This window comes from Tiliqua scincoides, chromosome 5 (genome assembly GCF_035046505.1).
Source record: "Tiliqua scincoides isolate rTilSci1 chromosome 5, rTilSci1.hap2, whole genome shotgun sequence".
Taxonomy (NCBI): domain Eukaryota; kingdom Metazoa; phylum Chordata; class Lepidosauria; order Squamata; family Scincidae; genus Tiliqua; species Tiliqua scincoides.
In genome coordinates this window covers 38,518,986-38,741,549 of record NC_089825.1, presented here as the reverse complement: position 1 = coordinate 38,741,549, position 222,564 = coordinate 38,518,986, and the positions used below count along the sequence as shown (strand labels likewise).

At 43.4% G+C, this 222,564-nt stretch overlaps 2 protein-coding genes across 3 annotated transcripts; one reads left to right on the top strand and one right to left on the bottom strand.

The window, feature by feature from the left end:
- Window positions 1-497: 497 nt before the first annotated feature.
- On the top strand, window positions 498-168,944 carry JAZF1 (JAZF zinc finger 1). The gene is made up of 5 exons (XM_066630991.1): window positions 498-675; window positions 111,798-111,870; window positions 148,483-148,679; window positions 166,819-166,988; window positions 168,520-168,944. The coding sequence occupies exons 1-5, from the start codon at window positions 561-563 to the stop codon at window positions 168,694-168,696; spliced, it is 732 nt and encodes a 243-aa protein (XP_066487088.1). The 5' UTR covers window positions 498-560; the 3' UTR covers window positions 168,697-168,944.
- Window positions 168,945-173,167: 4,223 nt separating this feature from the next.
- TAX1BP1 (Tax1 binding protein 1) lies at window positions 173,168-214,705 on the bottom strand. Of its 2 annotated transcripts, XM_066628613.1 has the most exons (17): window positions 214,608-214,705; window positions 211,059-211,181; window positions 205,136-205,319; window positions 200,685-200,787; window positions 199,603-199,790; window positions 198,532-198,690; window positions 197,043-197,191; window positions 196,866-196,956; window positions 194,935-195,120; window positions 192,389-192,616; window positions 190,584-190,730; window positions 187,114-187,239; window positions 185,989-186,060; window positions 182,081-182,261; window positions 181,642-181,790; window positions 175,675-175,760; window positions 173,168-174,189 (listed from the first exon to the last, which is right to left on the bottom strand). In XM_066628613.1, exons 3-17 carry the CDS (start codon window positions 205,310-205,312, stop codon window positions 173,988-173,990), a joined length of 2,244 nt encoding a protein of 747 aa, XP_066484710.1. In that variant the 5' UTR covers window positions 205,313-205,319; window positions 211,059-211,181; window positions 214,608-214,705; the 3' UTR covers window positions 173,168-173,987. The 2 variants fall into 2 exon arrangements, with proteins under 2 accessions (XP_066484710.1, XP_066484711.1); XM_066628614.1 differs by lacking the exon at window positions 211,059-211,181 and having other exon boundaries at window positions 214,608-214,702.
- Window positions 214,706-222,564: the final 7,859 nt, after the last annotated feature.

The following is a 222,564-nucleotide window of genomic DNA, read 5'->3' as shown; positions in this document are numbered from 1 at the left end:
AACAATAATCAAACCCAAGATTCAGCTTTAAAAAATCTGCAATTCTTTCGGGGGGGGGGGATGAGTTAAAGAAGTTGCTTTAGAATAAGCCCCACTGGTGGCTGAGTTTGGAGATCCAGCGCTGAGGGAGGGAGATCACACTTGGGGGGGGGAAGACACACCCCCTCCCAGTGTGATCTCCCCCCACCCACCCCCCAGCGCTGGGTCTCCCAACTCAGCCACCAGTTGGCGGCCCGCGCCTGTGTCTCCTGCTGCGGAGGCGGGCACGGACGGCAGGGGTTGCCCAGCTGTTCCAGTGCGGCGGCGGCGGCGGCGGCAATGGTCCCTCCTCCCAGCTGCGCCTGCCTCATCTCCCCCCACCCAGCAGCCCGTCCCTCCCCTCCGCCGCTCCCGACGCTGCTGCCGCCGCCGCCACCTCCTCCTCCTCGTCCCAACCCCCAGCCTCTCTGGCTGGCTCGCCCGCTCTCCATCTCCGCGCCCTCTCGGTCCGGCTCTCCATTTCCCGCCGGCGGCCCTGGCAGAGCAGGCACCGCAGGCAGGCAGGAGCTCCATGCAACACCATGACAGGCATCGCCGCCGCCTCCTTCTTCTCCAATACCTGCCGCTTCGGGGGCTGCGGGCTCCACTTCCCAACCCTGGCGGAGCTCATCGAGCACATCGAGGACAACCACATCGGTGAGTGGGGAGGGGGGCGTGGGCGTGGGGCGGCGGGAGAAGTCTGTGGGTGGGGGGCAGACCCCCAACCACGCCAGGACGGTGGGTGGGCTGGGGAGGCTTGGAGAGGGGAGGGAGGGGCGCGCGCCAGGAGGCTGCAGCGGGGGGGGAGTGGGGATGAATGGGAGGGCAGGGGATTGACGGGGGGCGGGCTGGCTGGCTGGCTGGCACGAGGGAGGGTGGGTGTGTTGGGGGGGCGGCGGCGGCGGCGAGTGGGTGGGTGCCCGAGGTGCACGGGAAGGCGCCCGCAGCCTGGGCGCGTGCAAGCCGTAGGCTGTTGCAAAAGGCGACTGGGACTGCCATCCTAGCCACCCTTATCAGAGAGTAAGCCGCATTGACTATAACGGGCCTTACTTCAGAGTAGACAGGCGTAGGATTGGGACCGTCATCCTAGCCGCACTTTCCTGGTAGTAAGTTCCATTGACTATAGTGGGGCTGACTTCTGAGTAGACAGGCGTAGCTTGGGCTCTCAGGCTGCCATCCTAGCCACGCTTTCCTGGGAGTAAGTTCCATTGACTATCATGGGGCTTACTTCTGAGTAGACAGGCATAGGCTGGGGCTCTGAGGCTACAACCCTAGGCACACTTTCCTGGGAGTAAGCCCCGTGGACTAACATGGGACTTACTTCTGAGTAGGCAGGCATGGCTGGGATTGGGCGGTGAGTTTGCCTTGGCAGCAGCAGCGCGCACAGACCCGGAGGACGAGTCCAGCACGCCGCCTGCTGCTTCCGCCCCGGCTCTGGCTGTCAGAGCTGCGGGGAGGGAGCAGCAGTAGCAGCAGCAGCCAGGCGGCCATTCCTCTTCCTCCCCCTCCCGCTGCAGCGGTGGCGGCTGCTGCTGCTGCGTCCTGACAGCGCTGTTGCTAGGTGTGGAGGAGAGGATGGCGCGCGCGCGCCCTGGCCGGCTGGCTGGCACTCTCAGCCTCCCTGCACGGGGCGTCTCCCCGGGAAGGCGCGGTGTCAAGCAGGCCGGACGCAGACAGGGCTGGGTCGGAGGGCCCCGGCAGAGGGGGTGGAGGAGGCTGAGCAGCTCCTGCAGGGGTGGTGGCCAAAGGAGGGAGGAGGAAGAAGAGGCGGTGGGATCGCTGGCGCGCAGTCTCTCCAAGGTGGTGCTGGTGGGGGCATGGAGCTGGCGTGGCGTGGCGTGGCGTGCGCAGCCCGCCTCCTGGCTGCTTCCATTCGGAGCCGCTCGGAACCGAGAAGAAGTCGTCTTCCTGGGCTGCAGAGAGAGAGGGATGCGCTCATGGCCTGGGGATGCGGCGATCACCTGTAGGATGTGGCTCCCCCCCCCCCTGCAGGTCCCTTCCACAAGGCCAGGATGGGGTTGCCACTTGCCAGGCGCCTCTGCCCTGCCAGGGCTCGCTAAGGAGGGGCAGGGGGGACTAAGCCCCTTTGAAAAACTGCAGGCATGGGGGAGAGGGGGGTGGACAACCAGTATTCTGTGACTTCCCCTCTGAGAGGAATTGGACCAGGAGGTCCGAAGTTTCTTTGGGGCCCCTTCCCAAAGAGGGAGGGGGTGAAACAGGCTGGGGGAGGGTGGCAATGGAGATGGGCAGAATGCAGACAAAACGGGCAGGGGGAAAGTGGTAACAGCCAGAATAGCCTTTGACGCCCTGGTCCATCAGTCTTCCCAATGCAGAGCTCAGGTCTACCTGCCTGCCCAGCGCTGGCAGTCAGATCCAGTAATACAGAAAACCAAACACACTCCTCTCCAAAATCTTTCAAATATAGAAAACCATTGCCGGAAATTAGCGTTATTATGTTTAGGCTCACACTAGAATAGCAGGTGTCCTGTGTACACCAAAACTGACTTCTGCAGCTGTGTCACTGAGCTCCTGTACACTCCTTCCTGGTAAGTGGATCCACAAGCCAAAGAGCTACTGTAGCAGGTCAGTTTCCTCCCAGATGTGACACTGTTATGGAATGTATGTATTCCTGGGCCTGGTGTGTGTGGCTTGTAGCAGTACTCACTGCCTTGTGCCCATGGTAATGCCCACAACATCCCATGTGGGCAGTGAGTCTGGGTGAGATTGGAAAATGTAAGATCCCAGGAAATTTCAGGGCCCCCTTTCTGACCCTGGGCCAGGTACAAATAACCCCCTTTACTCCCCTCTCCTGGACTTTCCTTGAACATGATTTTTAAAAAAACAAAAACAAAAACTTTTTCTAGACTACTTGGCACTACTTGAACTGAGCCCTGATGCTCTATAGTGAGTCAGAGAGAACATCCTTGCTTGGATAATTTATTCATAATTCACTCAGGGCACAGCCCTAATCAACTTTCTAGCACTGAGGTAATGGCAGTGCAGCTCTGAGGTAAGGGAACAAACATTCCTTTACCTTGAGAGGCCTCCATGACTGCCACCCAACTGCAGGATGCTGCACATGCCCCATGAGCACAGCTGTGTTAGTGCTGGAAAGCTGGTTAGGATTTGGGCTCATGCATTTTACTTCATTTAAGAATGACCACTCACTACATTTCAATAGCCCTTTGGCCATTGGGTTCTTTCATTCATAAGTAAGACATCATTGCTCCCCCCCCCCCAATACTTAATTTAGGATAGCCAGGAAAGATGCTGTGTGTCTGCTGTACTTTAGAAGTTTGTGCCATGGCCCTTTGACCCCAACTTTTACAATATTTAAAAATCTTTTCTGTATCCTTACGTGTATATATACCTGCTCACTGAGGGTTTCACATCTTGTGTCTGTAGTCCTCAAAAACTTACACTGTAAGTGTACACTGTAGTCCTCAAAAACTTACACTGAAATAAATTGATTAGTGTCTTTAAGGTGCTACAAGCTTGTTGTGGTCTTCACGTGTGTTGTTAATGTTCAGTGTGAAATCCAAGAATCCCAAAGTAAACGCCACCAGTTGAAGGAATTACAATTATAAAGACCCTGAATGCAGTGGAAGAGCTAAGGCACCTGGGGTCACAAACATTTTTAACACACACCCCATACAAGAAAATCAAATTTGACAGACAACCTGCAATGGGTCTGGGAGGTGGTCTGAGATGTGGGGAAGCTGGGCGTGGCCTCCCTGTGTCTGAAGGCCTTTCTGGAAGAAAGGCATTTCTAGTTTTTGAGAAAACTGGATGTGCCTTAATAAGGCTACCAGAAGGCACCCCCTCAAAGTGTGGTACAATGTATCCCCCCTGCCCCTCTTAGTTACACTACTGCCTGAATGCACAATATCCCTAAGCACATGTCCTAGGCATTGGTCCCATTAAGCTAGATAGAGGACTTGCTCCTCTGTAAATATATTTGGGATTGAGCTACACAGGTATGCTTGAAATTATGTGAGCAATCTATAGTTTTTTTGTTTTAAATTTACACTGATACTGGCAGAAAGAAAGCTTGTACATTACATTCTTTGCCCTGAATCAATGTATGCAAAGTACTACCTTAAAAAAAGCACCCTGTGACACAAAATGTATGTGTGTGCCTCTTTACGTTTGGACTGTGCAGTGGTCATAGAAACACCAATTGCCCGGTGAGGAGCGAGAAGGAACCAAGTAAGGTATATCCATTTCTCCCAATCCTTTTATATTGTAGCATGACTTTATGATGACTGTGATTTTATGGTTTTTAAAATATTTTTATAATTGTGATTTGCATACTTTAATCAATGTGAGCCACCTTGGGGCTTTCTCTGGAGACCAAAAGGCAGGATAAAAAAACTGAATGAATAAACCATTGTGAAAACTGCTGTGATACAATAAAAGAACTAGAGCTGTAATCCTAAAATCACTTTCTGAGTTAAGTTGTGGTAGCTCAGTGAGACTTCATTCATGGAAGCATGTGCAAATGCTAAGCATGTCTCTCTTGATTATATAGACTGGGGTGGTTCAGTAAAAATGAAACTAAACTGCACATCATGCTATTCTGAAATGGTGAGGTGGACATACCATTCTGTTTTATGACCCTCTATGGGGATGTGTAAACCTAGACGAGGAGGGAGAAGTAAGGAGGCTAAAATAAAAAAGGCTTTGTGAAGTAATTCTTGATTTAAAAGTGTATGTCCATTTTAAAAACTCTAAACATGTCTAGGGCATAAACTCACTGGAGTGAAAAGGACGCATGTCAGCAGAGTTTTCTGTAAACCAGATAGTTCTACAGATATCACAGAGGTTTCCTTAAAATAAATGGAAATGTACAAGCATAATACTTCCAGCTGTTGTCTGATGTTCTCTTTAAATGGATTTGTGACATGTTTGTTTGCAAGAAACTGTGACCAAGGCCAATCTTGTGGCACTTGAATTGGACTGATGGTAGGAGGCCTCAAGGAAGGCCAAAACTTTGGTAGTATCATCTGCACACATGCATTTCTCTCTAGCTGGCTTGTGTTTCTCTCAGGGGAATTCCATGACGTGCTGCACCTTGCTTGCATAGCAAATTTGAACCTATAAACAAAAGCCTCATCCTACAAGCTCCTGACCTCCAGCAACCAAAATTGTTACTGACACAAAAGAAGGGTCCCCAACTCTAGCTTCCTCCCACCACCTCCATGGCTAAATCTAATCAAGGGTTGCATACTAATTGAGGCCCTGGCCTGCAGAGTACATCAAGAGTTACTTGTCACACTATAGACAGGATATGAAACAATAGAGGCACTCATCTTGAGCTGGGAATGAACCATCAAATGCCTTCAAGGCAAAAAAGAAAAGACCTTGATGAGTTTATTCCACAATAACCTCTATGCTTTCCTAAGGGAACTAAAGATATCAAAAGCTGTGTCATAGACCCCTTGTTGTTAGCTGTTGTGTGCTGTTTACTGTTGCCTGTGCTTCTGAATTGCTTAGCTATCCACTGATGGTGTGTCAGATACCCCTACTCTGCCTTCTGTCAAAGAACTGCTTCCCAACTGGCATCCAGGATTGGTATCAAACTGCTGTATTCTTCCCCTCCTTTCCTCCATTCCCTTCCCTTGAGTACTACCACAGACTGCAGCCCTAGCACCTGCTGAGTCACTTGTCTTTTGTAAGCCACTGCCCCAGAGTTCATTTGGCTGCCTTGCAGGAACCCCATTCCATATGAAAGCAATCCTGGCTCCCTTGCTTTGCTTCCCTCCTTGAAGCTAACTGGAAAGCACTGACATAAGGGGTTAGGATTGCGCCCTAAGGCCACAATCTACCCTATCTGAATTTGCTTTTCAAGCCCCTTTTCCTGCCTGTCTCCCCATCTTCACAATGATCTCTGTGTCTTGGTACTCTTGCCCCATGATCTCTCTACAATACTTCAACTGACTAAGAACCCAACCCTATGCTTGTCTACTCAGAAGTAAGTCCCATTATAGTCAATGGAGCTTACTCCTAGGAAAGTGTGGATAGTATTGCAGCCGAAGTAAGGAGTTACAAATAGGTAACCTTGGTCTTTTGCAAACCTAACCATCTTCTGTGTCTCATGTGCTGTTAAGTCGATGAAACACTTAGTGCCAGGATGTCAAGCATAAGGCTTTCGAGTTGGATGTGGCATGTAGGAGCTCTTTATCTGGTCCATGTGATAATTGGGCTGTCCCTGCCCTGCCCTTTCAAGCTGCATTGCTTCCATAGAGGCTGTGGGAAGGAGAGATGGAAGGAGAGCTCAGAAGCCAAAAGCTGCTACAGGGTAAACTGAGAGCTGGTACAGGATCAAGAGGGATGAGAGAGGGAGGTGCTGCTAAGGTGCTGGGAGAACCCAATTATCATGCAGACTGCCCTTTCAGCAGTGCCTCTTCTGCCGAGGCATCACTTTGCAGGCTGTCTTTCAGCTGCTGAGCTGCAAAGTGATGCCTCAGCAGAAGAGGCACTGCTGAAAGTGTGACCAGCATGATAATAGAGCTCTCTCATATCTTGAAAATATGATCAAGATTTCTGGAAAGTTTGGCAACCGCTGCCCTAAGGAGTGGCCAGCAGCTTGCTCCTTTGCAGGTGGCTCAAGCCTGTGCATGCTGGCCCAGAAGACAAAGAGCACTTGAATTATGCTGTCATGGGCAGAAGCAGGCCATTTACTGCCCCCAGAAGAGCAAGTCCTCCAAGGGCAGGTTCACATCCCTTTTGTCTGGCAATTGCTACTGGGATTTATGCAGACACAGGAAGGATGACTGGGAGCACCAGAGAAGGGACTAGCACAACTTGCCTCTGAGAAAACCGTGGAATGCAGTGAATGTGTAGTTGCAAATTCCATGTGAGTTGAAACCTGTAGATACAACTCATGGATGTATTTTCCTGTAGAATAGCTGCATATTTGGTTTGGGCCTAGCACCCTTAGTTTATTTTTAAACAGTTTTGGGTGGAGACTTGAACATTAGCCCCAGGATCCAATCAAGCATAGAGGGGCTGCACATCTCTTATGACTTCAGAGGCATGGGGCATCAGTTAAGAGTGATCAAACATTGGGAGAGGCAAGCCCTTCTGTCACAAGTGAGTGAAATGATCTCATGGCCTGCCAAGCGGCTCATTTCTTGCCTGTAGCCCTGGTTCAGGCTACAGAGAACTGCAACTCAGCCATGGTTTTGTGCCGCAGTGGCTACCTCAGTATTCTTTCGCTTCTTCCTCCTGGCCTCTGTCTTCTCATTTTCCCCCTTCTGCTACTGCGAAGGTCCCAGTTTTTCAGCCTCCATTGCCCTTGAATAAATTCCTGGTTTCTCTGTGCATTGCTCTTCCTCCTTCTTTTTCCTTCCCTGTGTATGCATCATTACATACCTCCATATCCTTGTAAGGATTCCGTCTTTCTTCTCCTTTCTATGTAGAAATCATTTATGTTTAGGTCTAGTTGTGTGAATGAGTGCTGAATATATTGCATTGTATTTCATTATTGATTCCCTTCCCCTCTTGTTGTATTACTAGCCTAATAAAAATTATATATTGTTGCACTTTTAAACTTGCCTCCCTTCTTCTTTATGAGGTTCCGCTGAGTTGGATTGTTGGTCACTGCACTTGGTTCCTGCACATGTACAGTAACAGATTTTCCCCATGTGCACGTTACATTTGTCCTACAGCCACACCCAGTAACACAGCAGTTATGACATTCCTTATTGTAATTTAGATAGCAGTACATTTCAGTTTATCATATGATGATATTTTGTTTCAGACTTGGTGATATTTAGGCCTGGTGGTGGTGGTCGGCATCACTGGTACTTGTCAAGGCCCGTGTCTTGACAGGGGGCCTAATACCTACTGGACCACCTTGAGCTCCTCACCCTTTGCAATTTCTGTGGCAGCTTTTCTTTTCTTGCCAACCCCAACTCCTTCCTTTGTGCTCATGTCCTCTTTTCTTTCATGTGATGTGGAGGAGCAAATGTTTGCTTGCATGCTTGGCCACCTGTTCTTTCCCTCTGGGTTCAATGGAACAGTATCAAGTGTAGGTGTTATTCCTCTTCCTTGATGTGCCCTGCCAGCATCCCATTGGATCCAGAGGGAATGGGCAATTGAGCCAATAGCTCAATGTAATGTTGCTGCTGCCCTGCCTCCTCACTGCCAGATCGGTCAAGGAACCAGCAATGGTGGTGAGTCACAAGTACATCTGGTACTGCCTCTACCACCAGGATCAATTATCCACATAATCTTTTTTTCTGTTTTAAACCTGCTTTGCTGGTTGGCCTTGTGGGTGGATCAGCCTTGTCCTTACCTAATATGAAGCAGAGTGTGGGACCACACCATTTTTAGTCAATGCTGAAAGCACCATGTTTGCAAACGTGGATACATTCTTAGATGTCATTAGATAGTTTCCTTATGTCAATCTGAGGATTCTTGAAGTGTGAGAAAATAGAATTCCTATAACTACATGACTTGTACTATGTTCAGGTTTACTTCTTTTGGCTCTCCCTTGTGGATCCCCACATCGCCAAGTGAAGGTTGGCTTGGAACGTCTACAGCTTAGTATTCCAGCTGATCTGTGCTGGTTGCTGTTATAAGGAAGACTTTCACCAGTGAGCAAGACTTGAGCATTTTTACACATGTGAACATCACACACAATAACTCCAGTGTATTATTTTTGTTTTGTTTGCTTGGGCCTAAGCTGAAATTTAGTATACTCATGGCTAAATGAGCTCCAATTATTACAAATGGAGGCATTGTAGGATACTTTCCCTCCCCAACATTTTACTGTAAATGTGTATATCCCAAATAGCCTAATCCTATCTCCCACTAGTCCATAGCATGCAGTACTGCTGATGGAGTGCATGCTGGGTGGGTGATGGGACCAATGGCTTAGAAGAGGTAAGGAAATTAGGCCATAATTTTAAATGCCTGAAGGCCCAATCCTGTCCAATTTTCCAGTGCTGGTACAGCTGTGCTAATAGGGGTGGAGAGGCAGTCACAGAGGCCTCCTCAAGCTATGGGAACATTTGTTCCCTTACCTCAGGGCTGTATTGCAGCTGCACCAGAAAGTTGGATAGGATTGGACAGTCATTCCCCCCTCAACTGTTCTTTTCCAATCTAAAAAGCCTCAAAAGTGCAACCTTTCCTTGTAAGGAAGATCACCTCTCTGACAATTTCAGTTGCCCTCTTCTGACCTTTCCCAGTTCTACAACATCCTTCTTAAGGTGTGGCTACCAGAACTGTACGCAGTATTCCAAAAGTGGCTAAACTGTTGACTTGTATATGGGCAATATCACACTAGCAGTTTTATTCTCTATTTCTTTCCTAATGATCCCTAGCATCCCTTGGTCTTGAGGTCAAAAGGGTTAAGGTGGTGGTTCTCAAATTTTTGGGGAGATTTACTCCCAAAGCAAGTCTTTATGTGGGAGGGGTGAGGGCAGCAACATGATCCCCAGGATTGTGTCACTAAAGGGGCTGGGAGGGTGTTTGTACTGACAAAGTGCTTTGGTGAGCAGCAGGAGGTGCAGGGAGCTGTCCACAGGACTCCCTGAGGCTTGGAAAGTTGAGAAAAAGTGAGCGCAAACCACCTCCTGGTTGTGTTTGCAAACTGGAAGTGGTTTGTGCTTGCTTTTTCTCAACATTCCAAGCCTCGGGAAGCACCGCGGAGGGCTGCAAGGGGCTCCCGGCACCTGCTGCTGCTTTCCCAAGCACTTTGTCAGTACAAGCACCCTCCCATCCCCCTTAGCGACGCGATCCTGGGGACTGCATTGCTGCTTCTCCCCTTCCCCCTTAAAGGATTTGGGGAACCTATACACGAACTAGTGGGTTGTGAACCACCAGTTTGAGTACCACTGGGTTAAAGGGTTGCTGGCTGAGCAACAGGCACCCAACTGGGCCTCAGAATTCAGTGGTGGGGAAGGAGTTGCCTCACCTTCCTTCCTCTTCCATCAAAGTGGCTCCTTTCTGGGTTTGGCCTGGTCTCGGCCCCAGGGGAGCCACTGTGGGCAACCCTCAGGCAGCCTCTCCAGCAACTGACTCATTTTTCCTGAATGCATTATGTAGCTGTGGGCCTTGAGGAATCCAGCCCATTCCTGAGCTGTCTCTCCCCTGACCCTACCCCCTGCTTTACCTGGCCCTGTCTCATGGTTAGAGATGTTGCCCCAGGTTGAAGAGGCCCTCGTCCTGCGAGGAGCAGTTGAAGAGCAAGGTTCAATCTCTTCCTTCTTGTGTGTTAAAGACATGCTCAGGGTCATCTCCCACTGCTGCTGCACCTACCGCCATTTACAGCTCACCAGCTGGGGATTTGATAGGGCATCTGAAACCCCCAGGGCATTGTGGTGAGTCTGAATATGGACAAACATTTACACCCTAATCACTTAGGGATGCTTTGACCCAAATCAGATGCTGGCCTGCTCTTGTCAGCTTTTCCTCAGGGGTCTGTTTAACAGCTATTTGCCACATTTTTAATGTTAAACTCCTGGAAGGTGACAACGCCTTTACCAAAACATGTGCCATTCATATATAATTGTGTACGTGCTAATCTGCACTGCCTTGTTTAGAGGAAAATAAAGTATGAAACAGCTCTACTTTTGATGACAAGTGAGTAATCCTAGAACAGGGGTGTCAAACATAAGGCCTGGAGACTGGATGCAGCCCCCAGAAGCTTTTTATTTGGCCTTTGGACTCTCAGCTCCTGAACAATGCTGAGGTGACACTGCTGAAAGGGTGGTCTGCATGATAATTGGGTGTCCCATATCTTGAAATATGATCAAATTTCTGTATTTTCTCTCCTGTCATTAGCAGCCAATGAGTTCCTACACAAGAACAGAGTGCTTATTTCTGATTTTGACCTGTTAAATGACATCACTTCCTGTGTAATGACATCATCTCTGGCCCTCAGCAGGCATCATTAATGTTATTTGACCCTCTGTATGAAATGAGTTTGACACCCCTGTCCTAGAATGTGGATTTTAAAAAAACGCACTATAGCAAATCAATTTAAAAAGCAGTTTCTTTGCTCCAGTGATTGAAAAACAACCTTGCTGACCTTTTGACTCTAAGATAAGAGTCATTAAGAAGACAATCCATCAGCACTTCACTCAGCCCCTCTCTTCACTAATGCAAAATGATCACCTTTCTTTCAGGTGTTGGGGGAAGGGAGGGGTCTGCAGGAGAGAGAAGGATTGATGGACTGTTAGCCTGCTGCCCTATCTCTCTCTCATTAGGGAGGCTGCTGTTAAAGGACTGTTCAGTTTTTAAAACTGATTTTAAAGGGATGCATTTTTCTCCTTTTCCAGGGATCAGTACATTCTTTCTCATTTGCAGGGGCCATTTGTGTTGAGTTAAATCCGTGTATAAAAAATCCGTGTATAAAAATTCCGTGTATAAATAGGCTGGACCTGTATCTAATATTGAAGAAAGGTGGGAAATTGGTGATCTAGTATTTTTTTTTTCTCCATGGGAGACTTGCCCATTTCAGAACTGAGTAGCTGCAGCATCCTAATTGAGATGATTTGATGAAGTTCAAATACCCTGGTGCCCTACGTCCTGGTGATTTGCAAATTAGTGAACACAGTTCAAAAAAACCAAAGAGCATGGTAGCACTTTTAAAGACAAATTTATTTCCACATAAACTTTCATGGGCTCCACTTCATTTGATGCATGAAATGAAAGAGTTAAAGTGGACAAATGCAACTATAGGAAGTGAGCACGTTTTCATAACAGACCCGAGAACTTGTAATTCCTTGCTAGCTGATGGTGAACAATTGTGTGGGTGAACAAGTAAGGCTTTTCTAATCTGCAGAGGGACCTGAAACTGTTACCACATTTCCTCTTCAAAATCTTGTCCATAAAACCATCTTTTGTAGGGTTAATTATTCTCCTTCATACCCTACTATGATACACTGTGTGGATATATTGCTGTCTGATTGTAATTCATTATGCAGTTGAGTGAAATGTTTATAAGCCTTTACAGTGAAAACTGGGTTTGGTTTTTTAATTGCTTTAGTGAAAGTTCTTTAACAGCTCTCTTCCCAGATAGAATTTAGTTTGGATTTCCCAGTGTTTATATAGGAAAATATGAATTATTATTGTCACATAGAGGCCTCAGCTCAGTGATATAACTCAGGCTTTGAACCTGGGACCATAGACATGTCATCTGTGATGTCTCAAGGGATTTCAAATCACAGGACTAGAAAATGCCTTTACTTGAAACCTGAAGAATTACTGTCAGTCAGAGTAGACTGACCATCAGCTAAATGACCATAAGTCTGACTCGTTATATAATGCAACCCAATGTATTATGAAATATCAAATGCATGGGATAATAGAATAGATACAATATACTGTGTAAATGTTTCATTTTGCAGTATGATCTTTTAAATACAATTACAATTTTCATTTATCCCTCTAGTGCAGCTTGTGCCTTCCAGCCTGTATGACGTTAAACACATTCTGTTAGTTGATTTTATATACTGTATATGCTAAGATAATTCTTAGTTCTGTTTTTGAATAAACTTTTCAAAATTGCTCACTACAATACTTATGAGTTGTTATCTGACTCTATGCAATGATCCACAAAGCGCAAACTTTGTAGTAGTCTCACTGAACTCTGGGACTGCCTTTGAACAGTTGTATGGACCGCATATAATTAATGGCCCTTATGTCATTCTGCGGAAAAAGGGTATAGTTTAACACCTAATAAAGGGATTTCAGGTGAATGTATTAATTTTAAAATTTTAAAATCCTAATAAGTGGGAAAGCAATAAAATATCCATCTGTGTTTGGATTTGAGTTATAATGAAAATATACTGTAAAAAACTCTCTTTCATGTGATTGAGCTATGATGTACTAATTAAATAAGCTCGATTCCTTGAATGCCAACTGACTTGCAACTTGGTTCTACTCATGTTTACTCAGAATGTGTGTAGTTTTATATTTGTGAACCCCTCTTGGGGCAGGGAACCCATTTCTTCATGCTCTGTAAACTGTGTTGTGAGTTTCTGTTGAAAAGTGGTATAAACATACAGCATTTGTAAATATATACATATTTCTAATAATGAGTCCTAATGCGTTAAATGGGACTTATTCCTAGGAAAGTGTGCATAGGATTGCTGTTCTAATTCTTTTTGCTTTTGTGCAGTGGTTCTCAAACTTTTTTAGCACAGGGTCCACTTTTTAGAATTACAATCTGTCAGGACCCACTGGAAGTGATGTCATTAACCTGGAGGTGATATCATGGTTAGATATGACATCATCAAGAAGGAAAATTTTAAGCATCCCCCATATTATAAAATTAAATTAAGTAAGGGGGTAATCCCAAAAGGGATATGGGCAGGTGCAAGATCTGAGTAGCCCCATTGGGGCTGCTGTGGAGTTACCTGGTCTAAGGGGAATGAATTCCCCTTGCCCCGGGCTGAGCTGCAACCAGCCCCAACCCTGTGTTGGTTACAGGGCAGGCCAGCCAGTCTCCCTGTTCCAGTATGGGTTAGGATTGGGCTGTAAGTAATTTAGGCTGCAATCCTAACCACACTTCCCTGAGAGTAAGCCCCATTGAACAAAATAGGACTTATTTCTGAGTAGACCTGGTTAGGATTGTGCCCTTTAACATTTACAATAAGTATACATTTAAGAATGGATTTAAAATAAAGAAGAACCTTCGTAACCCTCCCAGACAGTTGCTGTGATCTGTTAGAAAAAAAATTCCCAGACATCCCAAAGGCTGCAAACCTATCCAGTTTCCAGGAGTAAGTGCCATTGACTATCATTGTTAAAAGAATATACACAGTAGCCTGTTAAAATTACAGATCTTCCAAATTTTCCAAATGCAGTTACATACCATGGTAGCATCAAATCTATTAAAAATGAAATACCCATTGAAATGAATGGGACCCAGAGTTGGAGAAACACTACTTTAGTGAATCTCAACCAGTTTAACTGGACTGCCTACAGAATGGCAGGTTACACTGTAGGAGTTTTAAGAACTAATATGGGGGAGATTTTCTTTGTAGCACATTTGGATATGAATGTGTGGCTTTGAACCTGCCATGCAATAATTGTAGCAAAAAGAGCTAATATAGAAAGTAAAGGAGAAAATGTTCAAAATAATATTTTTCCATGTAGCAAAAAAAGAGCTAATTTGAAAAGTAACTGGGAGAGAATTTCAAAATAATGGAGGATCCAAGATGACTTTTCAATAATGGAAATATTGCCATTATGGGAGATGTAGGCTTTGAGAAAGGAATTATAAGTGTATGCAAGGGGCAGCCAGTAGAAAGATGTAGAATTTTCAGTGAATGCAGATTACATTTGTTCAGAGAAGGTTGGCAAAGTCAAAGTATAAAATGATGGCAATTTATGCAAGAACTGTATCAGTGCATGCATGAAAATGGCTGATAAATTATAATTCTGTATTCTAGCTTGTCATACTAATAATCATGTTTCAAACCAACCTTTTTTTAAGGTTGAATGTATAAAGGACTTGGGGCCCAATCCTAAACGGTGTGCACTGGCTTACCACCGGCATGCACTGTCACATATGTGCCGTAAGGCATATCTGCAGCCCTCAGTGCCTGTCCAGTGCCACTGCTAGTTTAGCGCTGGCTAGTGCTGGTGAGTTGCTGCTTCTCCACCGCTCCGCAGTCATGTGGACCACTGGGCGGCAGAGAGGTAAGTGGGGGCATGGCAGGAGGGGGAAAGGAGGTGTTCCAGGGTGGGGGGAGGCAGGGAGAGAGTGGGGAGGAGGCATGCCGGCAGAGGGAGCAGGGTGGGAGGGAGGCGGAACCGGTGGAGCTTGCTGAGTTTGCTTGCTGCTGGCCTGGCACAACGGCTCTTGATTACCCACTGACACTTGGATCGCTGTGGAATCAAGTAGCTCCATTGTGGGGTCACTCGCCTTACCCGGGGGAAGAGAATGAAAGTCCTCTTCTCCCAAAGAGCCATGGGTGCTGCCTGAGTTGCGCTAAAGGATGTTGCCGAAACCATTTTCGGCGTCTCTGCAGCCCCACGTGCCAGACAGCTCAGGATTGGGTTGTTAGTCAATTGCTCCTATGTATAATTTTGAATAATTTATGTGAACAAATCCTAGATATTAACTCCACTGCTAACCTGGAAATATACATATATGAAGGAAGCACGCATGCCAAAGCATACATGGACATACATGGATCAGAATTTTTGATTTACTTGCATACATGATGTTCTAATAATGAAGAAAGATGTGTGCAGAATTGGAGTCAGTATAATGCACTGGAAACCTTTAGTGTTTGAAGGCGGTTCTTGAGTAGATGATGACAAATAAATGGAAACTTATTCCAGACCAGAAAAAGGTTGTGTATTGGGATATGGATCTGGTCTACATAGTGAATTTAATCTAACTCTAGACTGGGTTACACTTCTCCTGAAGATCTAATTACTCCATTTGAGTTCTGTTGGACTCAGAGTTATTCCTGGATGACCAGGTGACAGTTGCGGTCAGGAGTTTGGCCTCACCAGGTGGTTGGCCCTTTTTCAGCTTTGGCTGACTTTCCAACTGTGTCCTTATCTATAGAATGTTGCCATAGCTTCAATTAACCATTCTTTAGTTACATCCAGGTTGGACTGCTACAATGCACTCTATGTGGGACTGTCTTTGAAGATGGTTCAAAAGCTTCAGCTGGTCCAGAAAGCAGTGTCCAGAATATTGTCCCAGACTAGCCACATCAGTCACATTTCAGCCATTCTGCTATAGCTCTGCCAGCTGCCAGTATGCTTCTGGATTCATTTCAAAGAGCTGGCTTTGGCTTTAGAGCCCTAAATGGCCTGAGTCCCAGTTACCTTAAGAACCATCTATTCCCACATGCACCTGCCCATTCATCAATATCATCAGGAGAAGTCCTTTTTTCTGATCCACCATTAACTGAAATAAGACTGTACATAACAACTAAGAAAGACCTTCTTTGTGATGACATTTCACCGGTAAAGCACTATCCCAGGGAATATGAGGTGTTTCCCCCTCTGCTAAGTTTAAAACACCTTGACTGAAAATGTTTCTTTTCTGGGTGGGCATTTAATTCAGTACTGGCTCGATTTTGTACTGCTGTCTTAAATTCTGAAGTTTTATTGACTGTTTTTAGTTTTAATTTGATGTTATTGTTCCTACTTTATGAAAAACAGTTGTTTTTCGTACATTTTCATGAAAAACAGTAAACCCAGTTTGTTGTTGTTATAATAAATAAATAATAATAATAATAAGATGAAGAGGTTAATGCCATGGATGAGATATTTCGTCATTCTGGGCATGCCTTGGGTAAGTGAAGAGTAACCTCTCACCCAGCCCCTTTTATTTCCAAATGATGGACACATGAGGCCCTCTAACTTTGATGATGGCACCCCTACACAAATTCTGCACATGTGAGCTGCTGTACTTGAATCATTCTTTGTCCCAGTATGGGAATAGTTGCTTGGATAAGAGTGAGAGAGAGAGAGATTTTGTGCAAGCGTTTTCCTCTTTATTCCATTTTCAGTTCATATTGTATAGGCAAACCATTTGGCTTAATCAATTAGCTCAGAGGTGTCCAAACTTTTTGGCAGAAGGGCCACATCATCTCTCTGACACTGTGTCGGGGGCCGAATTAATTTACATTTCAAATGTGAATAAATTTGCATAAATGAATATATTAGAGATGGAACGTATGAATGAATGAAGGTCTTGCAATAGCTCAAGGCCTGTAAAAGTCCTTGCACAAAGCAAGGCTAGCCTTTCCTTCAAGGCCACTACTGCATCACAGATGTGAAACAGCAAGCAGGGGTGGGAACCCTTGTCCCACAGCTCATGTAAGAGATCAAACAGTCATCTTCACGCTGAGAGCAGTTGTCAGGCCAGAATGGGTTCCAGCAAGTTTCCAGAGAGCCAGATGCTCATTGGAGACTGGGTGCTCCCCGCGGGCCAGATTGTGCCTGAAGGCCGCAAGTGGCCCCCAGGCCAGGGTTTGGGCACCCCTGAATTAGCTAAACCACTGGATCCCAAACTGTGGTTTGGGACCCATTTTTTTGTGGGTCATGAAACTGACAAGCTGACCATGAAAATGTATTGAGCCCTATAGCAAGCAAAACTGAGTTACCCATGCATGTTTACTTGCAAGTTGGCGACTGTGCTTAGGCTCTTATCGAAGGCAAGGGAAACGGAAAAGCCAGGGCACCAGGATGGTCCTGTTCCAATGAACATGGAGCTCAACACACACTCCAGAAGGCACTTCCTGCACCATAGAAAGAGAATTTTGGAAAGAGGCTTGAGAAGCTGGTAAACGTGAAACAATATTTTTAGACTCATAAAGCTTGGTGGGTCCCAACAGAGTGTCATTTTAAAAAGTGGGTCCCAGTGCTAAAAAGTTTGGGAACCACTGAGCTAAACTATACAGCAATCTAGCAGTGATCTAGATTGATAGTTGGATAATTAAATACTAAGACTTGTTGATAGCTGCAAAGATCTAAATTAAGAACAGCTTTAACTGAAGAGGTATAAAGACAATGACATCCTTGTCCACAGTGAAATGTTTTCACTTCTGGTGAAATTTTGTATAGTCATTATTAATTTGCTTCTTGAAAGATCCTTGTCCTGCTCATGGACTGCTGGATCATAAAGTGACAGAGATTTTTGACATGTTTTCCACAAATACTCTGTGAAGTTCATCTTCTGCACTGAAATGGTTCTGACTGTAGTCAGGGTCTTTACAAAATGCATCTTTGTTTGCTATGACGAGAATGAATTTTGTAGAAAAGAAGGTAACTGGGTCTGCAGGCAGTTTGTTATTTCTTTAGTGTTGTATGGAAAAGTTTTTGTTGTGTGTTGAAGACCAGTACAGTGCATTAATGTCACGTATAAGGTTAACAAACAATTAAATAAAAGCTTGGTTATAAGCATGAAATTTCTTTTCAGTCTTTTTCCTCCCCCCCCCCCCATCCAAAATGCATCAAATCCCTGATAATATCTACATAGACACAGTTTTATAGCCTTCTTATATGGACTTCTTTGTAGCCAACTTTTCACTTTGGTTGTTGTATATTTCCTTTAATAGTCTTTAATCCCTTAGGAAACACACTAAATTGTTCTGGTCATTTGCCAAAGGAATTATTGAACAAGCAAATGATTGGAATCAATTATGATTCCTTTAAACATCAAGTTCCAACGTGGGACAGATTGACCCTGATGTGGCTGTCAATATATATACACTATAGTTTTTCTTCAGTGGTGATCCTTCCACTCTAATGGCTAACGTTAGATTGCTGTAAATGCATGTAATGTGTTTTACATGACCAGGATCTGTGATGCCCACTGTAATGAGTGGATCAACTGGTTCGGTTATCATGCTGTATGAGACAGAAAGTTTGAATTTCTACCTCATAATCCTAAAACAGTGAAGTTGCATCTCAAATTCACTTGTTTTTATAAAAGCCCAATTTACTTTGATAGACTTGACTCCAGAGTATGCTTTTTAAGCCTCACATTTTAATTCCCTTTAGATCTAAAGCCTGACACCTCAGTGATTTCTAGGAATTTCACAGCAGTGAAAGAGTTCTGATGCGCATAGAGTTTCCACGTTATTTAAATAGATGGCAAGTCTGTGTGTGCTATTTTGCTCATATGTACCTGCCTTTTTTGTTGAAATGTGCGGAGGAGACTAAACATAAAGGAACTTAGTATGAGCATCACAGCATTCATGGAGCTCTGGACTGGCAATTGTTTAACAGAAATGCCTTTAACAACAAAGCAAGCATGCATTTTGGAGACTGCTCACAATGAGTATATTTGTAGCAGTCTTAATTATTTTTTTTTTAATTTACAGGTATTTATTATGAGTTGTGCCCTAAGTTTAGTTAGTCATGAATAAGAGTTCAAAAACATTACTTTTATCATGTGGTTTTGCTGTTTTCATGTAGTTTTATGGTTGGATGTAATTGTACATGGACGTTTCATCTGTGGTTTTCTTTTCCACACAGTTGACAAGGTTTCTTTCCTGAACCCCAAGCTGTGATTTTCCTTGATTCAATTAACATTTGATAGAGAATTCATGTGGTAATGTGTTATGTTTGTGTGTTCCCAGGTAGACTTGAATAGACCTAAACTTCCTAAGATGGTAGACTGAGGTTTCCCATAGGTGAACAGTTCAGATCTTTGAATGTCTGAGTGCATTTTCACATGAACAGACTACCACAGACCCAAATCCCAAGTTAGTCTTTCCCACACAATAACTGAATGTTTGTTCTGGCCCTTAGGGCGCAATCCAGAGTTGACCTTGGGTTGTTGCCTTTCGCTGGCCCGGAGGTGTCACAAAAGTGCTGTAAGGAGTCAAGAGGCCAGTGAACTGATGTGTGCTGGCCTGCAGAGTCTGAATATAGTGCCATTGGGCTGGGAAACTGGTCAACTTGCACCGGCTGAGTCAGGGCAGAATGGGGGCAGGCAGCAGGTGGATCTGTGGGCAGCTCAGGGCCAGGCAGGGGATGGGGCCAGTATCCAGCAACTAGGCTGGATCCTAACTCCACTCCTGGGTGACCCAGTGCAGGGCTGGGCTGCTTGGATCTGCACCACTGATTTAGTGGCGCAGATCCGAGTAGCCCCATTGGGACTGCTACCGCGTGACCTGGGGTAAAGGAAATTAATCCCCCTTTCCCCAGACTGAGCCACAGCCAGTCTCAACCCCATGCTAGATATGGGGCAGGTCAGCTGGATTGCCTGTTGCAGCATGGGTTAGGATTGAGCTGCCTGTCGTGTTGAAGTTCCACTCGTTTCAGTGGGAATAAGTCATGGCCTTAGGATGCAACATCCTTATTTTTTTTTTTTTAATTCTATCTGTCCTTCAAAGAGTGCAGGGTGACTTCTATGGTCTCCCTTTTATCCTTACAACAGATTAGACTGAGAGAGAATTACTGACCCAAGGTCAACCCGTAAACTTTGTGACTGCAACTTGTAGCTGCAATCAAAGCCAGGTTTTTCTGGTGTTAATTCACCACTCCAGTTTCTGCTCCGCACTGTCTCTTGTCATACTGTCTAATATGATAACCTTCTAAAATATTTATTAAAAATTTCTAACTTGAATAACATGTGCACAAAACATTCTGTTGCAGCAAGATGTTGTATTATACTATTTTTAGATTAGTTTCAATGGACTAAAGTGATACCATATACAGTAATAAAAGTTCAGGCTCCTTATTTCATATAATAGTGCATTTTTTCTTTTGTTTTTTTTAAACCTGTCTTTATAGCATGTGCCCAGCATTCTCAAAGCTCAGCTAGTTAACATGGTGCGGTTTATTGACTACACAATGGGAGCAGAATTTTTAACCTAAGGCCGTGCAATTTCTGCCTTGCCGCTCTGTTGCTGATTGTGCACAGGGAATACACTATTAACATTTTGGAACAGTTATAACTTACTTTCTTTGAACGTTTGTGATTTAGGAATTTTTTTAATGTACTGTAATATTGCAGAGGCTGTCTAAATTAATTTTATCTTGTTCTAATATCTGACTTTTGCTGATGCATATGGTAGTACATTAGATTTATTGCATTTTGTGTAAGGATAGCTTACATATAATTAGAGGTTATATACTATGACACATTTTTGGAAAGCACATTCCAACACACATGTGTTGGTGCACTCTTGATGTGCTACCAGGTGTAAACAATAGTATGGTCAAATAAAGGCAGCCAGATGAAACATGTTCTTTATACTTGTATTGACTTGGGGGCCTGGTGGGGTATTTTCCATCAAGCACTCAAAGCAAATCAATTCTGAGCGACAATGCTTTATCCTTTGTTCCTGGGGCTGCTAAATTGATTATGACCTTTCACTTTTCTCTGCTGTGAACTCTGTTCTATATGTGTGTATTAGGAATACGACTCACATTTTAAGTCAGCGTTGAATGATAGTTTTGCACCATCTACATTCTACATGTTCCTTTGCTAAATTTTGTCATTGGTAGGAAGATGCGGTAGTGATCTTTGTTTGTGAGTACTTGGGATAAGTCTGTATTTTTCTGAAGATGCCCAGACTATTTTATCTGCTTGGGCCTAAACACAGTGTGAAGAATAATACCCATAAATGAGTATTAATGAGAGTGTTCCTGCTCACCTAGCTGAGAAAGATCTAGGTACCGCTATCCTACACAGAGACTTGACAAATAGATCGCTCTTTGATTTCGTGTGTGAATGTGACTGTCCCAGGCTGAAATCCTATCCACACTTAACTGGAAGTAAGTCACATTTACTATAATGGGACTTACTTCTGAATAGACAGGCATAGAATGGGGCCCCCAGTTGTTTTGCAGAGTGTGCACTTTTAAAAAAAATTTTGTGGAGATCTTGTATTGGTCACCCTTGGTTTTGCTTGATTACCACAGGGGTGTCAAACTAGTTTCATACAGCTGGCCAAATAGCATTCATGTTGCCTGCTGAGGGCTGGAAGTGATGTCACTAAGCAGGAAGGAAGTGATGCCATTAAGCAGCTGATGACCAGTAATAAGCACTTTGTTCTCACCTAGGAACTTATTTGTTGCAGATAATAGAAGAGGAAAATCTTGATCAGTCATAAAGTAACTACAATTCAACAACTTGATGCCTCAAAGAAAGCACATGGTACTCTGTGATGTATTAGATGCAACATCTTCCAGGATGGTTAGGGAAATATATTGGAAGTGGATACTATGTTATGCTTCTAATAGTACATGTGTTCCAAAGGTTATCCTTGAAGTTTTGTAAATTCATCCCCTTAATCCAGACTATTAAATGATAGTGTGTCCACAATATTTGTTCCTATTTTTTTTAAAGTTGTAATAACAAGGGTCACTAATATATCTTCTTTAGAAGAAGAATTCCTAAATCTCTTGAGTCCACAATAATAAATTACAGATAATATTGTAGAGCAGTGATTCTCAAAGTCCTACTCAGACTTTGAGACCACAGTATTTGCAGTTGTCAGGGGAGGTCTTGATGGTACTGCAGTGATTGTGATGCCTCTGGAACCGAGGGGCTTTTACATGTACCTGGGGGGGGGGTGTCATGCTGGCCTTTGGGAGGTCTGGAAGGCTTGCAGCCCCCTCTGTGGGCCTCCACCCTGCTGCAAATAGCTCCAATTGCTGATTGAAAACCTGGGCTCCAATCACCAGTCAGAGCTATTTGCAGGACTGAGGAGGCCTGCAGAGGGGGTTGCAAGCCTCCTGAACCCTCCTGGAGGCCAGTGTAACCCTTCAGGTACATGTAAAAACTGCAGCGTCATTGGGGGTACCCATTCCTGGGCCACTCCCCTTAAGGGGGAATGGCCATCTTCTGGTAACCCTGGTAGGTCATGACCAACCAGTTTGGGAACCACTGTTATAGAGTAAGAGTTTTTTAAAAAATGAGTTTGTTATATCTGAATCATCCAAACTAACTCTTGCATCATGGAGACAGAAGCCTGGAATAGCAGCTGGAGATCAGAGGCATGACTTTATTTAGAGAACCGTAACTTTTTCTGTCACTTCTCAAAGCTGTAATCAGAAAAGGTGTTCATATGTCTGAGTTTATTGTCTTCTGTACATAGTAACACAGAACTGATGGAGAGCAATACGACATGGATCACATGGCTCCATGATTCTTCTCAGACATAATGACAAATCGCTGCTTGTTTTCACGGGCATGAGTCATGGCAAAATGTGAGCACATGCTCTCCCCTTCTTTCTTACTTAGCGCACAATGGTCAGAGATTTAAAGTTTTTGGCACAAACTGTCCTTCCATATGGAGGGTCCTTTGCCCCTGTTGGACAGCTGCCCGTGGAGGGCAAAGAGAATGAGAGAGCATCGTCAGATACAGACAGCAGCATCAGCATCACATGGTATCTGGATTGGAATCAATCTGTGAGGAAGAGGGGTGCTGCCTGAGTTTCATATACAGCGGTGTCTTGTTAGAGGTGAGAGCATGGTGGCTTAATGCATTACCTTTTCTTCCACTGATGGGGGTTGCAGTGCAGTTCTATGAGAAATGACTGCAGAGTACCTGCAATAAATTCCGAAAAGACGAGTGTTAAAGTACAGTGGTACCTCGCATAACGAATGCCCCGCCCAGCAAAAAAACTCGCAGAACGAAAGCGTTTTGCGAAGTTTGGTAACTCGCACAACGAATTTTTATGACCCGTGCTTCGCAAGATGAATTTTGTTTTGTTTTGTTTTGGTTTGACTTAAGGGGGGGATCTTCATGCCAGTTTATGATCCCGTCCACCCTAGTAAGGGGCGGATCTTCATGCCAGTTTATGATCCCGTTCACCCTAGTAAGGGGCGGATCTTCATGCCAGTTTATGATCCCGTCCACCCTAGTAAGGGGCGATCTTCATGTCAGTTTATGAACCCGTCCACCCTAGTAAGGGGCGGATCTTCATGTCAGTTTATGATCCCGTTCACCCTAGTAAGGGGCGGATCTTCATGTCAGTTTATGATCCCGTCCACCCTAGTAAGGGGCGGATCTTCATGTCAGTTTATGATCCCGTCCACCCTAGTAAGGGGCGGATCTTCATGTCAGTTTATGATCCCGTCCACCCTAGTAAGGGGGGGATCTTCATGCCAGTTTATGGTCCCGTTCACCCTAGTAAGGGGCGGATCTTCATGTCAGTTTATGATCCCGTCCACCCTAGTAAGGGGCAGATCTTCATGCCAGTTTATGATCCCGTTCACCCTAGTAAGGGGAGAATCTTCATGCCAGTTTATGATCCCGTTCACCCTAGTAAGGGGCGATCTTCATGTCAGTTTATGATCCCGTCCACCCTAGTAAGGGGCGGATCTTCATGTCAGTTTATGATCCCGTTCACCCTAGTAAGGGGCGGATCTTCATGTCAGTTTATGATCCCGTCCACCCTAGTAAGGGGCGGATCTTCATGCCAGTTTATGATCCCGTTCACCCTAGTAAGGGGCGGATCTTCATGTCAGTTTATGATCCCGTCCACCCTAGTAAGGGGGGGATCTTCATGCCAGTTTATGGTCCCGTTCACCCTAGTAAGGGGCGGATCTTCATGTCAGTTTATGATCCCGTCCACCCTAGTAAGGGGCAGATCTTCATGCCAGTTTATGATCCCGTTCACCCTAGTAAGGGGAGAATCTTCATGCCAGTTTATGATCCCGTTCACCCTAGTAAGGGGCGATCTTCATGTCAGTTTATGATCCCGTCCACCCTAGTAAGGGGCGGATCTTCATGTCAGTTTATGATCCCGTTCACCCTAGTAAGGGGCGGATCTTCATGTCAGTTTATGATCCCATCCACCCTAGTAAGGGGGGGATCTTCATGCCAGTTTATGATCCCGTTCACCCTAGTAAGGGGCGGATCTTCATGTCAGTTTATGATCCCGTCCACCCTAGTAAGGGGCAGATCTTCATGCCAGTTTATGATCCCGTTCACCCTAGTAAGGGGAGAATCTTCATGCCAGTTTATGATCCCGTTCACCCTAGTAAGGGGTGGATCTTCATGTCAGTTTATGATCCTGTCCACCCTAGTAAGGGGAGGATCTTTATGTAAGTAAGTTCCATTGTGCTTGCTCCCAGGAAAGTTTGCACAGGATTACAGCCTTCAAACTTCCCACTCAGCATCCCGCCATCGCTCATTCACCCTCTCACTGCCCCATTTCCTTCACGTTTTCCCCATGATCACGGCAAAAGCAAGCAATTGAGTGCAGCTGCTCTGTCCTCCCCAGCTTAGAGCACAATCCTGTGCGTGTCTCCTCAGGAGTAAGTCCCATTGTGCTTACTCCCAGGAAAGTGTGCACAGGATTACAGCCTTCAAGCTCCCCACTCAGCATCCCCCCTGTTTTTGAAATCCTCTGTACAGTATGTATGCCTTTAAAGAGCACTTAATAAACACTTTGTAAACCAAATTTGACTTTGTTCTGACTTTTCTTGCCCATAGGAACGCATTAATTAAATTTCAATGCATTCCTATGGGAAAACGCACTTCGCAAAACAAAAAACTCGCATAACGAAAGGACTCGCGGAATGGATTAATTTCGTTATGCGAGGCAACACTGTATTTTGCTACACATGTTGTGAGGCTAGCAGGCTGCTTGTACAGAGTGCTGTCTTTCCACTTTGAGTGCAAAGTGCCTTTTCTCCACAGTTCCTGTGCATGTGTGCTCCAAGTGTGCATAACATGAGGCCAGAAAGGTACAGCCATGCCACGCATACTGTCACGGAATTATTGTCTCCCTGATAAGGGCTTTAAAACAGAGCTTTGCTTACTGTGGTTGACTGTGAAGTGTCATCTGTATCCTATGCTCTGCTGTAAGAAAGTGGGTGGGATGAAGGAAGTGGCGACAGTTGGGATTTTCTGGTGTGTTTTCCTTTCTCATTTTTTCCTATGGGTTTTTTAATTTGTAGGTCAACTTTGAGATTGGTGTAGCATTTTTGCTCATGTTTGGGGTGTGTTCATCTTCTGGGGAAGGATTTAGGATATGGCATACATAGAATACACCCACGTCCCCATGTTGTTTGGGAATTCACTTCGGTAGTAGTCGCGCCAGCATTGGTGGTACGTAGATGCAGCAGTGCGCTGGCATCCATGCTGCATCTGTCGGTGGAACTGGGCTGCAGTGGTGGGGCTGTCCTTGTGCTGGCATCTGAGGGCATATGTCCCATCCTATACCTCTCAGACAGCTGCTTCAGTATAGGATTGCACGTGTGCCACTATATTGTTCCAGTGCTTTAGGATGTAAGATGTTCCATCTAAATTTTAGAAGTTCATTTAATGTGAATTTTGTTTCCTCTGAGTTGTAAATTGGCAAACTCAGTGCTTGAATTGGAATGGGATGGAATTCCATTCTCTTTCCTTTCAAGTGGGCCTAAAACCATTCCACTCCTCTTCAATGGATATAATTGAGTCCGGCCTATTTTGAAAGTAAACCATCTCATTTCCTTTGTTTTCTCTTACTTCAAGCACTAACTTGGCCGGTTGTTTTGCTTCAGCAGTCTCAATGGACAGATTTTAGACTGTATGTATTCAAATGAGTGCTCATTAAATCACGCCAATGAAATAACCCCATCTTCGGGGGCAGGGTATGTGTGCTGACTTGTCCAACTATACCTGTTAGAAGACCATTGAGGAGGGGCTTCACATATTTCTGTCTCTTTTGCCAGTTAAAATGTGTGCTTGTGCACTAGACGTTTTGATGTGCCTGTTATGTGAACACTGCACATGCATTACAGCTTGATCTATCTTCTGTTTTCATCTTAAGCATCTGATTTCAGCATATGAATCAGATATGCATCTAGCATTGGGAGATATGGAAGCAGCATAAAATGCTATCTTGCTGTGACTGAGTTTCCCATATCTTGACACAGTTACAGGGTTCCCCCCATTATAAATCTCCACGTTGTACGTTTCACCATAATTAAGTTTAAATTTGGCCTTAAACTGGAAATTTAGACTCTAAACCTAGTTCAGTTTAAATTTAAAGACAAGCTTTGGGTTTAAATACAGGCCATCCAGAAGGTCAGTTTTAAATTTACCCCTTTTTTGTCCAGCCCACGGGTTTACACATTTGATTCCTGGCACGCGCGCGCGCGTGTGTGTATACACATACACATGCAATGCTGGGCAGAAATGGCATAAGAAGGCAAGGATTTAAAAAGGGTAAATTCTCAGTCAGCTAACAGAAAGCTGCAGCCTTGTAGTTCCTGGGGCTACAGTTGCCATTTGTTGTCCTGCTAATGCCTGCATATCATAATCTTGGAAACCAGCCTTTTCAATCAGCCAGAAGTGTAGGGGGGAAGCTAGATAAGGGTACAAAACTAAGTCCTGCTTGTGAGTGAGCTCTTTCCAAGAGCAGCAAGTGAGCCTCCTAGAACCAAGTGCCTCACTGGGGCAAAGTGCCATGCTGCTAGCCTTGCACTCCCCTTTACCCAACTTGACCAGGAGCCAATACATGTTTGCTTACTTGTGAGTAAACATGACTATGTGGCTTAGCTTCACTTTCCATAAGACTCAGTACATTCGTCAGTTTGGAAGGAGGGACTTCCTTCTCGGGTGTTTTTGGGGGCTGTGATTGGGACCATTCTGGATTCCTCTTGGCCTGCCCTTTCTGATGGACTAAGGCAAGTTCGCCTACTTCGCCTACTCATGCATAAATGCAATATGATCCAGTTTGGGCTCCATGCTTTTTTGTTTTTCTGGTTTTTTTTTTTGCCATAACTTTTGATACAATGGAGATATTTCACTCCATTTTTTTTCCATTGCATTCTTCTGTAAATTTTGCATCCAACAATAAATGGCATAATGGTATTATTCCTAACCACTGTGATTTTAGCGGTTTTGGTCACTTGTGGTGTCACCCCCCAAAGGCTGGTACCTAAAGCGAACTGCCCTCCCACCATTCGCTAGCTATGCCACTGGGTTAAAGGTATATGTACTCTGTTCTCTATTGTGTCTGATCACCCTGACCAGGCCTCATCTATCTTCATGAGTCAACATGGCCTTTCGCCAGCGATACAGCTGGCATAGGTCTGAGTGGGCCCACCAGGGCTTACCCCAGGGGAAGAGAACAAATGTCTCTTTACCCCCAAGGAGGCCTTCAGAGTCTGAAATCCCCCCCCCCCCCACAGGATTTAGCAGATGCTGCGTTGGTGCTTCTGCAATACCACGCAAGGAGTTGTAGCGGATTGGGCTGCCTGTGTAATTATTTCATGATGACTGGTTTTCCATTGTAGTTGGAATGAGATGACTTTGTACAATGTAAAAAATATGGTCAATTTTTCTTTGTTATGGTGGGGAAAATACCAATCCCTCTCCTTTATCTTTTTTTAGTCATTTTTCATTCAGAGCTTTCTTTTTCTTTGTGTTTTGGTTTTCGTTAGCCTAATGCTAAGACATTCTTTCAACAGTAGAATCCTGTTCCTGTTTCTGCCAAAGGAGAATGCCCCTTAAATTGTCATTAGGACAAATGTAGGTATTGTCTCTGATGCTATTTTGATGATACACAGTAGAGGGCAGTGGTACACATACAGATGAACCACGTTCCAGATGAGCAGTAAACCTGACAGTTGCATCATCACTATGTACTAAATCTTTTACAACTTGTAGGAACAAGTTTTCTAACATTTGGTGGCTTAAATATCTCTAAATCAAGATCAGCTGAAAAGACCCAAACACTTTTTATAATGTTTTCTAATTTTAGGAATTTATCTATTGGTTTCATCACCATTAACTTCTTCATGCGTTTGCTTTAATCTTACACCTCTTTTCTAATATCCGTTGTCCTTACTTAAAGAGCTTGTGCTTTCATACCTAGAGTAGCTGTCCTTGTACAGCTCACAGTTTCTCTGCTAGAAATGTTACTTCTCTTTCTTCAGTGTTGGGTTGGCCTTGAGTGTAAAGCATTTTGTTACCTTTTGTGTGAAGGAGGTTACTGAAAGTTCATACATCTCTTGTTACAATGTTATAATTATATTTAGTTTACCTCTCTGTAAGCCTGGAGGTGGAAAACTTGTTTCTTCAACTTCAATTGATTTATGTGCAGCTGAACTGTGAGAGCAGGTAATCTTTCAGGTGGCAATAATATAAGGGATTTTTAAAAAGCATGACATCTGTTCATTTTATTTTCTTCGCAGCATAAATGACAAGAATATTTTGCAAACCTAAGTCTTTTTTTTTGCATAGGGTGTTTCTAACTAATTGGATGTAGAACATTTCCTTACTCAAGTACATTCACTTACTTAAGGGCACAATCCAGAGGAAGAGATGGACTGGCACAAGTCCCTTGAGTTCAGGAGTGTTGCAAATGTGCTATAAAACACGTTTGCACCGTCTTTAGAGCAGGCTGAGCCAGTGCATGGATGCGTGCTGGATCCTGGAGCCGAATCCAGCCCTGGACCCAGTACATTTGCACTGGACTACAGAGGCCAGTGTGTGGGGTTGGAGAGGGTGGCGGGGGAGCGGAGCGGAGGCATTTTGGGGTAGGGGAAAGTTTTTCACGCAAAAAACAGTGCTTTAGTAGCTGATTGGAGCTATTTGGAGCAGAGGGGGCTGCGAACCTCCTGGACCCTCCTGGAGGGAAGCACAAACCTACAGGTAAATTTAAAAGCCCCTCACTCCTGGTGCCACCTTGATCGCCAGTGGGACTCCTTAAGTGCTTCACTTGTAAAGAATTTGATGAGATTTGCACATGCTCTGGAGTCCTAATCCTGAGACCTTGACATTTTCTGCCATAATACACCTGCAGCCATTTCTGCGCATTTGTAATAAATAAGTCTTGTATCTATTAATATTTATCTAGTGCTTTCTGAATATGCAGGGCACTGCTCACGTATTGTCTTGATGTTGTCTTTACAACGACCCTGTGCGGAAAGTGTTCTTATCCCCATATTGTACCTGAGGAGCTGAAGGTTTCATAGTAGAGAATTGCTGAGCTGTGTAAGTACTGGCTGGCAGCTCATGTTGCAATCCTAATATGGCTGCGAGCCTGTGTGGCCATCCCTGCACCAGCTCAAAGTGTTGCAAATGTGTCATAAGCCAACTGGGCCAGTGCAGAGGCCCTGCGCTGATCAGCACAGGTAAGTTTACACTGGGCGACACATGGGCATGGAGAGGGTGGCAAGAGAGCAGTTTGGAGTTGGAGAGGAGGAGTTTTTGGGCAGGGGAGGGCAGGAGAGTCAGGCCTGGGAGGGAGTGGGATCAGCAGAGGTCTCCTCCACCATTCCCTAATCTCCATTCCCAGGCTGGGCAGCCCTGCATGGGCTTTCTAGATTTTGAACCAGCTGAACAGCTGGCACAGATGTGGTAAAGCCCCACAGAGTGGCTGAGGCTTTACTCAGGGGAAAGGTAAAGATACCCCAAGGTGACCTCCAGCCTCCTCCTAAGCTATTTTGAATGCAGAGCAGGCCATGCGGCTGCTCCAGCACAGTTTAGGATTGGGCTGTCAACTGCCTAAATGATGATTCCTGTATATCAGCCCAGAGGTCATAAGATTTTCTTTTGCTTTAAAAATATATGTTTCCCACACTTTCTGTTTAGCCATTGTAGATGTGGTATGAGTGGTGTAGGAGCAGGAAACCACATCTAAATTGCTTCACTTGGCAGATCTTTGTGGGCTGCTGTATTGCCAGAAACATCAATACCTTGTTCTGCTATGACTGTATAGATCTGAGAGTGTTTTTGGTTGTTTTTATGCAAGAATAAATTTTCTCTTCAAAGTGTTTGAATAAGAAAACTAGGGCACAATCCTAGAAATGACTTTGCGCTGGCCCAGGAGGGTCGCAAACATGCTGTAAGGCACATTTGCACCTCCTTGAGAGGAAGTCAGGTTGACGCTCCGAGAAGTGCCGGCCTGCGGAGGTAGTCAGCAAAGGTAGGTGGGGAGGAGGTGGGAGGGAGGTGTTCCTGGGCGGAGGAAGGCGGGTGGTCGGCGGCCCGGGGGTGGGTGGGCAGGCAGGGAGCAGGAGGCGGGGCTGGGATCATGCAGTTATGCCAGATCCCAACCCCCTTTCCCAGGGAGAATGGAGTGGCTACAAGCTGCTCCACTGTCCTCGGACTTGTGCCACCTCAAGAAGAATTTGAGGAGACCCATAGGGGACAGCAGCCCTTACCTGGAGGTAAGGGGAAATGTTTCCCCTTGTCTCTGACTGAGCTGTTTATGGCCACAATCCTGCGCTGGTTGCAGAGCAAGCCTCTTGGCTTGCATGTTCCAGTGCAGGATAGGATTGTGCCCTTAGGCTTATTTCTTGGGAGGGAGGGGGAGGCTTTAATCTTGGCAATTGGCAATGTCTTTTGATACAGTGACAAAATCTATCCTGTTTTCTTGTTGCTATCTACCAATTGCTTAATGATCACCTCACAAGAATAGGATTTATTGCAGATTCAAGTGGGACCTACCATCAAGGTTTTAGTAGACTTACTTTTTCTTGCACAGTTGTCATACTCTTTGTTAGTGTTGCAAACTAAGCTACTTCATAATGATTCCTCGTGTTCATGTTTTTGTATATGTAGTCCTGGTATGTATGTAAGTTTTTGTTTATATTTGGATTATGTCCTAATCTTGCATGCAATATTCCATAACAATAGTTTCATTATTTTCTTCACCTCATACCCTTTCACTTTGACCCAGAGAGTAATCTGAAGACACTGAATTCTGTTACCCTTTTAAAGCTAAGCTGGAGGCAGCTGGAAGGCAAACTGTCATGGGAACATCATGAAAGCTAAGCTTCATGGAGGAATATCAGTGAAATATATTATATAAAATGCAGTTAAAATATAAAATGGATATAAAATATTGCTCTTCTTAAACACTTTCAGATAATTCCACTTAACATATTTCTATCTTTCTGATAACCTTACAGCAGTCCCAGATGTGGAACACCAGTCTAGTTTTTTTTGTGACATTTCAAGGCGCTAGAGAATTTATTAATTTGATTTATTTTTATGCTTTTATTCCACTTCTCAAGCGAAAGGTTCTTAGCTACAAGCATCTCTTGAAATTGAATTTATGGATTTCTGTGGTTTAAAAGTATTCTTAGGATACCACATCCTAAAACCATAAATAAAATTAGATTATGGCAAACACAGATGTATCAACAAGTTCATACATGCACACAGTGTTGCCATTGCTTCCTTTAGAGCAGGGGCGTCCAAACTTTTTGGCAGGAGGGCCACATCATCTCTCTGACACTGTTGGGCGCTGGGGGGAAAAGAATTAATTTACATTTAAAATTTGAATAAATTTACATAAATGAATATATTAGAGGTGGAACTTATATTAAAGAATGAAGATCTCGCAATTGCTCAAGGCTTACAAAAGGCCTTGCACAAAGAAAGGCCAGCCTTTCCTTTACTGCTGCTGCTTCACAGATGTGAAACAGCAAGTAGTGGAAGGAGCCCTAGTCCCACAGCTCAGGCAAGAGGTTGAACAGTCGCCCTCAGGCTGAGAGCAGTCGCGTTGGGCCAGTGTGGGCTCCAGCAAGGCTCATTGGGGGTTCCTTGTGGGCTGGATTGGGGGTCCCTAAGGGCTGCAAATGGGCCCCAGGCCAGGATTTGAGCACCCCTGCTTGATAGGATTCTAGTCCATATTGCAACTTGTAGGTTATGGCATCCTGTATGTGTCCCTGCCTTAAGCAGTAGCAGCTCAGATTCAGAGCCTGGGTTGGAGCACCCCATCAGCCAAGAGCTGGAGGAGCAAGAATTGTCAGAATCTGCACTCCCCTGACCCCATGTCCCCTTAAGAACCAATCCCCATTTGTATTGGAACCTTGCAGTGGCGGTTCTGGGGGGGGGGGGGCAAATTGTAAGCTGTGCAGGCGCTGCAGCATGCCATGTGCAGCCCCTCCCCCTCACCTTTGGAGCCATTCCAGGTGGTGAGAACAATGAGGAACCATCTCCTCCATGTTGCTCTCACCACCTGGAATGGCTCAGAAGGCAAGGGGTAGACTTACATAGCACAGGTTACACTAACATAGCATAGGTTGCTTACATAGCACATTGAGGTGCCTGCACAACTTCCCCCCCCCCCACGACTGCTCCCTTGTATTTGCTCACCAGGCTCAGCAGTAAGTCAGGAGGGAGATGCTAGAGAGGAAGTATGGAAGGGTCAAAGTCAAGAGCCTGGGAAAGGGAGTCCAGACCTTAGGACATTTAAAGCCTAATTTAATTGGCTCATGATAGCTAGAACTCTCAATGGTCCTGTACTTCTGATGTAATCTAGTGGAGTCCCAGCTGAAGGCAGGACAGGACAGTCTGCTGTGATGAAGTGCTATGTGTTCAGTATTTAATAATTGCTTGACTGCGTAATTGTCTACCTAATTGATTAGAATTGTATGTCTAAAAAAAATGAATGTGTACTGTATATCTGGAAAGACAATTTTCAATTCCTACTCTCTAGAGCAGTGGTTCTCGCACATTCAGCACCGGGACCCACTTTTAAAAATGAGAATCTGTCAGGGCCCACCAGAAGTGATGTCATGACTGGAAGTGACATCATCAGGCAGGAACATTTTTAACAATCCTAGGCTGCAATCCTACCCACACTTACCCAGGAGTAAGTCCCATTGACTGTCATTGTTAAAAGCGTATACATAGTAGCTGGTTCAAAGTGCAGGTCTGTAACATTTCCCCAAATGCAGTCACGTACCATGGTAGCACCAAGTCTAATATATTAAAAATAAAATATTGAAATGAATGGGGGCCCACCTGAAATTGGCTCGCAACCCACCTAGTGGGTCCTGACCCACAGTTTGAGAAACACTGCTCTAGAGAATGTATAGTACCAAAAAACATTTGTTCATGTTTCTGGGAACTGTGGGGCCGAGAGGGGTGTGTGTTGAGGGTGGGAAGGGTGTAGTTATCAGCTCTGCAAATATTGTATACTGCCTTACCGGCCTTGATCCATCCACATGGGTCCACTTGAACTTATGCCAGCAAATTAGTTTGTGCAGAAACATGTAGTCCCATTGTGGCCGTGAAGGCTTGCCCTGGAATGACGGGAAAAAATGTTCCCTTACCTCGAGGAGGCCTCTGAGGCTTGAAACTCACCCATGGGCTGCAGCACGCATTTTGTCGGCATGGCTGAATTGGTATGGGGGGGTAGTAGTAGTGTTGGATTGGGCTTTCAGTCTCTTAGCCATTATGCTATGCCAAATTTCAATCCTGAATGTGCATATGCTGACTCTCACTCAACACTAGAAAGGAAGATTCATTCTGTACCAAGTGAAGCTTTCAGTCTATCTTTGTGGTTATTTCCACATGGTGTGTATTACAGCAATCTAACCTTAAGGTTACCAAGGCATGGAAACTACTGGTCAACAATCAAGGTTCCCAGAGACAGTCAGCACTTGGCACTTTCTGTTTAAAATTATGTGGTCATATGTTACATAGGAAGCTGCCCGATAACAAGTCAGACTATTGGGTCCATCTAGCCCCTCATTGGGGTAGATGTTTCCAAATGAAGGATCTACACTTTAGATCAGCCATTTTCAACCACTGTGCCGTGGCACACCAGCGTGCCGCGAATGGTCCCCAGGTGTGCTGCAGGAGTTTGGTGGAGGGTCATTTATTAATAGGATCATTGGGGATATGAGCCCCCCACCAACAGGAAGGTGTGCCAATTGTTCAAAAACTGATGGTGTGCCTTGACAATTTTAGTACTTTGTTGGTGTGCCATGAGATGAAAAAGGTTGAAAATAACTACTTTAGATAAAGGGGGGGTAGGGATCAAACTCAAGCTGCCAGGGCTGGCTTTTAGGGAATTTTCACCCAGTTGGGCCCTGCACATGTTGGGGGACCCGCACTGCACTTCTGCCCACTACTTCTTCCACTTGGCCCAAAATTGGGTCACTTTGGAAGCAGCTCCCACCCACCACTGCTTCCGGTTGGCTTGAAATTGGTGCCATGCAGGCAGCAGCATGTGTGCTTGCTCTTTCCCCGCCCACGCAGTTCCCAGCGCATTCTCTCCCCTGTCTTGCTCCAGAACGGGCTGCTGTGGACGGGGCTGTGATGGACAAGAGTTGGGGAGCACTATGGGCTGGGTGCATGCTCCAATCACCTTCTGGCTGACTTCCCGGGCGTCTGTTCTGCACAACCACTAAAGGTACAGGAGTCCTATCCACTTGTGCAGAAGTAATAGATGTTGTTCTTGGTCTGGCTCCATTCAAGCTAAGAGCTAAAAAAATTAGTAGAGGGGGGCCCTGCAAAATGCTTCCAATTGGGCCCCACAGCTCCTAAGGCCAGCCCTGCAACCTGCTTTAAATCCGCTGATTACGCTAATCAGAAAATAAATTCTGATGTAATGGTATTTAGTAGCACTGAAGATGAAGAAGGAGTTTGTTTTAGTTTTGCCATAGAAATAAAACCTGTTTAATATTTTATTCATCTTGTTCTAGAGCTGTTACCTGCCTAGGGTGCAAAACAAATCTAAATGAATTATATTTTACTTATTTTGCTTGTAGGAAATTATTCAGTGACACAATTTCTCCTCCTGTAGAATTGTCTGTTTTTCCCCTTAAATCTTACTGCTGAAGCCTGGCAGCTGTTCCTTTTCAGTTGACTGGAAGGAAAATGCTTTAAACTGCCAAAATATGTGGGCAGGTGAGGTGAACCATAATATTTGGCTTCTTAGCTTCTTGGTTTTGGCTTTATTTAAAAAACTTTTGTGATTTTCTTTGTTGTTTTGAAACTGTTTTATTTATTTTTTTTTTAAAAAGCACATTCTAGCGCAGCTTAAGCAATTGGGCAAGCCTCGCCTAGCCTCATTCTTATGACACTAAGAACCACCGATTCTTAGTGTCATAAGGCACTCTGAGCGCTGAGCCTCAGTGGCAATAAGACACGTTGGGGCAGTGGCATAACCTAGAGGGGAGCAAGCGGGGCATATGCCCTGGGAAGGCACAGCTGCAGCTTGTCTCCCCAGTTCATCAAGAACCACACCGACAGTGACTGCAGGAGTGCAACCACTGTCAGCGAGTTTCCGTGCTGCCCTGAGGGCCGCCCCTCCCCTTCCCTTCCCTCCCCTTTCGTTAGAGGGGTGGCTGCACTCTGCGTGGTTCCCTGCTGGTGGAGCGGGGTGGTGCTCAGACCAGCAGGAACCCGTGCAGAGTGGCTGCACTCCTGCAACTGCTCTTCGCATGGTTCCCAGCCATGTCTAAGGCCACCCCCTCTCCTTCCCTTTAACGAAAGGGGAGAGGGCAGCCCTCAGGATGGTGGGAAGCAGTGCACACCTCCTCTGATTTTGGAGGAGACAGGTGCCGCTTCTGTGGGTCCATTGGAGCATTTTGGGGCCCATTCTAAATGGCGTTCAGGAGGACAACACCACCCACCTGACCTGGGCACGCTTTCTGCATCTTCAGCCTTTTGTACTGCTGGAGCCTGGGCTATCTACTTTGTTCCCCCTTTTCTTCAAAGGGGGAACAGAGAAAGCAGCGCATGGAAGTAACTGCTGTGACAGTGATGTCGCCGCAATTACTCCCAGGTCAGTGGTGCGGTTTGGACTCTTAAATCATGCATATGTTTCCAAGTTCTATGTAGATTTCCTTGCTGATGCTACAGTGGGTGATGTGTTTAGGCAAGTCAAAACACTCTTTTGTAATAGTGTTAAATTCCTACTGTTGTTGTGCTATAGATTTCATTACTGATTGTTTTGCTGTTTAGTTTTAAACTTTTATTCTTGTTATTGTCCTGTCTTATAGCAAACTACTTTAAAATGATCTGATGGATGTTGGTGCAGAAATGTTGTAGATAGATTAATTACGTTGTAGGGGCCTTCCCTGGAGGGGCCTGGAGCAGGCTTGTTCCTCCCCAGGGATGCCTCAGATTGGCTGGAGGGGGAGGGGGTTCCAGCACCCTTGTCCTCCTCCCTAGCAGAGCTGCCAAACCTGGCCTAGGAGCAGTTGACCTCACAGCTCCCTGCTTCAGACTGACTGCCTCTCATCCCTGGCCTCCCTGTTTTATGGAGCAAGCCCACCCCCTTTGGCCCCTCCCCTTCCTCCAGGTGGGGCAGAAAAGGCCTTTCCTGTTCCTGGCTTGTTTCCTGCAGTGTTCTTTGTTTGCCCTGCCAGCCCCCTCTGGCTGGTTGAGGTGAGCCAACCTGCTTTGCCCCCTTCAAGGGCAGGGAAGCCTCCCCACCCTGGGCATGGGGTGCCTGCTCCCAGGTGAGTTGGGGGTCAGGGCATCTGGGAGGGGCCCCGACATATGTCCAGGTTGACGCATTTTTTGTATCACTTGTAAAACTTTCCAAAATCAAGTGGGATGGAAGGGAGGCTGGGACCGGTGAAGTGCTGGATCCAGAACCCATGTCAGGCCTCCCAGCTCTGCACTAGCTTAGCCAGTGCAGACTTGAGTAGCCCCATTGTGGGATCTGCTTCCTGCTCCCTTACCTAGGGGAAGGTGAATGAATGTCCCCTTTCCCCAAAGAGCTGCTGGCAGTAGCCTGGCGTGCTCAGGGCAGCCATTTTGACGCTGCTACTTCTCTGGGCGCCAGGACGCTCAGGATCGGGCTATTCGTGTTTTGCCCCCATCCAAGAATGCCACTGTGTTGACAAATGTCATACAACTAATTTACTACAGACGGGCAGCCCAGTCCTGAGCTGTCTGGCACGCAGGGCTGCTGTGGCACCAAAATGGTTGCTGCGGCATCCTGAGCAAAACCAGGCAGCTGCTGGCAGCTCCTCGGGGGAAGGGGACTTTTGTCTCCTTCCCCCAGGTAAGGGAAGCAGCCCCGCAATGGGTTTATTCGATTCCTTGCAGAACTGGAGAGTCCTGTGTTGGACTGCACGGTCCCACACGGGGCTCAGGATTCGGTGAAGTGGAGCTCACCACTGCTACCCCCTCCCTCTCTGCCACACCTCCTCTCTGCCCTCTCCCTCCCCTCCCCCATCCCGGAATGCCTCCTTGCTGCCTCCTCCCCACACCCCCACTCACCTCTCTGCCACCAGGCAGTCTGGGCAACTGCTGGGTTGCGGAACATGGGCCCAGTGCTGGAGCTGGCCAAGCATGGGTTTGTGCTGGACTAGTTCCAGTGGTGGGCCCATTGTAAGGGCTCATAAACATGCCTTGCGACACATTGGCAACAGTGCGTGCTGCCAGTGAGTTGGTATGCAGGGCTCTGGATCGAGCTTCAGTCCCTCCATACTTTAGAAAACTTTGCAGATATTGTTGTTTGCTATGGGTATGAATTGTATTTGCTATATTGTTAACAATATATGAAAGAACATGACTTTACAGTTGCCCATTGCTCTTGTCTAATAAAAGTCTTTAATGTTATAGCTCTACATATGCAAATTATTTTAATCATCAGATTCTCATAGCAACGTTCTCAACGTTTACATTTAATTTACCCACAAAATTTGCATCTCAAGGGAGCCGCTATAATCAGTGTTTGAGAGATAACACAGTGAAATTTACATCTGTGGCAAGAATCTTAAGCCACTTTAGCTGTGCTGTTGCTAGGAAATCAGTTCCTGTTCCGCATTTTAGTTTCAAGATGTTGACCATCTTTTTTTATTTAATTTCTCTTGCTAGTTTTCCTTGTAAGTTATGACAGATAAACAAGCCTTTCTAGATTTATTTGTGTTATCCATGCTGTCAAAGCAGATTTTAAAGTGAAATTCTGAAGAAATTTATGTTTGTATATTAATTCCCTGGGACTGCATAATTAAGGCAGACACTGCTAATGAATAGTGGATATCATCTTTACAGCAACTTACTTGCATCTGTTATCTGATCTTTAGAATTATGGATTTTTAAAAATCTAACTTTTGGCAGTATAATTGCACATTTTCTATTCTTGACTAATGTGTGGATTTTCAGTCTCCATTCAGAGGGTGTTGAGCAGCTGTTTTAGCATTCAGCTGAATGTTATTTTTTTGCTGACTAAGGTCATTCATACAATTTCAGGATTTTTTTTCCTTTCCTTGTGCTGTAATTAGCTTCACAATTGCACTGATTCATAGACATAAGAAAACTAATCATATTTGTGAAGAAAAAAATATCAAAATATTCTAATATCTAATGGTGGTTGGTCATGTGTTGGTTTGAACTTTTATAGAATTATGCACTTTGGCAGTTTCCAGAGTTCATTTTTCAAAAATGCTAATTAAAGAGAAGTATTATTCCTATTTAAAAGAGTTGAAATGGATTTGAAGTTCATTTCTTTGACTGCGCACTGGCTGTTTCTTCAAACAAGTTACAGTATATTATAATTAAATGGAAGTGAATCATCTTCAACAGATTTAATATGCACTGCTTAAAACTTTTGAGCCTTTTCTCCCCCATTGTCATGTATGTGTGAAGGGATTGTAGTTTTGAATATGCCTGCTTTGAGTTTTCAAATTGATTGATATGCTGTGCAGAAAAGTGGTTTTAGAATCGCATTTCAGCATTCTTAGGCTAGTCATTTTATAATAAATTCTCAAAGAAATTGCAGCAAAAATATGTGATTTTTCAGGACCAGAAAGATATGTCAATCGATGTACCTAGATTACCCAAATTGAAGTGGAGGGAAGTCCCCAAGGCAATTGAGGCCCAACTCAAGGCCCGACCCTATCTAATTTTCCGGTGCCAGTGCAGCCTTACCAATGGAGTGTGGACTGCATCCTGTGGTGGGGAGGCAAATGCAGAGGCCTCCTCAGGTTAAGGGAATGTTTGTTCCCTTACTTCAGGGCTACATTGTGGCTGCAGCAGTGCTGGAAAGTTGGATAGGATTGGGTCCTCATTTGGCAATGGAGTAAACAGAGAGAGAACCCAGATCAGGAGCTGTAACAACTTCTATGGCATTTATTGATGCAGCAACAACAGATGCAAGACATGTTTGTAACATGACAGCAAATGCAAAATTGACCTATGAACTCAATACCACCTGTTCTCACTGAAGCATCCAAATGGCATTGTAGTAAAAACATATCATGAGTGAACCTATGGTGCTTGGTCCTGGCTCAGGTGATCAATATGGAGCCCTCTAAACACTCCAAGATGTTCCTCCACACCAGGGGTGTCCAAAGTTTTTAGCAGGAGGGCCACATCATCTCTCTGATACCATGTTGGGGGCCGAATTAATTTACATTTCAAATTTGAATAAATGTACTTAAATGAATATATTAAAGATGAACTTATATGAATGAATGAAGGTCTTGCAGTAGTTCAAAGCCTATAAAAGGCCTTGCACAAAGCAAGGCTGGCCTTTCCTTTCCTGCTGCTACTGCATCACAGACATGAAACAGCAAGCAGTGGAGGGAGCCCTCATCCCACTGCTCACTCGAGAGGCCAAACAGTTGCCCTCACGCTGAGAGCAGTTGCATCGGGCCAGTGTGGGCTCCAACAAATCTCCAGAGGGCCAGAGGCTCATTGAAGACTGGGGGCTCCCTGAGGGCCACATAGAGAGGCCTTGAGGGCCGCAAGTGGACCCCGGGCCGGGGTTTGGGCACCCCTGCTCCACACTATTGAGAGAGTTATTGCAACTGGCTAGAGCAGTGTTTCCCAAACTGTGGGTTGGGAAATTTTTGGTGGGTTGCAAAAGTTTTTGAAACAGTAAAAAACTCTCTCTCTCTCTCACACACACACACACACACACACACACACACACACACACACTCTTAATTTGCAAGCACCTTTCCTTTGCCCTGTTTGCAGGAAAAAAATCATTAGCTAATCATTGCTAACCTGTGGTATAAAGTAATCTCCATGCCCCCAAATTTAAATGTCACATTTTCTGATTTTCTCTAGTAGTCATTGTGCCATAGTTCACATGTAAACCCAGTTTCAGCCTTTTGTCTGAACTGGAAGTCCCTAATTGCCCATCCTGCTCTCCAGTTTAGCCTTCCGGTTGCCTGGAATGACTGTAATGGTTTCGGGGAACAGTTCTTGAGCTCCATTTCTAGGGAGAGTCTAGCAAATGGTTACACACACACACACTATACATAAGGTCTATAGCAGCCTTGGAAGCACAGAACCTCAGTTATTAATAATTTATTTTTTATATTGTCATTAAAATATTTTCCTAGATTTTTTTTTTTTGGTCTAGTGCAGGGGTGCCCAAACCCTGGCCCGGGGGCCACTTGAAGCCCTTGGGGGCTCCCAATCCAGCCCGCAGGGAGCACCCAGTGTCCAATGAATCTCTGGCCCTCCAGAGACTTGCTGGAGCCCTTGCTGGCCTGACACAACCGCTCTCAATGTGAGGATGACTGTTCGACCTCTCACCTGAGCTATGGGATGAGGGCTCCTCCACTACTTGCTGTTTCATGTCTGTGATGCAGCAGTGGCAGTGAAGGAAAGGCTGGCCTTGCTTTGTGCAAGGAAGCTACTGCAATACCTTCATTCATTCATATGTTCCATCTCAAATATATTCTTATGTAAATTTTTTCAAATTTTAAATGTAAATTTATTCTTTTTTCCCCCCTGGCCCCCAACACAGTGTCAGAGAGATGATGTGGCCCTCCTACCAAAATGTTTTGGACACCCCTGGTCTAGTGGGTTGTGATTGATTGTCATTTAAGTGGGTTCTTTGCTAAAAGTTTGGGTGCACTGAGCTAGAGCATCCTAGATAGTATTGGTCAGAGGATAAGGGCTTATTACCTATACTGGCTGAAGCTAGTTCTCTGCACCTCAGAACTGAGGCAAAAATAATTCTGCTCAACATTTAGGGGCTGTGTGGCCGGGTACCTGCTTTCCCCACAACTCTTGAATATGGGAAAGATCATGGGTATATTTTGGTTTTTTGCGCTCTCTGTCACCCTGCTAAGATCTCTGATGTTGTTTTTAATTGTAACCAAGAGTGAAGTTTCTTAGAAGAGGTTAATAGCAACAATGGCAGCTAAGAATTTCCATTAATTTGCTTCCCACCTTGTTTATGGAAAATAAGGTCCTAAATTTGTATGTTCCTTTTCTGAGATTTGCTGATAGCCACCAATAAGAACAAGCATGTGCTATATAATAGAAAATATACTGCATGTTATCAGGAAAGACTTCAGAGAAATATTTTCATTGCAAAACGTGGTTTATGTGGGAGGGTGGTCAGTGCCTGAAATAGTTCGTTAAATTTCTTCAGTCTTCTTTGTATGGTAAGTTCAATTCTTAAAAGCCAAATACAATTTGTTTAAAAAAACAAAACAAAAAACCCTCCTTTTTTTCTCCTTTTTCTCCCTCCACTAGCAAAAAGAGGAGGAGGAAAATTGGTGGACTTCTTAATTTCAACAGTTAATGAGCAGTCTAAACAGTTATTTCTTTCATTGTGCATTATATATTCAGCTATTCCTTCCACCGCAAGCATTAATTCAAGTCAGGACTTGGAGAGATTCTGTATGAGCCCATTAGGCAATGCAGGCTGTGTTTGTTTAGTCTGGGAGCAAGGAGAGCTACAGTTTCTGACTGTGTTCAGCAGCTTCAATAAAAAGAAATCCCCTTTGTTTTAATTGTAAGGGCCTTGTCCTTTCTCTGCTTTAAGGGACACTGTTCGCCATTAGATCAACACTTAATTATTGCCCATAATTATTGCCATAACCCTATTCTGCCACTTTATTTCGCAACAAAGCATCTTTGAGTGATGCTCTACCAAATGAGTCATCAGGTTAAGTCATTTCTGAATTGCATGGCATTTCAGATGTTCATTTTATTTCAGATTGTAAACCACATATAGTCTTCCTAAACCATGTGCGTGCTGCATAGTAGAGGCTTGCCCTTTTGTCTTCAAACTTCAGTTTTTCAAGTGAGCAACCTTGTTCATATTTTTTAACAGCACATCTAATGCTTTAAAGCCAAAAAAAAAAGTTAATTGAATAACGACAAATGTAGTGGCAGAAGATTTGTGCAGAAACCAGAACCTAAAATTCTAACAAGACTGGAATACCAGTTATGAATTGGAAATGGGAGGCAGAAAGCAACCGATTCTCCCCACTCCCTGTGGACACAGAATCACAAGCAGCCTTTAGCACTCAATGGGAGTTCAAAAAGCAGCTTGTGTTGCAGCGCTCTGGGGTTGCAGTTCAGAGAATGACAAGAATAGACCCCACTGTGTGCACAGACACCCCCATGTCTTTTTATGGAATGAGGCCAATATGTATTATGATGCTGCCCTATGCTCATATATGGGAAAGAAGGGTTTCACTGTGTTTTACAGTTGAACCCTCGACATATTCTGGACAATCTCAACCGTCACATGTGGAAACAAATATAATCTAGTTTACAGACCTTACGCTTTGCCATTTACAGGGCAAACTTGAGTTCTAGATGAAAGCAATATTTTACCAAAAAGGGAAGAGTTAGGGCCGAAGCACACGTTGTTGTTGTTGTTATTACATTGCATTAAGAATATTATTAACTGATAGTTTACTTCTGGAAGTGCCCCTTTGATGCAGAAAAGCAGCCGTGGGGAGGCAAGAGCCAGCACTGATCCATGGAAAAGGTTGTGGGGGCTTTCCTCGGTGCGGTTTCTCACCCAAATCGCCATCCGTGATGGATATTTGTCCCCGGAGCCAGCATTTGCCAATTGCTTATGGCAAGTGGATGCTTGGAGCGTGTTGAATAATCACTCTCAGATGTAATTTGGAAAATCCGGTTAGTGTAATGGCTGAAAGAATGCTCTACAGATTGGGACTTCTCCAGTTCAAATCTTGCTTCTGTCATGGACTTGATTGTCTTAAGCAAGCCCTTTCCTTACAGTATCAGCTGTAGTATGAGGATAGTAATACTTAGAATCCAATAATATGCATGTCCACTAAGACTAAAGTTCCATTACAGTCAGTGGGGCTTACTCCAGGTAAGAGTGGATAGGATTGTGGTCTTACTTACCAATCCTCCACCAGTGGTTCAGTGATGGTGGTATGGTGATGGTGCTATGGGTGACTGTCAAAAAAGTGCTGTAAGATACCTTTTGCACTGGTACTATGCCTGCAGCACCGGTGCTTGGCGCCTGAAGACATGGAAGAAGAGCAACCAGTGGTAAGTGGAACTGCTGGCTGGGGTTGAGGTTTTTCAGGGTGAGAGGAGGGCAGGGGGAAGGTGGAAAGGGGGCAGACTTGGTTCGGTGGGGCAGACCGGGCCTGGGAGAGGGCAGAGAAGGTAGCAGAGTCTGCTGCTGAATCCTGTGTCCGCTCCTGAGCTGAAAAAAAACCCAATATGGGTCTCCTCAGTTCTGCACCTGCTCAATAGTGGGCCACTTCGGGGCCACCGTTGCTCAACACGAATGGAATGATTGTTCCCTTACCCCAAGGAGACCTATGGGAGCTTCCCTGGCCCCATAGGAAACAGCAGTGGCCATTTTAGCACTGCTATAGCCCCGGACACTAGGGAAGCATAGGATTGGGCTGCCCCAGAGTTGTAAGCATTACATCGCAATAACTGTTTTAAAAATTTTTTTGAAAATTATACTTTGCTGTTCCACCCCTATAGGGGCCCCCAGGTTTACGACAAATATGTAAAATGAGGCAACACAACTGACAACTAACATCATTACATAAGCTTAGACCAGGGGTGGTCCACCATTCAACTTTAGGGCTCCTGGACCTTTAGCAATTGTGTAGAAGAGGGGATTTCAGCAGGCGCAGCTTGTCATCTCACAATTGTTAAAGTTCCAGGAGCCCTGAAGCTGAAAGGTGGGCACCCCTGGTTTAAACAAATCTTCAAAAATACACTTAAATTATGACTAATACCAGCTCTTTAAAAATAAAAAAGGCAACCTCATAAACAATATAAAGGCTGGTATATAAAGGTCTTTATCGTCTGTTTAAATGCTTCCAGAGAGGGAACCATCCATATTGCCAGGGGGAAAACATTTTACAATTTAGGTTCCATAATCGAAAAGGGCCTACTCTTACCTCCTTTTAGTTATGCTTCATTGCAAATCAGGACCCCAAGCAAGGCCTCAGATGTAGATGTAGAAGAAGAAGACACATATGGGAGAAGGTCGTTCCTAAGATCTTAAGCCAAGCAAGTTCTGTGCGGTTCACTGGCAGAAAGCACTATAAATATGCTTGTTATGAATTTTCTGGAGGAGAATGGCTCAGAGGGAAAATATTAATACTCTTTTACATATTGTCTTGAGCTAAATCTGGCCTTGCCGCACCTGCTTTTTTACATCGTGGGGGCAACTTACTTTTGAGGACCCTAATTCCCACCATATTCAATGGGGCTTACACCTTTCTAAGTGTGCATAGAGTTACAGTCTTAATTGTGGTATAGGTAGCTGAGGATGCCACTTGAAGGGGGAGGACACTGTCTTTTGACCATGCCTTTGTCTTTTGACCTGCGATTAAAGAGATGTCATGTCTCTCTATGTATGCAGTATGGATGGATGGTATTTATGGACAGATGGTATTTATGGACAGATGGTATGCTCCATTTAAGCATCCATACCGCTTAAATGGCAGGTTTAAAATAGGTGGCTTCTCCCTGTGGTTTCTGGATTTTGGACATGTAATGATATTACCAACATGATAATTTGAGGATCCTGGCTTACAAATGCCACCTTATAATGCCATAAGTCACACAAAACAAAAGAGAACTTATAACTCCAATGGCGAGTGGGTGGTGCCGCTTACACAGCACATTGTGGTGCCTGCCATACTTACTGCACCCCCCCAGCTGCACTTCTGCCTGAACATATTGTCTTGCATTAACAACAGTATGAGGAGTTAGATGGACATAATGCCAAAGAGTAGACCGAAACCACTTCATTCAGAATGTCTACAGGTTGAGCCTCCTTATCTGCTGATCCCCCAGACCCACACTGAGCCAGATTTGGCCCAACCTGAAACCTCCAAAGGCAATAGGAGCTGTGCTGTCAAAGGCCCATGGAAGCCTCTGTGGGGCTCAGAAAGCCACCTAAGGCCTCTTGGAGGTCTTAGAAGGTCACTTCTGGTTTTGCATCAAAACTGGAAGTGATGTTTTAAGGACTTATAAAGCCTTTGGAGGGCCTGGGAGGCCCTATACAAGGCCTTATAATGCCTTCCCATTTTGACGCAAAACTGGAAGTGACCTCCTAAGGCTTCCCAGAGGCCTTAGAAGGCTTTCTGAGGCCCGTGAAGGCTTCCTCTGGCTCAGAAGAGCTTCCAGAGACCACCAGAGCACAGCTCCAGTCGCCTTCAGAGCTTTAAGGGATCCCTCTCCATGAATTTTTGGTTTCCAAGGAGGTCTGGAAACAGACCCCCCATGGATACCAAGGCACCACCTGTACTTTGCTTTGTAACCCAAGTTGTGCTTTCTTCTACTTTTAATAGAAAGCTTGTGGCTGCTAATGCCAGTTTCTAGGAGCTGAATTCATCTTGATTTACCTCTTCCTAAGATTACCATGCTCCTGAAAGATCGAAAATTCCCTACAATCCAGCTGATCCTGGAATAGTATTCTTTTTCTGTTGAGGCTGCTAGTGCTACAGTTACATTAAGACTTGAGGTACAGCTTTCAAAATAGAGTGAGCTAGTGTTTAGACTATTTTGGTTGATCAAGTGCTATGTTTTGAAATCATATAAGATACTGCCAATTATCACCTCTTGGTAGCTTAATGTAAGAAGTGGTGACTGTAAAATGCCATGGCTGTTGGTACAAGGATTCTTGTTAACTTTGGGAAGAAAAGTCCTTTATGTCCTCTGAGGTCATGGGTTTAATTTCACCTGACACAAAAACAACCTTATTCCTTATAGTATGCCACATATATGCAGCTTGTTTATTTAAACATGGCCTATAAATATCTGATTTACGAAAGATTACTGGTTAAATAACATGGGCCCGTTTTACACTTATACACTTTTTACACTTTTATAAGTTCAGATTTACAATGAACCTGAAGCAGAACGAATTGTGATGGTTATGGTGTTAAAACTAAGTATATTTCAACCATAAACTGACTGGTGTTCTCTGAATGCAGAAATGACCTCTTTCTTCAGCTTGTAGTCCTGCTGTGGCCAAAGTTGTTCAAAAGTGGGACTCTCCTTAGGCCCTGACTTTATTGTTTCCTCTGTGCAGCAATGAGAAGAGTTCTGCTTCCCAAATGATGAATCTGGCATGTGCAACCTTTATAATGTTCCTGAACTGAACCATTAGTAGCCTTTGAGTGGGAACCGGGAGCAAGGAGTTGCACCATATCCAAGAAGATCATGCCAAAAATGAAACCTAGGAGACGAACCAAGAATGAGGAAAGGCTATTGTTGCCTAAGGACTTGATCTGGCTCCAAAGTAGGCTGCTGCTGGGTGGGTCTGGGTGTAAAGCAGACATAAAGGGTCATGGGGCCAGAGACTGCAGATGTGGTCAATATGAACTGGTTTAAGCACCAAGCCAAGTAGATAATGAGAAGGATGTAGGCAGGTGGGTGATCTAATACCAGTTTGGGGAGGCCAGTCTGTGCTGTTGCTCAGACTGAAGACCTGGGCCTGAAGCAGTTGTTACATGGGGTCAGCTTGTAACATGAGCCTTGTCAGCCTGGGAAGGCAGCTCATCTAAGAGAAGGAAACTCTGACCTCAAACCTCCACTGCCTTCTGACTCTATCCAGTTGGCTTCAGGAGTCAACCTCGAGGCAAAATCCGGAGCTGGAGTCCCTGAGGCAGTTCACGGCTGAACACAGTCACGCTCTGGCAACTCCTGCGACGCTGCTGGAACCAACCGTATTGGCTTCTGCCTTTCCATTGGACCATTTCAGTGACATGGAGAGGGGGGATCTTCTGCATGGGTAACAGTCTATCCTCCATACCCACTTTACCCAGGCCTCACGCACTGGAGAGGACACTCCAACTTCGCCATATGGCGTCGGCACAACATGGGAAGCAGCAGTTTACCGTTATAAGTGTTCGCTCGATTGGCGTAGAGCATGATGCCAGGGGCTGCTTCCGACAGTGGGAGAGATCATTGCATCTCACTGGGCATCTACCATCTGCCATAAGCTGGGCAGTCCCCAGCCAGTAAGGTGCTGCCTCGCCACGGTCCGTTAACCTCACGGGGTGCGTGGGGTTTAGGGTGAAAACCAACAAGCGAATTGACAACCCTGCACCAGGCAACAGAAAACAGAAAACTCCTGCCCTAAAGCTGGGCAACTAGAACGTTAGGACAATGACACCTGGCTTCTCTGACGACCTGCAAGAAATAGATGACACCCGCAAAACAGCTGTCGTCGACATGGAGCTGAGCAGACTGCAGATGTACATTGTTGCCCTTCAAGAGACAAGGCTGCTGGACTCAGGATTTGTCAAGGAGAGAAATTTCTCATTTTTCTGGCAAGGAAAACCACTAAACGAGACCAGGGAACATGGTGTTGGCTTTGTGGTCAGAAATACCCTGCTGAAATCCATCATCCCACCTTCTGCAGGAAGTGAAAGAATTTTGTCCCTGCAGCTCCACTCCTCAGCAGGATTTGTCACTCTCATCAGTGCATATGCACCGACTCTGTCATCTTCAGCAGAAGCTAAAGACAAATTCTATGATGACCTGGCCACCACTATCAAGAAAATCCCTGAAAAAGAGCCATTGTTCATCCTCGGCAATTTCAGTGCTGATCACAGTTCGTGGCCCACTTGCTTAGGCCAGTTCGGCACTGGGAGGATGAACGAAAATGGCCAATGCCTGCTAGAGCATTGCTGTCATCACGGTCTCTGCGTCAGCAACACCTTCTTCAACATGAAGCCCCAACACAGAGTCTCTTGGAGACACCCAAGATCAAAGCACTGGCACCAGCTCAACCTGATTCTCACCAGACGCTCCAGCCTTCCCAGCATCAAGATCACACGCAGTTATCAGGGTGCTGCCTGTGACACTGACCACTCCCTGGTGTGCAGCAGAGTGAAACTGCAAACAAAGCGACTTTATCACACGAAAAAGGAAGGAAGACCTCGCATTGATACCAGCAAGACCCGGGATCAGAGAAAAGTGGAGGAATTTGCATGAGCGCTTGAGGAATCTCTTCCAGGCCTAGCCGACGCAAATGCATCCAACAGATGGGAACATTTCAAGAATACCATTTACAACACCGCCTTATCCATATTCGGCAAGAAGACCAACAAGACGGCAGACTGGTTTGAAGCCCACTCTGAGGAGATGACACCAGTCATTGAGGAAGAGAGGAGAGCTCTAGCAGCATACAAAGCCTGTCCCAGTGAGCGCAACCTGCAGGTCCTCCGAGCTGCTCGCAGCAAAGTCCAGCAGACTGCCAGGAGATGTGCTAATGACTACTGGCTCCAACTCTGTTCCCAGACACAGATAGCAGCTGACACGGGCAACATCAAGGGGATGTATGATGGTATCAAGCTGGCCCTAGGTCCAACAAAGAAGAAATCTGCCCCTCTGAAGTCTGTCACAGGCGAGGTCATCCAGGACTGGGTGCATCAGATGAGACGCTGGGTGCAGCACTACTCTGAGCTATATTCCCAAGAAAATGCAGTAACCGAGGAAGCATTGAACAACATCGAGTGCCTGCCTGTGTTGGAGGAGCTTGACAGTGAACCAACCCTAGCAGAACTTCATGTGGCCCTGGACTCCTCGCCTCTCACAAGACACCTGGGAAAGACAGCATCCCTGCTGAAGTCCTAAAGTGCTGCAAAGTGCTCATCGCCACTGAGCTGCATGAAATCCTCTGCCTCTGCTGGAGTGAAGGTGGAATACCACAGGACATGAGGGATGCAAACATCATCACGCTGTACAAGAACAAAGGTGACAGGGGTGACTGCAATAACTACCGCGGCATCTCTCTCCTTAGCGTAGTAGGAAAGCTGTTTGCCCAAGTTGCACAGAAGGGGCTCCAGGTACTTGCAGAGAGCGTGTCCCGAGAATCGCAGTGCGGATTCTGAGCCAACAGGTCTCCCACCAATATGGTATTCTCCCTTAGACAGCTGCAGGAGAAATGCAGGGAACAATGACAGCCACTCTTTTTAGCCTTCAAAGATCTCATGAAGGCTTTCGACCTGGTCAGCAGGGACGGCCCCTTCAAGATTCTCCCCAGGATCGGATGTCCACCCAGGCTCCTCAGCATCATCAGGTCTTTCCATGAGAACATGAAGGGCACTGTAGTTTTTAATGGTTCCACATCAGACCCCTTTGACATCCGAAGCAGAGTGAAGCAGGGCTATGTTCTCGCGCCAACCTTGTTTGGGATTTTCTTTATTGTCCTGCTGAAGCAGGCCTTTGGAACTGCAACAGAAGGCATCTATCTCTGGAACAAATCAGACAGAATGTTCTTCAACCTCTCCAGACTGAAAGCAAAGTTCAAAGTCCAACTGAAATGTCTGCATAACTTCCTCTTTGCCGATGATGCAGCTGTCATCACCCACTCTGCCAAAGATCTCCAGCAGCTCATGAACTGTTTTAGCAAGGCCTGCCAAGACTTTGGACTGACAATCAGCCTGAAAAAAAAAAAACACAGGTCATGGTTCAGGATGTGGATTCACTTCCCTGCATTGCAATCTCTGTGCATGAGCTGGAGGTTGTCCATGACTTTGTGTACCTTAGCTCAACAATCTCCGACACTCTTTCTCTGGATACCGAGCTAAACAAACACATCGGTAAAGCAGCTACCACATTTTCCAGACTCACAAAGAGAGTCTGGTTCAACAAGAAGCTGACGGAACATACCAAGATCCAGGTCTACAGAGCTTGCGTCTTAAGTACACTTCTGTACTGCAGCGAGTCATGGACTCTTCGCTCACAACAGGAGAAGCTGAACGCTTTCCACATGCGCAGCCTCCAACACATCCTTGGTATCACCTGGCAGGACAAAGTTCCAAACAACACAGTCCTGGAACGAGCTGGAATCCCCAGCGTGTATACACTACTGAAACAGAGACTCCTGCATTGGCTTGGTCATGTCGTAAGAATGGGCGATGGTCGAATCCCAAAGGATCTCCTCTATGGAGAACTTGTGCAGGGAAAGCGCCCTATGGGTAGACCACAGCTGTGCTACAAGGATATCTGCAAGAGGGATCTGAAAACCTTAGGAATGAACCTCAACAGATGGGAAACCTTTGGCCTCTGAGCGATCTGCTTGGAGGCAGGCTGTGCAGCATGGCCTTTCCCAGTTTGAAGAGACACTTTGCCAACAGACTGAGGCAAAGAGGCAAAGAAGGAAGGCTCATAGCCAGGGAGACAGAACAGGGACACACTACACTTGCTCCCATTGTGGAAGGGATTGTCACTCCTGAATCAGCCTTTTCAGCCACACTAGACTCTGTGCCAGAACTACCATTCAGAGCGCGATACCATAAGAACATAAGAACAGCCCCACTGGATCAGGCCATAGGCCCATCTAGTCCAGCTTCCTGTATCTCACAGCGGCCCACCAAATGCCCCAGGGAGCACCCCAGATAACAAGAGACCTCATCCTGGTGCCCTCCCTTGCATCTGGCATTCTGACATAATCCATTTCTAAAATCAGGAGGTTGCGCATGCACATCATGGCTTGTACCCCATAATGGATTTTTTCTCCAGAAACTTGTCCAATCCCCTTTTAAAGGCGTCTAGACTAGACGCCAGCACCACATCCTGTGGCAAGGAGTTCCACAGACCGACCACACACTGAGTAAAGAAATATTTTCTTTTGTCTGTCCTAACCCGCCCAACACTCAATTTTAGTAGATGTCCCCTGGTTCTGATACCATAGTCTTTCGAGACTGAAGGTTGCCAACAACAACTGACAACTTGGAAATTGAATTTCTACAATCCTTTTAAAACCCATTTCTACACTAGTGAATCCTCAAGAGACATAACCTTCTCCTGTGCCACAGGTAAGTACAGGTGATGCCTCTGTATCTGTGGATTCTGTATCTGCAGATCTGGCTAAACACAGGTCCCTCTGACCCACATTGACCCAGATTTGGTCCAACCGGAGCCCTCTACCTCCAGAAGGCTTTCTGAGGCCCACAGAGACCACAGGTGGACACTCGTGGCCTCTGTGGGTTTCAGAAAGTCCTCCTGGGGCGACCAAAGTGCAGCTCCGGTCACCTCCAGAGGGCTTAAAGGGGCCAAAACCACGATTTCATTATCTGTGGTTTTCTGTATCTGCAGGGGGTCTGAGAATGGATCACCCACAGATACCGACGCACCATCTGTATTCTGCATGTCAGGATTTTATAGAAAAAGTGTAGCCTCTGTATAACTTCTGTATCCAGTCTTTCTTCTTACACTCAGTCAAAGAGTGATAGGTTAGGGCAGTGGTTCTCAAACTTTTCTGGATTGCGCCTCCCCTGATCCTTGTAGCCATTGGCCACAGCTAAATTACCCCCAAAATGGGGATGAAGGTGTTATAATTATACACTAGAAACAAAAAACAGCTGCCAGCATTCTGAGGCTGCAATCCTAACCACACTTACCTGAGAGTAAGCCCCAGTGAACAAAATAGGACTTACTTCTGAGTAGACCTGGTTAGGATTGTGCCATGAGTTTATTAGCAGCACACCTGGAGGGTTTTGGAAAGGGAGGGGGGAAGTGATGAATTTGCTGGGGGAGGGGAAGACTTTGTTTTGTGTGTATCTGCTAATTGCAAACTGATGCAAACTGAGACCTAGAGACTGTTTGGCTGCAATCCTAACCTCACTTTCCTAGGAGTAAGTCCCATTGAACACAATAGGACTTACTTCTGAGTAGACCTAGCTAGGATTGTGTCTTTTGTCTTACAATAGCAGCCAACAGAGTACCCCCCCCCCCAAAAGGAGGCAGGAGGGAAAAGGGGAATGGCTAAAAAGGAATGGGGATTTTTATTTTTAATCAATTTTTGGAGACAGAGCCATCAAGAGTGGGGTGTTTTTTTTCTTTTTGAAGGGAGAGGAAAAAGAGAAAGGTGGGGATCCTTGGTTAAGCTGACACAGACCCCAAGCCTATGTAGGTCTACTCAGAAGTAAGCCCCATTTGAGTCAATGGGGCTTACTCCCAGGAAAGTGTGGAAAGAATTGCAGCCACATTGAGCAAGATTACAACTCACCCCAAAGTAGATGGGGACTGCTCACACACATACACCCCAGCATGCAGATGCCACCCCTATTCCCCCCAGGCAAGACAGAGGAATGCAGGCTGGGGCATTTGGACACCCCTCCCCCCAAGAGCAGGCTGGCTCCCTCCTTCCCAAGCAAAGGAAAGAGCTCTCTCTAGGTCAGCTTCCCTCCCAGTTTGAAGCCTTCCAGGAGTTTGCCCTGAGCTGATGAGATGCAGCACCTCTGCCTGCCCAGCCAGCCTTCTCTCCCACCTCCCCTCACCATGTTTCACATGCCCTCCCCACCTCACACTGCCCCACCCACCTCATTCACAGCTACAGAAAAGCAGCAAGTCAGCAGGCAGCACGTGCAGCTGAGCAGAGCAGCTATGGCCACCTCTCTCCCCAGATGCCTCATGATGCCCCTGTTGGCTAGCCACACCTCTCTAGGGATGCACAGATTGAATACCTCAGGGTTAGGGTTTGTGTTCCTTGATGGGTGGTGGAGTGGGAGAAATTTTTAATCTCTTATCTTTGATTACGCTATGAAAATAAAGAAATGTTCTTTGTCCTAGTAGTGTATAATGCAGCTCTGTTACAAATTCCTGAAGTTTCAAAGCATCTAATCTTGCCATGAGCCATAACATTTGGTTTTGTTTGCTCAATGAAAAACTGAAGAAGAAACATTGAGATATCTGGCTGCTAAATAAAACCAGTGACACACACACAGTTACAGTGTCCTGGTAAGGGTCTTGTTTAGAAGTACTATTCTATCTAAACAGTAGTTTTATAGCAAAATTAGATTTAGAGCTACTTCTAGCAGAGCAAGAAAAATGTAGAATGGTAAATGTCTTGATAACCAGTCTCTTTATCTAGGATAAGGCTTTATCCTATATTTTCTGTAAGCTTTTTTTCCTCCCCATTTTGTTTGTTTTCCCTGAGGGCTAGTTATACATATGTTTGAAAGAAACTGTAAAGCTAATGTATACTTAAGAGGAAACTTGGCATAAGAACATCTATTAGTTAGCAGCAGATGTGGTGCTCCATCAGCATACCTGTATAACTTTTCATTAACTATGTGTGCATGATATGAGGCAGGTGGTAATTCAGTCTTTTGGCACGCTTTTACACAACTAGCTTTTGCTCATTAGGTTTAAATGTTCTTGGCCAAATTGCCACTGGGCATCTTGCTTCACGTGGCATTGATTTTTTTTTTTAATGTGTGGAAATTCCACAGTTTCATCAGCAGAGGGCAGTCCAGGTCAGTAGACTGTCCTTGTATTAGCTGGTTTCTTCCTACTCCAGATCAGTTTAGTGAGATACTGTACAGTATAATATTGTGGAGTGTTGAAGCTTCACTAGTTTCTCATTTTGATAAACACAGGATCTCTTGAGAGTGTTTTTCTCACTTGAAAGAAAAAAAATCATTTAATTGAAATACTTAAACTGCTTTGCTTTTAATTTTTGTAACAGTTTTCACTTTTTCTTTTTCTTCAATTGCTCTTTTAGGTATCATTTGTCTGCAGTTCTCTGTCTTCTACATAAAGTTATTTGATTGCTATTCAGAATATATTAGAAATATATCTCATTATACTAGATTCTGACATTTTTGTTGAAAAGCAGTACAGTATGTAAATATTTGCAATAACAATTATGCAGCATTGACGTTGCTGCATATTCTTGTACAATGTCATTTAGTTCTGAGAGAGAGATGCACTGTATAAATATTAATTTACATAGCATTAGAAATCTAGAGCTTTGTGGGGCAATGTTGCAGGCTATCCTTTTCTGTGCTAATGATGATAATTTTTTTCAACACCTAGAAACAAGGTGCTGTACGTACACAAAATTCCCAATGTGGCACTCATATATGCCACAGAGGCTTAACCAAAGGAGGCCTCCAGGAGTCAGTGGCGGACCTCCTCGACGCTTGCCCCAGGGCAAAGGTCCACAATGGCATCCCACCCGCGGGCTGTCACCCCCCCCCCCCCCCGCATGCAAATTCCTCACTCACCTGAGGCTCATGTAGGCTCATGTGTCAGGAAAGCTTCCTGGGGCTTCCCCGAAGCAATAAACTGTGCTTCTGGAAAAAACAGAAGCATAGTTTCCGACCCCTTCGGGAGCCTCAGAGAGGCTTCCCTGGGGTTTTAAAGGCTCGTTCCTGGGGCATTTGCCCCATCAAATATAATGGGAGATCCGCCACTGCCAGGAATGTCCCCCATAGTAGGCAGTGCCATTTTGGTGTACCTGCATCAGCTGGGGGGAGCATAGAATTGGGCTGTGTGTACCATCTTGAATATACTTACCTGAGAGTATGCTCCATTAAATGCAATGAAACTTTTTTTTTTCTGGGGAAACATGATTAAGTTTGCTCTGTTAGTCATCACTAACTTAGGATATAGCCCACTACAGCATTTGTCTGTTATATTTCATTAATCATTGGAACAATTCCATCTTATCAGTCAAAACAAGCTAGAGGTAGATATTGACACCAAATCATAATGAATACTTGTGTATATGTATGTATTATAACTTTTTTAATGTCCCTGAAAATTAAAGGCCTACTCTTGCTTGTATTGAAATCCAAAGGAGTCACACCATTAATTTTAATCAAAGCAAGATTGCTATCTGAGAGAAAATTAAAATAAATGTATTTGCTAGGCAATTAGGCTTAACTAAGGAGAGTATTCCTGCTGAGAGCATTAATTTTTAGCATATACTTTTTATTCAAGAATTTGTAAATTAAGTATTTAAAAAAATTAAGATTGAAATCAGAAGCTTCAGTTCTCTGTGTGTTTGCTCTGGAATAAGTTCCACTAATATAAATGGGGCTTATGTCCATTAATATAAATGGGAATTACTCCTGAGCAATTGAATAGAGGGTTCCAGTCATGCTTGTTTGTGTTTCTGAGAGCATTCTTAAAAACAGAAACAGCTAACCAAAAGTCTTCTTAGCTAATGCCAGCAAGCACTAAAGGTCAAACTGTATATTTCTCAGAAGCAGGTAGAAAACATTTCAGCTACACTCATATCTCTTACGTATATTTCCAAGAATTCTAAAAAGGGAAGACTGAGAATGAATGTCCTTTAAGTGTAGAGATACTTTATACATCCTTCTTGTATCATGTTTCCATGTTTCTTTATTTGGAGATTTATACAATCTGGGTCTGTAGGACGTACAAGTTAGGGTGCAATCCAGAGGCGCCCTTGGGCGTTTGCTCCTCCTCAGGAGTAAGCTGTGCCAGCACACGGAGGCTGAATCAACCCAGTGGACGCTCCCCTCCTGGGAGGGGGGAAGGGTGGTGGGTGGCCCCGGGGGCAGACAGCTAAGGGAGGCAGGGCTGCAATCTGAATTATGCCAGATCCCAATCCCCATTCTCAGGGAGTTTGGAGTGACTTCAAGCAGCTCTGCTCTCCTTGGACTTGTGCCACCTCAGGAGGTGGTGCAAGTCCAAGGAAACCCATAGGGGCCAGGACACCTTACCCAGGGGTAAGGGGAAAAGTTTCCCCTTACCTCTGACTGAGCAGCTTTGGGCCCCTATCCCATGTTGAATACAGCGCAAGCCACTTGGCTTGCCTGTTCCAGCACAGGATAGGATTGCGCCCTTAGTTACTTATCTTCTGTTGTTTCAGAGTGATGTGCAAAGTATTTCTTAGGGTACATGGTCGGAATCCCTTATTGCTGATTGGGAAACTTCTTCATCCACTGTTTTGCAGTTCCGGTAGACGTAATTCAGGGGATGCTGAGGGAGAGGCAGATTCTAATCTGCTTTAGGGCCCAATCCTATCCAGTCTTCCAGCACCAATGCGACCTCAATGCAGCCCCAAGGAGGCTTCTTGAGGAGGCTTCTGTGAGTATTACTCCACTACATGATACAGCCCATCTCCTGTTGGCATGGCTGCAACAGCTCTGGAAAGTTGGTTAGGACTGGGCTGTTAGTCTTTTTATATATGACCAGGCAACAGTGACGTAGATAAGGGGGTGCAGGGGGTAGCCGTTGAACTGGGCATCAAGCTTGGGGGGGGGCAACAAGCTGAGCTTGACACTTGTGGCCAAAATTGTGAAAATTTAGGTATATATGAATAATACCATCATGTTATATATCATTGGAAAGGTAATTTAATGCAGAATGCAATGAAATGAACTGCATTGGAATATCTTTATTCTATCAAAACCTATGGCCAATTAACCGGAAAATGAAAACACAACTGCCTTGTGGAACAAAAAGTGGATTTGTTTAACTCCAAACTGACCTATGAGACTTATTGTTCTGAGTGTCAGTGAGATGTTATTATGATACAGCATGGAACCAATAACTTTTTATTTATTTACTTAATTAAATTTGATTTTGTCGTGGGGGGGGCTTCAAAATCTTCTTTGACTCTAGGTAGTAGATAGATGCCTTAGCTATGCCACTGACTGGGGGGAGGCAGTAGAGTAAGTGGGTGGTGAGCTGCTGGGGGGAGGAGGTGGGTTCGTCCCAATTTTCACTTTTTAAAAAACCTGGGCGTGATGTCGCTTCCGGTTGTGACTTCCGGGGCAACATTTTGAGCTTGGCACTGGGCTACACAATCATTAGCTATGCCACTGTCAGGCAATGAGGATTACTTTTGGATTAATTACCAGGCATGAACAATAGTACAATCTTTGTAATTTTGTTGGCAACCAGGGGAAAAAGCACTGACATCCTTTCTACACATTTGCAAAGGTCTAGTGGGGTTAATACAAAGGAAGAAAACTTTTTGCAGGTATTGTGGACAAGTCTTGCAATCCTTTAACCACACCTGTTTAGTTCCACAAGGACATCTCAAACTATAGAGAAAGCATTTTGTTTTTTATTTCTGCCCAGACCTTCATTTGTACCAGGAGGCAGTTTAATCTTTCTTTCTTTCTTTCTTTCTTTCTTTCTCTCTCTCTCTCTCCCCCCCCCCCCCAATGCTTGAGTCCTGGAATATTTGAAGAAAAACTACTCTGAGCACATGTAGAATGAATTTCCTCACTATTGATTAATTGCAGCCTTATCCCTTTCATCTTGTTTGTTGAATAAAGGGAAATGAGAATGCCACAGCAACACCTTTATTCACATCTGTACGGTATTCTCTACAAGACGGTCTAAAAGTTGCAGGACTCCTTTGCAATTGAACGAAACAGGATCTTGTTGGTAGGATACTTAGTAGCTCAGTTCCCTGTATTTAAAATTCATGTGTCTCTCAGCTCCTACTTCGTCTTTGTAGGGGGACCACACAGTGCTTCCTGAGCACTGAGGCTATAAACCATGGAATTAAAAAAGAAGGATCTGAAAGTCCTTGTGGCAGTCAGAATTTGTGCTTTGGAATGTGAGAAGCATTTACTCACCCACAGTAATCAATACAACAGGTTTAAGCTCCCATATCTTTATTTATTTATTGGGTGGAAAAAAAATTACATTAAGGACAGACATTAAAATTCCCATAGTAAAATGTGCTTTGGAAAAAAAAATTGGTAGAATTAGAAGGAAAAACTTGGTCTTAGCACACATGTCTTAATTTCTTTAGAGAACTGAAGCAATTTTTTGTACTGTAGTTAGCAAGTATGATGGATTTTGTTCTCAGTCACAAAATGCTGTGTAGGCATGATAGGAGAATTTTATCAGACTGCAACCGTACGAAAACCTTCTTTTGTAGAAGAATACTTTCACATTCAGACGTATCTTTTGGATAATTTCAGGTCCTTATTTTCATTCTGCTTTTAGTATTGAAATCAGTCTTCATCTACATTTTTTAGATTTATTTGTCAAATATGAAGTTTTTCATGAGATAGTCAAATGGAAACCAGTCAAGGGGGAAAGAGTCTTTTAGAACCTTTAATTTAACATTCTTCATGCACAAGTTCATACTTTATCAGTTGTGTGAATCTGAAAGTGTTAGTTAGGCACTTGGATCCATGCACACACTCAGGAGGAGTCTGTTTTGAGATCGTCTGATTAAGTCATACTGATATAATCAGAGACTTAAAGGTCAACCATCAGGCTACATTCCAGTTTTAAAAGAGGCATTTATCTGCCAAAGTCTAGATTTGCACAACTTCCCCCCCCCAAAAAAAAAGAACACTTTAATTATTTGCCCATACACGTCTTACGTGGAAGAATGCTTGCCAGTCAGTGACGTTTCTCAGTCTTCAGATCAGATTATCCAACTGCTGAAAACATGGAAACAATTTCCTCTCTTAATTTGTTCAGATTGGAATGCACCCCCAAAATCCAAACGGAAATAGTAAAATTTAAAAACTTTTACTGGGATCCAGCACAGCTGCACCTGGCTTGGCCTAATTGCCTTCAACATGGTCATTACTCAAAGGCCTCGAGTTTACCCACCAACAGCACTTATTAATGTATAATAGGAATTTGCTTGTAAAACAGAATTATTGGAATGGTGCGATATCATAAAGATGGAGGTGCTGACATTTTAGATTGTTTTATATAGGTGTGTTGTGTTATAATTTAGGAGTTGCATAGGCTTTGGGTGATTAATCTCTATTTGTTGCATTCTAAATGCCAGCTGGATGCAAATGGAATTAATGTTTGTAATCACGGTTATTAAACGGTAATGTTGCACATAAACTTAACTTCAGCCATTGTCTTGTAGCAAATGGACAAAAGGTAGAGGTGCCTAAGCAGCAGATTAATGAATTGTTCCATTAATGCAGCTCTTGATGATTTCTTTAAAGAACTCACAGCTCAAGGCCATAAAAGTGCTCGGAAATTCTCGCTTTGGGTACCAATGGTGTGAGAAACTGAATGCATCAATTTTGTTGGATCTCAAACGTGGAATCTGTCAATATTACTCAGTGATTAATGGTAACAGACTTTGCCTACCTCATAAATATAATGTGCCTTGATTACAAAGGGACTATTTGCACCCCTTATGTTAGTTATGTCAGCACTTCCATTGTAAACCCCAGTTTTAGGAGTTTCTAACTCAGTCATAAAAATTTGCTTTGTGATGAAACTTAGACGAAAGCCCTTTGAACTAGAAGATTTTTTCTTAAGGCTAAACTGAATAACAACTGAGCTTCTAGAAGTGTCTGAAAATTATTTTTGTTTTGAAATGGAGGGTAATTCCTAAAAAATGACTTCCAATACCCCCTAATAAAATATTGGTATTTCCTTTTCCAGAATGTAACTGATGCACTTTTCAGTTTATACTTAATCGGCTCAATTCGGTTAGTGTAATCTGTAAACAAAAACATATTTTCAGCTGTGAATTACCCTGCTGTATTTAATCCCACATGTTCAGAGGGATGGTGCAGGATGGGCAGCTGCATGCAGAAGTGGGTGGTGCATTGCATTGCAGAAATTTAAATTAAGCTTAAAAGCTTGTCATTGACTTTATCAATTGGTATAAAAGGCTGAGAAGCCTTAATTGGTTGACAGTCATAACGTTAAAGCATGTTAATTTTAGATTGATAAACTTCAAAATATGACCTTACATATGCACCCAGATCTGCATCTTTACTAGAGTTTTTGCAATGATTAAAACGTGTTCACACACTCCTCCCTGGTTAATCAATGGCACTCACAATAGAACATTTGGGGGCTTATAACTCTTTCAGCGCTTGTCACTATGCAGGTTGCATGGAGATAACAATTATGTTCTGTCCTGTTCCAACAGCACAACTTCTCATGATCCAGCCCTATAAACTTGCCTAATTCTAGGAGCACAAGCCTAAGCACATTTACTTGAAAGTAAATCCCACATAATTCTATGGGGCTTTCTCCTTAGTGTGTTTAGGATTGCAGCCTCATACAGTTTCAGAAGGTTGGAATAGGGTTAGTGACCCTAACTAGGCAGACCCAAACATGATACCTGCTGCTTTCATCCAGACATAATGCCAAGAAATTATACTGTATTTAGGAATACAGAATTATTTTTTATATGTTAGTAATTTTTCCAAGTGATCAGCTAAAATGAGTGGTTGTAGAAATGCTGGTCTTATTTCTAAGTAGTGTCTGTATCCTTTGAAGTAGGCTTTTTTTTTTAAAGTGAGGAAATCCAAAAAGTGTGTGTTGACAATGTCATAAAAGATCAAAGGTGGAGCTTTTACTCCATCCCTGCCACTGTTTTGAGCATTATTTGACTGCTTATTTCTCAATTTCTGCCAGAATTTGTTACAAAATTCTGTCATTCTCGTATTCAGCATTGCTTTTTCATTGCCTAATGTTGCTGAGACCTTAACAGATTATTTCACTGATCAAGAAATGGATCGTAAACATATAACATGGAAGTAAATCCCTTTGATTTCACTCATCAATCAATCAGTGTGTGTTATGTGTGCTTATAATTCTGACCTAAAAGTATTAATGTATCATTCAGGTGCTATTAACACATAGTCAACTACTTTAAGTTAACATGGCACTTATTACATGTTGCTATGGCTTACTCTCTGCCAGCTCTTAAAAGCAGGAAAAAGAAACAGGTCTGTGGCACAGTTTTAATGTATTTTTTTCACCATTCATCTATTTTTACTCCATGATGCACTGCAAGTATCCAGGTTTAAGCAGTTTCTTCCCTGCCAGTTCTGCTCTTCTTCCATTGCACAGCTTCTGTTGAGAATGCCTGAGACATTCATGGTTGAATGCCTAGTCAAGGCTGATTTTTTTAGTTTAACGTTCAGGGAATAGTGATTTTGATTAAGGAGCATCAATTCCCTTTCTTAAATTGTTTATAGGACTTTTTTAAATATTCTCTCAGCCATTTTACATAACATGTCACCTCTTCTAGTGACAGCATAAATGCAAACTTCCCACATTTCATGACAACTTTTGGAGGGTCTGTGATTCAGCATTCTAAAAATTCAATGTCCTTTGCAACAAACATTGATAACCTTTTGAGTGGGCACTGTTTCTTGAAGTTCCACTAGGCTAAATACCAGTAAAGCCAAGAAACTTTATTATAAGAACAGACACTAAAACTCTTGAAGTGGAGCATCCGGTGCTGATGGTTTACTTGGCTGGTTGGGTAGCTTGAAAGCCTTAATTTAGAAGTAATCTTAAAGCCCTTTTTAATTGGCTCCAAAGTCAGTAGTTGAACATTTGGCCTGATAAGAAGGCTTTTGGCTCTACTTGTGCCATAAAATCAGCAGAGAAAGACATCTGTTTAATACAATGACTATGTTGGGATTTTTGTAACTGGGGTTTTGTGCTAAACAGAATTTATTCACCCCTTAAGGCAGCAGTAACACACCATAAAGAAGCCATGTTTTTCTAATACAGCAGCAAAGCTTAGTGTTCTTCTCTTCAGACATTTAATAGCAGACTTGACTAAGTTTCTTGGTAGCATTAACAAATGTGGCCTCACATGATTTGTGCATACTGTACATGATGTCTAAGCTCTGACTACTCACAAGTTTTATTCCCTGTGATATATACGATATACGATATATATATATATACATATATATAATACGGGGAAGGAGTTTCTTGTAAATGGAGTTTTCCTATAGGAAATGCCAGTAGATGGTGCAGAAAATAGTATACAGTTTATCCTAAGGATGTTACTAATATGTACCATTGAAATCAATCAGATAAGTTAGATGTCACTAACAAGTCCCATTAATTCAGTGGGTGGTATCCTAAGTTTAGTTAGCCACAGCTAAGGAAGTTTAGGTATTACTATCCTATTAATTTAAGTGGGACTAACAGTGCAATTCATTGTCTGTCTGCTCAGAAGTAAGTTCCATTGTGAGTAAGTGGGGCTTACGCCCAGGAAAGGTTACATAGGATTATACCCTCAGTGATGACTTAACAGCCCCATACTATATTTCCCGGCTGAAATTCTAGTTCCTCTTCCATTGACGCTGACTGTCATAAAGCAGTCAGCGCCATGTAAAAGGTTCTCCAGCTGTATGCTCAGTACAGCAGTGCTGGAGACTCTGGCAGGAAGGTCGGTGCCTTTCCTCCTGCGCTGTTGACTCTCCCACCACCTGCCGAAGCAGATAAGTCAGCAGGGGTGGGGGACGGCATATCAGGGGCAGGGAGGGGCGAAACTGGGTGCGGAGGGGATTGTAGTGGGACAGGGAGGCTGTGGGAGGGAATGGATACAATGGTGATGGCACATGCTGAAACCTATTCCCCTTTTCTGCAGGCTTCTCGCCTCCTTTCTCTCCTTGGACTTGTCCTAGGTGAAAGGGGATTTAAATCTTGTTTTTGTCACAGCTGTACCAGTTGGGGGGATAGGATTGGATTCTAAGTCTGCCATCTGTACACACTTACTGGGAGTAAGTCCAGTTAAACTCAGACTGAAATCCTATGCACACTTTTCTGGGAGTAAGCCTCACTGAACACATTGGGATTTAATTCTGAGTAGACATGCATAGGATTGTGCTGTCAGTAGAGTTTCCTTTTGAATAAATATGCATAGTATTGTACTTTTTTTTAGGATAATCTATTTTACTTAACTATGTGCAAACATGACACAAGACAAAGCACAGTCCTATCTCCATCAACAGGACACACAATCCTTGGATAGATGCAGTGTTGCAGTACAGGTGTGCATTGCTTAGTGACATTCCCATCAACGACTGCTGTTGCCCTCCCCTCTCATCCCCATGCATCTTTCAAAGTCTCCTGCCGCAGTTGCCTTTTCCTCCTGATCACTGAAGCGGAACTGCTGAACTCCTGCCTGCCTAGGGGGTTCTTCTGATAGTCCTTTGATCTCTGAGATATGCAGAAGTGAGGCATGTGCAACTTCTTGGTTCTGTTCAGCTCATGCTTCACTTCCGCATATCTCAGAGATCAAAGGATTGCGCTCAGCAGGAAACTCTAGCAAGCATGAGTTCAGCAGTTCCACTTGAGCCATCAGGAGGAGGAAAAGACAACCACCGCAGGAGGCTTTGCAGAGTGCATGGGGGTTAGAGAGGGGAAGGATCATGCTGCAGCTTCCAAGGAGGAAACTGAGAAGCCTGTGGTGCTGCTCCCTTTGCTTCATAACAGGGATCGGAGACTGAGTGTCCATCATAAAGCCACACACACCTGTAGTGTTGAAACTCCAAAGCTTGAGTGCCATCTCAAAGACAGAAATATTGGTTACCAATATTTTGAGGTCCAAAATCTAAATAGTTCCCACAAAAAATTGTTCCCTTCGAATGCTACTGTAAACCATGTTTCCAAGGATTGACAAAGGAAATTTTAAAGAAAGTATAGTAAACAGGAAGGACACTAAATATAGGAATCAATAACCAAATACAGTGGGCCCTCCATATCCGTGGATTCGGAAGCAGCAGCTGGACCCCACTCAAGACCTCTCAGATGCAACTGGAACTTCAGTCCAGTCACATTCGGAGCCTCCAGGTGGTCCAGAACCACAGATTCAAACATCCATGGATTTCAGTATCTTTGGGGGTTCCAGGAATGGAATCCCCAAAGATGCAACAAGGATAACAAGGGGGCTACTAGGCTATTGAACTAGCTTAGGTATTAGGATGCTGAAGGTCACAAGGCGTACAAATGGAATCGGATGTAAATGATCTTGTTCTGAAGCAACAGTTGCCCTATGTACGTTCCAATAAGTCTGGGGAAGCAGGGACTAGTTATTTTCTTACAACTTAGCATAAGGTATGCCCTTCACAGTTGCCTTTTAACCCAGTACCTTCATAAATATCTGCTAGGATGGACATACTTGAAACTATCTGGAGGCCATTCCTTGAAAAAGCACTTACAATTGCATGAACCGTGTAGATACGTATATTCAACATTTTAGATTATTGATATATCCAAGTTTCTTTTTTGTGGGGAGGGGTAACTGGTAAATAAATGTATAAATTTATAATGATCACATTTATGTGCTTTTTTCTGTTGTATAAAATAAAATAAAGCTTTTAAGGGAAAAGTTTTATTTCCCTTTTATATGTAACGGATAAGTGTTGCCTGGCCTCTTACCTTCCCTGGGTGGGGAAGCTGACTGAGGGCGTCATTGCACTGCAGCTCGGGGCATTATGGAAACTCTGCCAATCTATTTTCGCCAACTGCAGGATAAAATGAACCTAGAAAACGGCTTTGTCAGACCCTTGGTCCATCTTGCTATGTCGTGTCTGCACTGATTGTCAGTAGCTCCCCAGGGTTTCAGGTAGAGACCTTTCTCAGTCCTGCCTAGAGATGCTAAGGACCTGTGTACAAAGGATGTGCTCCACCAATGTCATACCACCTGAAATGGAATTGAGAGTGGCAGGATAGTTGATCCTTCTCAAAACAACAGTGGCTCTCCATTATTGATTGTTAGGCCTCCTCTAGTAAACCGGCTTGATATATGGGCACTTTTGGACTCATCAATAATGCTGGAGTATCAGGGCATGGCAGTGTCCTTATGTCCACCACATATAATTTCTTTGCTGGAGCATTTTTCTAGCACACAGTATCTGATACTCATGTTTTTGTATCCCTCATGACTGATTCCTTTAGTGCTTGGAAAATATGTGGAAGCTTCAGCTACTGCAGAATGTGCTAACCTGTTTTCTAAGGGCCAACTTAAATGGGATCATTCTGTTTGACCCCGTATTCAGCACAACAGCTATGCAATTCTTTTTGCTGTGTATATATGTCTTATATCTTGTGGTTTTGGAACTGACATATAAAATCATTGATCATGTTGTAAAAGCAGTTACACTGAAGTTCTATGCAACACAGCACCCACAGTTTAACTTGGATCAAAATTAGTTACTCCTGAAAGTCCTCCTTTCCCTCTCATCTGAAGCATAAATTAACTGCAGTAACTTAAGGCTGATTCACACATGTATATAAATTACTTAGGGCCCAATCCTATCCATGGGATATGCTGGCAGACCACGAGGGCCGGGCCGGGGGCAGATCAGGGACAGGACAAAGAGGATCTTGTGACTGTAATGTCTGCCAGACCTGATGCTCCTGTTCCAGACCCAACTCACTCCCTTTGACTTTACAATTCTATGCCAGCAAAAGAGCTGGCAAAGATCTGAGTTGTCCCGTAGGGGACCAGGGAGCAGTGCAGGAGGTAAGTAAAAATTTTCTTTACTTACCATTCCAGGTTGGCCCGGTCCCCTGCCACCCCACAGGATACAATGGGCACTGTGGCAGCATCCCAACACCTTGGTTCTCAGCAGCTCCATTTTACAACTGAAAACTCAACACAGGGTAGACAACCCTGGAAGGGAAGAGAAATGGTGATGTGGGGTAAACAGGGGAAGAATTTATTGCAGTTACACACTCTTAAAGTTAACTACATTAGGGAAGCAATTTTCAACCTTTTTCATCCCACAGCACACTGACAAGGTGCTAAAATTGTCAAGGCACACCATTCGTTGTTTTTTTTTTTTACAATTGACAAGGCACACCATGCTGCTGGTGGGGGGCTCACATCCCCCCATGACCCTACTCATAAATGATCCTCCCCAAACTCCTGTGGCAAATCTGTGGACCATTCACGGCACACTGGCTGGAAATCACTGCAAGGGCATAGGGACTCAAAAATATTTGGTTCCTAATCCTATGTACACTTAGCTGGACTTGCGTCTCATAGAGTATAGTGGGGCTTACTTTTAAAGAAACGGAGATAGATTGGTGCTGCTGTTAAACTATAATCCTGCACTCAGATCAGCTCCTTCAATCCTGTTGCCTATGATGCAATTTAAGCAGCTCAACGGTGCAGAGGACTGCAGCCTTTGGTCATAGCACACCTTAACAATTACCTCTACTTTTCTAACCTCCAGAAAAATGATAAATGCAAACATTCCAAAACTGCAATGTATTGTGTTTGTGCTGAAACAAGAATCATAAGCTATTTTGCACACCCCAAAGTGCAATGTTAAATAAAAACCAATGCCCACATTTGAGTCTATTGTGTCGCTCCAAACCGTTCTATAATAAGCTACCCTTCCCACTTAAAAATATAAGAGGTGAGTATATAATAGTAGTAGTAGTAGTAGTATTTTTATACCGCTTTTCAACAAAAAGTTCCCAAAGCGGTTTACAGGAAAAAAAATCAAATAACTAATGGCTCCCTGTCCTAAAAGGGCTCACAATCTAAAAATATGCAAAAGAACACCAGCAGACAGCCACTAGAAAAGACAGTGCTGGGGGGAGGTGGGCCAGTTACTCTCCCCCTGCTGAATAAAAGAGGAGCACCCACTTGAAAAATTGCTTCCACTGCTTATGTTTTGGAGGAAGGTGTTGCAAAACAACATGTGCACTTACAAGGCAGTGTCAGCAGCCACAAAAAGGCTATAAACAATAAATATGGTGCATTACACAGTGGCGTAGCTAGAGGGGGTGCAAAGCAGGAGGAAGGCCTCCATTTTGCTCCCACGGCCCAGAATAGGTCCAAAGGGGAGGGGTTGGGGTTGCTTGCAAGCCACAGTGAGGCTCCCTGCAAAAGTTAGTGCTTTGCACGCCCTCTAGCTATGCCACTAGCATCACATCCCCTCAAACCCAAAGCAAAACAGCCTGAAAAAGTACGCTATGAATCCCCCTTGATAAGCAATCATAACACTGAACTCTTGCCCCCCCCAAGTCAGAAAAGGGAAAGCCCCAAGTAACATCTGTGGGGTTCCCAGTGGTGGCATTCCTGGAGACCTCATCACATCAGCACCCTAAGGCCCAAAATAACTGCAGGGAGGGGATGGACATCTAAATGTTTGTTCTTCCTGGTATCCCGCATCTTCCAGAGTCCTGATCCTGGAGGAGTTTCTGTTGATGCCCACAACGTGTGAACTGGATGAGTTCAAAGTGACAGCTGGATAGGGCCCATGCTCGCTTTCGTTGGCTGAGCCCCAGCTAGCACTGTAACCCATGGCAAGATACTGTTTTCCCCCTTCCTTCTTCTTCTTCCTCCACAATCACCCTGTGAGGCTCCAGCACCACTTGTCACTGAACAGCGCACATGGACAGAGATAACAGCTCTTGTAAAGGCAACTGAGTTACCTTGTGGTTATGTCTCCACTGGACTTCAGGTTCCTGATGTGGAACTCCTTGCCACAGCATGTGGTGATGGCACCTGGCCTTGATGCCTTCAAAGGGGGATTGGACAGATTTCTGGAGGGAAAGTCCATCACAGGTTACAAGCCACAATGTGTATATACAACCTCCTGGGTTTAGAAGCAGGCTACCTCAGAATGCCAGATGCAAGGGAGGGCAATAGGATGCGGGTCTCTTGTTGCCTTGGGTGCTCCCTGAGGCATCTAATGCGAGACATGTGAGATGTAAGAAGTTGGCCTAGATGGGCCCACTTTGACCTGATGCAGCAGGGCTCTTCTTAAAATGTCTTTCCTTAGTCAGTGACTCTCTTCTTTGGTACAAGCATGCAGAGCTGTCCAGCATCCTACACCTCACCTTCTGCTTGCATGCTTGCAGTAGCAGTAGTTTCAGAGGCGCTACATTAGCTGCATAGTCGCTGCTGGTTCTTAACCCCAGTGAGGGATTAGTCTGTGGAACCCCTTGCCACACTGTGGCTTGGGATCATTAGGAAGGGTATTGAGAACAAAACGGTTAGTATTATAATGCCATTGTACAAATCGATGGTAAGGCCACACCTGGAGTATTGTGTCCAGTTCTGGTCGCCGCATCTCAAAAAAGACATAGTGGAAATGGAAAAGGTGCAAAAGAGAGCGACTAAGATGATTACGGGGCTGGGGCACCTTCCTTATGAGGAAAGGCTACGGCGTTTGGGCCTCTTCAGCCTAGAAAAGAGGCGCTTGAGGGGGGACATGATTGAGACATACAAAATTATGCAGGGGATGGACAGAGTGGATAGGGAGATGCTCTTTACACTCTCACATAATACCAGAACCAGGGGACATCCACTAAAATTGAGTGTTGGGCGGGTTAGGACAGACAAAAGAAAATATTTCTTTACTCAGCGCGTGGTCGGTCTGTGGAACTCCTTGCCACAGGATGTGGTGCTGGCGTCTAGCCTAGACGCCTTTAAAAGGGGATTGGACGAGTTTCTGGAGGAAAAATCCATTATGGGGTACAAGCCATGATGTGTATGCGCAACCTCCTGATTTTAGGAACGGGTTAAGTCAGAATGCCAGATGTAGGGGAGGGCACCAGGATGAGGTCTCTTGTTATCTGGTGTGCTCCCTGGGGCATTTGGTGGGCCGCTGTGAGATACAGGAAGCTGGACTAGATGGGCCTATGGCCTGATCCAGTGGGGCTGTTCTTATGTTCTTATGTTATGTTCTTATGCCACAGGATGTGGTGATAGAATTGTAGGGTGTGATTCTAGACTGTGGAACTCCTTGCCACAGCATGTTGTGACGGCACCTATCTTAGATGCCTTTAAAAGGGAACTGGACAGATTTCTGGAGGAAAGGTCCATCACGGGTTACAAGCTGTGATGGGTACATGCAACCTTTTGATTCTAGAAGTAGGCTCCCTCAGAATGCCAGATGCAAAGGAGAGCACCAGGATGCAGGTCTCTTGTTGCCTTGTGTGCTCCCTGAGGTACCTGGAGGGCTGCTGTGAGATACAGGAGGCTGGACTGGATGGGTCCCTTTGGCCTGATCCAGTGAGACTCTTCTTATGTTCTTAAGCGGGTCTTGTTTCCAGGTCTCAGCCTCCTATGGAATCACCTTCAGGGTGAGCAGATGACCTCACACTCCACTGCCACCGCATCTTCCTCGCCACAAACAGTCATGACATCCTTCCTTCTCTGCTGGGGAGCGCAACCAGCCAGCTTGCCTAAGGAGAAGCTCACCTCAAGGCTGTGCTTTGGTGCTCTTGAGCGTCTCTTGGGGGCCCAGTCCTATCCAACTTTCCAGAGCCAGTGCAGCTGCAAGGCAGCCCTGAGACTAGGGAACAAACATTCCCTTACCCTGAAGAGGTCTCCATGACTACCCTCCAACCACAGGAGGCAGCACACACCCCATTGGCTACACCAGGGCTGGAAAGTTGGAGAGGACTGGGCCCTGGGTGTTGTTTGGTGGATCCCTGAGCCCAATCCTATGCACATTTACTCAGAAGTAAGCCCCTTTATAGTCAATGGACACTTACATTGGTCACTTATTGTCACTTACTTCCAGGTAAGTGAGGCTAGAATTGCAGCCTTACAGCCCAATCCCATGCATGTCTACTCAGAAGCAAGTCCCATTATATTCAATGGGGCTTACTCCTAGGTAAATGTGGCTAGGATTGTCGCCTCAGAGCCCTATCCTATGCATGTCTACTTAGAAGTCCCATTATAGTCAATGGGGCTTACTCCCATGAAAGTGTGGATAGGCTTGTAGCCTCACAGCCCTATCCTATGCATGTCTACTTGGAAGACACTGCCATTATAGTCAGTAGGGCTTACTCCCAGGAAAGTGTGGAGTTTGAGTGTGCACTGGAGTACAGTATGAGGCTGCACTTTCCCAGGAGTAAGTCCCACTGACTGTCATGAAGCTATTTTAGCACTGTCTAGCCCATGGCCGGTCCTCGCTGTGGGAGCGCGGCGGGAAAAGACCACCGGGCGTGGGCTCGCACACCCCACCCGGTCATGGCTTTTGGCCCCCCGCCAGTCGCGAGGCTCCGGGCAGACCTGGGCCCCAGGGAGCCACGTGAGGGGCTCGTTCGCATCTCAGGCAAACCATTTCCCATATGCAGACCCCAAATTGCTCCTCTTGTGAAGACTTGCTGCAAGGCTTTGGTCACGCACACGGTTAGACGTGACATGCGTGTACGTGTGTGACGTGTGTGTGTGTGACATGTATGTATGCGACATGTAGTTCTGTGTGTGATGTGTGTATGTGTGTGACATGTAGGTATACAAAGCACTCGGTTTTGCAGGGAGCCTCACCACAGCCTGCAAACAGCCCCTCCCCCAGCATGCAAGGCTCTCACTGCAGCATGGCGTGCGACATGTGTGTGACATGTATGTATGCGACATATATGGATGCAAAGCACTTAAGAACATAAGAACAGCCCCACTGGATCAGGCCATAGGCCCATCTAGTCCAGCTTCCTGTATCTCACAGCGGCCCACCAAATGCCCCAGCACTTGGTTTTGCAGGGAGCCTCACCGCAGCGTGCAAGCAGCCCCTCCCACAGCATGCAAGGCCCTCACTGCAGCATGGCACATGAACATAAGAACATAAGAACAGCCCCACTGGATCAGGCCATAGGCCCATCTAGTCCAGCTTCCTGTATCTCACAGCGGCCCACCAAATGCCCCAGGGAGCACACCAGATAACAAGAGACCTCATCCTGGTGCCCTCCCCTACATCTGGCATTCTGACTTAACCCATTCCTAAAATCAGGAGGTTGCGCATACACATCATGGCTTGTACCCCATAATGGATTTTTCCTCCAGAAACTCGTCCAATCCCCTTTTAAAGGCGTCTAGGCTAGACGCCAGCACCACATCCTGTGGCAAGGAGTTCCACAGACCGACCACGCGCTGAGTAAAGAAATATTTTCTTTTGTCTGTCCTAACCCGCCCAACACTCAATTTTAGTGGATGTCCCCTGGTTCTGGTATTATGTGAGAGTGTAAAGAGCATCTCCCTATCCACTCTGTCCATCCCCTGCATAATTTTGTATGTCTCAATCATGTCCCCCCTCAAGCGTCTCTTTTCTAGGCTGAAGAGGCCCAAACGCCGTAGCCTTTCTTCATAAGGAAGGTGCCCCAGCCCCGTAATCATCTTAGTCGCTCTCTTTTGCACCTTTTCCATTTCCACTATGTCTTTTTTGAGATGCGGCGACCAGAACTGGACACAATACTCCAGGTGTGGCCTTACCATAGATTTGTACAACGGCATTATAATACTAGCCGTTTTGTTCTCAATACCCTTCCTAATGATCCCAAGCATAGAATTGGCCTTCTTCACTGCCGCCGCACATTGGGTCGACACTTTCATCGACCTGTCCACCACCACCCCAAGATCTCTCTCCTGATCTGTCACAGACAGCTCAGAACCCATCAGCCTATATCTAAAGTTTTGATTTTTTGCCCCAATGTGCATGACTTTACACTTACTGACATTGAAGCGCATCTGCCATTTTGCTGCCCATTCTGCCAGTCTGGAGAGATCCTTCTGGAGCTCCTCACAATCACTTCTGGTCTTTACCACTCGGAAAAGTTTGGTGTCGTCTGCAAACTTAGCCACTTCACTGCTCAACCCTGTCTCCAGGTCATTTATGAAGAGGTTGAAAAGCACCGGTCCCAGGACAGATCCTTGGGGCACACCGCTTTTCACCTCTCTCCATTGTGAAAATTGCCCATTGACACCCACTCTCTGCTTCCTGGCCTCCAACCAGTTCTCAATCCATGAGAGGACCTGTCCTCTAATTCCCTGACTGTGGAGTTTTTTCAGTAGCCTTTGGTGAGGGACCGTGTCAAACGCCTTCTGAAAGTCCAGATATATAATGTCCACGGGTTCTCCCGCATCCACATGCCTGTTGACCTTTTCAAAGAATTCTATAAGGTTTGTGAGGCAAGACTTACCCTTACAGAAGCCATGCTGACTCTCCCTCAGCAAGGCCTGTTCGTCTATGTGTTTTGAGATCCTATCTTTGATGAGGCATTCCACCATCTTACCCGGTATGGATGTTAGGCTGACCGGCCTATAGTTTCCCGGGTCCCCCCTCTTTCCCTTTTTAAAAATAGGCGTGACATTTGCTATCCTCCAATCTTCTGGCACCGTGGCCGTTTTGAGGGACAAGTTGCATACCTTAGTCAAGAGATCTGCAACTTCATTCTTCAATTCCTTAATAACCCTTGGGTGTATGCCATCAGGGCCCGGTGACTTATTGATCTTTAATTTATCAATGAGGTCTGAAACATCTTCTCTTTTAACCTCTATCTGACTTAACTCCTCGGTTAGGAGGGGCCGTTCGGGCAGCGGTATCTGCCCAAGGTCTTCTGCCGTGAAGACAGATGCAAAGAACTCATTTAATTTCTCTGCCATCTCTAAGTCTCCTTTTATCTCCCCTTTCCTTCCCTCACCATCCAGAGGGCCAACCGCTTCTCTGGCGGGTTTCCTGCTTCTAACATATTTGAAGAAGCTTTTATTATTCCCCTTAATGTTGCTGGCCATGCGTTCCTCATAGTCTCGCTTGGCCTCCCATATCACCTTCTTACATTTCTTTTGCCACAGTTTATGTTCCTTTTTATTCTCATTAGGGCAAGACTTCCATTTACGGAAGGAAGCTTCCTTGCCCTTCACGGCCTCTCTAACTTGGCTGGTTAGCCATGCGGGCACCCTCCTGGATTTAGTGGAACCCTTCTTTCTTTGCGGTATACACCTCTGCTGGCCTCTATTACTGTTGTTTTAAGCAGCCTCCATGCACTCTGGAGAGATTGGACTCTTTTTACCCTCCCTTTCAACCTCCTTCTAACCAGCCTCCTCATTTGAGGGAAGTCCGCCGGTCGGAAGTCAAGGGTTTTTGTTAGAGATTTGCCTGGTATTCTTCCCCCAACGTGCACGTCAAAACGGATCGCAGCATGATCACTGTTCCCCAATGGCTCAGTAACGTTTACATCTCTAACCAGGTCCTGCGTACCACACAAAATTAAATCCAGAGTCACCTGTCCTCTGGTGGGCTCCGTGACTAGCTGATCTAAGCCACAGTCATTTAGCACGTCAAGAAATCCGGTTTCCTTATGACCAGAACACAAATTGACCCAGTCAATATGAGGATAATTGAAGTCCCCCATGATTACAACCCTGTCCCTCCTTGTCACCTCCCTGATCTGTTTCCTCATTTCAAGGTCCCCATCCGATTTCTGGTCTGGAGGACGATAGCACGCCCCCAGTATTACATCGCTGCACAAGCCTGGTAATTTAACCCACAGAGATTCTACGGTGGAGTCGGACCCATCTTCAATCTCTACTTTGCTGGATTCTATCCCTTCCTTAACATAAAGGGCCACCCCACCTCCAACATGCCCCTGCCTGTCCCTCCTGTAGAGTTTATAGCCCGGGATTGCGGTATCCCACTGATTCTCCGCATTCCACCAGGTTTCCGTTATGCCCACTATATCAATATTTTCCCTTGTCACCAGACATTCCAGTTCTCCCACCTTTGCTCGTAGACTTCGGGCATTCGCATAAAAGCATGTATGTATGTATGTATGTATGTATGTATGTATGTATGAATGTATGTATTTGTTGCAATGTGTCTCCCAGTGGCGTAGCTAGAAGGGGTGCAAAGCAGGGCCTAGGAGAGGGGGGTAAAGGGGTAATTTGTACCCAGGCCCAGAGTCAGAAAGCGGGCCCAGGAATCAAAAGAGTGGACCCAGAAAGTTCCTGGAATGTGACATTTTCCTATCTCACCTGAACTTGCTACCTGTGCATGATGCTGGGGACACAACCTCGTGCATTCAATGGCAAGTGCTGCTGCAAGCCATACACACCGGGCCCAGGAATGCTTCCATGACCTTCCTGAACACAGTGTCAAATCTGGGAGGAAGCTGGCCTGCTAAGGTTGCTTTTTGGCTCATGGATCCACTAACCACTTTTAGTAGGCTTTTAGTTTGTGGGTAAATGAGCAAAACTATAAGCAGGCTGAAACTTTCCTGCGAGTATCTATAAAGGATTTTTGCTCTTCTTTTCTCATTTGCTGTTGGCTATCAAAAGATGTTACTATGATTACTATGATTTTGATTTGCTGAGAAAATTGACAGCCAGAATACAGTCAACAACTTTTCTCCTCTCCGTGCTTACTGTAGAACAGAACAGGCACAGCTGCTGAAAAGCAGCATTTAATAAAGGCTATGAATAAAAATAATCCTCTATTGATCATAAACTGCACATTGAGGGAAAAAAGTAAACCCAGTTCTCCCTCCCTTTGCCTCCCCCAAAGATTTAATAAACAGCTGAAATCAGACTCCTGACAGAGCTGCTCTCAGCATTAATTTTGGGTGGCTCCCACTTAAATACATTAAATTGGACCATGTTTTCAGTTTTTGTTTATATGTGAAAAGGCTGGAGAGGGATATCTTGGGCTACATCTGGTGCTTCAACTGATACAGCATGCTATTCTCCATGATGCCAACAGACGCTGTGCCAGGAGATTGATTACCCTGATTACTCTGGTCTTTGCATTCTAGGAGGGTCTCCACACACAGGGCAAGGTTATTCCTGATAGATTAACCTGCTACTCTTAACCTCCTGGAAGATATGAAATACAGTTTTATGTTCTTCATGTTTCTTAAGACTCTTCATATTCACATGATTTTCTGTCAGGATTTCAGCAGTGATCTCTGTTTTCAAAACCGCAGCTGAGATCATCTTGTACTCTCTTGAGTTTAGTGAAAACAGAGCTGAAGAATTGAGATAAGTTTGGGGTTGTCTGACATCTCAGCCCCACACTTTGAGATGCATTTTTCAAGTCCATTTGATGCAGTGTTGTTAATTTTTTGAGTGCCTTAATTATTCTCATGTTTACACAGTTGGGATGATGGCCTTTCTAATCTCATAACTCTAACTGCCTCACAGACATTTTTGTCTTGGATAGCCTGGTGATGTTTTGTCTAGATACCAATAATGCAGAACTCCTAGTATTTCCACCTGAACTCTCCCTGCTGCTTTTCTTCACTGTTTTGCTAAAGTTCTCCATGACCATTGTGTGCAGTGCCACGTTTAGGACTGCAAAAGAACTTGGTTTGTTACAGAACTGAGCAAATTTCAGAATTTACATAGGGGCAGATAGCAATCATGTCTCCTTCCTAGACTAGATATGAGCATGAACTAGGAAACATAAAGGCTGCCCTTCTGTTGTTCACTGCTGAAATTTGGGTATTTGCATGAAAATAGTGAAGTATTTTGACCCAAGTTGCATTGATCTTTGCTTTTTTTGCCTAAGGTCAATATTACCTTTAGAATGTGACTCTAGATTACAAGTTCCTTTACAATCCTTCTTTTGTTTGTCTTGTGGTAAAGAATTGAAAAGCCAACCAGCTTTGGTTTCCTGCCAACCAGTAGGAAATAGGCTGGTGCTATCCTAAGACCGATTTTACTACAGGAAACTAACATGGTTGTCCCTTTAAGAATTGTCATCCATACCTTCGTCTCACTGAGTATCTTCAAGAGAGTCCCTCATTTCCACTTAGACCTGGAAATTCCTCAATTATTTTTGAATGTAATAATGAAAAGTGAGCAGAAAAGCCTTTCAAGTCACTAATGACCTAAACTTCTCACCTTAAAACCTGTACCCCTCTAGCTATTCTCTTGGTGAATAGAGCCAGTGCAGTATAATGCACTGTTGTGTTGTACTTGGATTGTGCTGGATAGAGAAAGCAGAACTTTGATAAACAATCCAGCCTGACCCCTCCCTCCTCCATGTCCTACAATCCACTCCTCCCTCTGCTTTCTCTATCCAGCACAATCCAGCCTGACCCCTCCCTCCTCCATGCCCCACACCCTCAACCCTCTTCCCTGACCAACTCTCAGCCCTCTTCCATGACCAACAATCTCTTCTCTATCCACCATAATTCTGCAATCTTCTCCCTCCACAACCCCAGTTTGGCTGTACTTCTCGTAAGAGGTGACTAAACAACCACCAGGTAGATGAAGCTTGTCAGCCTGGGAAGGCAGCTCATCTAAGAGAAGGAAACTCTGACCTCAAACCTCCACTGCCTTGTGGCTATGTCCAGTTGTGGAAAAGGCTTCAGGAGTCAACCTCGAGGCAAAATCCGGAGCTGGAGTCCCTGAGGCAGTTCGCGGCTGAACACAGTCACGCTCTGGCAACTCCTGCAACGCCGCTGGAACCAACCGTATTGGCCTCTGCCTTTCCATTGGACCATTTCAGTGACATGGAGAGGGGGAATCTGCTGCATGGGTAACAGTCTATCCTCCATACCCACTTTACCCAGGCCTTGCGCACTAGAGAGGACACTCCAACTTCGCCATATGGCGTCGGCACAACATGGGAAGCAGCAGTTTACCGTTATAAGTCTTCGCTCGATTGGCGTAGAGCATGATGCCAGGGGCTGCTTCCAACGGTGGGAGAGATCATTGCATCTCATTGGGCATCTACCACCCGCCGTAAGCTGGGCAGTCCCCAGCCAGTAAGGTGCTGCCTCGCCACGGTCCGTTAACCTCACGGGGTGCATGGGGTTTAGGGTGTAAACTGACAAGCGAATCGACAACTCTGCACCAGGCAACAGAAAACAGAAAACTCCTGCCCTAAAGCTGGGCAACTAGAACGTTAGGGCAATGACACCTGGCTTCTCTGACGACCTGCAAGTAATAGATGGCACCCACAAAACAGCTGTCATCGACATGGAGCTGAGCAGACCGCAGATGGACATTGTTGCCCTTCAAGAGACGAGGCTGCCAGACCCAGGATTTGTCAAGGAGAGAAATTTCTCATTTTTCTGGCAAGGAAAACCACTAAACGAGACCAGGAAACAGGGTGTTGGCTTTGCGGTCAGAAATACCCTGCTGAAATCCATCATCCCACCTTCTGCAGGAAGTGAAAGAATTTTGTCCCTGCAGCTCCACTCATCAGCAGGACTTGTCAGTCTCATCAGTGCATATGCACCGACTCTGTCATCTTCAGCAGAAGCTAAAGACAAATTCTATGATGACCTGGCCACCACTATCAAGAAAATCCCTGAAAAAGAGCCATTGTTCATCCTCGGCAATTTCAGTGCTAGAGTTGGTGCTGATCACAGTTCGTGGCCCACTTGCTTAGGCCAGTTCAGCACTGGGAGGATGAACGAAAATGGCCAATGCCTGCTAGAGCATTGCTGTCATCACGGTCTCTGCATCAGCAACACCTTCTTCAACATGAAGCCCCAACACAGAGTCTCTTGGAGACACCCAAGATCAAAGCACTGGCACCAGCTCAACCTGATTCTCACCAGACGCTCCAGCCTTCCCAGCATCAAGATCACACGCAGTTATCAGGGTGCTGCCTGTGACACTGACCACTCCCTGGTGTGCAGCAGAGTGAAACTGCAAACAAAGCGACTTTATCACACGAAAAAGGAAGGAAGACCTCGCATTGATACCAGCAAGACCCAGGATCAGAGAAAAGTGGAGGAATTTGCATGAGCGCTTGAGGAATCTCTTCCAGGCCTAGCCGACGCAAATGCATCCAACAGATGGGAACATTTCAAGAATACCATTTACAACACCGCCTTATCCATATTCGGCAAGAAGACCAACAAGATGGCAGACTGGTTTGAAGCCCACTCTGAGGAGTTGACACCAGTCATTGAGGAAGAGAGGAGAGCTCTAGCAGCATACAAAGCCTGTCCCAGTGAGCACAACCTGCAGGTCCTCCGAGCTGCATTGCAATCTCTGCGCATAAGCTGGAGCTTCTCCATGACTTTGTGTACCTTGGCTCATCGATCTCCGACAGTCTTTCTCTGGATACTTTCTCTGGAGCTAAACAAACACATCAATAAAGCAGCTACCACATTTTCCAGACTCACAAAGACAGTCTGGTTCAACAAGAAGCTGACGGAACATACCAAGATCCAGGTCTACAGAGCTTGCATCTTGAGTACACTTCTGTACTGCAGCGAGTCATGGACTCTTTGCTCACAACAGGAAAAGAAGCTGAACGCTTTCCACATGCGCTGCCTCTGACGCATCCTCGGTATCACCTGGCAGGACAAAGTTCCAAACAACACATTCCTGGAATGAGCTGGAATCCCCAGTGTGTATACACTACTGAAACAGAGATGCCTGCATTGGCTTGGTGATGTCGTGAGAATGGGCGATGGTCGGATCCCAAAGGATCTCCTCTTTGGAGAACTTGTGCAGGGAAAGCACCCTATGGGTAGACTACAGCTGTGCTACAAGGATATCTGCAAGAGGGATCTGAAAGCCTTAGGAATGAACCTCAACAGATGGGAAACCTTTGGCCTCTGAGAGTTCTGCTTGGAGGCAGGCTGTGCAGCATGGCCTTTCCCAGTTTGAAGAGACACTTTGCCAACAGACTGAGACAAAGAGGCAAAGAAGGAAGGCCCATAGCCAGGGAGACAGACCAGGGACAGACTACACTTGCTCCCAGTGTGGAAGGGATTGTCACTCCTGAATCGGCCTTTTCAGCCACACTAGATGCTGTGCCAGAACCAGAGCACGATATCATAGTCTTCTGAGACTGAAAGTTGCCAACAATGTGTTGTACTTGGGAGCCAGGGAAAACCAGATTCAATCCTTGCTTGTCTATTAAGCTAGCATTACCAACTCTCCAGGACTGGCTTGGAGTCCTCAGGAATCAGCATCAGTCTCCAAGTGGCACCTGAAATGAATCCTGTTTATTTTAACAGGTCATCCAGGATTGGGGGGAGCAGGGTGCACGCAATGTAAGAGAGACAGAGGCAGGATGGCTGGAAGTTCTCTTGCTGCATACTTTATGGGCACCGCTCTTTAGACTCCTGGGGGTGGGTCTCAGAACATCCTTGGGGAGGGGTTGTGGACACACCCACAACTTCCTCCGTAAGACCAGGTAACTTTGTGTCATTGGACAGGACAGCCACCTCCCTATTGGAGACTCAGTTGGCCTCCACCCTCTCTCTCTCTCTCCTGAGCCTGTTTTCATCCTTGGCTGAGGTAGGGGCTTTTAAAACCCCTATCAATCCCCCATGCCCAGTCCCACCTCTCCTGGCCATGACATGTCCATTGTCGAGGGTGCCCAAGCTCCTGCAGTGATAGGGTCACTTGCCATGTTCCAGGCACCAGAGGCATGACATCCCAAGGAGCGGCAGCCTGCACCGGGTTGCACTGCAATATGGCAGACAAGCCAGAGGACCTCCTCACACTGGGTAAGTTTGACCCTGGACAAAGAATTTTCAGCTTTGCATCCTGCTGGAGAAAAAAAGTAATCAGGAATAGCACCAGAGTTTGCAACCCTAAGTGAAGCTCACTATAAGTTTTCATGAGCCAGTCACTGTCTGGTAGCCGAGTGATGGCAAACCGATGACATGTATGTCAAAAGTGACGTGACGTGTCATGACATGACATGACATGACATGTTTTGGGTCACATGGCAGCGTTCACCAACACCCGACAACAACTGAGTTTGTTTTACTCGTATTTCATTTTTGTAATTATTTGATGTTTCTTTATATAATACATAACACCTCATATGACTGGACTATATTTTTTTAATGAATATGTAAAGCACTGTTTGTCTTTTCTTCAAGGGGTGGAGGGGACACACCAGCAGAGTCAAGTTAAGCATTTTCTGAATTTTTGACACACCAAGCCCAAAGATTTACCATCACTGTGTTAGCCTAACTGACTTCACAAAGTTGGGAGACTACTGGGAAGAACCTTGTATGCTACCCTGAGCTGTTTGGAAGATGGGCAGGATGAAGATGTAAAGAATATGACTCAAAAAAGTTACTGCTCTCAGACTCCTAGAATTGCACTGTCAGATTGTTTATATAGCACCATTCTGTACATGCCACTTTTACATAAAATGAGAAAAAAGTCTCTGTTCCAAAAGCTCATGATCTAAGAAAGGAGCGAGATGACAGAGGAAGAAAAGTGGATGCAGGGAAGAATATATGGTTATTTATCGTTTACATTTAGACTTTGTTGAAGTACAGCATGGAGATTAAAGGGTTGGGCCAGAGACTTCACAACAAAGGAGAGACTTGGATACAACTTTAAAGGAAAGAAGGAAGTTGCATTGGAGAGGTCGTGCCAGGCATAAGGGGCAGGTAAGAAGAAAACAGACACATTTGAGGAAGTAGGACACCTTTAGATGACTAGTGATCATGGAAATGAGTGAGCAGATGACACAGACAAGGGGCGTGCTGGGATATGAGATGTGATCCTCTTAACAATGTCAGTCAAAATATCACCCAAATAATGTTCTTTCCAAAGTTCCAGAATAAGAGGCACATGCTCTGTATTCTCTAGATGCTTGTGGATGCCTATTCTATGTTCACTGAGCAGACTTCTTTAAATCTGCCCCAGCACTGTAAGAATGTCTATGTTTTATATCTTTGAAGCGCTGTGAACTGTGAGAAGTGTTCCTTGAAATCTTGAACATGCTGTTGCTACTTGTGACACTGTTGGAGTTAAACATACTAGCCATTTTGCCCACGATGATAATTTTTGCAATGCCAAAAGACGAGCAAACCTACTTGGTGTTTCCATTTGGCACTGTTTTTAGTCTTTTAATGGTATTTTATAGTCTGCAGGCTTAGCTCAATTAGCACTACTTGACAGATGCTAGTTCAGTATTTTTTTTTTTACTTCCAGCCAGCAGGACTTTCTTCAGAATAAATGTCAGTGCTTTTATGTTACTAATTCAAGGTGCTGTACGTATGGGTAAAATTACATCTTTTGAGAGCTATGCTCTGTGAGGGGTTGCAGCAAACAGGAGATGCCAGGGAAAGAACTTTTGGAGATGGATCCTGATGGGAATACCCATTGTGAAATTTTTATGGCCATCTTGACGCAGTGCTACCTCTTTAAAAAAAAAAAAAGCAACTTTTAAGGTATCTGAAATACTTCCTGTCTATACTTTTATCTTTTTAAGGGGAGCTATAAAATATCTTGAAACCCTAATAGTGTTATGTCTGCCTGCCAAATGTTTCTGGCTCAACAAGGAGTAACATAATCCAACCATGTGAATCCGTTAGAAACAGCACTGGGAAACCTCACATAGAAATGTTTTTAAATATTGTGTATTGCAGTGATCCTCACAGTCAGGCCATTACTGTGCATTACATTCGGAAAGCCTTTCCCAACTGGCTGCCAGAGAACTGGATGCTGATAGAGCACTGCAGCCATTATAATGATAATGACTGGTCCCCATAGGTCCCACTGGAGGGAGACCCATGCTGTGGTGCTCTGTATCTTATTTACCTCCCAGCCATGCAGAAGAGCAGAGAGGATCCTGTGGCATGACTGAGGTGCAATTTGAGATGGTTTTTAAAAAAATGGTAACATGAAATATTCCATATGTTAGCGTTGTGACTTTTTTCATTTTAAATATCTCTAAGCTGTAGGCATTTTGTATTTGAAGTCTTGGCTCAGTTAAACTGCTGTAAGATTTGAAATATGGGTCCCATCTTCTGAAACTACACCTTTATCGGCTTATAAAGAGAAAGCAACAAAACGGCCAGATATAAAACAATACGTAAGTGAAAGTATGGAGAGATTCATTATATATTTCAACAAATAGAGTTTTTTGGGAAGGAGGAGTTGCCAGCAACAGTTGTTTAAAACTGTGGACTGAATTTACATACTATATAAGAAAAATATTTCCATTTTTTTAAAAAATGAGGTTGTGTATAGGATTATATGGAGCACAAATACATTCAGAGAGCTGGTCTAGCATAATGGCAAAGAGCCTGAGACAGCATTCCTATGCACACTTACCTAGAAATAAGTCACACTGAACTCAGTGGGGCTTCCAGGTAGACATTCATAAGATTGTGTTGCAAGCTACCCAACAGGAACTCTCTGGTTTGACTCTTATCTCTGCCTTTATCCCAGTGGGTGGCCATAGTCAAGGTACTCTCTATGAATTGCAGGTTTGTTGTGTAAGCTTTACAACATAATACCTGTGAAGCATTTTGAGCCCTTTGAAGTGTTACTTATTATTATTGTCATCATCGTCATCATCAATGTATAAGAGAATCTGGGGGTCCTCTTAGGCTGCAATCTGAAATGCACACATGGGAGTAAGACCTACTGAAATTGATGAATTCGCTTCTGAGTAGACATGCATAGGATTGTACTACTAGCTTCCTTAGAATTTTTCATAAAAATGCAAAATGCATTGCTACTGTCCATTGTGTTAGGTAAAAGTTCCCATTCTTCTACTTGGAGAAAAAGGTGAACAAAGTTAAAGCAGACTTCCTCTCTTCTCAGTTTATGATTCAGTCGTCCTCTACATGAACTGTAATGTATAAAAAAGGTAGTTGGGAATAAAGATTAGATAGCTGGAAGGGAGAGAAAGCAAACTCAAAAGTTGAAAGCTACAGGGCAGACCAGGAATGTATATATTTTTGTAATGTTGACAGGTAAGGATAGGGGGACAGAAGGGAGAGGCCCAATCCTGTACATGCAGAATGTGCTAGGTCAGTGTTTCTCAAACTGTGGGTTGGGACCCACTAAGTGGGTCGTGAGCCAATTTCAGGTGGGTCCCCATTCATTTCAATATTTTATTTTTAATATATTAGATTTGATGCTACTGTGGTATGTGACTGCATCTGAGGAAATGTAGCAGATCTATACCTTAACAGGCTACTATGTACAGGTGTGCACCTCTTAGCAACCTACCGGCTTACACCGAGATCGCATATGCGATGATAACGTGTAGTCATGTGGTTGTTGGGAGCGTACGCCCCAACCCTCCGAATGTGAGGGGAGCTCTGCTTGCCTCCGGAGGGTTGTCTGAGCCTCCCAGAGCAAGTGCACGTCCGAGCACAGCCTATGCAAGGCTCAGACTGAGGGAAATCACACATCTTGCGCAATTTCCGGCTTCCTCTGTGAAACTGGAAGTCGCGCGAGAGGTGTGATTTTCCTCAGTCTGAGCCTCTCAGAGGCAGCGCTTGGACGTGTGCTGCCTCTGGGAGGCTCAGACAATCCTCTGGAGGGGAGCTGATCTTCCCCTTCCCTGCGGAGGGTTCAGATTGCGTCAAGTACCACTTGACAACAGGGATCGCAGTCATGATCCCCATCATTAGCTGGCGCACGACTGTATATGCTTTTAACAATAACAGTAAATGGGACTTAATCCTAGGTGAGTGTGGGTAGGATTGCAACCTAGGATTATTAAAAAATTTTCCTGCTTGGTGATGTCACTTCTGGTCATGATATCACTTTCGGTGGGTCCTGATAGATTTTCATTCTGAAAAGTGGATCCCAGTGCTAAAACCACTGAGAACCACTGTGCTAGGTTAAATCCTCGCATCTGCAGGTAGGGCACAGAAAAAAACATCCTATGTGAGTGCTTCTGCCTCTCAGTGTGAACAGTACTGAGCTATAGATGGTCCAATAGTCTGACTCAATATAAAGCAGCTTCCTATGCTCCTAGCTACATAATTGCACCATAATTAATTAAAATTATTTAAAAAATTTCTATACCACTTTTCCTATACTCAAAGTTTTGAGATGAGAACAGATGTTGTCAGCATGTAGCTGGCTTGAAGAATGCAATTAGTGCTGTTTAATTCTCTTTAATTGGGACCTCATCCAAACAGAATCAAAATATGCCTACAGTCTAATGCAGGAGTGCCCAAACCCCGGCCCTGGGGCCACATGCAGCCCTCGAGGCCTCTCAATGCGGCCCTCAGGGAGCCCCCAGTCTCCAATGAGCCTCTGGAGATTTGTTGGAGCCCACACTGGCCAGACGCAACTGCTCTCAGTGTGAGGGTGACTGTTTGACCTCTCTCATGAGCTGAGGGATGAGGGCTCCCTCCACTGCTTGTTGTTTCATATCTGTGATGCAGTAGCGGCAGCAAAGGAAAGGCCAGTCTTGCTTTGTGCAAGGCCTTTTATAGACCTTGAGCTATTGCAAGACCTACATTCATTCATATAAGCTCATCTTTAATATATTCATTTATGTAAACTTATGTAAATTTATTCAAATTTTAAATGTAAATTAATTATTTTTTCCCTGGCCCCCCGACACAGTGTCAGAGAGATGATGTGGCCCTCCTGCCAAAAACTTTGGACACCCCTGGTCTAATGGTATAAAACAGTGATTCCCAAACTTTGTCCTTCACAGTGGGTTGCAACGCAATAGTCCTGGTGGTGCCAGAATGCTTTCGGGATGCCCTGGTGGCTTCTTCCATATCGTGCTGGGCTGGTAATGTACTGTATTGGCCTCCACTGGCCTCAGAATGGCCCAAAGAAGCGACTATGGCTTATATGGGCCATTCTGAGGCCAGCGGAGTTCAATACATTGGGTTGCTGACTTGGCACAACCTGGAAGAGGCCTCTGGGACCACTTGAAAGCATTCTGGCACCTCCAAGAGCATCGTATTGGGCCAAGATAACATGAGCTCGCAACCTACGGTTTGGGAAATACTGTTATAAAACATACATATAATGTTAGCATTACGTATTTCAAACAGTGATTGTATGTGCATAAACCCATTACTGAAAGGTAGGTATGACTGAACTTCATGGAATGTCATTGATCTCTATTTTCAGGAAGTTGTTGTAAAAATGAGGCCAGGGAAACATTTTTTTTCCACTTTTCAGCAACTGTGCTAGCAAGAAACAAGCTATGGCTTGACTCTGCATCATCAGCTTTACAGATAAATGCCTATACACATGAATTTTGGTATTTCAGGAGGACCGAACACCTGTGGCTACTCTTGTTATTAATTGCAAGCATTCCAGAGCAGTACAATCCCTGCTGCTGCCTGCCTGTGATTCACAGACAAAGGAACCATGAATTCTGAAGCAGATTATAGAGCAATGGGAAAAATTGTCTTGTGCTTACCTTCTGCTGTGTAGAAATGCATGCATAGGACCATCACTACTTGCCTGAGCTTGAGAGTTCATTTTGCCCCCAAACATAGTATGAGAACTTTGATTGTGGGGTGCAGCAGGCGATCCACTGCCTCTCAACATGTCTAACTTAAAACTCTTCCCCCCTTCCTAACAGTCCCATAGTTGACAAGCATTCATTAGCTATAGGACTCTTGATGGGGACATTTGGTTTCTCAGTATTCTCCAGCAAGGCTACAGATTCTCAGCCATCAGATAATTGATTCCCTTTGTGAACCTTCTCATGCTCAAATGGGAGGAGTTGGAATTTGAGTAAGAGCAATACTGGTTATCTGGATTCTTTTAAATCTGGCTTCCAGTTCAATTTTAACACTGAAATGATTTTGGTTACTAGTCTACTGGATGACCTATTCTGGGAAATGGACAGGGGATGCCCAGTTGGATCTGCTGGCCCTTGCAGTGGTAGCATCAATTGGTGTATCTTGGGCCTCCTATCCAGGATGAGGCTGAGGGAGCATCTGTAGATTAATACGGTTAAGTGAAACTTTTCAGACCTCTTGGCAATTTCATAGGATATTGAAACACTGGAATGAAACATTCAGTGCAATGTTCTGTATTGCAAATTCAGCTCAATTCCCCCCCCCCCACCTGCTTACAAGGAGTCAGAAAAAGGTGCAACTTAGATTATAATGTGACATCTGAAGCAAGGTTTCTCAAACACAGTGCTGTGCTAATTGGTTATGGACCCAGTCCTATCCAGTTTAACAGTGCCAGTGCAGCTGTGCCAATGGGACGTGCACTGCATCCTATGGTAGAGAGACAGTCACAGAGGTCTCCTCAAGGTATGGGAACATTTGTTCCCTTACCTTGGGGTTACATTGTGCTGCACCAGTGCTGGAAAGTTAGACAGGATTGGGCCCTGAGTACCTTCTTCAAGTTACAAGAAAAATGATATGGTGACATTGATTAGAGTTATGAAGGAAATAATTGAAAGAATACTGAATTTTAAGTGTTTCTTCAGTTTACCTTTGTGCATTATCAGAAACTATTAATTTCTACAGTTTATACTGTAGAATAAAAATGATTTATATCTGTGCAATGAGGGTAAACATTTATTTCCTTTAACATTTTTTTGGGGGAACGTTAAGGCAGATAAGGAAATATTTTTTTGCATTTGCCTATATTGAACTTTTAGCCTTGCCCCTGGAGTTCTTGGGTGGTATACATTTTAAATTTGATATATTAACGTTGAATTTTTTATTGTCACCATTTCTATCCATGAGCTTTTCAAACCTTTCATTTGTTTGTTTCTGAACCTTCAATATCTCGTAAAACTGTCACCATTGTGGCTGAACATTAAGCACCTTCCCATTTTGCTCTGGGCTGTTGAAATAAATTCAGACCAGGTGCTTCTCTTATAACAGAACCCCTTGATGTGCTGTGATAGTGAACTGGAGAGCAGAAGCTGTCAACCTTCAGCTGGCTTAAAGAATGCAATTAGAACCATTTTTAATGCTGTTAAGGGACCCCATCCAATCAAAGCTGTTTGATTTAAGCCATGCTGGGAATCCTAAATATGAACATTAAGCATGTCATCCCCACCTTATGAGTGGAACTGGCCCATCCACAAAGCCAGCTGAGTTGCCTCAGGTAGCAGATTGGGAGGGAGGTGCCCTCCTTTATCCACCTATTCACTTTTACTGCTCCTCGTCCTCCCACTTCCTGGACAAGAAATGAAACAGGAAATGTAAGGATAGTAGGGTGATGCACTGCAGCAGAAGAGGAAGTGTGAAGGAGAGGAAAGTGATGGGCTACAGTGCGATGCTCTAGCCTACCACTAGCCTGCATACTTCCTCTTCTGCTCCACCTACCTCTTCCCTTTCAAATCCAAGGAGCAGAGGCTGGTGTATCAGTGGATAAGGAAGGGCAGCATTCGGCAAACTTCAGCCAGCCCTTCTTATGAATTCAAAATGTCAACATGTTGCTTGAGTATGTCAGACCTACCTTTTTAAGTCTAATCAGTTGGTGGTCAATTGAAGTGTTGCAAAATTGAGCCTTACTGCATGCTATCCTTACTGTGCTTGATAATTATTGCTATTGCTTTGAAAACTTAAACACAGAGTTCTGCATCAGAGCAGTGGTCCATCTAGCTCAGACTTGTCTTCAGTTCCTGGTAGTGGCTTTCTAGGGTTTCAGAAAGTAACAGGCTAGGCTGCTCAAAAGAAATGTTATATTTTTTCGCATTGATACAGTGTTTTCTCTGGCATCTCTCATAGCAATTGCTCCTGATACAGTTTGGCTGTGAATTAACTCAGAAGCTATGCTATAAAAACTTGCTGGCCAATCAACAACTGCAGGTCAACATTGTCTCAGGACCCAAATTCTCTCCACTTTCTCTCCCCCTGCCCATTCTGCCATTGCAGTTATGTGGACAGATGTGCCTTGCAGATGAGACTGTAACTCAGTGGTAGAGCAGGAAATCCCTGTCATCGCAAGGTAGGACCAGGAAAGATGCCTGAAACCCTTGGGTGCTGCTGCAGTTGACCTAGACAGTGCTAAGATAGCTTCATGTGGTTTATTGAATTACTGCTTAAACCGAATGAATCAAAAACTGTGAAGGTACAATTCTAGGCCTGCTGCTCTTATTCAGTCTCCATTCATACACAATATGGATAGCATGCCTGTATCCTACAAGATCCTGCATATGATTCAGACATGCATGCCTGGATCTTATGAAGCTGTGTTTAGGAGCTGTATGCTAATGCAAATTCTATGGTTGCTATCATGCCAGCATCACTCTCTGCCAGGCCTACCAACAGAAAAGAGAGCCATATCCTTTGCCCAACCACATGCTTCCTTCTAACCTATGTTGCCATAATGTGTAAGATAGCTGCATGAGGAAAACATGCTTCAGGGAACTGGGATCTGTATATCTTTGTAGTGCCAGTACCCCTTTAGGAGTTTCTTGTTAAGATGTTTACCACAAACACATTTACAACCGTGATCTTTCCTTCACCACCAAATGGCGGTGAGGCTCCTCTGATGGTGCTGGCTGCAGTAAAGCAGTCAGTGCCTGTCACCAAAAGTGCTCTGGCAGTGTGCGAGTCAGCACACTGCCAGGAGCACTGTGCCTACCAGCCCATGCCATCAGGAGAGTCCCTGCTTGCCAGAGCAAGTAGGCTGATAGGAGAGGCGGGAGGGTGGAATGGAGGCAGGACAGGGGCTAAACCGGGCAGGGAGAAGGGTGCAGCAGGAGTAGGGATGCTGCAGGAGGGGAAGGATCTGTCATGGACAGCCTGCACTGGAGCTTATCCCTTCCAGCAGAAGCCTCCCCACCCCCTTTCTCTCAGTCTTGCACTGGCAAACTTCTGACACAGGTCTGATGAGATCCGTTGCAAGTCAGAGGGCTTATGTAGGTAAAGGGAATTAAAATTCCCTTTCTCTGCTGAAGCCTCCTGGCCCGCCCACCCCCATGGATGCCACACTCACCAGTTTGGCATGGCTCTGATGGTGGGTGGGGGGAGAATAAGATTGGCCTCTCAGTTAAGACAGGATTAATAATAAGTAAAATTGGTCCTTATTGGTAGTAGTGCTGTATTAGCCACCAACCCTCATTTTTGTCTTTTGTTCATTTTAATTTCTTTCTCCTTTCTGTAATGTACTGCATTTACGTTTATAGAGTGTCAGTGTTTGCAATCCGCTACAACCTTGTGTTGCCTGAAAAATTCATGTGTTTGCTATAAAGACTAGCTGATGTTGCTAAAAATAAAAAGAACCCCAGCTTTAGGAGGTCTAAAGTGGCTGCTGGTGATCTTTAGAACACAGTTTTTTTTGGGTATAAACGCTGCATGTGATGAAGTCTGAGAAGTTGTTCTGTCCCAGGGAGTTTACAGTCTAGAGACGATGACATATAGTGCTGGAGCACTCTGACTATCTTCCACACTTAGGTGCACAGATGTAGTGGCAGAGTTAGGTGTTAAGCACTCCAAGGCACACTGCTTTATGGCTCTAGCGAAGAGAGGTTGCTCTTTGGGGGTAGTTACGAGGCTGACAAATGGGTGGATGAGGCTGGCATCTTCTGAGTGGAAGGATGACAGGCTGTAAATTTACTGGCTGTGATTTAAAGTGCTATGAAAAAAAGGCTGCAGGTGCAAGATTAAATTGTGCTGCTCATATCTGACATTTCACTTAAGCCCTTACTGTGGTACTCTTTCACAGTAATTGCAGGAGGGGGTGGCAAAGTAACACTGCTGTCTGCAAGGTCTCTCCCCAGCCAGAAGTACTGCCCTGTGATTCACTTTACGTCATGCGGTCATCCACTGAGAATACAACTCTAGGTTAGAGGAGGCCTAGTTGGTTTGAGAGTATTATTAATTAAAGTATATGCTGTATATTTTAGATAAGCTCGAAGAAGCTGTCTACATTAGAACATAAAGAGCTCAACTGGATCAGACTACATATAGGTCTACTAGTCCAGCATTTTTGCTCCTAAAGTGGATAGCCAAATGTTTCTCAGAAGCCCAGGTTCAAGGCAAGAAGACAACAACCTTTCCTTTTGTTTGTCCCCAACACCAGCTTTATAAGGGCATTGTTAGATTGTGAACCCTTTTGGGACAGGGAGCCATTAGTTATTTGATTTTTCTCTGTAAACCGCTTTGTGAACTTTTAGTTGAAAAGCGGTATATAAATACTATTAATAAATAAATTAATAAATAAATTAAAGGGTGTCTAATAACATGGAGGGCTCCATTCAGCCATCATGACTAACAACCACTGAAAGACGTATCTTCCATGCATTTGTCTAACTCCCATTTTTAAAGGCATCCACTGAACCGAGACTCTCAGTCTATATATTATCCCAGGTTTATTAGTGTTCATTGGGTAACCTGCAAATGTCATTATGATGAACACACATGTCAATAAATTTCTGATTGCAGCTCCCATCCCCCGGAGATGCCTGTAGTCTCATCTAACAGCTTTAAGGAAGGAAGACCTTACTAAATTTAACTCTTTTTGAATAGAATTACATAGAATATTCTTCTCTGAATGATTTTCATGTGATATGTGCTGGCAAATAGGGTGATTGTCTTGTGTGTTCGTCACTGAATCCCAAGTTATTTCTTATTAGCAGTCCACTTCCATGTTTCTAAGTGCCAAGAAGCCACTAGGCAAAGGTATGTGTCATTCCCCATTTAAAAAAAAATTAAAACAGCCTTAAGAAGCTCTAATCGGAAGAGTGGGAGAGCAAAAGGGCCATAGCTCAGTGGCAAAGCACATGTTTTGCATGCAGAATGCATCAAGTTCAATCCCTGACATCTCTGGGTGGAGCAGAAAAGAATGGCTGTTTCCCCCTGTTTTCCCTTTATTTTTTTCTAAATTTTTGGGCACTAGACATTCCCGTGTCAGTTCAGCAGCCTAAAAAACTGCTGGGGCATCCTTTACAAGCAGACTTGGTTTGAAAGATCCTTATCTCACCTGTGTGCATTTGCAGTTTGGGGAAATTCCTCCATAAGTGGAGTACAGGCAAAAACCCCGTATACTCAGGGGTTCTGACTATAGAAACTCCAGATATAAGGGAACCCTATCTAGAGCATTAGACAATGTGCTCCTCATGCCCATTACCTTCATTTTTATGTACTTTGTTTTATTTTCTTCCTTTACACAGGAAAACGACATGCAGGCAGGGGCCTGCATGCTAGAGGGAGAAGACTAACTGAATGTTAACAGGAGCAGGACAGTTCCTGCTTCCTGTTAATGTTCTGTCTGTGCCCCTCTAGTGTGCAGGCTGCCTGTCTGCATGTTGTGTCCCTGTGTTAAGCAAGAAATTCTTCCTGTGTTAAGCAAGAAAATAAAAGTATAGAAAACAAAGGTAATGGGTGTGGGGCCCCTGCAGATAAGTGAAACTACAGATACTGGATCCACAAATACAGGGGGGATGCCTGTACTGAGATTGACATGTGCTTATAGCAATTGGGGAGGCAAAACTGTCCATCTAGATCAAGGGGATGGAGCAATCCAAGTGGATTCCATTTCTCCAATCAGGTAACTAAATGACATACCAAAGCAATTATATATATTTCACAGCCAACAGGAAGTCTTTGTTCTCTGCAAATGGCTGACTGACCCATTCATTAGGAGCCCAGAGAGGAGCACCCACTTACTCACCTACAGGTGCAAGAACTGGGGCTTCCTTAAGCAACATAAGTAGCTCAAGCTAGGCAGCATGTAGCTAGATTCTATTTAGAAATTATTTTCCTGGGTGCTAACTGACACTAGCCAAAGGGTAAACTTTCCTGGTTTAAGGTAGGGATACTTTGCAGGGAGAGGGATCTGTGGACTGAGTTCTTTGAGTACCATCCCAGTTCCATTTGCTGCATTCGTTTGATCAACCTTTGTGTTTTCCAACCAAGTTCAGGCATTTCCATCAGCCTGCTTGCGCTTTTAATATCCACCTTTCTTTTTCCCATTTTATTTAATTCCATTTTCGTTTAGACTTCTAATAAACTAGTTACATTTTGACCCTTAGTCTGCTTTGTCTGTTCACAGGAAGTTCTGGGGACTGTCACCTCTCTTCATTCTGCAGATGCTTACTGTGGGTTTGATTTTTAATAAGAACTCCTGGGGTTAAATGCTCTCCCAGGAGGGTGTATTTTCCTCCCCAGATGGCCCCCCTCTGCCTGGTCTCCATAACCTGGGATGGTGTCAGCAGATATAGATTACCAAGGCTTTTTCTCCATTCACCTGCTAGTCCAGTAAAGGGAAAGTGGGAGCAGGAAGGGGTGCAGGCATGCTAACCACTCAGCAGGTGGTTTGAAAATGATAAAATCCATTTGAAAAATGGTTGCAAATTGTTGCTTTGCCTAAAAGTCATTTGTGTATGCTGATTATTCAAGTAAAATTTCACATGAGTGTCTGGAATGGCTAATTTCTTTCCCTGAAAGTAAATCTTCACTAGATTCTGCAGCATGTGGCAAGATTAGATCCTGCATTAGGATGTTTACCACATCTCCTTTTTAAATGTAACCTTAATCAGATTGTTCAAGTGAAACAGCAGCTTGTCTGCAAAATGGCACTATTGTATTTCAGCAGGTTCCAACATGTTTCACATGCCCTCCCCACCTCACGCTGCCCCACCAACTCATTCACAGCTGCAGAAAAGCAGCAAGTCAGCAGGCAGCAGGTGCAGCAGAGCAACCCAGGAACCTTGCAGGTTTGCCACACATACATGATTGAGACATACAAAATTATGCAGGGGATGGACAGAGTGGATAGGGAGATGCTCTTTACACTCTCACATAATACCAGAACCAGGGGACATCCACTAAAATTGAGTGTTGGGCGGGTTAGGGCAGACAAAAGAAAATATTTCTTTACTCAGCATGTGGTCAGTCTGTGGAACTCCTTGCCACAGGATGTGGTGATGGTGTCTAGCCTAGACGCCTTTAAAAGGGGATTGGACAAGTTTCTGGAGGAAAAATCCATTATGGGGTACAAGCCATGATGTGTATGCGCAACCTCCTGATTTTAGAAATGGGTTATGTCAGAATGCCAGATGCAAGGGAGGGCACCAGGATGAGGTCTCTTGTTATCTGGTGTGCTCCCTGGGGCATTTGGTGGGCCGCTGTGAGATACAGGAAGCTGGACTAGATGGGCCTATGGCCTGATCCAGTGGGGCTGTTCTTATGTTCCTACTTCTCTCTTTGAGCAGAGATTTAAAAAAACCAGTATAATGCCATATGTGACTATAGCAGTGGTTCTCAAACTTTTCCAGCTTGCACCTCCCCTGATCCTTGTAGCCATTGGCCACAGCTCCCCATTACAACACCTCACCTCAGTTACCCCCAAAATGGGGATGAAGGTGTTATAATTATACACTAGAAACAAGGCTGCCAGCACTCTGAGGCTGCAATCCTAACCACACTTACCTGAGAGTAAGCCCCAGTGAACAAAATAAGACTTACTTCTGAGTAGACCTGGTGAGGATTGTGCCCTGAGTTTGTTAGCAGCACACCTGGAGGGTTTTGCAGAGGGAGGGGGGAAGTGATGAATTTGCTGGGGGAGGGGAAGACTTTGTTTTGTGTGTATCTGTAAATTGCAAACTGATACAAACTGAGACTTAGAGACTGTTTGGCTGCAATCCTAACCCCACTTTACTGGGAGTAAGTCCCATAGAACACAATAGGACTTATTTCTGAGTAGACCTAGCTAGGATTGTGCCTTTTGTCTTACAATAGCAGCCAACAGAGTACCCCCCCCCCCAAAAGGAGGCAAGAGGGAAAAGGGGAATGGCTAAAAAGGAATGGGTATTTTTTTATTTTTAATCAATTTTTGGAGACAAAGCCATTAAGAGTGGCTTTTTTTCTTTTTTTGAAGGGGGAGGAAAAAGAGAAAGGTGAAGATCCTGGGTTAAGCTGACACAGACCCCACGCCTATGTAGGTCTACTCAGAAGTAAGCCCCATTTGAGTCAATGGGGCTTACTCCCAGGAAAGTGTGGAGAGGATTGCAGCCACATACAGCAAGATTAAAACTCACCCCAAAGTAGATGGGGGCTGCTCACACACATACACCCAACATGCAGATACCACCTCTGTTCCCCCCAGGCAAGACGGAGGAATGCAGGCTGGGTCATTTGGACACTAAGAGCAGGCTGGGCTCCCCAAGCGGAGGAATTACTCTTCCCTCCTGCTTTGAAGCCTGCGAGGAGTGCGCCCTGTGCTGATGAAATGCAGCGCCTCCACACTCTTCTCTCCTCCAGCCTTGAAGGGTGTATGGGTGAAGGGCACACTGGGAAATGTAGTCCTTGGGGTGAGGTTGCACATGGAGAGAGCTCCATGATGGGATGCGGCACCTCTGCCTGCCCAGCCAGCCTTCTCTTCCACCTCCCCTCACCATGCCCTCCCAGCCTCACGCTGCCCCACCCACCTCATTCACAGCTGCAGAAAAGCAGCAAGTCAGCAGGCAGCACATGCAGCAGAGCAGCCCAGCCCAGCCCAGCCCAGCCTCTCTCCGCAGATGCCTGGGTATCTGGAGGCTCCCCACCCCTGGAGGCTAGCCACGCCTCACTAAGGAGGTGGGATGCACAGATTGAATACCTCAGGACTATAGCCTTAGAATGTTTGTTCTCTGTGTGGTTGCATCACAGTTCTAGTGTGCATACATGCAATGCTTGGAACATTGTTTTAATCTGTGGCTTCCTGAAGGAAGAAATAAAATTCCATCTGTGGGGGAGCCTCATGTTTTAAAAATATCTCATTAATAAGATACTGCTTTGGAGAAGCCTAGATTGAGACTAAGATGATGGAAATCATTTTGCTATGCTTGTCTGGGTTTTTGATCTTACCCATTACTATTATTTCTCTTTGTATTCCTATGCCACAAGTTGAATATGAAGTTTATTCTTTTAGATATTTTACTTCCATGCACTCTTCCAGTTCCCATATACAACTAACCCCAGACCTGCAATTCACAAGTAGTTACAGATCTAGCCCACAATAACTGGAGTTCAATTCTTTTAACAGAACAAAAATATCTGGGGGAGCAAAGGTAAGTGCATTGCTTTTCTGAACTCAATACAGATGTCTCCTTCTTTGTTTCCATTACTGGATGGCTTTTTAAATAGAAGTTTAATGTGATTCAGTTTAGAACTGCAATTCAGATGTGGAATAATCTTTCTGGAAAGGATAGTGTAATAACAGTTCTTGGGGGAGGGCGGAATGTGTGAGTTAATTGGAACTTCCAATTCCAACTTCCAGTTGGAAATTGGAAACTAAAGTAAATTTAATCTGCCCTGGAGTACAAACCTCTTTATGCTAATATAACATATTTTAAGAAAAGGAGCATAGTAACATGAAATAAATACTGCAAACCACTATCATACACAGGGGTAGGCCATCCCATGAGGCAGACCAAGGCAGTGGTCTCAGCAGATGGGTGGGGGCACCTGCCAGCCACCACCATCCATCCTTATCCAATCTGCAAGAGGGATCTGAAGGCCTTAGGAGTGGACCTCAACAAGTGGGAAACCCTGGCCTCTGAGCGGCCCACTTGGAGGCAGGCTGTGCAGCATGGCCTTTCCCAGTTTGAATAGACACTTGGCCAACAGACTGAGGCAAATAGGCAAAGAAGGAAGGCCCACAGCCAGGGAGACAGACCAGGGACAGACTGCACTTGCTCCCAGTGTGGAGGGGATTGTCACTCCCAAATCGGCCTTTTCAGCCACACTAGACGCTGTTCCAGAACCACCATTCAGAGCGCGATACCGTAGTCTTTCGAGACTGAAGGTTGCCAACATTATCAGTAGTTTGGCATACCAGCCATCACTGCTGCCTCTTCTCTTCCTGCTCCCTAGATTTTTAATAGGAAAATAGGAACGGGGTAGAAGAAGACATGTAAAGGGAATGGTGGTTGTGGTGGCTCTGTTTCCTTTTTTTAAAAAAAAATCCCGGAAGAGAAACTAGGCAGTGGGACATTTATCCAAAGTAACCATCAACTTTTGGCACAGCAAGTCACCATGTAAGGGGGGGGGGGAGGCATCAAGCGCCTTGCCACAGTGTCTCAGGCACCAGGGAGAGCTTGAACTGATAGTGCAAGCATCTATGATCACACAATAGATTAGGGATTGGGGGACTGTTAGGCCAGCAGTACTGGGAAGTTGAATGCTGTTTTCTTCTGCCCCTCAAAAACCAGTTTTCCTGATCTTTGAATGAGTACCAGGGATGCCATTTCAGGTTATATATGGGTAGGAGAAAAGTGATGGCAGGGGTAGGTTAATAGAAAGGTCAAATGTCCTGCTCTTGGATATAATTTTACTACCAAAGTACATAATTTGCAAATCAACACTATAGCAAATATAATATCAATCTATTTAGTTTATAAAAGCGAAAATTGAGTTTAGGGTTCTGCACTGTCTTGAGAATTAACTTCCATTGAGATATCAGCAAAGACCATTTTCTAACAAGTGTATCTTTTATGTCCTTCCTTTGACTGTTTACATTCTGTAGACATAGTTAGCAAAGCTGACATCCAAATTATCTTGTAACGGTCTGTAGATGGAGACTTTGATGACTTCCATTTAGAAGTGATATTGTTTTGCTGAAGTCAACAAAACAGAGAACCTCCAGTGCATTTGTTTCATACCAAAGAGCTCTGAATGTACTGAGTAGTGCGTGCCATTTGGTTCATTCAAAACTCCCTGTCTGTTGTGGTGTCTGGGGGCTTTTCTTCTAGTGTGGAGAGTGGTTTTTCCCGTTGCTTAGAAATTTCAAATTCAAATTTCCCAAAAAATTGAAAGTTTTAAAAGGAGTAGCAGATTTGCAACAGTGCCCCCAGTCATTGTCTCATTTCTGGGTATTCCATGGAGAAAACGTGGTAGTAGCCATGTCCTTTGTGGTGGCTGCCACCATTTTTTCCCAGAATGACCTGGAATGATGCAATGTCCAGGGCACTGTTCTGAAACAATAACAATCACTGATTGCCAATCAGGAGACAACTGCCAAAAGGAACTGAGACACTCTTTTTAAAACTTTAAATAATATCACAAAAGGCTGCTGCAGGTAAGCCTCTTCCAATTACAAAAGCAAATAAAAATAATAAAAGCAACTGAAATAGCATCCAAAATGAATATGATGTTTAATTAATGAAATAATTATACAGCTGGTGTTCCAAATAGGAGTTGAATAGAATAACTGAACAAAACAAAAACACCTTTCTATGATACCCCTTGTAACCAGTTCAAAATATTCTTCCAGGAAAGTATTTCTTAACTTTCTTTCTTAACTTAACTTTCCCAAAAGTACTATGCTGGGGTTGAGAGGAATTTCATAACCTGTTTATATCCTTGATTTTTCTCCACAGTCTGTCTCCAAAATGTCACAAGATCAGACATTATGAAACAGGTCTCTATTTGTCATATAACATTCAACACAAATCACTTTGCAGGTGATAAATATGAGCAGGTATCAAATGACAGCAGAGCTGAGTTGTGGAAGCTGAGATGACTTTTTGCACCTCTCAAGAACCTGAGATATAGGTGTTCCTGAGAAATAATCATATCTGAAGTAGTAAGAGACTATACTGCAGTTAGTCCTAATCCGGTTACAAAGCACCCCAATGAATACAACCAACTTTCCCATTGTCTGCAGTGGAATCTTAGTGCAGATGTAACTTTGCCATCAAATGCCAAAAAATTTTAACCTGTCTATGCAGTTCACTGGATTGCAGCTAATATGCTTGTAGCAGCATTTATCCCAGGCAAATTAGTTCGGCCCTGGGGGTAGTTACCATCTGTTCTTACATTATGCTAGAGATAGGCTGAGAGATGCCTATTCCCTTGGTAAAATCCCTCTAGTCATGGGTTATCTTGGATATCTCGCAGCACACATCTGTGTACAAAGCTATATGTATCCTGTGGTTCCCTAATTACACCACGAAAACACAGAAATGGCTTTGGCTACAGAATTCAGCACTCTGTGACTCTTAGCTTTTATTTAAAAATAATAAAGTTTCTAGACAATATAATAATAATAATAATAATAATAATAATTATTATTATTATTATTATTATTATTATTATTATAACAACAACAACAACAACAACAGGTATTTATATACCGCCTTTCTTGGTCTTTATTCAAGACTTTATTCAAGGTTGTTTACGTAGGCAGGCTTATCTAAATCCCTTATTAAATAGGGATTTTTACAATTGAAAGAAGGTTCTCTCTTTCAAGAACCACTACATTCAGGTGTTTCAATCCGATCTGGCTTCACATTCTGGCTTCCATCCTCCCACACTCAGAGCAGATGGAATAGCTCGGCTTCAGCTTGTCAGCTGCTTCAAGGTTGCACGGTGCCGGTGGCCTCGAACTGGCAACCTTGTGGATGTTATCTTCAGGCAGACGGAAGCTCTACCCCCTAGACCAGACTTCCTGCCCAAGGAGGAGGAGACCAGACCAGACCTCCTGCCCATTATGGTTGTGATGGTTAGTTTGAGTGCTCGGGGGCAATTCCTTGAAAAATCTTTTAAGACCAGGATAGAGGACATCTGATTTTGACGTAGTGGGGAATATGTACCTTTCTTACCTTACTACCCTCCCTTGAAGAGCGAATGCAAAAGAAAGTTTTTTTAAACTAAATAAAAATCTATGCTTTGTTGCTTAATTTTTATGTTTTTAAAACAAGCTAAAGAATTCAGCTCTTCTTGATGCACAATTTGTGTTCTCTTGGTTAGAATATTCTTTTTAGGATCTGAATATATACTGGCCTAATTTATACAATACAGTTGCTGTGAGGCTTTAATGTGTAACATTAAGGCCCAAATCCTAACCCACTTTCCAGCACTGGCATAGTTGTGCCATGTGTGCTGCCACCTGCAGTTGGGGGGGGCACTCATGGAGGCCTCCTCAAAGTAAGGGAATGTTTGCTTCCTTACCTAGGAGCTGCATTGCACTTGTGTCAGTGCTAGAAAGTGGGTTAGGATTGCGCCCTAAATATAAGCTTAACATTGTAAGAACAAGCCACAATCTCACACACTCTCTTCACCTATTCTGTTATATGTGTGAAGAGACGCAGATCTTCCCCTTTTGCTTTTGAACAAACACAGCTCCCTGTTGCATATAAATGTGGAGAAGTATACTTTGTTTCTAGCCTTAGTTTAACAAATCACGGTTTGATCCTGGTTTCTTTTAACTAACTAGAATTAGAATAAGCCACAGTTCCCTGAGTTCATATGTAGCATGGGAATTGAGGGAACTAGGATTTAGTGTAAAGTGAAATTCAGTGTGGGAGAGGAGGAGATAGGAGGGGGGAATGTGATCTTCACTGAAGATCATACTCACCTTTATTTTCATCACTAACTAAACCACCATTTAGTGTTATGTCTGGACCTGTGTTCACAGAGTAGTAAAGTATCCCACATTCGAAAGGCTTTCCTAAGGATCTTTCTACCTGCATAGACCCTGGTTTTTGGATCAGAATTAGAAGAGCTCTGGAAAACTCACAAGGCAAGTACAGGTCCAGCCTATTTATACATGGATTTTTAATGCACAGATTTGACTCAAGAGGAATGGCCTCTGCAAATGAGAAGGAATGTGCTGATCCCTGGAGAAGGGGAAAAATGCATCCCTTTAAAATCAGTTTAAAAAACTGAGCAGTCCTTTAACAATAGCCTCATTAATGAGAGAGGGGGGGGCAGTGACTGACAATCCATCAATCCTTCTCTCCCCTCCCTTCTCCCTCTCCCCTCCCCTCCCCTCCTTTCCCCCTGAGCACATGAAAGAACGGTGATCCCTTTGCATTGGTAAAGGGAGGGGATGAGTGAAGCGCTTGGAGGATGACTGATTGATAGGTTGTCTTCTTAATAACTTTATCTTAGAGTCAAAAGGTCAGCAAGGCTGGAGAAAAGAAACTTTGTTTTTTAAATTGATTTGCTATAGTGCTTTTTTTGCCATCCACCATGAGTGCTTGGAACAGAACCCACTCAAATAATGAGTCTCAACCTGTTGATGGAGCATACCCTAAATCAAAACTCAGCAAATCAAGTGGATTTTTTAAAGCACTTTTCATGCCATGCAAAACAAGCAGAGATTGTAATGGAAAAGCAGAAGGATAGCTCAACTGAACTGCTTCATGGTAGCCATGACGGCCACGTACAGGGTTAAACTCTTACTTCGTTATCTGCATTTTTTAAACCTTTGTTTTTTGTCAGGAACATTTGCCCCTCTTCAAAGCTGTGCATCTTGACCTGTTCAAGCCAACCTCTGGTGGTACCCACAATGAATCCCAGATGTTTCAGAATTGTCCTGTTAAATCAAGTTCAATTTAATAGTGACCTAGGCTGAACTTGGAACATAGAGAAGCCCTTACAGATAAGCTTGAAATGGCCCTAAACGCAAACCTTATCTACCAGTGCCCTGTCCCATAGGTGACATTGTCTCCTTGAACAGAAGACTCTGTCTCCCCAACTCTCTGCCATCAGTAGTTGGCAGAACTGAAAGAACTGTAGTCCTTTGAACACAGGGACATTCTGTGCAGGAAAAGGAGGGTAGCCTTTGATGTGGGTTGCATCCCTGAGTGCCAGTTCCTTATCCACCCACCCCTTTGAACACTGGGACATTCTGTTTGGGAAAAGGCGGTTAGCCTTTGATGTGGGTTGCATCCCTGAGTTCCAGTTCTTTACCTAACCACCCCTTGGCCTTAAATCAAGAGATGAATCAACGTACATTGTCCTGCATCCTATCTGTTAAGTCTCAGCCAAAGGACAGTTTGTCTCCAGTGGTGTAGCTACAGGGTTGGCAGCACTGTAAGTAATGAAGATGCAGCAACATGCTGTGTAAGCGGCCCCTCCCACTTCCCATCAGAGCCATTCTGGGCAGGGATGGCAATGCGCAGGTGTGCCTTTTCATTGCCATCACTACCTAGAATGGCTCCAATAGTGAGTTGGAAGGGCTGCTTACATGGTAGGTTGTGGTATCTGCAGTACTTACCGCACCACCTGTAGCTATGCTACTGTTCACCCCCTACCTCTCTGGTTGGTATTACCTGCTGGCAAGCTTAACAGCCTTCTATTCCCTCTCTGTACAAAGCAGCTGGCACTTTCTGCACCTGAAACCTGACCAACCAAGCCAGCAAGTGCAGTGTCTACATAGGAAGGCACCTTCTGCTGAGTTAGATCCTTGGTCCATTTCATTCAAATGGTATATCTTGCCTGGCAGCAGCTTTCTGCTTTTGTCTTCATTCTGCTCCTTATTCTTGTTTATATGATGCAGCCGCCTCCAGAGGTGAAGCTACACCTGTAGGTAGAGGCTGTCAATCAAGGCATCAGGGCAAACCATAATTAGATTGGCAAACTAGCTTCAGGTCACTTTTCTGATTCTGTCTTTGAGCCTGATTATAAACCCTGACCTCTACCAATTCAAAAGACACATCGAATCATAGTTAAGCTTCCTCAACCATTTTTTGGTGTGATGTCTGAATTGAGTCTATGAGGAAACCAAAGGTCTCCAAGTGCTTATTGAAGTGAAGAATATGAACATTGCTTTATGGGTTTTCTTTGTTTACTGGCTCAAAAGAGAAATGTATATATATTATTGACAGTGGTGACGTCAGGGAATCAGTCAGTCAGGTACTGTCCAGGCGCCCAACTGGTCAGACAAACTGTTGAATCTTTGCAAAGCCAGAAAAAAGTGTTTTAACTCTAGTTTACAAGCCAGAATGTGAAACTAGAGTTTGAATTTGTTTCTTATCTTGGGTTGTTAACCAGAGTTAAACCACAGTTCTTGGCTTCGCACAGAACTGTGGTTTAAACAAACAAGGAGATCTGTTTTGTAGCTTTGTAATGGACGATGCTGAGTTGAGGTAAAATGGAATCCACCATCTTGTGAGCTTGTTCATGTAATGGAAAACTGTTTTCCTGTTATGACTGAACTAGCCCTCCAGAATTAGCTTAAGAATATGACTTTTTTCACCCAAAAACAAAAACACTGATCGTTACTTGAAGATATTTGCAAGACAAGCAAATGTCCCACCACACAAGAAAGTCTACAGTGTAAGATGTAAATACCTTCCTTTTACTCATTCCCAAATATGTGAAATGGCAGACTGAAAGCAATAACACCCATTACTTACACAGACATATCCATAACAACTTGCACTTACATCAGTATTTTCAGCTTGAGGATGATTAGCCTATATACACACTGCTTTTTCTCATCAAGGCATCCTGTATCCTTTCTGTGTTCATAAAGCACAGTAATTGAAAATAGTCTGACAGAAGTTTTTGGGTTGTCTTCTTGGCAGTCAACCGGGCTGCAAAGTGATTTGAGTTGTATAAAGCATGTGAAACTGTTTGTCTCTCATTGCTGGATTTGTTTGTATTTCTCCGAGGTCTATAAAGCTTTACGCATTGTCTCAGCTGAACTTTGAGCCAGGAACATGACAGTGTGTACAAATGGAGTGGCTCTCCCTGTGTTGTTGAAAAGCTACATTAACTTCTTTTCTAGGTCATTCTGAGATGTTGTAACAGTGCAGGCCAAACTAAGGAAGGCGGCTATGTACAATCCAAAGTAGTGGCATTGTTAGGTGATGTGTGTGGGGTGATGCGCATCGAGGGGTGACATCACTACTGGCCAAAATGTTTAAAATCTTGGTATTTTTGAATACCACCATCATGTTATATATCATTCAATGTGTATTTTCATGAGGAATGCAATGGAACAAACCAAGTTGAAATACTTCTATTCAGTTAAAAGTTATAGCCAAAAAATGAGCAGGAACAAGGCAATGATGCATCACTGCACCCACTGCCCAGAACATTGCCCCACCCACTGCATGAGAGGAGGTCATCATGGAGGTGACACACTGGCCTCCCATCCTGGTTGGCTCAAACCCTAGTTTACGCAGACACCACTGATCCAAAGCAAAGCAGGTACTATCATTAACTTAAGGCTGCTGAACATATCCCATACTGATACAGATTTGATGGGGATATGCAAAAGAGAAATAGAACCACATGCTTTTGTCCTAAGATTTGCAGTGTCCAAAATGTTCCATTAAGTCCTGAACACAGTAGTATCAGGTTCAAATGCATGTGAGAGATTGCCATGTCCTGTTAGGGAGAGTTTTACACCCTGGAAATTTTAAGCAAGCAACCACACGTCATTCAGATGTAGTACAGTCATGTGGAAGACTATACCACATGTCCATGTAGTGTGAGGAGTAGTGGTAGCGTTTTATGTTGATTTTTTGGCTCATTATTATTATATATGTCATTTTTATTGCAAACTGCCCTGTGGGAGAAGGGTAGCGTGTAAGCTTTCAAAACTAAAGAGCATAAAATGAATATTGGAAGGGATAAAACGGCCAGTTCCAACCGCATGACATTTGTTGGTATCTTGGAACCCTGGCCAACATAAATACCAAGAACTAAGGCAGTGCAGAAATCATAGCATTCCATGTGTCAATATCTTTAACTCTGCTCTTCATAGTGAAGTGGTCAAAGGAGCTGGAATGTCTTCAGTAAATGAATATAAATCGAATGAATGTGAAATTAAAGTAGGTTTACTTATAGGGCAAGACTAAATGTTTACTTTAGGATTGCAACCTTCATCCATCCATGCAGTTAATATTTTTAGTGTAAAGATGAACATTGCATAGACAATTATTTAATCATTTGAGAGCTTTAATCATGGTGACCATTTGCGCTGAGTTGAGTCAACTTGTTCTCCTTTGCTTTGCCCTCCTTATGCATTTATTTTGAACATGTTATGGCCATTGAGTGAAACTACCTTTCATGAGTCAGCAGATATATCGTATCGACTATCAACTCATAACCAAACCTCAGTGAAAGCACAGTAGGAACGAGATTACAGTTTATGTCCGCAACATCCATACATATGCACACGTGTACTCTTGTATAATGGACTTTTTCATGTATTCAGCTAATGTTGCATGATACAAATCCATCATGTGTAATATAATCGGCAAAAATCCATGCGCAAGCATAATTTTTTCCCTTTGCAGTGTGGTTTTGTTTTGCATGTTGTTAAACTATAGACCACAAGGTGGCAGTATTGTACCAGCACTTGCTGAGTTCTGCCCTCACTGGAGACACTTAAAGCCATTCAGTTAATATATGTATTTAAATCCAATAAGATTTAAGAATACATAATCAAAAATCCTTTATTTCTGGTAAACTAATGCTGTACATTTCATGTCTCTCACTATGCTTTTAATTTTTGTATTCATTTCAACTGTTTGTAGTAGCTTCCACCACCATCCAGTTAATAACCCCTTTACACATCCATGTTTACTGAGTGAACACGTGCAGGGGATGTTGGCTCATGCCTTCCTGGCTGCGTCTTCAACATCTATGCATGTATCCAAAACTGAAGACTTGCTCTGCACCTGTATGTGCAGTTTGAAAACTTATTACACCAAGGTTTCTATATGCACAAATGGGCCCTATTTGTATTTAGTAAAAGATAGAGACCAGTGCTTGGATGTGCAGAGACTGTGGATGTGGCCAGTGCCTGCAATCCTTCTCCCTCTCTATATGTTTCTTCAGTGTGTGATTGTGAATGTAAGAACAATTGCCTTGGCAAGGCAGAAAAGCCCATCACAGGTTGCAAGCGACAATGGATGTGTGCAACCTCATAATTATTGAAATAGGCTATCTTAGAATGCAGGATGCAGGTCTCTTGTTGTCTTGTGTGATCCCTGAGGCATCTTGTGGGGTCACTGTGAGATACAGGAAGCTGGACTAGATGGGCCTTTGGCCTGATCTAGTGGGATTCTTCTTCTGTTCTTATGTCTGAAACTGAACATTTAAATTCTTTCCATTTATCTCAGTATACACAATGACAATATGCGGAACTGTTCACTTGGTCCTTGGGATACACAGATATGCCCTGTAGCATAATTAATCCATTTGCCATGTTTACAAATTAGTTTGCAAAACCTCCTTGGCCACTCATTTATTCCCCATTTCTCCCCTTCCTGGTATGTTAATTCATCTCCTCTCAGCTCCATCACTATCAGCCTTTATACCTGGAAGAAAAGGCTTGAATGGAAGTCTGTGGTGTGCTTTCCAGCCCGAGGAAAGACTGCTGCAGTCATACAGTGACTGTATGTGCTCCCCCTGCCCCCATTCTGGTCTTAAAGGCAGCTCACTGATGTCTGCAGCTCATCTCAGACACTGTGTGTATCACAATGATTTCATAGCTCAAATAAGTTGTCTAGTGACACCGTAAAGACGATCAAATGTGTTGTAGCAAAAGTTTTTGTGGACTATAGCTCACTGCATCACTGCTGCATGAAGTGTTGGCTAGTATGTAAGTTATACATGGGTACAGAGGGAAACAAATATAAACAGTGGCACCACATATCTATGAAATACAAATGGTGTTGGTATGGCTACATAAATGTTAAATGTATAAGATAAGTACAGTGATGATTCATGACAGCAGTTGTTGCTGATAACAAAAGCCGTTCTCCCTTTATTTCATATTTTATTTCACATTTATTTGTTTTATTTTAAAAGAAACATATCCAGATAAGTAGGTGGAATTATGTGGGTGAGTTGAAAAGGTACTGTTTCAAAGATGCATTTAACTCTTTGTCTGCCAGTAGGTGGCAGAGGCCCTAGTTAGAGACATTGTAATGGAGAAAGAAAATTTCCCAATAGATGCAAACTATTTTTTTCCTTGCTTTCCAATAGGTGGCAAAGTTCACAAAACTATATACGGCACCAAAATACTCAAACAGCACTTTCAAGCAGCACCAGATACTAGGGCACTTGTTCTCCTGCACTGCTTTAATAAAAAAGGGGCAGGTGTCTGTTCAAGGAAAAAATATCATCCTTGCAATTTGTCTGCCTCACACAGTTGTGGGATCTTTTTCACTGGAGGCTTCCAGACAGAGGCTGGATGGCCATCTGCTGAGGATTCTGAGACAGTTGCCTGCACAAAGGGGTTGGACTAGATGACTCACTTCTATCTCTGTCATTCTATGAACTGTCCATACTTGTTCCACATGTTAAGACCCTAAATTGGGAATATTCAAATTGCATTTGAGTTGGCCTTCCAAAGGGTAGAACTACCCATTTATGCATACATTTCTTATTCTTTTTTGTGGATATTGCAGCCACTGAGGCTGACATTTGAACAAAAGACACTTTCTATCTGCATGGTTTTCCTCCCGAAAGTCACATATCCAAGCTGCTTCCACAATTCCCACCACCCCTACCGCTGGGGAAAAGATATAGGTGCCCATTTTCAAGGGAGCAAGGGAAGGTGTGAGATGGCATGCTACTGCATCATCTCCCTTGAACACTGAGAGATCACAATGAAACTTGATATGCATGTTTACAGTTTCTCCTTTTGAAGCATGAGCACCTGCATATTCCCCATCTCTGCTTCTAAGGGAGGCTGGAATGATTCTGTTTGAAGTTCAAATGCTAGCTAGATAACTAGATTTGTTAATGACCTGGAGAAAGATGTCAAGTGCACTGCAGTGTAATGTCAATCTAGATGTTGCAGATGACCATGGGAAGGGAGCAAAACTTGAACATTTGGTGACCAAATTCAGGACCAGGTGAACTGAAGTGGCCACTTCAGGTGGTGGATTGGGGGATGCTGCTGCTGTCCTTGTCTACCTCAGCCTCTACTGCTGCTCTCTCTTTTCTTCCCATGCTCTGAACTTGAAAAGAAAGAGTTCAATAGAATGAAAGAGGAAGTAGGGGAGAGAAGACTGATGGACTAGAGTGTCTCCTCTGGAATGGTCTTCTTAACCATCACTCTCTACTCCATACATTCTCTTCTTGTTTCACTCCATGGTTGTCTTTTTCAAATTCAGGGAGCACATGAGCAATAGCAGAGATGGAGGAGGAGGAAGTGGGTAACAGCTTTTTGCACCTTCTGGCATACCTCAGAGTAAAGGGTGGCATTTGGAAGCCTTCATCAGATGCCAGCAGACCTTGGACCAGTCCTGATCAGGAAACAAATGTCCATTTCAAAGTTTTAACACCTGCTCTCCTCTGCATCCATTTCAAGGGGGTTAGGAAAGGAAAACACATCGTAATTCAGTGTGTCTCACAAGCACCAAGATATCAGAATGACTTAGCAGGTGCATAATTCTGTGTTCTGCTTGAGTATTTGTTTATGATTTTATTGATTTTACTGTTTACATTTTCGATTCACTGTGCTACGTTCCTTATAAGCCACTTTGAACAGAGCATTGAGGGAAAAGTGGGTTATTAACAGTGAAATAAATGAAAATACTAGATCCCCTACATATGTGACCTGACTCTGCTAAATACCAACTTTAATCTTGGCAATCGTCAGTAAAAATGTGTGGTTTTACTTCTGATTCACACTACATGTGCTTACAGACAGAAGCCTGAAGATGTTTGTGCATATAGGATTTGGTAGCAATAAACGAGTCTGCAGATGCTACAGATTTTTGTTCTAGTCTGTCTGGGGGGTTATACCTGCATGAAAACAGGTTTACTCTTGCCTGAACGAGGGATTGTTAACCCTTCCTCCTTCTCCAGTGCTGCAATTCTAATCCAAATCAACCTTCCTCTAGCTTTTTTTTTTTTTTACAAAAATTATGGGAGATCTGATCATGGGTCTCTATCATCTTCTCTAATTTGGGCCTGAAGGTCTGTTAATAGTTACTGCTTCAAAGCAATCGCTATTAAAGTAGTTCCCAAACTGTTGGGTTGTGAGCCACTACCAGGGAAGCACTTAACCCTTCCCCTTTAAGGAGGGGAGGCGGAAGGTATTGATGCAATCCCCAGGATCACACTGCTGCCAGAGATGGGAGGGTTTTTTTACTTAACTCCAGCCAGCACAAGCATTGGGGGGGGGGGAGTCCTGGGTGTCCAGGGAATGCTTGAGGGTTCCCCAAGCCTCTGTAAGTGGGGGGAAAAAAATGCCATTTCCAGTTTTGTAACAAAAACAGGAAGTGCCTTTTTTTTCTTTTTTCCCACTTACGGAGGCTTGGGGAGCACTGTGGGAGCTCCCTAGACTCCCAGAACCCCCCAGAACTCCAGTGCTGGCTGGAGGTAAGTGAAAAAACCCTCTCCCATCCCCAACAGCAATGTGAACCTGGAGATTGCATTGCTGCCATAGTCCATCCCCCACACACTTGTAGGAGTTTGGGAACTCTTGTAGGAGTTTAGGAAGCACTGTTTTAAAGTATATTAACACTGCAGTCCTTTCTACTAGAAAGTAATCTTTTCAGTGCAGTGGGACTTATTCCCAGGTAAGTGTGTTTAGGATTGCAGCCTAAGTATGTTCCCAAAAAACTTGCTATTTCCTAGAACCTTCAGGGATACGATAGGTAAATCTCCAGGAATAGCCTCAGTTGCTTTTGATGTTTGAAAAAGGATCAAAAAGTTTAAAAACCAGTGCGATGGAACATTGGTATTCCAATTTCTTTGTTGATTTGTGTTATAGGTGGAAAAGAGGATATGAAGGTTGCTGTTCTGTTTGCTACTGAGGACAGAGATTTGGGGTGGGGGCGATCAAGGGGAGTACAGTGGATGTAAAAGTTCTCAATTGTACAGTGAAAGCAATAAAAGAATGAGTCATTAGTACCACACACTAACTCAGGAAGCCAGTGGGTTAAGATGGTGTTTGTACATGACCAACGACTGATCTGTTCAGAATAAATGACAGCTGTAGCTGTTTTTAACGTGTGCTGGTTTGTGGTAGCTGCACCAAGATTGGTCCCTCCCCCTCTCCAACCCCACAAAGGACCCACGGAACTGAAAAGCAGTCACGGGTTTTCAAAAACCATTTGTCAGCTTGTAGATACATTTAAGGCCCTGTGGGTACACCATGTGAAACTGTTTAGACTACTTTCAGTTAATTTTACTACCCAGCTAATGTTTAAAGAAAAGTTGAAAGCTTCAACTTGGCATTTTTATATGTCTGTTTTTGTCTATCGAAGATGGGCCCCGTATCAGTTCAGAGAGCATTTCCAAAAGCTGGCCTTTTCCCTCCACTGAGATAACTTGCTAAAACACACAGCAAATCAAGATTGGGAACAGAGCCGACTGGAGGGTGTATCTGGTAGAGGATGAGAAATTAGCAGGAGGAATGCGGCAGCAGGGCAAGGAGGATGGGAGGGATGAAAAGTGTGACTGAGCAAGTCCATGCAGGCAGGATGGCAGGCAGAAGAGGCAGCAATGGGGCGAGTGGGAGAACAGGCCTGCCCTTTGCATTCTGGTTAGCCATCTGCCGTGTGGGGGGTAGCATGTCAGCAGTGATATCAGAAAGAGAGAAGCTGAGAAAGCTATCCAGAAACTCCTCAAGGAGCAGCTGCTGGCAGTTCCCATAGAAGGATGTTGCCTTTAATCCCCAAAGCCTTGTTTTTGCTGATGAACAAACTGTAATGAGCAAATAAGGTACTAGCGCCATTAAGATGCATCGCCAGGCATGTTGAATGTAGGAAAAGTTGTTTTAGTGAATAATTTCCCAGCTGGTGAAAAATGAAGTGCAGTTGGCCCTTGGCATCCACGGGGGTTCCAGGAACAGAACCACCGCTGATATCAAAATCCGCAGATAATGGGGTTTATGAGTGGGCCCATAGAGGACCTCTGGATGTGACTGGCCCTATAGTCATGTCTGGAGGTGTTCTGAGGCATGAAGATGCCATGTATGGTCTACCCGCATCTAAGAAGGCCTGCTGGAGGCCTCTGAGAGGCACTTCTAGTTTTTCTAAAAACCAGAAGTGTGTCTTAGGGACCTTCAGCAGGCCCTCCAAGATGCAAGGAGGTAACCTCTGGTTGCATCTGTATGGTACAGTTCGGCTCTCCAGATGCGGGTGGGGGACCTGCATTGAAATCCACAGGTCCCAAACCTGCGGATAATTAGGGTCAAGGTGTACTGCAGGCTTCTGAAAGTGCATTGAGCAAGTTTTAGGCATTTTGGTGGTACACTTTTGTGGAGAGAAAGCACTTCAGATGTTGGAGGGCTCTTCCTGAATGCCTTTGTGAAAGACAAATAACTGTGCCACCCTGAAAAGTGTCAGACACACATGTTACCAATGTTTCCACCTTCCTGGGTATCTGTAATAGGGGGCAGCTGTAATTTGGATATTAAAGGATAGGGTTTCATTCAACCAAAATCTTGTCAGTTTTTTTTTTAATAGGAGCATTTTATACGTAGGAATGTTACAGTGTTGTTGAAAGCTGTCCAGAGAAGTTGACCCTTTAAAAAAAAATTACGAGTTTCTTATGTTGCTGATCTCTCTTTAATTATAGTTTTTAAAGCAAGAATCATAACTCAGTTGTAGAGTACTGTACATCTTTTGCATGCAGAATGGCTCAGGTTCAGTTCTTGGCATTTCAAGTAGAAGAAATAGGCCTGTGAAACCTACCTGAGTTCTTGGTACCCCTACTGTCCATCCCAGAAGACACTGCTGGACTAAGGGTCTGCCTCAGTGTAAGCCATTGTGTGCTGAAATATTCAATTCTGCTGTGCATTAATGTTGAAAAAATAATGAGATTAACACACTGGTTTTGTTTTTATTGCCATGCTTTTCGTTCAGGCTGGAAAATCAATTTTGTAGGGAATTGATTTTCCTCTTTGTTCCCCCTGTTTAAATGGAAACAAGCCAATGTCATGTGTTTTACTGTGCATGTGCTTTGATTTGAATTTGTGATTGAGAGCATCAGAGAACAATCTGTGCAGACAGCGCGGAGCCGAGAACATTCAGAAATGGGGCGCTGAAGGGAAACAGGTGTCTGTGCTCAGTCGTCTAAAGTAGCACTTTGGTTTGAAAATGAGGGAGTGTTTACAATTATCTCAGTGAGCTGATCAAGCCTGCCAAATTAAAGGGCCTTCTTTATCTTTGCATTTTCATGCTTTGGAGCCTCCCTAGGATAAGGCTCTTGGCCTACCTGCAGCGCTGCAAACAGCAGTCTGTGTCATGTCCCTGTGAGGAGGAATCATACTCTTGTGTAATGGGGTGGAGATATGCAGCAGTCTGTCCCCAAACCCCAAACACTTCTTAACTGATCTAATGGAAGCAGTAGCATAGCCAGAGGGGGGTAGCCCAGTAGGTACTGCAGGCGCTGCAGTGCACTGTGTAAGCAGCCGTACCCACTCGCTCTCAGAAACTTTCTGGTCAGCCAAGAGCAACACTTAGGAGCGCTTTGCCATCAGTTGCCCAGAATGGCTCTGCAGGAGGGGCTGCTTCCACATTGCAGTGCCTGCAGTACTTATTGCACACCCCCCCTCTGGCTATGTTACTGAACTGAAGCACAGAGTTTGACTACAACACACTTCCAAAGGGCTTCTGAATTCTGCCTGCTTCTCTCTTTTTCACTACCTTCACATAAGGCCCTTGTGTGAGTGTAAGTTCCAGACAGGAAGGAAAGGTGTGGTGCCATTGATGGGTTGGTGGATCGTTCGTCTAATCCTTGGAATGTTTCTGCCTGGTTCTGTAAGCTATTTTGTGAGCATGTTGGCTGGTAGGATAGGGTCACGTTAAGTAAACCCTGAAAATATTAAGAATATTCCTATATTCTTAATAATAAAATAATGCTAGTTTAATAATAATAATAATAATAATAATAATAATAATAATAATAATAATAATAATAATAATAATAATAGAATCATGTTAGTTTAGCATAGCAGCAAACATGAGTGTTTAGTAGGGGCTCTTGAAAGGCTTATTTATCTGTTTTTATTTAGCACACTCATGTACCACCTTTCCATCTTTGCAGGAGCTCAAGACAACTGCACAATATATAATCACCTGATTATTGCTTTGAATTGCCTTGGGAGTCATGCACTATTTCCATGTATACCTGAGATAGAACACTTCTCACAAGTCCAGCCTTAGGTGTCATGAAGCATGAGATGTCCCAGTTGGACTATTTTCCTTGTCCTTATTGTGCAAACTGGCTTTCATAACCCATTTTTCTGCATATCATTTCTGTTATATTCAGTCAAAGTTTGAGCCATCATGAAAGTGCTTTCATTTTTTCTATCCATTTACCAGGGGCACTACATACGTGTCTCCTCTTTAGTTTGCTATCATCATAGATACTTCAAACGTTAACCTATCTTTTCTTATCTACCTGTATTAAACAAGTGGCATGAACCGCTTAATAAAGTTTCTTCCTAATTTTAAAAAATTGTGGCTTAAATGTAGAGGTGATTCTTTAAGGAGGGGCTCAGTGGTAGAGCTCGTGGTATGCATGCTGGGGCCCCAGATTCAATCCATGGCATTTCCAAATAGGGCTGAGAAAGACTTCCATCCAAAACATTAAACTAGAGAGCCACTGTCAGTTAGCACAGAAAACACTGAATTCAACCCATGGTCTGATTCCGTATAAGCCAGCTTCGTATGCTTTTGTTATGTACACCTGGAGGACTAGGTATTCCTAGAATACGACTTTACTATGGTGCCACTGAGCTTAAAAGCTTTACTATGGTGCCACTTGGTCCTTGAAGAGTTTGCTGGGTTTCAGTATATTGCAGGAAGCATGTGATCTGAAAATGAAGACATCAAACTCTTTTTGTCTGCATGATATGAGTCATTATTAAGTCAGAGCTACATAATGGTATATGCTTTTCTTTTACAGATACGGACCCACGTGTATTAGAAAAACAGGAACTACAGCAGCCAACATATGTTGCTCTCAGTTATATTAATAGGTAAGCTGTTTTACTCTTAAGAAAAGAGCTGTTTCCTGCAGTGTCTGTCTGTTAAAAGGGTATTTTTCTGTTCCAGTGAATTCCAACCTGTGTAGACCGCTGAGAATCACAAGGTAATATGGGCAGTACCACAGACTTCTGGTAAATGACCACAGTTACAGAGTAACTACTGAATTCTAGCAATGTCTTTTAAGTATCTATTCACATTCACTGATCTATGGACTTGTGAACTGCAATGCTGGTACATGTGTCCTCCTAGCTGCAAGGAGCCCATGAAGTGCAGTGTTTCCCATTCATCAGCAGGGTGATGATGTCATGCCCTGCAACACAGCCCAAAAGATGCCAGCAGTCCTCCAGCTGGGAGTGATCAGGGTGGGGTGAGGAATAGAGGGAGGTGGGGGATTTAAAGGAGGAAGGCAAAGAGACAGAAAAGAGGAAAGGAACGAATAAGAAAGGAGGCGGTAGAGGGAGCAAGAAGAAGGGAGAAGGAGCAGGCAGAAGAGATAAGAAAGATGGAAAGTTTGGAAGAGAGAAACGACTGGGGGAAAAGATGGAGGAGCCCCATGATGGGAGGGGGAGAGAGAGAACACGCCACTGAAAATGGGGGAAGCAGGCAAAGCCAGGGGAGAAAGGCAAAAATAAAACTGCAGCTGACAATTGGGAAAGCTGGGCTAAAGTGCCCCTCTCTCTTCATTGGCAAGAAAAATTATTATATTAGCCCTACTGTGGAGTGAGCACCAGGAGGTGGCTTAAAAAGAGGGCTGCAGCCAGAAAGAAACCCTTGGGGGGGGGGGAGGTTTAGCCAGGAGCTACCCTCATATGCCCAGGGTCTCTGGCCACTCACAAGACCCAAGCAGTTTAACCACCCAGGGACTACCCCAAAGAGATTCCATTTAGAGTCTGGCAAGCCCAATGGAAGACTACAGATCTAGGCAAAGCCCCTTTATTCTCAAGACTGTACAAATCACTGCGTCCTCTAAGCATAAGAACATAAGAACAGCCCCACTGGATCAGGCCATCTAGTCCAGCTTCCTGTATCTCACAGCGGCCCACCAAATGCCCCAGGGAGCACACCACATAACAAGAGACCTGCATCCTGGTGCCCTCCCTTGCATCTGGCATTCTGACATAACCCATTTCTAAAATCAGGAGGTTGCGCATACACATCATGGCTTGTACCCCGTAATGGATTTTTCCTCCAGAAACTTGTCCAATTCCCTTTTAAAGGCGTCCAGGCCCGTCGCCATCACCACATCCTGTGGCAAAGAGTTCCACAGACCAACCACACGCTGAGTAAAGAAATATTTTCTTTTGTCTGTCCTAACTCTCCTAACACTCAATTTTAGTGGATGTCCCCTGGTTCTGGTGTTATGTGAGAGTGTAAAGAGCATCTCCCTATCCACTCTGTCCATCCCTTGCATAATCCCCTGCATCATCCTCATGGCCTCTGTGATCCTTCCCCACAAGCACCCCATCAGTAGGAGCCTATTATTCCATCCCCTATGATGTGAATCTGACTCCTTGCAGTGACCCTGAGGGCATAGGAGTCATTGCAGGACACTGTCCTAACTTTAGTGTGTTGTGACTAAGCCTCACTGAAATCAATGGAACATGATGAAAGCTAGTCATCATGGCTAGCTTTCAGAGTCACGAATAACCAACTTGAGATACAACCCAGTGTCCATAAATGTTGTTTGATGTAAATAGTTTCCTTATTGAGAAATAGTAGCATGATTGTTCTTAAAAGGAGAGCAGCTTAGAATGAGCTACTATTCTTTTTATGAAATAGCCATTAACTGGGGAAAAAAAATCTATTGATGGATTTCTAGCAGTTCATCTTTTCTTAGTACACTTAAAACTGTGTCATCGTTTGAACTGAATACAGTGGTGGTGTTTGCTTGTGTAGCTCTTCTGAGCAAAAGGCAGTATGGTACAGGTTGCAATCCTATATACACTTTCCCGGAAGTAAGTCTCATTGAATGTAATGAGATTTACTTCTAAGGAAACATGCATACAATTGTGCTGGCAGTAATATATATTTTCAAGATGTTTCTGGGCATTACAGACTAGACATGGGTTTTTCAACCATTTTTATTTTTTTGCAAGTACTGTTCTACCATTTATATGTTACCACCAATTACAGCAACTGTGCACAGGAGTAGGTAAATTGCCCTGCATGTGGGGCTTCTTTTTTCTTCCTTCCCCAAGCAGTGGTTCTTTTGAAGGGCCAGACAGCTACACAGCCACATCTTTCCGACTGCTGCACCATCACCCAGTCATTTTCACTTTCAGTAGGACCAACTGATGGCAGGACAGTGCTATGTGGTCATCTTAGTAGTGGGGCCAAGTACTACCTGCCGTACTATCCCAAAAGCAGAATCACATTGCAATAGACCCCTGCACCAATTGCAACAAAACGCTGTGCTAGAACAGTGGAGTCAATGTAGTGTACCATCCTGTGTCTCACAGTGGCCAACCAGATGCCTCTGAGAACCTCCCCCATTGTTTTCATAGCAGCTGATGTCCAGAGGCATACTGCCCCTGATGACTTATTTTTCTTTATTTCTTCATTGCAAAAAAAAAAAATTTCTTTTTTTCTTCATTAAAAAAAACCCCACATAATCAACTTACATAGTAGTAAAACAGCAATTAATGTCAGCTAACAAGGGGGGGGATAAAGCCTTTTTGGCACTGGAAAGACAGCAGTATCAATGCAGGTCAAGCTTCTTTGACGAGAGAGGCTCAAGACAGAATTGTGAGATACCACAACTGAGAAGCCCCTCTTTCCAGCCCTCTCTCCCCTGTCTCCCCACCCACCTCATCTCAAATGACAGCAGTACCTGAAGAACAGCTTCTAAAGATGGTCTTGATTCATGGGCAGGTCAATGTGGGAGCCATAATTCATTCAGATATGTGGTCTTAAGCCAGGTAGGGCTTTAAAGGTCAGCACCAGCACTTCAGTGATTAGTGCTAGAAAACGGACTGAGAGTCAGTAAAGTTCTCACCCATGCTGGTGAGATATTACTGGGCCAAGTGAGTACCTGAGGAACTGTGTTTTTACTACACAGTTTCCAGTCTTCAAAGGCAGCCTCTTTTATAATGCCTCACTATAGTCAATCCTTTCAATTTACCAAAGAATGGATAGCTGTAACCAAGCAATCTCTGACTAGAATGCTGCAGCTGGTATACCAGCTCCATCTGTTGGTAGACTCTCTTTGCTATCACTTGGACCTCAAGTAACATAGTTGGATCTATGAACATTCCCAGACAGTGAACCTGCTGCTTTTGGTGGAGGGCAGTCCCATCTAGACCAGGTCATTTCCATCATCCTGAACAGACAAGTCACCTATTTACAAGACCTCTGTCTTGTCAGGGTTGAGCTATAGTTTATTATTTATCCAGCCCATTAGTGTCTAGAGGGGTCAGTTCAGCACTTCTGCTGCTTGACCTGATTCGGATGTAAAAGAGAGAGAAGACTGGGTGTCATTAGCACACTGTGGTGCCACCATAACTCAATCCCCAGATAATCTCTTCATGTAGAAGTTAAAGTGAAATGAAATCCAGACATCTTTTTCCACTACTATATTGCATACTATCATCAGGGCATAACTTCTTCTGTAATCCAGAAGCAGCAAGATAACACTCCTGAACATTTCACAATACAGAGGTGTGTAACTTGAAAATAAGTGTGCAATCCAGACAAACTTGTAGTATTCATTAAAAAATGCTATTTAAATATTTGAAAAATGCTATTTAAGTATTTTGTGCAATATCTTCCAGGCAGCACAATCCTAACCTGTGCTGAAACAGGAAGGCCAACTGGCCTGCGCTACATCTAGCAAAAGTTAGGTGAGGGCTGGAGCACAACTCAGAGTAAAGGGAGTTATGACCCCTTGCCCCAAGTAGCACCCCAGTCAGCCCTATGGGGTTACTCGGATTTGTGCCAACAAATCGCTGGCACATATCTGAGCAACCCATGTAAGGCCAGCCGGGCCAGGGATGGGAGATCTGGCCTAAGTGCCAGATCCAGCTCTCACCCCCCTGCCCGTGCTGGTCTGCCCACTGGCCCGCCCTCCCCCTGTCCTGGGACATCCCCGTTCCACCCTCCCCAAAACCCCTTGTCAGCCTAGGGAAGCCAGCTTGAACTTTCCTGATCATGTCAGCGCAGAGCCAGATCTGGCCTCTGGCGGGCTGGCACATGTTCTTGTGCTGGCCCAGCTGACTCTAAAGGAAGTGGGCCTTTAGAGCCTCCTGGGCCTTGCGCTGCCCCAACAAGCTCCTAGGATTGCACCCTCAGTCACTACTGCTAAGGAGAAGGGTTCATGCTACTTACTGATTTAAAATACCGTATTTTTTGCTCCATAAGACGCACTTTTTCCCCCCCAAAAAGTGGGGGGGGGGAGTGTGTGCGTCTTATGGAGCGAATACTGCAAAAAAGAGTGCAAGTTGGGGAACTTAATGATGCCTTGGGGAAGCCTGCAGCTAGATCAGAAAGGGAAGCTGGGGCTGGGCTGGGCTGGCTGCTGCCCTCGCGCCGGCAAGAGCTCACCTCCCGCCCGCCTCTCGCTCCGCCCACTGCCGGGCTCGGCCAGGAGCTGCCGCCGCCGCCACCAGGAGATGCGCTGCCGCCGAGGCCGGAGCGCCCGCCTGCCCGCCCCTCGCCGAGGTAAGACCGGTGGTGCCCGGCCGGGAGTGCGCCTGCCCCATCAGGCAGCGCGCCGAGCCACGGAACTTCCCCGCTGCTTGGCAAACTTTGCGGCTGCCGCGCTCTCGGGCTTCACCGCGGAGGGGCTGCCGCCTGGGGGCGCCGGGGGGGCTGTGGGGCGAGCGGCGGCGCACGTGCCCGGCCCGGCCCGCTCGCCGGCGCACCTCCTCCCGCGGCGTGCCTGGTCCCTGTGCCAGGCGGGCTTTCTCAGAGCCGGCCAGCCGCCCAGGGGAGGGACGCTGCCTGTCCGCCGGAAGAAGGGGGCTGGGGCGCTGCCGCTCCGCCATCCCATCTCGCAGGGCTGTTGGGAGGAGGCAGCACTTCTCCTGCGCGGGGCGAAGATCCCTCCCTCTGCAGCAGCTCTACGCATGAGTCACCCTTCACCTGCCGCTGCCCAGCTCTGCAGCTGCTGGGACTGCGCGAGACTTCACCCACCCGGGCGGCACCCGCAGGATCCTGTTTTCCTCCTCTAAAAACTAGGTGCGTCTTATGGTCAGGTGCGTCTTATGGAGCGAAAAATACAGTATGTCTATCTTGCCTTTCTCCTCTAAAAACAAGCATTCAAGGTGGATAACAGTCTACCAGTAGCACAATATAGAAAGCAGAAATAAATTAGCAGCACTTCTTCCAAAACTTGTTACTTCTGGGTGTGCAGTGACTTTCCCCTGTTACGCTATGTGCAGTTGGAAGAACGGAGGGAGCAGTTGTTTGTGGGCGCATTCATATAATGTAATTCTCCCTCCTCTACAACAAACCAGAAAATATTTCTAAATTGTATAGTATTTATTTATTTATTGCAGGTGATTATTATTTAAATTAATAATTATTATTTAATTGCACGTGAATGAACAGGCTCAAGTGCTGCTATCGTAGATACACTTACCTGGAAGTCAGTTCCATTGAATTCTATGGAATTCTTCTTACTTCTGGGCACACATGCCTAGATTTGGGCTATAAATGAGGTTTCATTTCATTTCTGAGTCATGGAGCTATCTCAGCAAGAGCATTTTATAACATTGGCTTCTAATTTTTAAAATGTTTCATTCATCTTGCCACCTACCTGCTACAACATATTCCTGTTCCGCTGCCGCCGCCGCCACCATCCCCGAGAAAGTTTATCCCTTTCTCATTCCACTCCTGTTGCTTTTCAGTTCAGAGATGGGTACATACACATGCTGTAACTAACGTCTGCACAATGAGCTTCATCATGGAAGAAAAGTGAGATATAGGAATAATAAAACTGTAGGCAATCTAATTTGTGGATTCACTAATAGGCCAATTTTAAGAACAAGCCAGTCAGATTTACATTTGAAAACATTCGAACTCAATTTACATGTGAATAAAAGTACTTATGTGCAACCCTTGTCTAAGGTATCTGATAACTGTATAACAATTGCTTACCTAAAAGAAACACTATATCCATGTGTTTCAGTAGATACAAAATACAGCATGTTTCAGAAATCTCTCCTCCTTATCAAGAACAGGAAGTTTTGTGGTGAAACCTCTACCAATTGCATTTCTGGGTTTTGTGCAAGCTCACCCGTTTTTGATCACCAGTACAGGCTAACCAAACTCTTGTTGCCTACACTAAGAATGCGCTTTGTTAGACATCCACCCAGTTCTGCTTAAAATGTAAGTTAATGCTTGAAAGCAGTGCAATATGAGTGAAAATTATTGTCCTTGGCATTCTGGTAATAAAAGTTTTGAATTTGTTGGTTTCACAAACTTGCTATTTATCAGGAAAAAGGGCATTTATAGTCCTGAACATGTGGTATGTATAAATGGAAGTAAAATTAGGCCATATAAACTTCAAAAATAATAATCCAAATAAGTGTTGCAGTGAGATTGTGGCCTCCTTTATCATGTATTCCATTCAACACTTTGCCAGCATAGAAGGGGTGTTGGTGGACCCCTTAAATTGTTATCCATTCTCAGTGTGTGTTTACAATTTTTGTGGGATTTGAGGGTTTAAAGTCTCATTGATACTTTAGTCCAGATGGCTTTGGCTTTATACATTTTAGTTCTTTAATGTGTGGTCTGCCAGCTGCAAAAACCTTAGTGTGGGATTTTAGGTGAAGCTTGCATAGCCAACATATCTATGTTGTACATTGGGTAGCATTACTGCTAAAGTGGAGAGGAATGGCACATTTGGTGTGGGATCGAAGCAGCTATGATGATTAATAAAGTCAAATATGAAGGAAATTCAATACTTACCTCCTTTCTTTCTTTCTTTCTTTCTTTCTTTCTTTCTTTCTTTCTTTCTTTCTTTCTTTCTTTCTTTCTTTCTTTCTTTTCTTGTGCTGGTTTGTACTGATCAATTCACCAACACAGAAACATATCAGTTACTGAGTACTAACAGCTACAGAGAAAATGGGAAATCATCCTCAATTTACTGCTAGTCAGTTGCATTGCTCAGGGTTGTGGGGGTGGGGGTTGCACCAGGTGACATGCATGGGGAGCCACCCCTACTGGCCAAAATTTTTAAAAATTTTGTACTTTTGAATAGTACCATCATGTTATACTATCATTTGAGGTGTAATTTCATGTAGAATACAATGAATGCAATGTATTTAAATAACTCTATTCCATTGATTTCCAACCTTTTTTTATCTTGAGGCACACCATCAGTTTTTGGACAACTGACAGCCCAATCCTATCCACACTTCCTGGGAGTAAGCCCCATTGACTGTAATGGGACTTGCTTTTGAGTAGACATGCATACGATTTGACTATCACAAGGCACACCATGCTGTTGGTGGGGGGCTCATATCCCCCAATGGTCCTATTTAAAAATGACCCTCCACCAAACTCCATGGCACACCTGGGGACCATTCATGGCACACCAGTGTGCCACAGCACAGGGGTTGAAAAAGGCTGCTCTATCAAAAGTTATAGCAAAAAAAACCAGATGCATAACTTGCATCTGGCATTCTGACATAACCCATTTCTAAAATCAGGAGGTTGTGCATACACATCATGGCTTGTACCCCGTAATGGATTTTTCCTCCAGAAACTTGTCCAATTCCCTTTTAAAGGCGTCCAGGCCCGTCGCCATCACCACATCTTGTGGCAAAGAGTTCCACAGACCAACCACACACTAAGTAAAGAAATATTTTCTTTTGTCTGTCCTAACCCTCCTAACACTCAATTTTAGTGGATGTCCCCTGGTTCTGGTGTTATGTGAGAGTGTAAAGAGCATCTCTCTAACCACTTTATACTTCCCATGCATAATTTTGTATGTCTCAATCATGTCCCCCCTCAGGCGTCTCTTTTCTAGGCTGAAGAGGCCCAAACGCCGTAGCCTTTCCTCATAAGGAAGGTGCCCAAGCCCCATAATCATCTTAGTCACTCTCTTTTGCACCTTTTCCATTTCCACTATGTCGTTTTTGAGATGTGGCGGCCAGAACTGGATGCAATACTATAGGTGTGGCCTTACCATCGATTTATACAACGGCATTATAATATTAGCCGTTTTGTTCTCAATACCTTTTCTAATGATCCCAAGCATAGAATTGGCCTTCTTTACTGCTGCTGCACATTGGGTCCTCCAGTCCTCTGGCACTGTGGCACTGTGGCCGTTTTAAGGGATAAGTTGCATATTTTAGTCAAGAGATCAGTAACTTCATTCTTTAATTCCTTAATAACTCTTGGGTGGATGCCATCAGGGCCCAGTGACTTATTGATCTTTAATTTATCAATGAGGTCTGAAACATTTTCTCTTTCAACCTCTATATGACTTAATTCCTTGGTCTTCATGGCAGGAGGTCCATCCTGGCGGTGATGCACTGGTTTCCTGCACCAGGTGACATAAACCCTAGTGACACCACTGCTGCAAGTACAGTTCTTCATGGAAATTATCAAATTTGCCACCCCCATGTCACTGTAGCAAATGGACCATTAAGTTTTGGAAGACTGGACTTCTGTAGGCATGATTGGGAAGTAAGAAGGGAAGAGCTTTGATTCCACTTACTTTTTTGCATTTACAGGCCCAATCCTATTCAACAATCCAGGGTTGATGCAGCCATGCCAATAAGGCATGCGATGGGGGCAGTCATGTTGGCCTCCTCACAGTGAGGGAACCTTAGCTCTCTTACTTTGGGGCTGCATTGCAGCTGCATTGGTGCTGGAAAGTTGTTTAGTATTGGGATGTAACATAAGTTAGAAGAGATGGGAAGCCTGCTAATCATGGTCCTCTTCAGTAGACGATATCTTGGCACGCACATGTGTTGCTACCAAAAACACAAATGCTTCTGGAGGGGGTGATGTGAAGCACAGCACGGAGGGGGCAGCGGCCGTTTTGACCCCTCCCCCTGCATGTGTTTTTCTCCCTAATTCTGTTCAGGCATGTCTTTAAATACAAATGAACATGTGGAGGGGTTTACTGGGGTCTCATCTGAACTGAGCCTAGGTTCATCTACCTGTATGTATGGTCTGCTGTCCTTTAAAATGGAGAGTTCTGGTACCAGGATCATATGTATCTCCAAGTAAGCTCACATGGGCTCTTTGTAGTTGGGAGTGGGACTCTCTTGGGCACCCAGTTCAAGTGGGTGGACCTAGTGCGAGACACTCCCAGTCCATGCTAGAAGAACCACTTCCTCTCCTATGCATTCCATGGAGTTAAGTCGGAGGCCCTGCTTCAGTTTTCTTGCCTTCCAGGATGTAGCAGGTACCGTGTTTCCCCAAAAATAAAACACTGTCTTATATTTTTTTTGGCTCAGAAAAACACACTAGGTCTTATTTTCGGGGTAGGTCTTATTTTTTTCAGAAGTCAATCCCTTTATAGTTAATGGGACTTACTTCCTGGAAGGTGTCCCCTCAGCACCCGGGAGGATGCCTGCCTGCCTGTCTACTCAGAAGTCAGTCCCTTTATAGTTAATGGGACTTACTACCTGGAAAATGTGGAGAGCCTCAGAGCCCGGTAGGCAGGGTTCCCTCGCTTGCTGCTTCCCACCTCAGCTCCTCCTCAGCGTCCTCTGCCCAAGGCAGCACAGCAGGTGCTTTCTAGGTGGTGCGCACAGGAGTGCAGCGTTCTCATCAAGTTGTTCACCCGCCCCCCCAGGACCCCTTCTGCCCTGATCACAACTAGGTCTTATTTTCAGGGTTTGTCTTATATTTTAGCAATTCTCAGAAAACACACTAGGTCTTATTTTCGGGGAAACACGGTATATGTAAGAAAAAGAACCATTTCTTTGAAACATCATGGAAGCTATATAGTTAAGTTGCCCACATTGTACACCTTCAAGAGTATGGTGAAAACCTGGCTCTTTAGGAAAGACCAAGCGCAACCCTCTACTGGGGGGGGGGAGGAACTCTGGTAGGGGTAAGGATTCAGCACCTCCTTCTCACTCACTCATGCTGTACTTTAAAAATGCTCCACCTCCCAGCTATATAGGCACTTTCATTTGTGACCTCCAAAGTGTGGGTCTCCCCATGCATTTCAGTTAAGGGAGAGTTCTTTATTTACAAAGGGATGCCAGTGCAGAGCTGCTCCTTTACAAGGGAACACATGCTCAGGTAAGTTTGGAATTGAGAGCACTGGCTGAAATCCAGTGCATGATTGATTACACTTACATCTCATTGATGTCATAAGAATTCATAGTACTAACAGTACAAATCCCTCATGGGAGGGGAAGCTGAGTAACTAGTATACATAAACAAAATGGAAGCATACAATGCAGCTTTTCTAAATTCCTATTAATGTCAGCGGAAACAGAATTGTACACTACTGCTGACAGCATTTGACAGTTTAACCGAGAGACAGTTTCGAATATAGAAATGTGGGTAGTAAATTGCAATAATTGCTTAAAGGAAACTTTGCTTAAGTCACCTTAAGTCACATCATGACTGAAGAAGAGCCATGTTATGTAATTCAAAATTTGGGGATCTTTTCTGTTTGTGTCTCAATTGGTTATAATTCTTCATTCTTGCTATATTATGAGCCTATTGGGACTTTTAAAACTGCTTATTATGCAGGTTTTAGTGTTTTGGACATCCATAAACTTGGAAAGAAATGAGACAATTTTATAGCGTTAAAAAAATAATGGCTCATTAAATGATTGTATAAAGGATCTCATTTTCTCTGATTATGTTTTCAAAGCAAAATATTCAAGTGACTGCAGGAGGATGTGAACGCCAGGTTTAATTTGACTGACCAAAAAAATTAATGCTTTAACTTAAGCGAAGTAGAAATTGCACAACTGTAGCAAAATAAGAATTCAGTAATGGGTTCTGGATGCTTCCATTGTCATAAATAAATGTATAATGGTCACTATTTAAGAGTGTGTGTGTATGTGTTTTAAGGAAGAACCATATGTTTCCATAGCACATGTTCCTGTTACAAAGTGAAGAAAAAACCTACTGACTCAACCTGGCTTTTCTACAAAACATGACAATAAATTTTGCACGAAAGCTGTAAATCCTTAGTCATGCCCCAAAAGAAACAGAACTCTCCATGCTGTTGGTCTGCTAGCTGCAGAATAAGCTTAACTTATCTTAAAATACTCATGGGAGGGCAAATTTAAAAACTTGGAAATGCAGGAGTGAGGAGGCTCTGAACCAGTAATGGAGCTTCCGCTTTCCAGAGAACCGCTTTGTGCCAGGTTTTCCCAGACGCCTTACTCACACTGAGCAAATTGTGTCTCTTCTGTTGCTTCCTTCCCCCCCCCCCCCCACGGTAGTGCAGATGTAGTTGATCTTATAGCCCAATCCTATCCAGCACAGGAACAGTGGTGCTAATGACCACTGCTGGATCTGAGCAGACTGGAGGTCTCCATCGAGTAAGAGGACATTCATCCCCTTACCCGAATACCCTAACCTGCTCAATGGGGCTTTCTGAGTCTGCACCGGCTATTTCACTGGCACAGACTCCAAGTCTGACACTGGAAATAGGAATCCACTGGTCCCACCCCCTGTTGCGCCCTCCCCCCACCCAGAAATGCCTCCCCTGCCCTCCAGTCACCTTCCCCAGACCCCTGTGCTCCTCAGCACTTACCTGAGCTCTAGCAGTGCTGGAGCTCCCGCTGCAGCATCAATAGGGCAGTATAGGCCTCCCAGCTGGTGCATCTTGCTCTCTGTTACTCTGGGTGCTCTGTGGATGTTCAGGCAGCATTAGATTGGACTGCCTGAGTGTCTCAGATATTCTCAGCAAGATGAAGGTGAGTTTTATGTGTACATAGTTGTTTCAGTTCATTTATTTTAAATTAGCATAGTAGGAACAATAATAAAAGAACCACCAAAATGAATTTCCTGATTCCAGAACTATAAGCAAAGAGCTAAAGGAGAGAGAGAACAAGTGGAAAAGAGTAAAGAAGAGAAAGCCAAAGGAAAGAAGAAACCAAGGAAAGGAAAGGGAGAAGGAGAAAAAGAATAGATGAGAGATTAGAGAAGGAAAAGAAAGGAATGTGAAAGATAATAATAATAATAATAATAATAATAATAATACAGGTATTTCTATACCGCCTTTCTTGGTCCTCAGATTTCTCCTTAGACTTTATTCAAGGCGGTTCACATACACAGGCAATTTAAATCCCTGTAGGGTTTTTTACAATTTGAAAGAAGGTTTTTATCTTTCAAGAAACCACAACATTCAGATGTTTCTTTCTTGATCTGGTCGCACATTCTGGCCTCCATCCTCCCACGCTCAGAGCAGATGGAATAGCTCGGCTTCAGCTTGTCAGCTGCTTCAAGGTCGCACGGTGCTGCTGGCCTCGAACTGGCAACCTTCGGATATTATCTTCAGGCAAATGGAGGCTCAACCCTCTAGACCAGACCTCCTGCCCTCCTGCCTCCTGGAAAGATGCCAATCCAGGTCATATTCAAGCTTCATTATCAAAGTAAACAACATTAAAGAAAACACATAAGTATCTGGAATCTTCTATTATAATATACCTTCTTTCTCACTCCTTGACCCAAACGTTCTCCCACTGGAGCTATTTAACCATACTCTAGGTATGCTCCAATGAGGCTATGTGGTGACTCCCTGGTGGTAGAGATGGATTTAAAGTTGAAGATGGATTCTTATCTTTTGCCTCTGTCTGCCTGTTGCAGCAGGTCAGCCTGGTTTTGCCGTTTTGTAGCACTTCAAACTTTGCAACACATATTTGACTGCTGATAAAACGAAATGGGTATTAACTACATGTGCATCAAGCCACTTTCAACTGTCTTGAACACTATTGTCCATCTCTATTCTAATATTACACAGAATAGCCCAGAACCTGATGAGAAATGACTCAATAGTCATGGGCAGCCCATTTTTAACCAGCGGCGATGCAGTGGGACCAGTGAGGCCATGCTGCATCCTATGCGTGAACTGAGCAGTCAGGAGGTGGTCTCGAGGTAAGGGGATGTTTGTCCCCTTGCCCGCGGAAATCCCCAGTTGCAGCAATGGGTCAAACTTGGACCTATGCCTGCTAATTTGCTGACACAAATCTGAGTGGAGCCATGTCAGCAGATCTGGCCTGGGAGTAAGCCCCATTGACTATAATGGGGCTTACTTCTGAGTAGACATGCATTGATTGGGCTCTCAGGTAATTATTTTGGCATTAACATGCCTCACAATATGTGCCATTTTGCCCAGCCCCCTTTGTCATAAGAACAGCCCCACTGGATCAGGCCATAGGCCCATCTAGTCCAGGTTCCTGTATCTCACAGCGGCCCACCAAATGCCCCAGGGAGCACACCAGATAACAGGAGACCTGCATCCTGGTGCCCAACCTTGCATCTGACATAGCCCATTTCTAACTGACTGTCCCAGTCAGGCACACCTATCCCTTTTATTCAGCTGGTTGATTTGCAGTTATTGGCTGCCAGTTATTGACACAACATGTATTTCCCTGTTTGTCCTTCTGCTTGTCTTATTATCCCACCAGTAAACAGAAAGACAATCATGCTGTACTGGGTGCTATACTGGGGAGTAATACATTTTCTGTATTCTGATTTCAGTTAAGGTATATGTGTTCTAATTTGAAGCTCGTGTATAGGATCATCTCTCTAAAAGTAGAGGTAAGAGTTAATCATTCTACCAAGGCAACGATTAGAAGCCATCAAGGGAGAGCAAGAAAATTTGCTTATAGAGAGAGAATGGATGTTCATGGAAAAATGATAAGGTTAAGTGCAATCTGAATAAAAAATTAGGCCATGTAAAACTTGTGAAACATTTGATTTCAGTATTTGCAATACTAATGTGACATACTATTGGCACAAAGATCAGGTCATTACATTAAGTTCACTTATTAAAAAGGCAAGAGAAGAATTATCATTACTCCTTGAAATGTCGGATCTCAATTCGTTTTGAGTTTAAAACTGGTGCTGGATCTTTTCACCTTTCTTTTATGGAGCTATCAGATTTGAGCCAGACATCCTTCTCTGACATTTGTTGGCCAGTTTGGCCAAGTATATTATATACTGGAAAGCAACTCTACAGTTTTGAATAAATTCTACTGCCTTGTGTAAGGGAGGGCAGAAAAGGAAGGCAAAAAATGGGAACAATGCCAAAGCAATGAGTAGCACAAATGGCCAAGTCAAGGTCATTTTGTGAATTGCCACATGTTTCAAGTCCAGCTATGTCAGTAGCCTCTAGCCAGCCCACCTGGTGGGATTGGCATGCACCAACTGAGGGCCCAATCCTATCCAACTTTCCAACTCCAGTGTAGCCACAATCCAACCTCATGGTAAGGGAACACATATTCCCATACCTTGAGAAGGTCCCAGTGACTGCCCCTCCACCACAGGATACATCGCACACCCCACTGGCACAACTATGCCAGCACTGGAAAATTGGATAGGATTGGGCCCTAAAGCTACAATCCTATCCTCACTTACCTGGAATTAAGCCCCATTGACTATAATGGAACTTAGTTTTGAGTAGACATACATAAGATTGGGCTCTAATTCAGCTTGTAACCTCACCTGACCAGGTTAACAGACAGATAGAGATGCCCAAGTGTAAGTCATCAAGTCAAAACTGACATGATCAACCTTGGTTTTTTAAGGTCACTCATAAGTTTACTTAGATGTTGTTGCCCATGTCTGACATAGAAGCACTGCTTGTAAAGTGGCATGCACGTTGAGGGTGCTGTATAAGTAAACAATAGTAGACTGCATGCTCGCCCATTTGCTGTGTCCTTTCTGAACAGCTTGCAGATCAGAACAAACAGTGAACATGGGATGTTTGCCTCTCACTCTAGCCCTCTGTGCTCCTCTTTCCTTGGATGGATGGGTGGCTTTATGATGGGTTGTGCATGGATAGCTCTGTCTTGTATCTGGAGGTTGAGTCTGGCTTCCTTCTGACTTCTTGGTCCCTCCCACAAAAATCAATTAATGATTTCATCCTCTCTGTCCATTGTGGCAACAAATGCCCTTCTCTGTTTGTTACCCACATTTTTCTCAATAATGTCATCTTTGGTAGCAGTTTAATAATGGTATTATTAAGCTCAGTGTCTTCCAGTTTAATGTTCATGAAATCTGCAGTGCATGAAGACTGAAAGGAAGACAAGGGAAGGCTGTGATTACTTCTGCTTAATTTCTAAATGCTTTAGTAAAGCAAGTCTTAAAGGGCTGTAGCTATACTCTCTAATGCCTATTTGATCAAGAAAAGCCACCGTTCCCCAAATTATTAAATATAGGTCAGGCTCTGACCTGGTTATGGTCTTTCAGTTGAGACTGCCGGTTGAGTCTTTCAGTTGAGACTGCCAGTAAAAATGCACCACAACTGACTGTGTGTTCAATCTGCATCTCTCAGTGATTGCAACTGCAGACTGTAATTGTCTAGTGACTGAAGTTCTGCTGTGGCCAGCTTCATCATTTTGTCAGCTCACTAATAAGGAGGTCACCTCAGGTACAAGATCCTGGATTTACATGTGGCAGATGAGGCAGTATTATGGGAAATCTGCCTCTAAGAACAGGCTTGTGTTGCATGTTACAACTGGCACCCATTCTGTGCTTCCATAATTGACAAGAAATGCTATTATTAAGCAGGTCTGTTGAGATAATTAGCATTCAGGGTTGCATTTTTAATCAGACTTGAGTCAGATAATTTATCACAGCAACAGCAAGCTGTCAGGTTCATACAATAAATACTCATTAAGGATGAATAAAGATTAAGTGCAGCCTGCAACAAAATTAGGTAAAGTAGTACTTATGAATCGTCTCACTTCAATATTTGCTGTTAATAATTTGATGCAATATTGGCAAAAAGATCAGGTCCTCATTTGTGCAAGAGGTGATAATGTTGCACTGAGGTGTCTGTTCAGCATTTGTTGGAGGCTGAAACTTTATTCATAATTGATTGCCAAAAAGAAAAAAGAATATTAATTTTGAGCAGCTGATTTCGTTTGACTACTCCAGCTGTCCCTCAGTAATAGGTTGACACATGAAACAGAAAAGCATTCCATCTTGAAAGCAGAACTAATTTGTTAGCATTACTACACTCTGAATTCAAGGCAACTCTGTTATCTTCCAGGGGTTCATGCGTGAACAGTTTGTGGCACACTCAAATAGCTTTCAGTTAATTAAAAAGACCTGGCATGCAAATGTGTCCTGACAATAACACACTACTCTGTGTCATGTGTCTCTGTGTTTAAAATAAGTATTGCTGTAGGTGTGACACCTTGAGGCACTCCAGTGACAAATGTAGCCAAAAATCCAGAAGGAAGGTCTTCTGCATGAGGCCAGTAGTGTAGCCAGAGGGGGAAGTGGCCCAGTAAGTACTGCAGGCACCCCAATGCCCTATATAAATGACCGCCACCCCCCGCACTCTCTGTTGGAATGGTTCCAACAGTGAGTGGGAGGGATCATTTATATAGGGCATTGGGATGCCTGCAATAGTTACTTTGCTGCTGCTCCTCTGGCTGTACCACTGTATGAAGCCCGTTCACTTCAATGGAACTGTGCAGAGGCTGTTTCCAGAGTGCTGGATTATACCCCAGTCACTTTCATGGGCAGTGCCAATGTTAAATTCACATAGACAGTTCATTGTAATTTTAAACAAAATGTTTTAATCAAGAGTTTCCTTTCTGATGGAAAGGTTGAAAGATGCTCTGTGACTTTTGACTGCTCACAGTATGTAGAACACTACATGCACAGCACATGCAGAAATGCTGTACAACGCCATATAGGCTACGTGGATGACTTTGCCTCCTTTTTAATTTAAAAGGTTAGCAGGGGAAGGGGAATATGTGTTGGGGAGTGGACAGCTAAGGCAATGGTTCCCAAACTTTTTAGAGGCCATAGAGACTGTTGCCTGATTTATAAATGCAAAGGGGTGTGGCTATAATGGTGATTGGGCAGCAGTGTTTCCATTCCAATAGCAGCTTGTTTAACCCTGAATGCTCTTTGCACTGTCAGTTTCATGGCAGATCAAAAATTGGGTCATCACACACTGGTGGATCATGACACACTGGTATGTTCCAGACCCACATTTTGGGAACCACTGCTATAAGGTGAGGGGGAGGGAGATAATAATAATAATACAGGTATTTCTATACCGCCTTTCTTGTTCCTCAGATTTCTCCTCGGACTTTATTCAAGGCAGTTTACATAGGCAGGCAAATTTAAATCCCCATAGGGAATTTTACAATTTGAAAGGTTCTATCTTTCAAGAAACCACAACATTCAGATGTTTCTTTCTTTGATCTGGTCGCACATTCTGGCCTCCATCCTCCCACACTCAGAGCAGATGGAATAACTCGGCTCAGCTTGTCAGCTGCTTCAAGGTCGCACGGTGCCGGTAGCCTCGAACTGGTGACCTTCAGATGTTATCTTCAGGCAAATGGAGGCTCAACCCTCTAGACCAGACCAATGGCCTGGTTGCTATTCAGTTCCAAAGGAGCAAAGGTCCTATGGTGTCTGTGACTGGCACCCCTAGAAATACGCTGCTGAATAGGCTATCATACAAATACTGATGGACTACAGAACTATGGAATCTTAATAATATAGGCTGCAATCCTATCCACATTTACCTGAAAGTAAGCCCCACTGACTATAATGGGACTTATTTCTGAGTAGATATGCATAGGCTTGGGCTCATAGACTAGCTATATACTGAGTGAACTTGACTAACGAACCACGATAATACATGCATCTTTAAAAAGTGGCAAAAAAGCCACTTGACAAGTGCTTCTACTTTGGTCAGTAATGATCAGAGAAATCAGCAGGCAGAATGAAGTTGATGATCTCTGTTGTAAAATTTGGGGCAGAAAAATAAATCACATTATCCCTTGCAAAAGCAGCAACCTTTCACTGACTGTCATTTTCGTAGGTGTCGTTCTACTGGAAAAAGTGCAAGCCTACAAAATAAACACATCTGTAGTTTTAGCTTGCAGGGATACATTTTTCTACACTGACCCAATTCTTGACACTATTTTCCTTGTATGATCTTTCACATTTTCTTTCCATAGTGTATGCTAACGCCAAGATTACTGCTGGCATGTGCTTGGAGGCTTGCCTGTAATTCTGGGAAGGTTACTTACATTTTTAAAATGGGTACAAAAGAACTCAAAACCTTGGTTGTGTCAGCTGGGCAAGAAATAGCCAGAAGAAGCAAAAGTCCATCATTCAATCCCATCAAGCCTTGTCATATCAGTTTCTAAAAGGGCAAGTAGTCTGAAATATTCCCAGCACTTACAGTAGCTTGTTTTGAAAATATACTACCTCTTTTCCTTGGATCTGGAATACAGACCATTCATTGTAGAAGGAACCATAAAGTGCTTATTTCTTGTGGCTGAGCTTCAGTAATTTTCCACAGGCCAAATTTGGGATGTAGACAAAAAGGTTACATTGATGTTATCAAATGCAACTTAACATACATCAGTCATTAGAAGGTGGATGCCACCACAGTGGATATTAATTGGAGGCAATTAATTGGAGGCAAGCTAGACATGATGTAAGAGATCCACAATTAACCGATTTCTGCCCAGCCCACAGGTGTACACATTTGATCCCTGTTGGATATATGTAACATTGGGTGAAATGGCTTAAGATCTTCACATTAAAATGTAATAATAATAATAATAATAATAATAATAATAATAATAATAATAATAGCAGCAACCATGGAGGCTCCAAATCTAGTTAGGAACACAGCTTCAAGGGAAACAGATGACTCTTCCTCTACACCGCTTTCCCGATTAAAATAGCACCCATCACCAAAACTGCTAAGTGCTTTGGGAGGAAAACCTATTGATACAGACAAGGCAAATAGAAGTTTTCATACAGTGGTTGGGGCCTTTAGAAAGGATATCAAACGCACTGATTGTACACTATTGTACACCGATTTCAGTTCCATCTTGCATAACATGTGACAGTGTCCATGTGATCTTCTCCCAAGGTGGTTACTGGAGAAGGTTCCCAAAATGATCAGAGGGCTAGAGCAAATTCCTTCCAAGGAAAAGCTACAATATTGGGGGGGGGGGGGAAGATGCCCAAGGAGACTTGCATACCCACACAGATTGAAGCTTATAAGATTCTACATGGTGTGGGGAAAATGGATAGAGATAAGATTTTCTCCCTCTGTCACAACACTAGAACAAAAAATCATCCAAAAGAAATTATGGGTAGGAGATTGAGGGTGCAATTCAATAGCGCCCTTGGGCTGACGCAAGTCCCTTGTGCCCTTGTGTCGAGTCCCTTGTGTCGAGTCCTTTGTATCAAGGAGGGTTGCAAAGGTAGGCTGGGGGAGGCTGGGAGGAGGTGGGAGGAAGGCGTTCCTGGGCGGGCAGTGGGAGACCCTGGGGGTGGTTGGGCGGGCGGGTGGGCAGCAGGAGGTGGGCCTGGGATCCGGCAGTAATGCTGGATCCCAACCACCATTCCAGGGGAGAACAGAGCGGCTTCAAGCCACTCTGCTCTCTTTGGACTTGTGCCACCTCAAGAGGTAGCGCAAGTCCGAGGAGGCCTATAGGGGCAAGGGGAAAAGTTTCCCCTTGGCTCTGGCTGAGACACTTCTGGCTCCTATCCTGCTCTGGATGCAGTGCAAGCCTCTTGGCTTGCCTGTTCCAGAGCAAAATAGGATTGTGCCCTGGGGGTAGTAAAAGGAAGTACTTCACATAGCTCACAATTAATCTGTGGGATTTGCTTCCATACAGTGTACCAGCTTGGACCAATGTACCAATGAAGCAGCACAACTCAGAAGCAACTTCCACATCAGATCTCATAATGCCTGGTGGCTTCCTGGTTGCAGAGATTCCATAACTCACAAAAAATTGTGTTGTGGTTCACAACACACAGTTTGGGAAACACTGCATTAAAGTGTAATCATTTTCTTTAGTGCGGAAACTAGGAAGAGTTACTGTCAAGTTTTTAAAAAATGTATTATGCATATCCTTGTTCTCTTTTATTAGATGTGAAGCTTACACATTTTGATTCAAGGTATATTTTTATAATCTGTACTAAATAGTATGTAAAACAAGACTCCTGGGTTGTTCATTTCTTTGAGGAAAAATATACAGGATAGGGTTTGGAGACAAAAAGGAATTCTTTTCTCTAGTTCTTCCTAATCCACACCAGCCTTGGGGGGGGGGGCTGGTTTAATGCAAACAGTCTGCTTCCTAAACAGAAGTGTAAATCAGATATTCAGCCATCATCCTTCCAAAAAGCAAGTAAATGTTATGCTTCTACATGGTCATAAGCAAATACTGAATTCCAGAAACGTTGGGTTGGCAAACAGCACAGTTTGTCTCTTCTTGAAAGAGCCTGTCCACCAGTTTTAATGTCTAATTTCCTGCTCTTGTCTTCTCTTTGCCAGCTCACAGTAAGGAACATTAGGAAACTTTTCTTTTCTTTCATGACTTAAATATTCCCAGGGAGGTTTTTTCCCCCCACTACAACTGCCTACCCCATTATGTCCTGTAGTCTACTATGCTTGCCAGAACTCAGCAGGTAGCCCACATGGTATGCATTTCTGTATGAGAAAGCAAACCTGATGTGGACAAGATGTTGTAAAGTGAAACCTACAATTTGCCCAAAACTGAAGAAAAAATATTCACCTCAATAAGAACAGATCTATTTTTAAATATTGTGCTGAACAGACACTTTCAACCTGACTATATCAAGTGTATTGATTCAAACAATGAACATGTTAAGTGAAGGAACATAATTATAAGTTTCTATAGTTGCAAATTCCTTTATGGCATTTTTTTTTTAGATTCCACTATATAAATTAGGCCATTTCTCTCCTGCAGATCTACATGTGTATAATTTCACATAGTGAAGAATCTAATTATGTTTGAAAACAAATTTTTCACCTTCAGAGTCATGGAAATTGGTTGCAGATCAACAAACAACGGGAATTGTCCTAAATTTACAGCCCAATCCAATCTAAATCCCCATTCGGTGATGCAGTGGTGCCAGAGTGGTTTCTGTGATATCCCACAGGGCACGGTTTCTCAAACTGTGGGTCGGGACCCATTAGGTGGGAAACTTCAGGTGGGTCCCCATTCATTTCAGTATTTTATTTTTAGTATATTAGATGATGCCAACATGGTATGTGACTGCATTTGGGGAGATCTGTACTTTTAACAGGCTAAAATGAATATGCTTTTCATAATGATAGTCAATGGGACTTATTTCTGGGTAAGTGTAGATAGGACTGCAGCCTAGGATTGTTAAAAAAATTTTCCTGCTTGATGATGTCACTTCTGGCCATGGCATCACTTCCAGGTTAATGACATCACTTCCGGTGGGTTCCAACAGATTATCATTAAGATTAAGCCCCAGCAGCTACTATGGCGCAAGTCTGAGTTTCTCTGTAAAGGCCCCTGAAGGGGATCTGGATTCAGCATACACTGCTGCCACTGAACCTGCCCCCTCCTGGCCTAATCTGCTCTCTTCCCTGCCCTGTCACCACCTCATTCCACCCATCCCTGCCCTGTTCAATTCCCTCCTTGCCACCCGCCAATCTCCTGCGCTGGCAGATTTCAGTTATCTGCTGGGATGCAGGAGGCTGCTGTGGCTTCCCCACCAGCAGGCTTACAGCATGTGTCAGTGGAAGCTGCTTTACAACTGCCGTAAAACAGCCTCCACTGGCACAATGCTAGGTACGCTGGCACCCGGGGTGATCGGATTGGGCCATCAGTCTAAATTTCATGGTTTTATAGGATTTTTTTTTTTTTTGCAATGTGATCCCCAGAATTGTGCTTCTGCCAAGGACAAAGGGGGGGTTTACACTTATCTACAGCCAGCGCCAGCCTCTGAGGGGAAAGGAGTCTGCAGACCCCTCTGTAGGGCTTCCCAGGTCTCCAAACATCTGAAAAGAGAACAAAACAAAAACAAAAAAAAACCATCCACCTCCAGTTTTGCAATGAAAACTGAAAGTGGGTGGATTTTTTGTTACTATTTTCAGCATTTGGAGCTGGCAGAGAGGTCTGCAGGCTCCCCAGAGCTCCTAGGAGGCTGATACTAGATAAGTGTAAAAAAATAATCCTTGTCTCTGGCAGCAGCATGATCCTGCGGATTGTGTTTCTACCTACCACCCTTCCTTGCCCCTCAAGGGTTCAGAGGCAGGGCTTCCCAGACTGGTGGGTCACAACCTACCAGGTTGAGAACCCCTGACTTACAACGTTAAGGGTGCAATCCTGAAGCACCCTTGGGCCAGCACAGGTCCCTTGTACTGGCCCAGGAGGATTGCAAAGGTGCTGTAAAGTAAGTTTGCACCTCCATTTGAATAGGGGAGGCTGGTGGAAGGACGTGTGCCAGCCTCCCCATGCTGCCAGGGGCCCTGGGATGGGTGAGTCTGCACCGGTCTTTCCAGGCTGGCGCACTGGTCTGGTGGGGAGGGCAGGGAGGAGGCAGGCCTGTGAGCGAGCATGGAGTGGGAGGTGGGGCCAGGATTCAGCACTTATGCCGGATCCTAGCCTCGTTCCTGGGCAGCCTGGGGCAGCTCCAAACTGCTCAGATTTGTGCCACCTCTATAGGTGGCATGGATCTAAGTAGCCCCATTGGGGCTGCTGCAGTGTTACCCCTTGGGTTACCCCTTGGGTTTCCCCTTGTCCCTTGGGCTACCCCTTGGGTTTCCCCTTGTCCCTGGCTGGCTTGCGCTCAACCCCAAACTTGTGCTGGATACAGTGCAGGCCTGCCTGTTCCAGTGCAAGTTAGGATTGCATTGTAAAAAAATTTTTTTAATGCAATAATTAAACATGCAAATATACAGATAAAAACACATCCAATTGATCCAACTAAAGAGAGATCAATAGTAAAGAGAGATCAATAGTCAAGGTTAGGGGAAAAATTCTTCCCTGAAACCCTGGCGAGCCACTGCCAACATCAACAATACTGGGGTAGATGGACCTCTGGTCTGATTCATTATATGTCAGCTTCCTATGACACTGTAAAAGGCTTCAGTGTCTATGTGTTCAGTCATATTTAGCCAACCGGGCATCCTTCAGGACACTACCAACCTAGTGACATAAGCACTCTATCATATTCTGAGAACTTTAAAAAAAAAAAAATTGAACATGTTTCTGTGAGGGCACAATCCTAACCCCTTATGTCAGTGCTTTCCAGCACTGGCACAGCAACCAATGGGACATGTGCTGCATCCTGCAGTTGGCTGTCACTCACAGAGACCTCCTCAAAGTAAGGGAATGTTTGTTTCCTTACTTCAGAGCTGCATTGCCCTTATGTCAGTGCTGGAAAGCACTGACATAAGGGGTTAGGACTGCGCCCTAAGATAAGCAAATCTGATATTTTTTTCATAGTTCTGAATACATAACTTGTGCTTAGAATAAAAAGGTTTTGCTCAAAATGTAAACATCTCTGGGTATAAAACAGTTTAATATTATGTGTCTGGGGTCTTTAGATCAGTTCAGTAGGCTAAGCAGGTATTGGATGCTGTGATGGATAAGCTGCAGTGATTGGACAGTCTTATCTGTAGTTTATGCTTAATTTTTTTACTGTTTGATAAACTGTGTATTCTTTGGCTGGTGTAAAGGACTTTTCCATTTTATTTTTGTAATTGTCAATTTTGAGATTTCACATTATCCTATTATGGATGAATAAGACTCATAATTTGTGTGGTGTGCTAAAAGCCTGCAAATAGCAGAGCGCCTTGGATGGAAAAGTCAGAAAATCATTGAATGCATTCATAACAATCTTCAGGCAATTATACTTGACATAAATTTAGTATTAAAGCATTTTCAAGAAAGCATAAATGCCTCTGATTACAGAACTGACCTTGAATTTGGTGGCAGCATTGATATCTAGGCATGCTTTCTTGGACACAGAAAGTGGCTATTGCTGATATACAAGTTTAAATGAGAGAAAGATAGATTAAATGGCGGGGGGGGGGGAATTCTGACCATGAGAAAAGTAGCTGAAACAAGTTTTATAGGATCTCTGTACACGTCCATTCCGGAACCCCCAGTGGATTAAAAAAATCAGTGAATACCAAATCAGTGGAGAAATAGCTTTAAAAATCCACTTTCAGGTTTCTTGCGCCTCCATTGTCACCCAGAATGTATTGATATGGTTGTTATACCACATTCAACCACTAGATGGGGTGAATAATGAAATCTAATGCAATGAAATTATAACACAGGCCTACAAAATTGAGGGTCAGAAAAGTTTTTCCCAAACTTTATGGTGGTTTGATATGAATTTGGGGTGCTGATTCCAAAAATGGCGTCTGTTTTGCCCTATCACATCTAGTTTTGGAGATATAGCCTCATTAGTGAATGGTTCAAGCAGCTTCCTCATGAGAGAGCCATGGTGTAGGCTTCCTCATGAGGAAGCTGCTTGAACCATTCACTAAAGAGGCTATGCCGTTTCTCCAAAACTAGATGTGATAGGGCAAAAGGAATGCCATTTTTGGAATCAGCACCCCAGATATACCCAGGAATTGGTGTAACATTTAAGGAAGTAAATTGTGTGTTGGCCTGTGTAATTATTTAACAGAACAAAGGTAGGAAATTGGATTGTAGTGCTTTTTCTGTGTTACATGGCATTTCAAAGTGGATCTCAGTATCAGTGGTTAGTCAAATCAGTGAATACTACGTCCCACCTGTATGACACAAAATTTATTTAAATGTTATTGTTGTTTTTAATTACTAGTTATGGTTGCATCCCACGTAGTTTCTACTATGTATCCAAGGTGGCATACAAAAGTAACATTGCAAACATTCCATGGGAGATATTATATATTCATGTTTAATATGATACTCCTTAAGATAATGGCATCCCTGCTGTAGAGCTCAACTACAGCTACAAAAAGTCCCTTGGAGAAATATGTGTATCTCCTTTTTTTTCCAGAATCACAGCACTTGCTTTAATGGGAACAGGAGCTATATATAATTTTATTTTTCCCCATAGGTACTGTATATACTATCCTTCCTCCAAGAACCTCAGGACAGTGTACAAACCTCCTCCACATTTTCTTCTCCTAACAATAAGCCCCTGAGATGGACTAGGCCAGGGGTGTCAAACACGTTTCATATAGTGGGCCAAAGTTTGCATTATTGGTACCTGCTGAGGGTTGGAAGTGACATCATTAAGCAGATAATGGTCAGAAATACCGTAGATACGTATAGTACATGAAATTTTTGCCAAATAATCAAGCTCCAATTCTCACTTCGCCTGATCTCCGGGTTAATCAGAGGGCAGAGCCTTTCTGAACAGTTTCCTTTCTCAAGGGGCAGGCAGGCAAAGCTCCTTAGAAGCAAATTGTTAACCTTTTATTCTCCTTCCTTCTGCTGCAGCCTGGTTCTGCTTTGCAAATGCTTGCAAAGCAGGTCTGTTTTTTTTTTTGAAACACCAGGATGGGACCCTCCTTCCCAGACTACAATTCAGTGCACCAAGAATAACACCCATGGAAAGCAGTAGGTCTACTTCTGAGTAAAAAGGGTTGCAAATATATGCAGCTGCATCTCTCTGCTGTGAATTGAATTGCACACTCCCAGTTATGTGTTATGGATTGTATGTTGTACGTAGAGCTTCTGGCTTAACACACCAGACACCTGAAAGGTGGATCTGATTCATGGATCTCCTGCAGTGGTTCCCAACCTTTTTCACTGGCATATCCCTTGGCAGCCCATTTCCATAAACTGTACCCTTCCTATTAGCAAATTGTTTGTAATTAATAATACAAGCCCTCATCTCTCCCATATGAAAGCCCAGACTTCATGTATTTATTACAGTGCTTTCTCTTTTCATCTGTTTGAAGAACAGAAGACTCTGCCTTTGCACTGTTTTGCACCAGAAATGTGCTGAGAAATTCTGGGTGATTGACCACTTTCCATATTACGTTTCAGCTTTTTTTACTGTGCTGGTTTTCAATCACTGGTTCATACATGAATTGATGACCAAAAACTAGCTATTGGTGGGGCTTTCACAGCCAACTAGCTACCTCCCTTCCTGCCTTGCTGGTCCTTGCAAGGCATTCCTGTCTTGCAAGGCATTCTGGAGCATGACCTGCATTATGGCATTCTTTTTCAAGTACCCCTAAAGGTCCTGTTGAGTGTCCCTGGGAGTACATGAATACCAGGTTGGGAACCACTGTTCTACTGGTATGTAGTTTACAGTGCACTTACTCTGATAGTGTTTACAAAAAGGTGGTGAAGACCAGAATTTAAAAAGAATATAAATGTATCTTATGATCTTTTACTATGTTTTTAATAAATTAGAGACTACAGTTCTTAGGTAATAATTAGAGGTAGATTATTTTTCAGGATCTGGCCTCCCGTAAAATCAGACAAAACTATAGTCAGACACCCCCCTAAGTTTAACCCCTGACTGATCTGAGGGTCATAGAAAATTCCATGATTGTTGGCTCAAAACCTGCCTTCGACTTATCTATGGGGTTGACTTATGGGGCGGGTGTCTGCAGTGAGCACTTGGTTCTCACATAGAAACTCATTAGCTGCAAATGACAGAAAAGAAAATGTGCAGATAATATTTCCAAGATATGAGAGAGCCCAATTATAATGGGGGGCCAGATAAAACCCTTACCAGGGCCACATTTTTTGCATCCTGATTGCTATTAGTCTATTTTCATGTTAGACGTGGCTCCTAAGTTATATTTCCTCATTAATTCTTAAACCATCTGTGGCATTCTCACTTTTCTTTAATGTCTGTTTGGATAGATTTTGTAGAATGATTGTGATCAGTTAACATTTGATAGCCTGATGTCATATAGGAGATTTAACATTTTTAGGCCTGTTTCTTCCATTAGCTTTTGTCTTACATCATTACCAGGAGCTGTACTGAGTAGTTCCCCCTCCTCCCTGGCACTTATTTGTCACATTTGCAACTCCCAAAAACTGGTTTTAAATTTTATGTTTTTGCTTCTTGTGGTCATGCTCCTGCCATTAAATCATGTTACACTGGTGTTAATTTTCCACTGTTGTGCTGAAGATATGCAAATGTGATTGCACTCTTAATCCTTGTCACCTGTTTTCTCCCAAGTCTCTGAGTAGCAATACTGGGCAATGAGCATTGTTGGATTGTACTGTTGCCCTGAGGACTGACCTGGAAGAAAGGACCTGGGCAAAGGAGGGTAAAAGCCAACTCTAAATGTTTGCCGGGACATTCATGCTGAATTCTGTTTGGTGACCCAGTGGATCAAAAGATTCAGATCTCATTCTTGCTTGGGATCCTTTTTTTCTACTGATTTTTAAAAATTCACTATTTGGTGTCTTAGCTCCAAGTGGTACCATAGCTGTTTCTAATTTCTGATGATATTTGCAAACAGTTGATACAAACCTTATAGATCAAAATATGACAGTGAGCTTTAATTCATTTTTAATGCTTCCTTTTCTGGCTTGTAACCAAGTTCCGTGTTACTGACATTATTTCTGTTTATTTCTGTGTAGGAATCTTAAAGGTGAACTTTTAACTGTATTTGGAAGTGATCTGGAAAGAGCTGGGAAGCTCTCGGTTTTCCAGTGGTTTTGAGAAATGGGTGAGATCACATGCTAGAAGTCGAGTATGGAGGGGGGGGAGTCCTGTATCTGCAGATCCTGTACCTGCTATTTCATTTGTTAGCAGATCCATGGGCTCCCCCACACCCCCTCTGGATTACAAGCAAAACCGGAAGTGATATTTTTATGCCTTTAAAGGAATTATGAGGGCCAGGGAAGTCCTCATGGCTTTTCTGCCATTTAAAGGCATAAAAACATCACTTCTGGTTTTGCTGAAAAACCAGAAGTGATTTTTTTTTGCTTGTAATCATTGCCCCCAGAGGCTGCGGGCAAACGCACACAGCCTCTGTGGGGCTCAAAAGAGCCTCCAGAGGGCAGAGGGCATCCCTGTATCTGCAGATACAGGGGCACACCTGTACACTGGGTGGTAGATAAGCAAGTCTGCAGGAAGTGTATCAGTCTATGTATGCAAAGATATTAGAAACTCTAAAGTTGTTTTTGTTTGTAAGGATTTTTTTTTTGCACTTCAAAAACATAATATAAATGCATAAAAAACATTATAATATAAACCAGTGTCTCCCAAGGACAATGAAGGGAAATCTATCCTATTGAAACTTGTAATGTAAATGTATTTACTGATGTACTCTTATAGCCCAATCCTATGCGTATCTACTTAGAAGTCAGTCCCGTTATAGTCAATGGGGCTTACTCTCAGGTAAGTGTGAATAGGTTGCAGGCTTACAACCCAATCTGAACCAGTGCTAGCACAGCAGGACCACATGGCCTATGTTGTGTCCATGCTGGTTAAGAGGAGGCCGGAGGTCTACTTGAGGTCAAGGGACATTTGTCCCCTTACCTAGTCTAAAGCACCAGCCTGCCTAATGGGCTTCCTCGGATCTGCATCAGCAATATAGCTGACTCAAGTCCGAGATGACCCCTGGGCCTGTCCCACCCCTGTTCTGTCCTCCTCCTGCCCCAGTACACCCCTTCACCTCCACCCTTCACTGCCATCCCCTGCCCTTGTGCCCCTTGGCTCTGCATTTACTTCTGCCAGCAGCCAGGGTTCTGGATGCCATGCTGGCAAAATAGCACAGGCCTTCCTGCCAGCACTGCTTGCTTGTGAGTGGTGCAGAAACTGCTGCACCAGCAATAGCGATAGTTAGAATTGTGCTGTTAATCTCTAAATTGAAAATGTTATACTTATTTGGAGCTTGTATTTGATAGTAGGATAAAAATGCATAGTCGATTCCATAGAAACAACTAAGCATAGTTGAAATCCACAAGGTAAGAAGTCATGACTAATCTTGTTAAATTTCACTAGGATTTAGGAATTCTAAATTGCTTAGGCTTTTTTGACAATGAATGTTGGATTTTAAACTTCAGGATGCAATTGTTTAAAGTTTTATTACAGTCAAGGATCCATGCAGTATTAGTTTCAGGTTCCTAGGAACTCAGGGACAAAGCCCTGCAGTGAATCCCCTATGGCATCCTCACCTGGCTGCTCATGGCACAGTTAGGTACTATCACTGCCACCTGTACTGAAGTTTCAGGGGTCATCCTAGCCAGGAAGAAGCTTTGATAGGAATGGGTCCTTAGCTAGTATCCAATCTGATTGAGTCCTGATGCCACCTTGCTCCATGGCATCAGTGAACCGGATTATGTATTTGAGGCTGCAATCTTATGCACACCTTGGGAGTAAGGCCCACTGAACACATTGGGACTTACTTTTGAGCAGACGTGCATAGGATTGCACTGTGAGTCTTCTGCAAACAAAAACAAATGCCACCTGCAAAAATATTCAGGCAAATGAAAACCAGTGGCTTTTGTTTTGTCAATCCTGCAATATTTCTTTCAATAGAATTTTTTTTCTTGTCAAAAATTCCCTGCTTCTAACCACGTCTGACCATCTGTGACCTACTTTGTCTGTATTAACAGCAGGGAATCTGTTTGCCCTGTTTTTAAGAGTGGCATATTTGTCTGTGCCCAAATAAAACAACAGAGATGTTTTCATAGACAAAATTTTTTTACTGTGAGGAGGACAATGTAACTGTTCCATGCGAAAGGGTCCTGTTTATTCTGTGTTACCATAATAGATTTGCAAAAGATCCTCTGACATCCTTTTGGTAGAAGGCAAAATAGTGTTGGGTGAGCAAAGCAATGAATGCTGCCCTGCAGAGGGCTCTGTTATACCATATTTTGCATGCAGTGAGTGTTGGGGGGGGGGATTCAACATACAAAGCTTTCAACAGTCTGGGTTTAGTCTGGTAAACAGGCTAGGAATTGTGAGCAAAGTCCTTTCCTCAGGCTTTGCACCAAGCATGAGATCAGATGACTCAGCCTGGACTCATTATTTTAATAGCCTACAGCTAGTTCACATAGCAGCAGGCGTCCACCCAAAAAGGGCCATTTAATTGTTGAAACTTAAACTGGTGCATAGGATCTGCGATTAGAGCATTCAGATATAGGTATTAATAACATTGTTTGCCTAGGCAAGCAGGAAGCCCAAAATGCTGATTTTTGTAACAGTGAATAAATAAATACGTCGCCTTTTGCGTTGGGACCCAATTAAAAAGCATGATTTCATTTAACCAATGTAAACTGTCAAGGCGAGTGATATTTGCCAACGTTAACTAATGCAGCTGTGCTGTACATTCGGAAATTAATTAAAATGGCAATTTATACATTTTTTCCCACTTATAAAGATTGGGCCTTTTAATATTATGCTACATATTTTCCCTTCCATCATGTATGCCTGACGGTAAGCTTGTACTTTTGTTTCAGCTGTATTGTACACCTCCTTCCTGACTGTTTTGCAAGCTAATTATTGCCCCCCCCATCTGTGCAGGAATGATGATGAAGCAGATCAAACAATCAAGAAACTTCCTGCTGTCTGCCAGAGACATTCTTATTCAAATAGCAGTCCTTTCCTATCATAACAGTCTATTGCTCTCTTCCAGTAATTCCAGAGGAAGTGGGAAGCAAACGAATAATTGATCCCTTCAACTACACCAAGAAACCACTACTTAAAAGATGGTTTAATTGTTTCACAGACTACCGTAGGCAGTACAGTAAAATATGCAGTCGTAAAGTGACTACTGTCATTTTAGAGCAAAATGCCATTAAATATTGGATTTAACGTTCACAACAGCTGGAGAAGTAGGTTATATCTCTATGGCAGATCAGCAGCTGCCTCTAAGAGAGGATGGTTTGCAAAAAAAAAAAACATGCAATGAATCTATGGAAAAGATTGGAATTTAATCCAGAGGCAAGGAACTGATGTGTACACTAACAATTTTCTTTATTTATATAACGCCATAATCATACATGCTACTTTGCACTGAGCAGAGGACACTGCCCCAAGGGGCTTACAATTTAGATAAAGGATGACAAAATAGTAATGGAAGGGAAATGAAGGCACAGTTAAGCAGGGAGGAAACTAAGGCTGCAGTCCTAACCACACTTTCCTGAGAGTAGGCCCCATTGAACAAAATAGGACTTACTTCTGAGTAGACCTGGTTAGGATTTTGCCCTAAGTGGGCTAATGAGAGTTGTGGGTTTGGGCCCTTCTTTCTTTAAACAGCAAATTCAGTGTGAAGGGCCTGATTTGCCTTAGGGCTAGAGCACTTAGGAGGCATAGCTTAGTGGAAGTGCATGTGCTTTTCACATGCAAAGTCCAATTATTTGTAGTTCCAGATAGGGCTGGGGAAAAAAAACCCTGTCTCTAACCCTGGAGTGAAACCATCAGTCAGTATAGGCAATGCTGAATTAAATGGGTGTGACTCAGCACAAAGTCATTTATAGTGCAAGCTTTGCATGCTTACTCAGAAGTGTGCTCAACTGAGGTCAATGGGACTTACTAGGTAAGTACATATAGGATTGTGCCCAGGTAAGTACATATAGGATTGCAGTTCTAATCCATTCATGTTCATAAGCACTGCAGGCAGTGGGGTGACTTGTTCCCGCCATACCTTTTTCCAAATCAAAATGCCCTCTGCAGCAGCCTCTGTCTGTGCCTCTGTCTCATCAGCCTGTGTCTTTAGTTTGGTTGATCAGTGGTTATGCTTTTAACTTTGTTAGGAGTGATATTTATGTTAAAGCTTACTTCTCTGACTTTCTTCTGACAGCAATTGTAAATCACACTAATAACAAATCAGGATTAAACTGGCACACCAATTTTGTTTTAAAAAGTAGCTTATCTCAGAAAGTTGTGGTTAACAAATTAATTTGTTGAGTGATAGATGAATTATGAAGGTGATGTGTAGAGTAGGCGGTAGTGATTGACAGTGTGAAAGAAATTATGGAGTATCTTAAACATAGTGTGCATTCTGGATAATTGGATTTCCCGTATCCCTACCTTCTTTGATATATATAAATATGACACATCTGTTATGCCTCATGATTCAACGTGCATGTTTTACTTCTCCCGCTGCGTTAGATAAATTTAATGTCCCATAAAGTGTCTGCATAAAAACAAGTAGTAGTTACAGTTTTTGCAATGATGCAAACTTTAGCCTAACACCTGATCCACTTTGGAACTCAATGGAAAAACCAACGCACTGTAGATGATCTAATAGAGCTAGCTACATCTTTGAAACTCAAGTACTTCATGATGGCTACAGTCATTATTTTGGCCAATGGCCTATCAGATTCCATACCCAGCCTGATACTGGTGCCTAATTTCAGTGACTACCTTCAAGTGGTGGCAGTGCTAGTCAGTCCAAAACATACTGACTGCTGCCATTTGGGGGGTGGCGGAATTGCGTAACAATGCCATTTGTGTGTCCCATCACCATGTAAGTGTGATGCATGGGACAGGTACATTGGATTGTTTCCAAAGATGGCAACAGCCAGTGCCACTGCCACAAGTGTTGATGACCACTGCCGCCTTGACCTTGAGAGGGATAGAACAAAACACCCTCTCTCCACAAATGGAGCACTACCTCTCCACAAATGGTCACTGACCATGATAGGTTCCACTGAAGAAACTGGAATTAACTTCCACATTACGGTAGGTATGTTTACTATCAGGCTGCTTGTGTTATATCATCGAAATATGCTATGTTAATCACAAGAATCAAACAATAAATTGTGGTAGACTCTGGTTTCCCATGGTTTGTGGTTGCCTCATCTGTTACGTGAAAATCCCCTTTTTCCTTTTAGTTGTAATTTTCTCTCTATATCTGGTTATGTTACTAAAACATCTTGCAGGCCACACTTCTCCCAGCACACGTTTCCAAAAACTCTGGTCAAGTCACAAGCTGATACAACCTCCACCTCTCCAGGAAGCTACAACCTCCACCTCTCTAGGAAGAAGTCTGGCATAGTAAATCATTGTTTGAGTGTCTCCTATTCATTGTATTGTTTTAACTCAATCACAGTTTAAGTACTCTATGCAAATTTGAACTGCTTTCCTGGGTTACTGTATTGCGTAAGTTCCCCCAGCTAGGAAGACAGTCATTTGACCCTATTGAATTTTGCTGATAATCCTTTCAATGTTTTACATATTCCAAGTACCCCACTGTGTGTAGTAAGCAAGCACATCCAGGTCAGCTCTAGGTCACATCCAGGTCAGCTCCAGGTCTTGAAAAAACCCCTTTTAAGAGAGGGCTTCTGCCCACATGCTGTCTCTCTGGCTCTCCCTCCGTGTCAGAGGGTCCTCCACAGGACTCTTCCCCCCCCCATCCAACTGCTCTACAAGTCAGGTAACTATCTCGTGTCTGGGACTTTTTCCTTTCTCCCCCCCTTTTTTTCTCCCCTTCTCTCCCCATCTTTAGTTAGCATCTAGGTTTGGCAGACCAGGGACCCCTAAAATCCTTCCCTACAACCGTTCCCTTTCTAATTTCCTCGGATGCACCAAATACTTTTCACATGCAACCACCATAAAGCTAGGTACACTAGATGCAAGTACTAGGACCAAGACTCATCATTTTTCATGTGCATTATGTTTACCTGTGTGTTTTTGTAATAAAAATATAATCTTTTATTAAAAGTTAAGTTTCTTTCAGTCTCCTCCTTAAGCTAAAAGGGATTTCTCTGCTTTATGCCGTCTTGTTATCCAGCCTATGGTCCTGAAGTTTCCAATAAGGGCAGTGTAATTATTCCCCTATACAAAACAGCCCTTTTTGGTAACGCATCTACCAGGTTGTTTTCTACGCCCGGAAAATCCTCTTGCACTGATAAAAGGTTACCTTGGGTATTTCCTCCAGCCCTGGGAGTATGCAGTCATTGTTTGAGTTTTGCTTTGGCTGGACAATCGGTTTTTAAGCCTTTTCCTGTTCTGTGCTGAATCAGTCTCCTTGGTTGACCCACCAGTCTGCTCCTTTCATTCACCACCTTTCACATCCTGAGGGCCACCATAATCATTTTGCTTGTTTCTATAAGGATTCTGCTCAGAGGTTTGCCTCTTTGCAAAGACTCCACCCCCTTTTATTGTACCCACTTCAAGTTTGGAGGCTTCCTCAGAAATGAATGTTAAAAATCATAGTGAAATCTTTCCTCTGCACTCCTTACAGCTAGGCCTTCATGTCGTTTCAACAACAGCTGTATAGTCTGGAATAAATTAAGCAATTAATGGTGTGTTTCGAAATATGTTTAAAATGCAGCATAAATTAATTTTATTAAAGAGATTTTACACTGTCCAGCCCGATAATGCACAGTATATCTTTTAAATGTTGTTTTATTACTATACAATATAGTTAGGTATGTCAACCATGTTGCAAAAAGGATGTGAAATGAAATATAAGCATCCATAAAACTATTTCCTATGATTAAGCAGTAACACATCAAGTATGTATTGTTAGCAGCAAGTGATGACTGGTTTGTTAATTAATGACCCAAAGCAAAAGCAAGGCTGATGAATGCCCTAACAAGCTAGCTGTTAACTGCTGTGAAGGTGAATTCTGGGATGATAATTGCGACATTAAACTGTTCTCAGTGGTTTATTATGCCGTTTTTATTCAGCCTTTTGAAAAATTAGTCTGGGCAAGCTAATAGCTGTTTTCTAGCAGCCAGAATAGGGGACATTTCTTCTGGTTTATGTAGCAATCCATACAAAATTGGTTCTTGTCAGTAATTAATGACAAGTTCGGTAGTTCACTGTTAAAGGTAGTCAAGAGGTAGTTAGTGCAGGGCTAGGGAATGCTTGAAAGGATTGTCTCAACTTCTCCTAAAGCAACTTCATCTAAAGCAGGGGGTGCCCAAACCTCGGTCCGGGGGCCATTTGCAGCCCTCTGGGACTTCCAATCAGGCCCACAGGGAGCCCCAATTCTCCAGTTCTCCCCGTTCTCTGGCCCTCTAAAGACTTGCTGGAGCCCATGCTGGCCTGAAGCAACTGCTCTCAGCCTGAGGGCAACTGTTCGACCTCTGACGTGAGCTATGGGACGAGGGTTTGCTGTTTCACATCTGTGATGCAGCAGAGGCAGCAAAGGAAAGGCCAACCTTGCTTTGTACAAGGCCCTTTATAGGCCTTGAGCTATTGCAAGACCTTCATTCATTTATATAAGTTTCATCTCTAATATATTTGTTTATGTTAATTTATTCAAATTTTAAATGTACATTCTTTTTTTCTAGCCCCTGACACAGTGTCAGAGAGATGATGTGGCTCTCCTGCCCAAAAGTTTGGACACCCCTGATCTAAAGCAGTGGTTTTCAACCTTTTCCGTCTCACAGCACCCTCACAAGGTGCTAAAATTGACAAGGCACACCATCAGGTTTTTAACAATTGTTGTGGCACACCAGTCTGCTGATGGAGGGGCTCACATCTCCCAATGGCCTACTAATAAATGACCCTTCCCCAAACTTCCACAGCATACCTGTGGACCATTTGTGGCACACCAATATGCCGCAGCACTCTGGTTGAAGATCACTGAATAGATAGAGGAACTGCAGTGGGGGGGGGAGCACAAAATTGTATTTGCCTCCTCAGTAGCAAGAGACAATCTCTTTTCCTTGCAATTGACTAGCTACTGGTTTTAATGGGTGATTTGATGGTGATGTTATCTAGTTTGCGTAATCTATCAGCATTATAAATGCTTTAATGTTAGAACATTTAATTAAAGGCTGTCTGTATTTTGGGAGTCTGATACTGTTTAAAATTGTTCTAAAAAGTCCTTTAACCTGTATAATGTAGCAGTGGCAATCCTGGTACTATCCTGGTTCTGGTAACATATCACCTGGTCCTTGCCACAACGGTAAGCTGCTGCCCCCCCCCCTCACTGGCTGAGTTGCCACCCCCTGCCTCCATTCTGGAGGCCCAGGGAGGCCGTGCACAGCCTCCCTGACCATCTGAAGGCCTTATAAAACCTTCAGAGGGCCGAAAACAATCACTTCTGGTTCCACAGAGGAAACAAGAAGTGACTTTTTATACACTTGGAAGGCATTCTGGGGGCCGGGGAAGCCTCCCCAGCCCTCAGAAGGACTTCTAAGGTCATAACATCACTTCCAGTTTCCTCCATAAAACTGGAAGTTTTTCAGCTCTCTGAGGGCTTTACAAAGCCTTCAGAGGGTTGGGGAGACAGTGTGCTGCTTCTGTGGCCCTCAGAATGCCTCTGGGCAAAAGGCCCTCAGGGGGTGGCCCTCAGATCAGTGCACCAACCAATTGAGTGTAGCAAGGGGTGCCATGGCAGGGCGGATGGCAGCACAACATCTCCCCTCAAGCCTGGTGCCCGGGGCATTTGTCCCCCTTGCCCCCCCTCCCAAAAACAGGCCAGTGCCTATTCATGGTGAATGTCAAAAGATTTATTGGAAGCAGTAATATACTGGTAGGTTACTGTGTGTGCTGTTGACAGCATGAGAAAGCAAGGGTACTTGAGTTAGGGCAATTATATTTGAATAGGACAGGAGATATAACCTTCCCAAGTTACTGACTGTGGGACTCAAGTCCCTTCTCATTTCGTGGGTGTAGGCTGTGCAGCTCACACCATCCTTTGGAAAACCAGGGTCAACCAGGAACAACTTGTAAAAACCAGGAAAACATAAAATGCTGAATAACACCAAGCATTTGTGCTTAGTGTTCAATGCTACTGTTTTACAATAATGTTTTCTTTGCAATTGTTACTGTTGTAACAGGTTTATGACTGATGCAGCTCGACGAGAACAGGAATCCCTGAAGAAAAAAATTCAACCTAAACTTTCCCTGACTTTATCAAGTTCAGTGTCCCGTGGGAATGTATCTACTCCTCCGCGCCACAGCAGTGGAAGCCTTACTCCGCCAGTCACACCACCCATTACTCCTTCCTCATCATTTCGTAGTAGCACACCTACAGGTAAGAGGAGATGGTTTCATTGAATCGAGTTAGCACTGCAGTATAAGATGAACTGTTGTCGATGAGCACACTACAGTAAAGATGAAAGAGAGACAATCATGCTTGCTTTGTCAGGTTCTCTTGGATCAACATAAGGAATGTTGTGTATTTCGGGACCAAATGCAGTTTCTGGCAGGTGTGACATTTCGTAGTTCCTCTTTTTTTTTAGTTTTCTCTTTATTTCGAAACAGATCTGAGTGGCTGGGGCATTACTCAGGGTAAGAGGACATAAGTCCCCATACTCTGAATTGCACTCCCCCACCAGTATGGGGAAGAGATCAGGTTTGGAACTGGGGTAGGGGCAAAGTGCTAATCCTCTCTACCATGACTCCACCACGTCCTATGACCCTCCAAGTTGCTGTTTAAAAAACCAAAACCATCATTCCTGGTTATGCATTTTGCATAACATCTAATTTGACCTTCAAGCTATATGTTACTCTTTTCTCTCTTCCTTGTAGGTAATGCTTATAATAATTCTGTTCATTACAAGGATCACTGATTGTATAAAATGCTAGGTAGCCTGATCATAGGAACAGAGAATTGCGCTTTACACAATTTGACAGGGATCTGAAAGAATAAAAAATATATATTGATTGTCAATACATAAAAACAAGCATTCAGAATTTAAAAAGATTTATTAACATATGCAATCAACTCCAAACACTTTAAGGCATCAAGTTAAAGTCTTCATAAGGTATTTGATGCTTTCTTATGAGATCCACAAGATCATCTAATTGGTCTTATTCATGAATACTTTGTTTTTAAATATTTTTTAAACCTTTTCTACTGAAAATCTAAGAAACTAGACTTCAATTTAACAGACAAAATGCTGTCTCTCCTCTTCTAAGGAGAGAGCAAATTAAAACAAGTAACTCTCATGTTTTTATCTTTTGCCTTATTTAAAGAAATCCATTAAGCTTCTGCAAGCATAAAAGGGAAATCCAGATAGCTTTTTAATAAAGTAGTAATATAAAATATTCCATCTGTGATGGACAGTATGTAAATGCATTATTAGGTTATGTAAAGATATACATTTTGGACAGTAGTCTTTACTGGTAAACATGGCAAATTGATCTGATATTTATTTCTATAGGCAAAGAAAGTGTGCCTAGTTATGCCTCTGCCAGATTAGATTGCTTGTATACGAAGAATATAAGAAACCATGAAGCAGTCTAGTGGGTAATGTTCTTGAACATGCACTCTCTAATAACTCAGTTTTCATCAAACTTTCAAAGCAGGTTATTTACAGTATAGATGTTCTGTAGTGCCTCTTTAAAGGATAATCCAGTTGAACAATGAAACACCCTGGCTATGGACTTTTTGAAAATCTCTTCCCTGAAAGTTTTCAGCAGAAGATTAGACTGCAGAGGTTTTAAATATGGAACATTCTAACTTGAAAGGTAATTGGACTTTGCTTGATAACTCTTAGAACTACTTCTAAATATCTCATCTTACACCCAATAAAGCATGGGCCTTGTTTCAACTAAATTTAGCCATGCTTAAGTCCCACCACAATCATTGGAATTTAAGTGCAACTGACTTTAACTGGATCGAGGTAATGAAGTTATAGTAAATGTGCCTTAATTGTAACAATATGTAGCATATCTCAGAAAGACAAATACATTATGTTTAGAGTAAAAATACTCTATATATAGCACCTCCATTTTACATGCCTATGTTAAATTTATGTTAAACTGATTTAAACCCACAAAATCAGAATCATTGTTGATGTTGCATTTTAATATAGGTTAAGGTTTTAAATCTCTGAATGTTAAAATATTTGTGTGACTTGAAAGGATGGAGTTTCCATGCTGACTTCAATTACGGTAACAAGATTTTATACTAAGCATCTTTCTGAAGTTCTCAGTAACTTTAATGGATAGCTCATTTTTAAATGAAAGACGCCACTGACTATTGCTACAAAATAAGTATCCCATATATTTGGTTTAATTAAACCCCTTTCTGAATGGTAGCGATTCCATGGATTTATCTGAAACCCGTAATTCCAGAACTGTTTTTTCATAGTTGCTAAAGATTTTATTGTTAACGTAAGTTTAAAATGTGAACTAATAGCTTGGGATTGGATCTGTGGTCCCATTATAAATCCTGAACCAAGGGTTTAATGCTGCTTTCTACATTTTGAATGACCTTATTTTTTTTCCCACAAAATACTTTTTAAAAATTTGTTTTTTTTTAAATCTCACTCTGCACCCCCCCTTCCAAAGTTCACAGTTACTTATTTCTCTTTATTCTGTTCCACTATGTGCATGTTTGCTGTGCTTTCCAAGGTTATATATTTTAGAAATATTCTCCTTTGTTAAAGAATCACTCTTGGCTACTGTTTTGTATTGTAGTTGTAGTTGCATAAGGTGCTTTTATCTTTGCTTGTCAAGTCACCTTGCCTACCTATGTGGAAGCTGCAAATGACGGAGGCCCACCCTGAGAGCAGAAGGGAAATAGCATGTTTGGCTAAACAGATCTCACTCATCCATCATTGAACTTGAACAGGGCACATGGAGTCAAATTTCTGTGATTGCTCCATCGTAAATTTAAATAATCCAGACCACCACAGTGCTGGTTCTGACTTAAGAATTATTGGAGTTTGAGCCCAACATATCAAAGTGACTGATCTGACCATGTGTCCATTGGGAGCACCTTTTTAATGATATCATTTGTGGTGGTGCTGGGGAGCTAGACACACACTCCATGTGTCATGCTTTCCAGGCACTCCTGGGTTTAGGGAAAACTAAGGTATTGGTTGGCAACCTTCAGTCTCGAAAGACTATGGTATAAGCCTACAGCACCCGGTATTCCCAGGCGGTCTCCCATCCAAGTACTAACCAAGCCTAACCCTGCTTAGCTTCCGAGATCAGACAAGATCGGGCATGTGCAGGTACAGTCTATTGAGGCAGCATCCTAGCCTGACTCCTGAGGGTAGATTGGGTGCCACCAGATTCAAGGCTCTGCCTTGACCCTCTCCTCCAGTCTAGTATCAGCCCTTTTCCCCAGTACTGAAACCAGTAGTTGGCAAACTGAATGGTGGGTCCCTTGACAATGCTTGCCCTGAGCTCCTCTGCTTCCACATGAGCACATGCATGCATGCTTGCTTTCTCTCTCACTTTCCAAGACCTTTCCACTTCTACTCGAGGGCAGTCTTTCAGAAAGTGGGAGGCAGTGCATTAGAGCTTTTTTAATGACACAGGCAAGTAGTTGCTTTTTTAAAAAAGGATATTATAAAGGAAAAGGAATTGGACAATGGACAAAGTAGATAGTATTTGGCCCCTGGTACATTCTGCTCCCCTCACCTCCAGAGGGTCCTCTGAGCCTAGGAGAGGCTGTACACATCCATCCATGGCTCTGCTGGGCTCAGACTGAGCCTTACAGTTAAAAAAAAAAAGTGACTTCCAGTTTTTTGGTAAAACTGGAAGTGATATTTTTAATGTCTTATAAGGCATTAGGAGGTGTGGGGAAGCCTCTGGACCCTCCAGAGGCAAGGAGAGCAGAGCCCCCCTCACCTCTAGAGGGTGGGAGAGCATTCCCTGGTATCAAGGGTTTCAGTTAATTTTTTTTTTTCTGGCCTTTGAGGGATTTGAACCTCCAACCTCTGGCTCCGCAGTCCAGCACTCTATCCCTTACGCCACAGACTGTCTTCATGGTTTCAGTTAATTACAGGGAGTTCCAGAACGGAACCTCCACAGATACTGGGGCACACCTGTATTTGAAATTGAAGGCAAAATAGAATAAGGTCAGAATGGCCAACCCAATTCTACCTATGGTTCTTCCTGTGCTGATGCAGTGGGGCTGGTATGGCTTCTGCTATATCCCATGGGGTAATTTCAGTTGCTGGAGGTCTCCTCAAGATAAGGGGACATATGTTCCCTTGCCCTGGGGTAAGCTCCAGCAGCTGCAATGGGTCCGTGTTGACCTGTGCCAGCTATATAGCCTATCTTCTTCATCTATCAGTCGGTAGGCTCAAATCTAGGAAGCCTTCTCTGGCACTCGCACAACATCTGCACAACAATTTTAACATCAATGCCCAATGGAAAGCTAAATGGGCAATCCAATGCCCAGAAACTGGTAGATATATAGACAATCCTACACTTAAGGTGCCAAGTTTCGACTTACTTCACCAGCATTGGAAAACTTTGAATAGGATCTGTACCCTACATGGTGTTTGTCAGGACTCAGTGTTTAAATGGGGGCTAGTATCTACCCCTCAGTGTGATTGCGGGTTCTCCCACCAAACCATGTACCACATTGTGTCTGGCTGCAAACTGAGGGCGTATACTGGCCATGGTCTGACTTTTTCTATGACGGTAACTCTGTCCTTGAATGGGTGTATGAACTGGACATTGACATTTGATCTAGTCTAGCTGATATATAAGTCCATGTATTATATGCCATACGCTAAATAAATAAGCTGGTGCAAGTCTGTGTTGATTGGTGTTGGCAGATCAGACTCAGGAAGGAGGATAGAATATGGAGGATTAGGATCTGCCAATCCCCATCACAAAATAGCTGGCATGGGTCTCAGTAGGCCTGTGGAGGCCAAGGTAGTGGTGGAGGAAGTTAAAGTTTTCCTTACTTACCAGAGAGAGTACCAGTAAAAGCCAGCCTGGTCTCCTGCTGGCTTAGAGATGTTAGATGGGATGTTCGAGCACATTGGGCTGTTAGAAATGTAACATGGATAATGTCTGGAACTTCCATTTAGAAGCATCTTTTGCCTAGTCCAAGGTCTAGTATTGTGATGGTTTTAGTCTTCGGTACATATGAGAGGCCAAATTCAACGACGATCCATCCCCTGTGTCACCCAGTGCACATTCACCTGTGCTGGCTGGCATGGGAACTAGATCCAGCAGGCCAGCGCACATCATTGTACTGATGCTGCAGGCTCTAGAGTAGTTGCAAAACCAGAATTGGAACTGGACTTTTAGTTATAGTGGAGGACTAAGGTGTGGTGCCAAAGACTTTGTGGAAAAGGTGGACTTTAGGAAGGGATTTGAAAAAAGTGAGTGAACTGAAGAAGTATCTTGTCAGATTTCAGTGAGGCTGTTTCAAACATAATGGGTGGCAAAGGTGAAAGGACAGGATTGTTTGAGGGAGCAGGATACTTTCAGATGACTAAAGATGGTGTAGCGGAAAGAAGGAATGTCGCAGGCAAAAATGTAGCAGCATATGAGATCTGAAGAATAAGGCCATGGAGGGCTGAGAAGGTAAGGGCAAACAACATGTGCTGGTTCTGGGAGCAGGTAAGGAGCTGGTGAAGATCTGTCTGCCCCCATTTGAAGCCATTGCTGATAGCAGAATCATACCAATCCCACATTAATGTTCAGCTATATATAGTATACCGGGCATTGTTTGCTCAGTGAATAGGGTTGAATGGTGTTCAGGATGACCTGGACTTGTCCAGATACTGCTTTGGCGAGATTTCAGCCTTAGGCCCTCAAGTGGCAAACATAGTGACCTACTTCACAGGTTTGTAAGGATCAGGAAAATGTTATCTACCCATTATCCTTCAAGAACTGGGTGGGCTACAAAAGTCAAATAAATAAAAACAGAATTTCCATTCTGTTGGTGCAGAATTTTAAATTATTTTCCCCACAAGGCACACCCAATCACTTGCACCATAAGTCAAGTTCTTAAAAAATAAGCATAAACATATGTCCTTTACTCAACCATAGCCAGAATGCTAATGGGCTAGTTGGTGTATTGCCTTAACAGATTCTCAGAACTATATTTAAGGCACTTTGGACACTTCCTCTTAAAAAAATGACGTCCCCATGTTAATTTTCTTGGAGAAGTGGTGTTTATTTTTAATTTAGACTAGCCCACTAAATTAGGTGCTCTCCTACAGAACAATTTGTACTGGTAATAACAGTGTAGTAATATGAGACTTCATTAAATAGTTCTTCTATTAAATCTTTGCATAGCACTGGGCTGGGTGCCATTTTTGCAGGTGAGTTATGGACTATGCCAAGTAGCAAAGTGTGAATTTAAAAAGTTGTACTTCGTTTTAATTTGCTCTGGACAGTCAAATAATAGGCAAGCTGGAGTCAACCACTGCAATTAAGAGGACATGTAAAACATCCCTCCCTCCCACCCCCCCAAAAAAAATCTGATTGCGTATATTACAGTCCAGTGGAATTCTTTGGAAAATAAACATGTGGTTAGTCGATGGATGTGTGACTGGCTGGCACCATGATCTCTAGTTTCAAACATCAACTACAGAACATTCCTCTCAGACTAGAGATCCCTGTTGTTGAAAACATGCTCCTTCATGTTGAAAGTACAGGGGCACTGGCTGCGACACAGGTTATAAATTTGAAAAATAAATATATAAAGTACCTTAAATCAACTAAAACCAAGGCAGGGAGACTAATATTTGAGCTTACTGACATTTCATTCCTGAAGTTCAGTTACAACTCCAATCATTTTAAGTCTCTTCAGGTTACCATATGTTGAGGCTCAAAAGTAAATTATAATCTCTTTGTTCTGGCTCTCTCTGTTCCATGGAGCACAAAGCTTGCCTATTCCATGCTATTTTAATTGGCTGAGTGGGGTCTGAGTTCTTGCAAGATGTTCCACTTTGATCCAGCAACTCAGCACTTGCAAGGCTATCCTTGTGGTATGCTGGGAAAGCGGCAGTGCAGAAATGAGCACTTTGATCTTTTCTGCCAACTTGTCGATTGTTTTTAGTGAGCATGTTGAAGTGAGAGGATGATGAATCCGAACATACCGCCAAACTACTATCCATATGTGTAGGACTATAGGCTGGAATACAGACAGCTGACATGTGCTAGTGGAATTGGGGACATGTTTTTTCTTTGAACACTTGATCTCCAGTTTATAACACTCCTCCTCCTCGTCCTCCTCCTCCTCAATTTCAGTGGTACACTCACCTTACCTCTGCTCACAGCAAAGTTGTGAGCTGGGTAATTACAAGGGTTGCCCATTTATCAATATGTCCAGTTTCTCCCACTTTTTCCTGCTTTAGCCATGTAGATGATGACAAAGGTTACTCTTAGGCCATTGCACCACTGAGTTCCTCCTCTTTACCACTGGGCTCCATTCCCCACTATCAGTTTTTTATTTCTGGGCTGCACACCACTACCAGTTTTCCCCCCATTTTTCAAAGGTTGGCACTGCTATGATGCTACGCTCTGCCTTAGACATCTCTGGTTTTTGGATGCATCCAGTGTGGCAACTCCAGTAATTACTACTCCCGCTTTTCTGCTGAAAAACTGAGGCTGAAGTTTCTTTAGACGCAGAATACCTTAGGCCACAACTATGAATTATTTTCACTACTGCATCGTGTGACAAACTGTGATGCACATATCAAATCTTTCATGCCCCATCAATATATCTTGGGAAGGATTTGGTCCTCTATTTGTCTCCTGTTGGGAAGTGTTGTTCACAGGTTTTTGTTACCGTCTGTGGAAACTTGATGATGGTTCTGAACACCTTTAGTGCCAGTGTTTCCAACATGATAGAAATTTCTGGGGCTTGGTACTGATGGAGGGCAAATGAAAAAGGGATCAACTGATGTTCTGCTATGCTAAGTCTAGCTACGTTTTCAACTGTGGATGAAGCAGGTTCCTTTCAAAGTAAAATGCAAAAGGGTCCAGTGGACCCCTTCTGTCATCTCACTTCCTATAGTGGGAATGGAGAACAGATATGCAAGTCTGTCACGTGTGATTTGTAATCCTGATTCTGTGGCCTTACAGTGGTTTTTGCTTTTGTTCTTCTTCGGCTTTTTAAAAATGCTGTTCAGTTATTGTCCCTCTTAATGTGATTCATAAGCCACCTTGCCACCTCCCTGTTGGGAGGGGATAATCCGGATAGAAATATTTTCCATACAAATAAAGGTGTACAGAAATAAAATGTGGTTTGAGGTTCAGGGGCATGAAAATATTGGCTGTGGTGTAAAGCAAATGGGAATACTTTACCAGCTTACATGCAGCACTTGCATAAACCACCTTGCAGTGTGGATGTGTTTATATTTCAAATGAATTAAGCATTTCCAAGACCTGTCAAGAAATAACATTAGGTGGCATTAAGAAATGGTGGTGTGATAGGCAGAGGTAATCTCTATACCATTCCTTAGCTGCTGTTTCTCTTGTATATTTAGTTCTTTCTTTTTGTCTCAGTGCCATTGATGTATCTCACCTAATTCTCTGAAACTCTTAAAAAGCTGATGGACAACATGTGTGAGGAGCCCAGTCCTGTGTAAACCTCCTGCGATTTGGGGATTTGGGTTTCCTGCCGCCTGGTAGGTGGGCTCCGTGCTGGCTGTACAGAATCCGAGTTGGTAGGAAGAGAGCCAGAGGAAGCACTGCATCAAACAATTACAAGTACATAACCTTCCCTTCTTATCTGTGCTGCCTGAGGCAGTTTTCTTATTTAATCCTGGCCTTTTTAAATGGCTTTTTATTGTCCTTTCCTTTCCCTCCTTCACAGTATCCTTTCTGTGCCACTGATGTAAAATCTGGCCATGATGACAAGAGCTGATACATTGTAGGCTTTCCAGGAACTGCCTCTCTCAAAGCCAAAGCCTTTTTTTTCAGTAGCAAGCCCCAGTGGCTTGGTAATTAGTTGTAAGGGAATTTTCACAGTAACTTCCCAAAGGAGCAATTTCACCAAAGAGTAACCCTCTTGTCTAGACCAAGCTCATAAAGTCATCACTAGTTGTGATTTCCATTCTACAAAGTAGCAACAAAAATACTGCCTGGCATTTAAATGTGCCTTTCAAATCTGTATATACCTCCATGTAGGAGAGCAACTGCTGTGGCCTCCCTTATGGAAGACACATGCAGGGTGCCTGGCCTGGCTCGGTCTTGGCTGCCTTTTTTTCTGTATCCAGTTGCAGTGTTGTGGTGTTCCATCTCCACAATTTTGTTTGTCAGCTGCAAATTACTTACACTCCATGACCCATGAGAGAATGTTGACTGTTCGTGATGTCAGACATGTATTAGTGTGATAGCACAATACTGTGAAAGCAATGGAAGATGTTTAGCTACTTTGCATTTAAGGCATGACTAAGCACAGTAATTATATGTGTCGGTATATTTTGTCCATTTCAATGCCAACCCAAGTTTCAGCATTCTAACTTGAGGGTGTGTGTGTGTGTGTGAGGTTTTTTGATAAAACAAAAGTGACTGATGCATTTGGTCCACAAAGAGACTGACAGCACAATCCTACCTTTGAGCTCTGCCGGTGCAGCAGTCCCTGTGCCGGTAGAATGTGTTGCAGTCCCTGCGCCGGTGCAAGGTGTTTCACTGTAAAGCTCTCTGCAGCACCCGACTAGTAAGTAGTGCTGACGGAGTGGCCTGAGCTGCCCCACCAGTGCTGCATCCAGCCCAGTGGCCATTGGCACAGACAGGTAAGATGCTGAGTGGCGCAGGGACTGGGAGGACGGATCGGAGGCACGGAAGGGGCATTTCTGGGAGGGGGTGGGTGCTACAGAGTGGTGGGAGGGTGCACGGTCAGCAGAGGCCTTCTCCACTGTTTCCTAACCTGTCTTCCAAGTCAGTCAGCCAGCCAGCATTAACCTAGGCTGCTCGGACTTCCGCTAGTTATATGACTGGCAGCGATTGGAGTAGCCCCATAGAGCAGGCAGGAGCATTACTCGAGGTAAGAGGTAAATACCCCAAGGAGAACTCCAGCCACCTCCTAACCTGTACTGGATACAGTGCAAGCCATAGGGCCTGGCTGTGCCAGGTCGGTTTAGGATTCGCTTGCCCCAGGAATATGGAAAGCATTAGGTAAAGTGTACTACTTAACCCTAATAAAGTACTTCAGGGTCAACTTAGACCTTATGTGGGAGATCTGTGATTGAGGACCCAATCCTATCCAACTTTCCAGCACCAATGCAGCCACGCCAATGGGGCATGCTGCATCCTGCGGGGGGAGGGGCAGTCATGGAGGCCTCCTCAAGGTTAGGGAATGTTTGTTCCCTTACCTTGGGACTGCATTGCAGCTGCATTGTTGCAGGAAAGTTTGCTAGGATTGAACCCTGAATCTCCTGACTGAATTTTTTTCCCTTTGAAGGCAGCTGTGGCAGGGTCCAATTTGGGCTTTTCTTGCATTTCTGTGTTTCCCCTTCCATGACTAATCGCACTTTGGGCAGAGGGAAAATTTGACTGAAAAATCAGCATGGAAGAAAAGGGGTTAAGTTCTGATGAAACTGGCCCCTTAGCTGCTTTTAAGGAAAACGAAAATACATACTGTAGTTTGTTTATATCTTGCTCTTCCTTAGAAAGTTTATGGCAGTTTCCCAGTGGTCACTGAAGCAAGGTATTGATGAGAACCATACCTGTTAAGATCCAAGATTCCCAGGTGGAATTCACTGGAAGCAATTCCTGCTGATTACATGTGTCTTATAGGCCCCTTTCACAACTTCCCTCATGTAGAGTAGAGCACACTTATGGTTAGGAGAATCAGACTGCACCTATCAGTCCTGCTCCATGACATCCTTGTATTAAGTGCAGCTTCTGAAAGGAGCACCTACATGCTTATGGGGTCCACAACGATTGGAAGAGTTGGCCAGCTTATTTGTGGCAGTGGTAGCCACCCTCTGAGCTAGGAAACGAAGGCCTGATTCAGAGTCCCCTTGCTTTTCTCTACATAACATCCTGTTCACCTCTTGCTGCATTTGATTCAGCCCCACCTCAACAATAAATGCAACCCAACCTCTCAGGCAGCACAGATCAGTGGAACATGCTTGAGACATTTTATGGCCTCTACTGTACATGGCTGGATGACTGTTGTACAACCATAAAGCATGTTTAAATCTTTTCTTATAAAACAGGTCTTGGCTGTACAATAGCTGCTAACTTCATAAACTGTAGTTCATTTACATTGGTGGTGTTTTTCTTTTTAATTGTATTCCATTATCTTCAGCACGAATCAGTTTCCTAATGTTGTTTCCTTTTCTTTTCTTGTTTTAAATTGCCTCCTCATTAAGTGCATCAAGAGAGTCCTTAAGTGCTGCAATGCTGTCTTGAGGTTGTCTTTTTTGCTGAAGAGTACAACCCCCAAAGAGCAGTCATTGTGAATGCTTTTCTTGTTTGCATTCTGGGTTGGAAGAATCCAGAATCAGCCCTATTATTTCAACGGTATTTCATTTTTATTTTTTCCAGAGCATTCTTAAAAAAGACCTTCGCACTATTTACTAGAGTTTCGTTCACATCCATATTGCAGAGGGTGGAAAATGTTTGACAGCCACATTTTTCCTTTGCCCACCTTGTTGATCTGGTTGCCTGCATCCCAGCCAGAAAAAGAATGGGCTGCAGCCAGCTGGCAGAGGTTTTATTATGTCTGAGTTAATTTGCAGTATAAAGCTTTGGCAGGAGGGGCCTGCTTAGGTTTATTTATTCATTTATTTGCTCTTTTATTTTAATTATCTTTTTAGAACATGTTGCACTGTAAAACAGAGCTGTTTAATTGCAGGAAGTCTATGCTGTAAGTGGCTAATAGATTGCATTTGTTGAAATGGAGCTGTAGCAATGCCATTTAAAACTGTTTTAAAGCAGTAGCTGTGAGGGGTTTGTTGACTATGTTCTCCTGCTTTGTGTGTAAAAGCAGAGGCTTGTAGCAGAGGCCTGAAAGAAGGTCTTTTTTGTCGAGAACAAGGTTGGGAAAAGAAATCCTTGTATCAGAATGCAAAATAACTTCCTAGCACTATGGGCACACCGTGCCCATAAAACCTCAAGAGCGCATTGTGTACTACACTTGTAGCAACTTGTAGCACCTTTGTAGCTTTCAGACTGCATGCTTCAAAAACAAGCTCAGCACTGGAGCACACATGTCTTGTATTGGACTGTTTCCTTTTCTGCAGAATCTGTACTTTATATTCATGTTTTAGTTGTTAGTTTTACAGTTAGAGGAAAGTGTTTTTTTTTTAAAAAAAGGAATGTGATGAATACATTTCCAGTAGAAAAATTAAAGTTCCCAATTGGAGTACGATACAAATACCCTTGTTCCTACAAACTAACGTTTATTTTTGAAATAAATTTAGGAGGCAATCTATTCCATCCCGAGCATGCGGAAATATGCATGAATTGAGGGAGGCTTGTAGAAACTAAGTGCAACTACTATGCAGAAAATGGGAAGGGAGAGGCATGTCAGGAGCCCCATAGTTTCTATACTTTAGTGTCCATGTTTGACTAGTGATAGACACAACTCCCCCTTCTCACAATGAATATGGTTCTTCTGAGAGAATTCACCAACTTTTTTCTGTGCTATGAAACTTGGCAGATCATCTTATGTCTTTTGGGGGCAGGAGGTCTGGCTCAGTGGTAGAGCTTCCACCTCATATGCCTGAAGATCTGAGGTTACCAGTTCAAAACAACTGGAAGTATCTGAGAAGTGACAACACGCTGATCAACTCATGAGCTGACCCTTGGTGGCAGAGAGGAGTTGTTTAAAATTTTTCAAAAGCCCTAAGAGGATGACTAGCAATTTTCTTATGCTAGAAAAAGGAAGCTGTTGTAATTGAAGGGACACTAATACATTATGATTGTCATGTGACAAATGCTAATGTAATGTACCCATTAGCAATTATCATGCAGGGTGAAGATGACTGCCTCTTAACTAACTGCCCAATAATAGGAGTCAAACCCAATATTATCAACTGGAAAGACATTAATGTGCTATCTTTGTTACTTTTCATATGATAACTATTTGTTGAAACAGACAACTACATCTCTACTTACAGGGTCTCACTGGAGTGAATGGGCATCTGATTCTTTGTTACATCTGCCTCTAGTTCACTGTATTCTCACGCGCAATCTGACTCATTCTGCGTGGCCTGTGTGTATGCCTGAACAGTCATCTTCACTGCTGTGTCTGTGCCAAGATCATGCATTTAGCATCACATCTATTTTGACCCCAAGACAAAGTGCAGCAATAATTGAGGGCATCTATAGTCACAGATTATACCATGCAGAGTTTAATTCAAAATGCAACTGTGGTGTCAGATGTATTACTATCGCTATAATAATACTGTAGATATATGGAATATAGATATATAGTTAATTCATGGTCAGATTGCATTTTGACCTTGAGCTCTTTAAGTTGAAACTTTGACCCTTTTGTTGCTTTTTTATTTCTCTCTCTAAATGAGGGACAATTAGACCATCATTCTGTAGTTTCTCTTCCACACACACACACACACACACACACACACACACACACACTCTCCCTCTGAAAACTGGTTCTGGTAATTGTAGGCACAGGGATTTCCCCCAATGAAAAGTTTGTCCCTAACAAAGTGCAAAACCGCTAATTGAATTTCAAAATGAAAAAAAGAGATTTCTGAATGCATACAAAAGGAAAGAGGAGCATGAATTTGGGAATGATGTTAGGGACAAACTATGGTATTGTGGTATATTGAGAAAATGACAGGCATGTATGTCTCTCAGCACTGTTCTCCCTTCCACACTTCCTTTTCTACTCCATTCCTCTTCCTCTTCAAATCCAGGAAGTGGATAAAAGCAGCAGAGGTAACAGCTGCGTTAGCATGTCAGTGCAGACATGTTGGGGGTTTGGGGCCAGCCCTGCCCCACTTCACTTGTATAGACAGTGTGGCAATGGGAGTGGGGAAGATTTATGTGCAGGTATGTATGTTATGTATGAGAAGTCTTCTGGGGCTATTATGCAAATCAGCAAACATGGCTCTTTAGAGTACTGTTTCTCCTTTGAGCCCCCAGCAATGTCTTTCTGAAGACTATTTTGCTGTGTAACACTGAGTATGCCTCATACCATCTGATCTCTACTCCAGTGAATATAGTATATTAAATAAATAAATAATAAGGGGAGTGTATGTGTAGGATGAAGAGAAAAAAAAGTAAATTAGTGTTACACTGAAACCACCATCATAAAATTAATTTACCACGTTTTATTTCAAGCAGGCAGTTGCACTATTCATATATCGTTTGTCTTAAAATAAGAAGTACTCTCATAAAACTTTTTTATGAACCTACAAGTGCTATGCAGACAAAGTGTGAATCTGGGTTTTTATGAGAGATCATTTGAGCCTGCAGGAAAGTCTGATTTCCATGGAAGACTGCAGTCTTCTGCAAGTATCTGTGGAGGAAGTTCTACTAATTCCATGATAAGACACCCCCCCCCCCCAAAAAAAGGAAGCATAGGCCAACATAGAGAGAAGAAATGGCAAGAAATTTGTAGCCTCTAGTGGGGAGCATAATCTTTGTAGAGGGATTCAAAAAAAGGAAGTTGTATGGTCGGAACAACTGGAGAGGAAGGAAGTATGCAGAGTGGTGAGGATCGAAAGCGCTGTGGGTGGCATCCAGATAGCCCAATCCTATCTAATCCCCATGCAGCAATGCAGCACCACCACCACTGCAGCTTCCACTGCATCTCACAGGAGATATTTGGCTGCTGGAGGTCTTCTCAGGGTAAGGGGACATTTGTCCCCTTTGCCCCAGGTTAACCCACAGCAGCTGCTATAGGACAACTTGGACCTGTGCCAGCTTTAGGACCCAATCCCATCCAACTTTCCAACACTGGTGCAGCTGCAATGCAGCCCCGATGTAAGGGAACAAATGTTCCCTTACCTTGAGGAGGCCTTCATGACTGTCTCCCCACCAATGGATGCAGCACATGCCCCCACCAGCACATGCACCGGCCCTGGAAAATTAGATACGATTGGGCCCTGCATCACTGGTGCAAGTATACATTGCTCCATGAAGGCTCCATGAAGGCTCTATGAAGGCAAAGCAGACTCAGAAAGGGGTCCACTTCCTTCCACCCCCCCCTGCATGGGCTTACCTGCTATGCTAGTGTCCATGGGTCTGCCTGCACATGGGAGGCCACAGCAGCCTCCCCACTGGAGGGCCTGCTGTGATTGGCAGTGGAGACTGCTTCACAACAGCTGTAAAGCAGCCTCCACCCAGATAATGCTAGTTATGCCAGTGGGGGAGGAGGACAGGATTGGGCAACAGTTTCCCTTCTTGTACAGCAAGGAAGAGTCTTTGCTCCAGATGAAAGAGAACTGTGGATCCCACCCCATGATATTAGTTCTGTAAACCAAGGGGTGCTTGTTGCACTTTTTTTTCCCTTCAAGCAGCAGCTTTCCTTATGCTGCATGGCAAATGAGCTGAAGGGACTTTAAAAAGCAGTTTGTTACTGAATGGGGATCAGGGCAGGAGGTCTGGTCTAGAGGGTAGAGCCTCCGTCTGCCTGAAGATAACATCCACAGGGTCGCCAGTTCGAGGCCACCGGCACCGTGCGACCTTGAAGCAGCTGACAAGCTGAAGCCGAGCAATTCCATCTGCTCTGAGCGTGGGAGGATGGAGGCCAGAATGTGAAGCCAGATCAGAATGAAACACCTGAATGTAGTGGTTCTTGAAAGAAAGAATCTTCTTTCAATTGTAAAAATCCCTATTTAATAAGGGATTTAAATAAGCCTGCCTATGTAAACCACCTTGAATAAAGTCTTGAAGCCAAGACATGCAAGTTCCGACAACAGTGTTGCTTGTTCAAACACTGTTGGTTGGCTACTATATTGCAGTAGTGGTCAACAGAACATCTAGCAGTCTGTAGGTAAGGCACATCATAATGTCAGAGGGCAAATCTCTTTTGAAATGGGTCTTTTAAAAGTCTGACTCAGAAAGTATTGTGTTTGACTTGGCAAATATGTATGTGTTGGCCATTTTTTTGTTCATTTCCTCTCTTATTATTGTAAAAATTGAAAAGAAAACAAAACAGCAGAGACCCAGAATGTGTATCTTGGCAAAACTGAGCTTCCCTTTCAGCATACTGCTAGTGGATTTCCCAGCAGGGCTAAGTACCAGCTGGTAGATCTAGCTGTGTTTGTACACCTGATATAGTAACACATTGCCTGTCTGGGGTGGAAACGCCTCCCCAAATATGAAAATGTTTAATTAAAATATTTCTAAGGAAGGAGGCAACTGGATCAACACTGGGCAGGGTGCGCTTGATGGCAACCTGTCAGGAAAGTAAGGCCTATAGCCAATTTGAATATACTAGCAACATGTAATTAATGTATATGTTTCAATAAGCACCAAGTACTTTCTGAAAATGTTGCACATATTTGGGGGATCCTATTCACCCATCTTTCAGGTGGTTCAAGACATCATCACCTCAACTATTTCAAGATTGGCTCAGTCCACAATTCCCTGCAAGACCTCAGTGAGCCAGGTCTATGCCTAAAATACCTCCCCGGTTTCCATTTCTGCAGAAACAAGAGGCAGGGTTATAGAATCTTGGATGTCCTTGTGCACACAAGTATACAGTAGAGACAGTAATCATTTAGTAATCACCTCAAATTGTTTATAGCCATTAATATTCTTGAAACTTGGTTTACGTGTGGGATCGTACCAATGGGATTCCAAGTGAGGAGCATAAAAAAATGCAGTGCACCAAACTGAAATTAAGACTAAAAAAAAAAAAAAAAAAGCAACACCTTCTTAGCAAATATTCCTTTAAAGCCTGCCTTGCACCAATCCCTAAATGTATTGACAGGAAGCAAGGCCCAGTAAAATAAATATGATTTGCTGCCTGATAATCATGTCAATCAACAGAGTGCTCATGATTACAGGAATGTTAATGTTCATACAGAATTACCCTGCTGCAAGGCTTTTCCTACTGACTGTAGTAGGGGAATCAGGTCCGCACTAGGAAAGCAACAGCAGTTATGGACTGAATTCATCCACTAAGTGTAAATGTATTAAACTTCCCTGAGATTCATGCAGTTATGAAGTGTGCACATAAGGCTGATGTGAACTGGTTAATAAATATTGTTTATTTCCAACACCTGCTGGAGGCTCTTCCTCACTTGGCGTCTCCACTATGTTTGGTGTTGTCCCCTCTTTTCACACTCTCTCCTGGGTTTCAGCCCAGGGGTCTTTCTCAGCCTTGCCTGGCTATGCCAGAGATTGAACCTGGGCCCTTTGTCATACAGCCATGGAGCTACAGCCCCCTCCTCCAGATTTTCCGACAGTTGCTCTGGATTTTCCAAACCTAGTTTGTCGAGAGCCACTGTTCTGTCCTCAACTAGGCCAGAGCCTGCTCAGCCAGCCATGTACCAATTGAGGAAAGAGCCCACTGCAGATTTCTGGCTTGCCTGTCGGTTCCGATCTGAAATGGTTTGCAGGCTTAAAGCTAGAACAAAATGTATGACTCAGCCAGGGGCAGAAACACCCTGCAATGTCAACAACAGACTGTGACAAGCCTGTTGAGAAAGCGGGTTTTTTTAATCCCTCGCTTGCACACACACACACAAACTCATTTTATTGCTGCTGGTTGCTACACAGACTCACGCCAACTGCCGCAACCCAGCCTTCTCAGTTACTCTCGGCCTCCTTTTAATGTGCGCCCTCACACAGAGTCTTATTAATATTTATGGCAACTTTAAAAAGTAAAATTAAAAAGCTGGCTGTGTGCTACTCCAAAGGCTGCTGTCGTTTCTCTGGACCATAATGCCATATTAGGGGGAACGCACAATGCAATTTATCCTCACACCTGGAGGAATGAATTTCGCAGCTGTAATTGCTACAATATAATTCTTATTAATGTTGTGCTATAATTCCTATTAATTCCAGAGGGCTAGTAAATGAATTAAGACTTGTCAACATATTATTTTACCCTGTTTATGATCAAGAGAATTATGTCCTTCGAGTGTTTTACTGGGGAAAGGAAAAGCCTTAAAAGCCAACTTTGGTTTTGAGGCCAGGGAGGAAAGAAAAATGCTCAGTCCCCATCCCTGCCTCCCCCGCACACAGTTGCCCCTTCCCCAGTTGTCTGACAATAAAATGGCTTGTTCGGTCAATATTTAGAGAAGGGCTATAGGAAGTTGTTTACATAATATATTAGCTGCAGTTATTTAACAAATGAAGTGCTGTGTGTCTTTCCAAGCACCAGCTATAATGAGAACTTTTTTATAATTAAAAATACCCCTCTTCCTGCAATATAATAAAGATGAAAATAAATTAGGCAGAGAAGAGTGGTGATAATATTAACTATGAAATTGGAGTTTCTTGCTGTTGGAGTTACATATATTTAATTCATGGGTGTTTTTTTCTCTCTCTTTTTTCACTGCACTGCTCTGGCTTCCCAGGTAGTGAATACGATGAGGAAGAAGTAGACTATGAGGATTCAGACAGCGATGAGTCCTGGACTACAGAAAGTGCCATCAGTTCTGAAGCTATCCTAAGTTCCATGTGTATGAATGGAGGGGATGAAAAACCTTTCGCCTGCCCTGTACCTGGGTGTAAAAAGCGATATAAGGTACATGTGTTTGTTATATGGTAAATATTGTTTAAGCTTCTTAAAACACTGGACTTTTTGTGTGGAACAAAATCCCTAGCATCAAAAAATACGCCAGTTATTCACCACAGATTCCTTAGAAGTGCTTCTTTAAACCTTCAATCTAACCTTTCACTCAATTGTAGGGGTTAAATCAAGGCAGAAGTTGGGTAAATTTAGTATATGGCTTGCAATGCTTTCCCCATTCCAAGGAATGGCGAACTCCACATCAGATAGCAAAATCTTCTGGGACACTGCATAACAAAGGCTACAATCCTAACATCACTTTCCTGGGAGTAAGTCCCATTGAACATAATAGGACTTACTTCCAAGTAGACCTGCTTAGGCTTGTGCCCTATGTCTTTCAAATAGGCCCTTGAGTCCCTAGTGACAGTAGGAGAGGCAAAGATCCAGTGGGAGCAGAGTGCAAATGACTGGCAAGAGTAAAGAATAATCATGTAAGAACTGGAAACTAGGAAAGAAAGCACAGCCCTTTGCTATCCACCGAAGAGCTTAACAGTACCCCCACCTGGCCACCAGTGTGCAATTTGTTGGTATGGTTGTTCAAGGCTGAAGAAGCTGAGCTGCTATTTAGAAACTGACTATACCCGATATTCTCAGATTAGGAGGGGGTGAGTGAAGTTGCATCAGCATTCTGTAAGTTTTGGATAATATAGGGACTGGATTGGACAGGTAACCACTTGGGTATAACCCTATTGCTAAGACCTGTAGGGATCCCACCAGTTTCCTGCCAGTACTACCAACAGTGGTGCTGTTGGTTGTTCCCAAGGATTGGGCTCAGTCAGTGTCTGCCCTGAGCATGACAGATACACCCAAAAGTTTAGTGTCTTTTCTAGCAATTTCTTCCACCACAGCCACCCTTTGATCTAATACCCTTGTATAGCAAGTGTTCAGCAAGAAATCAACATTCATAACAAATGTTGATATGCTTGTCTACAGTTAAAACTAACTTTAGGCTCCCATCCCAAAAGCACAGACTACATTAATCTTATTTCAAGCTCTCCTGGGTTCAAATTTACAGTCTAATACAGGAGTGTCAAACTCATTTCATACAGAGGGCTGAAGAGCATTCATGATGCATGCTGAGGGCCAGAGGTGATGTCATTACACAGGAAGTGTTGTCATTAAACAGGTCAAAACCAGAAATAAGCACTCTGTTCTCCTGTAGGAACTCATTAGCTGCAAATGACAAGAGAAAATACACAAATCTTGACCATATTTCAAGATATGGGAGAGCCCAATTATCATGCAGGACAAGCCTTTCAGCAGTGATCATTGCTCAGCAGCTGAAAGCCCGAGGGCCAGATAAAAAGCTTCTGCAGGCCACATCTGGCCCCCAGGCCTGACGTTTGACACCTCGGTCTAATACATGGGGGAAAAATCTATTCCATAATTCAGTTTTCACTACAGTCCAAACTCTACTCCCACTGTGAAAGAAGATGGTTCTGCCAAACCACCTAAAAAGCTGTGCTCCCTCCTTTTACTCCCACAGAACGTTAACGGTATAAAATACCATGCCAAGAATGGCCACAGAACACAGATCCGTGTGCGGAAGCCATTCAAATGCCGTTGCGGGAAGAGTTACAAGACAGCTCAGGGTCTGCGACACCACACAATCAACTTCCACCCACCGGTGTCTGCTGAGATTATCCGGAAGATGCAGCAATAAACATGCTGGTCACAAACGTGCCAAGGAATTGTCACCAGCAGTTGCTGAGTTTGAAAACAGCCACCTTCTTGGAGGGGATGCCTTCGAGCAAACCCTGGAAAGAATTTAAATGCATGCTTTACAATTTTTCTGTAATTTTGGAATGATGTATCTTTGTAGAGTTAATGATTTTGTACATTTGCACATGTAATCATCATGCCCATATACATTACTTTGATATAAAGGTGCTAAAAGCTACAGATTTGTTTCCCCCCCAGAAGTATTCCCCCCTTCCCCCACAAAAAGGAAAAAAAGAGGGGATGTTGTATATTTAGTTGTTCTGCAGTGTTAAATAAGAATGGGGAAGAAGAAAGTTTGGCACTGAGATAACTTCAAGATTGTAATGTGATTGAAGATATTCAACACATCAGCCGCCCCTGTGCTTGCAAAACCAAAACAATTCCCCATTATCCAACTGGTTAATATGCCTTATGTAATAAGAGATATCTGTGGGATAGCTAGGTATTGGAATTATAAATAAGAGAATGTTTAACATATGCTAAAAATATTTTCATATTCAAATGACGTACATAAAAAGGTGTGCTTGCTGTATTTTATATTCTCTTGCAAATTCTTTTCTCCTCTGAAAAGCTGAAAAAGCCTGGCATTTGAACTAGTAAATCACTCTAGCATTAGAATTCCAACTTCTCTCTGTACAGGATGCTATATAATGTTAAAAGACCCATCAGACTCCTGGGGGATTGAGTTCCCCTGGTTCTGTTCTTGTTTCACCATCTAGTACAGGAAGACGCTTGGAAGTGAAGTGCAAATTGTGTGTGAGAGAAATTATCTTCATCCTAGATGAAGGTCTTAAAGCACTTTGTAGTTCTCTATTGCCAACAAATTAAAAATGTGTGGCCAATTCTTGCAACTGCTGTACTCATGTGTGCAAAAGCAGATGCAAATAAAAATTCTAGGCATATTGTTAAGGAGGTGCACAATCTGTGTTAAGGACGTTTCTCGTTCCATTTGCATTGTACCTTCAGATTTTTGTACATATATATATTTTCTAACTTGCTGTAGGTTATTGTATTCCACAAATTTAGCATTAAAGGTTTCTTTCTGAACTATGAGACATCATGAGCCTTACTGAAATGAAGTGCTTCTTGAAGCAGGTACTCAATGACAGGTCTGGTTTCAGGCCTATCTCAGAGTAGCTTGTGTCTGGACCATACCTGAATGCTTTGTTTTATTTGATGCTCTCTGGCCTTCAGCATTCTTCTCCTGTATAAGTGCTAGCCTGAAGGTTAATAGTTTACGAAGTATGCAAAAGCCACGTTAATAAAAAGTGGGAGGCTGTCTCCCCCATGAGAAGATGTTATGTTTTACAAGTAATCCTCTGTGTATTTTATATATATATATAAATATATGATATGAGAAATGTGAGTCTCCATTCTTTTAGGACATGCAGAGTTAGAGGGCAAGAATTCTATAATTAGGTAAGAAAGCTTTTTTCTGAATTAAATCCCTCATAATGAGGGCTGAAAATATTAAAATAAGTTCTCCTTGAAACTAATCACCCTTGATTCATCTTCAGGAAGGTACATTTTGTAGCACAAGTGTCAATATTGGTGTAAAAGGATGATCCAGACATAAGAATCTATTGCTTATACTTAAAGCCCTACTTCCTATTTTTCAGTGTTTTGACTTCAGCATCACTTAGCTCTGCTTTCAGTGAAAGAAACTGGAGGCAGGTTAACCCAATCCAACAGCTAAACAAGAGTAATGTTGTTGCATGTCAATTCCTTTCCACTACTAAAATCCAGTTTCCATTTACCTAGTCATTGTGACAGTATTAAAATGCTAAAACTGGGACTATTTTGTTATACTGTGTATAGTGAATGTATTGTTCTGTGTCTGTGAAAATGTGCTTTAAATTATATTTTCCTATATTTTATTGGGGACAAAGTTGAATAAGTTTGAAAAGTCACAAAAGGTTTGTTTTAGAACTGAGTGCCACAAAGAGCATCAAAATTTCTTTCAATAAAAGCTGCTTATAAATGTTAATTAAATCACATTTAATAAATTGCCTCAGACCCAAAACACTGAATGTTTCATTATTTTTTAGCACTCTGATCTGCAAAAGTCATGTCATAGTAGATTCAGATTATACAGCAGTTTCTCAGTATAACATACAAAACTAACAAGTGGGAAAGCAGGAGTATTATCTTACAGGTGCCAAAAAATATTTTTGCAAGAACAGGCCATAAGAACAGCCCCGCTGGATAAGGCCATAGGCCATCTAGGCCAGCTTCCTGTATCTCAGTGACCCACCAAATGCCTCAGGGAGCACACAAGACAACAACAGACCTGCATCCTGGTGCCCTCCCTTGCATCTGGCATCCTGACATAGCCCATTTCTAAAATCAAGAGGTTGCACTTACACATCATGGCTTGTAACCCGTAATGGATTTCGCCTCCAAAAACTTGTCCAATCCCCTCTGCATCCAAGCAAGATGCCATCACCACATGCTGTGGCAAGGAGTTCCACAAACCAACTACACGCTGAGTAAAGAAAAATTTTCTTGTCTGTCCTAACTCTCCCAACACTCAATTTTTGTGCATGTCCCCTGGTTTTGGTGTTGTGTGAGAGAGTAAAGAGCATCTCTCTACCCACTTTGTCCATCCCCTGCATAATTTTGTATGTCTCAATCATGTACCCCCTCAGGCACCACTTTTCTAGGCTGAAGAAGCCCAAACACTATAGCCTTTCCTTATAAGGAAGGTGCCCCAGCCCAGTAATCATCTTAGTTACTCTCTTTTGCACTCTCCATTTCAACTATGTCCTTTGTGAGATGTGGTGACCAGAACTGGACACAATACTCCAGGTACTGTACTGTGGCCTTACCATTGATTTGTACAACGGCATTATAATATTAGCAGTTTTGTTCTCATTACCTTTTCTAATGATCCCAAGCATAGAATTGGCCTTCTTTACTGCCGCCGCACATTGGGTTGACACTTTCATTGACCTGTCTACCACCACCCCAAGATCTCTCTCCTGATCTGTCACACTCGGAACCCATTAGCCTACATGGAGGAGGTTTTGATTTTTTGCCCCAATGTGCATGACCTTACACTTACACTGAAATGCATCTGCCATTTTGCTGCCCATTCTGCCAATTTAGAAAGATCCTTCTGGAGCTCCTCATAATCGCTTCTGGTCTTTACCACTCAGAAAAGCTTGGTGTCATCTGCAAACTTAGCCACCTTGCTGCTCAACCCTGTCTCCAGGTCATTTATGAACAGGTTGAAAAGCACCGGTCCCAGGACAGATTCTTGGGGCACACCACTTTTCACCTCTCTCCATTGTGAAAATTATCCATTGACACCCACTCTGTTTCCCGGTCTTCAACTAGTTCCCAATCCATGAGAGGACCTGCCCTCTAATTCCCTGACTGTGGAGTTTTCTCAGTAGCCTTTGGTGAGGGACCATGTTGAACACCTTCTGAAAGTCCAGATATACAATGTCCATGGGTCCATCTAGGCTGGACCCTGAGTTTTCTACATAATCCATAGGGCTTAAAATTAAGAAACACACACAAGGTACTCCCCATAAGCCGATGACTAGCACACAGTGAATTAATTTATCATACTATAAAGACCAAAAGTTAATTGAACTAATAATCTATTTTGAAACTTAAGATAATGGTTTTTAGAGATCAAGCATGCACCATGCAATCTGTTCAAGGCAGCCATCTAACCAAGAGCCCAATCCTGAGCTCTTAGCTCTGGTCCACCGGCGATGCTGAGTGTCACAACATGCCATAAGGCACATCTGCAGCCCTCAGTGTCTGTCCAGCATCCGTGTTAGCTCAGCCCCAGTGGACTGCTGCTGCTCTGTGGCCACCCGAACCACTGGGCAGTGGAGAGGTAGATGGGGGAAGGATGAGGGGGAAATTCATGCTAGAGGGGCAAAGAGGGAAGGAGAAAATGCTAGCCCATGGCCTGCTTCTGCTTGCTTAAGTGACAGTGTTACACTTGTACTGATCTAAAAAACAAAAAGGACTGAATTTTAGAGGAAAAGGAAGTATCAATTTGATACAGGAAAACTACACATTAACCCATTTTTGCCCAACCCACAGGTGTACACATTCGGTCATTGTTGCATATATGCAATGTTGAGCAGAAACGGCTTTGAAGCAACGTGAAAGAATAAAGCCATGGTAAATTACAGGAGTTTGGCTCCAAAGATCCTATGGTAGGAGCAGATGGCAATTTCCCCATCTGCAACTCCTCACTGTCATGCTCCCCAAAACCTACACTGGAGGGACTCAGAAACAAGTTATTGAGCCAGTCAAAATGAAACTCACAAACAAAAAGCTGGGGGGGGGGAGAGGAGTAATACACCCACACAGGTTTTTTTTTTAGTTTTTGATTTTAATTGACTATTGTACAACAGATGAAAAGTGAATAATTTTACCCAAAGGGATCAAATTACAACAGATTTATTCTTTAAAAATATAGTGTTTTAGATATACACTGCAAGTCCAATGGGAAAGAAATGTGCAAAGAATACAGTTTATTCTAAAACGCTTAGTCCCTATCAACATAACTTGCTATACGATGGAGAAGCTACTTACACATGGTAGAAATCTGCAGAAAGCCAATGGTAGCAATATTTTACAGTTACTTTCCAACAGCACTAAATGCAGAAAGTCAACAAATTACAAGCATTTGTGACATTTAAAAGAAATAACGTTTATCTGAAAGTGAGTGTTGTCATAAGGGTGTTTATGGAACTACACTTCTGACATAGATGTAAAAAACTATACTTTAATTGGATAAATTATATAACTTTCCGAATCAAACAATTACATGAAGGAATACACACAAGATTACTGAGAAACCCCATTTTATTAAGGAATGAGAAATTTTAATTAATCATATTTTAATAAGCACAAGCAGAAGCAAAATCATGTCATTCTGTAAAACGCACCACAACCTACTGGACTTCTGAGGTTTCTGAACAGGTCTGTGCATTTCCAGTATTCTTATACATTTTGTTAGCAAGGGAATAAATATTGACAGACATTACAGCTTTGGGTATATGCTAGATCAAGGAAGGCTAACCCAACACTTGCTAGCAAGCCAAAGGTTTACTCTGAATCAACTGCACTGCAGAGCACTGTGTGCTAAAAGTCGCTTTTAAATAAGAAGCTTACATCAAGTTATGAGAGTTGCATTCTCCTGGCTTACAGAACTCACTCATTCAAGTCTTGTCTAAACTAAACTGCACAAGATACCCCAAGCTAGTCAAAATTTAAAACATTCTGATCAAAGTGTGTTTGGACATGCCTTTCAAAGCCTTGCTGGTCATAGTCAGGAGGAAACTGTTCATTGCACATAGGACACACCTTCCAGTGACTCTCGACATGTTCTTCAAACTTGGACTGATCATAGTTTGGAGGAAACATCACTTCGCAAAGTGGACACTTCTTGATGTGCACAAAACTTGGAATACATAAGAGAAAAAAGCATTCAAGATTATAAAATTGGGACCAGTCTGATCTTCCATAACCAGTACAGGTGCAGCCTATTTATCCACGGATTTTTTTTATCTGCGGATTTGTCTCAACACGAATGGGATGGGGTGCTGAAAGTCACACACATCTTTGCCTCCTTTGCCCTGCGCTGGCTCTGTTTCCAGGCAGCCCAAAACACTGCAAAAAGGCTACGCCTTACCCAGGCAGGGAAACAGCCCTGGAAGAGGTTCCCCTTGCGAAGGGACAGTAAGACTCCTGGAGCCCCTGAGGCAGCAGGGAGGCTGAACAGGGGGGGGGGGCAAAAAACCTCTGTAGCCAGCACACGTGCAGCAAGGTGGAGTGCTCTCTCTCGCTCTCTCACTCACACACACACACACGGCAGGGGTGCTAGTAATAGAGGGGATTGCTTTAAAAAAACTCACCCCCCCCCCATGAGATGGTGCAGGCAATCACCAACACAAGCAAGCCTTCCCAGCAAGCAAAGCATGAGATTTAGGCTACAACCCTCTCCACACTTTCCTGGGAGCAAGCCCCACTGACTACAATGGGGCTTACTTCTGAATAGAAATGCATAGGGTTGGACTCTTAGAAGCTCAGCATCCCACCTGTGAAAGAAGCGGGGACAGCTGGCAACAGGGACGGCTGAGGACGGAGGGGACTGATAACAGCTGCCTTAGTTTCCTTCCATCTGGAAGTGTCAAGCTGCAGCGTATTTGCTTAACTATGGAATTTAGCACAACGCGTTTTTTGTTAATTTATCTGCACTAACGCAGATAAATAGGCTCCACTTGTAATCTGAATGAGACTTGGGCTACAATCCTAAACCTATCTGCATGGGAGTAAGTCTCACTGAACTTAAAGGGGCTGCTTCTTATACTGTTGGTAAGGCAGAGCCCCTGGTCTTCTAGGACAGCAGTCTCCAAATATGAACTGCTACATTGCAAGATTACTGTCTGAGCACGGCGGTGGCAAAGGCTTTTCATTCCATGCCAGTCTCATGCTGGACAGCCGCTTCTGCTGCCCATTGCCCCAGCAGGCTCTGTGCCCTGATTTCTAGGCAGAAGCAGTTGACCAGCATGATTTTCTGCAAAGATCAGCAGCAAAAAGGGGAGGCTGTGGAACACAACAAAAGGCCCCCGCCACGCCCAGACAAAGGTAGATCTACCTAACAGTTTTGTCATCCCATTCTCACAGCAAATCAAAACATAGGATGTGGTGGGGTGGGCATGTTGTATTTCCTCCAGATAAAATGGCTATGATCCAAAAGGCTGTTAAGAGTGATTGTAAAGGGCTTATACTATCCCAATGGAATTTGGCTTTTCTGAGAATAGCCATTTCCCAAATGTAACACTGAAAGTTGGGAGGAAATCTTCAGAAACAAATTTCCAAGTAATAGCAAAAAACACACAAAATAGTACTGAAGCTACTTTCAAATACAAAAAGGCCACCTTACCTGGAATCAAAACAAAACCCGGTTCCACGTTCACGTAAGTGAAGGTTTGGTGGATCTGGAGCAGATGGCGCACTTGCCTCATCATCCTGTAAACAATATTCTGGATTGTGATTTGCTTCCAAAGTTACTTGTCTCGTTTCATTTTTTACTTGAACCATCCCCCATGCTTTAAAAAATGTACTTATATATAAATTAAGCATGTACAATAACAACTAGCTCTGTAGTGCCAACACATTTTTAGCCACCAATCCTGACAAAGACCTCCTCACAAAGATCCCCTCAATGGTACCCAGAGACCAGACCCAGTGAAAACTGGGCAAAACAAGATGTAGAGTGCCAGATTACATGCCAAAATAGCATTCTGTCAAGTAGTGAAGTTAAAGCAGAACAGAATGTACGAGGGTCGCCCAGAAAGTAATGCACCACATTTTTTTTCTCGGCCTACAGTAATGGTACGAATGCGAAACTTTAGATATACATTATTTGAATTTTCAGGAGTGCGCACACAAATTTTTGGTTTCTTCAGACAGATAGCGTAGCTGCAGCAGTGTTTCGAAATGGCGTCTGTAAGTGAAGTACGTTACAAGCAGCGTGTCGTCATTGAATTTCTCGCTGCGGAGAAAGAAACTGTTGGGAACATTCACAAACGTTTGTGTACAGTTTATGGAGAATCTGCAGTTGACAGAAGTACGGTTTTGTCGCTGGGCACAGAGGGTGAGGCCATTAGAAGGCGGTTTGGCAGAGCTCCAAGATTTGCAGCGTTCGGGGCGGCCATCCACGGCTGTCACACCTGACAAGACGCAGCTTGCTGATGTGCTCATTCGCGAGGACCGACGCATAACGACTAGGCAGTTGGCGCTGAAGCTGTCAATCAGCAAAGGAAGTGTGGATGCAATCATCCGTGCTCTTGATTACTCAAAAGTGTGTGCACGATGGGTTCCGCGCTGTCTTACGGTGGACCACAAACCTCTCAGAAAAAACATTTCTTCTGAGTTGCTGAAACATTTTGAAGATGAGGGGGAAGCATTCTTGTCCAGGATTGTGACAGGTAATGAAACCTGGGTTCACTATTTTGAGCCCAAAACAAAACGACAGTCAATGGAATGGCGTCATCCTCAACCTCCACAGAAGAAAAAATTCAAAGCAACTGCTTCCGCTGGTAAGGTCATGATCACTGTGTTTTGGGACTGTGAGGGCATCATACTCATTGATGTGATGCCAAGAGGCAGCACCATTAATTCTGAAGCTTATGTGAAGACATTAACCAAACTCAAGAAGCACTTCCAGCGACTTTGGCGCCATAACAACCCAGGTGAATGTTTGATTCAACATGATAACGCTCGGCCTCACACAAGTTTGAGGACTTTGGAACACATCACTAAACAGGGTTGGACTGTGTTACCCCATCCACCCTACAGCCCTGACCTAGCTCCCTCAGACTTCCACTGGTTTGGGCCATTAAAGGATGCCATTCGCGGAAGACATTTTGAGGATGACGAAGAGGTGATTCGCACAGTGCAGAAATGGCTTTGTGACCAGAACAAGGAGTGGTACCTACAGGGCATACATGCCCTTGTGTCTCGCTGGAGGAAGGCCATAGAACTGGATGGAGATTACATGCAAAAATAGGGAGTGTAGAAGAAACATCATTCTTTCTTGTGTGTAAGTTTCAATAAATAATTGTTGAAGAAAAAAATGTGGTGCATTACTTTCTGGGCGACCCTCATAAAATTAAACTGCTGAAAAAAAACAACCTGCAAGAAACACAGGAGGGAGAAATTTAGACAGAAGGCCCAGCAGTTACGATTTTTGAATGAGCCAGATGTGCTACGACTGCCAACTAGGCATGTCACACATGGCAACGTGCACTCAGGTCCATCAGCTAAATTGTCCTGTTTGGTCGCTTCCTCTCATCATCACAGTCAGTTGTGTTCTCTTTTCATGAGCACTAACAGGACATAAGTAATTGAAGCTGGCAACGATGAAACTCATCATACTTATGGATAGTCAGGCCATTACAAACTGTATAATATTTATTCTAATTATCAAGTAATTTCAGATTTCAGCAAATTGTCCTGGATATGCAAGTGTTCCAGGAGCATCAGGGCTGCCAAAGGATTTTAAATTTACATTTCCACACTGGCCACTACCAGATACTCAGTTGGCAGTTGGATTGTTGTTCTAACAGTTAAAGACAGACAGCTTTATTCAATTTATTTTGGACAGCTCATTCTACTAGATCAGGGGTGTCCAAAGTTTTTGGTAGGAGGGCCACATCAGCTGTCTGACACTGTGTCGGGGGCCAAGGAAAAAAAGAATTAATTTACATTTAAAATTTGGATAAATTTACATAAATGAATATATTAAAGACGAACTTATATGAATGAATGAAGGCCTTGCACAAAGCAAGGCTGGCCTTTCCTTTGCTGCCGCTACTGCATCACAGACGTGAAACAGCAAGAAGTGGAGGGAGCCCTCATCCCACACTCATGTGAGAGGTCAAACAGTCACCCTCATGCTGCGAGCAGTTGCGTCGGGCCAGTGCGGGCTCTAACAAATCTCTGGAGGGCCAGAGGCTCATTGGAGACTGGGGGCTTCCTGAGGGCCGCATTGAGAGGCTTCGAGGGCCACATGCGGCCCCAGGGCCAGGGTTTGGGCACCCCTGTACTAAATGCATGAAAATGCAACAAGGGGCATTTCTCACCCTGCTTTGAGCCTTCCTTGCTTACTCTGAAAGGGTCTCAGCCAAGGACTGCAGTGCACCAGCATCTGGACCCGTGCAAGGAAATTAGCATCTATTAATTCTTCTGAATACTCTTTCCTGGGAACAGCTAAGTGATTCTCATTTGACAAGCAGAAAAGTATGAAGATAACATGTTCGAAATTTCCATTTGATGTAAGACAAGAAAAATTTTCTGCAAACAGGCACACACTTGCCCAAAGTTGGTTCCCATTTAAGCATATTAGGCTCCTTCTACCTCATTACAAAACCTAAGCTGTGTCAGCAAATGAGCACAAGACTTGAGCTCTGTTCCTCTCAGGTTTGAGAGAGGGCAAAGCACATAGATTAGAAAGAACACTCTGCTAATTAAACTGCAGCAGATGACTCAAGAGTAGAAGGGCTTGTCATCTGTAATGTCTGTGCCAAGAATGATCAGATTAAATATGCAAAATGTGAAGTAAAGGTAGGCAAATGCACTAAGCCCATACTGAAGACCTTAAATAGGCCGCAAAAGTTCTGACAGCTTCCCTAATTATTCACAGTAATGGACTCAGGGGGCAAAAGGCAGGCGGAAGAGATACATTTTTCCCCATTATGGTACTCAGCACCAGGGCTAAAATCATGCCTGTCTGAACACTGAACAGTTTCCGCAAAGGTTAATAGCAATTAAATGCGGCAAACTAGACTAAATGAGAAGCAGGTCATGATACCACTATACTTGCAAAGAGCACCAGGACTTTATAAAGGAATGTCTCTTATTAAAATGTTTCTTAAAATTAAAGGGTGCAAAGAAACTGTGTCATACAGTTAACAGTATAGCTCACCATATTTTATCATCTACCCCAACTTATTACAACTTTATATTTATCACACAGTACATGAGCAAGAAACCACCACCACCACCAATTCAGATGGCAAATATTTAAAGACATTAACTCATAACCTGCTTACATGAATGATTAAAATTGATATTTTACAATATCAGGGCAGATATTAATATTTGGTATTTTGTCCACATATCCTGTTTTATCTAGTTTAACATCTTCAGTAACAAAGATTAGCTGACCAACCTTACTGATGTAGTAATGCTCTTCCTGACACACAATATCTACACCTATTTCTTCCATTTTCATTTATAGTAAGTGTCCATATTGTGGTTAACATATAGCTTTCCAATTAGTAAACCATCTTAGCACAGTCATTCCCCATCCACCTAGAACTGGGGTCAGCAACCTGTGTTTTTGGAGCCGCACGCAGCTCTTTCAGCCTTCTGGTGTGGCTCCCAAGAGGCGCTGGAAGCGGGGCGCCTTCCCTGCCGCCGCCCAGCCAGCCCATTCCCGAGGGCGCCTCTCTCCGGCGCGATGTGCTGCAGGCGCTGGTTGCTGGTGAGTGCGGGGCGCCGACCTCGCCCACAGCAGTCATCGCAGTCTCTCCTCGGTGAGAGCCCGCACAGTCACAGCCCAGGTTTGAGGGGCAGGTGGGAGCCCCTTCTCCCTCCCCTCAGACGAAGCGCGAGAGATGGTCCCCGCTGGCTGGCTGCCTGCCTGCCGGTGTCTTGGGCCTCCCTGGGCGCAAGGGGAGCCCTGTCCTTTTCAGTGGGGCTCACTACTCAGCGCCCACAAAGCCCCTTTTCTGCCCCTCCTCCTCCCCCCTTGGGACCTTAGGGAGGCTCCAGAGTCCAGGATGGACAGAACAGTCACATCCCCCTGAAGACTACAAGTCCCATCATGCAATGCAGCCAATCTTTAACTGCTTCATGGCTGGGGAGGCTTTTGCGATGCTCCCGTTTCCTGCTGAACCAGATCTTGTGCGTTCCCCCCTCCCATTGACATGTGTGATGGCAGCAGCAGCAGAATCACTACCGTGAAGGGAGGAGGGATGTCGGTGGCTGGCTCGGAAATGTGCTATTCAGCATTGCACATCTCTACCGAGAGAGCAGAGCTGGGAAGTGGGGTGGTGGTGGAAGACTGAAGAGGGCTCTGTTAGGATCCTGCGTGAAAAGATGAGGGAGAGCGAGGGAGGGAGGGGAGGTTGATGCAAACATGGGGCATTTTCTGGGCACACAGAGCCTCCCACCGGAGACCTTATGCTTAAGGATCAAACTTGGGGAGTGTGTGTGTGGGGGGAGGATGGGGTGGGTGTACACACTGCGAATGTGGACATGCGTGTACATGATTGGGATGATGTGCTGATGATGCCTGGGAAGGGAGAAAGAGGATCCCACAGAATCTGGTCAAGGGGGGTCTGGGGAAGAGGAAGGGGGGATGGAAGGAAGGGGAAGAGGCTATAAAAACTTCTGCATCCATCCTAGCAGTCTCTCTCTTCACCCTCCCCATTCTATTAAAGTAGGGATATATATGAGAGAGAGAGAGACTGTTTGCAAATGGTTGTGGCCAGGAAGAAGAGAGAAACCCCCCCCCCCGACCAGGCGTCTGAAAACACAGGACAAGAATGTATGACAAAACTAACTAAAAGCTACAAGTGGGGGCTACATTATAAAAATGGGACCTATAAGAGCATAAAGGTAAAAAAAAACTATATATGCAGTGTTATCTTCATTTTAGATGTCAAAAGGGTTTTGTGGCTCCCAAGGTTTTCTTTTCTCTGGAAAACAGGCACAAATGGCTCTTTGAATGTTTAAGGTTGCCGATCCCTGACCTAGAAGTTTCCACACACCTATTCCTAACTAAATAGCTGCGCATACAAATGGGTTCTCCACACACATTTCTGACAAGAGTCAGCAGTAAGCAAGCAGAGCCCAAACAGATCACCGTTGATGGCATCAACTCAGGTGACAGGACGGAACTATGGGCACTGAACAGACGATCTGACAGGGCTGGAGATGCATACATCAGGAGGGTGGGTACTGGCTCTAAACTACAAAGGAGGATTTTATACAGTGCAAACCTCACTTGTGCCATGAATTATCTCTATGTGGCCTTAAAGTAAGCCATCCCCTCTCAGTCTCAGTCTCCCATCTGCAGTATGGGAATACTGCTTACATTACAGGTTTGTTGCAAGGACAACAATACAGCAAGATAATGCACGTGAAGTACTTTGCACAATTGAAAAACTATAAAATGTTGAGTATCAGTTTCAACAACTAGCTAGGGCTAGAATTTGCTCTGTTTCCATTGAATATTAAAAAGCTGCCTTTGCAGAGGCTTCCTAAAAGAAAAACGATGCTAAATGAAAATTTACCATGTACAGAAATACAAACGAGATCCTCATGACCTGAAACTTACATTGCTATCTTCAGGGTCTTCTAACCCATCAGGTCTACTAAGGTTGCGAGCAGGCTGGCTGCACACTACAGTGTCTTCAAGTCCCCAGGAGGGCGCTCTAACAGGTGGTCTCTGGATCTCATCAGGGTAAAATGCACCATCTGCTCCGTCTGCAAGCACAATCAGGAGATGAGCACTGGCTTATGTAAGCTTAAAGGATATTGAGAAAAATATACAAAATATTCCAGCAAAACCTTATCAACCAAATGTTTAACAAGTAAAATATACAAACTTTGACAAAATGTAAATGAATAACTGCCTGTACAAAAATGCCCCTGGTTTTAGACATTTCCTTCCAACATAATGTAATCTTATAAACCAAAATCAAACATTGCTGGTTTCAGTTGCAAAATGAATACCACTGCATATTTCCCTGTGGAATTTTTCAATATTTTCCAACCTCTTGTTTCCTGGGTTGTATAAGGGTTTCCATACTGCAAAACCGGTAGCCTCGTTGGCACAGCAGGAACCTGTCCATCATCCTCAGCATTGAGAACTGGATTGAGAAAATATAATGCTTGCTGCGAAATCTGTCCTTCAGTTATTCTTTCTGCTTGATTTTCTGGTCTCCTTCCAAGAGGCTACAGAAAAGTTTAAAAATAATGGTGACATAGGCAGAAATCAGTCATTTGTAGATGTGTTGCTTGGCATTCCATTCTACTGCCGATTGCAAAGGATTTTAAAAGATTTCAGATATTTTACCTGTCATATTAGAATCGTTTTTACCCCTTAAGTCAACTGAACAGTTGGTCTACAACTGAAAAATTTTGTATTTGCCATTTGAGTGGTACTCATTAAACAGAGCCAATTATCCGCTTCTACTGCAAAATGATATTGAGCAGATACAAACTCCTGGTATATGCCAGCCACTTAAAATTAGATCAAGTTCAACAAGTGCCATCCACAAGTGGACACTACAGGCTTGTCTCATAATAAATGTTTCACAGTTGGATTAGACACACAGCATTCATTGTATATGAAATGTGCTTCCAGATCTGTAAATTTAAAATGGCAAACACACCCGCTACGATTTGTCCATACTAATGATTCTGAATGACTGCCTGATCAAATCCTGATTACTAAACAATGATCTGAGTATGGAGAGTGGTAGAACACTGACACTAGACGACGTGCACATGATAGGAGAATGGAATGAGAGGAACCCACCAAAGTGTGAGTCCTAAAGATTCCACCTGAAGATCCAAATAGCACAGAATTAGGAAAACATGCTTCCTTTGAAATAAAATGGTACATAAGTAGCTGTCTTTTTGCATGTAGGTATCAAAAAAGGCACAGCAATGATCTCATGTATGCATCAGCATGACCATGCAAGCCCACTTTCCCTTCCAACCACAATTTTTAGACACCTTTGTCAGCCTCGTCAGGTCAATCAAATGATGTGCTGTTTCAGAGGACATCTGGAACCTACAGGCAGTTTCTGTTAGCCATTTGTTTTTCTGCTGTTTGCACTTTGTGTCATACTCTATTTTCACATGCATCTGAATTTTAAATTTAGTAACTGGGTTTAAAGGCGGGATATAAATATCACAATCAAGAAATTCAGTAGAGTGTGGATTATCAATGATTGGGGCATTAGGGTCAAATACTGCACATTTGCTGTTCTGGCAGAGTTCAAAAGTTGGAAGCTACCATTATTGTAAAATTAGGAGGAAATTAATTTAGGGTTCAATCCAAAGAAAGTTTAAAATGCTCACATTTCCTTGAAGTAGCTAGAACTAGCATAATTCTTTGGACGTAACATCTAACTCAGTGGTTCTCAAACTGGGCTGTCGTGACAGCCAGAGAGACCTGGCCTCTGCACCCTTATGGGGCAGGGAAGGGGAAGGCAGTGACATGATTGCCAGAATTGTGTCGCTGTCGAGGGGTGCAAAGGCTTGTTGAGCCTTTCCAGAGGCTAGAGCAGGCTCCCAGGGGTGTGGAAAGCCCTGTGCCAGCCTCCACAGAGCCACTGTATGAGCAGGCATGCATTCAATGAGGATTAAATAACTTAACAAGTTTGAAACAGCTAGAAGTGTAAGTTCTTGGTATTTTCTGTCAGATGTCATTTATAAACAAGTGCTGGTCACAAAGTGGAACATGAAACGCTATACTGTAGGTGCTCTGTATCTGCAGGGAATCCATTCCTGGACCACCCCACCAATTTGTGTGGATAATTAAATCCGCAAAGAGCCCAGAGGGCTTCCACACACCTCAGAACACTTCCTGGGCACAACCAGAAGACAAAGAGTCAACTTTGTCAAATCCATGGGCACCAAACCCATGGAGAAGGGGGGCCCAAATGTATATTGTACTTTGTTTAACCCTTTAAGTGAGGTCTTTAAATAGCAAGTCTGCATTATCACAATTCTTGGAATCAAGTGTAAAATTAGTTTCCTATAGCTTTATCAAAATCCTGTGTTTATTTAGGTTCATTAAAGAATTGTACTGCATGTGCTATACTGCAATTGTAGTGCATCATTTTTATGAAAATAATGCATTTGTAGCATTCAAAAATTCCTTTGTTGGAAAAGCAGTAACAAGGAGCTAGAAACAACTCAACATCAAAATCTATGCATTTAAGAGATGCTTGGGAAACATTTGTTTAATTTTTTTAAAAAACAATTTTCCAGTCACTGTAACCTTTTAAGGAATTTCTTAAAAGTCTTGAGTTGGGAAACGAAACAGCTGTGCTGCATCTTCTTTTGAATGCTATTCCTTATTTTTCTTGTTTATTACACTCAACTAGGTCTATCAAGGTATTAAATTTAAACAAAACAATTTGGCTCTGGGGTGACTCCCAAGTAGCAGCTATCTGATTGTGGCTGAGTTGCTTTAGTGACTGGAGCCAAACACAAGGCAATGGAATTCTGCAGTGCTGGCAACTTTCCAGAGCCCAATGAAGCTAACTGAAGTTGTAGAACAGAATTCCGCTGGCCACAAGATTTTCAATCACCAGAGCATCGCAATCCCGTTCATGTGGCACTTGCCTTTCATTCAGTCACTCAACACCCACTCACAACTAGCAAATACTTTGGACGAGAGTGGCTTTCTAAACATTGAAAAGGACAGGCAGCCTTGTCTGTACTGGATCCTTGCTAACTAATCTTTATATATAGCAGGGTTAATGTTTCATTTTTCAGAAGTTTTGGATAAACAAATGATAGAGGCTGCTGCTTGCTTTTCTACCCACTGGAATGTTCTCTCCTCTTGTTTGAGAGATCAAGGAGGACTTCAAGGTTTCTTCCGCCCCACACTGTGTAGAGAATGTAAACTCTCAGAGTGTAGGGAACTCACACTAATCAGCCTATTTACACAACAGAAGAATTATTGTAACAGATTAAACAAAATTTTAACAGATTTAATAGTACTCAGTGGTTTTAAAACTTCAGATTCTAGCAAAATACAGAATCTATGGGTCCCTTTGGGGAGAAGGGCGGGATAGAAATAAAGTTTTATTATTATTTTATTATTACAGCTTATTTTAAAAACTCATCACAATTGAATTATACACGTTTGGTACGGGAAATACAATTTTTGTACTTTCTATAACAGGCGTGTCCAAACTTTTTGGCAGGAGGGCCACATAATCTGACACTGTGTCGGGGGGCCGGGAAAGAAAAGAATTAATTTACATTTCAAATTTGAATAAATTTACATAAATGAATATATTAGAGATTGAATTTATATGAATGAATGAAGGTCTTGCAATAGTTCAAGGCCTATAAAAGGCCTTGCACAAAGCAAGGCTGGCCCTTCCTTTGCTACTACTTCTGCATCACAGACGTGAGACAACAAGCAGCGGAGGGAGCCCTCGTCCCACAGCTCACATGAGAGGTCAAACAGTTGGCCATCACACTGAGAGCAGCTGCGTCTGGCAAGTACGGGCTCCAGCAAGTCTCTGGAGGGCCAGAGCTCATTCATGACTGGAGTCTCCCTGCAGGCCAGATCGGGAGTCCAAGGGCCGCAAGTGGCCCCAGGGCTGGGGTTTGGGCATCCCTGCTCTATAACATAGGAAACACAGTTAACAATTGCATGGCCTTTCTCAAAAAGTGCAGCAAAGTGGCAAAACAGCAAAGTGGCTTTGTTGCCCAGCACTTCCAAGTATTTCTGTGAATGCATGTTACTCAGGTTTATCTCTGAAAGATTTCTAATGGTACACTTCCTCTCTAAGTACATATTGTGGTGTATAAGCAGGGCTTTGGCAGTTGAAGCAAAGTCCTTTGCACTGTAACAGCTCCAAGTGGAATCTAATGGAACATAATACATTTTATTTCGGTAGCTCATTAATAGGAATCATTTCATCAGTACCTTCTCACTGCTAAGGATTCCCAAATGGGATGTCAGCTCACTTATTTGTCTGTCTTTTTCTGCCAACTGAACCTATTTAAAACACAAGTTCAAACCAGTCACATTAGTGAATGCCAATTAGTTATCTGCAAATAGGTGCACTTCAAAACATCAAATCATTGAGCATAAACATGTTCAGAGAGTATTTAACTTATACACTCATTCAGAAGACAAACACACAAGTTTTTTTCCAGTTTAACCATGTGCATGTCACAGCATTAATATTACAGTTCTGCTGATGGAAAACTATGCCTCTTGTGCAAACAGCAACAGTAAATGAATTCTTCCAAAATAGGGTTCAAGAGTATATAGCAGTGGTTCTCATACATTTAGCACTGGGACCCACTTTTTCAGAATGAGACTCTGTCAGGACCCACCGGAAGAGATACCATGACTGGAAGTGACATCATCAAGCAGGAAAATTTTAGCAATCCGAGGCTGCAATCCTACCCACACTTACCCAGGAGTAAGTCCCATTGACCATTGTTAAAAGAATATACATAGCAGCTTTTTAAAAGTATATTTCTGTAACATTTCCCCAAATGCAGTCACATATCATGGCAGCATCAAATATACTAAAAATAAAATATTGAAATGGATGGGGACCCACCTGAAATTGGCTCGCAACCCACCTAGTGGGTCCCGACCCAGTTTGAGAAACACTGGTATATAGCAAACATCACCATCAAGAAACCGAATGACGGCAGAGAAAAAATGGCATTAAGAAAGTCATTCTGTCAACTGCTTACCCTAGTATGGCTGAAATAAAATTACCACTGCTCAAACACAATGACTACAACTGGAAAACAGGTCAAGTTCTGAGCACAGAAGCTCAGCATGGAACAATCCACAAATTCATCTCTACTCTAAGTTAGCATGGGCATGAAAAAGTAAAAGGATTCAGCTAAGATTCAGCTAAGAATGCCAATACCCAGTAGAAATTTCCATATATTTCCCAGTTCCATAAAGTAAATTAATGCCCAAACAAGAAAAGACCGATTTCCAATCAACTTATATAATATGTTGATGTATTTTAACATAAACCTAACTTGAATAGTAGCTGATTTAGTTTATTATTCAACTCACCAAATACTGGTCTTCTACTGTAGCCAGCTGTTGCTTCACACTCTCACTAATTTTCACTTGCTCCTTCCATTTCAGCTCTAACTTGGCCAATTCATCAGCATAAACACCACACTTCAATTTCTCATCCTATAGATAACATTTGAAATTGTTAATGTTTTAAAAAATTATTGGTTTTTTAAGGTTATTTCAGTTACAATGGAACTGCTCCTTTTTGACTTCCTTGTTCATAATCTAAGGAGTCTGGAGCCAGTTTTATTGGCCCAGCAAAAGAATCAAAACAATAAAACAATCTTCCAGTGTGATTTAGTACATTTCTTTGCAATTCTTTTGACCCATCCCTCCTTGCAAAGTAGCCCCCCTTTCGACATCATAAATTTACTCCACGAAGCACTGCAACTATCCCATACACCATTCGTCCATGAATCCAAAGGCTACACCCATTGAGGCTACACCTACAATGAGCAAAAGAATCACTTATGACCTAGAATGCTAAGCCAACTCCAGAGGAACTAGCAAATCAGAGCAGCAAGTTCAGCAGACATGCAACTTTTGTTAAATAGCACAAAATCAGGACTTATTTTTATGCAAATGTAACTGGAGCACCCACTTGGAGAAATCCAGCATTTCTCCTAGTTTCAGATTCTTGTTTCATGCCACTTTGCTTTAAACATTGTTCAATGTTGCCATTTCATCCTAAACTATCAGATACTCTAAGCAATACAGGCAAGGGTCTTCATACTGCTCAGTTAGACACCCACTGAAACCAATGAAACAGTAGTTGCAACTACTGTAGATGAATCAGGATGAAATACTTTCAGAATAATGAACTATAAAAGATGCCAGGTTATAAGCAGGCAAATAGGTTAAAAAAGTAAAACACTTTTCTGATTTCTAAAGCAAATTTTTGTTCCACTTTCAATTGCAGCCTCTTACTTGCTGACAAAGAGAAATGAAATGCAAGTAGGTTCTGGCAGTAAGTTTTTTTTTATAGTTTTCTCCTTTGTGAAAACGCAAATACTGAATCAAATGAATTGGTCTAACAGCACATATTTTAGAAAGTGTCTTTGTAGTTGGAGCAAAAAATAAAGGTTGCCTATTTGTGTGTAGGCAACCTTCAGTCTCGAAAGACTATGGTATCGCTCTCTGAATGGTGGTTCTGGAACAGCGTCTAGTGTGGTCGAAAAGGCCAATTCGGGAGTGACAATCCCTTCCACACTGGGAGCAAGTGCAGTCTGTCCCTGGTCTGTCTCCCTGGCTATGGGCCTTCCTTCTTTGCCTCTCTGCCTCAGACTGTTGGCCAAGTGTCTCTTCAAACTGGGAAAGGCCATGCTGCACAGCCTGCCTCCAAGCGGGTTGTTCAGAGGCCAGGGTTTCCCACTTGTCAAGGTCCACTCCTAAGGCCTTCAGATCCCTCTGAAGCACCCTGAATATTTGTAGCACCAAGAAATTTCACCTTTGCTATTTTTCAAAGATGAAAACAGAAATATGCTCAGACATGTAACTTTTAAGTTGTAGATAACCAAACTTGGCTCTTGTTCAGCTGCCTTTTTCAGGTCAATGGTTGGATATCCATATAGATAAACTACTCAAATGGAAAGGATATTTACAACTGTCTGTGCTGGACAAAGACAAAACACTAGTGACTGTAGCTTTTATCCAATATCTTACCAAGGTCTTAAAATGCCTATTCCTTGACCTAAACAGATCATAGGACAATATATCACAATCCCCTTATACTTGCTTTTATCCTTGCTTCAAAAATAATTCTAGAGTTTAATTCTCTGAAAATCCATGTTCGTCTACTAATCCATTAAATATTAAGGGACGAAGGTAACAATCTGAATGTATAGCTTGATATAAAAGCACAAGGCAGAAAAATGTGGCCTACAAGTTGCATCTGGTTGAAGTCTTATTCTAGTGCCCAACGTTCTACCATACAGCCCATCACCATCAGGAGCCTGGAGTTTCAAACTATGAGGACTGCAACTGCGTTATGCTGTATGGGCAAGAAAACTCTGGAAGGTCAGGTGTTGTCAAGCCCTACTGCAGGAATACTGGCAGCTAATGTTTTTCTAAGATCTTTGACAAATGGAATGCTTTACTGGAAGATCCCTGTCAAGGGATCATCCCCGGGCCTGCAGGTAATTTGCAGGCTGGATAGTATCAGGCCCTGAAGCCTTGGCCTGACTGTGCACAGCATCATGGGAAGAGATGATGCAACATCTGGTGATGCATACCAGGTGACTGTCACCTGGTATGTCACCCCATGTGCCATCAGAGTGACTAAGCACTTTCTAGTTCACTCTGATTGGCTGTGGCAAGTATATACTCCAGCCAGGGCAAGCTGGGTTGTGGGCGATGCAGAGTGGAGTTTGTGTCGAAGGCTACGTCAGTGTGATCCGTGAATTGTGTGCTATCTGGACTGTTGCTGTATATATTGTACATAGTAAAGAGACGTTTGGTGGAGGACTTCTGCCATGTGTCGTCTTTGTTCCCGGGAGTGCCTACGCGCTGGCCTTGAGAGATAGGTAGAGAGTGCAGGCGGACAGCTGCTTGCTGCAGAAACTATACCCGCACGTAACAGTTCCAGTAAACCCTTTACTGTGGGTCACAACCTGACTTTTGGTGGTTCCACAAAGGGTGATTAAAAGATCAGATAACTAATTGCTTGAAGCCCTGAGGTTATTCAGAAAAATCAGAAACTGTAGCTGCTAATTATCCTGCAAAGCATTCAGCTCCTGTAGTTTGCAAGATAGCTACTAATTGCCCTACGAAGAACTGAGCTCCTGAAGTCTGGAAGCATGTACAAACAGAGAGATAAGTGTTTGGGGGTCTTTTTCTGGTTATTACTTATCCATTTTTATGCCGTTGCTATCTGAAGAGTAAGTTACTGAAGAGGTTTGCTATGAAAAGATTATGACAACATACCAATGCCACCATCTAAACAGGAAAATCTGCTGTGGAACTATTCCTTCTCGCACAATGCAGTTTTCTACATATACCTTCTCATGGCATCCTACACTTTATAAAACATCAGAATACACTCAAGCAACCAGGAGACTATAGGAATCACAGTATGATTCAATATTAGAATTAGGCACTATTAGGATTATAGATGAGGCCCAGAAGATGCAAAAGTTAATGGAGAAATATGTTATCTTATGCTGTACAGAATACATGGGAAAATCTAGACTTTGTATTGCAACTTTCTCTGTCTGTTACACTTTAGTTGACTCATCTGCCTTAAGATTAAACTTGCACGGTTTGATGCATTAACAAATATTTCATAAGCTTTCTAGGTACATTCATGGGTAATTTAAATTTGTCAGACATCATGCACTTCTACTATAAAAAAGCATTCCATTGTATCCCAAAAGTGTTAGGATTCCTGAAACCCATTAAAAACGTTTTCTAAAAAGCTATAAGTTTGTACATTAATATACTGTTATATATTCACAAATGCTACTTACTGTCTGGTCGATAAGTTTATTGACTTGTTTTTGCAGTTTCTGGCATTCCTTGAACTTTTCTTTGTAATGATCAGCAGCCATCTGCAGACGGAGTTTTAAGTCTTCAACTTCTCTGCGCAACTCCTTCTCAACAACATTGGAATTTTCCTTTAACAAAAAAATCAAGAAAAATCTATTTCTGCTGTAGAGAAGCTCATTAAAAACCACTGAAGTAGTTTTACTGAAGCAGCGTTTCTCAACCAGTGGTATCTGAACTACTGGTAGTACCCAAGGTGGTGTCCAGTGGTACATGTGGGACCCACAGACCCCCACCACCTGGCAGCGAGTCCAGCAATGAAACATCTCAAGCAGCAGTAGAAGGCTTGGCAGGCAGAGTTTGAGCATGCACTTTTTGCATGCTTGGAAAAGGATCCCCACATCCACACTGAGCCTCTTACCAGTGTTTTTCGCATTGCATTTGGCCTCCCAATCTGAAATAACTGGCAGCAATATCATTGCCAGTTACATCCGGTGGTACTTCCAATAGGTGAACCATGCAAAGTGGTATGGTGGGAGACAAACGTTGAGAAATGCTGTACTAAACCTAAATGTACTAATGGGGATTTTTTTAAAGAGGGATTTGGGGGGGGGGGGGGGTTGATTTCAAGCAAATGACCAAAGTTTCTCCTAAGTGGAAATTCACTTTGAATATTAATACCCTTCCTGGTTTTCCCTTTTGAAAGCCTACATCAACTTTCATGAAACTCCTAGTGGGCTAGGTGCTGACAGGACCACACTTCGCTCCATTCACTAGGCAACACAGAGAACCTTCTAACAATTTGCTCTGAGGTAAAGTGCCAGCAGAAAATGGATTCCACTGCATTTCAGAGCACATGATAGGCAGGAACTGCAGCTAAGGCACACACTCTTTTGGACTGACCGACTGATTTTGCATAATTGACTCAAAAAGGCCAATTACTAATTATATTCACTAGATGACATTCAGTTCAAATTCTAACTTTCTTGTTCATTCTGAAATGCTATACTTCTAGACAAAAATTTGTCTTTTAAAGTCTTACAAAACTTCAGGCAACAAAGATAGTTTTTAAACGATTTCCATTCAATTCAGAGGTCACGAGTGTTAAATGGATCAGACAGCATAAGCACAGAACAATATTAAACTAATTTCTAATATTCTACCACAAACAAAACCAGGAATTTTTTTTATTCAACTTGGGCCTCTTCATTTTATGTTTATGGATCACAACCAACAGTCTGAATTAGCTCTGGAGCAAGGTAGAAAATGTACTAACCTAAATTAGGGTTCAACTAACACATCAAACCTTGCTCTGAAGATCTGGACAAAGTATAACTTTTCAAGTTCTCCAAATTATAGTTAAATTGTCAAGAACAATGCAAGTGCCAACTTATTCCTAATTGGTGTCCATAATTTAAAATTGTTTCTTCAAATGAGAACAGCTGGAGCAACCCTAAAACATCTTCATGCTACCCAAAACCCTAAAACATCTTCATGCTACCCAAAACCCTAAAACATCTTCATGCTACCTGTAGGTCTCATCCAGCATTTGAGCTATATGCCACCCATTTGTAAACTGAAAAATCCAAGTAGAGATTTTTCAGAAAGTACAGAAAGCATATGAAATTCTCAAATTTCAGTTAACTGTTTTATCCCCCTACTGAAAATTAATGCCTTCTGAACTAATTTCCACTGAACATGAATGAGACTTAGTAGTCAAATTCTTTATATCTTACCCAGAGAAAAATCAATACAAATATATCTAAGAACAGGAAAAGAGAATTATTACCTGTTCAATATTCACAAGAGTGACTTTTTTCAGCTCAGCCAGAGCATCAGAAAGTTGCTTCTTCACTTTCTCATTTTCCAGTCGAGCATTATGAAGATCTGCCATAGTTTTATCACGCACATTCACAGCATCACTAAGCTCTTTAGACATCAACAGAGCTTCCTGTCTACTAGCCTGGATCTGATCCTCAGCTTTCCGAAGCTGCTCCTTTAATACACTTGCCTCTTCCTGAAAAAAAGTTTTTAATCATCTCATTTTAAAATACTGTTAACAATTTATTTCCCCACAGAAAGGAACAAATCTTTGCATTGCACATCTATCAGAAACAAGATGAAATACACAAGTGTGGAAGGCGAAGGCAAAGGCATTTAAGAAGGTATTCTTCCTCCTCAGCAGCTAATACAAGTCATTTACCTATGGCAGCAGTATTCAAACTGTGGAGTCGCGACACCCCAGGCTGTGGGTCCTGGCCTCTGCCCCCTTAAGGGACGGGGGCAGCCAGAAGACAGGGGGAAGGCAGCGGTGCGATCCGCAGGATCATGCCGCTCAGGGGGGCTGCAGGGGCTTGGGTGCACTTGCCCAAGCCTCCTGCAGCCTCCCAGGGGTGCAGGGAGCCCTGCGCAACCTTAGGAAGGGCTCCCCAGGTCAGGAAATGTGAAAGCGGAGCACAATCGCTCCACTTTCCCTTCTGATGGGGCTGCAGGAACAGGGGTGCACCCTCCATTCCCTGCACAAGCCGTCCCTGTGTGCGGGGAGCCCTGCACGAGCGCCTGCAGGGTGCCCCAGGTCAGGGAAAGGGAGAGTGGGGCAATCACGCTCCGCTTCCACTTTTGCGGAGACAGAGCAGATCGCTCCACTCTCCCTTTCCCAGACCTGGGGTGCCCTGCAGGCACTCGCGCAGGGCTCCCCGCACACAGGGACGGCTGCTGCAGGGACTGGTGAGTGCATCCCAGTCCCTGCAGCCCCCTGAGCGATGCAATCCTGGGGATCACGTCGCTGCCACCCCCCTGCCCCTGCTGCCTCCCCACCCCACCCCCGCAAAGACTTACTGTGGGTTTCAAACTCCCAGAGAGTTTGAAAACCGCAGACTTATGGGGTGGGGAAGTTGCTAAGAACAGCTGCTAAAGCTGTACCATTATGATGTACAGATGCTGGTCTAACATTTGGGGAAAGGTACAACAGATATATAGCATACAAAGTTTGGGGCAAAAGTTACAGGCATTGGCTAAGGTGCAGCACTATCTACTTTCAATGCAAAGGCTATGGACAGAATGCTGTGCAATCACAACTGTGTCATGGTCCAATATAAGCAGGGCTGCACAGCGGTATCTCTTGCCCATTCCCTACTTGACTTTGTTGCCAGCCCTCTCAGTATTTTCTCTGGGATTAATTCCTTTTTCCTCCACACCTGCTTAGTAAAAATCTTCATACACAGAACTGGCAAAGATGATTTTTAACTTGTTTGCTGTATTTATTTCATAATTTTCTCATACAGAATAGAAGTTATTGAAAATTCTATAAGGACAGTGTTGGATAACATGTGAATACATATACTTAACCCACACAGAGTACATTTCAGTACAGAAGGCATTTGACTACATAAAGTTGAAGATTGAAGAATTTTCCTCTAAGAAAAAACCCTAACAGTCAACATCTGAACGTTTGATCACACTTTAAATTGGTACTACAACCAAGTTAAAATGAAGCTGCTATGGCTCAGGCAGTGCCCTTACCAGGATAGGAAGCAAGATGAGCAAGACAGCTCCCTTCTTGCCTCTACTGCTGCCACCAAGTAGAAGTCTTTCTTTTTTTGGCTGTCTCCAACCAACAGCCAACTACTTACTTCAATAGATGAGATTTCATCAGGTAGAGTAGAAAGGCATTTAGACATGAAGTGGCAAACAAAGTTTCAGAGACCAACATTTTTACTTGAAGTTATGAGCATTAAGAAGTATTCAGAAAATAACTTCTAAAGCATCTTCTGTAATAACCTATAAGAGCATTTGAAGAATACAAGTGGGGAATGCATCCAACTAGATCTATTTATATCAACGCTGTACTTTGACTAGGTTCTAACACAAAATAACTTATTCCCACCCACATTTGTTTTATTGAATGCCCAGAAGGGAGATACAAAGGGGCATAAATTTGTAAATAAATTTGAAGTCTAACATCTTGCCTTCTTACACCAATTCCTCCCCCCCTCGCCTAGCCTGCCATTTTTACTGTGGCTCACATAGTTAAATTTCACTCCAAGCTTTTCTCAGTAAGACTTTAAGGTTCTATATGACAAAGAGAAACACAAACATCTCTATCCCTTCACAGAGACTTTTAAGTCAGTTTCACCGTGCACTGATTCTGGAATTTTGCATTTATTCTAACACGTTTGTGAATGTTGTTCAAAAATTCATTGTAAAGTGACAAAATACACCAAAATAATGTTTATGCTATAAACACATTAGAAAATTCAGACTATCCAAACAAAAGAGACATCCTGGAATCAGATTTAACCAACACTAAATTTTGTTTTTCTTAATAGCTCTTACCTTGCTTGATGATGTAAGCAAGAAAGCTCTCTTCAACTTTTCTTTTTCTGAAACACATAGTTGCAGTCTGCCAACTTCCTCTTTATAATAAGCTATCAGATTCTCTTTGTTCCCATCCAGGTTCTTTAGTGTCTGGACTTCAGATGCTAGTTTGGTGTTTTCTATTTCTGTATTCTTCAAGTGTATCTGTAATATTTACAACTATCTGTAACTACACTCACAATCAGTGCAACTTTTCACTCATCACACTAAACAGGCCCCAAAAACCAAAACTGATTTAGACAAAAATGAGCCACAGAGCACACATGATCCCTTTCACTACAGGCAAAGGGAAGATATGGGACACTCCCACTTTTCTTTTTGATCTAACCATATTATCTCATTATGTATGAACTCAGGCAATTGTACTTCAACTTTGATTTGATAGCAAGCCAAGATACAATTATCCTACAGTCACTCTGTATAGCGTGATTGTAACTTTTATATTGCCATTTCTAGGATGTATATTTCATAATAAGCTTGCTATAAAGACTTCTAATGCTTAAAGGACACACAAGAACAGAAGTTCTCCCTCCACAGATAAGTTCAACTATGTAACTATAAGAATGCTTGGTATCCGCACTAGGCATGTGCAATTGTCTGCCTTCAAAAAAATTTTTTTGAACATTAAACCTTGAATGTTTTAGTTTTGTTTTCTTGATGGATTGTTTATGCCAATAAAGGTGGAAAAAAATTATGTCCTATAATGACTCAAAAAATGTCTTAAATTCAGACCAGTTTCCAAATAGGTCCTGCATAGCTGTTCACTCTAAAGGAACATCATGTCTGCTTAAAATGCTTCAGCGTTTGTAAAAAAACAAACCTCAATTTCACTCTCTTGGATATTATCCTTAAAAGTAACAAATCAGAATAATTTCTCTCCCAAGTAGTCTCCTAGAAATATGATTTTAGAAGAACATTTCAATTAAGAAACGATACTTCACAGGTAACATTTTCTGCATGAATACAGAAAAAGAGATTATTAACCTGCATGGCTCTACGTATGAAGACAGGCGTATTTCTGTTTTGCTGCTTGACGAGATTCCCGAGGTTATATATGTGGCCAAACAGTGGCCATATAGAACAATGTGTGTCTCAAGTTCTAAAACCATTAAGGCAGGCAGGAGTAACTAAAATCTCCCATCCTTCCTTCATGAGGTAGTCAATAGGGAGACTACAATCAAGGACTTACGACTCAATCCTATCCAACTTTCCAGTGCCGACACAGCTGTGCCAAAGAGGTGTGTGCTGCATCTTGTAGTGGGGAGGCAGTCACAGAGGCCTCCTCAAGAAAAGGGAATGTTTGTTCCCTTACCTTGGGTCTGCATTGAAAAATTGCTGCTGGATTGGGCTTTCAGGCCTCAAGTATTTGGGTATATCTCTATGACCTGTGATGATTAGTGAGGAGGAATCAGCAAGGAATGCTGTCATACTATGCTTCAGATAAGTCTGTCTTACTTTTCTGAACATGTGGAATGGGTTAAGACAGTCAGGCAATCATTCAAAGGTACAGTAATATCCTAAATAGTGATGCCCAGGGCTAGGAAAGTACACTGTTTGGAATGACTAGAGCAAGACAACCAGCTTCAGGGGTGAAGGAAAAGGATAATAAAGACTTTTTTAATTAATCAGAACACACAGCAGAGCCCGTCTGAATAAATCAAAGAATGCATGTTAATGTTGCCAGAAGTACTTGAGAAACTGTTGATGCTGTCAGTGCCACACCTTTCCACCAAGGGCCTATGGGGAAGGGTGCACCTCATGATAAAGGTTGAAAGATTAACTACATGGGAAAAGTCAGCTAAAGGACATGTTTTCTATGCAACCGCATTTCTATCTATGACTATATTAATGCCAATTCTCAAACCAGCATACAGGTTGATGCAAGTTACCTTATAGAGTTCCTTCTCATCCTTCTCTGTCTTTAACTGGCTTTCAAGTTGTTCCTTTTCAAGAATTACTTTCTTCAGTTTGTCCTTCAGACTATGAAAAAGATTTTAAAACATTTATTAGGTTTTGATTAGAGCTTTATGGAAAATAAGGTGTCTTACAAGGTGTTGGACACATACCTGTCCAGCTCTGTCTCTTTGGCAATAGCTTTCTGAGTAACAGTCATGATGTCTTCTTCAAGCTGCAAAATTTTTGAAGTTGCTTCATCATGCTTTTTCTTGAGTTCTTCCTTTTCAGATTTAAGAGTCTCTACTCTTTTAAAGGTATCCTTACAAAACAGAAAAGTGTGAGAATGTTAGTATGTTTACATGTGAGCAGTTTTGCTCGTTCTACTGCAAAATTTCCTCCCAGGCAACAAGATGAGTGGAAATCAAAGTCACCCTTGATGTGGTTTGGGAAACTTAGTACCTCTGAACAACTTTGATGTACACCTTTGAGAGTTTTTAGACCAGCCATTTACAACCACTGTGTCATGGCATACTGGTATGCCATGGATAGCCTGCAGGTGTGCCACAGGAGTTTGGGGGAGGATTGTCTGTTAGTAGGGCCACTGGAGGATGCAAGCCTCTGCTGTCAGTGTGGTGTGCCTTGCCAATTGTCAAAAAACTGATGGTGTGCCTTGACAATTTTAGTGCCATGAGATGAAAAGGGTTTGAAACCGCCGTTTTAGACGGATAAGAATGTGGACAAGGATGTGGACTAGATGCTTATGTGTCTTGCACATGCCTGTTTCTAAAGGGGGGGGAGAATGCTAAGAAGAATGAAAGCATTGTGTTCACATCTTGATTAGTCAATTACAGGTATAGTAAGAATAATAACCTGTTCTAAGAAGCCTATTTAATATAAATACAGCAGATACAGTAGTTGTACTTCTTAGAAAGTCTCTAAACAAATCCCTTCTAAAGTATTAAAAAAGAGCATACGGCAGAAAATATCTTCATTTAGGAAAAAAAGAAGTGAACCAAGAAAGTTTTTTAAAGTTGCAAAGAAAGCTGGGAATTAGGTTTCCCTGCATTTATTCAGTAACTTTCAAACTAATGCAAGCAAATGAGATTAACTACTTGCATTTTTTTCAGAAAAGAGCTCAAATACTGATCTTTTGTAAAGTTTAGGAAAAAACATTTAAACAAACTTGCAGCTAACAATGCAAGTCTTTGCAATAATAAAGACTAACAATGCAAACCTATTAATATTTAAGTATCAATATGTTCAAGGAAACTTACTCCCCAAAAAGTGAAAAGGATTGCAATGTAAATATTAATAGGCTGGATGTGCAATAAGCTCAGCCAGAAGAAGGCTAAATACTATAGTTAAGTATTTAAGCATTTTCAGAACAAAACACTATTAAGACTTCCACATGCAAATCATGGGGGAAAACAGTCTTGAAAAAATGTATATTTAAGCTTAAATACTACAGAATCAATAAATTGTACATAATTATGTTTCACTGACAAAGAAACATACAGAACACAGTTTTACTGCTGCAAAATCTAAACTGTTGCATATCACATACTTGCCACATCACAAAAAAGTTCTGCATAATGCTTCTCAGTACTAGATAGGTTTTGAAAAGGCATAGTGCCAAGTTTCATCAATTGCAGAACTAACCTTTTGCTGTGCTTCAAGTTGATCACATCTTTCCTTTTCATAGTTAAATTCTTTTGCCAATCGTTCAACTTGATCCCGGAGTTGTACAGTTTCCTTTTCAAGTGAAGCAGTTACCTTTAATAGTTCTTCTTTTTCTTTCATGGTTTTTTCAATTTTGAACTACAAACACAAAAGTACATATGAACTGATTGTTATTTCTCCAATACCACTACAGAATTACAAAATTATCTGCATAATTTTCTTTCTGGGGCATCAATCAAATGAGTGAAAGCAGAATAGGAAATCAGTTAGCAAAATACTAGGCCTGCCACCTTAAATTTAAGTACTACCCAGCATTCTGAAATTCAATTAGGGTTGCATTTCAGCTCAAAAGTTCACACCACTAACTGTGAGTTACAAAAATACCCAACTTCAGTTTTTCAAAAAGCTTCCTCAAATATCTTAAATACAAGTTAACAACCAGGACCAAAGCAAAGACAATCCCTCAAGAAAGATATAGCAATACACATTCCTTAACTTGTTGAACAGTTGCATGTTAACAGATTTGATAAAATATCATAAAAACCTAGACATAGTTCAGGTCGTAGTTCTCTTTAGCCCCACCCCACTTCCACTGCAGCAAGTCACAATCTGGGCTAAAAGAGCACATACTCATCAAGTCTTATTTATTCTTCTCTATCCCTGAATCCTTTATTGCGATTTTGTGGCCACTTGACAATTCACTCCTAACAGGATTTTTTAAACTGTTATAGTTTTTGAGCTGCAAGTTGCCTTTTTAATGCCAATCTAAAGCACAGGAACTCTACATATAAAACACCTGAGTTAAATAGGTAGGTGAATACTGTGTGTATCCTGACCATGGAGAAAAGATCTACAATTAAGTCAAGTTTTATGTTGTTTCACCCAGTTACAACTCCCATCCAACTTGCATGTTGGGTGACAAATAAATCACTTTAACAAATACTTTTGTGTGCTACAGCCAGAATATTGATGTTTCTGCATAATGTTCTTTTCGTGCAAAATGCCAGGTTTTGCACTTAAATTCTAATCTGACAGTTTGCCAATACAAACCTCAAGAAGTCCAGCCTTTGTAGTCACCACCAACATATCAGAATTTCCTTCATCTTCCATAGTTAGCAATTCTTCAACTGGAGAAGATGTTCGAAATTGAAAAGGGGTGCTTGCTCCACGGATCTCACCCTTATGTGTCACATAACAGAACTGATAAAATTCACCATCATCATTTGGAAGGTAATATCCTGATTTTAAAAAATCAACAATTAAAAACAGTTCACAAGTACATTAACTGAGATGGTTTCTGCATCTCAATGATTATTTCAATTAAGCAACAGAGTAAGACAAGATGCAAGTTATGTTGCTGTGTTTGATTGTTCAGGATCTCCCAAAAGGCAAAGCTTAATGCTTCTTAATAAGAACAGCAAGGAGTTATTACACCATAGTTTATACTTGCTGATGACTCAGAGCCGAATCCTGAACTTGATGCTCTGGCTTACCCCCCGTGTGCACTGACGCAAACGTGTCATAAGGCACACTTGCAAGGCTTTCCGCTGGGCGAGTGCCCATGCTAGCCCAGCGCTGGCTGGGCTAGTGCCGGGCACGCACCCGGCCTCCATTGCTCGGCAGTCACACAGACCGCTAAGCCACAGTAAGGTAAGCAGGGGTGATGGGGGGCGGGGATGAGGCGTGCCGGGGAGGCAGGAAGAGGGCAGGCATGCCGAGGAGGGAGGGTGGTGGGTCCAGCGGAGCTCCATTCCACTGGATACTGCGCGTTTGTGTGGGGCTCGGCTCCCTACACGAATGCTTTTACCTGATTTGAGCAGCCCCATTGTGGGGCTACTTCCCTTACCCGGGAGAACGGGACAGAAGTCCCCTTCTCCCGAGGTACAGCCTGCGGTAGCCCAAGGTGCACAGGATGCAGCGGCAGCCGTTTTCACTGCCGTCAAAGCTGCGCACCACGGGAGCTAAGGATTGGGTTGTTATTGCAGTAAATTTTATTTTTTCATTACTGCTTCCCTGATGAATACAGGGGATATAAGACACCTGGGAGTTACAGTAGGTCATCTAGCTGTTCTGGATAGTCTGAAAAATAAGCAACTCAAACAAGGCAGACACTCCTGTTTCTTTCCATTTACCTTGAAAAGACAGCACACAATTAACTGTTGATCCTTCCACATAATTTTCAGGCATAGGTGACCAAAGAAATGTATAATAATCTCGTGCAGTACTCCAGCCAACCTAAAATAAAGATAGTTAACTTTGCTTAGTTCCATTGTGGTGTTTGCTATCAGACCCCTATGGGTTTAAAATCTTACTTACTGTTGCAGTGCACATGTGTATAAATCTAAAAAATTGAAAAAGGGTCTTAAATATGCAGTTTCTCTCCAATTTAGCAGTTGACACTACCAAAGCAATCAACAAAATTAAGGAACTCTCATATCACAGGCCACATACCGAAAGCAGGTCTTTTTAATAGAGTATTTTTTTAAAGGTAGGTTACGTCAAAGCTTTTCCTGTACTTTTGCATGGCTGGAAGAAATAGTGTCTAAAAGCTATTATTTTTAACCAGTGTGTGTGTGTGAGCAAATTGTTCCAATGCAGCCTGAGGACAAAGAGTAAAATTATGCATTACTGCTCTCCTCAGAACTCAATTATCACTTTCTTCTCCCCCTTTTACTCTGCCCTTCATTCTTGCATTCCTCTTTTATTTCAAAGTCTTTCAGATACATTCTTCACAAAACCTATTTCCATACCAATCTGATCACTGTGTTCAATCAGTTTTGCCTTGAATGTGTCCTCCTGCCCCCCCCCCCCCGTAAGATATTACCAAAATACATCAGGTTTCAGCAACAGGACACAAACCAATTGTGCAAACTACATCAAGGACATTAATGTATATAAATATAACTAGAACATTTTATCTACAGGTCCAGCCTATTTATATATGGTTTTTTAATACACAGATTTAACTCAACACAAATGGCCCCTACAAATGAGAAGGAATGTGCTGATCCCTGCTGAAGGGGAAAATGAATCCCTCTAAAATCAGTTTAAAAAACTGAACAGTCCTTTAACAACAGCCTCCTTAAGAGAGAGAGGGCAGCTGGCTGACAATCCATCAATTCTCTCTCCAGCGGCCCCTCCCTTCCCCCTAAGCACATTTGCATTGGTGAAGGGAGGGGCTGAGTGAATGGGATGGTGGAGGACTGATTGATGGATTGTCTTCTTAATGACTTATTTTAGAGTCAAAAGGTCAGCAAGGCTGTTTTTCAATCACTGGAGCAAAGAAACTTTGTTTTATAAATTGATTTGCTATAGTTCAGTTTTTTATTATCCAGGTGAGTGCTTGGAATGGAACCCACTCATTAGTCTCAACCTGTACTTATACCAATGCACTAAACAAAGGGAAGCAACTGCCAGGCCATAGGGAGAATCCACAGAAGGCCACCATATAATTAACTTTAAAGCTAGTTGGAACACTCATTGCTAAATAGGCTGGCTTCCTGAAAACATATCAACCTGTTTTTTTTTGTTTGTTTTTTTTAAAGGTAAAGTGATTCACCTATTCCAAGGGGTTCATTAACACAGAGTGGAGGTTTTTCCCTTGCCATCAGGAATGGGTGCCTATAATTATTCTCACAAATAGCTTCCTCTATGCATAGTACTAGTACCAAGTATGACATTGCATAGTCAAGTACCAAGCTCAGGTCTTCAAATGCTAATGGAGCTTTCTCATGAATAAGCATTGCACAGCTGCCCAAATGTCTTATGTGCAGAAATAGCCTAATACCTTACACACAGAACAAAAGGGAAACATTGGTACTTTGTATCACTGCTGGATACACACTCAACAATCCTCTACTGCTTTCTGTTATTACAGAAAGCAATCTTATTTGGAAGCTCTCCATTACCTTCTCCCTTTCCAGCAAAAGGCTTGCCAAGACTAACCAACATAAAATCAGTTGGAAAGTTACACAGCTGCCACTGTAACTAATGCTAAAGTACTGGCAGTGGCAAAAATTAGTTGCTGATCAAAATACTAGACCTTTTAGTACTGTATTCCCTAAGCCTAATCAAACTGAGCACCTGCACTGAAAAAATGGAGTTCAGTATGAGGTGAAAATACTGCTGTATCAAGATTTATCCAAAGCTATGAGCATTTACTTTTTGACTAGGCCTGGCTTGGCTACTCTCCCTTTCAAATTCTGACCCTGACAGAATAATCAGATCCTGTTCCAACTTCATACAAAACCACAGATCTCAGATTGGAATATGCCTACCACCAGCTCCTTATGCAACACCAACATCTCCCGTATTGCACAAACAGTGCTATAAATCTGAGTCAGGCCAAAAAGTCAATTTTACAAAATCATATATTCCAAGTCAAAGAAGGTATGCATATAACTAATAATAAAAACAGGAACTTAGTTTTTGTTTTGCATAAAATTTACGATGTGTTCCTGCCTCACCAGTCCCAGCAGAACTACACAACCTTTAATCCAAAGCTTTTAAAACTGCTTATAAGTTTGATCACCCAATTTCTTCATATAACATGTGAACATTAGATTCATTTTAAATGAGGGCAAAGACACCACTTAAGTTTGTACGCATAGAGGGTTATCAATGAACTAATGGATTAGGATGAGAACAGGTGTTCATAGCACTGAGTAACTGAATAGAAAAGTTGCTAGAGGGTGCAACCATTAGTAAAACATCTTAAGGAGCAGCTCACTGCAAAATAAGCAGTATATGTATGCACTGGCTCACCCAACCGCCTCAAGCTCATCTTATCCCTCATTTAACAGACTAGCAGGCAGGCTTAGCAGAAGCAGGAAATTACTTCTGCCACCAGAGACAAAGGCACCAGTGCTGCAAAGTTAAGAAAACCAAGAGAAACCATTTGTTTTTTGTAACTGAACCCCAAGACTGCCACAACTCCCTAAAGCCAGGGGTGCTCAATAGGTGGATCACCATCTACCGGTAGATCGCGAGGCAAAATGAGTAGATCGCGGAGCCCTGTCTCTCCAAACTGTTAATATGTCAGTTTCGTCTAGTGACTAGAGAAAACTGACATATTTAGCTGACACTAAACTGACACTGAAACTGACACTTTAGCTGCTCTTCAGGCATGCAGCAACAAAACCGATGAAACTGACTAGACTCTAGTCAGTTTCATCAGTTTTGTGGTGCTGCATGCTGGAAGAGCAGGAGCTAAAGTGGGCGGCGGCGGGAGGGGGAGCTGGGCTGCACTGGACTGAGGCGCTTTCTGGGGCTCCGTAGCGGAAGGGGGAGGGGAGTTCGAGATGGAGTCGCTCTGATGGCGGTTGCCGCGGGAGGCCCCGAGTGACCCTCCCCTTCCCTTCCAGTCAGGTCTGGCCCAACCCAGCCCAGCCATGCCTGGCCCAGCCGCCCCTGTAGGAGCCCAGAGGTAAGTGCTGCGGCCGCTGCCGCTCTCGGTCGGGGCTGAAAGGTGAGACGACCCCCCTGGCCCCCCTGCCACTGCAGGAGGAGGGCCGGTGGGAGCAGTGTCTCCCCCGCCTGCCGCCTGCACGCGCAGCCCCTCTCCATGGAAATGGGGAAGCCCCCCGCCCCTTCCGAGGAGGACCTGCAATGCCTCCCTCTCCCTGCTGGTCTCGGGGCGCAGCCACAAAGAGTTTGGGGGGGCGGGGAGTGGGGAGCTCCTCCCCCCCGTAGTGCAGCAAGGCTGGGCATGTGCCTCTTGGGGGGACCTGTGGCTGCCCCCAGTATGTGGGGTGGGGAGAGAGGAGAGGCCTCCCGTGTGCTTCCTGAAGCATCTGGTGGGCCACTGTGGGGCACAGGAAGCTGGACTTGGTGGGCCTCCTCTGACCTGGTCCAGCAGGGGCTCCATACATCAAAGGGGGTGTCTGTCAGACGCTTCCTTCCCCCCTGGTAGATCTCCGGGCCTTGCTGGGTTTCAAAGTAGCTCTCGAGCCAAAAAAGTGTGAGCACCCCTGCCCTAAGCAGCCAATCAGGGGTTGGGGCAGAAAGGCAAAAATCTGAGGAAGCCTGCCATCTTAAGTCAGCCCTAGATGAGAATGTTTCACAAATACAAATGTTTCACAAATACAGTTAGCAAGAAAATGTGTATTGCGATTATTTTAAGATATTTAAAGGCACACAGTACATATGGATCAAAAGACAGTCTGTTTTTTAATCATTTTGTATCCTTTTACAGGTACTTTATACAATAGTGTATCATAAAATCTAAAGCAGTAACCAAACATACTTTCATTCCTGCCAATAAAGACACATTTCAACAGTGATATAGTCACATGTTACATACAGAACCTATCAAGCTAAATCTGTGTGGTAGATTACAAACTAACAGCTTGTACCATCCTACTTCAAAATATTTTCAGCCAAACACAAGTCTGGAGAATAAAAAAAGACTACTGGCTTCAGTTACCATAATCAAAGTAAAATAGCCACAACGATCCTTTACTGTCTTAAAAAGAAAACATTCCAGTCATTTATTCCATTGCACCATGATCTATGTTCTTCTTTTTCAAATGAATATTAACCAAAATGTTGATTAGTTTACATTCCAACACAGTAGTTTGCTTACCTTAAAGATACCAACCCAATCCTTTTGGTGAGGTCGTATATATGGCGTCAAAGTATAATGGCATTCAAGATGCACATTAGGAAGGTAACTTTTTGCAACATTTTGAAATATCACATGCGCAAAATTTGAAGTCTGCAGAGCACTGCTTGAAGATGGAACTTCTTGAAAGGATGACATGGCTGTTCTGTAAAATAATGAATACCCATTTAATTCATTCTACTTAGAACATTCAAGTTGTCAGTTTAAAAAAAACTACGGGTATCCCCTAGCAACCAGATCCAGAATCTGCAGTTTCAGTTAATCTATGGATGCTGGGGATACCAGGGACCCACTCTAAACATGTTCAGTTACAAGTTACAAATACCCCCAGTAACTTTCCCAGTTGTCATGCAGTGCTTCGCTGCATTTGCAGGGCTCCAGGCTATCTGGCTTCTTCCAGACACTTCCAAGACATGGACGCCCTTGTCTCTACCCAACTTTGCCCCAGAATGCCAAGGAGATTGCCTGGAGTCCTGAAAATGCAGCAAAAGTGCTGTGTGAAGATCAGGCAAGTTACTTGGGACTTTTTTTTAACTTTCTGAACCTGTTTGGAGTAGGTCCCCAGTATCTGCATGGGTGAGTGTGTCCGGAACAGAACTGCTGTGGATACCAGGGCATGCCTCTACTATGTACTCTAAATATCTAAGAAAAGGAGCTAGATAGTTTGTGGTGCTTTCTTCAGCTCTCCACATCTATACAGACACAGAATTTACTTGATGGGTTGGTAGGAAGAGAAGGCTTGCATATCCTACCATAAATCAATAAGCTGAAATAACAAGCTGACAAAATAAAAGGGGTATATACAGGTGGTTCCTCTGTATCCACTGATTTGGTATCCACTGATAACAGGCTCCACTTTTTAAGTGCCTTGTAACTAGGAAAAAAACACCAAAATCCAATTTCCTACCCTCATGCTGTTAAACAGCACCACTGGAAGCTTCTCAGGGTTAAAGATAGCTTTAATCACATCCAGCTTTCATGCTTCTCTATTGTTGCCCCAGAATGCAACAGTATAGACCAGTGGTTCTCACACATTTAGACCCACTTTTTAGAATGAGAATCTGTCAGGACCCACCAGAAGTGATGTCATTACCGGAAGTGACATCATCAAGTAGGAAAATTTTTAACAATCCTAGACTGCAATCCTACCCACACTTACCCAGGAGTAAGTCCCATTTACTATCATTGTTAAAAATATAGACATAGTAGACTGTTCAAAAGTACAGAGCTGTAATATTTCCCCAAATGCAATCACATCCTATGATAGCATTAAGTCTAACATATTAAAAATATTGAAATGAATGGGGACCCACCCTGAAATTGGCTGGTGACCCACCTAGTGGGTCCCAACCCAGTTTGAGAAACACTGGTATAGACACTATACCGCATTCAGCCACTAGATGGGGAAAACAATGGAATCTAATGCAGGGGTGTCAAAACCAGATCTACCACAGAAGCTTTTTATCAGGCCCTTGGGCTCTCAGCTGCTGAGCAGTGCTGAGGTGTCACTGCTGAAAGGGTGGCCCACCTGATAATTGGGCTGTCCTATATCTTGAAAATGTATCAAAATTTTTGTATTTCTCTCTTGTCATTTGCAGCTAATGAGCTCCTAAATAAGAAAAAGTGCTTATTTCTGGTTATGACCTGCTTAATTACCATAGATGCTCACCTATAGTATGTAAAATTTTTGGCAAGTAATCAAGCTCAAATTATCACTTTGCCTTATCTCCGGTCAATCAGAAGGCAAAGCCTTTCAACTCTGAAAAGTTCTCTTTCTCCACTCAGCTCAGGCAGGCACCTCATTAGTTTCTATAGTAACTTTCCTGGAAAATTCCAGCCAAAGTTAACCTTCTATTCTCCTTCAGAGAATTTTGCAAATGTTGCTGCAGCCTGGTTCCCTTTTGCAAAGGCTTTGCATTTGGCAGAGGCCTGTTTTTTCAACACCAGGATGGGATCCTCCTTTCCATTAGAAATAAAGTCCCAGGCTACAATTAAGTGCACCATTACTTAAGAATAACACCCATGGAAAGCAGCGGTTCCACTTCTGAGTTAAAAAGGTTGCAACAATATGCAGCTCATCTCTCTACTGTGAACTGAATTGCACACTCTCAGTTATGTGTTATAAGTTGTATGTTATATGTAGAGCTTTGGGCTTAAAGGTGGATTTGATTCATGGATCTCCTGCAGTGGTTCCCAACTCTTTTGACTTGCATATCCCTTGGCAGCCTATTTCCATAAATTGTACCCTTCCTATTAGCAATATGTTGTAATTAATAATACAAGCCCTCATCTCCTCCATATGAAAGCCCAGACTTCATGTATTTATCACAGTGCTTTTTCTTTTTATCTGTTTGAAGAACAGAAGACTCTGCCTTTGCACTGTTTTGCACCAGAAGTGTCCTGAGAAATTCTGGGTGATTGATCACTTTGCATATTATCTTTCAGCTTTTTTACTGTGCTGGTTTTCAATCACTGGTGCATACATGAATTGATGACCAACAACTAGCTTTTGGTGGGGCTTTCACAGCCAACTAGCTACCTCCCTTTCTGCCTTGCTGGCCCTGCAAGCCATTCTGGAGCATGACCTGCATTATGCCATTCTTTTTCAAGTACCCCTAAAGGTCCTGGTGAGTGACCCTGGGGGTACATGAATCCCAGGTTGGGAACCACTGTTTTACTGGTATGTAGTTTACAGTGCACTTACTCTGATAATGCTTCCAAAAAGGTGGTGAAGACCAGAATTTAAAAAGAATAAAAATTTATCTTATGAACTTTACTATGTTTTTAATAAATTACTGTACAGTTCTTAAGTAACAATTACTTGTAGGTTATTTTTCAGGATCTGGCCTCCCGTAAAATCAGACAAAACTATAGTCAGACACCCCCCTAAGTTTAACCCCTGACTTATCTGAGGATCATAGAAAATTCCATGATTGTTGGCTCAAAGCCTGCCCTCAACTTATCTGTGAGATCGACTTATAGGTGAGTCTGCGGTGCGCCACTTTCTGCCTGATGGTATCACTTCCAGCCCTCAGCAAGCATCATGAATGCTATTTGGCCCACTGTATGAAGTGAGTTTGCCACCCCTGATCTGACACCCCTGATTAGGAGTAATGGAGGAGCAAGAAACCTGGAAGTAGGGCTTTAAAGCTATTTTTCCATTGGTTTGGTATCCACTGATATTTTTAAATCCACCGGGGGTTCTGGAACAGAACACCCAAAGGATAACGAGGCACAACTTGTAGTTCTGTGAGTGGAGATAGAAAGGGGGCACTTTGTGTACTACTAGCTCCTATCAATTTGAGGTAAAATACAAAAAACCCCAGCTTACATTTAAAAAGTCAAAATAAGATTTATAATAGGATAAAAGCTCCAGATTTCTCTGCCAGTCATCCAGTACTTTTTTATAAGGTTGAGAAGAGATTAAAGACATGAAAAATACTTTCTAATGTCACTTCCTCCTGCCTCATGTCTTTCACTCTCTCTATGCAATACCTAATGAAGGGCAATTGCTCATAATGACTGGATTGTATTTCCTCCAAAGACCCTTACTCACAATCTTCTTGGTAAAAGTATAACATAATATTCCCCCCATCCACATACACACTGATTAGAAGTGGACACTGTAACCCATGTTAGCAACTGTGAGTACAGAACATCAAGGGGCAATTATTCCAGAATAAGTAAAGCAGAGCACAAAAGTGTAACATACACAATGTCACTGAGGGAATGAGGACTGCTGAGCTCAGTGTGTACAGCAGATATGTTACAAGAATTTTCTTTTCATAAGAAGTTTATGGCAGCTGTTCATAGTTCCTTAGTGCAGTCTGGTTTTTACATAGTGTTTCTACTACTGTGTAGAAAGGACATCAGCACACAGCACTAATCTCAACCATGCAGAACATACCATTCAGTTCTCAGAACAAGTCCGACATTATAAAAAACAAGGAAAGACTATCAGTATCATGAGCAAGTTTGACTACCTATGACTCAGTGTTTATTAACCTCATACCCTACTGAAGAATTTCAGAAAGAATTATGTAACCAAAAGCTAGGCAGAAGTAAACCTGAACATACATCAAACTATGTCCGGTCTAACATACAAAAAACAGATTAGCTTTGCTGCAGAAATGACCTCTAAAATAATGACTCACAATCAATAGGGCCATGGAAGAACAACCAGTTCTTCCCTCTTTATGAAAGCTCAGTAACAGAAAAAGAGTCAGACAAATGGGATTTAGAATATCAGCAGAATATTACTACAATATAAAATAAAGCATAAGGTTGAGCTTATTTTGATACATGCTATAAAGTCAGTTTATGTTATCATACAGTTTCCTTACCCCAACGTATATCTGTATAATTCAAGGCATATCTGTATAACTCAAGGCAATGTTTTAATCCAGTGGCTCCCAAACCATGTGCCACATTTGGTAGTACCAAACCATGCCCTCATTTGGTAGCACCTGAGGTGTTACCAAATGAGCTGGTTTTTAGGGAAATTAATATTCCCCTAAATAGGATCTTTAGACTGGATAACAAATCTGTATAATGCAGAGAAGCCGCCTCCCTTAAGAAAGCTTGATTTAAGAAAACAGTTTTGTTATAAAAGAACTAAGATAGAAATACAACATGCTAATAATATGTTTCTATGCCCTAAAATAGTATTTTGTTCCTTTTCTATGATAATGGTTGAGTGAAATGCAATATGTGTTTGGTGCAGTCAAAGAAATCAGGAAAGGAGGCCACCTTAATTAGGAGTTCCTTCTCTTTCATCCCAGCTGCTGACAGCTGGGAGACAGAATGGGAAAATGGGGGGAGGGGAGAGATAGTAAAAGGTTCCCAAGCACAATTATAGATATCTGCTCTCCAGAAAGGTAATCTGGGGCTTCCTTGCAGAGGTTTCCGAGCCGCATGAGGAGTCTATCCAGGTGCAACATGCACAAGTGCACACAGGAAGAACAACAATTTTATGTTTAAGATCCTTGTATATTTAAGGAGCATCAGAGTTGCTGCCACATGCCAAGCTCTGGGGATAATCAAGCATGCTATCAGGAAGGAAAAATGGGGTCTGGAGCACCTTATTTTAGTGTGCATAGGTGTGTCTTGATGGCCGAGTGGCTTTGAAATAGGGGTTAAAGTGTTTCTGGCCCACAATTAAGCCATTTCTGCCCAATGCTGCAAATACGCAACAGGGACACCTGTTGTGTACACCTGTGGGTTGGGCAGAAATGGGTTAAGGAAAATCAGAATGTGGAAGGACAGGGGATGTAGCCCAAGGCTAGATACTGGGAGCAGCTAGAATGCAAATGTTCATTTGACATGGCAAATGTATGTGACTAGGATTGCATAGTACAAGCAGGAGGTTACATTGCAACACTTAAAATGCAGATGTTTTATAGTATAACACAGTGGTTCCCAACCTGGGGTATGCATACCCCCAGGGGTACTTGAAAAAGAACTGAATAGTGGCGGATAGTGGCACAAAAAGGCAGGTCTGTATTAGAATGCCTAGCAGGGCTGGCAAGATAGGAAGGAAGACAGCTAGCTGTAAAAGCCCCACCAACTGTTAGGTTCTGGTCATCAAACTGTGTATTATCAGATACAGATCAGTAGCTGAAGACATACATTTGAAATAACAGCAATGACATTAATTACAAACATCTGGCTAATATGAGGGGTTCAATTTTTGGAAATGGGCTGCCAAGAGGTAGGCAAGTGAAAAAATATTGGAAACCACTGGTATAACAGGTAAAATGCAGAGACGGCAATCAGCTGGGGTGGGGAGATGCAAATACAAGCAGGAGGAGATATGGGGAAACAAAAGTTATATTCAGTGAGGACAGTAAAACAGAAGGTCGCACAAATTGAATTATCTTCTTACTTCCAGGGTGTGATTGGAAGGAGCAGCACAGTCAAAGGGTCTTAAGGCTTGACCAGAGTTCTTCAGGGACAGCATGTGGCTCAGAAAGGCAGCATCCTAGTATCCATTTTGTGTGCATGAATTCTGGGTAGAACAGATCATCAAGTTAGGCCGGCATCCTAACTAATATATGTAGGTATGTGAAATATTGCTTGAATAGTATGACCAGAATGAAATAGAAAAAGGGGGGAAATTTACTTGTAACAGAGGACATTGAGGTGAACACACAGGCATGCCACAAAATGTCCCTGGTAGCCTCTTCTTCCCAGTTCAAAGTACTTTTTAAAATATTGGTATTGCCTCATCTGCCTATCACTCAGCTGGTAAAGATTTTAAAGACAAGTTGCACATTTTTCTTAAAAGAACATCAATTTAACATTTGAGAGTTAAGAACTCAGGTGAATGTCATTCTAAAACTTGATCCTTTTTCCCCAGAAATGGCATCTCTATCAGAGAGATCAGATGTGGATCTCTTTCCAACATCTTGCATAGTGGAGACCAATTCATTTTGCAATCCCTTGTCTTCCTTTCATATCTTGCCATCTTGGACTGGTTCGCTGACTCATTTCTTTCTGCTTATGTAGTTAAAATGTTTGTAAGGGAAATTTTATGCCTTTAAACAATTTGCTCCCCAAAATTCTCTGTATGACTTATCAAAATTTACTACAACTTCTGAAGTTAACTGGGACTATGTTGGGTTTTCAAAGCTGTTTTCCACTTTCCTATGTTGTCTTTGATAGTGTTGTAGTTGCCAAACCACTTGTTACAATTATCATTCTAGGAAACTCCTGGACCCCACGTTATTTCAATCAAGGGCCACCCTATGACAATCATTTATACAGTGGTTCTCAAAATTTTAAGTACCAAGACCCACGTTTTAGAATGACAACCTGTTGGGGCCCATTGGAAGTGATGTCATTAACCTAAAAGTGAAGTCATGGCCGGAAGTGACATCATCAAACAGGAAAATTTTTAACATCTCCATATGACAAAATTACACTAAAAGTTTTCAGTAAGTTTTAAAATTTATTTAAAATAAAGAGCCACCCTCCTAAAAATTACTGTCAATTGTATTCTTCGCCCTCTTTAAAAAAGACAGCAACAATTACCAACAGTGCACCCTACCATATACTTCCTATAACTTCGATAATTTGTATCCTATTGATTTTCACAATTCTACCAGATGGATGTTTGGAAATGTATCCTTCTGGTATCCAAGGCAAACAGCAATACTGAAAATAACTGTTCTTCACATTAACTTAAAAAGAAAAGGGTTAGTAGAAAAAAGCTTATAAAATAAACCAAAGTGCTTAAAGTTGAAATTCAGTAAGGTTTACACTCCTATCCACACATACTGACAACATGAATAATTGTGTATAGAACTGTGCTGCAAGATACTTAACACTAAAGAACACTTGGATGTTATCAAATACTATGCTATCATATATGCAAGGTGAATATGCAATGCAAGGTGCAAGAACTGTACATAATTATCTATTGCTAAGCAACACATTAAAGGAATTTTAACTAAACATCACAAATATTTTTTAAAAAGAACTTATTCAGAGAAAAGCCATTCTAAGAAACATGCATTGTCAGCTTGTCAGGCAAAATATCTGTAACCACATGACGTGTGTGTCTGCAAAGAGTATCTATGACTGCTGTATTTCTAAGCATGAAAATTCCTCTGGAGAGTTTGCAAGCAGCTGCCTGCCAGAATTGGCTTACATGAAAGCTGTTTGGAACAGAGAAGGCCACTTGTTTACCCAAGCTCACAATAAGCAGATTTGAAGGGAGAGACTGAACCATTGCCAAGAGAAGGCTGTTACCAAAGAGATGGGAGATTATATTAGCATATTTCCTTTTCCTGATCCTGTCAAAGATTGACATTATTATTATTAATATGAGGGAGATGCTGTGAGTTTTAATTCTGCCTCTCTCCAGAGAAGAGAAAGAGCACAGAAAAGCACTCTCCCCCTCGCTGCAACGTTGCTATCTGCAATATCTCCAATCAATCTCCAGCCAAGCTATGAGAAGAGGCTTATTTCTAGTATTTCTGGTGAGGTTTGCAGCATAAAATGCTTCACTGCCAAAGCCTATGGAAGCCATTTCAATGGAGGATGCTTGTGGAAAGTGTTGCTTCTCATAAAGTACAGAGACCCACTGATACAGCACTAAGTTGGAAAAGACAAGAGGCTGCAGTCCTACAATTACCCAGAACGGAAGTCCCATTGAAACTCAGCCCTACCTACCCGGGCTTACTTCCGGGTAGGCATAAATAGGATTGTACTATTTACAAACGGCACTCTTTTTCAGCAAAACAAAGACCTGTGGCATAAAAGCATTGAATGTGATTTTCAACCTTTTCCATTTCATAGCGCACTGTGAAGGCATTAAAATTGTCATCAGTCTCTTGACAATTGACAAGGCACATTGTGCTGCTGGCCAGGGGCTCACATCCCCCAATGGCCCTACTAATATATGACCCTGCTTCCAAACTCCTGCGGCACACCAATGTGCCCTGGTTGAAAAAAATCACTGATTTAATTCTAAGGTTAATATACTCACAGTGCTGCAATACTAAAAGAAGTCACGCTATGTTCAATGAGGCTTACTCCCAGGAAAGCAGGTACACAGTATATAGAACAGCAGCCTTATTGTCTTGGATATGTTCTCTCCCTTGCAACAGCCTCTGGCAACACTCATCTAATCTACATATCTCAATCCCAGCTCCCCTTCTCCAGCTTAAATTTGCCAAGCCAGGGCTCCTTTCCCTAATCCTTCCACAGTTTACATAAAGACTCCAGGTTAAGCCAAATTACTGGATTACTGGCACAGCATTAGGGAGACCCTCAACTTTCCCCCTCCCGTCCTCAAAGGCTGACATCATCATCATTATCACTGTTATCACTACTACAAGGACAGGTCCTTGGACACCACCAGCCCACCCCTTCACAGCTTGGCTGAGGCTGCAAACCTATGCACACTTTCCTGGGAGGAAGCCCCACTGACTACAGAGGGACTTACTTCTGAGTAGACAGGCAGAGGATGGGGCTCTGTGGCTGCCATCCTCTCTGCTTACTCGGGAGTAAGCCCCACTGACTATGAGTTGGCTTACTTCTGAGTAGACATGCAGAGGCTTGGGCTCTTAGGCTGCCATCCTGTCCACACTTTCCTGGGAGAGAGCCCCACTGACTACGGGGGACTTACTTCTGAGTAGACAGACAGAGGGCGGGGCTCTGAGCTGAGCCCCACTGCCACCATCACCCAACTGCCTGCCAAGGCCTCCAGCCCTTTGCTCCCGCTGCTGCCAACGGCCCCGCCTCCAAGTCACCTCCTCGGGCGCGCGCGCTCACACCCCCCCAGCTCTGCTACAAAACGGCTGGCCGGGCCGGCAGCAAGAAGAGCTAGGGAGGTATTAACCCAGACACGGGGCCGGCGGGGAGCATACACAGGCCCACCACCCCACGGTCGGACGGCGCGCCGCTCGCTGCCCACCAGGCCACTCACTTGGGAGGACGCTCTCAGCACCGGCCTGCCGTCGCCATCAGACCCACAACGCCACCCCTGACGTCACTTCCGCCCCTGGCGCCGCCGCCGCAGCCTCTTTTTCCTGATGCGTAGTGCGCACGCGCACGCTGGTTGTACGTCACTTCCGGTATAGCTCACTCCCCTTCGCCAAGGTTGCGCGCGCCTCTGCAGTTCAGCTGCGTGAGATGGGAGGGCGCTTGCTGATGGTCACGCCCACCACCTCCTCCCCTCGCAGTGGGACTTCAGCAGGCGCTCACCTGAGTCCGGCTGCAGTCTTGGGCTGCCATCCTGTCCACACTTACTTGGGAGCCCCATTGACTATAGTGGGACTTACTTCTGAGTAAACATGCCTAGCAAGGGGCTCTCAGGCTGCAGTCCTAGCCACACTTACCTGGGAGTAAGCTCCCTTGACTATAAAGGGCCTTACTTCTGAGTAAGGGTTGCCTCGGGTTGGGCTCTAAGGCTGTGGCATCTTGGAACTCCAGTGACTGTATGGTAGCATCATCTTTTCAAGACAATAAGGCTGAAGTCCTGTGCTGTGCACACTTTCCCAGGAGTAAGCTTCATTGAACATAATGGGAGTTCTTTAACATGCATAGGACTGCATTGCAGATGAATTAGCTTATCCCACAATTCTTTGTTATATTTCCTGAAAAAGACCCCCATGGCTCCTGTTTCTAAACAGCACAATCTGAGGCACACCTACTCAGAAGTAAGCCCTAATAAGTTTAATGGCACTTACTTTCAGATAAGTGTTGTAGGATTGCAGCCTCTGTCTTTTCCAACTTGGTGCCAGTAATGCTCTGTACGTTAGGAGAAGCAACACTTTCAGGTGAGCAACCCCCAAGGAAGTGGGGTTCCAATTCTGTATACTTCTGTTATGCTTAGGCACTGGAGCCTTTTATGCTGCAAACCTCTCCAGAAATGTTAGAAATAAAGCCTCTTGTCATCACTTAGCTGTAGGAACATTTTTTCTTAGGGTTCAATCCTATCCAACTTTTGAGTATGGGTGAAACCACAATGAAGTTCAGAATTAAAGGAACAAATGTGCCCTTGCCTTGAGGAGACCTCTGTGATTGTCTCCCCACCACAGGATGCAGTGCATGCCCCATTGGCATAGCTGCACCAGCACTGGAAAACTGGATAGGATTGTGCCCTTAGGATTGGGCAGTAGACTACATGGGCCAACACACATTTTGCTTCCTTAAACGTTATACCAATTCCTGAGTATATTTGGGGTGCCGATTCCAAAAATGGCATCTGTTTTGCCCTATCATGTCTAGTTTTGGAGACATGGCACAGCCTTTAGTGAATGGTTCAGGCAGCTTCCTCATAAGGAAGCCTATTGTATTGGCAACCTTCAGTCTCGAAAGACTATGGTATCGCGCTCTGAAAGGTGGTTCTGGCACAGCGTCTAGTGTGGCTGAAAAGGCCAATCCGGGAGTGACAATCCCTTCCACACCGGGAGCAAGTGCAGTCTGTCCCTGGTCTGTCTCCCTGGCTATGGGCCTTCCTTCTTTGCCTCTTAGCCTCAGACTGTTGGCAAAGTGTCTCTTCAAACTGGGAAAGGCCATGCTGCACAGCCTGCCTCCAAGCGGGCTGCTCAGAGGCCAGGGTTTCCCACTTGTTGAGGTCCATCCCTAAGGCCTTCAGATCCCTCTTGCAGATGTCCTTGTATCGCAAGGACATTGTATTGTATTGTATTGTATTGGACATTGTATTGTAAGGAAGCCTACACCATGGGGAAGTTGCCTGAACCACTCACTAATGAGGCTATACTACAGGGGTGCTCAATAGGTGGATCGCGAGGCAAAATGAGTAGATCGCAGAGTGCCGACCCCCCCCCCTTCAGGTGCCTCTGGGAGGAAACGCCAGGAGTAAGGCCCATTGTACTCAATGGGGCTTACTCCCAGGTAAGTGAGGCTAGGATTGCAGCCTCACAGCCTAATCCTAGGCATGTCTACTCAGGAGTAAGTCCTGTTATACTCAGTGGGGCTCAAGGAACACCAACATACATTGTACACATAAATGTTATATGTTATGATGGCGCGAACATTGTAAAAAAAAACTCTGGTAGATCTCCGGGCCTTGCTGGGTTTCAAAGTAGCTCTCGAGCCAAAAAAGTGTGAGCACCCCTGCTATGCTATATCTCCAAAACTAGATGTGATAGGGTAAAACAGATGCCATTTTTGGAATCAGTACCCCAAATTCATATCAAACCACCATAAAGTTTGGGGAAAACTTTTCTGACCTTCAATTTTGTAGGCCTGTGCTATCAGTGAAAGCCAGGGGGAAATGTGGGGTAGAAAAGATTTGTCACTCCATAAATTGGAGGGAAAAAATGAAGTACTATTTATTTATTTATTTAAATTCCACCCTACTTAAGGGCCCTCAAGGCTGCTTACAAAATAAGATCAATACAACCGTGAATAAAACAATACTAAATTGTAAAAACAATTAAAACCATAAAATTGTGGTGATAGTAGAAAAGAGCAGAAAATAGTGAGTGTGTGTGTGCTCCCACCACCATAATCATTTTGCTAATTCACAATTTTTAAAGAAATTGTAAATATATGAACATTAGTTCAAAAATAAAAGGAAATTAGTGTATGGTGGTGCCTCTTCCTTGAGCACAAAATAGTTAGTGAGCAGCTGTTTATTGGGAAACCAATTAGCATTTTTAAAACAGAAGTGGTAATCAATCTGACTTATGACTGCGCCTCATTTCATTCTCACTCAGCACCCAATCCTACCCTACTTTCCAGCACCAATGCTGCCCCAAGGTAAGAGAACATACATTCCCCTACTTTGAGGAGGCCTCAGTGACTCCTCCCACAGTGCAGGACATAATCCAGTGGCACAGCTACATCAGTGGCACAATCCTACATTGGATAGGATTGGATCCTCAGTTTCTTCTATGGGCCATTTCTCTGTGTGTCCTTTTCACTGTAATTTTTGTTATCTAATATGGCAGAAGTGGTACAATCTCCCCTGTGGAACAACACAGATTCTACTACAGTATAAATGCCAAACATTTTTGCTTTCAGTTTGCAACCTGGTCTTTCATACTGGCTTTTTGGTTTTCTTGTACTAGTTCTGTAATCTGTGTGTGTTGGCAATCTTCAGTTTCAAAAGACTATGGTATCGTGCTCTGAATGGTGGTTCTGGAACAGCATCTAGTGTGGCTGAAAAGGCTGATTCAGGAGTGACAATCCCTTCCACACCAGGAGCAAATGTAGTTGGTTCCTGTTGTGTCCCCCTAGCTATAGGCCTTCCTTCTTTGTCTCTTTGCCTACTAGTTTTGGTGGTGAAAGAAAGGGCAAGCAGGAATTGAACTAAATGGTCTGGTTATTTATTTGGTTAGTGCACTAAATATTCATGCAGAGAGGGTCCAAGGTACTTGTGTAGCCTGCTGCTCTTACCTTATAGAGCTTAGGCACTAAAAGAAGTTACATTTGCACATCTGATGCAGCGTGGACTTCGCTGACTGATCAAGAGTAGACATGGATGACCCTTCTTGCTAAGGAGATTAGAGAAATCTTAGTGATTAGAGAATTAGGGAAATCTTGGTCCAAATGTATACAGGTCCAGCCTATTTATACATGGATTTTTTATATGTGGATTTGACTCAACACAAATGGCCTCTGCAAATGAGAAGGAATATGCTGATCCCTGGAGAAGGGGAAAATGGATCCCTTTAAAATCAGTTTAAAAAACTGAACAGTCCTTTAACAATAGCCTCCTTAATGAGAGGGGGGGGCAGCTGACTGAAATCCATCAATCCTTCTCTCTCCAGTGGACCCCTCCCTTCCCCCTGAGCAGTGAAAGAAAGGTGATCATTTTGCATTGGTGAAGGGAGGGGCTGAGTTAAGCACCTTTGTAAGCTCTTGGAGGAGACTGATTGATGGATTGTCTTCTTAATGACTCTTATCTTACGTCACAAAGGTCAGCAAGGCTGTTTTTAAATCACCTGAGCAAAGAAACTTTGTTTTTTAAATTGATTTGCTATCCTGCAGTGTTTTTTTTTTTTTGCCATCCACATGAGTGCTTGGAAAGGAAAGGAATAATTAGTCTCAACCTGTACTTCTGTGATTCTTTGAATCACAAAATTTTCCTCTGTGGTCCTGCATAAGTAATTGTAGATCTAATTATTTTACTAACTTTTTTGATTTTGCAAACTCTTCAAAATGTTAGTTACAAATTATTTCTATAAATTATTAAAATGTCTTTAAAATGTCTGTGGAACTCCTTGCCACAGGATGTGGTGATGGCATCTTGCCTAGATGCCTTTAAAAGGGGATTGGACAAATTTCTGGAGGAAAAATCCATCATGGGTTCTTTGAAAAGGTCAACAGGCATGTGGATGCGGGAGAACCCATGGACATTATATATCTGGACTTTCAGAAGGCGTTTGACACGGTCCCTCACCAAAGGCTACTGAAAAAACTCCACAGTCAGGGAATTAGAGGACAGGTCCTCTCGTGGATTGAGAACTGGTTGGAGGCCAGGAAGCAGAGAGTGGGTGTCAATGGGCAATTTTCACAATGGAGAAAGGTGAAAAACGGTGTGCCCCAAGGATCTGTCCTGGGACCGGTGCTTTTCAACCTCTTCATAAATGACCTGGAGACAGGGTTGAGCAGTGAAGTGGCTAAGTTTGCAGACGACACCAAACTTTTCCGAGTGGTAAAGACCAGAAGTGATTGTGAGGAGCTCCAGAAGGATCTCTCCAGACTGGCAGAATGGGCAGCAAAATGGCAGATGCGCTTCAATGTCAGTAAGTGTAAAGTCATGCACATTGGGGCAAAAAATCAAAACTTTAGATATAGGCTGATGGGTTCTGAGCTGTCTGTGACAGATCAGGAGAGAGATCTTGGGGTGGTGGTGGACAGGTCGATGAAAGTGTCGACCCAATGTGCGGCGGCAGTGAAGGCGGCCAATTCTATGCTTGGGATCATTCGGAAGGGTATTGAGAACAAAACGGTTAGTATTATAATGCCGTTGTACAAATCGATGGTAAGGCCACACCTGGAGTATTGTGTCCAGTTCTGGTCGCCGCATCTCAAAAAAGACATAGTGGAAATGGAAAAGGTGCAAAAGAGAGCGACTAAGATGATTACGGGGCTGGGGCACCTTCCTTATGAGGAAAGGCTACGGCGTTTGGGCCTCTTCAGCCTAGAAAAGAGACGCTTGAGGGGGGACATGATTGAGACATACAAAATTATGCAGGGGATGGACAGAGTTGATAGGGAGATGCTCTTTACACTCTCACATAATACCAGAACCAGGGGACATCCACTAAAATTGAGTGTTGGGCGGGTTAGGACAGACAAAAGAAAATATTTCTTTACTCAGCGTGTGGTCGGTCTGTGGAACTCCTTGCCACAGGATGTGGTGCTGGCGTCTAGCCTAGACGCCTTTAAAAGGGGATTGGACGAGTTTCTGGAGGAAAAATCCATTATGGGGTACAAGCCATGATGTGTATGCGCAACCTCCTGATTTTAGGAATGGGTTAAGTCAGAATGCCAGATGCAAGGGAGCGCACCAGGATGAGGTCTCTTGTTATCTGGTGTGCTCCCTGGGGCATTTGGTGGGCCGCTGTGAGATACAGGAAGCTGGACTAGATGGGCCTATGGCCTGATCCAGTGGGGCTGTTCTTATGTTCTTATGGGTTACAAGCCATGATGTGTATGTGCAACCTCCTGATTTTAGAAATGGGCTATGTTAGAACGCCAGATGCAAGGGTGGACACTAGAACGCGGGTTGTGCCTGTACCTGGGGCAGTTGGTGTGCTGCTGTGAGATGCAGGAAGCTGGACTAGATAGACCTATGGCCTGATCCAGGGGGCTGTTCTTGTGTGATACAATTAGAAACATTTTCACAAAGGTTTGCAACCATAAACGTAAGCATATAGATGATATTAAGAACTTGTCACATTTTTCTATCATATAAATGTGACATTATTTTCTTACTACAGCTGTGTCATCTACTGTACTACTATGCACTCTACATGTGTCTATTGTGAAGCAGCATAAAGGATTCTGAATTCTTAAAGAACATTTTGCATGACAAAAAGAAACAAAGTATAGTTATGCTACTAATGCAGAGTAGCACATGTTGGCAGAGTGGCAAAGTGTATGTGTTTTGGAAATGATGTAGTTTCACTTTATCAGCTCCCTAGTAGCCTGAGGGCCCACTCCTATCCAATTTTCCAACACTGGTGCAACTGTGCCAATGGGGCATGCACTGCATCTTGTGGTGGGGCAGCAGTCACAGAGGCATCCTATGGAACATTTGTTCCCTTACCTTGGGGCTGCAATGCGGCTGCACAGGTGCTGGAAAATTGGATAGCATTTTTGTGCCCTGAGGCTGCTATGAAATGTAGAAGGTATAGATCACCCATCTTTTACACAGAGCTTATTCTAGTGTTGGTACACAGTGTACAGCACATTATAAATTATGTCTTCCTCTAAAATAATCTACCAGAAAATTATTACATCAGTCTGCTTCAGCTTCTCCTTTATAAATTACATCTCTGTTATACTTAATTTGACAATCTTTTATTCATAAGTACTAATTACGTAAAAGTACTGTTTGTAAAAATTAATTATAGTGCACACTATACCTCTAGGGAGATGGAAGGCATCCCTTTGGAATATACTACAAATAACTTCTTGCTAGTACAGTAATGCCTAATCAGAAGAAAATCTTGTATGTGTTTTGGATTTCTTTGCCAACTCTTAATTGGAATTGATGAACTAAAATTATTCAAGGGTTGCCAGAGTGTTTAAATCAGTAAAAGTGAGACTGATTAAATTTGGCCCTTTCCCCATAAGGCTAGAGGTGAGAGCAGACACGTTAATTGTGTATGTGCGTATGTGAGGGATGGTGGAGAGGGAAGAAAAAGGAGAGACCTGGTTTCTAAGGTGTGAAATTTGGCAGCTTTGTGTTGTACAATGGGCATAAGAAACCACATTTTCTGTCAATGAGCACATCTAAATTGCTGTTATTTCACAGTTGGGTGACTGTATTGTTAAAGTGATGGAATGTTTTTTAATAAATGCAAATACTGAATTAAGTGCTAAGATTTTGCTCTCTGGTGTGCAGTTAATATATGTGCATTAGAGACCTACGTCTGAGGGAGTGTTTCATTTCTTTATTTATAGCACATACGTCTTTTACTTCTTGTACACGGTCACACATATGCAGAAGCACATAGACTCCTATATCCATAGTTTTGTCATGTAACCTTTTGGCCTAGGTAGGAGATATACGGCACAATTTGTGAATTTAGCCATTGCTCTCCGTATCAGATTGCTATCCGTTTATTCAGTATGTACAGGTAAATACAGATAAAAACAGTTGGTTGGCCAACTGAAATAAATTCATCCCATCCCATTCATGATTCTGTATACCCACTCCAAACTTTAGCATTAGCCTTTACATATTACTAACTTCTTCACTTCTGAGGGACCATACAGCTTCTCCGGGGATCATCATTTTCTTCAAGTTTACTCTCTTGATGTCTTGGGAGCTCCAAATTTTCAGGAAGGCATTATGTATGATGCATTGGTATGTCTGAATATTGGGTTGTATTCTAAGGATTCTAAGCCATGATTACATCCCACTGAAATGAATGAGACTTAGGCTGCAATCCTATAAAACACATAGGAGGAAGTTTCACTGGACTTACAGCACAATCCTATGCATGTCTACTCAGAAGAAAGTTCCATTGTGTTCAATGGGGTTAACTCCCAGGAAAGTATGTCTAGGACTGCAGCCTTACCAAAAGTAGACTTGTACTGTTAGTAATGACTTAAGGGCCCAATCCTATCCAACTTTCCAGCACTGCTGCAACCACAATGCAGCCCTGACTCAAGGGAACAAATGTTCCCATACCTTGGGGAGGACTCTGTGACTCTGTGACAATGCAGCACGC

Excerpts from the sequence above, each read along its gene's own strand:
- JAZF1 (XM_066630991.1), top strand. The coding sequence starts at position 561 with ATGACAGGCATCGCCGCCGCCTCCTTCTTCTCCAATACCTGCCGCTTC. Across the intron at positions 676-111,797 it reads CATCGAGGACAACCACATCG|ATACGGACCCACGTGTATTA; the intron begins GTGAGTGGGGAG and ends TTTCTTTTACAG. Across the intron at positions 111,871-148,482 it reads GCTCTCAGTTATATTAATAG|GTTTATGACTGATGCAGCTC; the intron begins GTAAGCTGTTTT and ends CTGTTGTAACAG.
- TAX1BP1 (XM_066628613.1), bottom strand. The coding sequence starts at position 205,312 with ATGTCATCCTTTCAAGAAGTTCCATCTTCAAGCAGTGCTCTGCAGACT. Across the intron at positions 200,788-205,135 it reads ATTGGGTTGGTATCTTTAAG|GTTGGCTGGAGTACTGCACG; the intron begins GTAAGCAAACTA and ends TCTTTATTTTAG. Across the intron at positions 174,190-175,674 it reads GGGTTTTGTTTTGATTCCAG|TTTTGTGCACATCAAGAAGT; the intron begins GTAAGGTGGCCT and ends ATGTATTCCAAG.